Genomic DNA, 287,009 nt, shown 5'->3' with positions numbered 1-287,009 from the left:
CATGTAGTGAGGCAAAGCCTGCCGCTTACCAACCGACCATGCTCATCTTGGCGCTTGGCAGTTCGATATGTCCGCTTCGCGGCAAACTGCGTTCGATATATAAAGTAAGAAATGCATGTGCTTGTTGAAAATATTTAGGAGCAATTTGATATAGGCAATGATTAGTAAGATCCGTGTCCATTATAACAAGGTCTAACTGCAAATTGCCTAAAAATGCTCTACAATACTTTGATTTTACAAGCAACTATTTTGGAACATTTTTGGGACGATTTAGAACTAGTCTGAATACATCCACGGCTTTCGCGAACAGCTTTGGGCTCTTACGAAGTGTCGCTGCCCCGATTTCTACGGGGCCTGAAGCCGATTCTTTTTTAGGCAGACTGAAGTAAATCTTGCTGATATGATGACAAGACAGTACAGAAACCAGACGTCATTCATGGTGTGAGTGCGATGTGCAAACCGTGAGCAAAAAAACAAAAGAAAACAGACAAGGAGCGGAAAACGAAGCCTACGGGCAGACAGCTGCCTATGTTTAGTGCTGAGGTTGCGCAGTTTCTTCATCCGAATCACATTCCGATGATGCAGCATCATCGCCAGAGTCGCTGCTGCTTGAAGCACTGAAAAAAAACCTGCTGCGGATGCAGAAGAATCGCGCAAAGCGGGCTTTTTCCGAGCACGCTGTCTCTGCGGCTGACGCCGTCCCTCGAGTGCACTACGCCGGAACTTCAATTTCAAGGCTGTTTCAAAAATTGTGGCCTTGCGGGAAAAATACAAACCATGCAAGAAACGAAAGCAGAGTGCCTAAACAAAGAGTTTGGTAGCACAACAAATCCTTGGTGGCCCGGTAGCACCGATATTGCGCTTCAAATCCGTCAATCAGTGGTGCCCGAATGTGCTCGAAGGGGCTGCAGATGCACAAAAGCATTATTACTACATCACAACTGCACACGTAACCGGGAAAAAGCTTTGCATTACACACAGAGTGAAAAACAACCTGAAGTTAAAAATAAGCATGCAGCAGTGAGAGCATTTATTACAGCATGATTAAAGTCTAGATGTGCACTTTGAACACATGCAATGAAGCTATGATGGTCATCTGTACAAGTCCGTCTTCACCATGTGATCCATGGGTGACGACGGGAGAGCAATCTGAATCTGCGGTCGCATTCTATCGTCAGATTTCAATCAAGGATCTGATATCATCATCATACCGCAGATGCAGCAGTTGTTGATGGAACCCAGAAGGCACGCTGTTCACCTAGAAGACAACAGCAAGGAAATGATGCACACTTTACCAATGGCACAGGCTACCCTTGAGAATGATCACCGTCATCATCATCAGCCTGACTACGCCCACTGCAGGGCAAAGGCCTTTCCCATGTCTCTCCAATTAACCCTGTCCTTGTCTAGTTGCGGCCACCTTATCCCCGCAAACTTCTTAATCTCATCCGCCCACCTAACTTTCTGGCGCCCTCTGCTACGCTTGCCTTCTCTTGGAATCAACTTATTTATTTATTTATTTATTTCAGGTTCCTTCATGGCCCTTGGAGGGCATTAGAGAAGGCAGTGAGCAGTTTACAAATACGTACAGAATATATACACAACGGGTTATTTAAAACAATAGCTCCGTTACCCTTAAGGACCAGTGGTTATCTCGCCTGCTCAAGCCCACTTCTTCCTCTTGATTTCAACGAGGATATCATTAACGCGCGTTTGTTCTCTTACCCACTCTGTCCGCTTCTGGTCTCTCATACACTCAGTGAAATGACAGGTATTAGGGTTACGCAAATATTTTAACATTTCAAACATCGAAGTGAATAATGTGGTATTCGATCTGAGTTTCGAAACGAACAGCAATATTTGAAAACCTCGAATATTCCCAAAGTCGAATATTTTCAATATTGTACCCTGAACGCTGTGGGATATATGACTCGGTGCCACACAAGTACGAATTGCACCTGAAATTTCAGCGCCCGAAAAATGTATCAGCAACTTTATATTTAAAACCAGCAGCATGTAAAGGATACGACTGATGCATACTGCACTTTGGCTTGCTGCTGCTTGAACACTGCCTAGTGCAATTTCGAAAGCATTATTTTTTATTTTTATTCCAGTTACCTTGGCGAATTCTGCAAACCATGCATTTCAGCACTGCTATTCAGCTCTAACAAATTGCCTCTCTTTTTTTACTGCTACATTTCCAGTCACAAACTATCGGCTTCGTTTCGAAAACATTCGTGTCGCTTTTAAACTATTAGAACAAAATAACTATTCGCTTCTAACTGAAAATTCACTATTTGCACATGTGTAGCACGTATGGTTTGAGTCCACTGCTACGCTACATTGGTGCAGTCTTCATAGCATACGAGAATGACAATCTGGCAACAATAGTGTAGCACCATGGCAGCGACTATGCTATGCTATGCTAACACAAGTCAATAACTCATCATAGGGCAGGCTCTCAATGACTAGCCCCTATGCAACAGTTGTTAGACCAGTATGCTATGCTAACACAAGTCAATAACTCATCACAGGGCAGGCTCTCAATGACTAGCCCCTATGCAAATGTTGTTAGACCAGTATATGATATGCTAACACAAGTCAATAACTCATCACAGGGCAGGCTCTTAACGACTCGCCCCTATGCAACAGTTGTTAGACCAGTATGCTATGCTAACACAAGTCAATAACCCATCACAAGGCAGGCTCTCAATGACTAGCCCCTATGCAAATGTTGTTAGACTAGTATATGCTATGCTAACACAAGTCAATAACTCATCACAGGGTAGGCTCTCAACGACTCGCCCCTATGCAACAGTTGTCAGACCAGTAATGCCCCACTATATATATGCTGAGAGGGGAGGTTCATACCCAGCAGGTGAAGCATGCTCATCACAGCAGAGCATCAATGCCTGCTCCAATGTGCCTGTCGCGGTACGCCTTCTTCCGCCGCGCACCACGACCCACTCTACCCATGCGGCGGCTCAGCTCGGCCGTGCGACACTCGGTCTCCACTGGAGCAGGAGGCTGGGGTGTTGCGAACATCAGCGGAGTCGCACCTGGGTGTCAGAGCCACACAGAGCCGCACTCAGAGTGACAGCAACAACACTGCATCTTGCACTACCAGAACGTGCAAACATAGTTCGTTTAGTATTTTACTCTGTATGATGACGTGTAGGACAGACACAGCAAAAAGGTAAGGGAAGAGATATTCGGTTTATTGGGGTTTAACATCCCGAAGCAACTCAGGCTATGAGGGACGCCGTAGTGGAGGGCTCCGGATAATTTCGACCACCTGGGGTTCTTCAACGTGCACTGACATCGCACAGTACACGGGCCTCTAGAATTTCTCCCCCAAAGAAATTCGGCTGCCGCAGCCGGGATCGAACCTGCGTCTTTCGGGTCAGCAGCCGAGTGCCATAACCACTGAGCCTCCGCGGCGATGAAGGAGATTTAAAAAGTGAGACAACACAGAAAAACAAGCAGTATAGCAAAGCATGGTCTAAAATCCAAATTAATGACAGCTGCACATCACAAACATGCTAGTGCTATTCAGTAGTAGCTGCTGCAGCAACCATTCATGCAAAAGTGTTGTTGCTTGCATAGTGGTAGCGTTTCATGCAAGGTGGTTAACAGGCAACCAAGCACCTTTTTACAAAAGAAGTTAGTGGTCTGTTCTGTCACATCCTTCTAGGAAACTGCTATGGCTCGTGCTTGCACGCTACCTCTGGTCACGCCCATCTACAGTCACATAAAGCTCAAGAATGAAGCAGCAAATGACCTCAAAGAAAGCCCTCTAACTAATGGCATCAGCCTATGTGACATTGCCATCAGCCACCTTGCACCTGCTACAGCTGTTAGCAGGTGCACGCTGGCAGCTGTAAGGCAGCTGACCACGATTACGACAACAGGTCGATAACACTGGTTGGTGGGCCTGCTTTGAGGGGAATTTGCTGTTTTGTTCTTGAGTTGGATCTGAATAGCTCAGCCATAACTTACTAACTTTCAGCACCGACGCAGCTGTAGCTTCCCTTCTTGTGTTTTCAATGCGCATTGCAATACAGTGGATTCAAACCTAATGAACTAATAGCGCCGTGTGTTGTCTGTCTTTCTGTGTCCTTGTTTCTTTGCGCTACGTTTTTACCTTTCAAATATGAACCAACAAGCCCAAGCATACACCCTTCTGTAACAATCGCTCTCTGTATACAGAGTCACAGCCTTTAAGTGAACAATGCGAGTCATCTGAGCAAAGTTGTTTACAGTTTTTCAACATCAGTACCAGTAGTGAAGCTAGCTAACGTCACCACGCGTGTGGTTTTTATCTGTGCTCGGCCCTGATTTTCATTCCTACAGCCTAAATCAGTGCTCCTACTTCACACTAAACCACAAAAGACAATGATCTAAACAGCAGTGAGTAAACAGCATCCTTACGGCCTTGCTTCTTGTTGTCTTTTTTAGATTCTTTATTTTTCTAGAACAAAAAAGTACACCCTGGAGAGGTTCATGGGCTAAAAGCTGTTAGCAACAACTTGACAGGGGCCCATGAACCTCTAATTGGCAGCCAGCAACAAAATGCACATAAGCCTAATTAAATTATATACAAAGAGTTCAAAAATAAATAACCAGCATAATAAAATAATCCATAGATACCAGGAGTATCTTTGCAAATCCAAAGCAGGCATAAATACAATTACAAGAACAGCAAGCAGGAAGAAGAAAACAAAGAAACATCTGAGAATTCATATGAGGTATAGAAGTTTACAGAAGCACACACCTGCACGCTATCTACAGTCATCTTGTTATCATTTACCGGAATTTACCAGGCCAAAGCAATGCTTTGGGTAGGCTACATGGCACACTGCAGTGGAAGGCTTTAATTAAATTCCGACTCCCCTGGAGTCCTTTAATCCACACTGATACTTCACAATATGGGTCTGTTTCCACATTTCCTCTACCGAAATGAGGCCATCATTACAACCTCATTCCTAATGGTACAATGCCGCAGCGACTCGGTCACTGTGAACAGCCCCAAGTCGCCCCCAAGACCACCCACCTTCGAAGCTTATGGTAATGGAGGGCCGCCGCGGAGGCCGCAACCACGGGACCACTTCGAAGACTGGCTCCAGGTGGGTACTTGCTGCGGCAGGCCGCTTCTTGCGCGGCTGTTTGCTCTCGCTCGGAGGCCTCCTCAGGGCGATGGTGAGCCGGATGCCCCGGGCCGGGTCGGAAATGGTGCTCTTCACCTGTGATAAAATGACCACACACGCGCCCTGAATGCGAGGAATGCACCTTTGATCAGTTCCAGTGCACCCACATTGAGCTACTGCAGCAGTTAACTTGTCAATGAAGACCTCACAAGTGAGCGGTAACCACGCTGCCACTTCCGGTTCGCTGACTTCCAACCGGGATGTTCACATGACCAAGCGCTTCTTTTTATGGTGAACCGAAGAGAAATGGCACTCTCCCTCAAACAATCCACAAATGCACTGTTTCGCATACCATATAGTGCCCACAACTGGCCTCACGATGCAACTAATTGGAGTTCAGCTTCTACAATTCCTTTTTTGTACTAAACTATATGTAACGGAGCATGCAAATGGACATGACAGGGGAAGTAGAGATGGGAGAGGCATGCAATGTGAAGGCAAGATAAAGTGATGGTCATTAAGGGTAATGAAATAGATTCTAGGTGAAGGCAAGCATTGCAGGGGATAGCAGGAAGTCACACGGGCGGATGAGATTAGGATGTTTGCGGGGGGGGGGGGGGGGCAAGTTGGCTACAGCTAGCATAGGACAGGGTTAATTGGACAGGCCTTTGTCCTGAACTGGCTGTAGTTAGGCTTATGATGATGAGTATAACACAACAGCAGTCCCTACTCTTCCATTCTGATAGATGTATGACCCCCCCCAACCTTATACCTAATCTTCCAAGCAAGAGCACAGAGCTCACCTGTGGGTGGATGTTGGGCGGTGGCATACTCAGGTTGCTCTCCTCCGAGTTGTTGTCTTCGTCAGCGGCCGAGGGGCTGCGCTCTTCCTCATAGAAGGCCTCCAAGAGCTGCTCTCCCGTGGGGCTGTTGCTGCCCGCTTGCTCTGCCTGTAAAGAGGGCTGCTGTGACCCACAACAGGTGCCACGCACGGCATTGCCCACTCTCGACCGATTTGACAGTGACCACAATGTCATGCAAGAACTAGGTCGAAACATTCCCTCAATCAGACCCCAAAAATCGTACTTTAAACCCCTACTTTTCCCTACTTCCCTACCAAATCCCTACTTTTGCCTTCTAAAGTCCGGCAAAAGCTTGAAAACTTAGGCATTGTGGAAAAAGCTAGACAATATCTGCTCTAAAATTCCCAAAAATTCAGTCCAAATTCCCTTTTTTGCAAATTTTGCTTCTGAAATTCTCTGAAGAAAGAGAAAGTTCCCCAGATGAAACATCACTGAGACCTAGCTAGCTCAGTTTAATAACATTTCATGTGCTTCTAAGTGAGGACAATGGAAGCTCCGAAATCCTCTGAAAAATTTGACTTTGTTAATAAAACAATTATGTCGCTGCAGTTTTTTTTTGTGCTTTTAATTTTTTTTTTTAAATGAATAATGTGTCAGTAAGAACATAAAGCTGGCCCAGTTGGTTTTCCATTGATGTGAACTTAGCGCAAAAACGGGACATGAGAAGGAACAGCAGACAACATGAGTGCTGTGGATACTATGTGAACATGCAGAGTATAAGTTCTTTCAATTTTCACAAAAAAAAAAAAAATGTTAAGGGCACAAGGATAAACTAACAGCCTTACTATATACAGGGTGTCCATGCTAACTTTAGCCAAGGGATAAAAAATAAAATATTTGAGGTGGGCCAGGGAAACCACTTACATACATCTACCAACCGGCTTGCGCATCATAGGCAATTTTTTTTTTGCAATTAATTAATTAGCAATTAAGATATTTTTTCTAAACACGTAAATATTGACTTTAGGCAGCAAATGTGAATAGCAGAGTTAGAGAGCACCTTCAGAAACCCCCACTCCATTGATTTGCAATTAAAAAAGCCTCACATGTATCTTTTTTTCGAGCTCCGAAGAAAGGCCACGAAATACGGAAAAAAAAATCACTTGACTAGCGCATTTGCGCGCCACGGTTGTGCTGCTCTCAACCGTGGGTTGAGTGAACGAAATCAGCTGCTGGCAAGGCGCGACGACCTCAATGCGCCGGCAGGCCGATGTGTCAACGGTGGTTGCGGCCCCCGCGCGAGCCAGTCTGCAAGCGTGACGGTGCAAGTTGCAGCGAACGCGCCGGGCATTGCGAGCTATGACATGGCCAAAGGTGACAAACACAAATGCGACGAGTTTTATTCTCCACTGAGAGGCAAAAGAAGATAAGTAAAATACTTGCCTGTCCTCTTTTGGCTCTCAGTGGTGAATAAAACTCGTCGAATTTGTGTTTGTCACCTTTGGCCATGTCATAGCTCACAATGCCCGGCGCGTTCGCTGCAACTTGCACCGTCACGCTTGCAGACTGGCTCGCGCGGGGGCCGCAACCACCGTTGACACATCGGCCTGCCGGCGCATTGAGGTCGTCGCGCCTTGCTAGCAGCTGATTTCGTTCACTCAACCCACGGTTGAGAGCAGCACAATCGTGGCGCGCAAATGCGCTAGTCACGTGATTTTTTGTATTTCGCGGGCTTTCTTTGAAGCTCGGAAAAAAGATACACGTGAGGCTTTTTTTATCGCAAATCAATGGAATGGGGGTTTCTGAAGGTGCTCTCTAACTCTGCTATTCACATTTGCTGCCTAAAGTCAATATTTACGCGTTTAGAAAAATTATCTTAAGTTCTAATTAATTAAGTGCAAAATAAAAAAATTGCCTATGATGCGCAAGCGTCTTGATAGATTATGTAAGCGGTTTCCCTGGCCTACCTCAAATAATTTATTTTTTAACCCTTGGCTAAAGTTAGCATGGACACCCTGTAGAACATGCCTTGGTGAATGCAACTATGAAAATCTATTGAAATGGTTCCTTAATTAATTAAACTTGAAATGACTTTGCAAAGGTGCCTAACTAAAAACTTTTTAACTCATAAAGTGTGAAAGACATCTTAACTCTTTCAGGCGCCATTTTTTGTTTTGACTGAACTCCATTATTTTTTCAGTAGTATATTCAGGCCTAAGGAAAGGGAATTTGTTAGTATTCGAGCGTGAGAGACCTGCAGGTAAGTTTTTACAGTGATGTGGAGAATTCCATACAAAGTGTCAGATTTGTTAGAAATAGTACCATTGAAATGTTCTTGTGCGTCAGGTAAGCACCCTAGGGATCATGGAATCACTTTGTGTTTCAAAGATGCACATTATGCTTGAAATTTAGGAAAAACAATTGATGTTTTCACTCGCGGCAAAATCTGTCTGCACAAAAACAGCGAATGAAGAGTTACCTAGCTCACTATTATGTGATATACTACTTAGTGCATTCGCTAAACAGTACAAAAAGACCCAACTAATTTGCAACAAGAAGGGTGCTCAATTTGACTGAAATAATGAAATCACTGTTAAGTGCGCCAGTTTCTCAGAAAAAGCTGAAAGTTTGCCTCGTACGCAATTGTGTACAAAGCACCTGAAAAGGTTAAACTGACCTCTATTGTGACATCAGCAAAATTTATTGCTTGCTTATATTCAGTAAATGTCAAGTAGATAACAACAGCCAGAACAGTTTTAGTAGCCACGTCTCCCTTAAAGTTAGAGGCAGTGAAGCTCACCTGCCGTGGTGTGTACAATAGAGGGGCCACGTCAGGCAGCAAGGGCAGCTTAGAGGCCAGGGCATTCCCAAAGCATTCGTACAGCAGCTCGTAGGGTGCCAGCGTTGACTCACTCCGCGCCATCGCTCGACGCTGCTCCTTCACCAGCAGCTCTGCCGCCAGCTGCCAACATACGCAGGAAAGCAGGTATCAGGGGACAATGTGCAGCCGCTTCGCATTTGAACAAAGCATCCACCACACTAACTGTGCTGAGCATTAGAATGGGCTACGCACTATTCTCAGTTCTGTGCATGGGAATCAAACTGCTATCGACAGTCAAATCTCAGAATTCCATTTGCTCTTGTGAGAAAGAATTGTACACACATCTATTTACTCCGATTATTCACGTAACACCAGCATCACAGCCTTAAAGAAACGCGCAGGTCTCCAGGATTTATGTCTCCGCCATAAAATTGCACGACTATCACTTTTTCATAAACTTTATCATCATCCATCACTTCATAACGACTTTTTTCTTTGCCTCCTTCGATTTTTGACCGCCGCGATCATCCCTTTAAAGTTAGACGTTTCACGTGCAGAACATTTATCTATGCGCATTCATTCTTACCACGCACAATATCTGACTGGAACACTCTGCCTTCACATATCGCAACCACCACTGATCCTGATAAATATTTTAAACTTATATCTTCAATAACTACGGCTTAACTCTTCACATACATTGTTATTTTATTTGTTCATGGCTTCCTTTTTTGCAGGGTTTGTTACTAAAAAGATTCATTGTATTAGTGTTCTGTTTGTATAATTTTAATACTGCAGTAATCTTCGTTCTTTGCCGCGCTGCCATTCTTTTGATTCTTTAGCTTACTTATGTCATGCAAAGTGTCTTATTTGTGTTTTTGATTGATTCTTTTGCTTACTTATGTCATCCAAAGTGTCTTATTTGTGCTTTTGTTGTTTGTTTTATATTTGTTGTTTTGTTTTATTCTGTTCAATTGCCTACGCCCCCCCCCCCCCCCCCTATGTAATACCCTCTCGAGGGCCTTTAGGGGTATTCTGTATAAATAAATAAATATTTGAAACAGGACACAACTATGAGATCGTTTAGCATGTCTGTTTGGTATACCCCAGTTTGTAACTTCAATGCAACTTGTTATGAATTGTACACACATCTATTTGAAACAAGACACAACTATGAGACCTTTCAGCATGTCTGTTTGGTATAGAGCAGTTTGTAACCTCACTGCAACTTGTTATGATCTGGTTTCTCTGTGGCCTTGTTGAGCCAACACCTATCTAAGCAAGTGCTCACCTCTTATCTTATTCGCATAACATTGCTTAACCCTGTCGTGAGTTCTGTAGTCTTCAAGCATGTGTAGTGTGCCTGAGAAAGCGAATTAGGTACTCTTTCGAAAATTTCGTATTATACACTGACTGACTGTAGGGTGTGAGAAGTACGGTTTCAATGCCACAATAACTGGCTTTTCTTGAACTTGAATCTTATATGAACACTTGAACTCGTGTGGTATGATGCACAGGTGTGTATGCCAGGACACACTGCTAAAATCTGCAGCACAGACAATTTAGCATGGTGCCCAGGAAGCCATCTCTGTGCACGAACAGTGAAGCAAAATTAAACGTGGTTAAAGTGAAAGTCTCTAAGAATTAGTGCATGTGACAAATTGTTCAAAGCCTTCTTTTCACGGAGTGAAATTTCTCTATGAATAAATGTGATGAATCATTATCGTTCTTCCTAATAAAACAACTAATTGCTCACTTCATACTGCATAACACATTATGTAATGGTGTGCAACAATGTTTGGCACTCCTTCATACAGGAGATTTAAGTAAAGGCAATGATGACTGAAATGGCACTGTGCTAGGGACACCCTCAGTTTACCAACTTAGGTAAAGGTTCTTTCAAATATGATGCTTTTGGTCAAGTTTTTCTGAGTAGACAAAAAAGCGATGGCAATAATGAAAAATTCAGGGGGCACTTGGAGGCACTGGAGACAAATTCAGGGGGCACTGGTCATGGGTGGCTAATGACTAACTAGTCATTACTAATTAGTTGATGACTGTTATTCATGACTAATTAGTTGATGTCTCTTTAATGACTAGTTAGTCATGACTTGTGACTAGTAATGACTAGTTATGACTTTCACTTTAAATGTAATGGACGGACGGACTGGTTACTCATGACTAATTAGTTGATGACTCTTTAATGACTAGTTAGTCATGACTTGTGACTAGTAATGACTAGTTATGACTCACTTTAAATGTAACGGACGGATGGACGGACAGAGTCATGTCCATGAGTATAAGCCATTGAACGCTTTCACCTTACAAAATTTTCTGGCTTTTTATTTTGTTCCGACTGGTTAGCATGCATCTGTTGTGACCATACATCACAGTCCCTTGAAGATAACACATGGAGTGCCTGATCTACTGCTCCAAACAAGGGCTCGCCATGGCACTGAGCAGTGGTTGGCTCTGAACTGCGTCATGCTGATAATTCCATATCACATGTAGCCCCTAAGGGCAGGGAACATCTCACTGCAGCAGGAAAGAGGGGAAAGACCACACACAGACCAGCAGTGCCCCGTGGACCCGTGTGGCATCCGCCTGGGCCTGGGTGTTGGCCGGGCGGCAGTCTGCCAGCACCGCCTCCAGGTGGCGCCAGTAGCCGGCTAGGGGAGGGCCCAACACCTGCCGCAGGGCGTCCACGCCCAGCGCGGTCAGCCCCGACACGGCTCCGTACTGAGCGCACAGGGGCCGCAGGGAGGGGTCCCGCACACACTCGCCCAACGCATCCAGCACCTGCGTCTCCAGCCCCACAATGCGGTCCCCCCAGAACCTGCACACACCAACACAGCTGCTGTGGTGGCTCGCCTTGACAGAAATTGCGAAGACACCTTGGAAACTAAAGTGTTGAGAGGCGAAAGCCGAGGACACTACGCCGTGACGACTTCCGGTGGATGTGACGTCACACAATTTCCGTGGCTACATCGATACCCAAATCATACATATTTAGGGGATCTTAAGTGTTAATTACGCTTAATTACACATTTTTAAATCTAATGTGACACAAATTCGACGTTTTTCCAATCATTCTGTGACAATTTTTACTATGCCGTGACGACTTCCGGTGGATGTGACATCAAAGCGTTCCCGTGGCTATATCGATACCCAAATTATACATCTTTCAGGGATCTTAACGCTTGATTACACATTTTCCCATCTAATTTGGCACAAATCCGACGTTTTTCCAACCATTCTGTGACAATTTTCACTATGCCGTGACGACTTCCGGTGGATGCGACGTCACACCGTTCCCGTAGCTATATTGACGTCTACACAATTTCGACATTTTTGCCTATAATTAATTAACTAATTAATCTACAGTCATCAAACATGGCTTCTAGGTTCATTTTTTTCTCCTTTATCTTAAGCAACCATTGGTTTTCTGCTATCTTTTTTTTTTAGTTCCCGAGTTAAATGCGTGTGACACGCTTTGTTAACGCACAACAGTATGAGCCATTAAAAGCTTTCGCCTTAAAAAGGCAACAAAAAGACAAGACTACAAGGAACAAAAGTGCTTCTAATAGGACTCCAGAAACACCACGTCTTTGGAACCCATTGGGAAGGGCATGTAAAGCAAAGGCAAGATAACCGTTGGTCCTCAAGGGTAACGGAGTGGATTCCAAGAGAAGGCAAGCATAGCAGGGGGCGGCAGAAAGTTAGGTGGGCGGATGAGATAAAGAAGTTTGCGGGGATACGGTGGCCGCAACTGGCAAAGGACAGGGTTAACGGAGACATGGGAGCGGCCTTTGCCCTGCAGTGGACGTAGTCAGGATGATGATGATGATGCCAAAAAATCAATCGGGTTGCAGTGCTTGTGCCACAGAAAAGATAATCATGGCAATGGTTCAAGAAGAGTGACCTCCACTTCTGCAGAGGCAAGCTGGCACAGCACTGTGAAATAGGATGCTTGGCAAACTCGGCCAATGAGTCGTTTGGGAGAGTTCACATAGCGTTGTGAAATAAGAGCTCACAGACAGTGAAACCGGCAAATGAAAAATAAATAGAACAAATGGCATGCTTGTGAGTGTGCAAGGAGTTCTTGCTTGTGCATGACTGATTATGTTTCCCGTTCCTCAGTCGATGGTCTGGTCGTTTCCGTGAGATTTAGCAATGGCCTGAACCTGCTTGCCGGAGATTCCTACTCGAACATCTTTGGCCTTCACAACCTTGGGATGAGAGCAGTGGTCACACCCATGTTTCTAAAAACACGTATACATTCCACTCAGTAAACCAGCATTAGAGGTTTGGTCTTTGGGGGTTTAATGCCCCAAAGCGACTCATTCTACCGCCGTGGCCCAGATCAAACCCACGTTTTTAGGGTCAGCAGTGAGATAAACTAAGAAATTGTAGACAGACCATGGGAAACAATGCAACAGATGAATTCTGCCATGCTACCACTGCTGCAGAGGGTACGATTAGTTGCCTGCAAGCATTAAATGGCAACTACAGTCGAACCCGGATATATCGAACCCGCATATTTCGAATTATTGGCTATATCGAACACACAGATTACCCCCTTGAAAATACTATGTAAAAGTATAGGACAGTTGCTTTGTATATCGAATTCCATTTTCGCCGGACATTGGATATATCGAACGCCGCGCCGCGCCCCTGGACGGTGCGCTTTCCCCAAAGACATTCCTGTCCGGTCCTCAGCCGCCTCAGCGGAGAACATTTCCGCAGTCAGTCAGCAGGCGCAGGACCCTTTTATTTTGTTCCCCATTTTTGCGCCCCACCGGCGCGAGCTTTCCCGCTCCTCCTGTATCGCCGGCGTGTGCTCCGTCAAGGTCATTTAGCGAAGAGAGAGTGCGGCATGGAGACGCGCGGCGCCGGTTCTAAGCCACGCTTCTTGGGGAAAGGGAGAGAGAGAAAACGGTCGCTCGTGGGCACATCGTGGGTCTGCGGAAAAGAGAGAGCTCAGAAAAAAAAAAAAAAAAACGAAGCCCAGAGCGCTGATCTTTCTCCCTGCTCTTTCTTTTCCCTCTGTCGTTCCTTCGCAGCCGCGTTGACTGCCGCTCGCATAGGCTTTGCTCTTATCGCTCCATCTGCGCCTCGCGTGTTTTTTTTTGTTTTTTTTTGTGTGTGCCTGTGTTTCAACGCGCGACGTGAAGCAAGCCCCAGTAGCCAACTGTTTTGGCAAGGCAGGCCTCGAAGTGGCCGGAGATGCGGAAGATTTAGATGACGATGTGTTTTTGGACGACGCGTTTCGCGACTTGTCCAATTTTCTCGGCGCCGTTCCGTCCGAAGTGACTGTTGAGGACTAACACTGACAGCGAAGTTCAAGCGGTAACTGGCGTTCAAGACGCCGACTCCAGCGACGACGAGGGCAACTGTGTTGTCGAAGAAACGCGTCCGTGCGCAGCCACTGAACTGGCGTCAGCGTTAGCCTGATTCGGCGCTGTTGCGGCGAAATGGAAGGCACTGTGCTCTCGCACCTGGACAGTCTCGAGAAGATCGAGGCCAGTGTTTTGAACTTCGTTTCCCAGGGGAAAAAGCAGCCCAAAATTAGTGATTTTTTTTCCGCGAAATAAAGCGCTTTCACATTACGTGCCCATACTATGTGATTCGCGGCTGTTCCAAACGGTAAGCCACAATTTGTTATGATCGGGAGTGCAGTTTTAGCCTATATCTGTATATCGAATTTTCGCTATATCGAACTATTTTCCGATCCCCTTCGAATTCGATATATCCGGGTTCGACTGTATTCTCGTGTGTTGAGTACAGGAAACAGAACAATGAACAGAACACAAAAATATACAGAAAAAAAAAAGAGCAGACTGCATTATGGTAAGGGGTTTGACTTTTCGGCGTTCATGTTTTAAAAAATCACTGGACTTTTTTCGGTGTTTATTTCAGGAGAATCTTTTTTATTGGCAATATTTTTTCGCACAGAACAATTCTGTTCCCCCCCGCACTCCCGCTGATATACGTGGTGTCCCTGTATGGCCAGGAAAGTCATGTAAAATTTATCTTGGCTTGTTCATTAGCACCAGCAGATGATTTGCCAGTAATTAAAGGGACAACGAATATAGTATTGAGGTTAGAAGTGCACGAGCGATTGGCATCCCATCACTCCTCACTGCACTGCAGAAGTTTTTAACCTAACTTCGTCAACACTGAAGATATTGGCAATTAAAAATGATGTTTCTCCAGACCTAGCAAGCTCTGGCGTACACCTCTGAGATCCTAATGACCTAATCTATTAAAGCCATTTATTAAAATGAATTTGGCATACTGTTATTTTTTGTTGATGTCTAAACCAAACAGTACAATCCTGGTGTACGTCAGTCATAATTCCAAATATTCAGAAAGCAAAGTTACCTTCTATCAGTGTTGGCAGGTACAAGCAGTAGGCTTTCCACCTTGCCACTTAGTCACTGACAAGTGGAACAGTAAACTAGTCCAATTTTGGTTTTATTGCCATTGATTGAAGTTAACCTGTTGTGGGGACGCCTTCGTCCCCTGCGTTCGCTTTTCCGCAACGCACTAGTTCCCTGTGGTTAGCTTCCCCGCAACGCACTCCCCTTAGTTGTGTTTAACTAACAGGGGAGGGCGCTCGCGTCGCAGCGACACCAGCGCCACGGACGGCGTTTTGCTGCGCGTGCGCGGAAGCGACGGGGTCTCTTCTCCGCTCTTTGCCGCGGGCTACCTCGTGTGGAAACATGTTGCCCTCAGCCCGTCCCGTCTGGCCTCGGAGCTTCCCTTTGCCCTAGCGTGGGCGAACATTCGCTTGTAGCCGTGCTGGTGAGTCGGACATCCTCGATTCCTCAGTGTATTTTGTTGCTAGCTGGCGTTATTGTTGTTGTAGCAATAAATGCCTTGTTTGTGTCAGCCAGTGTGTCGTTCCTTTGTTCCCGCAGAGCAAGGCCCGCCGTGGTCGGCGAGCGCTCGGTAGCGCTCGCGACCACGGGGTGGGGTCCACGCGGCTTTGAACTCTGTCAGCCGCGGTTAAGCGGGAAGAACATATTTATCTTCCCCAACTTTAAATCCCATACTGTTTACAAAGCAGCAAAAAAATGTCGATATAAAATCAGTATCAGTGGCTGCAGAAGCCACCAGAAATCGAGGCAGCACAGGAGACAAGCACAACAAAAAGAAAAAAGGGGGCCAATAGCACTGACCGCAGACCAATGAATGTCAGCCAGCAGTTCCCATGTTCTGTGCCTTACCGCTAGGTATGGATGCACAAGACGCGATTCAATTCTTCAGCACTTCGACACCCACTCCTCACCTGAGCAAGGCAGCGAGGAGGTGTGCTGCATTGTCCCTCAGGGCCCAGTGGTCATTGGCCGGATTGATGGCGGCAGCCAGGGGCTCCAGCAGGCAGAACAACAGGGCCTGGACCACCAGGGTTGGCTGCCAAGAGTGCAAAAAAAGATCGGAACGATGAAACGCCTGCCTAAACAATACTGGGGCGAGGCCCTAGTAAACCACTGAGCTTTCACAGTCATGTACTTCCGTCACGGACTCACATAGGGCAGGGTGTCCAGGTAGAGCGAGGGATTCCGTGCCAGGGCGCCAATAGCGTGGAGGAGACGGTCCAGGCTGGCAAGGTCATGGCTCAGTTTTCGTACCTGCAACAACAGTCACTTGGTCCTCCTGGTGCGATGGAAAGTTATTCAGCACAATTCCTCGCACCGTAGCCGGCTGGAATGATTCTTTATTGCCTCTCGCCACGCTTGGACACTTCAATCATCTACTGACTGTGTATCTTTTTATCGTTTTACCCACCCTGCGTGGACCTGCACAAGGTTAGCAGTGTTGAATAAAGAAAGAAAGAAAACAGCACCATGCCCCTACTGTTCTGAGCCACTTAGAACAAAGAGGAGTGGCCATCAATGTGCAGAAACGACAGTGGCACAGAATAGATATGATATGCAAGTTGATATTCTAACTGAAGTTAACGTGATGAAATTGACATAAGTAGGCCATGCTGCAGGCATTGCAGACAACCAGTAGAGTTCCACAATGGATGCCAGAGAAAGATCACGGCCAGCAGTGGCAGAAAGTCGCACAAGAGGACAACAAAAGTAGTTGAGGGGCTAGTCGGCTTGATACTTGTAATGCCATCAGAGGTTATGCGCAAAAAAGATGACACAAAGAAAGAAGACACGCCTCAAGCCAAAGAGCCCATCAACAACTCTTGTTGTCCTCTCATCTGACTCCTATCATCCGAATACCTAGATTTTAGTCAGAACAAAACTAGGATGCAGCTGTTCTTAGTGTCCCTTTCACTCTTTCCTCACTGTGCCCATTCAAATTGTTATCTGAATGATGGCACACCCCATTATGGGCATCCCGGGCCACTTCTGTACGAGTAACGCCGTAGAGTAAGTTGCAAAAAGACTGTACTTCAATTTCGCACTCAATTTTTTCGTCAGCCGCATGAGGAAGTATTTTTAAACTAAGCATAAAACCCGTCAACACGGAGCTATAGCACAAGCATGGCGCCTAAGGTTGTGTCCTGTTCTTGTGCTGACCCGGCTCAACAGTGATGGTGTTCTCGATTTCTGACCATCGAAACACGACACTGTAGGTGCAAGCGACAGCTTTGTGCAGACATGTGACGTCAATTCGTCTTACTGTAGTTTGGACAGAGATAATTGTTCCTCCCTGCCTAAACTATCGACAGGTGCCTATCTGTACCTTTCATTTTCACTGTTGCAGAATGATTCACTCCTTTCAGGGCCTCTCTAAAGGCATGTTCTGAATGATTCCATGCCAACAGCAGAGTAGCGAACACAGTTATCTTGTAAGACGGCCCGGGGTCCATCTTGGTACTCCATTGCGGAGGAGTCCAAAGCTCTGAGTCTTTTTCGCTTATTCAAAATTTTCACATGCAGAGCTCTGTAACTTCGAATACTTATTTTTGGCATAGTAGCACACGAAACATATATTTTAGATTTATTATTCTGCTGTTTTCCAACTGGGTATGATTAATAATACTACTATTTTTATGATTTTTTGTGCAAGTCTCAAATTTTGCCAAATATTTTTTTCCTTTCAAAAGCCACGTATATTATTTTACTTTGTATGATTGAAAAGAGAATCCTATAATCAACACTATGATGCACGGCAGTAAAGAAAAATTTTTAAAATAACGGATGGAAAAAAACTGAAAGCACACCGTCCTGAAATTGCCTGTTTTTCCATGGTAAAGAAAGAGTTAAACTGCTGGCAACTGAGGGTAAAAAATCATACCCCAAGTGACACGAAGTGGACCAGGTAAGGTAGCAGCGGACTGAGACAAGGGTTGCTGGCCAGGTCCTCCAAGGCAACCTGCAGGGAAGGCACAGTTCACGGCTTGAGCAAAGACTAGACAGTCTTCTAACGAAGTGTAGCATACCACTGCACTTATATGAAAATATAAAAGCCAGAAATGCCACACAATCCCAAGCACAGAACTACTTAGATGATGGTACTACTCAGTTCACTATGCTAAAGTGTCTGTTCCATTTCCTTACACAATGAAGAAGCATATGGTTCAGCATTAGACACTTACAAAAGTTGACACATCTTTAGGATAAAGCTATTGATCCCCTTAAGGGGGGACACTGGTCTTGAAAAAAAAATTTTATTAATGAAGTCACAGTTACGAAATTTTCAGAGGATATGTATTTTTGTGTGCTGATTCTAAATATGTCATTTAATTTCATGTAAAACAATTCCTTGAGCACTTATGCACTTTTTATGCAGGTATTTTGCGGAGAGTTTTGAAGAAAATTTGCTGCGGTAAACTCGCTGAAATGTATGCCATTGGGTTCTCTTGACACCAAGGAATACAATAAGGGTGAAATTGTCTTCCTGCCTACCATAGAAGTTAAGTTATAGAGTTTTGAAGTTGTCGCTTCAGAAATGAGAAGGAAAGTGTGTATTCCGGTTTCTGAAGTGGCAGCTTCAGTACCCTATTACTCAAGTTCTGTGAGAGCCAGGATGATAATTTTACCCTTATTGTATTCCTTGGTGTCAAGAGAACCCAATGGCATACATTTCAGCGAGTTTCCTGTAGCAAATTTTCTTCAAAACTCTCCGCAAAATACTTGCATAAAAAGTGCATAAGTGCTCAAGGAATTGCTTTACGTGAAATTAAATGACATATCTAGAATAAGCGCACAAAAATACATGTGTCCTGAAAATTTCATAACTATGACTAAATTAATAAAATTTTCTTTTCAAGACCAGTGTCCCCCCTTAACAATAAGATAAAGTAGATCGTTGTTTTTGTCGGGAATCTTTATATTCGGCAAAGAGCTCATCTCATGAGCCTCCATTGGAAAACTTGTGGAAATTCCAACCTGCTCCCTTGTTAGGGGCAATTGCTACATGAATTTGGGTGAAACTTCTTGCATGCAGGAGGAGAGTGACTGCTAGTGACCGATAAAAGTGACTGATAAAAGCAGGATATCAATCATCCCCTAAGTTCTGCATAAGATATTGCATGAGATGAGATAAGTACAGCGAGTTCTGAAAGTCTGAAATCAAATTTTTACAACCGCAAAATTCTCAAAAACACAATTTTTTTTTTCGAAAGCGGTAAAACAACACGGACAAAGAAGAAACGGACAGGGACGAGCGCTGAACTAGAAACGAAGTTCAGAAGGATTTGGCTACTTGGTACACATTTGACATAAATACAAATACCTCACTCAATGACAAATACCTCAATGACAAATACAATGACAAATACAAATACCTCACGTCAATGAGTAATTACTCCCTTATTACAAATCTACTCCACCTTGGGGGATTCCCCTAAAAAAAATATTTGGTCAAATACCAAACAAATATCAACCATGCCACAGTGCTTTTAGCCTGATGCCAACAGAGCTAAGATTGCGAGCGTCAGCGTAAATCCTTCTCTAGCTGTAGAGTCTAGACCTTAATCTCAAAAGTTGACAGTGCCAAAGTTCTTTGCTGGCTAATGACTCGCATTCAAAATCGCGGCATTACCTCAGGTCCAGCTTTTGGAGGGTGGCTGATAATAGTCAGTTACAATTCTGGCTTTATGGTCTGCTTCCTTTACACACGCACGCATTTGAGAAGGTTGCCCACAACCCAGTGAGCATGTGGGCAGCCTGTCACAAAGAACTTCAGACAAACAAACAAACAAACAAACGAACAAACAATGGCTAAATGGGAGAGCTACCTCAACTAGCTGCTTGTCGCTACCCAGCAGTGCCTTGGTGATCTCCTCGTAGTACTGCATGTGGGTGGCATTGACATCGGTGTGCACCGCTTTGCTGCTGCTCTCATCCTGACCCGGGTCTGGCGGTTTGTCTGGGTCTGGTTCGAGCGCCACGCCTTCCACCACCAACCATCGTCCTGTCAGAGACAGAGATGCAGATCATGCCTTCAGCACATATCTACTTCGGAATGCCACATACAGTCGTGAGAAATGTGAAAGGGAACAAAGTTTGAGCACTCAATTATTGATCACTCTGCAATGATGCGTGGCAAAACCACTCAGTTTTTATGCGAAGCATACTACTTTAGCTACCACTTCAGCCCTTCACCGTGGTTATGCGCCTCCAAATCACGTGATACATGACGTCACACCACGTGACACGGTGACGTCACGACAGTGGAGAAACGGGGGCCCACCTCGCGCCGTCGCTGTGGTTGTGCGCCTCCAAATTACACGACACGATGATGCTTTGCATTCTCCAGGCTTAACCAAGTTAAGCCTCAGCCATTTTTTTCTCCTTTTGGACAAGTTTTTCTCTTGGTAGTTAACATCCACAAGTCGTTCTCAAACTGAGTGGTGAAATAACCAGATAATTCACAAATCTTGCACTAAAAGTTTGTTCCCTCTCATACTGCACACGACTGTGCATGCACAATCATGGTGCAAAGAAAAGTGACTGGGTTCATTTTTAACAAAGGTGGAAAGTGAGGTTCGCCTACAGTACTAAAAAAAGACAACCCTATCCAACCACTCTCGGTGAGCAGAAAAATTTCCCGCTTAATATTTATCCGTAACTTTTTATTACGGTGCATGAATACTTAAATAAATATCTAATAGCAGGCTCTCGAATCGTTTCATTCGCAAATCAAACATGCAGCATTCAGGTGATCGAATATTCTATATATCATTTTGCGACATGTTCCACATGCATATTTGTTCTGGTGTATGAAACATGCTGGAACAAATATACCTAGACAGGCCTACTATATATATATATACCAGGTGTCCCAGCTAAATGTAACCAAGCTTTTAAAAAACACAGGGTGTCCCAGCCGTCTCAAACCAAATGAGGGTTGTTTAGAGTCGCGTGACCTAGTCTGGAGTATTTTTTCGTTCTTCAAGGTTGACTAATTAGTTAAGCTTAATTAACTAACTTTTTAATTATTGAATTGAGGAACAAAGTACCAATGGAAAAGTTGTAGATCGCTTTGAGAAACAGCTTACTGAGACATTTGCAGCTAAGTAATATTTACGTAAAGTAGTTTTTTTACCGGCCTTTAACCACAACCCGCACAATAAGAAAAAGCTTCCACATGACAACTATGCCACTTCAACGTCACAAGACGCGCCTTAAAGAATAAAATTTATTTTTTTCTGAAGTCCTCTCCCCGATGAGACTTTGGGTGCACATTGGGGCAGAGAAGTGAGCGAGCAGCTGGTCACGTGACAACTTTCTTCTAAGGCCAATAAATGAAGCTACGTAAATCATAACTTGACGGAAAGAGCACTACTAGCGGTTTTTTGAGGTGATCTAAAACTTTTGCATTGACACTTTCTTCCTGCAGTCAATAATTAAAAAGTTAGCTAATTAAACTTAACTAAGTAATTAACTTTTAAAGGGACAGTGAGGAGAGCTGTATTAATATTTTTTTTATAGCATAATCCGATAGTTCGGCATTTCATGGCTTTGTTGCCACTTGGCCGGCAGCGAAAGATGCATTTATTTCTAAGAAATTTGGATTCGAAGTTGAAAAGTTTTTCCCGCCGCTCTGATTCAAACTTGGGATTCTAAGTGACGTGAAACATGACGTGCACATGACGTAACGCAGACTCCGTGATTTCTGGCAGCCAGCAGAGCGGCCTAGCAGCAGCCGAAAAGAAAGCTACCGCCGGCCGCACGTTGAAGGCACCAATCGGCTATTGCGGCCGTCGCTACCGTCGCTTCGTTTACGTTTTTGCCAGCGTTACGATGGATCCCGTTCTCGAAGTCGTCAAAGAAGTTCTCGCATGCCGCATACCCTTTAGCATACCGTGTACCTTGTTACTGTTAGCGGAATATCGGGAGCCCGCCGGTGAGCAGGCGCCGATTGGTCCCGATGCTGCAGGCGGGAGCGTAGCTGCCGGGTACGTGGCGCCATCTGGCGACGTCAAGGAGATTTGCGCATGCATTGGCTGCGCCTCAGTGATTCGTGGCTTCTCGTGTCCCAGTGTTACTAGAAGCATTGGTTCTAGCAACACTGCTTTGTCCTATGACGTCATCACGCTTGAACTTGCGAGTTTGGCCTGTGGCGGCGATACCTGTAGTTTGGTTCTTGCTCTTTTCTACGTTACAAGAGCTTTGCTGTCAGTATGAGTGGCGTTTTTGTAATCAGGAGCTCGTATTCTGTCGATACAAGCCAACTTCAATTTCTCCTCAGTGTCCCTTTAAGCCCGAAAAAAATACTCAAGACTAGGCCACGCGACGATGAACAACCCTGAGTTGGTTTCACTGGACTAGGACACTTCGCCTTTTTTTAAAGTTTGGTTACATTTAGCTGGGACAGCCGGTATACCTAGACAGGCCCCAGGTGGTCAATATTCTCTGGAGCCCTCCACTATGGTGTCCCTCATGGCCTGAGTCACCTTGGAACGTCAAACCCCGTAAACCAAACCAAACCAAACATAGTATAACAAAAGTTGCAACTTGTCCTCCAGCTCCGAGCTTGCACTATAACCAAGCAACACGCATAAAATGGCAGACACCGGATAACCAGATTACTGTCGCAAAAGCGGAACGACATTGGTCGATGCCTTAACATATGCAAACCTTGAACGCTTGGCTCTGGTGGCACCTCAAGTTGGAGGGGTGCATCAAGCTCGTCCATTAAGTCAACGAGGCTGTCATCTGTGCAGAAGACATCAGCTTCTCGGACGTGTCGAAAGGGAAGCGGCTCCTCTCCACTGCACCCGTAACAGGGCTGGGCAGAACATGATGATCTCATGTCAAGACGACAGCACAAAAACAAACTGAACAAACGCCGTAACTTATATACATACAACGAAGCGAATAGAATAGGCTTGGGAAGGTTGGTAATGTCGTAATTCATATATGTGTCATAAATTTGTCGTAATTCATAATGTCGTAAATGTTGTGATTTATATATATAGAATGGAATGGAATAGGCTTGGGCAGGTTAGCGCTTGTGTCGTCCCGTCTTTGTCCTGCGTTCTTCCCACTCTATGATTACTGTGTTAGTATATACATAAGATCACACAAAGCTGCCTTCACCTGCATGAAGCTCTGCTACCAGAAACCAACTGGTAAGTGAAAGTGATATCAGCACTAGAGTGCTTAGCACAGTGGGAAATGAATAGGATCGCTAAATGAAAGCTTTTATTCACAAAATTCATCACAAATTTTTACTCCCAGATAAATGGGTATCTGGGCTAAAGATTGCGTTTTCTAAACTTAAATTCACTATTTGGAAATTTATCTTGAATCAAGTAAACAATACAAAACAGATGAAACAAATTAATTTAAAAGCAGGAGCATTTATTTGTTCATAAGTAGGGTCCTTTGTTTTTGGGAGAAACCTGTACTGTGCGATGTCGTGCACGTTAAAGAACCCCAGATGGTCAAAATTTCAGGAGCCCTTCACTATGGCGTCCCTCATAGCCTAAGTCGCCTTGGGACGGCAAACCTTCATAAGCGATAAGCCAATTTTTCCCAATTTTGTTGTTGTTGCGACTGAGAGAAGGATGAAAAGGAAATTCTTTTCTTCCCTTTTTCTCTTTTTTCTGATATTTCCCAATTTTCACACTCCAAGCAGGCTTTATACAAGGTTGAGCCTGATTTCTGCCCGCAAAGCTTTCTTCCTGAAAGTGTAACTCTACAGCGCAAATTGCTGACAGTGCCTTGAGGAAACTAGCAGGTATCTAAGACTTATTTCAGAGTGGTGTTGCTGGTAATTATAAACTACTTTTCCAGACCGTTGTGCACAATTTCCAACTGAGAAAATAACACCCAATTTCCGCTCCCCCGGCCCAAATTTTGAAAACCAGCAAAGCCTGAAAAGTAACCACAGAATCTTGTACAAAATTGAATAAAGCCTTAAATGAATAAGACTTGGCCATTCACACTGAGACCTCATGGAGGCTGACCAAAATAAGATTATGCATAGGCGGAAGGTAATGTAAAAAGATGACCACAAAATCGAGCATTTAAGGAGCACGTTGTATCCTTAGTGCCCGCATACATGGTTTACTTATGGTATACATGGGTTACATATGGGTATAGTATCCATAACCACATGGATTACCGGTGAGTCGCTCCAGTAGAGTGCTCGCTCCACATCACTGCACGTCAGCTTGCGTCTTTTACAGCGCCGCATGAACTGGCCGCAATTCTGAGGATAAAAAGAAAAACGTCAAGCACATCACATTGCGCACCATACTCAATACTACTTTAAACTAGCTCCAGCTGGAAATTTTGAACTTCCACCTAAAGTGGAAATAGTGCCTCCATTTTCATGTAGGATTCACATCCGCTCCACTCTTCTCAGTCAAAATTCACAAAACTTGACAAGTGGAGACAGCTGAAGACATCTTCAGGTCATTCAGCCAAAGATTGATACCTAAAAGCTGCTGCCTCTATCAAAAAAATTATTGGAAGCCCATTAACTATTACCACAGCCCAAAAGGTTAAGCACGGCCTCTTCAACTACCATTCTGATCTGTACCCAGTACAGCACACTCGTTTATTTCTACCCAAAAATTTCTACTCAAAACAAGTCCAAGCTGTATATGTTGAGGTCAATACATTACCAATTAAACGTGTGCGCATTAAAACTACAACTACTTTCTCGCTTTCCTTTCAAAGAGCTCCTTAATTGTGGAGCATTCCAGGGAAACCCTTCTACAACATTTTAGAGAGAAATTAGTGTGGCGACAAAAATGTTTCCTGGAAGCCAAAGAAACTCCGCGGCATACAAGAATATACCTTGGACGGCCATGAAAAGTTGACACAAGTCGAGCGCTCAGTTTATGTTTTCTCCAGACAGAGGCGCTTACCTGCGCAAGCTCACGAAGTCTGTAATTGACATCTTCAGTCAGAAGGCTCAGAGCCTGCTCGGAAACACCGGTGATGCCGTACGACTCCGCGAACAGGCTGACCGAGTCCCTCGAAAACTGGGTGTAGCGCTTTTCCTCCGGCTTCTTCCCAGGTGCCGTTCCTTTCAGAGTCCGTTTCGATGCCATCCTCAACGTTTATTTCTGCAGAAACGAAGTCAATCGTTACCATCTTGTGAGCAACCACGCTACAACGGTTTCACTTTTACGATGGCCACACAGCTAAATCCTCCCGCTCTGCTTTCTTTTTTATTTGCGGCATCGACAAGTGGTTTCAATGGGCTCTCGGTGAACATTCGCAAATTGGTCATCAACAAAAAAAGAAAGGATAAAAATGCTGCGCAAACGCAGCACGTGTATCGGACTTTGGCGCGGAAAGGATCACGCACGGCATCATTCATGCATTTATTTCGCTCGTAATATATCCGACGATAAGGCAACCGGTTCGCAGCGCTTCGTCGGAGGTTCTCCACTGACCAGGAAGTCGCAGGCCAAGTTTTTATACAGCGTATATCTATACCTGTTGCTTTCAACATGCTAGCTTCTTCCCTACCGCGTGCGAGCAGTACCGGCACCGTTCGAAAACTGTGGGCGGACGCCAAAAAGCCCCGGGGCGCGCACGCAGTTCCGACTAACCAGGCCAAGGTCTTTTTCGCCGTCTATGCGTGTCGCCTGAGCTAGGAGACACTATGGACGCTGTCGTGTCATGCAACCCATCTTATCGACGATCTCATCGCCACACCTCCACAGAGAAAACTAAACCACTAAACTCTACCAGGGACGGCGACACCTTTTATCCGCGAATTTCAATGCACCAAAGCACACCTACTAGACACTTGTGCGCGCGCAAAGAAAGTTACCATTTTCTGTAGCTGCACTTGACTGCTAACCTATAAGGTTAAGAAATACTGGTGTCCCACGAACTGAACACAAGGTAATATATTCTATCTGGGTGTATAGTAGTTAGCAAATGCCGTAATCGGCGTTACGTTGAAGCGGAAGCGCGACAAACGTCACGTAAATCCGGGTCAGACATAGGTCGAGGATGCGCGGAGCGTTACAAAGAGCTGTCTGCTAGAAAATGACGCGGTGGATGGTGCTGGCGAGTAACTGAGGGGCTGGCTTCCCCGTGTAGCGTCAACAAAGGCCTGAGAAAACAACTCCAAACCGCGAAGTAGAGGGGAAGCGATGCCGTCGAGACCTTCGTGCGTCTACTGAGTCGCCATCGGAACGATGTGCATCTCTAGATCTCTGCCGAAGGTGCGACCGTCGACGAGGTGCCGTCGCGGTTCATCGGAGCATATCATGCTTGTGAAACCGCGCATAGCGGCAATTTAGAATGAAAAGCTCGTCTCGACTCTTGATTGTGTGCTGAGTGAGTGGCGATCATGCTTCTGAAGCTTCCACCATCCTGGCAGGGGAGGTTGACGACTCCTTGATCTCAGTGCATGTTGTGTGTGTGTTGACACCGAGCTGCACGAAGCCTTCCTAATTCTTTTTCGTGCCCGCAGTGGCGATGACTCTTGCTGGTGCTTTGACCGCGGCGTGCGTGTTGTGAGTGTTGCGCGATGCCAAAACGAAAATTGAAATGGATTCTGCTGCTCGCGATCGCTTGGGTAGGCGGTGTGGGCTATTACCTCTTCTGGAGTGCCAACCACGACGTGGTACGTATTTGTGCGTGCGGACACTCCTTTTCTGTTTTGGTTCTTTTTTACACGTGCTGAGTCATACCTTCCTGAGTAAGCTGAAAAAACACTCTTAACTCTCTCCCCCCTCCCACTTGTTTCGACGGAGCTGGTTTGTGCTGAAACGAGAGAACTGCATAGCGAGAAGCGTGAGCCGCGCGTCAACACAAACTGCGTGCAATATCACTGCTTTCCGTAGCAGTTGCATAGTGTGCTTACAGCCCCACGCCTTGGGGAACAGTGATGTCGAGTGCTGCTGATGACAGCACCTTCGAATTCGATAAGATGAGAGTAAATTCATAAATAGTGGTATGATCATACTTTGCCTAGTGTGCGAGATGTTAAATGACTGTAAGCACACTGCATGCAGCCTGCCAAGTCATATGAAACGACTGAAGGGCTGTCTTTAGTGATCAGACACACAATGAATGGCTAGATCAGTGTATGCTTGAATGTGACTGTATGAGGTTTCAGGTCCAGTGCACCATATATAGGGTGGCTTGGGGGGTCAGTGTACGCAAGATTCGACACCCTTGAAAGGTAGTCAGTTGATACTAACGTCTGTAGCTGCTCTAAAATAGTTAACCATAATGCAACATTTTGGGCATGACAGAGGATGTAATTTAGTAGTATTAACAAAAACAAGGTGGAAATGCAGCCTTTTCTATGCCCAGTAGTGGCTAAAATGAAATTGTCATTTCCAGGATGTACTCAAGCTTGTCCATTTTGGAATAGTAAACATAGTATTATGGTAGCAGCAGGTCAAGGATGGCAGCTATCAATTACTGCAATATTATTGAACAATAATGTATGCAGTATTCTGTTGAAAGCCCATTGAACAAATGTTGATGTAGCATCATCATCGTCATCAGACCAGATGAACTCATTACAGTACAAAGGCCACCCCCATAGGTCTCCATTAATCTTGTCCTGTGCTAGCTTGCCTCTTCATGATTTCAGCCGAAACACCATTAACCTGTTCTTGTTCTTCAACCCTCTATGCTCCCTCCCTGATTGATTCGATTGATTCTATGGCTGTTTCCGGTCATTCTGATGTTTGTCCGGCATCAAAAGATGCATTTATTGTTGAGAAAATTAGATCGAAATATTTTACAGCAACTCGATTCAAGACTTTGGTGTTTGCACCGAAACGGACTCTGTGGTCATCACTTAGAAGTAAATGGCAGTGTAACCTAGGCTCAGGGATAACTGCCAAAGAAAAGTGCCTTGACGTCATCGTAGTTTGCTTCTGAAAATGGCCGGTGGTGCCGACGCCTGTATTTAATTTTCTGACCTAATCTAGCTTATAAACACTCCATTTTCAGTGTGGTAATCTATCATTACAGGTAAACGTCTATCCGTCCTCAGTGTTTCTTTAAAGTTACTCCAATCATTTACGTTTTCATAACTTGCTGCCGATTGAAGTTCCTGTGTCTTGTGAACTGAGAGGTGCTCATTCTTTGTCCGTCTTCGTGACTTGTCTAGGTCAACACTTACTAACATTTGGTAACTGAACCTCAGCTTGTTTCTGGCTTTAGTATTGGCCAATCCATTTTCGCACATCTTCTTCAAGCATAGCATGTCTTATCTGCCCTTGTCTGCTACATCAGACTTGTGTCGTGTGGCGTTGGCATAAGTGTGCAGCTGACAGTGGCTTTGTGGCGTGCAGCCCCCAGATAGCAATGAGGCCCTGCGTCTGAAGCCGTCTGCCGCAGCAGCGCTCCGACAGTCGTCCTCCCAGCTGCCAAACACAAGCAGGCAGCTGTCATGGCGCTACTTTGACGAGAAGGGCTATGTGGCAGCATCGCACGTCAAAGCAGGGGTGGACCCATACGAGCGGCACAAGTTCAACCAGGAGGCGAGCGACGCATTGCCCAGCAACCGCGCCATCCCTGACACGCGCCACCCGCAGTGCATCCCCGAGGGCAGCTTGCAGCCGGGCGAGCAGCTGCCAGCCACAAGCGTCATCATCACGTTTCACAACGAAGCCCGCTCAGCGCTCCTCCGCACTATTGTCAGGCAAGCCACACTCTGCACTGCTTGCACAGAGAAAGAGCTTATAGGAGCGGAAACCTACTGGCATGAGCGAGCTCAGGTATCACAGAATAGAATGGCGTGCATAGTGGCACATGCAGTAGCGCCTCCTGGTGACATAGATTATAAGTTAAGAAGTGCTTGGGACTGGGCTAGTTGGAATATCTTCTCATAAATGCTGCGCTGCTTAGTTGTACACGGACAAAAAAACTGGTCCAGTTTCTTTGTCCGTGTACAACTAAGCAGCGCAGCATTTATGAGTAGATTATAAGTTTCCGGATTGCCATGCCTGCCACCATCGTACAAGTGGCTGTGAGTCGTCTGCAGCACCTTTATACTGTATCAGAATGTAGAGTTTTTATGATGAGCGCAGCTGTGGAGACAAGTAAAAAGGCAGGACAGTTTTATAATTTCTCCTTTCTCCTGTTTTTTCTTTTTCGTGGTATGATATCACAAAATAAAATGGTGTGCATAGTGGCACATGCAGTGGTGCCACCTGGTGGCATAGAATACAAGTTTCCAGATTGCCATGCCTGTCCATGAGTTATAGTTAATCTTTTCACCGTCAGGTGCCACCACTATACAAGTGGCTCTGAGTCGTTTGCAACACCTTTATGCTGAATCAGAATGTAGAGTTTTTGCGACGAGTGCAGCTGTGGAAACAAGTAAAAAGGCAGGGCAGGTTATCATTTCCGCTTTCTCCTCTTGTGTCTTCTTTTTCTTACCAAGAGCGCCCTTGTTATGTTGTACTTAATTTGACAGTGTTAATGGCCTTATTGTTCTGTCCATCTAGTTCTGTGCAGGTTAAAAGTATATGCATATTCTTTGTAACATGTGCATGCTTTGTGTGGTACTGTTGTGGTGAGTCGTCCTTCTGAATGTAACCCAGAAATAAGCGTCATAGTTCCATCACCACATTTGACTATGCTGTGTTGCTAAAACCCTTTCATAATTTGTCAAGCCAACCTCTAAGCCAACTTTGTGAGTTAACACAGGCCCTGACAAAGTGCTAATTACATTTATGGCTGCTATTTAGCCCAGTTATAGTTCACAAACTCTTTTCATCAAATACTTTACTGGACGTACAGGCTTTGTCAAAAGTACAGAGTCCAAGTGATTTGCTTCCAACCAGTGAAGTTGGTTGCTGTTATAGCATCCGTGGAAGCCCTAACTTTCGGAGGGGTGACAACAAGAGAGTGCCTCTCACCTTCAATAGAGATTTGGCATGCCGGTTATGCATTAAAAGCCACACAGTGTGACCCAGGTGCAAATTCCTTTGGACTCTACACTTTTGATAGATGCAGTACCATCTCTGTAAAAGTTACATGGTGCATTACATATTGGGCTTAGTCTGCTCACTGCAAACAACAGCTTTTTGGTAGACATTACAGGAATCATGGAAACACCATAAGTGCCACTTTTCAAGAACCAATGTGTTTGAAGCTATAGCTACATTTTCTTAAGTTTAACTGTATTCAAACGTCAGTGCATAACAGGTATCTTACGACCCTTCCAGTGTCCTCAACCGGAGTCCGCCAGAGCTGATCGAAGAGATCATTCTAGTGGACGACTTCAGTGATGATCGTAAGTGGTCTTGTGCTGTGAAAAGCAATTCCCCATCACTTTCAGCATGCATTCCAATCACTTTGTTTTCCCTTTGTGTTCACACAGCGTCGGACGGCACAGAGTTGGCAGCTATACAGAAAGTGCGTCTGGTGCGAAATAACAAGCGAGAGGGTAGGTAGACACACACTGCTTTTGTTTTCACTCTAAATTTTGTTGCCTGAGCACAGCTGTATGGATGCATGAATTTGTGATGCTCTGAATGCAAGAAATGGTGACCAGGCATCTGTGTCGTACGTGCAATATGAGCTTCATCGTCGCCTGTACATGTAATGGGCATGTGGAAGAATACGACATCAGAATGTATTTGGAGGTTCACTTCTCTCCAGGTTTACTGTTAACTGTCATTGTTTAACACATGGTCATGTGACCTTGCTATATGACATCATTTCACATGGACAAGACCACAAGACAAACAGGGTCCGGCTACACACAAACAGCTTACACCGTAAGGTAGGAAAACCAATAAATAAGTCTAAAAAACCCAAGGGTTCTGCTGAATCTAGTTTTGAAGACCCCGAGTGAGGTCACCTGTGAGTTCTCCCGGGCTCATGTTTTGAAAGTGTCCACTGAAGTGGATGTGTCTAAATAGGCTTAGCTTGAACAGGATGTATTCTCTTTCTCCAAAAAGCAGTGAACTCCACCACAGCCATCTCGGATTAAGTTAGTTTGCAGAAGCTCTCACTGCCTCTATACAAGCAGAGCTGCGTGTGTCTGCTTTTGAACACTTGAATATGAACCTGAATTATTTTGGAGTCCACGTTTTGTTATCACTTTCGTGGTATAGTTATTGATGCAATGGTAAGCACATCAGCTGTCGTCTGCACTCCAGACTGCAGCCAATCGGTGCAGACCAGTTTAGAGATGTCCGCTAAGTTGACATTCCCTCAATACAGGTTATGGCATAGAGTTTCTTACTATTACCTAGAGGGAAAGCTGGCGGCGCTGCACTTCAGCCACCAACTAAGACGTTTCATTCCGAAAACGTTGTTCGTGTGTGCGCAGACGACTTTCGCGCGAACGCAGTGTGCAAAATCCATAGTAGTGAAAACGCTTAGACACACGACGCCAATAAAAGGTTTCACTTTTCTTAAATGCCATTAAAAACCTCTTATAGGGTTCAAGCAACAACATTTTTTTGAAAACATATTTACTTTTAAAAGTGCGCCTGTTAATTACGAAAGATTAGTTTTTATAGTGTTCATTACTAGGCCAATAGGAGAGCGAGTCGTCTCTTATTTTGGGCAAACTTTGCACTTAAACGCTTTTCTGCTCGTTTGTTGCAATCGTTAGTGTTGTGTCCCCTTATTGCTTTTGTGTGTGTGCGCCCCCTCCTAACGACCACTCGCGTCCTCCTCTTAACGACAGTTCGCATCCTCCTCCTAACGACCACTCAATCCTCCTCCTAACGACCGCTTGCCCCTCGTCGCACGCTGTCGCCGGATGCCCCCCCACGGTGCGCCCCCGCACCCTCCTCCTGTTCTGGGAAGCCACTCCCTGCCGTGGACGCTTCTCCACTCCCTCCTTTCTTCGGGCGGCCAGTTCGGCTGCTGCCTCGGTCGACGCTGGTCGCACCCTCTTCAGCTTTAAATAAACGAAGTCTAAAAGTACCGTGTGCGTCTTTCGCTGCATTCAACACAGCGACCGGACACGACAGTGGCGACGAGAAAGTGGATTCGACCCGCGCTACGCAACGCTATTGACAAGCCATGGCTACGCGAGGGTTTCCCAATCAGATACCAGAATTCAACGGTTCATCGTGGTCATCGTGGGTTGGACGTCTTCAGTTCTACTTTGAAGCTAACAACATCACAGACCCAGCCTTGAAGAGGGCCAACCTGCTGACGCTGTGCGGGGAGCAGACCTACGATACTGTCTGCGCCCTTATTCAGCCAAGCACATCAGCGGCAGTGTCTTACGACGACATCGTAAAAGCGCTGCAAAAGCACTACGACCCAAGGCCATCCGAGGTCTACAGCCGGGCTCGCTTCCAACGACGAGATCAACTGGGAGGAGAAACTGTGAGCGCCTACGTAGCCGCGCTCAAGAAGCTCGCTGCCGACTGCAATTTTGGAACGCTGTCGACAACAGCTACCGGGCAGGAGGGAGACGCAGCTTCTTCTGCTAACACCACCATGCTTCCCTTGGACGTGATGTTACGCGACAGATTTGTGTGCGGACTGAGTGACGAGTCACTGCAGCAGCGCCTGTTCGCTGAGAAGGACCTCACATTCAGCAAAGCTTACGACATCGCCGTTCGAGCGGAGAGCGCCGGTCACCAGCAGAGAGGGATTCGCCGGAACACCGAGCCGGTACACCAGACAAGCAACCAGGTGCGCAAGCCTTCTGTTGTTGTAAAATCGGTCAAAAAGGCACAACGCTGCTGGCGGTGTGACGACCAACACAACCCCCAGGGATGTCGATTCCAGTCAGCCACGTGTAATTTTTGCCACAAGCGAGGGCATATCGAAAGAGCATGCATTACGAAACGGAGACTTGCCAAGATAAAGTCACCTTCCCAGCCTAATCACAGCGTCAACGCCTCAGAGAATACGCCGCTATCCGATCTCCATGGAACAACATCAGCAACACCATCTGTGTTGTACGACCTGAACACCATGAATCTCGGCACGCGACCGAAGATTTTTACAGAAGTAAGCGTACATCACCAGCTGATTAAGTTCGAGGTGGACTCCGGCGCAGCCTGTACTCTGATCAGTGAGGACACGTTCCGAACTTCATGGCCATCTGACGCACCCGCCCTGCAACAAGACGACACGCACCTGCGAACGTGGTCAGGACAGAATCTGCCACTATTGGGCTCTGCCAACGTGCAGGTTAACTACAACGGCCAGACCCATATGCTACCTCTGCTTGTTGTGAAGGGCACAGGATCAAGCCTTCTAGGGAGAAACTGGTTTTCTCCACTAGGCGTGATGATATGCGGCAAACATCAAAACGCCGATGCGCTAAGCCGTCTGCCACTAGACGCAACTGTTGACGAACCATTTCCACCAGGAGACGTTCTGATGTTCGAAGCACTGCCAGAACCTCCGCTTACAGCAGGCACAGTTGCAGCATCTACGCAGAAGTGCGCAGCTCTCCGGCTAGTTTACACAGCTGTTCAACAAGGCAACGTGCATAAACTCAAAGGGGACAACTTCGACGCTTACCGCAGGCGAGCTACAGAGTTGAGCACCCATCGCGGCTGCATCATATTTGGGTCCCGAGTTGTGATGCCGAGAGAACTACGCGCACAAGCTATGTCTCTCATCCACGCCGGACATCGGGGCATCGTTGCAATGAAAAAGTGTGCCAGAAGCTACATGTGGTGGCCTGGCATTGACAACGACATCGAAACAGTGGTGCGAGAATGCAAGCCTTGCCAGAGCAGCCGGAGCGCCCCGCCGAAAGCTCCTGTCCCAGAATGGGAAAAGCCAGACACACCATGGCACACACTGCACATTGATTTTGCAGGACCAATTGAGGGCTGCACTTTCCTTGTGGTCGTAGATGCCTACACAAAGTGGCTTGAGATAAGGCAAATGGGACAGACGACTTCGGCAGCAGTCATTGACAACCTCCGATCACTATTTGCAACGTTCGGCCTGCCGCGCAAGGTAGTGTCGGACAACGGAACACCGTTTGTGTCTGCGGAGATCCTCAAGTTTTATCGCGACAACGGGATCTCATCAGTTACATCGGCCCCCTACCACCCAGCGACAAACGGACAAGCCGAGCGCTACGTAGCCGAGCTAAAACGCGCCCTTGAAAGAGATCAGACAGGCTCGCTGCAGCGCCGCCTTGCGCGCTTTCTCTTCAAGCAGCACACGACGGTTCAGAGCACAACAGGCGAGACCCCCTCGAAAATGATGTTCGAGCGTGAAATGCGAACCCAGCTCACAGCCATCCTCCCCGAGCCAAAGGCAGAGACGTTCCGGGAAGAAAAAGCAATTCCGCGCTGCGGCACGCTTAATGAGGGGCAGCGCGTCCTCGCCCGACAGTTTCTGAAAAAGCCACGCTGGGAGGAAGCTACAATTGTCAGACGCATAGGCCTGCGCTCTTGGCTCGTCAACATACATGGCACAGTAGCACGCCGACATCTCAACCAGCTGCGTAGATTTACGACGCCGTCTGAGAGCTGTCCGCCAGCGGAGAGAACACGTGCACCATTTTCCCACATAGCCTGGCACCTCTTCCCGGAAGAAGAGACTTCGCCCAGGACAGACCCAGGAGACACAGCGAACAACAGCCAGCCTACAAGTGTTTCTCCCCCGAGCGCACAAAGCCAGCGCGCCTCCACGCGTGAGCGCCGACCCCCTGCACGATACCAGGCAACTTTCTAAGGGGGAAGGAAGTGTTGTGTCCCCTTATTGCTTTTGTGTGTGTGCGCCCCCTCCTAACGACCACTCGCGTCCTCCTCTTAACGACAGTTCGCATCCTCCTCCTAACGACCACTCAATCCTCCTCCTAACGACCGCTTGCCCCTCGTCGCACGCTGTCGCCGGATGCCCCCCCACGGTGCGCCCCCGCACCCTCCTCCTGTTCTGGGAAGCCACTCCCTCCCGTGGACGCTTCTCCACTCCCTCCTTTCTTCGGGCGGCCAGTTCGGCTGCTGCCTCGGTCGACGCTGGTCGCACCCTCTTCAGCTTTAAATAAACGAAGTCTAAAAGTACCGTGTGCGTCTTTCGCTGCATTCAACACAGCGACCGGACACGACAGTTAGACAAGATATTGAATATTGGGACGTTTCTAGTTATCAAACAGCTTTATTTTTCTATTATTTTTTGGCCAAAAGTTGCAGTTCCGCAACAAGTAGCTCACCGCCCCATGATGCTTTGAGCGCCCATGGTGGCTGAAGTGGTCTCGAGGGGTCGCCATGCAAACTCCCATAGACGGGCTGCCAGCTTTCCCTCTAGGTAATAGTAAGAAACTCTATGGGTTATGGATTTGTCAAGTGTGTTACAAAGAGGTGCAAGGACTAAATGGCAGCCAAAATGTGCAGGCCTGGTGCGCAGTCGTGTGCGCGGAGCCCACGAAGCTCGCGCCCCGGTGCTGACCTTTCTGGACAGCCACTGCGAATGCAACCAGGGGTGGCTGCCTCCGTTGCTGCGTCGCGTCAAGGAGGATCCCCATCGCATTGTCTGCCCCGTCATCGATGTCATCAACCTCAACTCGTTCAAGTACTTCGGGGCCTCTTCTGACTTGCGCGGGGGTATGCGACTGCAGCACATTCCGTGACTGGAGTACCACTTTGTAATCCTTTAGCCATCATTGTTATCAGCTATATCTAGTGCACGACAAAGGCACCTCCCAATGATGTCTAATTACTTCAGTCTCAAGTCAGCCATGGCACTCTTATCACCACAACCTTCCTTATCTTGTCACTCCACCCGAATTTCAGCCACCCTCGACTGCATTTTTTTTATCCATGGTATCCACTCTAGGAGATAACCAGTTATCTTTTATGTGTATCACCTGTGTTACCGAATCCAATCTTTTGTCTAGGGGTCTAGCTACATCCACACTGCCATCTCCTAGTGTCACCCCCATCATTTTTCATTCCATCACTTGCTGTACTATCCACCGTGTCATCTCGACTTCTAGTTTTATATTTAGACAGTACCCTAAAGAGTGAACTTATATCACTGCTGGGATCATCTCTCAAATTTCATTATTCAGCTGGAGTTTTCTTGAACACTGGAGCGCTGAAAATGAAGTGGAGTGATTTTAAATCTTATGAGTCCATTTTTCTCATTTCCTGTTTTTTTTTAGTAAACTGTCAGCCTAGAAAAATTGTTCTTATATTACTTGATAATATTAGTATATTGGCAGGCTTTCTGGAGTGAAATTTTGCAAGGAACTTTATTATGTGCTATGTTTGTCTTTTTCCTTTCTTTGATAATAAAAAATGTTTAAAAAAATGGTGGAAATGAAAAGCCAATGTCATTCTTTATATGGTGGCATTCTTTCAAAATATAGCAAACCAAATATAGCAAAACTAAGCAAACCAATTCTGTGCTCTGGACATTCCTAAGGCCACATAACACAAAAAATTGGCAAAATTACCCTGATTTTCCAAATGACAGTTTCTTCAGCAAGCACAGTCATCCTTGTCATACAGGTTGCACAATGTGCTTCATACTTTTTCTAGAATAATGAAAGCTGACAGAGATGGTCCCAGCACTGATATAAACTGGTCCCGCAAGTTTGAATGAAATCGAGCAAGTGGTTCGAAGGTTCACTCTTTAGGGTAGTGTCCCCATTTAAAAAAACATTGTCTGGTGCTCACAAATGTTGTCTTGTTATCGTTCAAACAGTATCAATTTTTTTCCTCAAGCCATGCTCGTATCTTCTGAGGCCTTGCTGCAAAAGCGTAGTATTTTAGCCCAACCTGCCCTTCTGGCTATCCTTGTGTCATTTCTTGAACTTGGTTCTATTGTGCAGGCTTTGACTGGAACCTAGTGTTCAAGTGGGAGTTCCTGTCAAATAAGGAACGCGAAGAGAGGGCTTCACACCCAACACTGCCCATCAGGTGTGGTAGCACTTTGTATCCTTAAAAGAAGTACTACCAGTTTGCCCAAATTTCTGCCTTAGCACTTTCACGTTAGGGTGCAGCCAACCCTATGCCATGAACACTCCTTCGATAAGCTGGTCAAACATGGGGTTGTGAAAGCGCATAGAAAGAAGTCATATCTTGCCTGGTCGTTTGTCCGCTAACTGTGTGTTGGCAGTTTGTTGACTACCGGAGTTAAAGGGGCCCAGAAACACAATCTTAGTTGACAGTTTTGCCTGTTGATCGCATACAGTGAGTTACAATGGTGCTATTAGCGTCGGTAATACCGTGTATATTCCGTCTCTTAATATTCTAATGTCCTCCCAAAAACAAATTCATGGCTCTGATGGTGTCCCGACACAGTGGCGGGTTTTAGCAGCGGATATGACATCAACTGGCGCGAGCTTGATGATTGAACAAACTGTAAATATACTGCAAATTGCGTGAATCAATAGAGACACATTTTGCCACCTGTGGGTGTTTTATATTAGATCAACAAAAACAACTTGTTCGTCTTAGACAAAAGCCCTGCAAAGCAAGTAAAATAAAAATACACCACCAGGGGCTCTGGCATGGAAACGACGCTGCCAGCCTCAGCAAGAACGAGTTGCAAAGAGCAGGCAACCATGGAGTGCAAACTTCTGCGATGTGCTCTGGCAGGTTGTTTTGATTGGTTGCGCCAGGTGCTGTCATTGGGAGAGAGAAATAGGAGTGGGAAGCCCCGCCAAAATCGAGTTGAGGGCAGCGTTTTGTTTGCTTGTATTTTGAAATTTCTACACTGAATAACTCCCGTTCCTGTGCATCGATTGCTGTAATTCTTTTTAATTCAGCATCTGTGTGACATAAAGAATCCACCTGAAGTATAGCCGGTATCCCCCCAAGCAGTGTTTCGCAGCCCCTTTAAGTAGGAACGCTCTTGCGAAACTGCTGGTTGATTTTGTACTTAGACTTGGGGGTGCCTCCTTGTAATGGTGCTTGCCTGGTTTGGTCAGAAATAAATCAACATGATTTCTTGTCACTGGGAAGGCTGAACCGCAGATGTACTATTTCGCATAGGAAATGACGGTGGTGTCCTCTGTGACTACAAATGTGATTTACCCATCACAAGAAGGAATGTACAAATCTACCACTGAAACTGGTTTTTCTTGAGCTGCAAGAGTCCACACATTTGGTCTTGCATCGTCACAGTATCATTTTGCTAATAAAAAAAAACACAGCAGCTAATGTAGCGAAACAGCACTGCATGCAATTTACCGCAAAATGCTGCTTTTGTTTGACGAAGTACAAACTGTATTGAGCACACAGTGTAGGAGAAGGCTTAAGGGGAGACACTGGTCTTGAAAAAAAAAAATTTTATTAATCAAGTCACAGTTGCGAAATCTTCAGGGAATATGTATTTTTGTGTGCTGATTCTAAATATGTCATTTAATTTCACGTAAAACAATTCCTTGAGCACTTATGCACATTTTATGCTAGTATTTTGCGGAGAGTTTTGAAGAAAATGTGCTGCGGGAAACTCGCTGAAATGTATGCCATTGGGTTCTCTTGACACCAAGGAATACAATAAGGGTGAAATTGTCATCCTGCCTATCATAGAACTTAAGTTATGGGGTTTTGAAGTTGTCGCTTCAGAAATGAGAAGGAAAGTGTGTATTCCCGTTTCTGAAGTGGCAGCTTCAGTACCCTATAGCTCGAGTTCTATGAGAGCCAGGATGATAATTTTACCCTTATTGTATTCCTTGGTGTCAAGAGAACCCAATGGCATACATTTCAGCGAGTTTCCTGTAGCAAATTTTCTTCAAAACTCTCCGCAAAATACTTGCATAAAAAGTGCATAAGTGCTCAAGGAATTGCTTTACGTGAAATTAAATGACATATCTAGAATAAGCGCACAAAAATACATGTGTCCTGAAAATTTCATAACTATGACTAAATTAATAAAATTTTCTTTTCAAGACCAGTGTCCCCCCTTAAGTAACCATTCGCATTAGTGGCACGCAGTCTAGAAGAATAGTGATGCAGCAGTCAGTCTGGGCTGCAGTCTAAGCCACATTTGTTTGCAGAACGCCAATGATTGCGGGAGGCCTGTTCGTGGTGGACAAAGCCTACTTTGAACACCTGGGAACCTACGACACAGCCATGGACATCTGGGGTGGTGAGAACCTTGGTGAGCTACGTTCAGACATTCCAAGACTAGTATGAGCTTTCGTGCTCACTTAAGGTGCACTGAGCTGTGTAACACACTATTGGACTCTTTTCACTTCTGCTACCTAGTTTTCGTTGTGTATTGTAAAGTGCAAAAATCTCTGGCAACTCTGTCTGTACTTGAGGGGGCTGCTATGCATAATGTGATATGAAGCACGAAGCACAATTTTTTTGGCCCTGTTGTTGGCTTGAATGCCCTACCTCCACCTGTAGTTCACGCTGCTAGTGAAGCCATTATGGCCGTGCCAAGTGAAGGAAGTGGCTTGTTCAGTACTGTCTGAAATTTGCCTCAGGTGGCATCAAAAGTTGCATTAGAACATGCCAAATTCACTTTCACATCAAAGATGCTTTTCTAGTGAAGGAAACATTCGAAACATGAATTTTTGAGAATCAATGGCCATGGTATGGAGACTTTAGAACTTTTGTTTCTGTTAGCTGAAAGAGTATGTGTGTGAAACTCTTAGTGCCCCTTTATTTACATCATCTGTGCCGCATTTTATGTTTGTAATCAATCAATCTATTTCATAATTAAGCAGTCAGCAAGCAGACTGCTCTTAGCAGATGCGAAGTGCATCCGCCGTGCCTGAACTCCCAGGCTAAGAAGCTGTGCTGCTGATGAGGCTTATGGTACACCATTAACAAGGGGCGCCCAAATCATGCAGAGCTGTCCTTCCGTGTGTGGCAGTGCGGGGGCAGCCTCGAGATCCTGCCCTGCAGTCGTGTGGGCCACGTATTCCGGAAACAGCACCCCTACTCGTTCCCGGGTGGCAGCGGCAATGTCTTTGCTCGGTGAGTTTTCTTTCCCGCAGTTAGTGCATACTGTGAATTAGACTCAAGTGAATTATACTATCTCTTCTTTAAACCCTTAAACAAATTTTGTTGGGTCCCTGAAATTGTCTGTTTGTATTTCATGTTTTATGCTAAATAAATACTTTCTTTCTTTCTTTCTTTCAAAGCTTTCTCTGTTTCAAGTGAAAACTGGGCTTTACACAGCCAGCGGGATGAACTGGTTCATGTTTAGGAGGAGACACGAAATTCTGATGACCGGTGGAAGCGGAGTTTTGGTTTTTGAGTCTCGGAATGTGTTTAGGAAATTTCTAACAATTTCAAGTGTTTGAGTAGGCAACCTTGCTGAAAGTGTGCTTTTTAATAACCCGTTTAGTGTATTCTGGGCTTCTGTTCATCCCAGCCTGGTAGAACCACCTCTGCAGTGTTGTGGAAACTGGTAAGAGAACCAGGGTGTCAACCATCTTGAGGTTAAAGATGTTAGTCAAATGAGGTCCACTTCTTGACTTTCTGGACAAGCGATAGTGTGTCTGTCCATAAATTGAAATCATTGGCAGTCCAATGTGTGCTACAATGTCACATCCACATGCGGATGTCCAAAGCATCACTTATAGCCATACGATACTGTTCACATTTCATGAGATAATTGCATCATGGGCGCGTGATCTGCATAGAGAAGGAGACGACGAAGACACAGCTAGAAGGGATTGTCCTGCCCTTTCTAGCTGCAACTCACTCAGCTATTGGTTTTGCAAGAAAAAAAAAAAAAAGATCTGCATTAATCTGCCATGATGGCATTACTGCAGGCGGAAAGTACCAAAGTCAGATGGTGTAACGTTTGGGCAACACATAACCTCAGTACACAAAGAAAACACACACACTCGTGTACATAAAGTAAGACAGCGTTAACATAAAATCTGTTTAAGAAATGCAAAAAACGCTTCCGCAGACGTGCAGTCGGCCGCGTTTTTTTGCAGTTTGTTGCAGGCAGATATGAAATGCAGAAAGAAAGAGTTCTGCTAAACATTAGGCCAGCACCTTATTTTTCTCGCCTTAAAAATGAGATCACAGTGTGCGAATACAAAGTGTGGCAGCTGAACACACAGAGCTTTAGCGATTCCGGTTTTGTTGAAATAGATGCGGAAGAACATTTCTGTTTTACTGTGCAAGCACCTTCGATTGGATAGTCCCTAACCAAAAATTCCTTTATTGTTGAAATGCTGTGTGGAAAATTGTAGTCATTTGAATAAGTACTACCTTACTTAAATAAACAGGCAACACATAATATAGAAAGGTTATTTGAACCAACCATTGTAATGCTTGTTCCATGACATTTTCCTTCACCCTGTATACAGCTTTAAAACGCCTTATCTAAGACTTGTTTTCAGCTTCTGTTTAGGTTCACTTAGCTTTTTCCACAACCCTTGGTTGCTGGTGCTAAGAGGCCCAATGAAAAGTTTCACTGGGTATTTGTACGTTTTTTGTCACCATGTCTAGAAACACTCGTCGTGCTGCTGAAGTCTGGATGGATGACTTCAAGAAATACTACTATGCCATGGTGCCTGTTGCTCGCAATGTTCCTATGGGAAGGTGAGTGACCATGGACCATCCGATATTTTTTTTTGTTATCTAGAAATGATGTACTCTTGGAAAACAGTAGAGGCTTCTGCTGCCACCTGTGACCAGTGTGGTAGGTTACAGGATGGGCTAACCTTGTTCGTTATTCAGAAGAACACCCACGGGAGAGATAATGAGATTCTTCACACTTTTCTGCTGGAGAATCGCTCATAGGCTCATTTTGCTTACTTGGTCAAGTGCACATCTCGGGAGTTTCCAAACTTCTCGACCTCGTGACTGCACTCATAGAAATTGCTCAGGAAGGATTTGCAGTTGAGCCGCAGAATACTGCAGTAGCTGAAATCCTACAGTCACATTATAATTAACCAATTAAGTCAGGTATATAATTAACACGGCTAAGTTTCACTGTGTGGCCTCAAAGAGAGACATTTTTCAAGCGCTAAGACAACAAGGACGATGAGGGAACAGACAAGGACGAGCGCTCGTCCTTGTCTGTTCCCTCATCGTCCTTGTTGTCTTAGCGCTTCAAAAATGTCAAATCTGCACCAACTAGCCCGATCCGCTACCCTTCTCAAAGAGAGGCATCAAAGAGTTGCTTGCCATGAACATTTTCATGCTTACAAAGTTGACCCTGGCATTGAGCTAAAGCAGTTCCAATTTTCCTCCCCCCTCCTCAACCGACAGCATTGAAGAGCGACTTCATCTACGCAAGCGCCTGGGCTGCCAGTCGTTCCAGTGGTACCTAGACAACGTATTCCCTGAACTGAAGCAAGTATCGCCTTACCGGCGGAGAAAGCGATGATGCCTCCTCCTCTGCACTGCACCAAACTACCCGATAATAAACTAAATGAGGCCAGCCCATCTGCTTGCTCACTAGTGCTTGGGCCTCACTGGTAGCAGCACTGCGTGGTGCCAGCATGGTACCAGCATGGTGCCAGCATGGTACCAGCATGGTACTGGCATGATAACATGGTTGCTCACCAGGCATGCTGGTTGATAGGACCCTTCAAGGTAGTTGCACTTTGGCCACAGGGGTTGAAGGGCAAAAGAGGGATGCATGGTTGTGTAAGCATGAGCGAGCATGATACTGCATGTGCTTTCATTGCCATGGAAACTTGCAAATGCATGAGCTTGGCACTTGCATGCCTTTTCTGTGCCCGTCTCTGTACACTTATGTTCAAAATGGCCGTCTCGGACATTTAGGGCACACGCTGCTATACAAGTCACAGGTTATGTAAAGTACTAAGCCATGCTAGGCCTACCAAAACCATTACGCAAAGTTTTCAGCCCCGCCATGAATTATTTTTGCCACTACATTTTAGGCAGCTTTCCAACGAACTGTGCAATTTCACCTTTGGGTCTCTGAGAACCTGTGGGTTAGGAAGTTCACCTTCTGGCACTGAGTTCTTTCAGAAAAGGCTAAACTTGGAGCTAAAAGGAGGTGCCATTTAAAGAACTATAACCTGATGTTCTACTAGCTATGCTCATATAGCCTCTACATTTTAGCGAATTCTGCCTTCAGCTAAGTCACAGCGTCAACCCTCATAGGAGCTTCTATATGCCCCCAAACATGGGAAAAGTGCAGAGAACAGGCAAAGGCAGAGGTCCCAATCACTGAGAAAACTACATCATTCGGACGTCCCGTCCAGTCCTATCAAACATACGTGCTATTCTGTGGTGTTAAACTCTCACTAATTTGAAGGAATTCGGCTGTGCTTCGCTTAATTCGGACAGGTGGTGAAGCTTGCATGTGCACAGTGTGCCGAAGATTTGGCGATGACAATGGTGAGTGAGCAACTCTGGAGTCTGACCACTGCAGCACGAGATGCATGGACCGAAATGTAAAAGTGTCGTGCTCATTGCTATGACCATCTGTCGGGAAGGTATGATAGGAGTCTTTTCTGTCCTGTGCTGCGCTTCGCCATTTTCTTCGTTTTCACTGCCTGCGTGTCATGGACTGTGCTGTCAGCGTTGTCCGTGTCAGCGTGAAGCCTGTAGTTGTTTTACATTATATTGTGTGTGCAGAAGCAGGTTGTGCTTCTTTAGCATCATGTGGGGGGTTGTGAGAGACTGTTGATGTCATGAGTGTCGTAGAGGACATACGAGTTGGTTCATCCAACCATGTTTGCACCTTGTAACACTGGGTGGAACTGCAAAAAGTAAGTATTACCATGAAAACTGCTCTGCTCCACATGAAGCAATCAATAATTAGGTTCTTTCAGGAAATAGAGGTAGTACGTTGATAGGGAACACTTTGTTATGGTCTTTTATTTGGAGCCCCTTATAATTTGACATTTGGTTAATTTGGACATTTTCTTCAGCCCCGTGAAATCCGAATGCAACTGGTTTTACTGTAGCGTGGTTCTTTACGACTGGTCTGCACGGGCATGCATGCTTTTGCAAAGCATGAAAAAGGAGGTGCTGAAGGTTGGCTATGAAACGAGAGCTACTACAAGAAACATGAATCAACATGATGATGTACGCTACAAGCAACTCATTCCATGTTTGTCCATGTCTCTTGCTCTTCGTTGTTTTGTAACCAGCCTTGCAGTGCTGCCTAATTTAAGCCATGTGGCACAAACTAGCCCATCCCAACAGTCAGTTAAGCCTTGCTTTCCATGTGATTTAGCCTATAAATGGAAACGTTCTCCAATGGACAAGGGCAACAGACATGGATGGCACAAACTCTGGACTTCCAAGTGAAAATTTATTTGAAAATTTAATTTAATCCTGCTCCGCTGCTTGCATTAAAACCGCACTTGGCGTGCAGCATTCGTGTCATCCTTGTTTGTATGTCCTTGTCCGTTTTGGCACTTGGAAGTGTTTCTCTTTGTAGACCAGAACCGACTAGCCCGACTTTCTGCTGTCAGCGTGTGTGATAGGCCTTTTTTTCAGTTCTGCTTAGCACTCGCAACATGGTAAAATAGCTTTGTCCACAGCGCGTTCCTTGAATCCTTTGGGAAACCCTTCCTGCCTTTTAATAGGGTACGGACAACTTCCTCACGGATCCCTCGTTGTTGCAGGGTGCCGGCAGCTGGAGGCGAGCGGCTTGCCTCCCTACGGCAGGGTTCGCTCTGCCTGGACACCCTGGGTGGAAACGAGGGCTCACCAGTGGGCCTCTTCGTGTGCCACGGTGCGGGTGGCAACCAGCACTGGAGCCTGGCGTCACGTCTCATCGCACACGGCGGCCTCTGCGTCACGCTCGACGAAGAGCAGGGTGGGTCGCTGCTGCTCAGGCCCTGTGGTGGGCACCCCTCACAGGTGAGGTGGACGCATGTGGCGGTGCAATCTGTCGAGGTTTCCAGACCTGCTGGCAGTCTGGCAACTTGAGCATTAGCTTGACCGAGCAGGTCATCTGTTTAGTATGATCCATGTGTTCCCATCAGCTAGCCATTTTATAGAGCTTGCCAGCAGAATCATCAAGCATGCCGTGTTTAGGGACACAACAGTCAATGACATGCCAAGCTACCAGAATGAAGCAGTGTCTAGCAGCTTGTTTTGTGTGGCGATAACTTTATTGTGTCATGGTTTTTTTAGACATAAAATGAGGGCAGGAGCAGCTACATATTAGCAGCTGTTAGTCAGTGCTTTGCCTTGGAAGGCTTTGCACCTTGTGCAGTGAATGTGGCAATGTGGCGTGGAAGATGCCGTTAAAAAACAAGGCTCAAGGTTTTTTTTTTTTTCCCCAGGCACATGCAATAGCAGGTGTGGCCTTTGGCTGAGACCACAGCCTCTGGAAAGAGCAAACTGTACAAGTTTGTTCCTTCCCGTGTTGTGTCTTTTGTCTCCGTCCTTTACACCACTGTTTCCACTCTAGAAATATGTAACACTCAACATTCTTCCTTTGTCTTTGTCAAGAGTAAGGTCAAGCTGGCTCTCCAAGAGCGTGTTGTCTGTCCTCATGTCCTGTGCTCATGCCCGCCCTCGCTTGTTTGCGTGCATCACGTGTGCAGAGGTGGCTGTGGCAGGACCACAAGCTGCAGCAGCCCGGCGGAAAACTGTGCCTGGATGGCAGCAATGGACGACTGAGCGCCCAGCCGTGTCGCCGGGCAGCCAGCTCACAGAGGTGGACCCTGTCCACCTGAACCCCCTCTTTCTCCTCCAGAGCAAACTGAGGGGGCTGCCTACTCACCTCAAAAGGCCGGTACTACTTAAAGCAGCGTCTCTGCTGCGGTTGTGACGGGCGCACAAAGTGTGGTTGTCGCAGATGGTATCTGTCTCCGCTGTGACACAAGAATATGCAGGAGCAGGAACTCTGTGTTAGTATAATATAACAGTTCCGTTTTGATTGTTCCTTTTTGTTTCCTCTTTCCCATCTTCATGATTGGCTCGTGTTATGCCACGTCCCCCCGCGTTCCCTTTTCATGATTGGCTCAAGCCGAGTGATGGCAGGGGTGTGGCATTGCTTTGGTGGATCACAGTGAATGAAAAACTAAAAATGAAATGCAGTCAAAAACGAAACTATTCTATTTTACTAAACATGATGTCTGGCACGCTGCCGTCTTTATCACACCTCAACGGCCCCATGCATGGAATTACATTAGGGGTAGCATTAGCATCAGTAACAGATAACAATCAGCCTGACTCGCACAAAATGGTGTGCAAGGCAGCCGAACAGCGCATCCTGCATATTTGAAATTATAGTGGCAATGGAACAGCACATCATTAAAGTATGCTGGAGGTGTGGCGATCGTTATAATTTGCTTAAATTATATGTGAAGAGCTACTCGAGTCCTAATGATGGACACAAAATGTTGGCCCTGGCAGCTTGTACCATGATTGCATGCAGATGAACGAAAAGGGCTTGTAGTGTCACATATGCCTTATAGAGCTTGCGGCCAGTTACCAGTGGCGCCATCTAGCAGCCAGAAAAACAAACGTCTCCATGCAGTCAGCTAAAAGCAGTGCAGGAAGCTTACGCTCTGCCACCAGGTGCCGCAGTTGTAAGTGCCCTCATTGGCAGCTCTTTCCTGCGCGACATTAATGTGTCCATCCGCCCACACGTCAGCTGCTGAGAAGTTCCCCTGCTGCTTATTCTTGGTTCACCTGTTTTGATGGAACTCGTCAGAACAGTGAATGGCATTTTCGGCCAGTTTGAATGTTGCCTTTCCGGGCAGAGTCTTCCCTACCACGCACGCAGTAAACAGGGCTGTGAACACAATGGTGAATGCAGGAATGTCGAGAAACTCGAGGCCGCGTTTTCCATTCATCTCTAGGTTTTCATTTTTCCACAAACCAGATGCTTTGTACAGAGGAGGAGGCATGCTCACAGAGAGTGAAGCTCCTCTGTACTCGTCAGCTTCAACGTGTCAATGCTTTTCACAAGGCCTTGTGCTTGCTAGACACATTAATTGGTTTCTGTAAAGTAACAGTTCAAAACAGGGGCTGCGTCTAGTTTACTACGGCAGCTTTAAAGAAACGCATTGTGCACTTAAATAGGGCAAAGAAATCTTGAAGCTACTGCAATGATGGCTAGTGTTAGATGAACAAACTTGCCACAGAGCCGCTGTGCACTAAAGGTTGTCTGTACCATATTGAGATGAAAGTCAAATATCGTCCCTTGCCTATCTGGGGGATGACATCACGAGTGTGTCATGCCTTTGCACATCGCACGGCTTTCAATTACAAAAGAAATTGTGCGTGTGTTTCAGCTCTAATTTATTGCAGCGGAATTTGTGTTGAGAGAAGCGACCTTTGGCTTTGTTACTCGAGCAGGGTAATTGCAGTTGTGTGTGATCATGGTTTGTCAGATTCAGCCGTGGTTAAGGCTGCCGGTGTAAAAAGAGTATTATCTGAGGTCGAACAGGCTGCTGCAACCATGGTTGGCAAGTTAACCAAAGTTCAGTTTGCCGTGCAACTACTCACAACGACAATTAGCAATAGCTGCGTTTGCCTCAAATGCGTTAAGGCTTCCTGTGTAACTGTGGTATTTGAGAAGCGGTAGTGAAACTATCACCCCACGGATGGGTCGGTCACCTGTTCGTCTCCTCTTAAGCCAGCTAGATAGTCAATTGGAGCAAGAGCTGGATCTGTTGTGAAGACAGTTTTGTGAGCGGCGCCGCTGTGAAATTTTGGCCGCCAGTGGTCCCAATGACTGCAGAGTTCTTGCCCCTCCATCAAGCTGTAGCTTGAGCAACAGAGTTGAGAAAACTGAGGCGTGTGCAGTTATGTCATTGCTCCCCGTCACAACTGCAAGGCACACAACGAAGAAAAAAACAAAACACGAAATCCTTTTGCATGCAGAATAGCTGAGCAAGGTGTAAATGTTTATTGTACTGCCCTCTTTTTGAGTTTCGTCGAAAAACAAAACTCTGGATGGTTTCTTTTTTTTCTTCTTGCCAATGTTAACTAGAGAGAGAAGAGGATTATTTTTTTTGTTCTCCCTAATAGTATCAGAACAGGGTTAGAAGGTCGAGTGGATACTGCTAGAGTTGTAATGGTTGGTTTCACCAGTTGAAATGTGCACGGCTTCCATAGTGTCACTGGGGCAGTCGCAGCTTGTAATGCAGTGCCCTAGCTCTTACTAGAAGAAACTCGGGAGTGCATGAATGCCCTACCAGCACTACCGGTCTTGCCTCGGCATTTCCTACGGTAGCTTCTATGTGCCTCAGTTTTAGCTACTTGAGTTGCATGAGATGGGTTTCTTGGAATCTCGTAGGCATCTACATGGGTCTCATGCAAGTACAGTAAACTCCCTTCAGGATCAACGTCAGGGCACCAGAAAATTTGTTCGTCTTAACTGATATGTACGCACAATATGCATGTCCAAATGTACGTTACATGAAAACAGTGAATAAGATGACGTTGCAGTGAGAGGATAATTGCAAATGGAACATATACGGCACAAAGCATGAGGTGAGCTGAATAGTGAGGGCATAAAACAGTCGCACTGTTCTGCACGAAAACAGCATTGGTCTAGTTTTCTTTTCACCATCTCTTTTTAGTTCTCTCTCATCAGCAATGACTGCTTTTTTTTTTCTTCTTTTTCTTTTGTTCCTGACTTGATTTTTGAGGCTTGGAGTGCTGTGAAGGTTCCCAGCTGGGTAGCTCTTATCTTGTTTCTTTTATAGCGTAGCTGTTATCAACTCATCGAGCAGATGCACTACACTACGTGCCTTTCCATCCAACACAGACAGTGCCCATGTGCCGCTGATATGTGGCCATCTCTACGCCACAATAATGCGCATTATGATGCCGTGTCAGTTAAAAATTCGGGAAGAAAGCTTTCCTGTAAGGACGCGTGGCCCCGCAGGACAGCCTCTCCGAGCAGTGGTGCAAAGGTACGCGGAAGCTATCTTGTCAGGGTGCACTTATGTGCAATCATGTTTTTTTCTTTGCTCGAGAGTGCAGCGTAAATGCTCGGTGAGTGCCTTGCAGGGCTGCCGGGGTTCGTGGTCACTGCGAAAATTAGTCTTAACTGAATCACGTGCGGAACAGTTCATCTGAAGCAGATTTTTTTTACTGATCCTATAGGGAACCAACCGAATGGTCTCACATTATTGATCTTATAAATTTTGTCCTAAAGGGAGCCTACTCTACTTACTCGTCATCCCATTGCCGAGCTAGCATCAGCTAGCAAGAGCCACATGCAAAAATAGAAAAGCGAGACAAACTTTCTCAAATGAACAAATGGGTGTGCAATGTTTGGGCTTGCAAAAATGTCGCAAGGCCCCACCTTCCCATTTCAGAAATGGTTTGCAGTTATCATTAGTTAATCTTTGTCTTACTCAGCAGACCTGCTTGTTTGAACACCTGTTGAAGTTGTCTTCATTGCCCTTTAAATGGCTTGCAGCTTAGGCTTACGGGGTACCTTATCGTGACGCACGTCTAAAAGACACCATAAAGAACAACTTGTCTAGAACAAAGCTGAGCAACTGGTGACAGATGTAGCAGTTTGGTCAGTAGTTTAGAACAAATTAATCACCCTGTCAAGTCTCTAAAATGATGTTCAACTTTCTCCTGTTCCGAGTCATATTTTGAGCAAAACATTCTGGAGGTGTATCTTGCATGTGAAGAGGCTGTGTTTGCAGAGTATACAAAACAAATATGCCTGCAGCATTGATATTTTTGTTGTGGAATCTTTTATGTTGTGGTTGGTCTGGCACATGATTTGTAGCTGCACACTCATTTTGAAATGCTTCCATTTGCATGCGAATGTATTCTCGTACTGGCGTCCCTACGTGTCCTTCCGAGACCAGTTCACTTGCTGAGACTCTCCAGTTCTGCTTATCGTCCCGTGTGACCGTGTGATGCATACAGATGATGTTGGTAGCAGTAGTTCTTCTGAAAACGTCATTGGATGTACAACATCAGCTGTCTATTTTTGCATGGTCCGAGTTGAAACCAGATTTCACGACAGATTGAGCAAGAGAAAACAACACTGTTGTGAAGATGCTACAAGTTATTGTAACCCTGCAAAGATCAACGTTTGGCAAGTTTTAGGTGGGTGCTTAACTTTGCAAGTGGAAATGCAGGGTATGAAATGGAAGGCTTGAAGCTGAGTTGGTTTACATTATGCTTCAAAACATCAACAGTAGTCAAGCTGACAGCTGGCAGCTGTTACAGAGGCAGGCTGGAACAGTATACTCACTAGTGTTTGTATTCTTGAATTGTGCAATGTCTCTGGACGTCTTCAAATATGATCCGGTGATGCAGCCAGTGATGAACAATTTGTTGTGAACCGCAGTGATAATCTGTTCGGTCAAGCCTATGCAGCTACTTAGTGGCTCAGTCCGGTTGCTTTTAGTATCTAAAGTGGACAAGGAAACATGCTTCATGGAATCTTATCTCAGTTGAGCTAGTGTGCATATCAGTTGTTATTTTTTTTGTGTGCGCGTACTGCAGGACTTATTTTCCTGTAACAAATTCACTGAGTGCGTTCTGTTATTGTGAAGCGAAGCTATCTCAGTGTTGAGACTAATATGATAAGACAGCTTATCATATGATAAATATGATAAGACATGATAAGGGGGCTGGGCAAGCCCATATTTCTAATATTTACATATCAGAGCCTCCATGTATTACTATATGCAGCCTTTTTTGTTAATGTCGTGAGCATGCATTTTCTTATTCTGCACCGTAGTCTCAGGAAAAAGTGTAGTCGTCCGGGTGGAATGTGTTGCTTACGACTGTACCGATCATCTCTCATAGAGGCACGCCGCGCAAACATGTACGCCAGACTGTCGCTATCGTGCCGAGCTTTTCGCTAAATGTGCATGTGTATGGGGTACGTGCCAAACAGTCTCGTCATTAAATGCCACAGAGTTTTCTTCCATCTGGCTTTGTCATTTACTACCTCGCGGTGGCCTGCTCCAACAGGCGGCTTGCTCTGGAATTTCAGCCACCAGTGGTCTGCTGCCACTATCCATGAAACAAACAGCTCTGAGAATTCAGGGGGAACTTTGACGATCTAAAGTGCGCGAGGCAAAAGCCTTTCCACGCAACTTTGGCTGCAAGGATGTAGGCACACAGGAAGCAGCTATGGGGAGGCTTGGATCAGGCTAATCATGACTAATTAGTCATGACCCATGACTAACTAGTCATATTGGTTAATGAATAGTTAGTCATTACTAATTAGTTGACCCGCCACGGTGGCTCAGTGGTTATGGTGCTCGGCTGCTGACCCGAAAGACGCGGGTTCGATCCCGGCCGCGGCGGTGGAATTTCTTTGGAGGAGAAATTCTAGAGGCCCGTGTACTGTGCGATGTCAGTGCACGTTAGAGAACCCCAGGTGGTAGAAATTTCCGGAGCCCTCCACTACGGCGTCTCTCATAGCCTTAGTCGCTTTGGGAAACCCCATAAACCAAACCAAACCAAATCAGACTAACTAGTCATCATTGGCTAATGACTATTTAGTCATGACTGGTCATGAACTAGTAATGACTAATTAGTCAACTGGTTAATGGCTAGTTAGTCATGACTAATACATCATTGGCTAATGACTACTTAGTCATGAATAATTAGTTTATGACTGGTTAATGACTAGTTAGTCATGACTTGGGACTAGTAATCGCGGGTTATGACTCACTTCAGATGAAATGGCCAGACGGACAGAGTCATGGCCGCGAGTATGAGCCGTTACAGGCTTTCACCTTAGAAACTTGGAAAAGACTAGAAGGATGTGAATGCACCCATGTTGGTGCACGCCAACACATCTCCGTCACTCTTGTCTCAGCCACACTTTTCAGTGTAGTGCATTTCACAGTTTATGCAGTGAAAGCCCAACAGCAACATTTAATGACCCTGCTAGTAGTCATACTGCACCTGTTACAATTGATTTCTTCCTGCAGCTGCCTTTTTTCAGATAATCGTAAAGCTGTTGACGTCCAAATCAAGTACTGATACCATTCGTGCACAGCCGTGATACACACTGGCCAAAGTGCCTTATTACAGCGCAGGGACATTGCTTACGGTGTAGTAATCACTGCCAAGTTGAGTTGGCCCTAATTTTTAAATGTGCATTGCTTACAGCTTGTGCAGTTATATACAGTTATATGCGATACAACTGTTCAGAATGTTGCTTTGCAATGAAGTGCTCGTAAAATGCAAGGCATGGCAGTCCAGAGAGCAGGCTGCATATATTTCTAACAGACAGGCCTGAAAGTTGAGTTTGTCATCGAACGAGAGGTTATTTTCACATCCTTAAACAATATGCTTAAAGCCGGCGGTTATCACCGGGACCAAGGTAGCAGACTGGATGGCGACCTTCATAGATGACGTGTTGAGCGGAGAACTTCTCCACCGTACTTTGTGCCCGATGCAGGTAGAAGGTTGCTAAGCTGGTGAGGAAAATAAGCCATTAATTGAGGAAGGCAAGGGTTCCAAGCTTTCAGAAAACAAGATGAAAGTTATGTTGGATTGTACTTTTGTGCTGCCAGGTGTGGTGCCCACAGAGATGCTAGGAGAATGACTGGTGGCAATCAGCAGACAGGTAACTCATGCCACACTGCTACTTGGGCAATGTGAAAATGCGCGCTAAATGAAGCTGAAGGAGCAGGTAAAGCCTGCACAGAAAGAAAGTTGTCAAATTATACTGTGCCAAGTGATGAAGGCGCTGAAGTTTTAGTCTAGAAAGATGGTATAATTTTTTTTTTATTAATACCAACTAGTAGCAGGATAAACAGCGATTCAATTAAAACCCGAGGAACAAAGAGCATGCGATTTTTGTGCCACTGAGACGCACGTAAAAAGCCTTCTGGCTCTTTTTGGTACAATCACTTGACAACCCCCCCCCCCCCCCCCCCCCCCCCCCTTTTGGCACATTCTTTACAAATCAACATTGTCACTTTCCAAAACGTAAATGTGGAGGGGATCAGTCGTGAAGTGCATAGCTTATGCTTTCACAAAAATAAGTCTACCATGTAATGCTCCCCAACGTTTTTCAGGTTTTCCACTTCACACAAATTCTGGAGGCTGAATTGCCACAACTTATATGAAGAAATCCAACTGTGTGACCCTCCTCCAAAGCTGAACTTTTGCAAGAACCAGAACGTTTTGTTCAAAATGTAATCTACAAAGTTATGATTGTCAGGTCGTTTCTAGTATTTCGCAGTAAGTGCCAAAATCCGAGAACCTGAAGCCTATTGAAAGCATACTTCTCATTACGTTCATTACACAGAACATGCCTCAGCAGAGGCTGCACCAAAGTTAAACTAGCCTGACTAGTTCAGTTCAGTTGCTCCAAATTATTGCCGAGGAGATCATAGCAGTGTTCTTACTGACACTTAAGTACACTTTGAAGCCAGTACACACTGGGAAATCATACAGCCAGGGCTACTAAGAAATTCTTGAAGAGTACTGTGTTTGCTTCAAAGCTATTATGACTCCCCTGCTTGTGAAGTCTCCCCGGTTATGTGAAGGCTCGACATCTAGCAGGCTGGCTGTGAATACATTCCCAGAAAACTGGCAGCTTCCACCAGCGATGTCATGGTTATCACCGTATGGTTACAGCCAGTCTTGGCTTCTAGCAAATGCTGTAATGCCCAAATCAAGAGCTCCTGTACACCTCACCATCATTAATGACTTGAAACTGTTCCTTAAACATACCACTTATGAAACTGCACCACTTAAGTGTTCAGCTGTCCTCAACTTTTTTATTCTTTACCGATAGTTGGCTAGTGGCTAGTGTAAGAGACTCCTTTAAAACACTAACAGGCCTGTATGTGCAGTTCGTTAATCCCAACCAACTGCGCAGGAAAAAAAAAAGCCCATAAAAAAGGGGTACACTAGACTAGCACTAGCTAACAACTACAGTCGCTAAGTAGCGAGTCAGCTCTCTCATTTAACAGTCAGTCTGCTCTAGTCCTGGCCTGTTTCATCATGCTGTCTGTTCACCATGGCATAACTAGAGCTCAGTCTTCAAGTGATTGCACCATTTCTGGACCAATAAGCCTGCTAATGCTTTTGAGACGCCAGTTGAACTGACAGCTTCATAAATGGTACTGTTAAGGAGTGCAGACTCATCAAATAAAATAGAAAGCTTTAGCGATGCAACACATGACAGGGGCAACATGGATTGAACTGACATCAAATGATGCCGCTTATCACAGCAGTTCCAGGAGCTCCAAGCGCCACACTCATGTGACACACTGTACGTACGAAGCATACAGAGTCGCACTGTCATTCTGCTTATCGTGGCATATCCTTTGACTTTGATGTACCACATGCCACTGCCCGTTATATGACAATGTTGCCTGTGCAGAATTCCCAGCAGCACAGCTCATCAGCCCAATATTGGAAATGTACTCGCAATGCCGGTATTGCAAAGACCAGAGTGATGCCAACCATTTGCAATACTGGGCCAATTATTCGTGCTGCTTGACTGTCCCAAGGTCTCAAATGCACACTGCCGTGCTCAGGCTCAGCTGCATTTGGTGCTGCAAGGAAGTGCTTTTCCTGTTTAATTACGCATTAAGAACAAGTTCCCCATAATAAGAACAAGCTGCACGGAGTACTCCTGTAAAGGTAGGTGGGGATCAAAATGCTGCCAAAGTTTTGTGGCTGTTTTAGACAAGGTTGGGCCAAGACAGCAGCATGGCTACGTGGGTGTGCTATTGTGCATGGTCAAGCATGCTCTCTACAAGCTTAGCACACCTTTTCACAGCGCCCTAACAATGGCGGTGCGCAAAAAAAAAAAAAAGGACGAAGAGAAAGGATGCACTCGAGTGGGGCAACAACGGTGTCAACAGCAGTATCTTTTCTCTTTTAATCTGTGGAGAATGCGCGCCGCGAGTACAAAAATAATGGGACCCGCCGGACGGCCTTGGCAACGGGATCGCACTCCCCAATTAAAAAGAACAATGAGAACCTAGTATTTACAAGCCATGTACAGAGAAGACGACGAACATCACGGGGGCGGGGCAGGGCGTTGAGCAATTGCAGCGGTGCCAGCAGCAGCGGCATCAGCAGCAGCAGGCGCTCAGAACTCAAAGCGGCTGCTCGCCACTGAGCGGGGCGCCCCGTGGCTCTTCATGTGGGCGTTGCGGCTTTTCACCTTGGCAAACACCCTGCGACAGACACAAAACGCAGCCCATGCTCTATCCAGCAACTGCTGAAGACTACGTTGAGTGCCATTTAAGGCAGCAAGAAACTATTTTAAGCTTGAATTTATTTGATCATGCTGCACAACGCTAACCTAAAGAAGCAAACAGCAGACCCTTCTAACCCCTAAATGCTGCATCTCTATTTCTGATGTAACAGTGTCACAAACAGACCTATGCCATCTACAGCGATGTAACAGTGTCACAAGCAAAGCTATGTCACCTACAATGATGTGACAGAGTCACAAACAAAGCTATGCCATCTACAGCGATGTAACAGGGTCACAAACAGACCTATGCCATCTACAGCGATGTAACAGTGTCACAAGCAAAGCTATGTCACCTACAATGATGTGACAGAGTCACAAACAAAGCTATGCCATCTACAGCGATGTAACAGGGTCACAAACAGACCTATGCCATCTACAGCGATGTAACAGTGTCACAAGCAAAGCTATGCCATCTACAGTGATGTAACAGGGTCACAAACAAAGCTATGCCATCTACAGCGATGCAACAGTGTCACAAACAAAACTATGCCATCTACAGTGATGTAACAGGGTCACAAACAAAGCTATGCCATATACAATGTGCAAAACTGCAGGCCTCTAGAGTCTGAACACAGTGAAAAAAAAAAAATTTAGAACGTAAGCTTTGTTTACATAAAAAGAAAGAATATACTAAGGAGAGTGCAAACACTAATATGATACAGTAATAATATGCAATGCATTTAAGAACAGCTAAAGGCTTGGGGATGCACTACAGCAGAATCTCGATGATACGAATCTCACGGGGCAATGTAAAATATTCGTATCATCCGCAATTCGTATGATCCGAAATGGATAAAAGCTATTGCAAAAGCATGGGAAAAGCATTTGTGCAGATCTGCTAGCGACTGACGAGATTTATTGCACGCGGCGTGGCCACCGCTCACTACTCGCGGTGCGTACCACGCGACTCGTGATCACGCCAGTGATATGGGAGGCGCGTGCCGCCATGGACTGCTGACAGTGTGTAACCTAGCGACCACAGCGATTTATTATATTTATTAGCGAAGTTATTATATATAGCCATATCTATTAACAAAGTAACACTGCAAAATGCCACTTGACCAAAACTCACACAATTCTCAGTGTCGAATTGCAGTCAGAATGGCTCATTTAAGCAGCGTTCTTGTACTACTCAGTAATATCAAAATTAATGCAAGATCTCTTCATTTATACCAAAACCCCACAGCATTTTGGTCAGCTGTCAATCCCCTTGAGATAATTAACCAAGCTAAAGCGAAATGAATAAGTAAATATAATTGAGCTCACTTATAATAGCCCCACTAGCAACAATCACTATGAACAAAGCCAGGATGTACATTACGGATATGGCACTAAATCTCGGATGAAACGAACGTCCGCCGACACAAAAAATTCCGTTACAACGAACACACGGGCAGCAAAAAAAACTCAGTCTGCACGGTGGTCTGACATGAGCACCGGTATTGAATCCGCTTTTCGCGTGAATGCCGTCAAATGGGGCTACGCGAAGAAACAAACTAAAGTCCGCCGCTGGTGTGCAACATCACCTTGGCATTTGTGCACAGAAAAGGCTGTCATTGGTTAGCGCTCAGCAAAGACAAGACCTGCGCGCTGTAGGCGTAAAAATGACGACACCTGCAGGTACAAATTTCACACCTGGCTAATAAACGCCCCGTAATTAAAAGCCGCCTTTCGTCGCATGAAGCACTAGGCCTTAACGTAATAAACGCCCTATTAGGGGATATTCAAAATTCCGCAAGTGCGCTTTCCCGCATAACAATGTTGTCCCTAACAAGATGGCTGACCATGCGTTTCCAGCTGAAACAAAGCAAGAAAGGCTGGTTTTTTGTTTGATTCTTCCAAAATATGTTTCTTACATTCTATCCACACCTTTAGCACCTGTCCTGTAGCCCACGTAGTTCCTTTATAGCGAAGTCGGCCATCTTGTTTGGGGCAACATAGTTATGCGGGAAAGCGCACTTGCGGAATTTTGAATATCCACTATTAAAGGGACTATGAAACAAATTAATTGAGATTACGTAAAGATAGGCAATCCATCACTCGTCACCCCAGCGAAAGAATTTCCGAGCTAGCGTGAATAACAACGAAGTTATAGACGATTAAAAATCACGCTCCTCCTCTCCCCCCTCAACTCATACGCGCGGAGCACCAAGAAAAAATAAAGAAAACAGCTCCGGGACTGGGCTCCACCCATGAATACGTCATTCGCTGACGTTCGGTTTACGGCTTCCGGTTGTCGCACTCCCGAGGAGCAGCGTGCGTCGGCAAAACGTTGGCGTCGGCAGCGTCTCTGCGGTCTCGGCGCTTTCTTTGCTCCCGAACTCCCGGCAGAAAGAGGCGGCAGAGGTAAATTGGAAACATACGCGTGAAGGCAATGCCCTGGCCCGCGCTTGCCCGAGGGGGTCGCGCGGCGCCTCGAGCAGACGATTTTCACTGCTACCGGAAGTGTGCCCGTGACGTCGTAGCTGCCGCGGCTCGAGCGAATGACAGCGTGTGGTGGCCTACCGACGTCATGGGACTAGTGACGTCTGTTTTCCCGGTTTTGGTTTCAAAATCGCTCCCTACGAAGACACCAATCGGCCCGCGAATTTTAAAAAACTCGATTTTTAAAAAGCCATAATAAATTGCCGGCTCAGTTCCGAAGACTCATACTCGGTGTCAGTGCTTCTGAGCATAACTTCTAACATTTACAAGCGTCTTTTAATTCTTTTCATGGTCCCTTTAAAAGCCGCTTTATGTCGCATGAAGCACTAGGCCTAAACGCACGGTGCCGGTTGTGCCGCTGATCGCGATATGTGAAAATGTGCCAAGCAATGTCAAAACTTGGCTGGACCAATGGGGACTCGCAGACACTGCATACACAGTGCATCACGAAACTCAGTTCTGCGGCTGTCATCGATATTATGAATGACCAGCCTGCTCAGTGCAAACGTCCGGATGTAGTGAACGAACGACATGTGACGGTCACGCATGCAGACTAGACTGCAACAAAGAAATGTGGATGTGAATTGCGTTTCTTAATTCGGGAAGCCTGACTTGCCTGCCACAGAGCCTGCAGGGGAACTCCTGTGGTGGCTCACAGGGTTGCACAGGTTCTGAGGGCACTGTTGGCTTGGCTGCGGCCACGGGGCTGCCGGCTGCTTCCTCCATGTCGTCTTCCTCCGGCGCCACCTGGTCCAGCTCGCGGCGCCGACGCAGGCACCGCAGCCGCCGGTACTCCTCGGGCGCCACCTTCTTCCACACATAGTAGAACTCCACACACTGCTGCACACTCTTCGTTCCAACCTGCACCCGGGAAATGGTTCCAAAGATAAAAAAAAAAGACAAATTCACAAAGACCCCTAGTTACATTATTTGCAGGCAATTCGATAGCATTAGAAACTGCTAATACCTTTACACCGAGCTCCGCGTCATTCTTTCATATCGTGCTTGTGGACCCCTACAACGTCTTCTAGACATCTCTTCGGGCCCTCTAGCAGGTGGCTAGATGTTTCCCCAAAGGTGTATAGAGGCGGCAACACGGACGCAATGAAGACGCATTGAAAAGTATAGTTTTCACTTCCGGTCTGGTGATGGTGATTGGGAATTATAGGGCCATTTTTTTTACCTACACTGGCTACACTAGTGTAGCCAGTGTTTATTGATTTCATTATACACTTGCTACACCAGTGTAGCCAGTGTAGGTAAAAAAAAATGACCCTTATGTAACTGACGATGCATCTTTTCACCGATGAAACTTCTATTGCAATCATATTAATAAGAATTTAGGGGGATGGGCTGTCAGTACATCACAAGCTAACAGTCTACGCAAGACCTGTGACAGCCTTTCTCAGCTCTCAGAGTTCTTAGACGTCTCAGTGATATGTGTTCTCGATTACAGATTACAATTAGTGCGGAAAAACTGAAACTGAGACAACTGCGGGAACCCACCCTGGAGAAATGCGAAAGCAAGACGCCCACATACTATATTGATACATGCATTCGAAGAAGAGACAGAAGTAGCGCATGCGCTAGAAGAGGAAGAAGTTAGTTGGCTCTCTCGCGCGCGCTCGAACCACTAGGGGACCGCCGCAGGTTTTTCGTCTCTGCGCGGGTGTTCTTTTTGGCGTTGCACGCTACAGTTTGGTGGAGCAGTGCTGGGTACGCTTCCCGACCTGCAAACTCCGTACAGCGTCACTACGGACCTCACACCGGTTCACCAGCGACCCAGCCGCCGTCTCCGCGGAGAGTCGCCTGAATTTGGGCCCCTTCCCCCGCCAACAAGGACGACGCAGCCTCGACCGCCGAGTCCAACTGACATGGCCACTGACACCAGGACCCAGCCGCCGATCCAGCCTCTACCGTCGAGTCCAACTGCCATGGCCGCTGACACCAGGCCCCTGGCGCCGATCCTTTGCCACCCACCGCGAACACCGCCATCTTTTCACGGTGACGTGTTCGAAGACGCTGAGGACTGGCTGGAGACGTTCGAGAGGGTCGCACGCTACAACGGCTGGTGCGACGAGCGCAAGCTGAATAACGTCTACTTTGCCCTGGAAGAGTCTGCTCGGACGTGGTTTGAAAACCACGAGGCTACACTTCCCACCTGGGAGACGTTTTGCCGGAGTCTCCTGGCTACGTTCCCCAACGCTGACCGCCGGGAGAAGGCCGAAGCTGCGCTGCACTCCCGAAATCAGCGCACGAACGAAAGCGTGCGCATGTACACCAAAGACATGACCCGTCTTTTCAAGCGCGCCGACCCCAACATGACAGAGGAGAAGAAGCTGCGCCATCTCATGCGTGGGGTTAAGCAGGAGCTGTTCGCGGGCCTCGTGCGCAGCCCACCCCGCACGGTGGCGGAATTTCTAACCGAGGCGACCACGATGGAGACGACGCTGCAACAACGGGCCCGCCAGTACAACCGGGACATCAACTGCATGGTGCCCGAAGGCTTTTCGTCGTGTCTCGGCGGCAGTGCAGACACCTTGCGTGAACTAATTCGCTCCGTTGTCCGGGAGGAACTGCAACGGATCCATCTGCCTCAGGTTGCACCTGCGCCGCTGGCAGCGCTGTCCGAAGTTGTCAGGGACGAGGTGCGACAGGCTGCGCAGGCACCTCCTGTCCCCGAAGCGCCATCCCGGTTCGATGACCGACCCACGTACGCATCTGTTGTACGTCGCACGACAGGCTACGGTCCCATTACCCCAACGCCTGGCGTGAGCAACATCGGCACATGTCACGCAAGCGTGCCTGGCTATGGTGTGACCCCGTCGACCTCCGTGAGTAACATCCCCACGTATTCTGCAACCGCATCTGCTACATCTGGGCCACGCCCTCGCAAGTCGGATTTGTGGCGTACACCGGACCGCAGGCCTCTCTGCTACCACTGTGGGGAGCCTGGTCACCTCTACCGCGCCTGTCCGTACCGCCAAGTGGGCCTTCGCGGTTTCCATCCCGACGCACCCTGCCCTCAGAACGGCGAACGACCGCATGAGATTGCGCAGCATCTCTGGGCACGCCAGAACCCTGCCTACTCTGGAAGGCGCGAGTCCCGTTCCCCTTCGCCTCTCCGTTATCGCTCTTCCAGCCCTGGCCGCCAGAGTAGCTCTGCTGGCCGTCGCTCGCCGAGTCCGCGTCGGGAAAACTAACACCAGCGACCTCTGGAGGCAAGGCCGCTGACGTCGGGACGTGTCAAGATCCTCCATCGCGGAACCCTCGAGCCGACGATACCCGGACAGAGAGAGGCAGCGACAGTATCAGATACGCTGCATCCGATTTGCGTGTGACAATTGATGGCACTGACATTACCGCGCTGCTCGATACCGGTGCTGATTACTCTGTTATGAGCCGTGCCTTCGCTGGAGAACTTAAGAAGGTTCTGACATCGTGGACGGGGACCCCCATTCGCACCGCTGGTGGCCACCTAATTTCCCCTGTGGGCAAGTGCACGGCTAGAGTTGGGATTAGTGGTTTTACGTACGTTGGTGAATTTGTCGTACTCCCCAGTGTTCCAGAGACTTGATTCTGGGGATCGACTTCCTGCAGTCGAACGGCGCTGTGATTGACTTTCAGGAGGCACGTGTCACGTTCTCGACCAAACAGGCCGTGGCGCGCTTTGACTCCCGCGATCCCTGCAGCAACACTCTGCGCATTGTCGAGAACGACGTCACGGTGCCGCCGCGGTGCAGTGTTCTGGTGCTCGTGCGGAACGACCTCTTTCATGACTACGAGGGCCTAGCGGACAGCCATAGTCCACTGCTGCTTAAGCGGGGACTTGCCGTTGCAAGAGGTCTCGTCCAACTACGTGACGGCCGCACCCACGTCCTCCTGACTAACTTTGCCAACGAATATCAGCACCTGGCCAAAGGCATGGCTATTGCCTTCCTCCACGACGTTGCTGAGGTTCCAGGTTTGTGCACCGTGGGAGGACCCTCTCCGGAGTATGCTGGCCCACATCACGTTCTTCAGTCAGTCAGAATAAATCCTGCCTTGCCGTCGGTTCAGAGGGATCTTCTGTCGGCCCTCTTGGCAGAATTTGCGGACTGTTTCGCTACGTGCTCGAAGGTCGGCCGAACTCCACTCGCCAAGCATCGTATCATCACTGACGAGACTACGCGACCCGTCTGCCAGCGCCCATATCGTGTTTCCCCGGTGGAGAGAGAAGCCATTCAGAATCAGGTTGCCGAGATGCTTGCAGACGATGTCATTCAGCCGTCCACCAGTCCGTGGGCATCGCCTGTGGTTCTTGTCAAAAAGAAGGACAATACTCTGCGTTTCTGCGTGGACTACAGGAAACTTAACAGCGTGACCAAAAAGGACGTTTACCCGCTGCCCAGGATAGATGACGCGCTCGACCGATTGCGGAACGCCAGATACTTCTCGTCATTGGATCTTAAAAGCGGGTACTGGCAAATCGAAGTGGACGAGAGAGACCGGGAGAAGACGGCTTTCGTGACGCCTGACGGCCTCTATGAGTTTAAAGTGCTCCCATTTGGTCTGTGCTCAGCACCGGCTACTTTCCAACGCATGATGGACACTGTCCTCTCCAGCTTGAAATGGCAGTCCTGCCTGGTGTACCTGGACGATGTTGTTATATTTTCGCCCACCTTTGACCAACACTTGGAGCGGTTGCGCATTGTGCTACAAGCGCTCAAATCTGCGCAACTCACCATCAAAGCCGAGAAATGCCATTTTGGCTTTGAGGAACTTCGCTTTCTTGGTCACGTTGTCAGCGCACAAGGTGTTCGCCCGGACCCTGACAAGACTGCTGCCGTCTCAGGTTTTCCACGCCCAACTGACAAGAAGGCCGTTCGCCGGTTTTTAGGCCTGTGCTCCTATTATAGGCGCTTTATTCAAGATTTCTCGAAAATCGCGGAACCGCTGAACGCACTGACCCGTGACGACACGACCTTCCTCTGGGGGACCGACGAAGAGGCTGCATTTGTCGAGCTTCGCAGCCGTCTGCAAAGCACTCCGATACTCGGCCATTTCGACGAGCATGCTGCCACGGACATCCACACTGACGCCAGCAATGTTGGCCTTGGTGCAGTACTGATCCAGTGGCAAGACGGTGCAGAACGGGTCATCAGTTATGCTAGTCGGACACTTACGCGCTCCGAGACCAATTATTCTACGACGGAGAAAGAATGTCTTGCAGTGATATGGGCCATCTGCAAGTTCCGACCGTACCTCTACGGACGACCCTTCCGTGTGGTAAGCGACCACCACTCCTTATGCTGGCTGGCGAGCCTCAAAGACCCCTCAGGACGCTTGGCTAGATGGAGCTTACGCTTGCAAGAATACGACTTAACAGTAGTTTACAAGTCTGGCTGCAAGCATCAGGATGCGGATTGTCTGTCGCGCGCGCCTATCCCAATCAATACCGAAGAAACCACCGATGATTTTCCTTTCCTGGGCTCTGTTAGTACCACCCAAATGGCGCAGCTTCAGAGGGCGGACACGGAGTTGGCGCCGCTCATCGATTACCTCGAAGGCAGTGAAGCTCCCATTCCGCGTGTTTTTCTTCGAGGGCTTCACACCTTCACTTTACGGTCTGGTGTTCTCTACAAGCGCAACTTTGCCAACAGCGAAGAAGTGTTCCTACTCGTCGTACCATCACAGCTGCGGTCTGAGATCTTGAGTGCCTGTCATGATGCACCATCCGCCGGCCACCTTGGAGTCAGCCGTACACTCGCGCGGATTAGACAAAAGTATTATTGGCCCAGGTTACTCCCATCGGTGCGGGCCTACGTCAAAACATGCCGTGAATGCCAACGTCGGAAGACTCCTCCATTGAAACCGGCCGGATTTCTTCACCCCGTCGATCCACCGAAGACCCCTTTCCATCAAGTGGGCATGGACCTCCTTGGCCCATTTCCGAAGTCTTCGTCTGGAAAGCGTTGGATAATCGTTGCGACTGACTACCTCACACGGTACGCTGAGACCACGTCTCTTGCCAAGGGCACTGCTGCTGAAGTGGCGCAGTTCTTCGTCCACAACATTGTCTTGCGTCATGGAGCACCCGCCGTTGTTATTACTGACCGGGGAACTGCTTTCACGGCCCGCTTAACCCAGTCCGTGATGACTCTGACGCACACGAGCCACCGACGTGCTACGGCGTATCACCCGCAGACAAACGGGTTGGTAGAGCGACTCAACCGCACACTAGCCGACATGCTATCAATGTACGTTGACGTCGAGCATCGAACTTGGGACGCCATTCTGCCGTACGTAACGTTTGCGTACAACACCGCCCTGCAGGAAACAACCCGACTGACCCCCTTTCAGCTTGTCTTCGGTCGCCAGGTGACCACTCCGTTGGATGCTATGTTGCCCGTCGACCCTTACTGCGACTCTGACGCTGACATCGACGTAGACACCTTCGTTCAGCGTGCTGAGGAAGCGCGTCAACTGGCCCGCCTGTGCATCCACCGTCAACAGGAGGCTGACGCCACTAAGTACAACTGTGGACGCCGTTTCGTCAGTTATGCTCCCGGCGACCTTGTGTGGATTTGGATACCTGTTCGTCGCCGCGGGCTCTCTGAAAAGCTGCTGCGCCGATACTTCGGCCCTTACGAAGTAGTGCGCCGCATCAGTGATGTGACTTATGCAGTTGCTCCCGCCCCGACAGCTTGTTCATCGCGCCGGTCGCACCGAACTGAAGTCGTACACGTTGTTCGCATGAAGCCTTACCACGACCGGCTACCTGACTGAACTGCGGTCCACTGCAGCTGTGTTCTACCCTTTCGCTGACTTTTCACTCCCAGCCGCATCGTGTCGATGCTGCAGAAGAGGGGGGCAGTGATACATGCATTCGAAGAAGAGACAGAAGTAGCGCATGCGCTAGAAGAGGAAGAAGTTAGTTGGCTCTCTCGCGCGCGCTCGAACCACTAGGGGACCGCCGCAGGTTTTTCGTCTCTGCGCGGGTGTTCTTTTTGGCGTTGCACGCTACAATATTGACATCCATGGCTGTTCTGACGTCCATGTACTATATCAATCTCCATGGCTATTTGGACGTCCAAGTATATTTTTTCGCTTTTAATTTATCACCTAACTACACCTCATCAGCAAAATATTTCCCACAGCAACATTTTACCACACACTATCAACCACAATCACAGTTTCACACATTATCTTTAGAAAACGACACAATCGTGCGGACAAAATTTGCGGACACTTCTTGCTGACGTGACAGAGCCATATATTGCTCTCGCATTAATAACGCTTTCATCATGAAGCCATCTATTTTTTTCCATTTTTGTATGTGCCTTTGTTTCTCTACAGAACATGAGAAAAGTCCAACCGTGCTCAACTTATGACCTGCACCTTTTAATTACAAACTAACATTTATTTTTTATTAGAAACAGCATAAAATCAACATTAAGTGCCACAGATGTCAACACCTTATCCTTGAGGAAAGGGCCAGCCACGTTGATTGAATGCTGCTTGGTTCAAAAAAGAAAAAGAGTGGCCACGAAAGCCGCACTGCAATGCACAGCAATACAAGAACAAGCATACAAAGCGAATCAGGTCACCACACAGTCACAAGCACATAACTTGTCTTCAAGGTGACAACTACCACACACCATCCAACTCAACGCAGCAGTCACTTTCAGAAAAAAGAAAAAAGTTGAGCCAGGTTCCTGCGGCAGTTATCGTCACCCGCTTTGCACTTGCGATCAGTGCGCCAATGCCAAGATTTGTGCTGGAAAACTTTTCTGCATGCTCCACTGATGTCCACCACGATGGAAATAAGAATGTGATGCGAATTAAATTCCTGCCACAACTTTTGCTATGCAGCACTAATTTCTTTCGAGAGTTCTTCTCCACAGCAAAGAGACCAATGAGCTGTGCTAGTCAGTTTTCCTTCTACTGAACTCTGACTCTGAGGTTAGCAGCCATCCATTCCAACCAACGTGGTAACTGGACACAGCAGTGGCGCCCACCTTGCTGGCGACGTGCAGGAAGTCCTTGTCGAAGGTGGCCAGGCCTTCCTGGAAGCGCTCCACCTCCTCTCGGCTCCAGCGGTGGCACTCCGGGTAGCGGTACGTGAGCAGGGGGTGGCCGCCGGGCAGCCGCGGCTCCCGCTCCATCAGCCGCAGAGTCGCCTCCTGTACAACACACCACCAGTTGGCAACAGACCGCCGCGGGAATGGTCGGACAGAAAGAAGAGACAAGCACCGAGGTTCCACGCAGTTATCTAGATTGGAAAACTGGCACTGCCCACAAACTTGAAATCAGCTTCAAAGACACAAAGTCATCTCAAAAAGCATCCCTATGAAATTCACGAATAGTATCGCAGAGGCTTCACAACTGTGGCAACGCTATCAGTTACATTTTAATTACTACTGCCTTCAAGATAAAAGTGATACTGCGAGTACAAGTGCACCCACATAGCTGAGTCAGCAAGCAGCGCACCGAGGTTGCTCCGAGAGTGCACTGAGGTTGCTCCAAGAGCGCACTTGCCTGCAGGTTTCCCTGGCAGAGAGCCAGAACGTGGAAGGCGTACTCCCGGTTCCGGCCGCCGCCAGGCACAGCAGCACAGCACGCCAGCTCCAGGTAGTTCTCCACTGCAACCAAAAGGGCTCAATTAAGCTCCTCCACATAGCAATGCAAAACACAACTCTACCACCTCAACATTTTGATGGACAGAGCGCAGAAATGATGACAGACAGAAGAGAAGGCGACGCAACCCAAGAGTGGGCTCACTACTGGTCTCTTACCAAGAATGTGCAGCTCAGGCAGGTGCTTCTACACATGGTGCAAGGACATTCTTTCTCTTCAGTCATCGTTTCTGCAGTGTTCCCACTAAAATTTTCCTTGCGAAACACCTGCACAACTTGCTATTTAACTGCAGCAACTATTTCAGGAATGACCACTCCGGTTCACTACGCAATCGCTCAAGCTTTGTGAAAAAGATGCTGCCAAAAAATGAGAAGACAAACCTTCCTAAGTACTCAAGTACACCAAGAGACACACAAGAACCGCAATGCCCCGAGCCGCGACCCATATAGAACTCACCTTCATCATCAGCCAAATGGTCTCCGATGTGTGGATCCCAGACAAGGTCTGCCAGATGCTCAGACTTCAGGGCTTCCTCAGCTGGACGACAAGACAAGGACAACGATCATTGTGCCATGCTTCGGCAGGAGGAAGGCTACGCTGGGGACAAGTCAATGTTGGGCTGTGTCGATCGATTACCACACTCTTAACAAGGATGCTACTTTCACTGAACATGAAGCTTTCATAAACTAGAAAAACGAAATATGCATGTCACCATCACCAGCCATTTGGGCAGGCAAACAGCAGTGCGTCAAGACAGCTTTTCTTACGAGGATCCCAGAGGCAAAGGTACACCACCATTCAACCTAAGACAATGATCACAGAGTCCCTTCTGGTTTAGTAGTAGCTGTCATGAACTTGAAGAAATTTGAAGCCAGATTTTGTCGGCAATAAATGTGCATTCCAAGTACACGCAAACGAAAAGAACTACTGCCCCTTCCTGGTAATTGCATTACTGCACTGCTAAAACCTGCTCCAGTGTCCTTAGTGTAATACGCAGCCACACCACGGCAATTCAGCGAGCAAGTTTGAGGGCAATGGCGAAACAGAGAGTGCAATCTCACCATCTAGCGAAGGCAGGCGAGCTTGATACTGCGGGCCAACATTGACATGCCTGGGTGAAAGAAAAAGGTGCGCGCGCTTAAGCTATGCATCTAGCTACACTCAGTGGCACTGCAAGAAGGCACGACGACGGCACAAGTACAATTCAACACAAGCCTTCCTGCTACTATTACAAGAAAAAAAAAATTGCACTGCAAATCCACAAAAAAAAAAAAAAGTGTGTGAATATTCCAGCGTGACATTTTACTTAGGAGGGGGTGCGAATATTTGAAACTTTGAATGGTTTGCGAATAGCGTGCACTACTTAATTCAGTTTGCACTGCACTTTCATCGTAAGTGCCTCATGAACATTCAGAAATTAGGAATTTCCTGTTCATTCAAAGTTGTGGAGAAACATCACATCATTTCCAAATGGCAGTATCTTGCATTTGTCAGCTCCATTGTCATGTGAGCATAAAGTCAAGCTTACATATTAGGCTCTTCCTTTCCTTTTTCACTGAATGAAATTGCCATCCCAAAAAATGCAAGAAAAGTGTTAACAAAATAAAGTTTATTACCATTATTATTACATGACTCCCTCCTTCCTCCCCTTCCTAATTAATACCTTATTGGTACAGTAGAAAATGTTGTTGATGGAGGAAAACAAAATTTTCAAATCTCTTTTCATGGCTGTATTTTGCGGATAAGAGAGAGCGAAATCCTTAAAGGGACAGTGAGGAGAGCACTATCAATTTTTTTTTTATAGCAAAATCCGATAGTTTGGCATGTCATGCCTTTGTTGCCACTTGGCCGGCAGCGAAAGATGCATTTATTTCTAAGAAATTTGGATTCGAAGTTGAAAAAGTTTTTCCCGCCGCTCTGATTCAAACTTGGGATTCTCTTATGACGACACAGGACTAAGTGACGTGAAACATGACGTAACGCAGACTCCGTGATTTCTGGCAGCCAGCAGTGCGGCCTGGCAGCAGCCGAAAAGAAAGCTACCGCCGGCAGCACGTTGAAGGCATCTATAGGCTATTGCGGCCGTCGCTACAGTCGCTTCACTTACGTTTGCACTGCCGTTTTGCCAGCGTTACGATGGATCTCGTTCTCGAAGCCGTCAACGAAGTTCTCGCAAATAGACACCTTTAGCATACCGTGTACCTTGTTACCGCTAGTGGAATACCGGGAGCCCGCCTAACGCCGGTGACCAGGCGCTGATTGGTCCCGATGCTTCAGGCGTGCGCGTAGCTGCCGGGCACGTGGCGCCATCTGGCGACGTCAAGGAGATTTGTGACTTCTTGGGTCCTAGAGTTGCTAGAACCATTGGTTCTAGCAATACTGTTTTGTCCTATGATCTCATCACGCTTGTACTTGCGAGTTTGGCCTGTGGCGGCGATACCTGTATTTTGGTTCTTGCTCTTTTCTACGTTACAAGAGCTTTGTTGTCAGTATGAGTGGCATTTTTGTAATCAGGAGCTGGTATTCTGTCGATACAAGCCAACTTCAATTTCTCCTCAGTGTCCCTTTAAGGGGGGACCCTGGTCTTGAAAAGAAAATTTTATTGATCTAGATATAGTAGTGAAATTTTCAGGCCACATGTATTTTTGTGTGCTGATTTTAGATATGTCATTTAATTTCGTGTAAAACAATTCCTTGAGCACTTGTGTAATTTTTATGCAAGTATTTTGGGAAAAGTTTTGGAGAAAATTTGCTGCAGGAAACTCGCTGAAATGCATGCCATTGGGTTCTCTTGACACCAAGGAATGCAATAAGGGTAAAGTTATCATCCTGGCTATCATAGAACTTGAGTTATAGGGTACTGAAGCTGCCACTTCAGAAACAGGAATACACACTTTTCTTCTCATTTCAAAAACGACAACTTCAAAACTCTATAACTCAAGTTCTATGATAGCCAGGATGATAACTTTACCCTTATTGCATTCCTTGGTGTCAAGAGAACCCAATGGCATGCATTTCAGCGAGTTTCCTGCAGCAAATTTTCTCCAAAACGTTTCCCAAAATACTTGCATAAAGATTGCACAAATGCTCAAGGAATTGTTTTACACAAAATTAAATGACATATCTAGAATCAGTGCACAAAAATACATGTGGCCTGAAAATTTTATAACTGTGGCTTCATTAATAAAAATTTTTTTTTCAAGACCAGGGTCCCCCCTTAATCAAAAGGAGAGAATTTAGCGGGCATTTAAAAATCACTGGCTTGCTACTCTGGGCGGAGAAGGGAATTTGGGAGACAAAGACAGAAGGAGAGCAGTGTGGAAAAAGTAAAATAAAACAAAAAGAGGAGAAAATACAATGCGGCCATGAAATGCGTACTAAGGTGCATTGGCGAGAAATGATGTAACACATGGAATGATGAAGTGCACAGTCTGACAAATGGGCTAACAATGTTCGCAGCGTGAAGAATGCAAGAGGGTAACATGGAAGGTGAAATCAGATCTTGTCAAGATGTCCAGTGTCCTTTAAATATGCAAACAAAAACTTCACTGCATGTCTGTGTTGTCTAGGGCAGGCTATGGAACCTCAAAACACTGTCCATTGTTAGGGGCACTGGGGTGAGCTTCTCCATGCAATTTTCATAGTACGCACCATAGAGTTTCTTACTATTACCTAGAGGGAAAGCTGGCAACCTGTCTATGGAAGCTTGCATGGAGGCCCCTCGAGACCACTTCAGCCACCATGGGCACTCAAATCATCATGGGGCGGTGAGCTACCGACTACAGAACTACAACTTTTGTCCAAAAAATAATGAAAAAATTAAGCTGTTTGATAACTATGAATGTCTTAACATTCGATATCTTGTCTAATGATTGCAACAAACGAGCAGAAAAGCATTTGAGTGCAAAGTATGCCCAAAATAAGAGACGACTCGCTCTCCTATTGGCCGAGTATTGAACACTATAAAAACTAATATTTCGTAATTACCAGGCGCACTTTTAAAAGTAAATATGTTTTTAAAAAAAAATGTTGTTGCTTAAACACTATAAAAGTGTTTTTAATGGCATTTAGAAAAAGTGAAACCTTTTATTGGCGTCGTGTGCTATTGCAGTTTCTTTACTATGGTTTTTGCACACTGCGTTCGCGCCAAAGTCGTCTGCCTTGGAGGAGTTTTTTTTTTCCTCCATGTCGTCTGCACACACACGAACAGCGTTTTTGGAATGAAACATCTTAGTAATGACACTCCATATTCCTGAAAAATTACGACTGTGCCGCAACAAGTAGCTCACCGCCCCATGATGCTTTGAGCGTCCAGGGTGGCTGAAGTGCTTCGCCACCAGCTTTCCCTCTAGGTAATAGTAAGAAACTCTATGGTACGCACGCTTGTCAGCATACGCACGGCACTCAAGCAGGACATGTTCCACAGTTTTGATTGAGCCGCAGTTGTCACAAGGCGGCCTATTTGACTGAAATGTATTTGCATTTTGCCCATTTTCACATCTTAGCACGCTTTGCAACAACAGAGACCAAGAAGTGCCTCATAAGCACTGAAACGGCAGTAGCTGTGGACATGACAAAGGCAGCCATTGATCTGCGGCAGCTTTTCAGGTGAAAAGTGAATCCTTGTCAAACAAAGTGCGCATCGTTGCCCATCATTGGCCTGCCATCGCTGCATTAAAAATAACACTTCAACGTTCGCCTCGTTTCATTACTGCTTCACTTCATGTTTTTACTCAATGTTGCTACCCTTAGCGCCATCTGCTGGATCACATACTTCTCAAAGGCCATGTGGCAGCGGTGTATCTGAATGGTTGTCGAAGATTTTGATGGCCATGGACTCAATGGACATAGACATCGTGCTTGTGACAGGGGTATAAGACATCTCCCAACTCGCAACAGCAGATTTGGTGTCGAAACGTAAAATGCTACCTCCTTCTTAAACAATGCCATTTCATTCGACAGAATGACAACACTGACACCTGTGGCCCATATACCCACAAAGAAGTTTCCCCACAATCAACCCCCGTGCTCCAGGTAATGGCGGTACACAGAGAAAGTAATTTATCCCAAAAATAAAAAATCAAGAAGCCCAAAAAAAGAAGATAGGGGTGTGGAGTGTAGACAGCACCCCTTCACAAAGGTGCTATCTATTATACTCCATTTGCTCTGGGTGTAACTTATGGTACCCCTTTGCAAAGGTGCTATCTATACTCCACTTGCTGTGGGTGTAACTTACAGCAACCCTTCGCAAAGGTGCTATCTACACTCCACTTGCTGTGGGTGTAACTTACGGCAGAATGTCTGTCTCTGGGGCCAACTCGCCTTCTTCTTCGGACAGGGGAGCCTCGCAGGGTCCCTCCAGGGGCGACTGGGGCACCACTCCGCCCCCTCCTCCGCCACTTGAGGGAGTGTACACGGCACTCACTCGGTCTGCACGCATGCGCACACTTCCAAATGAGCACAGGCTGCAGATGACGCAGCAGTTGATTCGTCAGAAAATTTTACAATAGGGCGATGCTACTGTTACGGAGGACAGGGGAATGCCCCAACTGTATTTGGGTTAGTAGGCGTCGCTGACCCAGAACCAGCGAAACAGCTTGGCCCCCCAACGTTGGATAGGATAAGTCAAAGTGACGGTGTCAGCCAAAACGGGGGGCCGCCCGCCTCACCGCCACCGTCATTGCCACTTCACAGTGGCTCATGTTCACAGCAAAGGAATGGTGCACAAAGCTGTTAGTGCTAGCATGAAGCGGCAGTGTGTGAACAGGTTTCGCACAGACTTTAATCTCACACCTGGCACCCGCTTACCTCTTGGCGTGACTGCATGAGGTGTGACTGGTCCAGCTGACCGGGGTCCCGAGAAGACGTGCCAAAAGAGCCCGGACCCGGACCGGAGTGGGCTCAACATGGGGGGCGGAGTGTACGGGGGTGGCGAGCTGACCCCCGCGACACCCTTGCAGCCAGTGCCATCCGCACAGGGGTCCCAGAGGCGTGGGGAGCGCAGGCGGCTCGGGAAGCCGATGGCATTCACATGCGGTGGGATGTACAGGGGCTGTCGACGAGCACAGGAAAAGAGAACAGAAGTTGCTGCTGCCTCAGAACAGAAACTTTTGATGGCTGTGTTCGAATGCATGGGTCGCTCATGCCACTGCTCTCCTAAATGGTCGCTGACACACACACCCCGAAATCAGAAGACCTGGATGATAAGTACGCACATTCAGTTGCGCACGTCAGTAAATGCAAGAATGTGTGGCCAGATTTGAAGGGACAAAGATTCTTGATAAGAGTACAGACAAGACTGCAGAGATTAGTCTAGAATCCTATCCATAGAGAAATTTGGCAGTGAATACCTTAGCACCAAGTCTTTATCTCAGCTGCAAGCTGAGATTCTCTTTCAGAGATTGAGATTCTCTTTTTAGAAGCGGCTAACTGCTGACCAAATGAAATGAAAAACACGAAAATCTTATTTAGTGCACTATGCCCCTGCTTGCCTTTACATGCATTCTGCTTCTTGGCTCTGTCATCGAATTCAAATTCGTTTATTTCTGCCTCATAAAAAAACATACAGACAGAGGAGCTGCAGAAAAAGCTGTGCCTCCTGTTATTCATTTTTTTCCATCTTTCTCAAGCAAAACTTCGGCCTATATTACCGCCAATAAAACCAGTTGTCACTTAGTGCTTATGTGTGTGTGTGTGTCTTTTTCGTGGTCTGTGTCTGTTTCCGCTAAAACTTTTTACAGAATTGGCACACTGACTAGTAAATTATGGCAAAGCCAAACATGCAATGCTCTTCGGCTATGGCAGATTTAGAACAGAACCTTAAAATACCACCCCTTGGCTGGAACTGCTGGACAGCTCGTCTTTGCTTATGACACTGCTTACAACTCGAGGCATTATGCCTTGCCTACCGCAGATAACGGGCCCTCAACTATACCCAGACAGACTGAACCACTGCACACAACAACACACATTAGCACACGAACCTTCGTACAGACCTATGTCAGCCCCTGGCATCTTGTTGAGCACATCAAGCAAGCTGCTGTTTTTAGAGTGCAGCTGTTAACCCTTTGAAGGTTTTTGCCGTATACGTACGGCGGCGGTTTTCTGTCCCGCAAGGTCTTGGCCGTACGGGTACGGTTTCGATCTTCCGCTTGAAATTTTGCGCCAAAAGAACAATGCGTGCTCACTGGGGGGTGCTGCCACCTCTTAGGACTTACAAGAAGTGTTTGAATTTTGTGCTGCCTTCTTACGGTGATAAGCAGAAGTTATGTCTAGCTTTAGCGCGGCGGCACAGACTGCGGCAACACCCCTTTTGTAGTTTTGGTTTCGCCGCGTGATCGCAACGGAGTCGCGCGAAATTCGAGTTTTCTTTTTGTCAGCACTATCTTGCAGGGGCTGCCGAAGTTGATTTCTATCTTTATTGGCGCTGCTCTTAGCTTGCTTATCACCGTTGCTCGCGAGGTATTCTCGCCCTCTGTGGCAACGCGCCTACGCGGTTTCGATTCCGCCGCGGGATCGCAACGGAGTCGCGCGAAACATGTTTTCTCTTTGTGGGCACTGTTTTGCAGAGGCGGTGAAAGTTGATTTCTATCTTTATTGGTGCTGCTCTTAGCTTGCTTATCACCGTTGCTATTCTATTCTATTGAACATTTTCCAGTTGTGAGTGATGCTATCACCAAAGTACTGTTCCTAATTTTTTTTTACTATTTATTCTCGATTATATACATTTTGTAGATTCAAGATCCGCAATAAAGTGATTTGACCACCTGGGAAAGTTTTCTTCAAAATAATTCGACCCTCAAACGGTTAAGTGGCCGTTTGTGGGTTCAGCTGCGTTGTCTCTGTTGGTGTAACTGAGTCCAGCAATAAATAAATAAAAACAAACAATGCCGCGACTGGGATTCGAACCCACGGTGCTGAGACAGATCAGATTCGCTGGCCACTGCACGAGAGCACTAGGCTACCACCGCAGCCGACCAAGCCTCATGCTAAACTGCGCCACACTCTCTCGCTGTGAATTGCACATTGTTGTCCTCTTCAACTAATATACTACAATCAAACTAACACCCAGTCGCCAGACATGCCGACGACTCAGAAATGCAAAGCAATGAGCCTACAAAGCATGAGGCGACTACAGAGCTGCACTCTAATTTTGCATTAGGACTATCAAAATCGTCCTTAGAACCTTTTTTTTTTTTTTTTTTTTTACACAGTAGAACGTTCTTGCAGGCTAGGTACAGCCTAAGACCAATGCCATCACAATCATGGCTTTCAGTATCACCAAGCATGCCCAGCCATGGCACTACAGAGGCCAAGGAATGCTTGATAGAGAACAATATACCATGCAAATGTGGAATCAGGTGCTTACGTTCGAGTTCACTTAACTGGTCAACTTGGTAGTGGCCTCCTAACGCAGATATCAGTGGCTACAAATTTGTCTTTATTGTATTTTACGCTGACACCGGTAGAAAAACCTTCACCTCTCACACCGCTCATTTGTCCACGCTCAGGTCTTGCACAGAGGTAACATTTCAAAGAATTCAGGAAACACTTCCAGACTATTTGCACTTCCCCAGAATGAAGAGGCGATTTACAAAACCGCCAACTCTCCAGCAGCAAGTGAACACGGTAGCTTTTTGAAGCAGCATGAAAAGCAGGGCATGTTGGTATAGGTTCATCACAGGTACAGTAACGCAAAAGGCCTGCCCCGTGTGTCGTCCCCACATGTCACATTCCTTTACGCTACTGTACCAGCAACGTTTTTCGGTCCTGACACAAGATGGCATTTACCCCGCCTCTGCAACTACTGTTGCAAAACTCATCCAACTATGCTCTGCCACCTTATCTTTGAAAGAATTTCCGACAAGAATCAAGCCTGCATTCTCAGAAAAGAGGAGCGAACCTCACCTCCGGTCGATGTTTCCGCCGGCTCCGCAAGGGGCATGTTGGAATGGGGCTTAAGAACACATCGTCGTCATCACATTCAGCAGCGCGGCACGAAGACACCTGCGCTTCTTCCGCGCTGCCTTCCAAGGGCTTCTTGGGCTCCGAAGAAGGCTCTGGTGCTTCAGCGGTGTGACTGCTGCTAACATCGGCTAACGCCGGCTGTTGGCTTGGTGGAGGTGTCAATGACTGCACTGTGGTAGGGACCACTGTCAAAGTGGCTGTTGGCATGACTGTCGCCGGCGCTGCCGTCAGCACGGCTGTTGGCATGGCCTGTGGCACAGCTGTTAGCACAGACGTCTGCGCAGCTGCATGCATGGCTGCCTGTACGACAGGCTTCACATCCGCTTGTTCATAAACTGGCTCAGTTTTGATCTTGTTCACAACCAGTGGTGGTGAGTCTGGCACACACACCACTTCGTGGCCAAAGCTTGCCGGGGACTGCACCAACACTGCCGCCGGAGAATGGACGAGTCCACCGTGGGGAGAGTGGCTGTCGACAAAGGCGCACAGGTCTTTGTCCGGCTTCTCTTCTTCTTCCTCGTCAAATGCATCGCTGATGGCAGCAAACACGTCCTCGTGTTGGTGAGAGTCGCCGTATGACATGCCAGCCTGCATGCTGTCAGGCGAAGCCACGAGCGAGTTCCGAGACGACGCTACCAGACCCTGCAGCTGCTCAAAAGAGGGCAGCGGTTCGAGTCCTGGGTCAGAGCCAACCCTGGACGTGCGCCGTGGCCCCAGCAAGAGGTCGGCGAGCAGACCGCTATTTTCGAAGGCCAGGTGGTCCGAGTCGGAGTGGCGCCGGCGCTCATTGTTGTTCGTACTCGTTAACGATGGGCGGGCTGGTCGCACGGCCCACATGTTGAGAGGCGGCAGAGGAGGTGCCGCGGGGCGTTGCTGCTGCTGCTGTTGGCTGGACGCGGCAGACACGATGACTTCGTCTGGCTGCAAGATGTGCATGCTTTGCCTGGTCACCACTGGGGCCGGTTCCACGACTGGCTGACAAGTCTCTTGCAGCGCCTGCAAATGATGAGCAAGAGTGATCGTGTTTTCTCAACTACCGAGTTCCTCAGCAATGAAAGCAGCTTCCACTGCTGAAGAAACATTAACAGAGTCATGAAAACGTCCATTATCAAATTATATTAGGAACAAAAATGACAGTCGATTTGCGTAGTTAGACCAAAAAATGCGAATTAGGTGCGCTAGCAGTTTGGTTTTCACTTTGGTTCCGGTGTTCAGATCCAGTTGTCACGGATGGCAGTTGGAATTCGGATAGCAATAATGGGTTAATGTCCAGATATACGGAGTTGGTCATCCTGTACATTCGTAGATCCCTGGGAGTCTTTCTAATGCTCCTGGCACAGCGGTCAAGCGATACGCCACTGCTCTTCTACGGCAGGTGCTGCCATCGGCGGGACTTGGGTTGGGTTGCGATCCAGGTTGCTCTTCCCAATTTCCCAAGCAGCACATTTAATCGGCCCAAAATTGCAAATGAGTGGTTTCACTTTCAACCTCTGTTCGACCGGCCTGTGCCAATGTTTCCAATATTGAGCCAATTACTTGTGCTTGGGAAGCAGCCTCTCATGATTAAGGGGGGAGCCTGGTCTCTAAAAAAAATAATTTATTAACGGAGTCACAGTTAAGAAATCTTCAGGGAATGTGTATTTTTGTGTGCCGATTCTAAATATGTCATTTAATTTCATGTAAAACAATTCCTTGAGCACTTATGTAATTTTTATGCATGTATTTTGGGAAGAGTTTTGAAGAAAATTTACTGCGGGAAACTCGATGAAAGGTACGCCATTGGGTTCTCTTGATACCAAGGAATGCAATAAGGGTAAAATTATCTTCCTGGCTCTCATAGAACTTAAGTTATAGGGTTTTGAAGTCGTTACTTCAGAAATGAGAAGAAAAATGTGTTTTCCTGTTTCTGAAGTCGCAGCTTCAGTACCCCATAACTCAAGCTCTATGACAGCCAGGATGATAATTTTACCCTTATTGCATTCCTTGGTGCCAAGAGAACCCAATGGCATACATTTCAGCGAGTTTCGTGCAATAAATTTTTTTCAAAGCTCTTCCCAAAATACATGCATAAAAATTACATAAGTGCTCAAGGAATAGTTTTACATGAAATTAATTGACATATTTAGAATCGGCACACAAAAATACATATTCCCTGAAGATTTCTTAACTGTGACTCCATTAATAAAATTTCCTTTTCAAGACCAGGCTCCCCCCTTAACTGAGCAGCCACCTGACACAGTGGGCAGGCAGCCTGCCACAAAACCGGCTACAGACAGACAGACGGCTGGAATGGCCACTACAACTGCTAGCACACTAAAAAGCTGGTACCCAGTGTCCCTTACATTTGCACGGGTGATGAACACCAGTACTGACAGTTTCTGCAGAAGGCAACGCCAGCTTTCCCTCCATTAGTGTCGGTATGAGGACGACCTACCTGGCTGGTGAACAAGGCAGCACTCTGGGTGGCACTGGTCGTGGTTGGCGGAGGCTGCTGGTGCAGCCGCATGTGTCGCTCCAGCTCCGACAAGCTGGCAAGCTTCCGATGGCACAGGGTGCAGATGCATTCGGGCTCTGCCGCCAGCGGCATGCTCTCCAATGCGGACGACGGTAGACTGCCACCTCTGCTGGGGGCCGGGGGCTCATTCAATGCGTCAGCCGGGAAGGACACCTACAACACCAGTCGCACCCAATCGTCGGTTTTCCGTCTTCGCAGCCAATGTGCTGAATGGAAACGGACTGGGCCGTAATCAAATCTGTGGTAGACTTGATTACGGCCCAGTCCGTTTCCATCCCAACACACCTGAACTGCAGAGGGTAGCCGGAAAATTTTCAATACACAAGTTCCTTCTGGCAGGATGAATTGATAATAAGCATGGTGACTTCACAACTGTCCACCTAGGTGAGATTTCATCTAAGAGCATTCGTGTGACACACAAAAAAAATGTGACGCGACGCAGTAAAAATGTGGTGCAGTTTGCGGCTAAGATCGCTGCCATGTACTAACCATGAAATAAGCTTTGCCATGCAATACACCCAAGCAACAACAGAAAATTACTAAGTAGGACATGACGCTGGGCTAACAGTGCAGACTGGCTGAAGGAACTTTTTTCATACAGAGAAAAAATCAACAACAAAAATGGACTGCGATTAGACGGAAACCTCAAAACTGAATATCACTGCTCCTACTGGAAACCCCTTTCAAGTAGCACGTGAGAACAAATGTCCAAGCCACTAGTAACTTTCTTTCAGCTGCTGAAAGACATAGGTCAGAACATTGCTAGAATTCCTTCTGAATTGCAGTTAAAAATACTATACAGCTTTTCACACACAGCACTATGAAATCCATACAAGAAGCATCCTGGGAATTTTCTGACGAACAGCAGCAAGTCAAAGTATCTGTCCTGTCCTTTCCAATCCAAGTCATGCTGCCAACTGCCAGATGCACCTCGGAAAGCCCACTGACCGTCGGCACGGACGTCCACGTCTTGCCCGGCTCCAACAGCTGCTGTAGCAGGGGAGGTCCCTCGGCTGGTGGCCGCGGAGGTGGCGGCCGCGGAGAGGGCTGCCGTTGAGGAGACAGCTGCTGTTGTTGCACCGCTACCTCCTGCTGCGATGACGCCGGTGACGGCTGCACCGTGGTGCTCTGTGCTTGCGGAGGAGCCACCAGCAGGGGTCGCTGCTGGGCTGCCCAGACGGAAGCGCCATCTTCCGCAGGGAACGCCACCAGCTGCAACTGCGGTGGCAGTGGGATGGCCTGCACCAGAACAGGCATCACATGGACTACCTGGTTGCATCATGCCCATCATCATCATCATCATCAGCCTGACTACGCCCCCTGCAGGGCAAAGGCCTCTCCCATGTCTCTCCAACTAACCCTGTCCTTCGCCAGTTGCGGCCACCGTATTCCCGCTAACTTCTTAACCTCATACGCCCACCTAACTTTCTGCCACCCCCTGCTACACTTGCCTTCTCTCGGAACCCACTCCGTTACCCTTAAGGGCCAGCGGTTGCCTTGCCTTCGCATTACATGCCCTGCCCATGGCCATTTCTTCCTCCTGATTTCAACTAGGATGTCAATACTGGTACTGACTGTGGTTCCCGGCATTCACAGCAAATGGAAGAGCACACTAGTGCAAAAGGGCATCAACTACACAAGAGCACCGGAACTAAGCAGACACAGATACACAACATACACTGTGAAGTTCTGCCACACGGAATCCGCTCTACCCTGGTGCTTTTGAAAAGTAGGGTGGTTCCAGATGAGATCAACCAAAGGGTTGCTGGTCAACCTCCTAAATTTCGTTATCATTTCATCACCACTCAATAATGCATTCTGCTTTTTCTTTTTCCTTGGCGAATTTGATTGTGGTACAGGGCTCTATTTCATATTTAAACCATGTCCTATTACAAACACAAGGCTTCCATGTTTGCTATTACTGTTTCCGCTGATACTGTTTCAAGTGAAAACCTGACACGAGCACACAAAAGGCACACAAACACAATGCTCTGTGTCCTTCTTATAACAATGTCCAGTATGTGCTGTAGACCATCGAGCAGGTATGCCTAGGGGAAAATGCCTGGGACATGAATGACTTTGCACCTAGGGTCTCAAAGCTAAGGTGGAAGCTTATTATTTCAACTGCACACACACTTTTACGGTTGTGCATTCACACAACGTAAACTTCAAATGAGTACAAGACGACGTGATATACACTGCGGATACACCGAATGCAGAGTGCACACACAAACATGCAACCTCATCGTGACTCTGCTCTAGCCCACCCGACCTCTGTCCTAGTTCACGTAGCCACAACTGACATCACGCACTGCTACCCTGTTCTACGAATCGAAACTGAATAACTACACAGCAGATATTGTGCTATAATTCCAAAGCCTTAATTCAAAACCACTGAACTGTTTACTGCTCAGTTTTTCGTAGGTCAGCCGGGCCGCACATGAGATGCTGTTTTATATCGCCTTTTCTTTCCATTTACCTTTGACTGCTGGCTTTGCGACTGTACAGTCGCACATGTATTGCTCTGAGCTGCGCGTATGCCATCATGCCATCCTGTGAGAACTACATAACGTGGGGCGGGGTAGGAGTGGGTGGTATGAGTCGACTTATATTTACAGTCAACTTTTTGTTTTTGGCCAGCAAAGGGTGCGAGTTAGAAGGGTCAACGTACAGGCAGCAATACAGTCGACGACCGAATTTTTGGACTCTCTAGGGACCGCGAAAACGACCGAAAAATCGGGCAGTCCGGAAAATCGAATATCACTGAAAAAATCACGAACTTATTAACAGTATGTCGGAGAAAGCGGCCAGTTGTATTGCACACATTCTAAAGCTCCTCATCACTATTTCGCCGCGCGACATACCGTATGAACGCGTATAAGGGCCGCACTTTTTTTTTCCAGATTCGAGGGACAATTTTTGGGGTGCGGCCCATACATGCGATGTGCGAACACACCAGTCAGGGAATGAGCGACATTTATTCTACGTTCAGTCGTCACTCGCGGAGTACTTCGACTCTTGAGCTGGTGCTGTGCTCAGGTGCACGCTCATCCCAAAAGAAGCCGCGCAGCATGTCCGCTGTCAACGCGTAGCCGTTGTTCCGAAATTCCATCACATAGAGGAGCAGCTCTTCTTCCAGTTCGGGAAACTCGCACGGCTTGCCTCGGAAAGCGCGCTTTTTGCAGCTTGTGTTTCTCATTTAGTTGCACCATCATCTGACGCACTTCTCGGCCACGTCGAATTTCCTGCCCGCCGCACGCTTACTGCGTTCGAGAACTAATTCCTTAAGGTGCTTGCCCATCGCGCTAAAGCTGCGAAGCTCGGCGGCAGCACGCGAAAGCCACAATCACAACTATTACCATAGAGAAAGATATTGCTATTAAGGCGAACGCGCTAACACGCCACAAAAGTGGAGCTGGTGATGCCGATGTGAAGAGAGAAAATCGCGGCGGAGAAAAAAGTTGTTGATGATGATCATGGCCTCGGGCGCCATCCATAGACGGCACTTGGAAGCTCCTGTGCGCGCGCGCGGCCTCCGCGAACAGCACGGAGCCGGAGCAGATCGCGGCGGCCGCGCGCCGGAGCAGATCGCGGAGGCCGCGCGCCATGGCCGCCGCGATCTGCTCCGGTAGTGCGCCCAATGCGTGCTTCGATCGCGGAGGTCACGGCGTGCGCGTAGCCTCCGCCATCGTATTCGCGTTCCGTATTCGGGACGAAAGACTCGGCACAGATGAGTTCTGTGAACTCAGACTACGGTTCAAGTTCGTGCGGCGGAAGACATTCAAGAACAATACGAATTCGAAAACACGCGAGCGCAATGTGCCAACTCGCGCAGAATTTCAGCGTTGCAAGTTGAGAGGCTCCCTTTAAGCTTGAATTTCGTTTTGTTTGATCAAGTTTTTGATCTCTCCTGCAGTTGAATGAATGAGGTTCCACTGTACACATTATATGGCGGCTTGGGTACTGGCGGCGAGTACGAATGAAAAATCGAGTGGTCAGTTGCGGTGCGTCCGAAATTTCAAGCGCTCTTACACATTGGCTCTATGGGCCATGTCGCAGTGCCGCGAAAAAGTCCGAATAATCAAGCATGTCCAAAAAGTCAGGCGTCCGAATTTTCGGTCGTTGACTGTATACAGTACGTACTGCGCATTATGACCTTTGTAGTTCTTTTAGGACATGCTTGTGAAATCTCCGCGCAATTTGCGCACCCCCTAACTGAAGTCTTAAGTTGAGAAAAAAAAATGTATAAATTGCACAAGTAAATATGGTGTGTGCCTGGTGCTGCAGCCCATGACATGCTCTCAAGGTGAACGTAACTTAGTAATTCGGTGCTCGAAATTAAGTCGAGTCAACAATAGAACAGTGCCTCTTAAACGCAGCTGCTTTCAGACCCCCCGCATACCTGCTGACGCTCGAGACTCGGTGACCCCACCTGGAAAGGCACCAGGGTGAGTGCCACCGAGGCATGGTGGTTCTCCTTGTGACGACGCAGGGAGCGAGCGTCGCAGTAGCTCTTGTCGCAGCCGTCGGCGTCACACTCGTACGGCTTCTTGTTGCGGTGGGTGAGCAGGTGGCCGTTGAGGTGGTCCTGTCGCTTGAACGCCTTCTGGCACTGGGTGCAGACGTACTTGCGCTCATCCGAGTGGGTCAGCTTGTGCTTGGTCAGCGCACTCGAGTTGCCAAACACCTGCGGCCACGAAGAAGAATGCACTTATCTATTCGCTCGCTTTCATTCCGAAATGCCCGAAGGCATTCAAGAGCATAGAAACAAAGAGAAATAGAGTATGCGACATGCTTGCTGGGTTGACTATTTGAACTTTGCAGTGTCCAGAATGGCTGCAACGTCAGCAAAAAAAAAAAAATGGCTGCAATCACTGCTCATTCTCGGGATTAAGTGATCGCTACAGTGCTTGGTTCGGCAAGATGGGACCCCTGCTGTGGTCGAGCCAAAGCAAGATATATGATGGGGTGGCAAAGAAAAAAATTGTTTTAAGGCTAGATGACATGCAGTCAAACCTAGTTAGAGCAAACAGACAAATCATAACATAGTTCAATATAAGCGAAATTCAAAATGTAAAGCACTAAAGCAGAAGCGCAGTTTCTTCAGAGATAGGGTGGCAACTAGGAGAGTGCCTTCCTTAGGTTTTAGCACTGTTTCAAAATCACTCACAGCGATTGCGGAGGCCACAAAAAATTAGGCACCAAACACTAGCTAGGGTGGTGAGCAAGCACCATACATGTTCCATTTGTTATTATCCTCTCACTGCAAGGTCATTTTAACCATCTTTTTCATGTAGCACATATTCAGACACACATAGTGTGCTTGTATATCTTTTTTTTTAGACGCACTTCTGTTAAAATGAACTTCTGATAAGACAATAAATTTTTTGGTCCCTTCACATTCATCTTTTAGGGAGTCTATTGCATCGGTTTTATGGCAAACCACATTCGATACATGAAGTAAGAGCTGCATGTGTTTGTTAAAATTAGTTAAGAACAGTTTGATATAGCCAACAATTCGTAATATCCATGTTTGTTATATTGAGGTTTGGTTTGGCTTATTGGGGTTTAACGTCCCGAAGCAACTCAGGCTATGAGGGACACCGTAATGAAGGGCTCCGGAAAATTCGACCACCTGGGGTTCTTTATTGTGCAGTGACATCGCACAGCACACGGGCCTCTAGAATTTCGCCTTCATTTAAATTCAGCCGCCGCGGCCGGGATCAAACCCGCGTCTTTCGGGTCAGCAGCCGAGCGCCGGAACCACTGAGCCACCATGGCGGGTATATTGAGGTTTGAATGTAATGACAAATTTTGTCACGATTCATTGGATTTGTCACATCTCCAAAACAATCACACCCACAACAGCACAGGGAAGTCAGAGTACAGCCCTGTAGAAGCTGACAAAGCCCGTACCTTGCCACAGACGGGGCAGGGCTGGGCAGAAGGAGCTCGACCTCCGGTGGTGCCCACTTTGGGCACGGGCCGCATGCCAGCAGCAGCCGACAGGGCGGGCGACAGACGACCCAAGTCCTTGTCCGATGGCAGACCCACACACGACAGCGACATGGAAGATCCAGGGGGCTCAGTGCTACTGGCCACACCTGCGTGCAACCATGCGATCCATGCAGTCACTGCGTCCAACTACCAACAGCAGGACGAGAGAAAAATGTGACGCGTTCATCCACTTCAATTACAGTATCCACGTATGGACATCACCTGTTAGCAGGCTGTTTCATTTAGTGCTTGAACGCAATGCGCCTTGAATGGCTGCACCTTATATTTCAAACCCTTTGCGAAAAGCTGCAAGCTGGAACATGACTGTAATACTTCTGTGTTCTCGACTTGGGGCTGAAGGTCTGAGCATGACTGAGAGATGGATATTGAATAAAAAACTAATTGCTGAGAGCTAAAAAAAAAAAAGTCAAATAATTGACTCTGGCTTAGCTAAGGTTAAGCCTGGATATCTCGAAGCGAAAATGTCTCGCTGCTTTTCAGCCAACTGCCAAGCTGCCACTTCTGGATCGGTGTTTCTGCGCCATCCGACTGTTGTTTCTTCTCCTCCTTCCATGGCAAGTGTCTGCGCCTGTTCTATGGACAAGCGTGCCTTATAGTATACCCCTCCTTTCAAATGTGCACTGCGCACGGCTGCGGCGAAAGGTCAAATGGTGGCGAGGATGGCCACCTCTTCTATGGCCGCAGCCGCTCACGCATTCTTGCAACGCCTTGCGAAAGAACCTTCTCCTCTTGGGACGGCGGCGGCGACCGCGTGGTAGCGGCAAAGGGTAAAACGGTGGCGAGGAGGAGCGGTCAGACGACGGAGTCAGCGTGCGGCGGCAACAACGGCTGCTGCAGCAGCGGCCACCTGCGCTCCGCGTGACATCACTGTAGTGTGGCTCACACGAAGCGCGGTGTTGACGAGCCTAGTGAACCTTTTCGCTTCAAAAGACAAATACTTACAAAGGTGAATGAAATGGCAAAAAAAGAAGCACACATGGTCCATTCACAAGCAACATCGACTCTGATGCTTGTGACTACCTATTGTGGGGGGGGGGGCCTTGGCACATGCTGAAGGCTGTTGAGGGTTTAGTGGGGCAAAAAAAGTTTAAGAATCCCAACCTTAGGATAACACGCATCAAACACAGCGGACCAACGGCCCACATGTTCAGCATGCAACTGACCGGTGTCTGAGGCATGCGCAGCTGTGCCAAAGGCCTGTGGCGGCGACAGCTGCAGTTCGCTGTCGCCCAGCAGGTCAAAGGGCGAGGGGTCGGCGGGGGCCGTGGCTGGGCGAGGAGGCAGCCGCAGAAGCCCATCGAGAGAGCCGAAAGGCACCTCGAAACCCTCCTGTAGCACCTCATCCTCACTGCAAAACGTGCAAAGCACACTGGCACTCAGAATCACATAGACCGGTGGAAACACTGCTCATCATCATCTCATCTTACTTCACGAAAGGCCATTCTAGCCGATGTCACAGCTAAGTTCACAAAAATGACCACCCGCCATTCTGCCCTCGCTTGGAGTGATGAGGTGGAAAATTTCACACTTTTGTGCGACACTGCTCTAAAATTTTAAAATTTTCACTTTGGCTAGAACAAGCAAACAATGTCATTTAACATAACATGACACAGGACAAAGCCCACCTAACTCAACCATCATGCGAAACTTCCATCACAAATGCTCCAGTGGCCTAGGCAGGAGACTATGCATTCTACTCGTCTCCACCAGCGATGCTGCAGTAGGCACATGATTCCATAACCAACTCAACAGCGGCTACTTTCCCAATACCTGCTTTCCCGAGGCAAGCAGTTGAGGCTCACCCATAGTTGATGGCACTGAGCATAGCATCGCCCGCATGGTCGTACGCTCGGTTGGCCGGAGGGGAGGGACCCTTGGCCTGGTCCTTGGGGGAGAAGGACGCGGCCTCAGGGAACAGGTACAGGGCCTAGAAGAGGGGGCAGAGGACCACGATGAGAAATACTTTCTTGAACGGTCAAGAGAGAATATAATATATTACGACACGGTAAGGCAAGAACGACAAACAGTCCTGTCAAGGGGCGTAGAGCTTGGAGTGCAAATGGCTCAATGGGCAAAGTTGTACGCTGAGCTGACAACCGAAGTCACTCGCCATATACTGAATGGCTGCGTCTTACAGCCGGCCAGAGTTTATTGCGTGACTGTGCATTCCTACCCCTACCCCTCCCCCCCCACCCTGTAAGACTTTTCGGTCAGGTAGTTGGAGCATTATGCTCAACTGAAAAAGCAAACTGAACACATCAAGGACACACAAAGACACGTGTAATGCTTGTGTGTGCAGCAGTCATGACATTCCAGGAACAGCCTAACATCACAAGCTATGAGTAGAATCTGATACCGTTAGCCCATCTTGCACCAAACAGATACGATGAAACTGTACACTTGCACAAAGACTACACAAACACAAATGAAAGCTAAATGACAATACATACAAAACAGAAAACTTAATGTACTTCCATGTAACACGCACGATGTAAACACGACTAAAGAATGAAGCACGAAAAACAAAAACTGTTGCTCTTTTGCTCATGACAGTGCTCATGACTCTCGTGCAGAGCATGCAGCGCTCACCTGCGAGTGGTCCCCACCCACGAAGGAGGGCAGCCCGAAGGCCGAGAAGTCCACGGTCATGGCCGACTGGGGGGCCGGGGGAGAGGAGGAGGATGGGGGCGAAGAGGGCGCCTCCAGGCTGCTGGACATGCCACCTCACCCACAACCACAGCAGCAGACACCGCCCATCGCTGCCACCACACCCCCTGCACACAGTCCAACACACCCACGATCAACGATTAGCGAAAAATCGGCAGGAGGAAGAGGAAGGAACTAGAGAGCTCGAGAGAAGGACTGTCTGTATCCCCACAGCAATGCTCGTTCTACGCTGTAGCTGAATTTTACCTCTGAATTTCTGGGGCTAGCTGCATGTTCTCCCCGAACCAGCCTCGCAATCTTTTCTGCCAGTATCTAAAGGTTCTAAAGATGTGCAAGGAAAACAGAGGTTAGAAGATTGAACCTACACATTTTGTCCTGACTGAACAAATGTTTTATGATCTCAGTAACTGCTTTCTCAAGGACAGCTGCTCTCATGAGAGATCTTATAGCACTCTGTTACGCTGCTGTAATACTGGCTGTCCAACACTATGGAATGTGTCCTTTCACAAAATGTATACACTGCCAAATAATGAGGGGGAAAAAAAGATACAAAGAAAACCAGGAGAGTGCTGACCATCAACTACACGTTGATAGCATAACAAAAGTAATGCTTCCATTCCATGTTAATCACCGCAACGGCTCTAACCCAACCAAAAACTGGCCTAAATGGTTTACACAACAGCTTTCATCTAAGGCAGCCAAGAATAACGTTTACAGCTCCAAGATGAAAAGCTCTGTTAACAAAATGCACTAAGCTCAGATGTCGGGAGGAATTCTGCAAGATTTAAACATTTTTCAAGGTCGCTACGCTGGTCGTGATGTTCAAAGGAAGGCCATGCCTCATGATGCCATTTTTCCGCTTGGAGGTTTTTTTTCAGACAAACTCGCAAGTTTTGCAAACAACGTAAGCTAATGCCAAGTAGCTGGCCTGGAGTGGTCATGACATCATGTTCTACCGAGTTCCATCTCATGGCTAAGCTGCAAACAGTAATGTGGTAGCTCTGTTCACTGCCACAGTGCACCAACACAAAAATTTCACCATAACATTTCTGTCACAAAACACTGTCAATAGTACAGTGCCTAAGAAATCCAATGTTAGCAAGTGTCAGAACACTAGTAATCCTGCTATCATTAACCTTGAGAAGTGCCCTGGGGAACGCACAAGAGAGACAGTAACGCAAGTGCATCCCAAAAACAAACAAAACAAAAAGGGCCTAGCATCTGCTTATACTTATATTACAGATGCCCTTGACCTCTAACAAATGGACAGTGATACTTCCTTCACATAACCCAAACAGAATGAAAACAGCATTGCATGAACGAGCATTTGATTTGCACACATCTGTGGCTGCATATTTTATAGATCTGCAAGCAAATTCCAGAATGGCACTTGCAGGACCCATGAGTAGAGGAAGCCGCAACTTGAGCGAAACCGGCACACAGCTGCAAATTATCAATAAGCCCCTCACTGCAACATTTCTGAAGTTGTAGCTGCAGCAAGAAATATCTGGATATTTTAATTATTTAATGACGAGACAAAGAGGTAGGTGTAATCAAAGCTTCAAGCCAATACAGTCTCACAGTTCTGTAAAAGAGCCAGACACGATCTAGTGTCCAAATATTTTATTCTGTCCATTTTTATTTCACTACAGAAATACACCTTGTTTTGTTTGGTCCTTTTGTGTCAAACGATATTCATTTCATGTAAAACTTTGTATATTTAACAGAATCGTCTAGCATTGTCATTTTGCACCAAGCCTGGAAAAGGATGTGAAAATGTAACAATGTAGAGAGTTCTCCAACCACGTCTTTTTTGCTCCGCATCCAATAAAAATTCTACTAACAGCATGCAGATGAATGCTAGCCTTGAATTCTAGGCTCGAAGATTACTGAACTAACGGCAATCACTCCCACTCCTGCTGGTTGAATTCACTTAAAGCACTGCTAACTATGAATTGATCTCTTTCAAGGTAAAGCCTACTGCAAGAGTTTGTAGTCATGTAAGCATAATCAGAATAGTCAGGATAAAACTCTTATTCACTGCCATACAGGTGCACCTACAATTTCAGCTCTTGCAGCTGGTATAACAGGTTTTTTTTTTATAACCTTCCTTTATTACGGATGCTGACAGGACTACAAAAATATCTGGACGAATTTTGCAACATTGTGTACGAAGAGCACATAACTTTAATAATAAATGTGGCATGCTTCCATCAGAGGGGTGCTGAAAAATGAACAGAATACGAGGCATGTCAGGGAAAGGGTAGGTTAGCATGCCTGTCTAGTTTTAAGCGTTATAGCATGTACTAAGCCCTAGCATATGGAATGTGCTGAGTTACAGCAACAACCACGCTTCGCCTTCAACACATGGAGTACAGCAAGCAATTTATGTTAACTGGTTTTGCAACTTACATTTCCTGCATGGCAAGTAGCCACAATTTCACACACTTCATTGCTAAGCTGGTACGGAACAATTCTCATCAATGCAGCGCAAACATTAAAATGCCAAGAGATACTTGCTAAAGAAGATACCTACAACACATACTGCAAGTTGAAGACCTTTTCAGTCTTACGTGCACTGTGGGCTTCGTTGAATGTGAGCAGACTTACCAACAGACCAGACACAGCAACAACCTCGCAACGATTTTCTCAGCTGAGTAACCGCATGCAGCTTCCATAGCTGACAAGTTTCATTTAAATGTCTCCTCCTTTTCAGCCTCCACGCAATAAGCATGCACCGTTTTCGCGATTTAGAGAGATCCACAACCTACAGTGTGAATTAAGCACCTGCATGCGAGTTTCAGAAAGTAAACAAAAAAAAACATGACAGAAATACGCTCTTCGCAGATCACACGAACAGCGCGGTCTTTGGGCGAGCAGATGACGCGATATTTTTATGCACTCCGATATACCGGGAACGAGGTCCAAGCCCGCAAAGGGGTTTCCTGTCGACGGTCGCGTGATGACAGGAAGGAACGGCGGTACTGTTTCGCACACCTGTCGGCTGAGATCCGAGATGCCCATGCAGCAGCACCCCCCGCATAGAGAAGCGTGACGAAGGCGCGCGTTTTTTCAGCGCGTTGCGCGGCTTCTCTTTATTGCACCTACGGCTCGTTCGCGCATTCTGCCAGCTCGCTGGTGAGCGTAGCGGCACGCGTTGCGGTGCGTATACGGCGCGCTTGACGCAACCATGATCGCGCCCAGCGACCGCTGGCCACGCCGCGAGCACCGCCGCGCTTGGGCACGATACAGCCCTCCCGTACCTGCACTCGCTCGGCGAGATTTTCCACGCGAAACGGTAGCGGCGCCACGGAAGATAGGAAATCGCGCAGCTGCGAGATCTCTCGACGAAGCCGCGCCGCTGCAAGATAGACGCGCCCGTTTCGCGATTGCATCAAGCTCGCACGGCAGAGCTTTGCAAAGAGCAGCCTGTTGCAATTGCAAGCTCGATGTGCTATGGCGCTTTTGCGTTTGCATTGGGAAGCTAACCTTGACGCCGAAGCACCAGCTTAGCGGCAAGGAGTACGGACCAGCCGCCCTCCACCGAGCTTGCGGGCCGCCGTGCAACTCGCGAGTGCGTCACGACAGTGCTACCGAGTTTGTCGGGTGCATATCGCCGCTGCACTCACTGGGGATGAATTGGCGTCCTCCGCGTGGGCAAGCGCGGTCTGCTGAGGAGTTGCTTCGACGATTTCGTAGGCGCGGTGGCTTGTCAACTTTCCGCCATCGAGGTTACTGTAACTTTTCTTTTTCTTGCGTTGGTTTTCTTTTCTCTCCTCTGCGTTGCATTTTGTGCGCACACCCACTGAAAGATACGCTAAAGCGCAGAAAGAAAGAGTTCTCGGGCAGTTCAACTACAGAAGCAATCTGACGCAATGCCGATCGTGTAGAAAAGTAACAGAGCAAAATTTATAATCCTTTAATTGATGCTTTGGCATTGTGCTCGATATATTAGTGAATGTGATCATTAACTCTGAATGCGCATTGCGGACGAGCACAGGATGCGTTTGGTGAAAAAGTAGTCCGGCCACAGGTCCTACTCTTCCGTTCTGTGACAGGCGCGCGTTGCATGCGTTAATCTTAAAGCCATGTGCACAAATTGTGGGCAGTTTGCCAACACGTTTGCAAGAAGTCAGGAACTAAACAGCGCTAGCGAAATCTCTCTCCGGTCTGTTGTCAAGCGATTGTTCAACAGCCGTTTGACTGTACTGTCCATGCAGTGAAGCCAACGTTTTTCAAACCAGCCACTGCTGAGTAAAGTGCATTTACCCGCACGGCGTTTATAAAATTCCTAAAACAACTTTTGAAGTTGCTTATCGCAAATGGATGAAAGCAGCAGTACAAGGTGCGGGAGGACACAGCCTATGCAATCTAGCAATAAGAGCGCACGTTTCGTATACGTCATCGGTTATGTTGCGCAAAAACATTTGACGTACAACAATTGCGGTGACGTAAATGAAAAAGTGCTGGATAGCTGAAACTGCCGTAGCTCGGCCTATAGCCCTACTGTGGCGCTGCCTACTTGTTTGAAACAATCCTCTAAAAGTACACATTGGTCCGTACGAAGTACCGATGTAAACATTTGCCATGTGTGATTCGGAATCGAGCTGTGACGAGAACGGGCCAAACGATTTCTTTGGTTTAAAGGACTCCGACTGGAACTCCGAACTACAGGAAGCTACAGAACAAGCATACGAATTTTTAAAAGCTGACCTTACTTTGCGCGAGTCAGCGACAAGGCTAGGAAGCAGCGTATGCGGCCCGGAGATCAAGTCCGAGTCTCCACCTACCACTGATCGACGTCCCGTTAAAGCGAGCCTTTCGAGCTTGAAACGACCGTCACAAAGTTCCTCCTTCGTGCTGCCTAAGCATGCGAAGCTAGATACTCGAGAAAACGAGTCGTTACCTGCAGCTTCTCCCGTTTCATCAATTGGAACGTTGGATACGTCGCTCGTAATCTCCGACGAGAGATGGGATAGCGTCGAGTACTGTGCTCGCGCTGTGACGAGGTCTTTTCGCCGCATCAGAGCGCACGATAAAGCAATCGTAGCCACTTCTTGGGCTCCGGAGCCTTACGGCAAGCTTGTGCTGACCGCGTCTCACGATGGCCACATCAAGCTGTGGCAGTCTACTACGGGTAACTGCCTTTACGATCTTCGCGCGGAAGCTGGCATCAGGAGCGCCCGGTTCACGTTATGCGGCCGTAAGATAGTGCGTTGTGGGTGGGACCGACGAGCCGTCGTCGTCGACCCGACGTCGAACGCCGTGCTGTTCTCGTGCAGTCCGTCACAGAGCCCGCCGTCATGCATTCGCATGCACGCGTCCGACGAGTCCACCTTCTTCGTGGGCTGCAAGGACGTCGCGCAGCTTTGGGACATGCGCCAGAATCCCGCAGCAAAGCCCGCTCGGACGTTTCCCGTTTGTTGCGGAGAGGTGTTGGACTTGCTGTGCCTCCATCAGGGACAGGAACTTGCTTGCAGCGGGGATCTGGTCGCGAGAGACTCGTGCGAGGCGGCACTCTCCGTTTGGGACGTGGGTTCGGGCGCGCGCCTGTCGGGTCAGCTGTACCAGGAGCGTTACACCATCCCCTGCCTCGAGAGCCTGTCGCCGCACACCATGCTGGCGCAGACCAACGGAGACTACATTGCCATGTTCGACGCGCAGCGGCCGTACCGCCTGAACAAGAAGAGGCGTTTCGAGGGGCACAAGGTGTCTGGACATCCCGTCAGGTGCAGCGCGTCACCTGATGGCGCACTCGTCTGCAGTGGTGACGCAGAGGGTGTGCCCCATATCTACTCGGTTCAGCGAAGCACCACAGTGGGCGTCGTCTCTCTCATGGGCGACAGCACGCCCGCCACGCACCCTGACTGGCATCCTAGTCGTCCTGGCTTACTCCTGATTGGCTGTGCCGACGGCTACTTGCACCTGTGCCGTTAACGACTGGTGCACAGTTTTCACTGTTAAGAGATAATGTGTCAGAGACGGGCAAAAAGTTATTTGGCATTCAGACTGTTCATTTGCTGTTGTCCATCAAACCACGTCGTGAATAATTTTTTCTGCATCAGCAATGGAAGTGTCTTGCCTTCCTTCATGTCACATGCATTGGCCAGTCCAAGCTCATGCCCTTGTAAAAGTGGCTGCTAAATGCAAGGGCCGCAAAGATCGACACCTGCGTGGTTGCCATAGCTGTGCACACTCACGCTGAAGACAGCTTGCTCTCGCACCATTTTTCTTTCACGAGAAAAGCCCTTTACTATAAAGCTGCGATGCGCACTAGTGTTACAATTCCTTTGTTTACCTAACGAAACACAAATGCATGACTGACACACATCCTCAATTCATCTTTTTTGTAATTTAATCATGAGCACATTACTGCCTCTAAATTGTATGCTTTAGCAAAGACACTGAGGTATATTGGTATGTGGACGTTTACTGTCGTGAAGCTGCATGTCAGCTACAAGAGGGAGTATATTGGAGTGTTCTGGATTAATTCTGGCCACTTGCAGTTCTTCAACATATGCTCGCATTACACAGTACACAGGCGTTTCTGCATTTTGCGACCATTGAAGCGAGGCTGCCGTGGCCCAATTTGATTCTTGTACCTCGGGCTTGACAGCAGAACATCCTGGCCATGGCACCTTTGCAGTGGGCCAGACGTTGGTGTTACTGCTACCTATAGTTTCAAGCATAGCTAGGAGAATAAGAATGGGGTGGAACGCATTTGGCAAGTACTCCTAGATCATGGACTGCAGTTTACCAGTATCCCTCGAGAGGAAACTATATAAAGGCTGTGTTTAACTAGTACTCACTTATGGGGCAGAAACATGGGGATAAAAAAAAGGGTTAAATGTAAACTGAGGACAACGCAGTGAGCTATGGAAAGAAAAATGACAGGTGTAATGTTAAGAGACAGGAAGAGAGCAAAGTGTGTAGGGGAACAGACACAAGATAATGTCATCCTGGTCAAAATCACGCCGAAATGGGCAGTGCATGCAATGCAGAGAGAACCGATCGTTGTTAACGGTAATGGAGTGGATTCAAAGAAAATGCAAGGGTGGGAGGACGTGAGAGGAAGTTGGTGGGCGGATAAGATTAAGAAGTTTGCGGGGATAAAATGGCCGTAGCTGGCACAGGGAAGGGTTAATTGGAGGGATATGGGAGAAAGCTCTGTCCTGCAGTGGGTGTAGTTAGGCTGCTGTTGGTGACGATGAATTTCAAGCACTCGCACCAGTTTCGTTCCAAGAAACAAAATTCCGCCACAAACCAAATCTCGCTGTATCTATCACAGACACATGCAGCCAAAACTGGAAGGTGGACAACTGCTCAAAACGGGGCAGCTTAGAGTCTTTCCCAAAGACCACTCCAGCCCAGAAGAAAGGCTCTGTGCACTTTTATTTCTGGCAAATAAATAGCGTAATACTAGCTCAACACAGGTTCCTCTGTAGGGGTGTGGAAAGCTTGTTTTCTTTTCTTTCTCTTTTTTTTCTTTTTCAAATGAGTGTCTCTGTGGTGCGCTGTTGGTGTACTGCACCATCACCGGCACAGTACTGAGTGGAAGACCGAGTGCTGCAACACAGTGAGGCCTGGGTTCCCTTGGAAGGGTGGGATCGTCTTCGCTCGCGAGCACGTTCTTCCAGCACCTGCACGCGGGAAGCAACAGACTCCGGTGGACACTCCTTTTCCCGGCACAAACCGGCCAAAAGTCACGTTTGGTGGACGCTTGTCCACCTTATTTGTAGCAATTGCAAGCCTTGCACATGCCCAGGTTGGGAAACCACAAGAAGAGAACATAACCAGCTCACTGGTGTACTCTCTGAACAACCTAGAAAGAGAGCATGTGTGTGCGTACTGCCGTCCTCTACCGCGGACATCTAGAGTAACAACGATACTAACATTACCAGCAAAATTAGAGTGTCTCAGCTGTGATGCGAGGTGACGGCCATTGCAGGGAGAAGCTTGCAATACCCATTCATTCACTTCGCGGTCACTGACAAAGTAATACATGTCCCATTACATTTGAAGATCCAGTGATTTTCAGTTTGCATCAGCTGTGACAAACAACAATCCTCTGAAGCTCACTCCCACTCCTGCATGGGCCCGAGATGGGCCTGCAGTTTATGTAAATAAATAAACAAATAAAGTGGTGACTCCATGGTTGTTGCCACCCCACATCAAGCATCGGAACAGGGCCTCGTACTAGCTTCCTCTTGTGCTCACTCCGCTGGGCTTGATTAGCGAACTTTAAGTAGAGCAGACTGGCTGCGACAGCTGTAGTCAGCTCAGACTCGTGCCACGGAATAGAGCTGTGCACGGGCTCGGGCCGGCCCGAAAGCCCGCACCCGGCCCGGCCCGCGGGCCGGGCCCGGGCCTTGCGGAAGTCTATTCACCCGGGCCCGGGCTCGGGCCACGGTATATTTGTCTCGGACGGGCCAGCCGGGCTTCGCGATCGCAATTGCTCCTGCGTCGCTCCAGCCGCCCTAGGTTCGAAACTAATCTCCGCATGAGTGGTCTCAGGAGCCCAAATGACACTGCACAAAGGAAGGTGAGGTGTGTCGAACCGAAGGCACTCGCAAAAGTACCCTCCGCCACGCGTTGACGGGAGCCGGGTGAGAGGGGGGGGGGGGGGGGGAGTGGAGTGGCTCATTATCACATGTACGGGACAACAGGATTCTCGCTCGTGTGGCAACAACAACTTTTTGTGGCCATTATCTTCTTGCTTGCCATGGTTACCTGCGTAGGCGCATAGTTTAGTTGCCGTCACGTGAATGCACGGAGGTCGCGCGACTTGATTCGTCACAAAGGACAGCGAAATCGGGCATCAAACATGTCGCTGGCGACTCATTGGGGTCGCCCCCTCCGTGACGATTTGAGTGCCTCCGCGAGTCACCAGAGTGAATTAGCCTTCAGTCAAAAGTTTAGAGCTCTGCGGGTTTCCGGGTAGCAAGGTTCCTGTAGTATTCTAGACCATGAGAGCCGAGAATTTTAAAAACATTGAAATACACTAATTTTCCTTAAATTATCTCTTTCTGTTTCATCGTCACTTCAATTTCAGTTTTGCAGGTCGGGCCGGCTCCGGGCCTGGCCTTAACTCGGGCCGGGCCCGGGCGGGCTTAGGTTTCTTCAGTGTCGGGCCGGGCCAGGCCTCCGTCAGTAGTGTAGTGCTCGGGCCGGGCGCGGGCTAGAATTTGCGGCCCGTGCACAGCTCTACCACGGAAGTCAAGGAAGCCACGCGTTTTCTAACTAGTGCACACTGCTATGCCGGTTCTGGTGCATGCGTGCCATAGGTAGCATGGATGCTGACACATGGCAGCTACAGATCTGCGCAACGCGCTCGCGGCTGCTTGCGTCTGATGCCGCGCGCATGCACAGACCAGCTGTGCACGTATGGCTAGAAAGTGTGCATAGAGTCGGGGCATTGGCTGCATGCACCATGGTGCCATTGCAGAGGAGGTATGTTGAACCAGAACCACACGAAGCAAGAGTTCCAGAAATGTTATCTGCTTGAGACAAATACTTCAAGATTTCAAACATCAAGCATTAGAATAGGACCATATGTAAAATATGTTACAATTTGAATGGATATTAGCTCACTGAATATTCACACAGGCCTACAACAAAGGGTATTGACATTTTAAGTATATGCAGGTGCTGTATAATGTGCTCGATGATGCAAATTATGGGAAGCTTCCATGCCACAACATCAGATGTTGCCAGTCCATGCAGCTGCATCAGTACCATTTTCCTACGAGACACTACACTTGTCAACAGCTTTTCCTGGCAGTGAAAAGAAGGCTACAGAGACAGAGTGTCTGTAAACTGTGCCATTCCACCAAACAGTTCAGCAGCATGGCAGTGCACCTGGCTGCCTGGTGCACTGCTCTCCTAGCGGCAACTTCATTCTGTCGCTGGAACAGCTTGTGCCATCTACTGAAGCTTCTTGGAACTACAATTGCCTAGGAAATTTATCTTAGTCAAGAACACTTTTTTCCCTTGACTTTCAACGTTTAAAGTTGTTTAAACAATGAATATTAACAAGATGCCATGTTTTAAGAGAAAACTAATAACCGCAAGCCAGGATTACATTCCACTTTGTAGAAAGAGAGGACGTATTTCGGCTCCGTACCTTCCGCTTCACTGCCAAAAACGTTGTGGAGTATAATCAAACACTCGTCCTCAGGGGCACAGTTTTAGCTGGAATATACCACACAATATTCCTTCCACCGATTTTGGCAACAATTGTGAAAGGTACCTCCAAAGGTTTTGTGCTGACCCAAAAAAAAACAAAGAAAGTACAGGGCAAGCAGAAGCAGGCTGCAACAAACCTTGGCCATGACGGCAGCGCTGATGTAGTCAGGCAGGGGGCCATTGCCGTCCTGCTGCTGTTGTGTGGGCGTCGTTTCCTCGGGTGACACTGAGTACACCATGGCTGTGGGTGGGAAGGTGGGCATGGGCACCCGAATCACCCGTGCTTCGGGTGGAGTGCGCTGCGCTCTACTCCCCAGGTGGTTGCGCACTTTCTCCTGGAGTTCATTGGGAAGCTGCGGTACACGGTGGATTCAGCACATAAGCACTCGTTGTGGGAGAACAAAAGAATGAAGAGAAAGGTCGTTGTAAACAACACTAGCATGTGAATAGCAACCTCTGCCTCCTGATTCTTGGCACATCCCCCAGTGTGGGTATGTGCCATCTTTTCAAAGGCTAACAACAACAACGCACAGCCTTGAAAACAAAAATGTGCTTGAAAAGAACTAACGCTTCTTTCACACAACTGCTGTCGCAAAGGTGCAGTGCTACAAAAGGGCAAAGACATAAATGGCGATGCTCAAAACACTGCTGTACTTAATGGAAGCGACAAACAGTAAAAGGCAGATGTAAAGTGTAGTCTTGCACATTTAAGTAAAGCATACAACTGACAAGCATTGTCTGCCGCGTACCGTATTTTCCGGTGTATAAGACGCACCTGCCGTATATGCAAGCTGTCACTGAAGAAGTTTGTATATAAGACGCACCCGTGGATAAGACGCACCCCAGTTTACCCAGTTAGGCTAGTGAGGCTTAATTAAACACGCTTGCGCGACTATCGCGAAATGCATCGTACCTGTGAGCAATTCTTAAGCAACGCTAAGTGATCGAAAAAAGCAACACTCACGCCATACCCGTCCACGTTTTAGCAAAAAAGAAAGAAAAAATGATACAGCTCCCCATATGTCCATAACAACATTTTATTTCTACTTGAAACCTTCGAAGTCCTCATCTTCAGATGCGCTATCAAAAGGTTCACCCATTTCTGGAAGCAACTCGGCTGAAACATGCACTACGTACACGGAGCAAAAAAAAGTGCAAAGGGTGACTAAAAAAGAACGCCGGCTTGTCTTGACAATGGCGAGAAGCGCGATTGTCACCATCTTTTGGCGCTTCTCATTACTTTTGCTTGGGGCCTCCGAAACAGCCGCGCGTTTGTGATCCCGGAAGTCGTCATCCCCGCCGTTTCATGATAAAGATCACCTAGAATGTCGCGCACGGCGGTCCCGGTATTGAAGTATTAACCGTGTTACAACCGCGTTATTGGTAGTGATATTTTTTAGGTGAAAAAAGCTTGAGCATGAACCGGAGTAATCGATGAACTCGCAAAAAAAGATGAAAAATTCGCATATAAGACGCACCCTTGTATAGGACGCACCAGCAAGATTTTCGAAAAAAAGCCGCGTCTTATGCACCGGAAAATACGATAGATGAGTTGAAAGAAAGTTGTAGAAAAGACAACCTGAACACTAATGGGAACTGAACCCAAGACCTCGGCACATTAAGCCGCAATTCACATGCCCTTGTACTTGTACGGAATGGACGAGCAGGAACAGGTTATCCTGCACTTCTGAGTAGTGCATTGAGAGGGCAACGACCTACGCTCGCCACAAGTACTGGAAGGAATGTGGTCATAATGGTAGTTACAAACTGAACCCATGCACAAACTCTCTCACACTACCAGCAGCCTACGGACAGCCATATCTGGCACCCAACTAATGCAAACAAAGCTTCAGTGGAAGTCGCACTAAATACACGATGCGGGCAAAAGTCTTAACATGATTCAGTGCCTGCATACAACAGAGCTGTCAAAACAGAAGCTAGTGCAGAACACCTAACTGACACATCAGGGCAATCTTACCGTACTGTACTTGGAGGCTACAAAGTTGGAAGGCTTGCACTGCAATAGCTGCACGGCCACGCTGCAGTCATTCCGGTACTGCTCCTGCAAAGTGTCGGTTATTTTGAGTTAGCTGTTTATTTATTTATTTACAATACCCTCAAAGACCCACAAGGGGTATTACATAAGGGGGGGAAACATCATTATACACTCAAAGAGAACATGGAGCAACATGTTCTGAACAAAGCAGCCAAGAATGTAAGAACCAAGTTGAATGCGCCAGGAATGATGTCTCTACTTCCACTCTGTCCTGTCCCTAGAGCTTTAAGTGACCAATCCATCAAGCACACAAGAGCTCTCAACTCGACACTTATCCTCGCATTGCTGATAAAGAAGACATCAAAATGCCCTAGGATCAACTGCCTGCTGTGTAGAGTGCAACAAAAATTTTCGTTTGAACACAAACCAATTTTCAACAGGCACAAAAACAAAATGGTTACATGCGCAGTATTGTGATGGCACCTCTTATAAGTTTGAAGTGACGATCTCCCTTCATGCCAAGACAACACCCTTAGAATGCCATATCAGAATTGCCACACTGCAGCAAAATAGGTTTTCTCTGGGAGCCTGAAAATACTATGGAACACATTACATGCAAAAAGAGCATGGCTATGAAGCACGTTCTGGTGGAAGACCATGGATTATTACAATAATGGTGGCTTTTTATATTAAAAAAGTGCCTCTGAATTAATTTCAACTTCCTCACATTGTTCAATGTGCACCAAAATCTAAAAAAAGAGCAAAAGAAACAGGCATTTCTGCGTTTCATGACCACCAAAATGTGGCTGCTGTATGCTGGGATTGAAAATTTACTGTAGCAAAGCAGACATTTGGGCTAGTTGGTGTGAATTCATGGTGGAAAAAACAGCGCAAACTTAGACAGAAAACACAGAAAAGAGGGGAGACACTACAAGCGCTGACTCGCAACTAAGGTTTATTGGAAAGAACAGAACACAATATATACAAAAACCACCCACGACTGCGTACGTCATAACAGATTACGTGCAAGCGTGCAAGATAATCTAAACAGAGGCATCGCGCGTGTGCACCCAGTTATTTAAGTACCTAAATTCCAATTCTGACAAGGGCACTGAAGGATCACTCACGCACCGTTTGCCGGTTTTTCGGATAAAGAACGCTTCCATCAGCTCCCGGGTCACCTTATCTTAGTGGAAAAAAAGCACGTCAGTTTTTGGGAAAAGGGGTGTGCATTTGCAAACCCGGCAGTGTGCGGGAAGGTTGTCTCGCGAGTCACGGCCGAGTAGGTTGCGGTGCTCAAACAGCCTTACATTTACACAGCGCCCCGTTTGCCCGATGTACACCTTACCGCAAGACAGTGGCAACCGATATACAACACCCTTTTTGCAAGGAATGAAAGGCGCCACAGGGCAGATGGGGCGTTGCATCAATACACGTTTGAAAGAGCATGCAAATAATCTGGAAGCTAACAAATCTAATAATCTAGTTGACCGTGTTCGAGACTGCCAATCTTGTTTTCCTTCATTGCCTTACTGTGATATCCTCTACAAACACCCGTCCCAATTAACACGTGAGATTATGGAAGCATATCACATGAGGAAAAAAACAAGGTTATGCGTCAGTAAGCCATCTATTTCATTATATGACAGTGAGGTGGCATACCTTGATGCCACGTAGAAACATGGGTTGTGTTTACTAGCTGATAAGTTGACCACTTTTTCTATAAAATGTACTACTTTCTTTGAATAAAATTTCAGTTGTGAGTCAGCGCTTGTCCTGTGTCTTCTTCTACTTTGTCTGCGTCGTTTGCGCTGTTGGCATTCAACTATGATGCCTTGGCAATCAAAACCTTTTGGGGCATTAAAAGATGCCAAATACAAAACTCTATCCCGACTCCTGAAGTCACATGCGTGACAGCAGCCCACAGAATCAAGTGTGGGGCGTGGTCACAGAAGCCGTTAAAACAGCACTCAGAATATTGCCAGGGTGTGCATACACACAAAAAAAGGGGAAAGGCCAATAACAGCGCAGGCTAAAGCACTCGCACACAGCTAAAACACTAACTACAAAACCAGTGCTCACTCTATATCCTTCACACTGCTTTTCTCACTACAGCCATCATTTCAAACAGAAGACAGCTGTTTTCAAATGTCGCTTTTGTCGCAAGTGCTGACAAAGGGCAAGGGGGCAGTGCACAGCAACAGGTGTTCACACAGCTGCTTGCTTTTCATTAACAATAGGGATGCAAGGGAGCAAAGAAACACTCCCACTGACTCAATGCAGCTTCGATTCTATTTTTCTCAGACTCAAAAAGATGTCTTTTACAGTTAATTTAAGTCACTTAATCATAGTGAAATTTGATGTTGCCAGTGCTGCACTTAACAAAAGAATGAGTGCCTCACATTTAGGCAGAAACTACACGATGTCTAGTTTAAAAAGAGAGCTGAACCAATTTTGTTCACTAAAAAGATGATGCAACACAGTACACAGGTAGAAATGATCTGACTCTCTCTACATAGAACTGCACCAAATGGAACACTTTGTAGAATTTCACATAGTGGATGAAACTGCACTCCCTGCCAACACTCTAATTTATATTTCTCTTCTCACATGAGTGGCAGATATTCAAATGTTAACGAGAGTACTGTTCCCCATGACAAGCATGCAAAACATGACACTTACGGGAATTACTAGGGTTTCTCAGGCAGAATAAAAAAAATTCGAGGGGGCACTTTGGTAATCTAAAGTGTGATGAGGCAAAAGCCTTTCCCGTAACGCTCTCCAGCGTCCTTACACTAGACAAGAACTGCATATGTGTTGGCAGGAAGTCGACGTAGCATAACGGTTAGCATGCTCGGCTATGGAATGGAAGGATGGTGGTTTGATTCTCGCCGTGCACAAGATTTTAGGATTTTTTTTCCCGGTTAATTAGTTAGTCATGACTTGTGGCTAGTAATGACTAATTATGACTTTCACTTCAGATGTTACGAATCGACAGACAGAGTCATGGCCGCGAGCATGAGCCATTGAAGGCTTTTGCCTCAATACATGACTTGAGCTATGCCAGGAGCCAATATTGCAGCTGCATATCCAATTCACATATTGCTTCCATGTGCTTTTCTACTCAGCTGCCGACGCCGCGGTGGCTCAGCGCTTATGGTGCTCGGCTGCTGACCCGAAAGACGCGGGTTCGATCCCGGCCGCGGCGGCTGGAATTTCTTTGGAGGAGAAATTCTAGAGGCCCGTGTACTGTGCGATGTCAGTGCTCGTTAAAGAACCCCAGGTGGTCGAAATTTCCGGAGCCCTCCACTAAGGCGTCTCTCATAGCCTTAGTCGCTTTGGGACGTTAAACCCCATAAACCAAACCAAACCTACTCAGCTGCCAGTTTCAGGTGCATCCAGTACATACTGTCCATGCACACTCAATCAGCCAGTCAATGAACAGCTCCAGGCACAAACACAGGGCTGCACACTCACATTCTCCTCGCGCAGCTGTGCCAAGGCCAGCTGTGCATCCACAAGCCGGGCTGTCAGTTCCTGCAGGTCGCGGCTGAGCGCGTTCTTCTCCGTCTCACAGCGGTCCACCACCCGAAGCAGCTTGTCCTCCAGGCCCTGGTTCACCTACACACAAGGCCCACACGGTGAGCAAGGACGCCCGGGCCCCAAAAGTGGAAGCTCGGGCTGTTTGGAATGGCGTTCCTGAAGCCGAAAATATACTTTACTTAGATGCCCGATGAATGCACTTTTTTGACGCAGAAATTACTTATTTGGGGAGTGTGCTTAGTCCTGAAGGTAAAATTTGCACAGTGCAAACTCAAAATTACCTCAAATTATAAAGAATAATGTAAATGGCCCTTTATTATGTGAATGCATTCATTACACAAGCAGTTTAAGTAACAGAGTCACAAATCGGGGTCCATTAATTGCTTCTTTCTTGTCGTCTCTTATAGATCCTTTTTCCTGTGAACGTATTTTTAGCGCACAGCCTTTCAAACACAAACACAGGGCCTGCATGACATTGGGTAAAAGCATTGTTCGCTACATCTGAGAATCCTGCCATTACTATTAGGAACACATGACAAGGTAGATTTGACATGCATGCAGCTGTCATGTCTGTGTATGCGACTCTTGTTACTAAGACTGAAATGCAGCAGTGCTTCTCCAAGCAAAATAAACATACACCAATAAATTACCTGCTCTCAGCTCTGTTCAAAGCCTACACTGTGATCTGATGAGTCCTTCAGTCAAGAAATTTTTAGTGAGTACGAGATATTTTTCTAATTGTAAATAAAAAAAAAATGCACAGGTGATCATGTGATGTGATGCAACATATCTGCATTAAAGTATCATTTTGTTTTACATTGATCGCCTTCTGGATGCGCCTTTGAATTTGATTTCACCACGAGCTTCTGGTGGCTGGAGGCTCGTAGGTGTGAGAATCATCAGTGAGTGCCCGAAAGTTCACACACCAGAGGATGCTCCGGAGGAGTCACCACACAGGCAGGCACATGCGTGCATGCACACACACACACAGGCGCACGCACGCACGCAAGTACACACAGGTAGACAAACATACAGAGACCACACACACACACAAGCGCACACAACTGACAAACATAACAGACAAAAGAGACCACAGCGTTTTTCACCACAAGAATGCCGCTCGTGCAGTAAAGCAAAGGCGAGGAGGTAAAAATGGTGAAGGAGTGCCTGTGCCCACCTTCTGCAGCTTACGGTATCCGTCCTGCAGCCTCTGCCACCTGTCCTGGCAGGCTTCTTGCCGGCAGGGGGCGCCAGGAGGCGGGGGCTCGGGGGGTCGGCCCTGTGGCGGGCCCTCCAGAACCTGCACCACAAGCACACCGATGTAGTGCAATCAATGGAAGAAGGCAGCCCGCCTGACAGATCCAATACCGCTGTACTCGGGAGTTTCTCTAAAAAATCCCAGCTGCATAAGGCTAGCATTTCTCTGAACATTCATTTTGCACCCTATATTCGCTTCAGTGTAACAGCAGGCACATTTGTGTTACTCCCTATATACAGAGCAGTAAATACCACCTGCAATGCTGACATCAAGTGATTAAACATGTGTGTTGCAGTTCTTTCCAGCGCAAGAAACTCAGCGTTTTAAGAATCTTATATTTATGTTTGTGAGCAACATCAGCGAAGTGGCTAAACAAAAACCGAAAAGAACTTCATTCAAATTCTACAGTGGCATTAAATCTTGCTGGAAGCAAACAGTAATCTTGCTGGAAGCAAACATTAATACTTATTTGCAGCCAACACTGTCACAAGTGGGATCTCATGAACAGAAACGGAATTTGGAGCTAAAAATAAGGTGCCATTTAGTTCTGCAACGATTTCTGCCCCATAAAACAATGAGACATTCATGAGGCAAGCTTTCTGGAACCTCACTTTGCGAAATCAGATATGCTCTGCGAAGTGGCAGAGAACAGCTCAAATTCAACAAGAAAAAAATGGGCACCACTACAACTATGAGCACGGGTGCTGACAAAACCGAATCTCATGTACTTCAGTTAAGAAAAGCCTTTATACAGTAAGTGCGGTGTAGCTCAGGCATGAAACAAACTCTGCAAAAGTCAAGGACAAACATTATGCATACCTCACGACAGTCTGCTTTTTCAGCACAACACACGCTATAGCCCAAAGAAGTAGGCGGGATGAGTGCTTGTCCTATATGCTTCTCTGCGCTACCACATGCGTTGTGCTAAAAAATAATATATCCTGAACCAAACACTGCTGCTTATACGTAGTCTCGCACCAACATCTGAACCGACCACAAGAGAAAAGTTTTGTTCAGCGTTTGTGACACAAAACTGAAGATTGAAGACGAAACAGCGTTGCATGGGGCAGAGCATGTTCACCTGTGTCTCCATGCGCACGATGTGACAGTCCCGCTCCAGCAGCTGCCTCTTCAGAGCCTCGATCTCCTGGTGGAGGTGCAGGCTGTTGCTGCCGCTCACACAGCTCTCGCACACACAGCCGCACTCCTGGGGTGATGGGCAGCACCAGACCATCTTTAACTACTCACAGCAAACCGCATCAAGCAGTCAAGCACCAAGATTAAAAATATTCCTACAGTACTACTTCAGCAAGGTTCCCATGCACAGAGTTGAGCCTATTATCATGACTCCTTAACACTGAAGCTCCTTCTCTTCACAAAACCAAAAACGTTCCATACCCCAGATGCAATCGTTTACACCAGCATTGCTTTATTATTTCATCGCAAAGAACAGGCAGTTCACATAGTACAACGTTCACGCATCCTTACTACTCCTGCACTAAGTATAGGTGGTATAGGTGCAGAGAGAAGCAAACGCGGCATGCTATTGTCGACTAACGCTTCTCACCTACTGGCTAAGTGGGAAGAATACGCCAAGTGTACGCGCTAGTAGCAACAGCGAATGCAGTGTCTTCGAACGCACGGAGGGTCATTTTTTTTTCTTTGACTACTGTGAAGCCCAGTTTTTCACTGCGACGATGAGCCATTTCACATAAAGGCAATTCAGTTCGAAGGGAAAAGTAATGACAATGGGCCACTGCCAGCTGGTTTCCATATCACCCTTGAAGCCCTGCACGCGATGCGGCCCTGAATTAACTGCGGGAGGGTAGCCTTGACACGAGCGCACTCGCGATTATCGTGCAGGCCACAGATTCTAGCGTGATCATAAAAAAAGAAGCTCTTACCTGGCACACACACTTCATGGTACTCATCTCTGGCTACGTCATGGTTCCGAAACACAGCTCGCCACCAGACCAGTGCCGCTCCTCTTTCTGCGCAAGCAATGAATGCGAAGTTTTTAAAGAGTAGAGACGAAACTTCGTGTTTTCCTCGCTGGTGATTTAGTCATACAATCTCCTAAAGAAGTCCAAGCGCGACGTACCAGAAACCAAACGCCGCTTTTGACAGCAAACGCACTCCTCTAAACTAACTGCAAGGGTCGAAATTCGATTGTCAGATCTGTCAATATCTCGCGCGCAGAGAACAGGCAGGCTCGATGTCGAATTACGATTGCTGGTACGTCAAAAATGATGCGGAATGCGACGAGATGTCACGCACAAATGGTCGAGGGCGACGTCGATTAAAGTAATCGCGCAAGTACTGCCGAAACTCTGCGTTCAGAAACTAGGAAATCCCCACCTTGCGAAACTCGATCGGTGGGAAACACTTCTACCAGGATCCAGTGAGGACAACACTTACGGCTTCAAAGCGGGCTGCGGCGTTCCGCTGGAGACGGTGAACGCTCCTTCAGTACAGCGTGGCAGTGCAGCTAAGACGCATCGTTCTCGAGTAGGGACAAAACGAGTGCGTAGAGGACTCCGTCACTTTGAGCTCATCGGCGACTGCCACCACCCATAAAGAGACGTGTTCCTGGGCCATCCCAGCCAGCTATCGCGCGTCGTAAAATAGTACTCAAAAACGCCGCAAGTCACTCTATGTCTCTGCTCGCCATTAGTGAAGTGCAGTTATAAACTTACTGCGCTCTTGCTTGTCTAGTTGTACGAACGTTTTTTTTCTCCAAACAATATTTTCGAGCAGTACCTCTTGCTGCTTGTTAGCTAACTTCAGAGCTAGGTTGTTTTATTTTACGATTTAGCATTAATTACTCTTCCTACTTTTCAAGCAAGCAAACAGCAACCGAAACCAACAACTGAAACCAAAAAAGAAGTATAGGAGAATGTGTTTTTAGCACTGACTGTTATCACCATTGGCACCGTGAGTAAGAGATTATTGTGAAAATTTAACACATCAATTTTAAAGGCAATTTCTTTTCAGGCGTTCCTTTTATTTCAATTTCAGCCCCCATAAGCCCGGTGAAGCTTGGTGGCCTTTTGTAGCAAGTTATGACACTTCAGGCGAGTCATGAGGGGAGTAACGTCGTAACGTTGTACGGCTTGGTTTTCAAGGTTTTATAATTTAGTACGTGACCTTCCAATGCTTATGCATGCATACGTCGATTTATCCAGATTTATCAACTTTATGCGTAGGGCTATAAGTCAAACTAATCTTACACATATTCCTCCATGATTAGGTTTTTAGCATCACTCTATGCATAATAATTACAACACAGAAATCAAACCCTATATAATTAAACTAGGTTCATCTCATCGTATAATAATTTTAAGTTTAAAAATATAATGAGGCTTGTTGTATATTTAATTTGTCCACGTAACTTTAGTGCCACAAGCTATCCTGTCAAGAAATCTAAGAACATTTACTTTCAGGCGCTTTTTTTTATAACATAAATTGGGGGCCACAAAATTTTAGTAAAGTTAACATTAGCTGACTTTTGTGCGTCTAAACATCGAGATTTTTTTTTAATTTAGTACTAACACACCCCGCTTTGCATACTGGCGCTAGCTATTTTGCTATGAATGTATACTACACATAGACATGTACTACATTGAAATTGCCTAGACTGCTACATTGTAGTAGATGAGCGTGGTTCGTGGATGTCGGTGTTGTGGTGCAGTTTACGGTGCTCGAATTGTTATTGAAGGCGTTTAACAGGCATTCTAAGGCCCCTATTTCGTGTTGTCCGAGGCGACGGACTTCTCTGTTGTTCGTTCTCATTTAGTAGGTGAGCATGTGGTTGCATTACAGCTCTTGAATGCGCGCATGGCGACTGCTTCCCGATGCCAACCAGTCAGCGTCTGTAAGGCGTCTCGATGCTTGCAAGTTTCTTGACTGGCATGCTCATTTCAAACAAATTCCTCGCAGTTCAAAAGTTTCGTCATCAGTTATTCTCTCTGTGAGAGAGACATTTCGATCATTACTGGAGAGGTATGCCTGGGAGTTAACAGTTTCGGCCCGGCGAAGCCCGGTGGTACAAAATTTTGCAACATCCTAGGTCGCTTTCGACTACAGAAAACAGAGGTGATGCGGTGATAGATTTGGGAGTGCTTGTGACGCTCGAGTGTGCCACTGTGAAGTAGAAATAGCGCAAGAGGGATCTTTTTTTATTGTGTCCGGAGCCATTAATTATTGCAGCTGATCGAGAGCTTTCTAGAGATTTCTCTCACTTGCAACAATTAAATAGAAAGCTCCGAAAAAAGTTGTAGGCTGCGCCAAACACCAGAAGGGTGCTAGCCAGTCAGAGGGGTAGAAAAAATAAACGAATAATTTTTAACAGTCGCGATTGTGTTTTACAGCGACAACCGTATGAGGAAATCTTTCAGAGTCGTAATATGTCATATCCGTTAACTTCACCGTTCACAAAGCTTCAGAAAAATAATGTTGCCCGGGCAGCATGCTTTCTGTACGGCATGTGAAGAGTGTACATATTTATGGGCCGTTGTTCTAAGGATATGTGAGCACGGGGAATGATCATTCTCAAGAATTTTCACCATTTTCACCATCCGAACAGGCCTGAAACTGGATTACGCCTATCTTTGTCACTTATTTCCTACTCAGAACTGAAATAAAAACGAAAAGAGAAATGGTATGGGAGTTTCTTGGGAGTAATGCTACATGTGGGCATGTCCGAACAGGCCTGAAAGTGGATTACACCTATCTTTGTCACTTATTCCCTACTCAGAATGGAAATAAAAACTAAAAGAGAAATGGTTGGGTGTGAGATTACAGGTTACCACACTAGTTGGCTGTCAAACCCTAATAGTGCTGATAAAAAACAAAACAAAAATGACAACAATAAACTACGGAAGGGACTTGTAGAAAAGTGCAATGTGTTTCTCAACCTGTTTCGTTCATCTTGTTTCTCGAGCACTGCTACCTTGTGTTTCTGGGTGTTCCGATTGGTTTCTTTTTTTACTCACTGTGTGTTACTGATCTGGCTATGTTCTGGGGGATGTTTATTTGCAACAAAAATGATTCTATGTACATTTTTCTTATGTGCACAAATCTGTTACTAGGTGCGGATTAACAAACTGAGCCGCAGCCATGGCCATGTACAAGGGGGCCGCCAGCGAGGCTGGCAGGGCCATGCACCTGAAGAAGAAGCGAGAGAAGGCGCTGGAAGAACTGGAGCTGCGGAAGAAGAGAATCGAGGAAGAGCTGAAGCTGTCGACCATGGAGAACAAGTTTGCCGCCCACTACGATGCAGTCGAGCAGCAGCTCAAGTCGAGCACCATCGGTCTTGTCACCCTCGATGAAATGAAGGTGCGTTAGGGAGCATTGGTTTCCCAAAGACATTCGTGCATCTGGGAGACATTTTGCAGACAGAGGGTGCATGTATGCACCATAAATATCCACTGCACTTTCTGGGTGCATGAATAACGTAACTTATATGATAACATTCGAAGGGTGGGAGGGTCAGTATTTTTTATGTGTAATGGACAGGGATGGTAAGATCTGGCAAGAACTGAGTCATATACATTATGTTGAGAATATTTCAGGATATCGGTAGTCTGTCAAGTCCCACTTGTTTTGTTCTAAATGGAACATCAGTACAATGTTGTACAATGTATAGCAGGCCAGGTACGCACCTCTCTGTAGTTATTTTAGGCTTAAAAAATTCAATCTGTTGCAAAATGGTAAATGAACTGACAACTCAATTTTAAGGACCCAAATTTTTTTGGCTCAATGGAAACCTCAATGGAAGGGCTGGCTTCTGACACAAAATTTCGTTGCAAAAAATGCAAATGCGCCCCTGTCTACAAAAAGACAGCAGTGCTTTTTCGTCACAAGGACAAGGTGACACGCGAAGTCATGGAAGCGTATTTTATGCACAATCAGGGAACAAAGTGCATCAGACACCCTTCCGTGACATTGATTAACAAAGAAATAGAATATCTTGCCTCCCACATGACATAGTTTCATTTGACTAGGTTTTTGTTGTCGTTTTTTTCCTGCATATATTCCACATTCCGTATTTCAATAAAACCAGTTGCTAGTCAGTGCTTGTCTTCTGTGTGTCCCGCCTTTGTTGCGCTGTTCCCCCAAAGATGAAACTATGGTGTGCAAGGTGCCCAATTCTGCAACAGTTCCATCAGAGATGATGTAGAAAATTTTTACTAAGAATTTTTCGATCCGTAGATGCTCTCATTTTTATGTATATTGATGCTGGAAACAATGATCAGTAAGCATGGTGGCAAATGCACACCAGCAATAATAAGGAACACAAACTAAGTGGCCTCAGCAGCAAGACAGTAATTATACAATTTACATGTAGTGTAGCGTTAGCTTGCATTTCAGCGCGCAGACCCATTGCATTACGCTGACACATCTCGGTTAAAGTTATAGTGCAGCACGTTGCCACTGTGACCAACAAATGCAAAACACTATGACACCATCTAGTAACAACTACTCCAAGTACAATTCAGCTCTGTGGGGCAAAGGGCACGTTTTTTTCTTCTATACGTTTTTGTTCCGCTGAAAGAGGCGTTGGAGAAAGCATGGCCGGTAGTAAATATAATGTATGTTTAAAAGAAAAAAACATCCATTCAACACACCAAGAGTCTGTATATATATAACGAGCCCCTCATGTATATAGTTAAGCAGACAAGGGAGTGGACATGAGGGGCTCGTTATATATATATTGCTGCGATTTCGTGACATCGTGGGCTACACTGATAATGGTGAAGTTTCACTGCAAAACGTAGCTCCGGCTTGATTAATGTGATTTTCAATGCAAGATTAAAGTTATAAATCTATTGTAATGCTCAGTTCAGCTACTATGAAAGGTCTCTTCATCTCTGACTTAATCTCGTGATTCTTTTTGTCACTTGTCAGTTGCTTTAAAAAATTCTCTTTCGTGCTGTTTCGAAATTAAGGCTGATCTTTCTAGGCATGGATTTTGATTACAATGTTCATGCACAGTAACTTTCTGGATAAACGCCTAATAATATGCACATTAATCAACGTCCACTGCTGGAACTGACATCTGTGGTGCTTTTTGTTGTCTTTCCAGGCTAAGCAAGAGGATGTAGTGAAGGAACGTGAGCGACAGTTGGCACAGAAGCAGCAAGAGCGCGAGCTTCAGCGGCAACGCGAGATTCAGAAGAAGCGTGAACAACAGGAGAGACAAAGAAGGCAGGCAAGTGCTCGGAGACACTTTGTCTTCCTCCATAAAAGGCCCCTTACCGGACTGGTAAAGCATGCCTTAGGCAGTGCAGGTTTTGGCAATTTTGTCAAAATCATTTGTTCAAAAGGATATGTCTTTTAGCTCACTCCATTGGCAATTCAAAGTAGCACTTACCAATGTTTCTAACAGTGAACTATATTGGAAGATTTGAAGCAACCATTTTTTGCTCTGCAAGTGAGAACACATTTTCCTGGTCAGTTCCATACCATAGCACGTTTCACTGGAATACTCTAAGCAGGTTGGTCCGAACCGACCAACAGAGCACGCAGTCTTGCACTGAATTGGCCAGCCAAACGTGTTATCTCAGCCGTAATAGAAAAAAGAAATGGTCACACCAGTAGATCAGCTATTTAGAACAGCCCATGTGCTTCTGAAGAAAAACCTTCCGCTTTGAAAAGTGTATCGTTGTTTGTGTCACAGTGGATATAATGGAATCAATAGTTCTGTAATAGCTATCCCTGTCATTTGGAGGACAAGCGGTGTGGTTCAAAAGAGAGAGTTTGTGCACCAAACAAGGGCACTACAGCTCCCACATGCAAGTAGAAGCATCATTGCGCTCAAGTTTTTGTTCAGTGCACTGTGTTTAACAGTGAGCAGAACAGTTCAGAAAGTGTGTGCCCTAGGTTATGTGTCGCATACATGAGCCTCTCTGGCTTTCTCCTCCAGATTGCAGCCCTGTCGTTCAAGTTGGACGACGATGAAGAAGAGGAAGAAGAAGAAGACGAAGAAAAAGAAGAGAAAGAAGAAGTGAAAGAAAAAGAGAAAGAAAAAGAGATAGAACAAGAGGAAGAAGGGTCGGAGGAAAACGAGGAGGCGAACGGACAGGACAGAGGAGAAGACGGGGTCGACTACGAGCCGCCCGTCAAGCGCAAACTGGGCAAGAACCCGGACGTGGACACCAGTTTCTTGCCGGACAGGGAGCGGGAAGAGGACGAGAAGCGCATCCGAGAGGAGCTGCGCATGGTATGTGTGGCCACATCGGAGCACAGCACTCACACGAGTTTTTTAGTTGCCTCCACCATCTCTGCTGTATTTGGATGTAATTCGGGAGTGAAGTGGCTAATGCCCCCAAAGGAGGCCCTCCAGCTAACAATACGAGTCTTATCGTGACATCGACAACTACCTTGCACCTGCTAACGGCCTTTTGAGAGGCATTTGCCACTTCTGTCTTGAGTTGCGTCTGTAGCAATGCCTTCGTCAGAATCTATCCACAGCTGCTGTTTAATCAGCAAATTTTGTCAGAGTACATATGCTTGTTTTTGAGCAAAATCAGCATGACATTTACTAACAGTTATAGCACTTTCTTAAATGCAGCGAAATTGCACTATTTATTTTCAGTATTCCTGGATTTGGTTCTTTGTTTCTAAATTCATACCTCGAAACTCGATATAAAAACACAAATATTACGAATTATTGGCTGTATCGAACTCTTCCTAAATATTTTTAACAAGCACAAAAAGGATATACCAAACTCCTCATCACCTAGCTGCACTTGTGCGGATGGCAGGCAGCAGGCTTCGTCACACACACAAGTGACCCGTGGCATTGCGACAAGCTTCGCACCAAGGTTCGCGCTTTTATCTCTTATTCGCCAATAGCGCCATGGAAAATGCAGCGGCGTGGACGGTTGTAGCCAAACGGTAACCATCCTGCGCTAATGTTGGCTGTCACGAAGGTGGTGAAAATGGCAATAGCTTTCTCTCTGACGTACCATTTTCCAATGCGACACGGCCGTAATGCGGGCGGCCACCCTAGCTGGTGCTTAGCTTAGCCTGCCGCCTTTGTGTGCTGCCCGTGCTATGCAGAGAAGCCAACCTATCTAGTGTTCATCTTTTTTTTTTTTTTCTTCCGGCCTCTGGAATTGCCGAGAGTGCTTTCGAAATGGCTCTAAAGCTTTGGAAAAGGTATCCCCGTTTCTCTATTAAGGATCGCCAGGTTTGCCGTCCATTTACTTGTGTTGCTTTTTTGTGTTACAAATTTCAGCAGTTTTAAACTACTTTACGATTTTTACCTGTTCGCTATAACGAGTTTCGACTCTATACCTGTGCGGTAGACTCATAGACGGGTCACTTATTGAGATGAAGCCCCTCCCCTGCCCATTCACTTCTTCAAGTCATGGCTTCAAATGTTATGAAGCACTGCACCACTCCGAAGTGACACCCGAACGTCGTGCTGTTTGCAGGAGTGGGTGCAGAAGCAGCAGCAGCTCAAGAACGAAGACATCGAGATTACCTTCAGCTACTGGGACGGCTCGGGCCACCGGAAAGTGGTGCGCATGAAGAAGGGAAACAGCATCTACCAGTTCCTGCAGGTCAGTGCATGCTGCCGAGACAGCAATCTCTAACGAAGAGCATTTTCATGTCAGCCAAAGGAACTTGACATCAACCTCTGTTTTAACTTCTCAGGAGCTCTCCAGCAAGTGTAGCGGAAAAAAAAATCAGAAAACCTTGAGTTCCTGACTGCAGTTATTGAGACTAGCTGCTGTAATGACCAAAGTACAGCTCACGTTGTTTATAACAACAGTAAACGAACAGTCATGATGCCTCTTTGGCTTATGCAAAGTGATGTCAGGACAGTGCTTGTGCTTGCGAGTAGTCCAGTTCAGCCAGATGCATGATGGCCTTTTACTAGAGGCATAGCCGCAGGCTTATCAAGTTAGCTCATTATAATTAATTACCATTAGTTCATTATAATTACCATTATAATTATTCATTGCTTGTTATAATTATCATTAGTTATAATTACCATTTAAGCTCATTAGTTACCAAGTTAGTTCATTATAATTAAGAGTGATGCATGGTGCTCCCTAGACCTTTGGCTTTTGGGGCAGATTTGATGCTTTCTTCATTTTCAGAAGCACTAAAGAAAATCAAACTGTAATGAGCAATCTCCTTGTGTGCCGCATGACTTTCAGAAATGCCTGGAGCTCCTGCGCAAGGAATTCTACGAACTGAGGGCAGTCACGGCAGACCAGCTGATGTACGTGAAGGAGGACCTGATCATCCCCCACCACTACACATTCTACGACTTCATTGTCACAAAGGTTGGTGGTGTGCCCTGATTTGAAAAAATACAGTCAATCCCGGATATATAGAACCCGAATATATCGAATTATTGCCTATATCGAACAGATGTAGAATCCCCTTGGGAATCTCATGCAAAAGTATAGGAAATTTGTTTACGTTTATCGAACTCCTGTGCACCCTATATTTGATATATCGAACTCCGTGCCATGCCGAGCCCCCGCAAGTGCGCTTCTCCCAGTATGCGCCACCCTGGAAGTGGGCTTCTTCCACTAGCGCGCACTCCTGCAAATGGGCTTCTCCTAATAAGAGTTCACGCGGCGCTGGCCTTGGACAGCTCCGCTCTTAGTCACTGATGGGAACTTTGTGGGGGGTGTGAAAGGAAATGGGAATGGCCATAAGGAGCTGGGAAGAGGGAAACCCTGCTGGCCGCAGGCCCGCAGACTCCTAATTTCTGATGCTCACATCGTGGCTGACATCATCGATACCGAGGAAGCGGACCCGAGCAGTGACGAAGATTGTGCGAAGAGGCCCAGCCGCCATGCACTGCGGCTGAACTTGCATCCGCATTCAGCGTCATTCGTCGCTGTTGTGGCGCAATGGAGGGCACTGGACTTTCTCATTTGGATACTATCAACAAGCTTGAGGACAGCTTAATGAACTGCATGGTGCAGAGGAAGAGGCAAGCAAAGCTCACTGACTTTTTTCTTGCGAAATAAAGCGCGCTGATCGTGAGAGGAGAGGAGTGATCGTGAGAGGAGAAAATCGGTAAGTTCCCACTTGCTACGATCCCGGGAAATTGTCCGAGATTTGCGCAGTTTTAAAATAAGCGTCTAATAGGCATACTTTATATTTCGAATTATTGATATATCGAACTTTTTCGCGATCCCCTTCGAGTTCGATATATCCGGGATCGACTGTAATAGCACAAGTAGCCGCAGAAATTAAGCATTCAACAATGTTTGAGTGTTCGTGCAGAATCAAGAATTATGTTATGTGTACAGGAGGTGGCAGTTGAGCAGCAAAAAGTTCAGTATCTAAATCAGCCGTAATAGGTCCTCACCTTCTGACTGGTAGCATGTGTAAATTGCAATGTCAGCAGGTTAAAAGAGATTTCCATTCTATTCCACACATTAGTTTTCTTGCTTCTTTCTGGGTTTTAATTTCATTCAGAGATTTGCATTCTAAAATCCCACATCAGCTACAGTGCTTTGGGAAGTTTATAACGGTTTTATTTTTGTTTAAAGAGCTAGGCTTGAAGCTAATCTTTTGGCAAAAGTTAGTTGTGCGTCATGTACAGCGGTGTAACTAACACTCCCACTTCTTCATCCTTGACGAGAACATTCTTTAAGAATTTTTATGTGAGCGTCTGTTACGTACTAGGTTTATGTCGCCATTTACGGAGTGTATGCTCTCTCTCTCGTGCAGGCCCGTGGCAAGAGTGGTCCCCTATTTGCCTACGATGTGAGGGAAGACGTCCGGTTAACCAACGATGCCTCCGTTGAAAAAGAAGAATCGCATGCGGGCAAAGTCCTACTACGCTCGTGGTACGAGCGCAATAAGCACATCTTTCCAGCCTCACGGTGGGAACCGTACGATCCTGCCCGTTCGTACGAACGTTACACAGTGTCCGACAAAAAGAAGTAGACCGGTCGTACCGGCTTGCTATTGTACCTTAGGAGCAAAAATTGTGCTACGAGGAAAAGCCCAATCGTTTGAGGGACGCCTGACAAGGCATTGTCATGCTGTCAGCTGTCTAAGACAGCGCACGTGAAAAGCATGTAAGCACATCGTGGACGTTGCCAAGCCATTGCTGGCATTCAAAGTTTTGTTGCTGAGCCTTGCACTGAAGCTAACGTCATTGTAGTAATGTGGGCATTCGCCCTTGTGAAGCGACAGTGATGCACAGTCCTTCACAGCATGAGGAAGCGTGGTATGCAGGAGCACATTTCTCACGTTTACATCAGATGTCGAGAAGTAGTTGGGCGTGTGTGTCAGGAAATGGGTATGTTCATCAGGCGCTGTGTTAGGACATGGAACCTCTACAAAACAGTGCCGTCAGGCTGGTTTCGTATTACTTTTGAAGCTTAAATTGCCTGTGCACTTAACTACATTGCGCAGCAAATTGTGCAGATACAGGCAAGTTACAATGCTAGAAAAATGTGAATTGTACAAACTTGGGCTTGCCTGCGCAGTTCAGAAGTAATATTAGTACTTGGCATCAAAATATCTACTTTGCTCGCAAAAACAGAGCATTTACTGTAGCCTCTTGGCGATTTTCTTACCATATTATGAACCTGGAAGCCTGACTGGTCTCCGAATGTTTGCTTGCAGAGCAGTTGTTCCTCCCGCAATACTTCACGATCATTGTAAATAAAGAAGCATCATCATTACTGTATCGTTTGTGTTTCTTTACTGAGGGTCGAGTGAGGTAGTGAGCCCATGTAAGAAATAAAGCATCATTATAGTTACAAAACACTGAGGTGCATCATGGAAAATATCTGGGAAGCTGTTGGGCTCCTTACAAGCGATGTTGCCCAAAAGTAATTTTCCTAAATGCGCCACCTTCAAGGAGTGGCTGAGGTTTCCTTCAACAACTTCTGGTGGTGTTGGTCAACTAAGATGGCACCACAGTTCCAAGATATATTGATATTGCATAATACATTGCCAACCTTGGCAACATAAAATATGCTAGTTTGGTCAAAAAGGGATTCAATTTCTTGTTCGCTTTAGGTTGGTGCCACCTTTATGAAAACTAATTCAAAATTAAGAGCACCAGTTGCAAAGTGCAGTGCTCCATTTCATAATTAGCTTGCAACTGTGACAAATTTGGTCCATCTACTCACACTGGCTACAGTCGTGTAGAAAAAAAAAGCTCGGCATCAGTTGAAAGTAGGGTGCTTTAAACTATGCTGAATTAGAGCAAGCACTAATGACACATTAACAGGCATGCAATCTGCTCAGCATTTGCAGCACTACATGTTAGGCCTAAAATTAATGGGAGTTAAGACCATTTGCATCATGGCCTGTAACTCTGTGAGTGACAAACACCTGCTGCTTAGTGAAAGAGTGATGGCAAATCAAAGCCCTCAAAGAGCTCTATGATTTATAGCAACCTGTTCTTGACAAACAAAAATGCTGGCAAACCGTATTTTTTTGTATGCCAAGAGTTTGAAACAAGGTTTTTCAAGCATACATAAATATGATATGTATCGGAAAATGCAGACAACAGCAAGCAGTCCGAAAATAACGCTGTCTTTGGTTTAGTGGCGCATAAGCATCTAAGGCTATCATGCGCCAGAAAGTCATGTTGGTAGCAACATTTCATCTTTTTAATTTATTGCTGTTATGAATTCTAAAATGCGAAAATGCACATAAAAATCTACACTTACAATAATAACAGGCATTATGTTATGCTGCAAAGAGCTCTCGCAAGTTTTCACAAGCATGCAAAATGCAGCGCACTATCACAAGGGCCTCAAGCCTGCAGTCAAGGCCACCACCACCATTTCTGATTTTGCTACATATGCTTTGATCGTCAGCCACGCATCGCATCACTCAGTCCAGAAATACGTTTCATCTAACCACAAAAGGTTCCGTACAAACATATAGGTGGAAAGACTTCCTTGTTTCAATTTTCCATGTGCCACACTTGCATAATGAATGCACTTATTTTTTTTTTACCCCCAAAATTTATGAATAACACAATCTGGCGGGCTAGTTGGTGGGAATCCATACGATTTCAGCAGCGCGAACACGGTTAGGAAAAGACAGTAGGGACAGGACAGACGGCGCTCTGTCCTGTCCCTACTGTCTTTTCCTAACCGTGTTCGCGCTGCTGAAATCGTATGGATCAAAATTTATGAAAGATTGGATACATTACTGCACAGAGTAATGTATTAACAAAATATTTATGTACTTCAACAATAAAAATAGAGGATGCATTCATTATGCGAGCATGTATGATGTCGAATCATTCATAAAACGGCGAACCTGCTCTGACTAGTGCAGCGTTCCATTTCTCTGCTCCTTAGTGCAAGAAAAGCGTGGGTTCAGTAGGAAGGAAAGCTGGGGTCCACAGTCTTGGTCCAGGCCTCCAGGCCGCCCCGCACGTCGCACACCTTCACCGCCTGCTTCCAAGCCTGCCTCAACTTTTCGACCGCAAGCTGGGAGTCATTGCCGCGACGACAGATGACCACCACTGCAAAAGCAGATTGGCCGCCAGGCAGCTTGTATTCATCCATCACCATCCATCAAGACATTCATCAATATTGTGTACCAATAAGACATGAGGCAGACAGAGGAAACTCTGACAGAGCACACACACGGTGCATACACACTTGTTCTAACTAGCATGAATACTGTCACACGTGTGGAATTTAATGAAACAGATGGCAAACTCTGTAGCAATTTATAAAATGCATATATTTTAGCAGTGAACTATTGTGTATTGAACACTGATAGAGCACTCAAACTATATTAGTTAACTCTTGCTAGTGGTGAGTTGTATGAGTTTTACTGTATGTAAATAGCCTACTTCTCTATACCTGCTCTACCCAGCAATTCCTTCAGCTGGCACCCTACATTTTTTCCTCCCTTGTCAAATAATCCAATGCTAGGACTACACTACGCTTGCACAACTATATAATGCAGTAAACAACACCGAGCTATCCAGCAGTGGATTTAATATTGGCGAGCTGGATGTTGCCAGCAGATGCTGCACAGTTGACATGGATGCCCTGCGGTGAAGTAATGCGCCCTGCCCCTACGAAACTGCAAACCTGACCACAATGGAACGCATGGAAAATGCTTCCCTGGATGTTAACAGACATTGGAACATCATTACAACTGGTCCACACAAATTTCCAAATGACACCTCACCTGGCCGGCGACTCTATAGTATTTTGTCACATAATTTAGCATCCCGGCCACTTCACAATAGGACATGATAAGGGTGCCCTTACCTTCTTCAGCGTCTGCTATCCTTTGCTCCAGTGAACTCAGCTCCTTATCCAGCTCCTCAAACGGAACGTCTGGACAGCAGCACAGTCAACGAAAGCCTAGCGTTTGCAAGTGCAGAGATTTTCCCTGCAGCACATAGGCCACGAACCAAACACACTTGTACAACACAACATAGTGTAGCCTTTCAGTCTAGAGTGATATTTTATTCATTTATTTACAGATACTGCAATCCACAAGAGCTTTTAGCAGGGTGGGAATATAACGCAAACATAATCAGAGGCAACACAACAAAGGGAAGGCAAAGTACACTGCCAGGTACAACAACAAACGCCATAACAATCGCCATTTTTAACACAATGCACTAACCAGCAAAATATGAAAAATTAAGTTTTTTTGGGTCATCAGCAGAGACTGGCGGCAAACAAAGAAAGGGAGGGTTGAGTTACTGCAGTATTATTTAAGTTATTCCAGTCAGTTACAGTCCTGGGGACAAAAAAAAAAAGAATATTTAAAACAATTATTTCTTACACGGAATGGTGTCATAGTTAGTTTATCATAGTGTCATAGTTAGTTTATTTTATCATCTAGCATCAAAGCAGCACTGAGAAGGCTATTGCTCCACAGTTTAGAGTGATACAGACATTAAGGAGTGAGGAACTTCTCGAAATGAGCAATGACAAAGTGACCATTGCAAGCTTTCTTGTTCCAGGTTCCAAGCTTACACAATGTACATAAGTTTGAGCTCCCTTTCAAACATCCTGTGCTAACCGTTAGCTTTCGAGATGAGCTTGAGTACTAGAAATAGCGATATCACATACCTGTGCTTAAAGACCTAAGCGTTCAAACAAGATGTGATGCGAAAAGAACGGACAAAGGATACTGATGCTGCCAGGCAAGTGGCACATCTCATACTGGCACTGAGGTCGGACGTCCAGCAGAAGACAGCCGGACTGCTTGCGCAGAAGCCGATCCCTCAGGTCCTGAAAGAAATCAACATTTCGGAGAGTTGCTGTTACAAGCAATTTTTAGAAGGCAGAAGTGACACCTCCTCGAAGGAGTTTGGAGGAGGACGCAAAAATTAACTCACCTGACACGAAATGCGCAGCTCCTTGGGTAGCACCGAGATGCCACAACACTTGAAAGAAAAAAAAAAAACAAGCAAAACTGTGAAACTGTTGGTAAAGACAGAGCATGAGCCGTCCAACACAATGAAAAGTACCCTTGAAAAGTACACGATGAAAAGTACACGACAACAAAAACATCTCGCACTTGCGATTGTTTCATCTGGTTAGCCGTGACACTGCAGATGACAAACAAAGCAGGTGCAGTTTTGATACCAGTTTCGGACATGCCTCCCTTTTAAAGCTCCAACAATAACAAAGTTTGTGATGTGATACAAAAGTCCCTTCGGCATAAGAATTCTAACACTGCCTGTGGCACATAATGACCAGCATATCTGCAAGGCGTATCACATGCACTAGTTTTTGCTAACTAGAGCTCATTATAAACAGAAAAACAGCACAAAACACATGATATGAAAAGGAAGTGATGAACACAAGTGCTCATGTTTGTCAATTTTTTTTTTCTATGTCCTGCGCTTTTCACTGTTTCTCAGTTTATAATGTGCATCCTGTCCAATTCAAAAAGGAATCATTTCTGCCCCAGTGCCAATTTTCTTCAAAGTGCATAAACTTCTTGTTTTTACCCACCACCTTGCCACGCAGCTCATGAGTGTTACTCCACAAACAACTCTGTCCAATGTGCCAGCCTGCACGTCGGCAAATTTTTTGCCGTCATGCTTCTTTTCAGTGTGCTTTCTATCACCACGTTTTCTTGGAGCCTGTCTTCCATGGCCTCACTGCTATGAATGACATCATCATCATCATCATCAGCCTGACTGCACCCACTGCAGGGCAATGGCCTCTCCTATGTCTCTCCAATTAACCCTGTCCTTCGCCAGTTGCGGCCACTGTATCCCCGCAAACTTGGGTGGGCGGATGAGGTGAATGCCAGCTTTCATACAAATGTCAGTAAGGTGAGCTGCTTACTTCCTGAATCATGTCCGCTGATACTAACTCGAAAATGTGCCACGAGCACCATATCACAAGATCTCTGCATGTATTGCTGAATTAAGAGCAATCTGTGATCCTGCATTGAAAACGGATATCTTCAGCAGATACGAATCACTCATTACCTTATTTGTTGGCCCCATTCCACACCAGGCAGCGTAGTCCTGTACCGTAGCATCTGCAGACGGGTTGGCACAGACGGGACAGTCAGGCAGCTTTCCCCTCAGCGCCACCTGTCGCCACCTGGCATCGGTGCCGTCAAACAGGAGCAACTTTCCAGAACAGACCTCTGCAACATACATACGTCATTTCCTCTTTTACTGCAAGGGCTTGCATTATAAATTTGTTAATGGACTGTTTTAAAGGAACACCAAACAGACCAAATGCTTTCCACAAGATAAACACTCTAAATTCTGCTCGTAAAGCATGTTTCTGAACTCAAGCACAATATCAAAATCGAAATTCTACACACTTAACAAATTAAAATGAAATAGTTTGATTTCACTCGGACAGTAAATTTTTAGCGAACTTTTACATGCCAAAGCAAGGCTGCAGGCTCTCATAGTGCAGGGTTTCAGCAGACTAATGTCACCTAATGTGCGTCAAAACTTAAGCATATGAGTGTTTCTGATTTCTGGCTGCTATGCTCGGGAGTCAAACCCGCAACCTTCTATTGCGCAGCGAGATACAAAATCGGGGCGGTTATGCATCATTTCACAGCAGAACTTACCTCCACAGCCAGTCAGGATTTTCACCACTTCCAGCGCTTGCATGCAGCCAATGATGCCGGGAACTGGACAGACAAATATAGAAAGTCTCAAGCGCATGGCCAAAGAAAAATGTTGGAACCCAGGGCTACTGTATAACTTTCAGCAATTATTCCAGACCACTTTACATTATCAGCATTTTCGACAATGTTTTTTTTTACTGATCATGCACCTAAGAAAACTTCCTGGTCAATTTTGTCTAGCAGCTAGCTCAGAGCAGCAAAGACTGGTAAGGTAGGACTTTGTATTCCATGAATGAAAGCAGGCTTGTATCATGTGAACATTGCATGCACCTTATGTATCACATTCTTCATCCAACGTTTTCCATCTGAATTTGAGGGAGAATGGTACAACTATAAGGCATAGAAATTGTAGTAAAGATCTTTCACAGATATTGCCACACAGCTCAGCATCCGCTACACGTCAATTCTGAATGTACCGTACGTAAGTGCAGCCTAAATTTATTCCATTCTGTAGCTACAATTGAATTTGGTAACTACTTAACAAATACAAGGCAATGATGCACTGTAGAATAACGAAAAGAAGCTCAGACAGACACTCACGACATTCATTCATTCTGCCCAAAATCCACATTCCTATCAATAAAGCTTTAATTGACGGATGGATTACAGGGCCAACTCCTACAGTATGAAACATGGTTTACACAACATAAATATCGTAGTTTCCTTTCCGCCTAGCTATTCAACTTAAAATTTCGGCTACAGCACTTGCCATCAGAAGTCTCGTTAGGCTGCAAAGTGGGAGCCTTTTTTTGTTTCAGTGCATAAAAAAAAATAAAGCGTTTGGTGCTCCTAGGTTCCCTACACAATTGTGCCCAACAGTGATGGGATGGATACGTGCCCATTCCGGCGACACCGCCTTCCGAGCAGTTGGTGACCGTGGTGGTGGGCGGTGGCTGGGGGAAGAGGCACCGATAGCAGGGCCCACCACGGTGTCCGTACACCGTCAGCTGACCCTCCCAGCGCAGCGCGCTGCCCGACACTAGCGGTCGGCCCAAGCGTATGCAGGCGTCATTAACCAGGTATCTGGTGGCTGCGTTGTCGCTGGCGTCCACCACCACCTGGTACCTTAACGACCACACGTTTGTGAAATCAGGTTGTGCATTCAGTTTCCAGCCCTGCTTCAGTGAAGGAAAGTTTTTCAAAACGGCTGATAGCATGACAGTGAATGTAGTTAGACAAAGGTAGATTTAAATTTCTAAAGCTCACAACTTAAGTGTAGATATTTATGCCTCAGCATCAACTTGATGCTATGTGCAGTGCCCAGCCTAGAGCATTCTTTTTTGCAACAGAACCACACGCAAGCAACTGATATTTTTTTACTACCGTGTCACACACCCTGTAATAGCAATACGAAGCTTCTCAATAGTCACAAGTAATGAAGAGGCTTCAGTAAGTTGTTGGCTTCTTAAAAGGTACTGCACAAAGGCAACAAATAGATACAGACTCTCTTATGCTAACATAAAGGTGTGCTAACTATGAGACAAGATTAGACAGCGCGGAAAAACACAGAAATGACACGTAACCAGAAGTGTACTGGTTTCGTGTCGCTTCTGCGTTTTTTCATAGTCATGTCTAGTCTCTAAGTTGGCATATTAATATGTTAATATGAATAACCAATTAGCCCCCTTTAAAGATTAAAGACTCTGCATTGTTTTTCATCTTTCACAGTTGTGCTCCAGTGGTCTGTAATGTAACCTTCCTGAAATCTAAGGTTCGACAACAGCCCGTCTCATCGGATAGTAAACTCGAACCTCACAAAAAAAAAACAAGGGTGAAAAATCTCAAGACAGTTCAGCTTCCATTCCAGATTATGGTTCCATAACCTTCCTATGCTTCAGAATAACAACAATGCAATAGTCAGAAATGCTAGAGGCGAACAAAATATAAACAAGCAGCTCTTACCTGCCGATGACATCCAAGGCATTAGAACTGCCGAGAACCGCATAGTGCTGCACATATTCTGGCTGCGAGTTTAGCCTATGGGAATAAATACAAGAATCATGAAATGCATCAATTAGCCAGTTCATATATTACAGGCAATGACAATGAGCGAGTTGCATACCTATGCTAAATGCACAGTACAAAATGGCAGAAATGACAAATGTACACAGGGCAGCCACTTTAGCAGCTCTATGCTACTGACAACATTACAGGATATTGGTAAAATGCAAGACACTCGCACATACTTAGCTGTGAAGCATAAAAGCAGAGTATAAAAATACAAGGCAGAAATTTCAGCATGACAAAACAGAATTAAGTTCCCACATGCAGAAATCTTCCTAGCTGAAGGCCACTCAGCTTTCTAGAGATGGTTGAGCAAAAGAAAAATCAAGCACCACTGAAGAATGGTACAGTGGAATCAGTGTATCCAGCATATGCGGTATTTTTATCACAAGGTGTCAAGCACCATTGAAATCGCCGCAAGGTTTACCCAATGGAATATACGCACTGGCCCCAAAGTACAGGTGAACATTTAAGAAAAACGCCAATCGTTAGATGAGTAACGACTATCCACAAAATGCAGGCAGCTGTGAAAATTTTGTGACAATGATGACACCAAAATGCGAACGAGTCAACTGCAGATGACGCTGCACCGTGTATGCCCTTGTGACGCCCCTCGAAATCTGCAACACGGCGATGGCTTTCAGTGGGAGGAATTTTGTTCGCGTTTTTTGGAATATACAGCGTGTCTAAGGCACTCCAACTTAAAAAAAAATAGAATCATATGCTCTTCTATTATTTACAGAAGTACAAAACTGCAGTATATGGAACAACCATGTGAGTGCATGTTATGAGCGGCTCTGGAGATCCATTTTTAGACGTGGAAGGTAATGCTTGATGCTCCACTGCCAACATCGGTGGCTGGGAGCAGAGGAAGACCTACAGCCTTACATGCCTCGATCTTTTTATCAGGAAAAACTGTAGGCGTGAACCAGTCCTCTCCATTCCGCATTCTAGAGTCTCTGGCTTGCTTGAGTTAAGTGGAAGCATACTCATGGCAGCAGGGATGCCAAATAATTTTGCCTGAGTGGCGACAACCACACACCCTGTTGAATGTGCGGTTTAGTTCGAAGCATCATGATGGCAGGGGCAAGTTCCACAGGACTTACTGCCGGAGGGCAATCACCAGTGAATCTACTTTGGACAAGCCCACTTTGGCTTCCGAGTGGAGGATCTGTCGGTGGAGGTTGCTCGTTTCCACAGCATCAAAATCAATTATTCCTATTCGACCTGAAACGAAACGAAATGAAAGCGGCTCGTAAATGAACATACCAGTACACAGTACGTAATGAAACCAATATGCAGGGTACAAATTTGCAAAGAAAAAAATTCCTAACAAAGACACAGCAAAATCATTCATGCAATGCAGCTCATGATTTATAAAGTATTACTTCCACTTGGTGCCTCAGGTTCGAATTAATAATGCAAACTGAACGTGTATGAAATTATTGGAAACAGGTTACACCTGCTTTACACGTCATTCATGAAGTATGGCTTAGAATCGATTGGCGCATTTATTTTATCAGCTACATGCACTCCTTGACTATACAACAAATTCAAACTTTCTGCTTCAAGCTTTTTAATTACGCACAACGGCGTAACGTTGTGCATTCTACTGCGATGTCACAACAGCATGTTTGCGTCGAGGAATGGTTTCTCTTCAAGTATTAAAACATTGACCGAACAGCGTCTACCTCAACCCCAACATGTCAGCTGTACTTGTGCATATTCTACATAAAGTGGCATACCAACTCCAGCAGCTGCTAGGTACGCAGCACACGGGCATCCCAACCCGCCAGCTCCAACGATTAGCACGGATGCCGACTTGAGAGCCTTCTGACCTGCACGGAACGAATTGCGTTATTAAGGAAAGTCATGATCCCGATGAAAAGGAATTCAAAGCTCATTTGCGTGCGTTATATACCATTTAAGCAGAAGCAACAATGAAAACATGCACGAATTACCCTCACTCCAAAGAAATCGATTCGGTCAGTTGAGAAGTTTCGGATGAACTTACCTTGTACGCCGAAGCCTGGCAGCAACATCTGTCTGCTGTAACGTGACACATCGTCCCTGCTCAAAGCCGCGTCGATCACACCTCCCAGAGCCTTCAACAAGCGAATAACCGAGTCAGCATGAGCTAAGGCCGCGTGAAAATGGAATGCCGGCATCGGAAACGCATGTCTTTACCTGTTGGTGCGACAGAGCTTGACGAAGCCGCTGTATCTCCTCATCCTTCGCTTCCACTTGGGCGCGTAGAGCAGCTACCTCCGAGTCATGCGTGTCCATTTTAAACTTTTCTAATAAGCCAACAACGGAAGGCACAGCTGCGGACCACTTTTCGCAGTGCGTCAAAACGACCGGGCGCAGCACAACAAGCAACCGTCAACCGGAACCACATGTTGGACACCCTAGCAACGCCCAAACAACGCTCCTATGAAACCTTGGCGTCACTTCCGCCTCTGTTTGGCGCCACTTTAAAGGTCCGTTCGATTCACCTGTACTACGTGAACTGGTTCTCGCGGTGCTGCACTTCGCCCGTTTAGGCGGTGCAAAATGGCGCCGTCTGCACGACGCCATTCGTTTCAAAAAAGTGCAGACGTTGTGCAGGTCTAGTTCAGCAAAACTGTGCACCCCCTCAGTGGTCGGTGCCGAAACGGTGCAGCTGCAGCCGCCATGGAAGCAGACGACGGCTTGCGCGACGATGGCTTGCGCTTTGCGATAAACGGCGGAGATACTCAAATTATTCCACTCATCGATGAGAACGGTGCCCCGCACGGGTCCGACTCTTATGGAACGTGACTGGCCACCCGAGAAGGCGGCGACGGAGGTGGGAACGGTGGCCCTCGCTGGCACGTAGGCGCCCAAATCTTTAACTGGCGTGCGCGAGCGGCGACTTTTCTGTGCGTCAGCGCCGTATGACGGGGCGAAGTTGGAAACAGGATGAGGCTAAGCGCATGCTCACAAAGCGCGCTCGGCTGGGCCCGTCGTCTGCCAGGCTGTTCCTTCTTAAGGACGTCACCCCTTATTATCGCGTTTCGACGAGCAGGCAGCGTGAGTAGACGAATGGTTTTGCTCGCATTTTACGTTCCGAAGAACAGCGTTGTAGCAACCAAGCGAGGAAATAAAACCGAAAGATAGGCCGGACACTCCCAATCATGCGATAAGGCGGAGAACGTATATCGTTCATGTGTTACTTGCTGACGCGAAAGCTTTTTTTCATCTGCACGAAGGGCGCTTATCAACACTCTGCGTGCTTTATGCTTCAGCGTGGCGACGAAACTAAAAGGCCGCTGTGAAACTGAAGTGAAGCTGCTCTGCAGCCGTGCTCGCTGCAGTTCGGAACAGTTATCATGATGCCACTCCGTGTATGTCAAGCGACAAGGTTCCGAATTATAGGGATGTCATTGGGAGGCTCATTGCAGAAGGAGATGCTAAAGTAACTGGAGTGTCGGGGGCTTCAGTGGGCAGAATCATACGTGCCTACTGGGACGAAGGTCGGATCAAAGATGCTCCTCGCTACCTCACCAGGAAAATAAAAGAAGACTTGCAGATTGTTGCCTGAGCTAGTGATAACCCTTTCATAACGATAATGACCCATGTTCTCCATTCATAATGATAACGACCCATGTTCTCCGGCTTATTGCATGATTTGGCGTGTTCGGCATATCTTTCAGTTTTATTTCCTCGCTTGGTTGCTACAACGCTGTTCTTCGGAACGTAAAATTCGAGCAAAACCATTGGCCTACTCACGCTGGCTGCTCGTCGAAACGCGATAAGAAGGGGTGACGTCCTTAAGAAGGAACAGCCTAGCAGACGACGGCCCCAGCTGAGCGTGCTTTGTGAGCATGCGCTTAGCCTCATCCTATTTCCAACTTTGCTCCGTCATATGGCGCTGACGAACAGAAAAGTCGCCGCTCGCGCACGCCAGCTAAAGATTTGGGCGCCTGTACCTTGCATCTCTCGACCACCCTGCTCTTGACGGACCTGTACCGCGGCGTCTTTCCTTTGGACTAATAGTGTTATAACAGTATTCGAAGCCGGTTATGTTAACTAAAAGGTAAAGACGTGCACGCAGCATGATGCACGTTGTGGCAGCAATCGCTTAACATGTAAGTCGGCGCGTGCACAGCTCAGTCGATAGTGTTCAGTAAAAGAACAGACGTGCGGTTCGCTTAGCTGCCGCGAGGCTGCATCGAGGCTGATGCATGGCAATGCTTCGCTGCGATGTACTGTTTGAAGATTCTTCATGCGGCTCGGGACGTTGGCGGCCGTTGATATATGGGCGCCACGCTACTGGCTGCAATTTGGTGGCGACGCCTAGGCTAGCAGACGACCAGACCTGCACTCTACCATTCGTTTTGAAAGCAGCCAGTGCCAAGCTGCACCTGAACTGCATGAACTGGCGCTGCACGCTTGCGGCACCGCCGCGGAACTTCACAGACCTGGTGCAGGGAGTGCAGGATAATCGAACGGACCTTAAGCCAGTCTAAACTCCTACACTGACGCTCGTTTTCTTATTCCCGAAGTTCATGCTTTAGGAGCCAAACTATCTGTGCAAATTTATGTCAAGTGCCGGAAATTTATCAGTAGATTCTGTGCGAAAGTTTTTGTGCATGTAATGAGTCGTCGCTGGGAGCCAACAGGAAGTGGTGGTAGTTGTGGTGGCGGAAGATTCAAATCAAGAGAAAAGTTTCCGATTATGGGCCCGTCTTGGGCTTAAGTGCTGAGGGCCGCTGCTTTGGTTTGGAGGGTAAGGATGGGAGTGTGGCCCGGTTCTAGCTAGAGTTGTGCATATGCCATATGCAGGAACATTAGTTCTGGCATGACCACGTTACGTGGTAGAGTGAGGCATACTTTCAGCAGTGTGAGAATGTTCCAGACTAGTGAGGCCATCGAGATTCTCAGCAGATGGCCAACAGGCTATGACACAGTGAGAACTATAAGGCTGTCTCAACGCTACCTCGCAACTCTCGTCTCCGCATTCTCGAATATTGCAATGCTTTTGTCTGGTGTGGTCCCTACGGGATGGAAACAGGCAAAAATTGTGCCCGCCTTGAAACCTGGCAAGCAGCCAACAAGCTACGCATCTTTCCGGCCCATTGTCCTGCTGAGTTGCGTAGCTAAGCTTATGGAGAGAATCATCGTTTCACGAAGTAGAGAAAGGAGTACCTCAAGGGACCGTACTCAGCCCTCTCCTGTTCAACATCCCTGCTACGCATAACAAGAAACCTACCCGAGGAGCACACATTACGATTTATGCCGATGACATATGCATCTGCAGTGCGTCAAATTCGCTCCACGTCACCTAGCAGCGTCTCCAGAGAGCGGTATTGAACATCGCCATGTATTTGATCCTGCGAAGTCTGCAACGCTCGCCAGAAAAAAAAATGCTGTCATAGCTTTCACAAGAAACAAGGAAAATACCGGATACCCGCTTCTCTTAGGTGGACGGGTGCTACCTTACGCGCAAGATTACCTTAAGTACGGTTACCTTACGTACGATTCTTTGGAATTGTTATAGACAGGAGTCTCTCTAGGACTCGCCAGATTAAAATGCTCCGTGAGAGCGTTGCCACAGCGTATCAAATTTCGAGATTCATGGCGGTAACACGATGGGGTTGCAACTACTGCTCCATGGTTCTTCAAAAACCTTATGTAGAAGGAATATTCCGTTACTTCTTGCAGGTTCTTCACAGACTATCGCGAACAAGTAAAAGGTCACTAGAGGCCGCGAGGAACAACTGCCTGCGAGTCTGTCTTGGCCTCCCCAAAGGGTTCATCGGCTTCGGGAACAGCAGCGGAAGCAGTATATCTTCAGCTCGACGTCATTGCCTTCAGGGTACTATACGAACTATGCCGCAGCCCACTCTATTAAATTTCAGCGGATTCCAGCTCTGTGGAATCACAGCCAACGAAAAAGTGGATGAAGCAGCCCGCAGAGGTCATCAACGTCGGAATTACAAGCTGATTTACTTCACGAGATCTGAGGTATCTGGGCTAGTTTGGCCGGGAGTGTCAGTAGGGAGAGATCAAAAAGAATAAGTGGGAGCACCGAGCCGTGGGGTCCCTATTGGTCCCTTTTCCTATTAGGAAAGGGGTCGTCATGAGGTGTTCTTTGCCGAGTTCCGCCGTACGGTTACCCAGGAACTCGCGGATGTAGTCGTACGTTCAGGATCTCGGGTTCAAGAACTGTAGAATTGTAGAGGGTGGTGGTGGTGGTGAAAACATTTATTTCGAATGAACTGGAGGTATGTTTGGATCAGCCCGTAAGGGACCGATCCTTACAAACACTAGGTGGAGGTCCCTAGTATGGGACCCCAGTGGCGGTTGCCGCTGCCCGGGCGCGCCCGACTAAGGCTTGTTGGGCCTGTAAGTCGTGGCAGCCGAGCAGGGTCGCCTCCCAGTTCTCCCGGGTTGGGTTGGGGATGGGGGGAATAGCGGGGTTGGAGGGGCAGGCCCACACCATGTGATAAGTGTCAGAAGACACTGCACTACAGTGTGGGCAGCTGCCGCTAAAGGAGGGGTCAAAATGTTTTAGCGCTGCCGGGCACAGCAAAGTATTGGTGAGAAGGCGGAGAAGGAGCCGCTCATCCGCCTTCTTCAGGCCTTTACATGGGCTAGGGTAAAGGCGATGACAATTTTGATAATATGTTGTAATATCTTTGAATGTATAGACCGGATTAAAATCGGGTTCCTGATCGGATGGGGAGGAGAAAACAGCCCGGTGAGAGAGCGCGCGGGCGGCTGCGTCTGCTGCCTCGTTTCCTGCCAACCCCTGATGAGCAGGGGCCCATATGAGGTAACGGTGTGCGGGGTCCGTATCCCGTATGCAATTTTGATATATTCGATAGGCTAGGAAGGGAGTGCAGCCTTGTTCGACGTTCCGACAGGCCCCTCGCGAGTCGGTGATTATGTATTTTAAATTGGAATGTGAGGCCGCGAGAGCAATCGCGACCTCTTCTGCTTGTGTTGCACTGCGAGCTCTAAAAGTTAGGCCGTTAACTGTGTTGCTGTTGTGAACTACCGCGGCCGTGTACCATCCCCCGTGGTGAGGGCCGGAAGCGTCCACGTAGTATACACCTGTTTTGTTGCCATAATATCGGGCTAGCGCTTCCGCTCGTGCCAGGCGCCGACCATTATGGTCTTCATGTGACATGTTTGCTGGAAGAGGCCGCACGTGGAGGGCACGTCTCCACAGTTCCGGGATGCGAAACCTGTCTTCCATTGGAGGGGTGTGTTGGATATGGAGTCGAGCAAGAAGGCGGCGACCCGACTCCGTTAGCGACAAGCGCGTGTACTGGTTTGGATCACCTCGTGTGATACGTTATCGAAGGCTTTGGTGAGGTCAAGCCCTAAGATAGCTGTCGTGCCTCCTTTGATTGGAGGCGGGGGGTAGAGAGGGGAGGAGGGGGCATATTATTTGTCTCGACAGTTGAAGCATTGCGCCTTGCGCCGAGGCTCGTAGCCGAAAGCTCAACATGGTGAGGGGTAGGACTTGAGCCTAATTAGTACGACGTGTCCATCAATTTGTCTGTACTATCAGCATCAATTGAAACGCGAACAAGCCAATTGAAACGCGAACAGCACAACTCGCAGATATTATACTAGGGAGGCAAAATACATGAGCAGCTGATTTTCCCATCGAAGCCGAAAAGACCGCTCTTCTGAAATGTTAATAGCCCACGCCTGTATTTCATCTCCAGCTTCTAATATGCTTGATTTTTTGTGCTCGCGTTTCACGTCTTTTGTTCGCATTTCATTTGACGCTGATAGTACATGGAGTAGGGGAGATGGGCCGAAGGTTTCTTACCGAAAAGCTTTCGCCTGGTTTAGGGATTAACGTGATCTTAGCGTGTTCCAGGCCTCGGGCAGTCCTCCTTCGTCCCAGCACTCATGAGCTCGGTATAGAGCCGATATGGAGGTGCCGTCCGAGTTTCGTAGGGCTTTGTTGGTGATCCCGTAGGGCCCCAGGGACGAGCTGGTACGGTGTTGTGCTAGGGCTGCCAGGGCCTCTGCTTCAGAAATTGGCGAGTCTAGTGCGGGGTTTCCATCACCCAAATAGTCGGGAATCGGGCATTGAGCTGTTGTATGAATGCTACCAGCTTCTGAGCTGCAGAAGGAGCTCCACATCTGCGCCTTCGAATTTGTTTGGTTTGGTTTATGGGGTTTAACGTCCCAAAGCGACTGAGGCTATGAGAGACGCCGTAGTGGAGGGCTCCGGAAATTTCGACCACCTGGGGTTCTTTAACGTCCACTGACATCGCACAGTACACGGGCCTCTAGCATTTCTCCTCCAAAGAAATTCCAGCCGCCGCGGCCGGGATCGAACCCGCGTCTTTTGGGTTAGCAGCCGAGCACCATAACCGCTGAGCCACCGCAGCAGCCCTTCGAATTTGTGTACTATATTCTCGAGACCTTTCTTAGGGGTGGATTTGAGCCCAGTTTGATCGAGGATCTATTTGAGCGGGTTGTCCTCAAACTTGCGCAGATCATTCTTCGATGGTTTTATCAAGTTGAGCGACTTCAAGACCCCGCTTTAATTTCTGTGTCCTCCATTCTCTCTGGTGGTTGTTTCTTTCCTTCCAGACAGTGGCGGCTATCGATCTGGTCTTGTGTAGCCTCCCCTGGGAGCTCCTCCGTGGTTTTCACATCATCGCGGAAGGTGACAGACCAGTCGGTTAGGTTAACTTGGTGGGCGCGGTCTCGTTTTGCAGGCTGCGGAACGAGTTCCACCTGCCGCGGTGGCTCAGTGGTTATGGCGCTTTTCTACCGAGCCGGTTGAATCTCTTCGCGGGAGAAACGAAGACTGGGCGTGTGACAGACAAAAGAGGCAGAGTACCACTAATACCGCCGAGCATTACCCAAGACCATGCATTCATGCCACTGTATGGAACGGTCGACGGTGCACTGCCTTTTGAATGAGACCTAGTAATTTTTTTTACACTTCATTGAGCGCTTCAGCACACGTTGCTGGAATTGCCCTCAATCTCCCTTCCTGCGTCAGTCCTTAAGATATATCGCGATGCCTACATTTCGGATGTACTCACAACGCTTGAGAAAGCCCGCCTTGGGAAGGATTCAGCCATCTTTGGATGTCGAATGCGCCTTCGAACGCCTCCCTCCCGTTCTCCCCATTCTCCTACACCTTATACGCCGCTGTTGAAAGACTGAGTCCGCGACCGAGTAAGAGGGAGGCTACGATGATGGAGGCGGTGCTGATCCACCCTTGTCGCAGCTCTAAACGTGGAGCCCAGCGGGGCGCTGCTGTGGCGAGGCTGGAACAGCATCGCATCCGTCTTCGTGGCCGAGTGCTGCAGGACCAGAGTCCAAAGATACGCATCGAAGGTGGCATGTGCGTGTTTGAGGGCGAGACCAACATACCTTGGGTCGTGGGGTCTCCGTATAGAAGGTGATGCCGTCGGCGTGACGGACTCGAGGACGGGATATAGAGGGCATCGTGGAGAATAGAGACGGCTAACTTGGAGAGAGCGCCCTGCTGGACCCCGAGGCTTGAGCTAACCTGCCGCGGTTGGCTCAGTGGTTAAGGAAGGCGCTTGGTTAATGAACTGAAGTACCCGGGTTCAAACCCAGCCGAAGCGACCGCGTTTCGATGGAGGTGAAGAGCAAAAGGCGCCCGTGTGCTGTGCGCCCGTGGAAAACAGGCGCGTAGATGTCACAGAAAAGCCAACGCAGGGGGTATGGGAGGCAGCTCTGTCCAGCTCCGGCGGTACCCATCAAACACCCCAAGGAATTCGAGTATTGGTGTTGAACAAACGTTGGTCATTTGCATTACAGTCGTCACAAGAGCCAGTGCAGCAGCCTTCGCCTACGGAGTTCCAGAATAAGGACCCCTCACGACCTCCTAAAAGTTTTTTTTTGGGGGGAGGGGGAGTAAATGGAGCAGAATCTGTCTCGCATACTTCGGTGTTGATACCTGGACCGCGCCGTAAGAGAAGGGATAAAGGATGGACTGAGAAAATAAAGGAAGAGGTGCCGTAGTGGAGGCCCGAATAATTTAGACACCTGGGGATCTTCAATGTGCTCTGTCGAGCATCAGGGTCCAGCGGAGTGCTCTCTCCTAAAAGTGTTCATTAAGCATTTTTACCACCACCACCACCACCATACCCTTCCTCCACCAACCTCCCCCTTCTTCACCCACCAAACACCCCAAGGAATTCGAGTATCAGTGTTGAACAAACGTTGGTCATTTGCATTACAGTCCCAAAGTAGTAATGTTTTAGCTTACTCATTCAGACTATTTGCCGTCCATATGTCACATACCTGTTAAGGATTCATTCGTTCGTTTGCTTCCATCAATGCAGTGAACAGTGTTCGTACCATGTGCATGCATTCGACCTTGACGCTTTTCTGAGTGAATCTAAAAATCTTAAGCAGTTGGTAAAAAAAAAATTCAGGGGGCACTTTGGCTGTCTAAAGTGCGTAGAGGCGAAAGCGTTTTCCGCACCACTTTGCCTATGTGACACTAGTGACGTCACTACTGGATGACGGCACACATAACTAAGGATTAATTACTAAGCAATAACAAATCACTAATTAATTACTAATTTAATGGTTAATGGCTAAATGCCAATTAACTACTAATTAATGACGCTTAAGCTTCGCCTCTAGGAATGGAACGCGACAGCGTGTTGCAGTTCTGCCAGGAAGTCCACGGAACGTCACCACCCGTTCGGCGCGATGCGTTGCCCTTTGAACGCAACGCTTTTCGAGGAAAGGAAATGGCGCAGTAATTCTTTGTCATCTGGCCGCCGCGGTGGCTCAGTGGCTATGGTGCTCGGCTGCTGGCCCGAAAGACGCGGGTTCGATCCCGGCCGCGGCGGCTGAATTTCTTTGGAGGAGAAATTCGAGGCCCATGTACTGTGCGATGTCAGTGCACGTTAAAGAACCCCAGGTGGCCGAAATTTCCAGAGCCCTCCACTACGGCGTCTCTCATAGCCTCAGTCGCTTTGGGACGCTAAACCCCATAAACCAAACCAAACCATCTTTGTCATCTCGGTGGACACCCGAACCGCACCGTACAGGAAGGGAGGAAGTGGGAGTGAAGGATGGTTTGGTTTGGTTTATGGGGTTTAACGTCCCAAAGCGACTAAGGCTATGAGAGACGCCGTAGTGGAGGGCTCCGGAAATTTCGGCCACCTGGGGTTCTTTAACGTGCACTGACATCGCACAGTACACGGGCCTCTAGAATTTCTCCTCCAAAGAAATTCTAGCCGCCGCGGCCGGGATCGAACCCGCGTCTTTCGGGTCAGCAGCCGAGCACCATAACCGCTGAGCCACCGCGGCGGCCGGGGGGGTGAAGGAACAGGGGCCGTAATGAAGAAAATGGACACTGTATTTGAGGAAAGGAAATACGCGGGAACAGTCTCACATATCTCGGTGGACACCCGTCAAAACGCGGACACATCTGTCGACACGGCTGCCGACACGGCTGTCGACACGGCTGCCGACACGGATTGCTAACGACAGCGAGGCAATAGAGGCTTTCGCCTTAATATTAGCTTTGCCTAAGAATCTATGCGGGCTGTCAAGCAAAAAATGCGCCCATCGACAACCTCTACATTCTCTTTTCGCTCTCCTCTCTCTCTCTCAATTCCTTTCTTAATTGCGTTTTTGGCACTTTTCGCGCATTTCATTTCACAACCTCTTCCTACAGCTGACCCGTATACAGCGCGGTAGTATCGCTAGCGGTGCTTTTGTTGCGAAAGCAGCACTACGCTAGTCACCAAGCTATTTCGCGGAGCTGACGAAAGGCCACACTGCGCATGCGCGAGGAGCAGTGACGTCACGCGGCGCACAGGTGGCGCGGCGGGGCCGCCGCAGCCGCCGCGCGCTCTCCATCGCCTCGCCGACAGTCTCCCTCTTTCTCTGTCGCTCTCTAATGCGCAGTAGCGATTGCGCATCGCCATCTGCGTGGTTTGTGGGGTATATAAAAATTCAGGGGGGCACTTTGTTGACCTAAAGTGCGGTCAGGCGAAAGCCTTAAGCGCGGTGTACACCTAAACCTCGCCGTAACGGGAAGGGATGGGAGTGAGCGAAGACACCGTATTCACTAGACGCGCCTTTGTTCATCCCAAACCATCGAGTTGGCATGGCGGAGAGGTTAGCGTGCTCGTCTCGCACTCCGGAGACCGGGGTTCGATTGCCGATCTCGACCAATTTCCTACTCGGTTTTATTTATTTATCTGGCCTGACTATAAAGGTTAATTAGGATGATTAGGCTAATTAGGTAATTAAGAAATTAACTAAACTAAGTCCCACTTACTTGGAGGGTCACTCTACGATCCCTTTAATTGCAAGGTGAAAAACGTAGCGCAAAGAGACGAGGACACAGAAAGACGAACAACACACGGCGCCGTGTGTTGTCCGTCTTTCTGTGTCCTCGTCTCTTTGCGCTACGTTTTTCACCTTGCAGTTATGAACCAACAAGCCCAAGCATATACCCTTTAATTGGTTGCATGGTTACTAGCCAAAGTACAATTGGCCCCGTTTGAAATTCGCGCACTGTGACGTCACGACCGCTTCGACCAATTGAAAAGCGTGACATTTCTGTCGACAACTTCTGCTTACAACGACGAGGCATTAAAGGCTTCCGCCTTAAAATTGGCAGTGGCTTAGTTCTGCTATGCCAGGATATACGTAGCGTGAGGTGAGGGCGAGGTGTCCACATCTCGGTGGACACCTGAACCAGAGGGAAGGCGCATAACTGACCTCTTGGAACAGTGGACACCTCAACCGTGCTTTAAGCTAAGTGGCGGTAGTGACAGGTGTGCGCTGCATGCGTTGGCATTGACAACGTTGTGCCAGAAACGCGGCGCTGAAGCCATAGGCTGTCGGCGTTCGTTATGTTGATTGGCGTGGAGTTGACCACGTTTTACACTCGGATCATTTTAAGGAAAGGCAGTGCGCATAATGGCTCCCTGGGTCAGTGGACGCCTCAATCATGCTTGTAGGTACGTGGGGTGATGAGAGAGAGAGATGTGAGCTGCAGGCATTGACAAGGTTATGCCAGAAACACGGCGCTGAAGTCATATAGGCGTTCATTGGCGTTGTCAACGTTTTACACGCCGATCATTTTAAGGAAAGGAAGGCGAGCGCGACGAGGCACGCCAGCTGTGCGTAGTGACGTCACTTGCTCCTCGCGCATGCGCAGTATGGTCGTGCAAGAGCACGCGAAACGGCGATACTGTGGGCAATGTAGCTCACGCAACAATATATGGCTACGCGCAGATGTTGCTTTCGCAATCCTCCAGGTTTAACCAGAGCTAAACCGCAGACAATTTTTACAGCCATCACCGATGCATACTGCACGAGAAAAATGTTTCTCAAGACACCTAACCAAGTCTAAAACAAGAAACGGGAACATTTGTGTGTGTAGGCGTGCGTGCGTGCTTCCAAGGCCGGATTGGTCCGGTTTGAGCCATGGTTTGGTGTACGGGGGTTTAACACCCCAAAGCGACTAAGGCTACGAGGGATGCCGTGCTGAAGGGCTCCGAAAATTTCGGCCACCTGGGGTTCTATAACGTGCATTGACATCGCACAGTACACGGGCCTCTAGAATTTTTCCTCCACAGCAATTCGACCTCCGCGGCCGGGATCGAACCCGCGTCCGTCGAGGCAGTAGCCGGGCACCATAACCACTGAGCCACCGCGGCGGCTCGATTTCAACCATGCATTTCTTCTTCCACCGAAAAAAAAAAATGGCGGAAAGCTTGCTTTTTCTATTCAAATTTTCTCGTTTCTTTTCCCGTACTGCAGGATAGCAAACTCATTCTCTCTTCCCGTGAACCTAGGCCGCCTTTCCTTCCCCTCTTTTTCTATCTCCCTTCCTATTATTACTATTATTACGTTTTTTTTTAAATCCCTCTGATATAAATCTCAGAGTCCATCTCCTGCGTGCACTTCCCGTTTCTTTTTGGTCTTTCACTTTCTGTTGACCTCTCTCTTCCCCAGCATTCTTCTCTTTCTATTTATTACTTAGTTTATTTATTTTCCCAAGAGAAAAAAAATTGATCACAAAAACTCTCTATGCACCCCTCTTCTTGGCCGATCCCCCTTTGTGGGTACGCGCCATTCTACGAGGTGAATAACAACAATAACAGGGCTTCGTCTTCTTCACCGCGCCGTTGTGTTTCGAACAATGCGCTGTTTCAGGCTCCAATGGCTACCTCACACAGCCGTCGATGCAAAGTAGTGCACCCACTCCAGTACGTTTTATATCAAACCAATTCGGTTCCGAAAACAGAACGTGTATTATATGCGCATCTCTCAGAAGAGTCCCAGCGGCTGCCCCGTGGCGAGGTCCAGATCGACGTCCACCAGGGCCGGCCTGGTGGGCAGACCGGGCATGGTGGTGACGTCACCGGCCAGCGCGTACACGAATCCCGCGCCAGCGCTGAGCCTCAGCTCGCGCACGGGCAGCACGAAGTCCCTGGGCGAGCCCAGCAGCTTTGGGTCGTGCGACAGAGACAGGGGCGTCTTGGCGATGCACACCGCCATCCGGCCGTAGCCCTGGCGCTCGAAGCGCTCCGCCTGCTTCTGGGCCAGGGCGCTCAGCTCCACGCAGCGGGCCCCGTAGATGGTGCGAGCCACGGCCTCCAGCTTGGCCGCGATGCCCAGCGACAGGTCGTAGGAGAAACGAAGCTGCGGGCGCAAAGGACGTAGTACAAGTCAGAGAGGCAACACCGCTGAGACTCTGGACCGCGGCTCGGGCGAATCGGTATTCGCTGATGTTCTCAAGTTCGTGTTTGGAGCTGAGCGTTTGAACCTGATGTTCAAACACTGAATCAGAAGATTCAGCGTTTCTGATTGCGTAAATGGTATTATAACTAAAACTGCAGTGACGTCACAAGGACAAAACAGGCAGCAAAAAGCAACACACAAGGTGGTGCGCTGTCTCTTCCTGGTAAATAAGTTAAAAATTTATACTTGTGAACACGGATGACTACCGTGTTGCCTGCCAAAGTTCACGCCAAAGTCTTTGACCGGTCATCAATGGCTGTAATCAAGGGCGCCCGCAGAACTTTTTTCAGGGGGGAGGCACCCGATGGCCGGGGATGGGGGAGGCGGTAGGTTAGCACCAAAAAGGAACTATTTGTGATCAAAACTGCGCACATGAAACAAAAATTAGGAACAGCAAATTAGTGCTAGGCTTGGAGAACAAACATTGAAATTTATTAATGAACAAAGAACTGAACTCAATGAGCAAAATCCGATAAGTTAATATCACTGCTAATCAAGCTGTGTAGTTGTTTTCTACTAGTGCATAAATAATATCCGTAATTCCAGGGGGGAGGGGGGGGGGGCAACCGCCCGCCCTTGCCCCCCCTTCCGGACGCCCATGGCTGTAATGTGACTCAATGTAGGACATTTCCTGGCACTGCGAAAAAGGCCGCTCAAGATTTGAGTAAATCCCGTCTCAGCTGACGATCGACAAGCCCTTCTGCCATTGCCAGCGTCCAGCACGGCCCCCTTGCTCTTCGAAAGAAAGGGTTTGGTTTATTGGGGTTTAACGTCCCAAAGCAACTGAGGCTATGAGAGACGCCGTAGTGAAGGGCTCCGGAAATTTCGACCACCTGGGGTTCTTTAACGTGCACTATCTAGCGTTTACCACGCACCTGCGGCCTGGGCTTCGAGCAGGCGTCCTCGACGGCCCTGGCGAGGTCGACGGCGCCCTCTCCGCCCAGCTCCCAGTGCCGGCAGACGACAGCGCCCTGAGCTCCGGCGGCCATGCTCAGCTCCCGCACCAGCTCCAGCTCGGCGTCGCTGTCCGTGGAGAAGGCGTTGATGGCCACCACGGCGGGCAGGCCCAGCTTGGCGGCGTTCTCGATGTGGCGCGCAAGGTTGCAGAAGCCGCTGCGCACCAGGGACACGTCCTCGCGGCTGTACTCCTCCGGCAGAGGGGCGCCCAGGGCGATCTGCCGAGGGAGGAGGGGGAGAGGGCCGAGACGTTTCCCTTGTGGCAATGAAAATTCCAAAATGTCGATGCCAGTGGCAGTGGCAGTGTTCACTAACTGTGGGTTAGGCCTGCCTATTGTCAAGAGTGAGTACCCGGGCGGAGTAACCATGAGAGGGATCTACCCATCCATGTCCACCCACATAAGGCGAGAGTATATGGTGCGACAGGCGCAGCGAGGGAGGGTGGCTAAGACGACACTCGTGGCGTGAAGAGTGTCTTCCGTGATGGCCTTTGGCCTATCACCATGGTGAGTTGTCAAGATGTCATGAACGTCACTCCATTTTGACCAATCATGGCCACCAATCAATGCCATGACCTGATACTTTACAACGACGCCGCATAAATGGGAAACGCGGCCCTAACAGCTGTCGATGCAGTAGACAGAAGCGGGCTCTTTAAAAACTCTTGTAAGGGACACTGAGTCATGTAACGACCCCCCCCCCCCCGCACTTTTCTTCACGCTTATAAATGAAAACGCATGGGCAGTGAGCGCTCTCGAAAATGTATTCTGCGCGTTCACAGGATCGAGTACGGCAGAAACCCCTCAAAGGAGAGGTGTTTGCCGATTCGTTCTTTATTTGTATTAAACTATAGGTAGTCCCGGTCCGTGCTGGCGTTAGAGTGGGCTCAGTCATTAGATGAAGGTAGGGGGGGGGGGGGGGGGGGGGGGCAGTGGTGCACGCATTCGTTGTGGAGTATCACGAAAAGGGGGCGCCGCCAGACAGAACAACGACGTTCGGGCAGCTGACTATAAACAGCCAATTCCAACCCATTTCTTAATGACGCAGGAATGCGTCTGCTGAAGCGTTAGAGCTGGCCGTATTACGACGTCCAGAGCGTAGAGATAGGCTAACGTTCTCGTACGTGTAACAAAAAGCTACCAATGGCCACAAAAATTGGAGGGGACACTTAAGCTCCGCCTTACGGGTATGGCGCGATAGCATAGTGGGTTAATTACCATATATGCGGAATGTCATTCTCTACTTTACATTCATAGATCCCTGGGAAGTCCCCATACCCCTCCTGGCGCAGTAGTGTATCGGTTAAGCGATGTTCCGCTGCCCTGCGATGGCAGGTGCTCCCAGCGGAGAACCTTGTACGACCCAGGTCGATCTTCCCCAGCGACCAATCATGACCTGCCACCTGCCAAGGTGGGCAGTTTGCTCAATATATCCGGTGGGCAGGTAAGTGACCCTGAGTAATTATGCGACCGTATCGAGGAGTCACGTCTCGCGCTCTCACCAGGGGTCCTCCGCCGTGGACCTTGAGCGCTCGCACGGTGGCCACGATGACGACGGCGCTGGGCGACAGTCCGGACGCCCGGCATTTGATGTCTACGAACTTCTCCATGCCGTTGTCGGCGCCGAAGCCACCCTCGGTCACTGCATGGAACGCATGATGCGGGAACTTCGGCTCATACAACCTTCATGGCGCAAGCAAGAAGGTAAAGGTAAAGTCATCGGAAAGGTCGCAGGCATGCTACTTCAGAAATGGGCTTCGGAAATACTAGAAACCAGTTTCCTCTTTTATCTCTTCAGTTCTTGCATCCCTGCTCAAAATGATGACGTGGAGATCTGAAATGTCCACGAGATATCGCCACCGGGTTTGTATAGCGTACCTATAAAGTTGCGGACCTGTTCCGATCTCCATGCACGGGTTGAAGGAGGCCAACAGCTGTACTGGAAGAAACTGAGCTCTTTCCCTCAAGCTAAATCTAGACACTGTTCTGCTTCGTATGAAGTGACCGGCGTACCGACGTAGCCGTTGGGGCCGACCAGCTTCAGGGCCATGCGGTCGGCGATGACGGACGAATTGCCGTGCGCGATGTTGGCAAAGGGTCCGCAGTGGATGAGCACCGGGGTGCCTTCCAGGGTCTGCAGGAGCGTCGGGCACGCCGCGTCCTTCAGCAGAACAAGCATGGCACCCGCAGCACCCTGCGCAAGAAGCATGCGCAGACAGAACTGTGCTTCAGGCGCATAGTGATATATGGTGAGCAAGAACCCATTCCTGTCATCCATAGAACTGAATGGCGCGCTTTCTGCCGGATAACCATTAGTCATGCGATGGAGCGCAACTACTATCTGAAGTCAAACTGTCCGAATCGCCCTTACTGGACAGGCATACACTGCAGTTTCTACATTGCAGATTCAAATTAGGTGCTATACCTGATAACAAGCACATCTCTAATCCGAGAATTCAAATGTTATATATGCACCGCAAACCGAAAGCAGCAAGTGATCCGCAGCGCAGCGACTTCAGTACAGGCAGTTTGTGCCGTCCGTAAGATCCCGCCGCCATACTGACGCCTCAATTGCAATAGCACTGAGCCACCCGACTATCATGAACCTATATGTAAGAATTACGCGCAGACAATGAAGACTCCGGCAGCTGCGTAAACCGGATTGAGAAAGATACTCCTCGCACGAACCAGGTCGTCCGCTGTAACGGGGTTTCCTTGGCGGTCGCTGGCCACGACAATGGCTCGAAGCCTGTCTCTCAGGTCTTCCAGGTCCTTAGCAAGGGCAAGCACGGCCATCACCTCACTGGCCGGAGTGATGTCAAACTGGGTCTGAAAAGAACACGCACCTCCGTTAACGCACGCATCCGTCGTTCGCACAGCCCATCCCTTTATCACTGCCATCGACCGCTGAAGTGAGCTGCATGAGAGACCTAACCTGCCGCGCCATCTTGCTCTCTGCTGGACCCTGGCCTATTGTGATGCGGCGAAGGAAGCGGTCGTTGGTGTCCATCACTGTAATAAAGTCAAACAAATGAAAGACTTCTTCAGGGGCGAGCTGCCGATAGACGTGTCATTGATACACGTGCTATGATACAACTTTTTCCACCGGACCCAACGGGTTTCTCTACGACCTGAAGCAATTTGTAGAACAGACATTTCGTATAGAAAATAATAGGAACGTCTCGAGAGGACACCGCTACCTTCAAGCGGTCAGTTGGTTGTCTTCATGGAACGTAAGAAGTGCTCCACGGGACTTCTTAACCACTGGCTCAACCTCACGGGTGGTGGTGGTGTTGGTGGTGAAAAACTTTTACTGCCTCAAACGAGAGTGTAGGAGCCCGAAGGCTCAACAGACAAAGTGACATCCCTATTCCGGGAAGTCATTGGACGAAACCAGCCCCACGCCCTCGCGAACAAGGCTTTATGGGCCTGAAGTTAGGAGCATCCGAGCAGGGCAGCCTCCCAATCCTCTTTTGTGGGGTAAGGGTTTGGAGTAAGGACCTCACGGCTGAGCAAGAGATTTAAGTCTCGGCTGACAAAAAGCCAAGGATACGGCACACGCATGCGCAGCAGAGCACCGCGCACCCACCTCTGTTCCAGGTGATGCTATCCACGTCCACGTCGAGGCGGGCGAAGCGCCTGGCCTGCTCGGGGCTCAGGTCTTCAGGCTTGAGGTCGGTCGGAAGGCCGAGGCGCGCCAGGCGACGTCGCTGCGAGTCCGAGAAGCACTTGGGTCCCTTGCGGGGCGTGACGAGTCGCGTGAAGAGCGGCTGGTCCTGCTGCGTGGCCTCGTGCAGCATGCGGGCGTCCAGCTGGGCCGCCAGGAGGTTGTTGGCCGCCGTCACGGCGTGCATGTCACCCGTCAGGTGCAGGTTGAGGTCGTCCATCGGAATCACCTGCGTCACACCCACCATGACACGCCCTGTTCAGGCTCTCGGGTTCAGAAAATTATGCCATGTCTGCGTTCTCCTCGACGTCCTCGAGTGTATAATGCAGCGTCGCAGGTACCCAAAGTCGCGGAGGAGAAGTCCATCATGGCAGCAATGACGTCAGAGTAATTCCTTTAACGTTGATCCCCGAGGCTAGGCTGCATTTCCATTCATTTACACCGGTGATCACGGAATCCCTGATAACTGACGTCACGGGTTTGATTAGTGGCGGGAAAGAACGCTCTACACACTAAACTCGAATACGCCTATATGGGAGTAAAAAGGGAGTAAACCGTTCCCTAGCGCACTACCCTTTATGAAGGGGAGTGCGCTAGAGGACGGCTTACTCCCTTGTTTTACTCCTTTCTGATCACAGTGTATTTTTACATGTAATTTCGGCTACAATAAAGGCGTCTTTTGCTACCGAAAAAAAACATTGATATAACCAGAAGTAGGCATAGAATCGATTTTTACTGAAAACAACAACTGAATGGAGCTGTCCTCGGCGTTCCTTTAACACCCGGCAACAGTCATAGCGAATTAAAAAAAGCCGTTCCCCGAAGTTTTCCGGCCTGCGAGGTGCGCGCGTACCTGGGCGTACCCTCCGCCCGCGGCTCCGCCCTTGATGCCGAAGGTGGGCCCCTGCGACGGCTGGCGCAGGCAGGCGATGACGTTCCGTCCCAGGTGGGCGCCCAGGGCCTGGCAGAGGCCCACCGACGTGGTGCTCTTGCCTTCGCCCAGCGGCGTCGGGTTCACGCCGGTCACCAGCACGTAGTGGCCGTCCGCGCCCTGCCTGCGAGGCACCACAGACTTCAATTCATGGAGCGCGCGCCCTTTTCGTGGAGAGTAAAGCTGATGCCAGGGTGTACAAACAGGTGGCGCCATCATTGCTTAACAAGCCAGTGGCGCAGTGGCACAACGTACCCAGCGGACCTCCTGGCGCTGGATCAAAGTGTATGCCGCTAAGTGTCGGGCGTGGCTCTGCAGCTGACACGTATGAATTCAGAAGCCCTGAATCCTATACCAACTCTGAATAAACAAACTGGTAACTGGTAAAACGACGCATTCCGACTGGCCATGGGGCAAACAAAAATTGAAAATTGGTTTTGATGAAATGAAAGGTGCAGCAGATGTCTCACTTTTCGGTGGACACCTCAACCGCGCCATGAGGGAGGAGGAGGAATAAACTTTATTAGGCCTGTTTTGTCGTTATTAAGACACTGCCGCCCCAGGCGGCCACCATGAAGGGGCGACCTCGAGGATCCAAAGGAAGGTGGGAGTGAAAGAAGAAAGAGGTGCCGTAGTGGAATGCTGCGGAATAATTCCGACCACCTGGGGATCTTTAATGTGCAATGCCATCGCACTACACACGGGCAACTTTGGGCTTCGCCTCCATCGAAAGGCGGCCGCCGCGGCGAGGTTCGAACCCGGGTACTCCGGATCAATAGCCGTGCGCCTTAACAACTGGGCCACCGCGGCGGGTGACTGGTCAAGGAGAGAGAGTTAGATGGGATGACCATTTTAATGAAGCACAAAGTCCGGTACTGCTGTGATGTGCTTGGTCAAAGCTTTCTTTTACACCTGACAGGTGCCCCAAACAGTGCGCAAAAACGGCCAATGCGAGACGGGGAAAAACAAGAACAAGAAACAGGCCGTTTCTCTCGGCTGGCTCTCATATCGTTTATTTTAGAGCTAAAGCTCAACCACGCGAGGTACAGCTGATTCGGCGTCGGTACGTCGCTGTGACCTTCAAAGCCTAGAAAGTTCAAAAAGGACTTAGACTGGGGGTATATCTAATGAGCATCTAGCATGACCACTGACCAGCGGTCATGTGATCTTCGACCTTGACCTTTGACTTGACCTTTAGAGCTGAGATTCGCATCACCTGATTTGACCTCATGCGATGACGTAGCAACGACGTCACGCCATTCTTCGCTATAAACACCGCCGGCTTTCCTTTCGCTCGTCTACTAAATTCAGCCTGGTTGAACCTCAGCATTTTTTTTTGCGTTGATCGTCACACTGTTCAAATAAGGCGGTGCTAAATGTGCCCAGCAGAGAAGATGGTGGAGCCAGCCAGATCACGCATGAGGCAGAGCGTTTTCTATGCAGGAGAACAAGACACGGTGGTTAAGGTTTGGTTTGGTTTATGGGGTTTAACGTCCCAAAGCGACTCAGGCTATGAGAGACGCCGTAGTGAAGGGCTCCGGAAATTTCGACCACCTGTGGTTCTTTAACGTGCACTGACATCGCACAGTACACGGGCCTCTAGAATTTCTCCTCCAAAGAAATTCCAGCCGCCGCGGCCGGGATCGAACCCGCGTCATGGTGGTTAAGACATGTTGGCAGTGCTAGAAACTATATACAGGGAGTCCCAGCTAAAAGTATATCCTAAGTTCTCAAAAATGCGGAGCATCCGACGAGAGTGAAGCCAACTAAGTGCGGTTGTGAGTCGCTTGCCTATAGTGTCAGTGCATTTTTTAGATATCCTAGTTGATTAATGCTAATTAGTGTATACTAATTAATATTAATTAAACAAACTTTTGCAGACAAGGCCAAGCGACTCGCCATTGCACTCAGTTGGTTTTACTCCCGTGGGGCGCTCCGCATTTTCGAAAACCTCGGGTTATACCGTTAGCTGGGGCACCCCGTATATCAAGGCACGTCATTGTTATAGTGCATACTTGTTGAGCAGCGGCAGCAGCAGGCGAGCCTTGTGCCGTCCGTGGGGCTCCCACTCGTGCGGCTGGAGGCCCATCTCCCTGGCGAGTTCCTCGGCCGGCTTGGCCTTCTGGGAGAACGCGATCTCCAGGTCCGAGGGGACGGGGCTCTGGCGCGACAGGGGCAGGTACCGCATGGACCACGCCCCTCCTCCTCCTCCTCCACCCGCCGTGGAAACCTGCGGCGCAGTTCACACCAGTCACTAGTTGTGGCAGTGGTTTTTGTAGCGTGAGCTACATGGGACCCAGTCTCGCCGTTTCGCGTGCTCCCTCCGTCGACCGTACTGCGCATGCGCGAGGAGCGAGTGACGTCACTGCGCACAGCTGGCGCGCGCTCGCCGCTGCTGCCGCCGGCGCAGAGCCATGTGACGTCACTGCCACTGCAAACTTTTTTTATTGAAGAATAATAAGGAAGTTAAAAGATGTTTGCCGGCTCCTGAAAAACTCGCTTGTTCCGACACCATACTAATCAGCAGCCGGCGAAATTAAAGGGATATCGGGAGTGATAGGCGGAACGAAACAAAGGCAAGAGAGGAAGAAAACATGTCGGAGCAACATAGTACTTATACGACTACGTACAAGTACCTCATTTGCAGGAGCACGCGCATGCAAAAAAAAAGTAATAAAAGGCGAATACGCCCCTTGTATAGCGCATGATCAACGTTAGATGTATGATAAACCTTGTGCCTTTGCAATTGTTGCATGTGCCCTTTGAATGCAACTGCTAAGCAAAAGTGTGTGACGATTGTGTTTCTGCTTTGGGATGGTTACACATGTTCCACGGTGTGATAAACGTGTTGGCACGAACTTGAGTATATATGTTTTCGTGCAGCGTCCCGAGAGTTAATTCTGTTCGACCCGTCGAATATTCATGCATGGCTTTGGTCTCGTGCATACGTGCAGCGTTCAGAACACGACGCTCCGCCTCGGCTGGATCCATGGCACTGGTGTTCCATGTCGCCGCTGGAGGCTTTATCATAACTGCGACTGCTGCTGCAGTTGCGGCCTGTACGTGACAGTTATGTACGGAGTTCGCATCGGGCACGCAGACAGGAGCGATACAGCAAAATATTATAGACAGTCTACAGACAAAAGTCTACTGGTCCAGTAGACATATGTCTATAGACCGAGAGAGATATAGCACAGCGCTACCGTGATCCGTTTCCGCGGGCCACCACTGCATACGCTCTGATTGGTCCGGACGCGGCAGGCGCTCACGCAGCTGACGGACACGTTGCGCCATCTGGCGCCTTCCCCGGCGTTCTATGCAGGCGCAGTAACGCCTCGCGCAAGCAAATCTCGCTCACGCCTTGCCTCAGACGTAAAATTAAAGAAACTTGCTGCTCCCAACAATAGGGACTAAAATGGCCTACGTTTCGCCGCTTTAGTGCTATAGAATATGATACCGGCCATCAGTATGTATGCTGCTGCCATCTTGCTCATATGCAAACCTGCTGACTCAGTCCGTCAGAGTTCCTTTTAGGTAAAAACACGGTTTCGTAGCAGAATGTTTCACGGCCGCTGGCAAAAGAACGGATGGTCACTAGTTAGAAACGTCTCAGAAACTCACTTTGGCTGTTTGGCGTGTGCTCCTGCCGTTTTTCATTGAAATGACCGCTGCTCGGAGAATAGCACGTCGGCCAATAGGCATACTGTGCACTCCCGACGAGGAATTACTCCCCCCACAACTGTCACGCCCAGAAATGCGCGCTGAACCCTTTAAATGCAAAGGTGACACGGTGCGTAGAAAAGCGCGCGCAAAATAACGGCGCGACACCATAAAAAAAAGGCGGGAATCCCAACACGGGGCGTCAGAGTGCGAAAAGATTTGCTCTGGGCGAAATCAAAATAAAACGACAAAACTTCCTACGCCAACACTGGCGAGTGGGGCTGATACAGACGAGATATCACCCCGTGTGTAAGCCGAAGGGCATCGACTCCTGTGCCTCTTCGATAAGGAAGATAACCACGACGCTCTCGATAGCGCGCCAAGAACTTGCCCCAGCCAGACGTGATTGACACAGCTGCGCTTGAGACAGAACACGGTCTGAACACAGAACACAAGTGGGTGCCTCGTGACTCTGTACTAACCATTGCAAAATGAGAGTCGGGAATTTCCTCGCAGATGTTTCTAGCACGTATTTTTTTTGCGACTGTGGTATAAATAAAGCAAACTTAAACATGCCTTTTGCATTGTTTTTTTTTTCTTCAGTGCCCCCATCTGATATGCTTTGCAGCTACAGCATTGGCAGCACCTTTCTAAAGTTGCACTGCTTAAGCTTGAGCTAGACCTGATGCACGAGGAACCTGCGTTTGACAGCGACTGTAGCGCCGTTCACCGGCCGCTTGAGACACTAAAATATGAGACTACGTCGGTGCCGTCGGCGCACAGCAAATGTGGGACGCGCAGCTCAGAAGCTCGGCACAGCCTATCGCCAGCAGCTTGATGCTTCATATATACGCAGAAATAAATTCTAGACAAACTCATTTTTCAACGAGAAATAGTTTATGAAAGCAATTTTTTCATATAACGTAAGACTTCACTATAACAACCAATATAACAACAGATTTCTCCTTGGCAGACTTGCATTTTTTTGGTATAAACGTTTTTTCTATTGCCAAAAACGTTTGCTATTGGTTTTTTGCGGCAGTCTTGAGTACTCGATATGAGCTCCGGTCAAACCTGTATGATTTCTCCACGCATCAGAGGAATGGGCCGTTAGCTTCAATATTTCCATAACAGTACCTCACAGTATTCCACAGCCGCCGCAGGATTAAATTGATGTGCAAGAATTCTGGACTTGAATGTGTACTTTGTTCCAGCTTTGTCGAGCCATATATTTGATTTTACAGCGATAGCTGTTAGAGGGACGTGTGGCGGTTCGGCGTCGTCTGAAGCTGTGCACATTTATGACGTCACAATGACGTGGCGTGTACCACGTGACGCGTGGCGTGGATCGTGCGCCCGCCGTCGCACAGATGAGTCGCCTCAAGTAGTTCTCGGAAGAACTTGGCGAAAGTCGAAGGTTGTTTCACACCAAAAATTTCCCACTTGTTGGAATCTCGTCGCTTTGACAGCTCAAGCCGCCGCGACCACTCGAAACAGGTTTTTAGCTGCGGCGGCAGAAGTCGCGAATTTTCGTTTGCACATGAAACGGGCTTAACGCAAGTGCAAGCGACGATTGCCTAAACATCCGTAGTATAGTGAACAAGAGAGAGATATAGAGGAAGAGGGAAGGCAGGGATGTTAACCAGGGAAGAGAGATGATGGGATTGAGAAGAGAAAGAAAGAAAGAAATAAAGAAAGAAAGAAAGAAAGAAAGAAAGAAAGAAAGAAAGAAAGAAAGAAAGAAAGAAAGAAAGAAAGAAAGAAAGAAAGAAAGAAAGAAAGAAAGAAAGAAAGAAAGAAAGAAAGAAAGAAAGAAAGAAAGAAAGAAAGAAGGGGTGAGGAGCGCAGTCACAACTGGTCCATCAAGCCAGTCGCTCTAAGGAAACAAAATAGTTCTTATAACAGGAGGGTGAAACAAGGGAAGGAAAGCGCTAGCAACTCCCTCCCGGCTAATTGGAGAAACCTACGGTGAAGCAGCAGCTCGTGCACCATCCGTCGTGAACGTAACTGAAGGAGGAATTTGCGTTAGCGTATTTAGTAAAGATCAAGATCTAACCGTAAGAAGGTTCTGAAAGAAGAAAAGTCTCTCTCTGTTGAGTTTCTTAGCAGCGCGGCCGTTGCAACCATCACGCATCCTTTGCGTGTTTCGGGAACTCCTTCAGTCGCGTTATCTCGAGCGCTGTCGCCTGTTTTGCGGCGCCGGTCACAGACACTTTGGCGTCGTGTTCGTTCATGTGTTAGTGACGGCGGTGTTGTGTCAACTACGCTGGTGTTTGGCTTTGTGCTCGTGACCTTCGAAATTACGAAGGACACAGCGAGACCCGCACGGATACGAAGGGGAACCCGCTACCTGCGCTCGCTTTCTCGGGAACCACCGCTCACTTCGTCGCCGTGGATAATGAACTATGATTTAATCACTGCTGTTGACGAAGCAGTCATCGTTCTTGGTCCGCAGAAGAGTTGGCACATCGTGGGAACCTGTTGTGCAACTGTACGTGAACTGAAGTCTATTGGTGTTGCATATGCGTATTAACGTGGACAGTGAAGGCCATTGCGTGATAGTGGTTTGCTTCCCGCGTTTACGTAAATACTAAACAATTTTTTTCTGCAATTATCTACGATTGTAAGGTACATTGTGCACGCATTAAATTGCATGCACTCACTGTGCACAGAATGATTCCTATGTATTAGGTGCACAGTCTGCAGGAATGATCGCACATGTACTGAAAATGTCGGCTGCACCGTTTGAGATAAACGTTACACCTCTGGTGCGCCGACACATATTATCTGTATTGTACACAATGCTATAACATAAACGTATAGTTTATTTTGATGAACACCTCTTTTAGACTGAGAGTAAGGAGAAGGAAATGTGCCAATAAAAAATTGGCAGGGGCTTAGCTTTGGTTAAGCCTGGTAATTGCGAAAGCAACAGCGCAGCGCCTCCAACTGAAGGAACGCAGTGCGTCGCGTCTACAGGTCACGCGTGGCTACCGGCCGCCACGGCGCGACGACTCGAACCGTCTTGGGTAATTTTTTTTATATTTTATTTTTGATGCTGTTGCGACTGAGTGAAAGAAAACATAATCTACAGCTGGTATGACGTCACAGCGGCAGTAGCGCCACAGGTGCGCGGTGCGGCGTAACAGCAGCCGGGCTATCTGAAGGAGCGAGTTGGTCGCCCATATTCACTCCGCTAAAGGTCAAACGTAACTGCGGCCGGGTCACGCGAAGGCTTGAAAGTGCGAGCAGTATTGCTTCCGCAATAAAATTCTGAAAAATAATGCGATTCATGAACATATGTCGGCGCTATCACAGCGTGGCGCATATCTGCTAGCGAAGCCAGCAGTCTGAATATGGCGGCTGATTGACCGAAATGCGCAAAAAGAGGGACTGCGACGTCAGTAATCCGAGCTCCGCGGCTCCAGGAGAGTTCACCTATAGTATTGGGCACAAATCAAGAACGCAGCATCGAATGCCCCTCGTCATTGAGTTGTATCCTCCTATGGGCCCCACGTCATTCCTGTCTCTCCCTTTTATACCCTCCCAGTGGGTTTCTCCGAGCGGGTGTATACGCGTCCGCAGCGGGGCCAACCGGGGCTCGATCCACACTCCCTCCGGCGCTGGGTGGTCGCGGCGAATTAGTTACGCAACGACCAGCTGCTCTTCCTCCTCTCACCTCCTGCAGCCTCCCACCGCCTACCAGACAGAGGAGCTTGTCTTCGCTCGCCAATTTGTCTGGTGATTCCAAGAGGTGTTGAAGGAGCATTCATACTTCCAAGGTTCACGCGTAATCGGCGCCGGGCATGTCGCGTGACCTCCGTACACTGGCCCCGCGTTGCGGTTACCATTGTTGACCAGCAGCGGATCCAATCTTAACCCGCGCCACTGCAGCTAAGAAAGGATGTACGAAAACCCAAGTAAAGCGCGGCTCGCGGCCGCGCGCACAGCATGCGGATAACGTTATACGCACGCTCACCTACCCTAGCGGGCCCGATTCTGGACCTGCAGTCCGCGCGTGAAGCTGATGCCATGCGACCACCCCCGCGCCCGCGTGTTTCGGTCGTCCGTTGTCATGGAGATAACTCGTACAACGCTCGCTACGAACGTAACTGAAGGAGGAATTGGCGCTACAGTCTGTAATTCGTGGCCTCTGCCAGGTATAGTTTAACCCACTTTTCTACATCACTTCCCGGAGTTTCGCGACCGTGAGACGGAGTGAACGCGTGAACGGCGAGGGGATACTGATGTGCGAGATCTGGATGCCTAGATGGTGAGACACATGGTGAGACATCAGTGCCCAAAGCCGCGGACGTTGCTTTGGAAGAGCAATCTGGGTCTCGCAAGCTCTCAGCGATCTATGAGCGTGAAGTAGAGGATGACCAATTCAGCGCATATGGGCATTAACCCATTAACGTTAACCGCACCACACCCTTAAGGCGGAGCTCGTGTTTCCTCTCCAAATTTATTAAGTAAATTGTGAATTACAGGCTTTAATCTAGAGTCCCCGTCAGAGGGGCCAGGGACCCGTTCAGGGCGGGGTCCCTGGTAAACATTATTTTAGACACGCGTTTCCACGTGATACACACGGGGAAGGGGGGGGGGGGCAAATGTTGGAACAGCGTACTGACACGATTAAACCAAGTATGCATCGTCTACACAGACCACATGCACGTGTGCTAAATGTAAGTCGCAACAATCCCATTCTGGCACACTGACATCCAACCGTGTCATGCCCCTATATCTCCCTGATCTCGAAGCTGCATTAATTTCCAGCACAATCGAACCACATATGTGCGACAGACACCACGGTTGGTCTACTTCCGCTTCTACGGAAGCCCGTCTATAAAACGGTTCCTCAAATGGACACGGCGCAATTACAGCTTGGAAATAGAACGTTGACTTCGGCGATTTTTTGTCCATGCATGGAACCTAATCGTATGTACAGTCGGGGACAAAAGTCTGTGTACCACGTGTTCCTTAAACGAAGCCGATAGCTCTATTACTATCCAGCGGCTAGAGACCACACTTGTAGAGATGAAAGAACAATAATTTGACTTACACCTCCACAAGTATGGTCTCTAGTCACCAGCAAATAGCAGAGCTATCGGCTCAATTTGAGGAGCATGTGGTCCACAGACTTTTGTCCCCAACTGTACAGCGCAGTGAGCAGATCAACCCGCCCCAGATGCGAGGGGTACGTAGTACGCCCGAAGAGCAGGCACGTGTGTGCACGCTTATGCAGCTGGGATTTTCAGTCGAGGTCGACGCAGTGCACACGCAAAGCGGCCGTGTCGGCCTCGGTCTTTACCCTGTTATTTGCTGCAGCAGCAGGCAGCACCAAAGCAGCTGGTTCGTCTGCACGTTATTTCATTGTTTTCCACTGGTCGGACGCGGTTCCCATTTCCGTCGCGCACACTACTCGGCCTTTTTTTTATGCGAAAGCATTACTTGGCTATGTCAGCGGTTTCATGTCAGATGAAAGTAGACGAAGAACATTAGTCCGCAGGCCTTGCGTCGTTCCATAAATAGTTATGTATAAAAGAACGATTGTATGATATAGAGGATGACAAAACGTCGCTGCGTGCCGAATTTGGTCAATGTGGAGTGATTGGTTAATTAATTGGAGGCAAAAAGTCAAGCCACGGACGTCGATATAGTTGGTGGACGTCAACAGTCTTGGGCGTCGAAATTGCGGAAAAATACGCAACCAAACCGGATGAATGTTTGAAATAGATTAAAAGGCGATTAATTAACGTTAATTGATAAAACAAAGTTATACTTGATGTGGAGTAATTAAAGGCGAAAAGTCAACTAGCCGTCAAAATAGCCACGGACGTTGATATAGTCGGTGGATGTCAAACAACCTTGGACGTCGAAATTGTATAAAACGAAAAAAATTACAATGCAAACCAGGTTAAAAAGTGTTAATTGATGTAAAAGTGAAAAAGGAAATGATAAAGAGAAGCAACAAGTGTGGAAGCGGCGTCAGTGCTTTCGCATTCCCCCAATGCAGGTCGCCGCAGTGATTTGTACCGTTTTAAGCATGAAATGCTTTTAGCTCCCGTTGTCGGCAGTGTGGTGACGTCACGCCGAGACCGAGAGCCAACATCCGGGCACTGAATTCCACACATCCGGGAGCTGAAACGAGAGCATCCGGGCACCGTACGAGATTTAACAAGACTCTCTAAGAGAGAGGGCCGCATAGAGCAAGAGGGGAGCTCCAGGGCGAGAAGGGCTTTGGGCGAAAAACTGCTTCCACGCCGTCCCCAAGGATGGCGCCGCGGTCCCACACTCACATGTAAAAGACCGGCCCGCTGGGCCTTCAGCTCATGACGTTTCCCCCTTTGGCAGGCAGATGTATACACGCTCGCGGAGTATTCGAACGCGCAGAATATACGTTTTTGTCAGGCCTGCGTCCCGTCGTGTCCGCGTTCGCTTCTGCATCGTCCTGCATTTCAATGCCACCACCGTCACCAACGTTACTAGATTACCTGACCGTCACAGCTGCTTAAGCCGAGCAATGGAGCCTGACAGAAACCGGATACAGCTGACGAGGCAGGGCGGAAGAGATTCCCCACACACTCACAGGAAACGATTGCGTCCACATGGACCAGTGCACAGTATGTGTGTGGTGTGTTGAACACTAGACCCATTTCAAGATTTTGACTAGTACCATCTACAACCAATGTGTTATGCCCGTAAACATTTCATGCTTACTCTACTCTCGGTTACGGGAGAAGCAGAGATTTTTTTCCTTGTTCTGAGCGCACCGCAGTCATATGTTATGCCCGTAAACATTTCATGCTTACTCTACTCTCGGTTACGGGGGAGACAGATTTTTTTTCCTTGTTCTGAGCGCACCGCAGTCACGTGCTTTCGCGATGTCGCGCGACGCGAATATTTGAGAAAAAACGCGAAGATATTGAATATTCATGAATATTCACGCTCTGTGTCGACAGCTTGTATCGGCGTCATAAAATTCCGTTTTCAGTTCCAGGCACGGTTCCAGGTGATTCTAGCTAAGTCCAAACCGGCGATAAAAGGAAATATATGCCGTTTATTTGCTGCGGATGCAAAATTATCAATGATACTGCCCCCCCCCCCCCCCCCCCCTAATGCGATTATTTCGGGTACCTGCGCACAACATTTTCCTTTTGATGTCTGAGAAATACACGCTGCAACGAAACTGCAGAGGAATATCTGGCTTTCATACAAGAGTTGTGCAGAATATATATGTTCCTTGCCTTTCGGTTCAGTAGCTAGGCTGCGCGCCGATTAAATAAACTGATTTGAAACGACAAGTAGAATATCCCGTAGACCAGATATCCTGTGTGTCACCGAAGCGAAGATGCATAAATTTGTCACGTCTGCTGACGGTGCCCTTGAGATGAGGACGCAATGTTTACAGGACCGTACAACCGTAAGAGTAGCTTATGACAGTCCCACATGTTGCACCAAACTGAATGCTAGAGCAGAGGCAAATTTATTTACTCGCCATATGCAAATTTGGTCAAATTTATTCTTTGAGTGAACACGCCCGCCACACTGCAAATGGGCCGGTCGCTACACCGTGCAGAAGTTGTAGTCCAAGCACGGATGTACATATTTAACCAGGATCAAAAGCTAAAGAAACTGAAGCAAAAAAAAAAATTATTACTGCCGGTCGAACAGGTTTATTGACTAATTCCCGCCAGTCCGTGCTGGTTCGGCGCACGGCTGGTTGCAAAAGTTGTAGGCTAGATAAAATTCAAATCCAGCCAGAGGCCAGGTTTCAGTGCATTTCAACGAATGAATACAACATTATTTGTACCGACGTTCGGCTGTAAATTAAGGGCGATGAGCCAGCGTACGCAACAGGTCCCGCCAAAACGTCGCTGAAGTCATCCGCACAGCTCGAAAAAACAAGGCGAACATGAACCGCGGCGGAAACATGAGCGTATCACGGTATATCACAGCATATATCCAGATATTCGGAAGAAGTCAAAACGCGCCCGACGAAAACAAACCCGGCAAAACCGGCTTCTTTTCTTGGCCCTGCGCCACGTTCGTTCCTTTCCCGATCGCATTCCTTTGCAGCGCCTTATGAAACGAGAAACTGCGCGTCTTTCCCTTACAGCACGAACCGAGCCCGCAGGCTCGCCAGTCGAAGCTAAAGTCCCTTTATGAGCTTTTCTTTAGTCGAAGCATGCAACGGCGTCAGCAAATTACCATGGTTGCGGTCTCGCCGGCAGATTCCTCGGACGGTCGAAGCGGTCAGCCGAGCGGTTTCTCGACGATGGACGCGGCAAGAAGCCTCGGAGATATGAGCGGGAGGCGATAGGAGGGGCTGCCCGACGCTATCGCCGGCGCCCGGATTTCGTCTGCTACAGCGGCGGCGCGGAGAAAGTAGAAAAATAAAACAAATAAGGCGCGCGCGCGCGGCGCCAACTTTCCCAAGCGGGGGACGGCGAAACGGGAGGAAGTCACGCCAGCAATAACTGCTCAATCACCCCTCAACAAGTCGCCCTTAGTACGCTGCATTTGATATTTTAGCTTTCGCTCGATCTATGGCCTCCGAGATTACATACCGCGCGTGCAAGTTGTCTTGGAGGTCACGTTGGATCAATACGAGGAATGAGTCGAGTGCATTGGGGGCGCCACGTAGTACTCAAGCTGCCAAGTAGTTGGCGCACATTTATCCAGCTATTTACGCCTGTCTCGTCCTCCATGCATGAGCAGACGACGTCGCGGTCCGTGACCGAAGATTCCGGTCGCCTGACGCAGTATGGCAGCAAGGGCCGGTCGACGGTTGTCGACGGACACGAGCAGCTGTTAACCTAATTCCCAACGCCCGTCTAAAATACTCTGTGGGAATCGTTTATGAAATAAATTAGAACTATGGCACATGCGCTTTCAGTCAGGAAGAATCCTGCCGTCGGAGCTGCTAACCTTTTGTTTATCTAACAACTATGCAAGCACAAAAGACACTAAAGAAAGAACCTGCACCTTCGCACTCAACGCTACATTTTTTCTTTACTGCTTATTTTGCCGTTGATTTTTAATTGTAATTTTGCCGATGTGCCTTAGGAAGTACCATTAACTTTTGAGGCTTCTCCAACTTAAAGTCGGATGAGACGATCGCACTACGTGCTTGGAAGGCGCTCACGACGAGTTCGTGCGGAAACCGGAGGGAACAATTAACGCCAAGGTCGGGTACTGGATCACCGCGGACGGACCTGCACGGAATTCTAAGCGAGGAGACGCAGCTCACCAAGTAGAATCGTGCGCTATAAAACGCCCTCAGCGTAACATTTGAAACTGGTGAACGGTTGCAGGCTAGTGATTGCATTCGCGCTGGTGGGGCCAAGCAACGGATTCCCTCATCAAGGTCATGGAATTTCGCCAAAGGAACGCTTCTCAAAGGGCGATGGCGACAGTATGAAAGAAAAAAAACCTTTTTTGCATCTTTTTTGAGCGTAGCTGGCAGGTTATGCGGAAAACGAAATAGTTTTCTTCCAAGAGATTTCCGTGACACGTAGCAAAACATTCAGTTGCAGGATCTGTTTTTCTTCACCTAAGTTCACCTAAAGACCCTTCACTAGCACAAATGCTGTACAAACTTTTCCAGCTTGTCACTTTTCTTCATTCATTTATGCAAACGCAACTGCTGCAATATGTGCAGCCAAAAATTTACGCAACGGAATGTACAAAAACGGCAAAAAAAGTCATTTAAACAGTGCACATTAGTCTTAAAAAAATGCGATCCATCAGACACAAAAGAACCCAAATTTTTTGCCAAAGTCGTGCTTCCTAAACTATGCGTGCAACTTGGGTGTTGATCTGCATGGTGCAAGTCATGAAGAGTGGTGTAAAGCCAACCCCTCTGCAGCATTACTTTTAGTGGTTGCTTGAAAGAAAATGCAGTATATCTTGTGTCTCACCCCATAATGAATTGTTCATAGCTGTAGTTAATTCTACAGAGAAAAAGATGTTTTTGGCAGGAATCAGTACGTGTAACCAAAAAACAGTGATCAGTAGTTTGTTGAAGCAGATAGACTTGCGCGTGCAAGAAATAAAGCATTCCACCTTATGTCAAAGAGTAACACAACAAGCATTGATGTTGTTCAAAATATATTTGAGTGCAGTCTGAAGCATATACCCTTAGATAGCGATGCAGGTTAATGCTGTGCAAAGCAGTATCAAAGAAAAGGAGAGATTTAAAGAACGCACAAAACACCTTCAACTTATGAAAGAAAGCCATACTCACTACACATGACAAGAATGGTAACAAGTGCTATGTAATATACGTTTATTGGAATAAATCAAGGCATCAAAAGAAGCTGTTGATATGTGCACCAGGCCATTTCAGCTGTATGTGACTGGTTGGAATATACCTACCGTGTGTTTATTGCTGAAAGGGAAGATGAGAAAGCAATGTTTAGAAAGTGCACATACAAGAATTCTATGCAGATGCAAACAACGTATAACAAATGATACACTTCTTAAAAGAGTTTCGAAGAAACTAATTATGACATCTAATGATGTTTTTCTTGAGCATTTTTTTACGACGAAATTGCAGACAGAAATTAACAAATAACAATCAGTATGCTCAGTGGTTTTGGACAAGGGTAGCAAAAAACAACTGACTTTCATAATCTGCTCATCGTAGAAGTCTCACACAGCAGTGAACACTTACAGCTAACCAAACCTAGGTATACAGAGATTAAAATCAGAATATTGCAACACAAAGGCATTTGAAACTTTCACTGCCAGATGTGTAATCTAGAACACAGCTCCACATGCGCCAATTAGGACACCAATATTTCAGGCGACAGTACAACTGCCCATTCAATGATAGTTCAAGCACATTACGTCTAGCAAGCCACACCTGCAACCTGTAACTGCAGTAATCTTTGAAAATGCCAAATACGTCTCTTTGCTGCTGCTGCATCTGTGCCAAAACTTTAGTGCAATTTTGAGTTGTCCTATTCATGACTCAAAGCAACAAGAAGTTTTCTCTCAAAATTTTTCCACGTTACGTTTGTGACTGTGTGCAGGCCTTAATTTACATTGCTCAAAACAAGAACAACCAAACAGAGAAGAAAAAATGGTATACATCCCGATCATGTTTGTGCTGAAAAACTTATTGGTTACAAAAGCAAAAGATCTATTGTAATCCTCATCTCATTTGTAGTGGAACTATTAATGCCCGGAAAAGCTGTGTTCTATCCTAGGGATGATGATGATGTTCATTCAGGCACAAGTACAAAAGGCATACTTGGGCAACATGCCAACAGTGGCACAAACAATTTGTTACGTCATGTAATGCAAACGTGCAAAAATGCCTCTGATAGTTGATACCAAAGAGAAAAACAAGCTCCTGCCCACTTAGCAGGAAGATCCTCAGCCATCTATGAGAGTAGAAATGAACAAAAGGTAAATAAATAATGCTTTAAATTAAATGGGCCACAGAAGGCGAGCAGATACAACAAGGGAACATCTAGCCCTTATTCAAGCGACCTATCTGAGCACATCTGCTAGGCAATCTGCTCGCTGGGACTCTGAATGAAAAAATAAAAAGAGCATAAAAAATAGCACCCAACAATGTGCTAATTTAAACTAAAATGACCAAACGGTCAACAAACAGCCGCACAGCTGCAAAACCCGAGGCATACTCCCAAAGTCTTTTGTACATCTTTGTTTGCAAGATTGCCTTGCAAATGGCAACCACATCAGCTAACACCTCATTAGCTATTGCAGTCAGGCCTCAGCAGGAATCAATCTTTTCATACAATGTTTAACTATTGTCTCATCTGTTGTCCGACTGGCCAGTTCACAGATGTGAAGCAGTCACAGGCCAGTTTTATGGACAAGGATGTACAAACAACACTGCAATATATTTGGCCCCCGCATGTGATGTTGAGTGGAGACTACTTCTCAGTTTTGTAACAAGCTTTCAAAGATGTACAGCATGTGTCATACTTAGAGGGAGTGCAAGAAATGATTAAACTGGCTCTTAATAAAGAGAAAAGTAGGTTTCCCCATGAAGCAGAAGCGCAGCTTCAGGCTTCTCCTTTTGAGTTCTCAGCACTTTTTCTATGCTTCGCAGTGAAGCCACTTTTCTTGGGTTAAGAGATGGTTTAACCATCTCTCGCGTTCCCTCTAGGTATGACACATACTGTACATCAGTTTGCAGTTTAAAACTGTGAACCACTAAAATGCCATAGTTGCAAGCTTCATGCTGAAATTCAACTCAGAGAAAGCCATGCAGCCTTCCTCGACAGGCCTACTGCCAGCAAAATGAAATTATATATGCCAGGTGTCCCAGCTAAATGTAACCAAGCTTTTAAACAACACGAGGTGTTCTAGCCGTCTGAAACCAAATGAGGGGTGTTTAGAGTCGCGTGACCTAGTCTGCAGTATTTTTTCGTTCTTCAAGGTTGACTAATTAGTCAAGCTTAATTAACTAACTTTTTAATTATTGACTTGAGGAACAAAATGTTAATAGAAAAGTTGTAGATCGCTTTGAGAAACAGCTTACTGAGACACTTGCAGCAAAGTAATATTTACGTAAAGTAGTTTTTTACCGGTCTTTAACCATAGCCCGCACAATAAGAAAAAGCTTCCACATGACAACTGTGCCACTTCAACGTCCCAAGTACGCGCCCTAAATAATAAAATTCGTTTTTTTCTGAAGTCCTCTCCTCGATGAGACTTTGGGTGCACATTGGGGCAGAGAAGTGAGCGAGCAGCTGGTCACGTGACAACTTTCTTTTAAGGCCAATAAATGAAGCTACGTAAATCGTAACTTGACGGAAACAGCACTACTAGCGGTTTTTCGAGGTGATCTAAAACTTTTGCATTGACAGTTTCTTCCTGAAGTCAGTAATTAAAAAGTTAGCCAATTAAACTTAACCAATTAATTAACTTTGAAGAGTGAAAAAAATACTCAAGACTCGGCCACGTGACTATGTACAACCCTGAGTTGGTTTCACTGGACTAGGACACTTCGCCTTTTCTAAAAGTTAGGTTACATTTAGCTGGGACACCCGGTATATACACACACATGGCATTCTCCTGAACACAATGGAACAGAGCTTTGTGAGAGCGCCACCTGCCTTAAGCGAAGTCTTGAGACAGCGCTTGGCCGACTCCACGGTGTTGCTGATGAGCATGGCGACAGTCATGGGACCAACGCCCTCGGGCACTGGAGTGATGTACGAGGCCACCTTCTTGACCTCATCAAAGTCCACGTCCCCCACCAGCCGAGTGCCCGAGGTTCTGGTGGCGTCTGCGCAAAGGAAGAACGATCAGCAAGAAATCATGGAGAGCAACCACAAAACACGGCCTACAAGAAATCAATACAATACACCAATGTTAACTGAAACTGCTGGTTCGTTTGAGGCGACACTTTGGTGACATCGAGTGCATTAAAAAGGTGCCGCTTAAGACAAACAAATCTTTGACTCCGTTTGAGGTTGAATTATTGAGAATTGCACTGCTAGAACAGGTAGCTCATCAAATGTATGATTGCGCACCCCTTTGAATGAACTTCATGGAAAACATGCACACCAGGCTAACGACATACTCAATATAATGAAATACTATGCTTCACAAAACAAACCAATGAGCAAGTAGTTTGTACAAGTTAAAACATTAGCAGCGCCAGTGTACTACAGCGGGGTGAATGACATATTCAAATGGCAGTGCAATGGCATCAAATGATGGCACAATCCATTCACCAAGATAGGAATAAGACATCTTATCAGTGTCACTACAGGCTGCATTAAGAAAACACTGTTATTCAACTTGTATCAATCTGAACCATTCTCCATGGCATTCTCCTGTCCTTCATGTACTCATGACACAACATGGTGCCATGCATGACCTGTGTAACTGCAGTCATCACTCATTTCACTTTCCGACCAACTTCAAACTTCCCTGAATGCAGTTTTTTCCTGAATGCAACGTTCACATACTATAGTAATCACAACGTACAGAGAGGTTCGAAAAAACACTTTTCAAAGCCAGAATGTTAACACAGAGAGAAGAATAATGGGTTAAAGTTTGGGAGACCGGCAGGCCATGTACAGCGTACTCCGAGGCACACAAACACATACCTGGAATGGCATTGATGCCGCAGTCGATCACCACAGCGCCTGGCTTCACCCAGTCAGCCTTGACCATCCGCGGACGGCCAATGGCCACCACCAAGATGTCCGCCTCACGGCACTGCAGAAAGCACAATCACCCCAATTACGTATGATGAAAGTAAAACAGCAACGTGGCAATGCTTAAAGAACTAAACAACCTGCTTTACTGCACAAATGTCAGTCTTATCAACCAGTATGGTAGCAATCTGACTGTTGATGAACTACAATATTTTCGATTTCTCCCAGCCAACACCACACCACACTAGCTGGTTTTCCTGCCCTCAGTAGCATTTCACCCACTTCCAATCTATAATACCATTCAAATCGAACTGATACAGCAGAAAAAAAGGTAGACAGAATATTTGGATTTGTGTCTGCAGGCTCCGAGGCTGACTACAGAGGAATCTCGATGATGGAAATCTCAGAGGCCGCCAAATATATTTGCATCAACCAAACTGAGCAAAGTCCGTATGTGGCAGCATCGGAAATGCTTTCACGCAGATCTTGTTCATAGCCATGTGCCATCGTTAACTGCTCGAGTTGAGACTGACGACTGCATGGCTGGCAGAGGCACTGACGATGTGCGAGCAGCACTTAGCGCTCGAGGATGATGTCACGGTTCCAGTGTCCGTAACATCCGCATTACCTGCAGGGGAGAAGCAGTGTGCTTGGAACGCCTAACATTCTGCGCACTGTACACAATGTTGGAGCAGAAATGGTACTGCGACTTGAAACAGGACTAAAGGCAGAGAAGTTGACAGTACAAGCGGTAACTAGCAACTGATGTTTAATAAATAAAGAACGTGGAGCAGCAACAGTGTGTACCTGTGTAAAGCATACAGTTTACAGAGAATAGATAAGATAATCATAAACTCCAGTTGCTAGTTACTGCTCGTTGTCCACTTTTCTGCTGTAAGTTCTGTCCCAAGTTGTGATACAGTTTCTTTTCCAACATGTCGGACCAACTCGCCCAAAATTTCACCCTGTAGGATTGTGCACAATGCACTTTGACCCAGGAATTTTGCTAATTTATACTAACTGCGATCGTATTAAGACTACTGCATATACAATCAACCTGAGAACACTCCACGGTGAAATGTATCCAACCGGCTGGACTAATCTTGATTGTATGGAGCGAAACGTAGTACAACAAAGAATGAGTAACACCAAGGCCTAGCACCACTGCTAGCAAGTTGGTGCTAGCCCATTTCACAGGTGTTCTCTGTCCCTCGATATTTCGCACCATACAGTCAAGATGAACACCGACCAACTATAGCTTGAAAAAGACTTAATTTAGCAGTTGGTCTTTCACGTGGGCATGCTCTGAAAACAAAAAAGCTGATTCCTGCAAACCAACTGTTTAGAACAGAACAGTGCATTGCAGGCTGGCTGAGAGTGCCTCAGTCCGAGCTTCCTCACCATAGCGGGCAGGTCCTTGGTCTTGGAGTGGCACGTGGTCACCGTGGCATGGTTCCACAGCAGGAGGGACGACATGGGCGAGCCCACGATCTTGCTCCGGCCCAACACCACGGCCCGGGAGCCCACAATGTTGACACCTGCACATCCGCACAACAAGTGGGAAGTGAACACGCAAGGCATGTATTCAGTGCGAGATGGAACCTGTGGTAATAAAGTTTTGCTCCTTCCATGTATTTTGGCAGAGGTTCAAGTGAAAAGCAAGACTAACGTAGCCCTCATAACCTGACCTAGCAGCATGGCCACAACAAGGAATATGGATAATGAAAGCACGGAGAGAAGTGGACCCTACACCACCTCATATGTCAGCGGCATATACTGCATGTTAAACTACAATGAGCAAAAACCGGCGGCATGTGGTTGTTTTTTCTTCTGCTTTTCTAATCAATTAGCTTTAAGCGATAACATATTCAGTAATATTCTAAATTGATCAACACCACAAAATAAATAAATTAATTTAAAATCCCCTGTGCCCCTTGGTTTCTGTGGCTGTTGGCTTCTTTCATATTTATAACGAGCCCCTCATTCCCCTTCCCTTGTTTGCTTAATTGCTTAGCGAGGGCCTCGGTTCTGGCAGCCTTGACGTCATAGGAAGCATAAGAGGGTTCTCACACAGCTTCCACCCTCTCCGTTCGATGACGTTCTATGTCACACCTGCGGTAACTCAGGACGTTCTACGTCCGCCGCTTGTGAACGTGGGTGGCGCTGATGAACACTCTCAAGGTTAGGTTACTTGTAAACATAAATACCCCCGAAAAACAGAAGATTTAACAGCCGCCGCCGTAGCTCAGAGGTAGAGCACCGGACGCGTAATTCGGAGGTCGTGGGTTCGGATCCCACCGGCGGCATGTGGTTGTTTTTTCTTCTGCTTTTCTAATCAATTAGCTTTAAGCGATAACATATTCAGCAATATTCCAAATTCATCAACACCACAAAATAAATAAATTAAAAAAAAAAATCCCCTGTGCCCCTTGGTTTCTGTGGCTGTTGGCTTCTTTCATATCAAACATGACATTAGCCCACAGGGTTAGCCCACCGTTCCCACTATACAATCACGCAACTGTTCCCGCCACAGCAACTAAAGCTAAGATAGCGTGGCAGCATTCCAAGACCTTAGCCATTAATGGTTCACTATGCAGCAATAACTCAAGCTGACGTGGTACCACAAGTATTAACTTTCAAGAGTCTCCCAACAAGACTTTTTTTTTTTTTTTGTAAATGAAATACACGCTTAGATACTCAACACTATTTTGAAGGATTCCAATTCACAGCAGCTCACTGAAATTCACCAAATCCGCAGATTCAGAATTCAGCGAAGGTGATGAAGCTAGCAGTGGTGACAACCACTAGGAAACGTGAAGACTGCCACTGGGAAAATCTAAGGTTAGAAGCGAGGGAGACTTCACAGAGCACTTTGTGAGAGTGATTATAAGTCACTGCAGCCACACATTGCACTGATAGATCTTTTACCATGATACCGTATTTTCCGGTGTATAAGACGCACCCTTGTATAAGACGCACCTGCCGTATATGCAAGCTGTCACTGAAAAAGTTCGTATATAAGACGCACCCGTGGATAAGACGCACCCCAGTTTACCCAGTTAGGCTAGTGAGGCTTAATTAAACACGCTTGCGCGACTATCGCGAAATGCACCGTACCTGTGAGCAATTCTTAAGCAACGCTAAGTGATCGAAAAAAGCAACACTCACACCATTCCCGTCCACGTTCTAGCAAAAAAGAACGGAAAAACGATACAGCTCCCCATATGTCCATAACATTTTATTCTACTTGAAACCTTCGAAGTCTTCATCTTCAGATGCGCTATCAAAAGGTTCACCCATTTCTGGAAGCAACTCGGCTGAAACATGCACTACGTACACGGAGCAAAAAAAAGTTGCAAAGGGTGACTAAAAAAGAACGCCGGCTTGTCTTGACAATGGCGAGAAGCGCGATTGTCACCATCTTTTGGCGCTTCTCATTACTTTTGTTTGGGGCTCCGAAACAGCCGCGCGTTTGTGATCCCGGAAGTCGTCATCCCCGCCGTTTCATAATATAGATCACCTAGAATGTCGCGCACGGCGGTCCCGGTATTGAAGTATTAACCGTGTTACAACCGCGTTATTGGTAGTGATATTTTTTAGGTAAAAAAAGCTTGAGCATGAACTGGAGTAATCGATGAACGTGCAAAAAAAGATGAAAAATTCGCATATAAGACGCACCCTTGTATAGGACGCACCAGCAAAATTTTCGAAAAAAAGCCGCGTCTTATACACCGGAAAATACGGTATTCAGCTTATCCTGCAGCACCAAGTAACTCTCAGCTCACCTTCCAACTACAGTGGTCAGGACAAACTGGTGGGCTAGTTGGTTACACACATCAAATGATTCCCGGCACACAAAAAAAGAGAAGAAGACTGAGAGAAAACACACCACAAAGCGCCATAATTCAACTAGTTTATCTTCAGGCAATATGCCTACACTTATACAATACAGCGCATCAACGTGTGCAGGAAAAAACTACAGACATATGGGCGATACGCTCCTCCTTGATAGCGACGATTAACCACGTGTATGTGGAATATCACAACATTGTAAATCTTGCTCGATTTGGACTTCACTTCGTGCCATCAGATTAAGAAGCCTCCCCATAATTCAAATTTTCAGTCCCCCCAGAGTTCAGTTATCAAGAGTTGACTCTACAGATGGCAGCTGCAAGGTCAAAAACATTCTGTACTGAGGAAGAGTTCAGATGACCTTGACTAGCTTACAAGCATTGTTTTAAATGTCGGAGTCATTTCAAACCACATATTTCTGATGTACACAAGAAAGTAAGAGTTTAAAGCACATAACTATTAGTGTCTCACTAAATAACCTTAAGACAAGAAACAGAGAAAAACGAATAGATATACATTAAAGGTCTAGGTGCCTCCCAAAGGAAGAAACAAGGTCTTGGAACAGTAATGCCTCCTGGTTTCCCTTGAAGTGACCTAATTGATCAATAGCACCTAGAGAAACGCATTCCCTGCATGAAAAGCCAAGAATAGCTCCCACCTGAACGCTTGATGAGCTCAAGACAGCCTCTTGGTGTGCACGGAATGAAGAAACCCTCCAGTTCTCCGTGGGCGAGACGACCCGCATTCTGGTCATGGATCCTGTGGAACAAACACAAATTTTACATCCCTTTGCTTCCCGTATTAACAAAAAGAGCTTTTACGAAGTCACAGCAGTGCTTGGGACTCGCAAAGCAAAAGCAGCAATACAGCATTAGTGGAAATGCAAGGGTGGAAGAGCGGTCTAGTTGGTAGTTCATCTTGGGGAAAAACACAGCGCACTCATAAGACACGGACGAAGAAAGTATTAAGTAGAAAGCGCTGTATTGTCTTGTCTTTCTTCGTCCGTGTCTTAGGAGTGCGCTGTGTTTTCCCAAAGTGGAAATGCGCCAGACCAATGGAGGCAACGCTGTCTTAAGCACAATCATATTAGTGGAGAAATGAGTCAACAGAATAAAAAAGCATAAAAAATTTGAAGTCCGTGCCATGGTCATGTGTTCTGACAAGTGAAAAAGATGACAAAGCCCATAGAGAGTGAAGAGGAGCGCTGTAAAGCAGCAGGAGACTGAAATCATTAGATCATTTTTGTGTCTTGAATTTACCCGGATTATACCCTATCAATATACAACATCCACAATTCCCAACCTTCGTTACATAAACACAGCAAATGGACAGATCAGAAATACAGGTCATAGGACAGTTACACAGACAGCATGAATCAAACAGAAGTGCACACACACCCGTCCACATCTTTGTCGGGCGAGACGGCGTTTGTGATCCGGTTGGAATCGATGGCTGTCTCGCAGTCCAGCGGAAGCTGGACAATGATGCCATGGATGGTGGGATCCTTGTTTAGTGCCTCCACTTCCTTGACCAACTGCGCACCATGGAAGACATGGGGAGTGGCAGGGTTATTCCGGGACACTGAGAAAAAATTTGTTTGCTTTTATCGATTGATTACTGCCTTCGACTGATAGGCTTTTTCACTCAAAATGGAGGTCTCAAACTTAAAAAGGCCAAAAAATAAAACATGGGCATCACAGCCACAGGCAGTTTTCATATGCAAGGTGCAACGACATCACATACTGTAATTTCTGGTATACAGTCTGCATCTGGTCCCGAGTCTGCAGGGCTCAATTTCAGCTGAAAGAACTTCTTACTAGAGTGTTCACACCCAGTATATAGTCCTCACCTACACAGTGCATAGAATTGCACTGGGTATTTCATGCTATATTGGCCTGTATCAAACATGTATAGCCCGCAGGCTGTATACCGAATTCATAATACTTTCTTGTTTGAAGCCATCTGAGACCCAACCACAATGCCATCCACTTCTACTCAAAGACCAAAGAGTCAAAAATGCTTGCGACATTATCATCAACATCTTGCATTTGAATCGAACAATGTGACAAAATATCGTACTTTTGACTCCAAATTTTCCAGCAATAGATATGTATGTTGCTGTCAAACAAATGTAAAGACGTCCATAAAAAAATCCAAACTACTGAAGTTAAGAGCAGGAACCGGATGGAATTGACAGTACAGCCCTTTTAACATGAATGGGTAGCTATCCAAAATCTATTGGTTTGGTTTGGTTTATGGAGTTTAACGTCCCAAAGCGACTAAGGCTATGAGAGACGCCGTAGTGAAGGGCTCCGGAAATTTCGACCACCTGGGGTTCTTTAACGTGCACTGATATCGCACAGTACATGGGCCTCTAGAATTTCTCCTCCAAAGAAATTCTAGCCGCCGCGGCCGGGATCGAACCCGCGTCTTTCGGGTCAGCAGCCGAGCACCATAACCGCTGAGCCACCACGGCGGCCCAAAATCTATTGATATGCTAGCCAGGAGAGACTGCGATGCACAGTAAAGTAAAGAACAGTGGTCATTTCCACACCATTCGAGCAATGGTAAGCTCAATGCAAATCCGACACAGGCAGTGCAAAGTGTACCAATGCGGACAAAAGTTAACAGAACAGACTGTTCTGCTGAACCCCAGTGAAAATTTGCAGGTTTAGCATACACACGCAACATTACTGGTGACACAGTGACTCGTGAATGTGCCTTGTCCATGGATTTCAGCCCGAATGGGTGTGAACACAGCTTGAATATGTTTCGTATATTTCAGTATGCATGCGTAAGGCATGTTACCCTTTTTTAGCTGACCTTATGAGCCAGCTCAATGAAGGCCTACCTATGCACTGAGAGGGTACAAAAACAAAAAAAAAACGCCAGCTCACCTCGTCTTCTGTGATGGTTCGGGGAAATTTGATGTGCTGGGATTCGGCGCCAACTTCTTCAGCAGCGCGCCGCTTCATACGAATGTACACGTTGGAATCCTCTCGCCCACCGACCTATGCAGGATGCAGTTTTGAAAACTCTGCAGCATTCACACAGCAGCACATTTCAGAACATGCAACGTGAAAAGCAGATGTGAAGTCCTCCTCCAAGTGCTTGGCAAAGGACTACAAACACCCTTCCTTGCTACATCTCCATTTGTAGATTGTCACTTATTTTCACAGTGCAGTGACCCGAGCTTTGCTGACAATAAGCGGAGAAAAACTAATGGAGAGCGAGCAGCGCACTGCCCTGATGGGTCCAAGCACACACTATCTTATCAACATGGCCGATATTCACTGCAGCTCTGGAGAGGCAAAGCATGCTGCACAAACACTCGAAGGATGATGTAAACGCAGGCCTATATGCTCCCATTTCATCAATGCTACTGGCTAGCCCCACGTGTGTGCAATGTGACACTGCTACACACTTCAGTCACTTAGTAGAATGAATTTCAAGTTTACTCGACAGCTCATGCTTTTCTGCAAAGCATTTAATATATTTGAACAACACCATGCAGTCTAACATGTCCCGCCAATACATCTTTTAAGTGTGCGTCATCAGCAGCACAAAAATTTGTTAAGACAGCCAGTCGAACCTACATTGTAATGCAATACTCACCTGCACAATGGCAAGCATGGGACGAAACTCTGGGTGCTTGGCTTTGATGGCCTTGACCTCGACCGCCAGCTTTTCTCGAATCTCCCTGCATGCACACGAACCATAGAGTGTGGTAGGCAGAAAATAAAAAAAAAAGGCAAGCAAGCCATTTTCTCGTTTAAAATAATCACAACTGCAAAAGTGAAACTTTATGCACCTAATGCTAAATTAAGCACAGAAAGTATAAGGCTTCAGCTCTTTCTAACTCAATCCTGTGCTTTTTGATAGTGGTTGGGCTGTCATAATATGCAAATCATAGGCAGAAAATGTAGTTCCATATATCCTGTCTGTGCTACACAAGATGTAATTATACACGAATAGTCTGTTACATGTTTCCCAATGTTGTCCTGTGTCAAGTTTCCCGTGAGGTGGATTAGGTGTCTGAAGCTACTTCCCAAAATTTGCCCATATAACGGCAGCTGCCAAGCTGAACTTATCACTACAGGGTTTCATAGTTTAATCGTTCTTGATTATGTCAACTGTTCTGTCTTTCATGCTTCTCTCGCTTTTCAGTTCAAGCACTTCCAGTTATGCGATCTGCCCAGCCATTGGAAATACACATACTGTTACCCTGCATGTAGAGACAAGTATTGAGGCTTATAGGCTGCACTGACCACCTATCCCGAGGCCATGTGCAGGAGTTTTGGTACATTGCTAGCAGTTATCCCTCTGAGGCCACGCCATGCTGCAATTCAGATAGGAACGCGTTCAAGTTTTCTTATACGCTGTTATCTCATCCACAAAGTGTTATCAGCAGTCTAGAAGAGACAGGCGTCCAGACGGCCAGCACAAGGTCACAACGGATGTCCTACAGATAGCAAGAACTGGATTCACGATGAGTGTGCAGAAATGTAGCAGCTCTGAACTGAAGCATCTGAGCCAATGGAATATTTTACAACAGGTGCTTAACTCTGGGGTAATGGTAACAAACAAGATACATTATGCCAACAAGCGACAACACATCTCATCTTGGGCCAACTGACGAAACTGGCTCGCATTTTTTGGAGCGCAGTTGTGGTCGTCATATTTTTCTTGTATTTTTTGTACAGGTGTACTGTTTGTGGCCAGACTGCTTTATTTTGTTGCAGATCTGCAAAAAATAAAGCAGTCTGGCCACAAACAGTACAACTGTACAAAAAGTACAAGAAAAATATGACGACCACAACTGCGCTCCAAAAAATGCGAAGCCAGTTTCGTCAGTTGATCCAAGATGAACTTTTTTGCGGTGCGACTAAATGGCTAAGCTGTGGCAGATGTTCCCCTAGTTACAGTATTTCGTAGCGTTGCAGGGCTGGTAGGTGTGGCACACTATTCCGCAAGCACGTTGCAAGGGAAACTGAAATGAGCTGCAGGAGTTCAGCGAACTGTCGCGCAAAGCGCGGGGTTACCAGGACGCCGCGCGTATTTACTGATTTTTTTTCTTCTTCACGCGCAAAGCTCGTGCTTCTAGTACTCACTTGGCAATCTGCCTGCCGGAAAGCACAGTCGCTTCACCTGGAGCTGACGACATGTTCGCTGCGGTAGTCACACCCGGTAGAAGAACGGAGATCGAACTGAGCGAGCGGTGAGCGCGTCGGGTGATTCGCTGAGTGCGCCGGCCAGAAAAACTGGAGACCTCGGAGCCACGGGCGTCACAGGAGCTATCAACTTTTCCTCGTGCCTCTCTCGCGTAGACGGCTGGCCGGCTTCCGCGATAAGACACGTGATATCTCGGGAGAGGGGATCCAAAGAAGACCGTCGAAAGCACGGCGAGTCGAGAGAGCCGGTCGGGCAGCTCGTGTTGAAAAAAACATGGTCAAAGGAAACTACGCGGGCGCCGGCCGACGCGCGGACCGGTCTTTCGCTTGTAATTGACGCCGCCGGTGTTGTCATTCTAGTGCGTTCCACAATGAGCAAACGCCCTTCGACCGAGTTTAGAATAACAAACCAAATCGCGGCAGGTTGTAGAAGCGAAAGTAGTTTGTCGAGCTGCGCGCGGACTGTCATGGCGGCCACCTCATAGGACCACCTGTTGCGCCCGTTGCGCCTCAGATGAGTTTGAGAGGAGTTTCGGTTTTCTTTTATCGCCCACGCTCAAGAAAGCGTCAGCAAATAACCAGTGAACGCTTCCCAACTCAGCGCATATCGTGAAAGCGAGCTATTCAAAACGAACCAACGCTGCAAATCCAAAGAATTACGAGCAAAATTGAAACCGTGAAAAAGGAAAGAAAGAAAGCCCGTTTTGGTTTTTATCAAAATCATCTGGATCTTCATTGCTTCTGGTATTAGCGGCACAGGGTTGGGGGTGCCGGGCGAGAAGCTATCTGCTTTCTAGTCAATAAATATATATCGGCATATTGTGTTTTCCGCTACGCGACATGTTTCAAACATTTTTTCTCTCTCTCTCTCCCGTGGCTCGGTAGCTCATTTTATCACGAATATCGCGTTGCGTGCCCTGCTTCGCGCAGCAACGCATTTGGCATTGGTATTTCTCGACAGTAAAGACGGTAGAGGTGGAAAACCGCGTCAATCAGCTGTGAAACTGGCCCTCGCAAATGTATTAAATGGTATATTCTAAGAACTATAGTATATATGTTCACCTAAGCAGGTGTAGGCAGTAGCAAAGTGGACTAGTGTCGCCATCTGCTGAGAAAGTGTAGAACGTATAGCATCAACAGTTTCGCTAATTACCCCGACAGATAGCGATAATAACGACACTGATCGGCATCGCTGGAAGGCGACTATAGTTTACATTTCTAGCCCGAGAACTACATCAATACTAATACCAAACGTCTAAGTGTACCTCCAAATTCGGTCTTCCTTTTGAGCGTGATCAAGAAGAAAATCTGAGAATTTTAAAACACTGCATAAACACCTAAATTTGGTGGCACGTTTTCTTCTCTATAATGATGTGGAAGACACTGCTATGCATGAATCACCATGTGGTATTCGCCTACGACCGCTGAATTATTTATAATCGAATTTTTCTGTCATGCTGTTTCGGTTTCGGTTTCAACTGCCGAACGATGGTTGTGACGTCAAAGAGTGGTTTTATGTCACGTGAGGCTCATAAAAGCATCGATATTATCGCTGCTTCATAGTTTTAATTCCCTACCATGCTGAATGCAGCCTTCCTCAAGAGCCGGGATGACAACGTATGCAGAAGCATCGATTAAGTTGCAGTTTTTCATTCCTCACATGACCAATAACCTCTCCTTGATGTTACAGCTATCGTAACATCAAGGAGAGCACGGGAAAGAAATTCGATTATAATTTATTTAGCGGTCGTAGGAGGATACCACGTGGTAATCCGTGTATAATGTCTTACGCCTAATTACAAAGAAGAATACACGCACCAAAAGGTTAGGTGTCTATATTATTTTAAAATGCATCCATCTTCGTTCAGGTCACAAGGTGGCTGGTGGTCGCTTCGAAGATGGCAAAAGGGAATTCTGAAATCTCTCTCCAGCCCGCTCGATGGAACAGGCACGTCTCCGCTGCTGGTGCGTTCATGACCCCGACTGCTTTCCCGACAGCCGTCCGATCGAAAACTTGCTCTTACCTGACGACAAAACAGTCTGGGTTTCCACCAACGTGTATAAAAATGGAAGCCACAAAAGTGGCACGTGCCAGGATGGAATCGCGCTATACTGATTCACTCCTGACGTTGCTTGCGTTTATTTCTGACTGGTCTATTGCACCCACCGACGGCTCTCTCAGCTTTTCCTGTCTCTCACTGCGAGCCGCCGTAGAAAAACCAGGAAGCGAATGTCATGCTTCAGTCTTTTAACGCCGCCGTTAAATCAGTCGGATGTTAAACGATGACATTAAAATAAATGTATGAAAGTAACAGGTATTCGAACATTAGCTCCTTCTACAGACGGCACTGAGAGTCACGTCGTATTTATTTATTTATTTATTTATTTATTTATTTATTTATTTATTTATTTATTTATTTATTTATTTATGAATACTGTCAACCCTCATTTGAGGGTCATTATAGGGAGGGAAAGTGAAGAGACAAAAAAAATGCATATATAACCATGAACGAACAAGTTTCTTTGAGCATACAATATAAGAGAGCATTGAAACGCAACACAGTTCACACCACTGTAGAACCACCTGCTATACAAGAAGCAATATTGGACAATCAGTTACGCGCCCATCTATAAGAATGCCATGACGTAGGTGAAATATGGCTTTTTTTTCTCTCTCTATTACGACCTCTTGTCTTAGGGCATACTTGGCGAGGAGAATATCATCCTCATAGACTTCGTAGACAGACTGCCAATAAGGGCAGCCGAAGTAGTGCTCCAAAAAGCCAGAACCGGCAACTTACTCCCAGAATCGTAAAAAAGTGGGATAAAAACAACACAACGAACCAACCAGATGCCCCAAACGCAGTATTAACATACACACGACCAACATCAAACATCCTGTCTGACGCGGTACCGGATTATGTGGCATCGGTGTCGTTAGTGTAACACACCAAGCGCAACGCGTCCCTCCGCCGACTTGCTAGATTGGAGGGACGTCACGACTGAAGTCATGACAGCGCGCCACGCTGATTGGCTAGAATAGAGTGACGTCATTCATGACGTAATGGCAACGCACCGCGTTAATTAGCCAGAATGTCAACCACTGATTGGTCCGAAAACAATGACGGCATTCGTGACGCTTGGATGTCCCTCTTTCCCTCCTTCCACCATCGGAATTTCACAGCCCCCGATCTGTCGCTGAATTTTTCAATACCACAAGGACAAATGTGCTGTATTTTTTTTTCTAGTGCACGATGACCACGCGACGCCCTGCTTCCTGCGGCCGCGTACGACGATGCAGCGTTCCCAGATACACCTTCTACTCCTACCTCCTCCGTTCCTACCAAACGGAAACAAAGGCAATATAGAGAGAGCGTTCTTCGCCTTCTGTGCGAAATTAACGCCTAGGTGGAAGCTAGAGCTGCTCGCCAAGGACTCGGAGCCTATTAGCAGTAAAAACATTTATTGTTTCAAAAGGAAGAGTTAGGGAGTAGGGGGTGGGGGATAGATAGATGTGGAGCTCCAGTGGTCGGTCTTCCCTATTCCAGGATCCCGTTGGCCTCCGCCGCTGCCTTGGCCCTCGTCACCAGCATAAGCTGTGTGCTCGGGTCGGAGTCAATCAGGAGGGCCTCTCACTGCTCTAGACTAAGGCTATCTTTGGTAATAAAGGGCTTTTTTCACAGCCCCAGGTGGCGTGGTACGTTGTGGCGTAGACCCCCCCCCCCCCCCCCCCCCCCCACGCACTCTTTCGCGTATCTGTTCGGCCACATTTTATGATACATGGCTCTGCTTGGGTAGGTGTCTGTTTGGAGCCTAGAGCAGCTATATAGCGTTTGCGACAAGAATGCGTTAACATAAATGACTTCTTGGAATAACAGTAGTAGTCTTTATTGAAAGAAAATACAAAAAGGAAAGAAAATACATTGCTGACATCGACAATTGTTTTTCACATTGAAATTTTCGCCTACGCGTCCGAACTCCGAGCTTCGCCACGAGTTCGCTGCTGCTGATGACAGCGCCGCTTTTAAATTTTGATCTGAAATAAGACTTCGATGCCTGGTAGCAATGTTGGACAGTTTCATGTTAAGGGTAATTACTTCCTACAGCATTCACCCAAGCGCAGCCATACGGTTACGAGAGAGCCATGCAGCTGTAGCAGAAACTTCGCAGTTTAAAAAAAAGTCTGGCAAGTGCTGGTTTTATTCCTGGTATGCGGTATATTTACCACTCTAAAGAAAAAAAAAAGCACAAAGAAGACCACGGGAAATGAAACAAATAAAATGCACAGCAGCTTGTACATAAAACAGATTGCAAGAACACTGTAGCCGGGTGTATGGGCATGTAGAGAGGGGGACCGTGCCCGATTTGAAATACCCTACACGTAGGAGAGGGGAATGAAGGGAGCGAAAGAAAGTGGAATGGTAGGTCACTGCACAGTAGAGGACGTGTCCATGGGAACCATATTGCTCAATGACAATACACAATGCACACACGAGTGTATAGTCTGCCACTCAAGCCAGTGTCCAAGTATTTGAAGAGCGCCTTGATGGCTTTCTTCCCAGGAGGAGGATGGGGCCGAGGTCCCAGGAATCCAATCACCGGAACGGCTGCACTCACGGACTTGTTCACGGCCAAGAAGATGCCGTATTGTCTCTTCGTATCCGCAGTGCTCGCATACTGGAGAGAGTGCCATGTCGATGAGGTGGGAGTAAGTATTCGCAAGCGCCACTTACAACCACAGGCGACGGAAAGACCTGATGGCAGCTTTAGTTGCAAGAACTCGTCGTGGCTGTGCAAGCGACACCCCGAGCCTCCGGAGATCATAGTCCATTCCGCCAAAGTCATGTTCCGGGAAAGCACTCGTAGATGTCGTGCACTGTCGGCCCTTGATAATGGAATTGGGACCATGTGCCGCTCGTGCAGCGAAGTCGTTGCCAACAATACCACTGTGTCCTGGTAGCCACTGGCAAATTACGTCATGACACCTCCCCACTTCTCAGCGTTGTTTTCGTGGGATCTCTGCCACTAGTTGGTTTTGACCGCCGTGGCGTAAGGCTGATTTCGGACATAACAGGGCAACTTTCGAACAGCAGAACACCTACGGGCATGCCGAAAGTGCAACTAGGCGTTGCAACGAGGAGTTAAGACAAGGTTAACCTTAACCAGTAAAGAAAATTCACTCTGTGCCCGTAGAAGATCACACAGCGAAACGAGATGTAGACACGTATATGTCATAGCTCCTGAGTACATAATAAAGTCGCTCAGCTGCAGCCGTGTACATGCGACCACTGCTTGACACGAGGTTTCTACGATGCACACATCACGGTACATGCTCTGCCGATCAATGAGTTCCGAGGATATGCCTCTGCTTCTCGAACTTGGTAGTTCGCTCATGGTGGCGCACCCGGCGCAAAAGATGCTCCCTGTACACCATCAAACCTCACTGTGGACACCTCATTATCAGTTTGAGCTACGTGACGGTGGTGTCCGCGTGAAAAAACCATGCTTGCACACAGTACTTCGTGCTTAGCAATGCTAAACCGCCAGCCATTTTTTGCAGTTTCGGGATGTTAAATTCCAGGTACCATTCCGTACCATACTATCGAATTTCGATGGAGGCGGAATTATACAGGCCCGATGTCAGTGCAGGTTAAAGAACCCTAGGTGGTCGAAATTTCCGAAGCCGTTCACTACGGCGTCCCTTATAGCCTGAGTCGCTTTGGGACGTTAAACCACATTAAATCATAAATCATATAAAATACATCATATGTCATGCGCCATACCATATATCATACAGGTAATGAAATGCATATACCTATATAATACGTTACAAAATATGCACGTAATAACGTACTAATACAAAAAATGTTGACACGTCGCATGTATTGGCGACGATGTCGATATGAATTAACAAGATTAACAGTTGTGTCATCCCGCCCCCTCCTCCCCCAATTCCTCTCAATTGTTCAGGGGGTCACAAACGCTTCAGTATCGACTTGTTCCTCGGCGCCATTCTTTTGAATCGCCGCCTCAAGGCGCAGCTAGCTGCAAGGACGCACCGTCTTCCACACACCACGGCCAGGACTCTGTACCTTGGCGGTCGGCGTTTCCACGGACAATAATTGGGCCGCCAGGAGCAGGACACTTGGACACGAGGGACGCCGTACAATGGCTGGGCAAGACGTCTTCGCCTTGCAGGTGGAAGCCCCGCCGGAAAACGGCCGACGTCCTTGCCGCGTCGGGGGTGAGGGACGGAGGAGTTGATGTTCCCCCACGGGGCTCCGGTGGGGCTTCAGTCCCGCCAAGAAGGCCGCCTGCAAAACGATGACCCACAGGCGCTCCGCGGCGGGACACAAGACGCAGCCAGCGCCTTCCGGGCGGGTATGCGGGCCGGGGCAGCGTTGCAGGGCAGCGAGGCGCCGTGAAGACGCCTGAGGACGACGCAGTCCTGCAGAAGCCCGCCTACGACGACGGCTGGGCGGCGACGTGTGGCTTTCCGCTCGACTCGGGGGGTCGTCCGCGATGTCCAAAGCCGCCGGGTAGCGCGAGGACCCTGCCGCCTGATGATGGTGGAGGCAGCCCGGGGAAGCCCGGTGCCACGGCCGGTGGTGGCGCTGCAGGCCTTGCGAGGAGCGCGGCTGGCTTGCCCGCAACCTTGCAAGGGCTGAGCTTGAGACCGGGCCCGGCGCGTCGGCGGCGGCGCGTCTTCCGCCAGTGATGGCCGACCGAGGAACGCCACGTCAGCGAGGCTTCGGCGCGGTTCATCTTCGTTCGCTTCTTCTGCTTGGCCCCATCACTCTCGGCGCCTTTTATACCCTCCGCACGGCTTCGTCGTCTTCTGCAGCTTTGTGCCACTTTCGTCTTCTACTGCCAGGGCAACCCGTAATGTGAAGGAATTTTTTAATTGCTTTACTGAAAAAAAGTCCACCCGCGTCAGAGCGGTGCAGACGTGCGTCGCATGCGCTCCCGCCAAGCAGCTGTTTTTCGGCGTTCAACTTGGGCCTGCGGGCCGGAAACTACCGCGAACAGATCCGGATTCTCCCTCCGTGCAAGGGGACACTGGATTTCGGGCAGACGGTGGACTATTTCACATTTCATGGGACTTTTCACCTCTCGGACGCGTGAGAGCTAGCTAGGCCTAACGCCCAGACCTAGCGTAGCTACCCGTGCATCGACGGGAGCCGGCCCCTGGGGCGGCCCCGTGACCACCACGATGATCAACGCCGTCGACGGAGATGAACTGGCACCCTCGGAATTTGAGAACGGTGAGTGGGAGACCGTTCTCAGCATGCACGACCGCATGAAGAAAAAAGGCGGGAAGCCTGGAAACGCCAGCGGAAACGCTGGCACGAACGCCGCCGCGAATTTCGGCGGGAACGCTGGCGATCACGGCGCCGGGGTGAAGAAATCGACTGCCACTCAGAAAAAGAGGCAAGACCCGAACATCCGAAAAAGGGCACCAATGCCGAAGCTCCCGGAGAGCGACTATAAAATAATCTTCAGGCCCAGAGGCTGGAACTTGAACGATTACGTGCCACGTCACCTACTGCAGGCCACCTGCGCGGCCGTGCAACTACCATACGGAGATGTCCTGGACGAAGACACTTCAAGAATCAACTCCGTGAACAACACGTACACGATCAGCACACCGAATCGTCAACGCGCGAGCACCTACGCGAGGATAAAGACGATAGTTATCGGGGAAAAGACCCTCGCCATGGCACCCTACGTCGCGGCTCCCGACGACGCAATTAAGGGCGTGGTATACAACGCCTATGATATCGGAACACCGGAAGAAGTCCGTCAAGGATTCATCAAACGCAACCCGGACATCGAAGTACTCAACGCCGGAAGAATTGGCAAGTCCAGATCTATTCTCATCACCTTTGGAGAGAAAAAGCTTCCCAGACAAGTCTTCTACTGGGGATCAGTGTTCATCGTCTACCCGTACCGAGAGCGGGTAGAGACCTGCTACAACTGCAGGAAGACGGGACACAGGACGGATGTGTGCTATAAGCCATGGGTAAAGCGTTGCCGCAGATGCGGCGAAGACCATCCAGACCCACCGGAGGGAGAACTGCCGACATGCAAGCCCGAATGCATCGTATGCGGGGGCCACACAACACCGGCAGCCGGAATTGCAAGTATCGGCTGGCAAAGAAAGCACCTTTTAAAGCCAAGAACGACCTGGGGCAACTTGACTCCGGACACCAACCAAGACCGAAGACCAGGGACCACAGCGGCACCCGCCAAGGCCACCGGGGGAGAAGCAGATCGAGCTCCTTCCCACCATTACCGGGGACCGGAGGCGCCAGCTCGGGTCCTGACAGAGAGAGCAGCTCGAGCAGAGGAAGAGGCTCAAGCAAGGACAGAGACGCGGGCAAAAAGGTGAGCTGGCCAGATAAGGCCTCTTCTTGGGAAACCGCTCGGGAGAAGGAACTGGTAGAGCAGCTCGCTAAGAGAGACAGAGAGCTAGACACCATAAAGAAGGAAATGGCGGAGCTGAGGAAACTCATTAACGCTAACACAAAACAGCCGAAGGTGGTCAAAAAACCTCCTTTGCAACAATCACAAAACGCGAGTCAGGCGCCCCCGCGTGACACATATGAAGGGGGAGACATTCAAAACGCAATGGATACAGACACCAGAGTCCCCTTGAAAAGACCTCTACCCAGAGAGAGAAACACAGACGACAGTACTCCCAAAAAGGCGGCAGAAAGTCCTAACGAGGACGCATCGGCTAAAACCCACATGAACGTTAGGCCGGACATGAACACACTATTGAAGCGGGTTGACGCTCAAGACGCTAGAATTGATGCCCTTACCGCTAGGGTAGACAAAATAGCCGAACGTGCTGACAATCTGACGGCGGAATTCGTCACGTTCAGGGAACGAACCATGGGTTGCTTCCAGCAAATTCTGGAACAACTAGCAAACATAGAAGCCAGGCTTCCCCCTGTTGCCGGCAACACCCTCCCCTCGCTGCAACCGCAGCAGCAGCCTCTATAGGACATCATGGCCCCTAGCCAACAAATTAGAATCTGGCAGTGGAACTGCAGAGGCTTCCAGTCCAAAAGATGGAACCTGCAGGCACACATTCAAAAAAACATAACCACACCGGACGTAATCACGCTGCAGGAGGCAAGCGGCATGGTCAAATTAAATGGCTACGCCGCGTACACCCCGCTAGAAGTGCAAAAAGAGCACAAACCCAAGTCGTTCACGGCCACGCTAGTGCATAGAAATCTAACGGCAACACAACACGCACTCGAAAACACAAGCGAGGACTACGTGATGTTAGAAATAATCCCAAACAGAAAGGGGGACAACAGTCTCTTTATTCTGAATATATACAACTCACCGAAAAACCGGGGCACAGGGCTGGCGGACCTATTACGTAAAGCCATTAGACTATCTTATAAGAAGGGATTATGTTGTGTCCCCTTATTGCTTTTGTGTGTGTGCGCCCCCTCCTAACGACCACTCGCATTCCCCTCCTAACGACAGTTCGCATCCTCCTCCTAACGACCACTCAATCCTCCTCCTAACGACCGCTTGCCCCTCGTCGCACGCTGTCGCCGGATGCCCCCCCACGGTGCGCCCCCGCACCCTCCTCCTGTTCTGGGAAGCCACTCCCCGCCGTGGACGCTTCTCCACTCCCTCCTTTCTTCGGGCGGCCAGTTCGGCTCCTGCCTCGGTCGACGCTGGTCGCACCCTCTTCAGCTTTAAATAAACGAAGTCTAAAAGTACCGTGTGCGTCTTTCGCTGCATTCAACACAGCGACCGGACACGACAGTGGCGACGAGAAAGTGGATTCGACCCGCGCTACGCAACGCTATTGACAAGCCATGGCTACGCGAGGGTTTCCCAATCAGATACCAGAGTTCAACGGCTCATCGTGGTCATCGTGGGTTGGACGCCTTCAGTTCTACTTTGAAGCTAACAACATCACAGACCCAGCCTTGAAGAGGGCCAACCTGCTGACGCTGTGCGGGGAGCAGACCTACGATACTGTCTGCGCCCTTATTCAGCCAAGCACACCAGCGGCAGTGTCTTACGACGACATCGTAAAAGCGCTGCAAAAGCACTACGACCCAAGGCCATCCGAGGTCTACAGCCGGGCTCGCTTCCAACGACGAGATCAACTGGGAGGAGAAACTGTGAGCGCCTACGTAGCCGCGCTCAAGAAGCTCGCTGCCGACTGCAATTTTGGAACGCTGTCGACAACAGCTACCGGGCAGGAGGGAGACGCAGCTTCTTCTGCTAACACCACCATGCTCCCCTTGGACGTGATGTTACGCGACAGATTTGTGTGCGGACTGAGTGACGAGTCACTGCAGCAGCGCCTGTTCGCTGAGAAGGACCTCACATTCAGCAAAGCTTACGACATCGCCGTTCGAGCGGAGAGCGCCGGTCACCAGCAGAGAGGGATTCGCCGGAACACCGAGCCGGTACACCAGACAAGCAACCAGGTGCGCAAGCCTTCTGTTGTTGTAAAATCGGTCAAAAAGGCACAACGCTGCTGGCGGTGTGACGACCAACACAACCCCCAGGGATGTCGATTCCAGTCAGCCACGTGTAATTTTTGCCACAAGCGAGGGCATATCGAAAGAGCATGCATTACGAAACGGAGACTTGCCAAGATAAAGTCACCTTCCCAGCCTAATCACAGCGTCAACGCCTCAGAGAATACGCCGCTATCTGATCTCCATGGAACAACATCAGCAACACCATCTGTGTGGTACGACCTGAACACCATGAATCTCGGCACGCGACCGAAGATTTTTACAGAAGTAAGCGTACATCACCAGCTGATTAAGTTCGAGGTGGACTCCGGCGCAGCCTGTACTCTGATCAGTGAGGACACGTTCCGAACTTCATGGCCATCTGACGCACCCGCCCTGCAACAAGACGACACGCACCTAGCTGCGAACGTGGTCAGGACAGAATCTGCCACTATTGGGCTCTGCCAACGTGCAGGTTAACTACAACGGCCAGACCCATACGCTACCTCTGCTTGTTGTGAAGGGCACAGGATCAAGCCTTCTAGGGAGAAACTGGTTTTCTCCACTAGGCGTGATGATATGCGGCATACACCAGACGCCGAGCCAGAACATGGTTGGTAAACATCAAAACGCCGATGCGCTAAGCCGTCTGCCACTAGACGCAACTGTTGACGAACCATTTCCACCAGGAGACGTTCTGATGTTCGAAGCACTGCCAGAACCTCCGCTTACAGCAGGCACAGTTGCAGCATCTACGCAGAAGTGCGCAGCTCTCCGGCTAGTTTACACAGCTGTTCAACAAGGCAACGTGCATAAACTCAAAGGGGACAACTTCGACGCTTACCGCAGGCGAGCTACAGAGTTGAGCACCCATCGCGGCTGCATCATATTTGGGTCCCGAGTTGTGATGCCGAGAGAACTACGCGCACAAGCTATGTCTCTCATCCACGCCGGACATCGGGGCATCGTTGCAATGAAAAAGTGTGCCAGAAGCTACATGTGGTGGCCTGGCATTGACAACGACATCGAAACAGTGGTGCGAGAATGCAAGCCTTGCCAGAGCAGCCGGAGCGCCCCGCCGAAAGCTCCTGTCCCAGAATGGGAAAAGCCAGACACACCATGGCACACACTGCACATTGATTTTGCAGGACCAATTGATGGCTGCACTTTCCTTGTGGTCGTAGATGCCTACACAAAGTGGCTTGAGATAAGGCAAATGGGACAGACGACTTCGGCAGCAGTCATTGACAACCTCCGATCACTATTTGCAACGTTCGGCCTGCCGCGCAAGGTAGTGTCGGACAACGGAACACCGTTTGTGTCTGCGGAGATCCTCAAGTTTTATCGCGACAACGGGATCTCATCAGTTACATCGGCCCCCTACCACCCAGCGACAAACGGACAAGCCGAGCGCTACGTAGCCGAGCTAAAACGCGCCCTTGAAAGAGATCAGACAGGCTCGCTGCAGCGCCGCCTTGCGCGCTTTCTCTTCAAGCAGCACACGACGGTTCAGAGCACAACAGGCGAGACCCCCTCGAAAATGATGTTCGAGCGTGAAATGCGAACCCAGCTCACAGCCATCCTCCCCGAGCCAAAGGCAGAGACGTTCCGGGAAGAAAAAGCAATTCCGCGCTGCGGCACGCTTAATGAGGGGCAGCGCGTCCTCGCCCGACAGTTTCTGAAAAAGCCACGCTGGGAGGAAGCTACAATTGTCAGACGCATAGGCCTGCGCTCTTGGCTCGTCAACATACATGGCACAGTAGCACGCCGACATCTCAACCAGCTGCGTAGATTTACGACGCCGTCTGAGAGCTGTCCGCCAGCGGAGAGAACACGTGCACCATCTTCCCACATAGCCTGGCACCTTTTCCCGGAAGAAGAGACTTCGCCCAGGACAGACCTAGGAGACACAGCGAACAACAGCCAGCCTACAAGTGTTTCTCCCCCGAGCGCACAAAGCCAGCGCGCCTCCACGCGTGAGCGCCGACCCCCTGCACGATACCAGGCAACTTTCTAAGGGGGAAGGAAGTGTTGTGTCCCCTTATTGCTTTTGTGTGTGTGCGCCCCCTCCTAACGACCACTCGCATTCCCCTCCTAACGACAGTTCGCATCCTCCTCCTAACGACCACTCAATCCTCCTCCTAACGACCGCTTGCCCCTCGTCGCACGCTGTCGCCGGATGCCCCCCCACGGTGCGCCCCCGCACCCTCCTCCTGTTCTGGGAAGCCACTCCCCGCCGTGGACGCTTCTCCACTCCCTCCTTTCTTCGGGCGGCCAGTTCGGCTCCTGCCTCGGTCGACGCTGGTCGCACCCTCTTCAGCTTTAAATAAACGAAGTCTAAAAGTACCGTGTGCGTCTTTCGCTGCATTCAACACAGCGACCGGACACGACAGATTAGTAATCACGGGGGACTTCAACGCCCCGCATCCGGCATGGGGATATCGAACGGCCTCCCCTAAGGGAAACAAACTATGGACAGAAATCCAAAACTTAAGGCTCACGCTACTAAACAACCCGCAAGACCCCACGAGGATAGGCAATAGCGTCAGCGTAGACACGTCCCCAGACTTGACGCTAGGCAAAGACCTCGAGGGTGAACGATGGTCAAACACAGGACACACCTTGGGTAGCGATCACTACATCATAGAGATTGAAACACAAACCAGGCCGATGAAGGGGAAGCTGCGCGAAACGAAGCTGACAGACTGGGACACCCTCCGAAAAGTCCGGGACAGAACCGCTCCGAGGGAGATATCGGATCTAAATCAATGGGTTGAGACACTCAAAAAAGACGTAAACAGTCACACTAGACAGACCCCAACCACCGAACATGACATCACAGACTCGAGGCTAGCCCACATGTGGGAAGCCCACGAGAGCCTCTTGAAGAGGTGGAAAAAACAGAAACACAATAGAAGGCTAAAGAAGAGAATATCGACACTCGAAAAACAGATAGAAGACTACACAAACGAGCTTCAGCGTCAACACTGGGGACAAATTTGCGATGAAATGAATGGAAAGCTAGGGTGCAAGAACACGTGGCATCTTCTTCGCCACTTACTAGACCCAGGACAAACAAAGTCGGCGGCACAAGGGCAGCTTAAACGATTGATTCACAAATACCAGGGAACAGCCGCGGACCTAATAGGGGAACTGAAGAGCAGGTACCTTAACACAGACAAAGGGGGTTCATCTCCAGCTTACCAAGGAGCAGAGAACACACAGCTAGATGAGGACATCTCGATAGCGGAGGTATGGAGAGCAATGAGTCAACTAAGAACCACGTCGGCAGCGGGGGCAGATGGGGTAACCAACAAAATGCTAAGGAACCTAGATCTAGTCTCGGTCACGGCAGTCACAGATTACCTAAATGAGATATGGAAACGAGGTAGTCTACCTTCACAATGGAAACATGCCAAAGTAATCTTTATTCCAAAACCCGGGAAGAAACTTGAAGTGGGCAACCTCAGGCCGATATCGCTAACGTCCTGCCTGGGGAAGCTGATGGAACATGTCATATTAAACAGACTCCAGGAATACGCAGAGGAAAGGGAGGTATTTCCTGAAACGATGCTAGGCTTCAGGAGCAAGTTGTCCACGCAGGACGTCATGCTCCAGCTCAAAGCAGACATCATAGACCCGCCCAACAAAGGGGGCGCCAAAACTATACTGGGCCTAGACCTACATAAAGCCTTCGATAACGTCAAACACGAGGTCATACTAACTAATCTGGCGGAGATTACCCCTGGAAAGCGGACCTACGATTACGTAAGGGACTTTCTAACCGGCAGAACCGCAGAAATAAATCTAGGAGATATCCAGTCAGAAACTATTAAGCTGGGAGATAGGGGAACTCCGCAGGGCTCAGTGCTCTCTCCTTTCTTATTCAACCTGGCGTTGAAGAACCTACCGCCGCTATTGAAGACTGTCGAAGGTATAAACCATACGCTATATGCGGATGACATAACAATATGGACGCATACAGGAAACGATGGTGAAATAGAACAAAATCTCCAACACGCGATCGATATTGTCCAGGAATACGCAGAATGGGCAGGACTAAAATGCTCGCCAAGCAAATCCGAACTTCTGGTGATCCGGGGGGCTAGCAAACGCGATACCAACGCAGGAGACATTCACGTACTGGTAAATGAGACTCCGGTAGCCAGAGTTGACAAAATCAGGATCCTAGGACTTATAATACAGGACAATAGAAAGAACACAGAGACAATAAACAGGCTTAAGTCCACAATTAACATGACAACCAGGCTCATAAGGCGAATAGCTAACAAAAGACGGGGAGTCAAAGAGAAAGATCTCTGCCGAATGGTTCAGGCTTTCGTGATAAGCAGAATAGTTTACGCCGTTCCCTACCTCAAGCTAGGGCTGGCGGAACAGAACAAAATAGATGGGATCATAAGGCAGGCATATAAAGCAGCATTGGGGCTGCCCCACTGCACTCCTACGGAAAGACTTCTTAAACTGGGGATCTACAACACCACCACGGAACTATGCGAGGCACATATATTTGCGCAATTAAGGAGGCTTGCGACCTCACCCCCGGGGAGAAAGATCCTGAGCAACCTAGGATTACATGATAAAATTCCGGAAAGAAACGCGCAGGCAAAATTACAGACCAAAGTTAGAAAATTACTCACTATTAAACCACTTCCAAAAAACATGCACCCTGCTTTTCACGAAGGCAGGAGGAGAGCCAGAGCAAAGGCCCTTGAAGCCAAGCTCGAAGGCTCGGAACACACAACCTATGTAGACGCGGCGGAATACGAAGGAGGCGACTCCTTCGTGGTCGTGGCCGTGAACGACTCGGGTGAAACATTAACGGCCGGTTCGGTCAAAACAAAAAACTCAGGGACAGCGGAGGAGGCGGCTATCGCCATGGCAATGGCCAGCACCAAAGCAGTCACCATAATTAGCGACTCCAAGGTGGCTATCAACAATTTTGCGCGGGGTATGATCTCCCAGGAGGCAGAACGAATATTAAGACATAAAGACTGGGACCAAAGAGAGGTGGAACTAATATGGGTGCCGGCACACTCGGGGAACAGGGGAAACGAGTTGGCTCACAGTATAGCTCGAGGTTATGTCAGCCGAGCAGTGAGTCGGGTCGAGTCCCCAAATTTCACGAGAGATGCATTCATATCATTTCACGAATACACCAATCAGTTTAAACTGGAAAGGAGGATCTATCCGCCACCAGACAAAAAGCTCGACAAAAGCCAGGAGGTAACGTGGCGTCGGCTCCAGACGCGAGCCTTCTTTAGCCCGTCGAGACTAGCACACATGTATCCAACACAATACAACGCTACTTGCAAACAATGCGGCGAGATAGCCGGATATGACCACATTTTATGGAGCTGCAAAAAGGCGCCGCCACCGGCGGACCTACTACCAGTCCCTTCTCTAGAGCGGTGGGAGGCTATACTGGCCAGCTCAGACCCGTTGACGCAAGTCCGGGCCACTGAGTGGGCTCACAAGGTCGCCAAGAGCCATGGGCTCGAAGCCACCTAGTATAATACCCACTAGGGCTCAGTGCTGACAATAAACGTTTTCCAATCCAATTAATTGCTTTACTAAGCTTCTTTACCAGCGAGGGAGTCCTAAAATGTAAAGTTGTTGGGCGCATATGCTGATATCGAATAATGGCAGTGTGTCCTCGTACGAGGACGCCAGGTCCTGACGGCAATGGTCATGAACTCAGCCCATGCACGCTTTGCATACCTCCGTCGGCGCACCGTTTTTTTCTTATGACATAAATGACGATCTTGCTGAGGCTGAGAGTTAGTGCAGCTGAAGGGAGTAATTAGCACGCATCGAAAGCATTGAAGCGATTTTTTTTCCATTTCGTTTCCATTCTTGGTTTCACCCCAATAGTCCAGGGCTTCCCGATTTTAACTTGAAGCTTGCGCCGTGTCTTTTTCTTGCCCAGCCGCCGCAGTGGATCAGTGGTTATGGCACTCGGCTGCTGACCCGAAAGACGCGGGTTCGATCCCGGCCGCGGCGGTCGAATATCGATGGAGGCGAAATTACAGAGGCCCGATTCGATGTCAGTGCACGTTAAAGAAGCCCAGGTAGTCAAAATTTCCGGAGCCCTTCACTACGGCGTCCCTCATAACCTGATTCGCTTTGGGACGTTAAACCTCCATAAACCATAAACCTCCTTGTCGACAAAATGGCCACGGTCGATTCGGTTGTATATCAAGTGCCCTGAACTGGTTACCCCACAGAAAAGCTTAGCCTTCTTTGTAGGTGGAACGGGGGGCCCTTGTAAACTCCCTGTTGAGGGAGATAGTGCTATTCATTGATACTGTGCACTCAGATTGAATGCCAGCAAGCCCAGTTTTCGAGTCTTCTTTATTCTACTACTTCTTCTTCTTCTTCTTCACCTCTTTATAATGGCACATACCCACGTGGGGGGATTGGCCAAGGTGCAGCATAAGAAAATTTTCTGTCTAGAAACCTTCATCGTCTTTTACTCCAGCTGCTTCTTCTTTTTCTACCTATATATCTGTTACTTCTTGGCCGCAGTTCATCATCCGGATCTTTCCGCAGAAGAAAATAATCCGCGGGGCAGTTTTGGGGCTTTAAATAAAAAGCCACAACACTGATATTAAGAATCTCATCCTAGCTCCGCCTACGAATCAGGGTGCCCACTGAGGCGTATCGTCCTAAACTGTGGACATGTAACTATATTTGTTACCAGGGCACAGACACATCTATGTGGTTACATTTCTCCTGAAAAGTACAAATAGTGTGCGAAATTATCCGCGCGCTCAAGAAAGTAGTTGGGGAGGAATAAACGTCAAAATTTGGGGTTTAACGTCCCAAAGCGACTCAGGCTATGAGGGACGCCGCAGTGAAGGGCTCCGGATAATAATGACATCGCACAGCACACGGGCCTCTAGAAATTTGCCTCCGTCGAAATTCAGCCGCCGCGGCCGGGATCGAACCCGCGTCTTTCGGGTCAGCAGCCGAGCGCCACAACCACTGAGCCACCGCGGCGGCATACGCGCATGTATGCACTGGGGTCTTTCACGGTAATTGTTTGGGCAAGAGGAACCGCTGCATGACGGTACTCACTATAACGTGTCGCGTCATATCCTTCAAGGCGGAGCTTAAGTTTCCCGCAAATTTTGTCGTTGTGCTGTTTTCTCCTTGCGCTGTTTGTGTGCTGTTTTGACGCGTGCTGTTTAGTCGTGCGCTGTTTTTTCGCGTCCTCATCTACGGCAGCGCCGCATTTTAGGGGAGGCGCCATTCCAAAATCATTCCGGCACGCGCTAACGAAGCCCGGGAAGCCGATATTAAGCCGGCCTCATGCCCTGCTGTACACTAGCGCGCACATCTTATATTCCAGGCGGTAACGGTGGCTCATAAACGTCAGGGGATCTCGTCGTGCAAACTTCCCGCATCACTACCCATTATACTGAATGTGTATCTCGGTGCGTGTCGCGCTGATGAGTAACAATGTTTTCCTGGTTTGCGATGTCCCTCAAAGAGGAGCTGTGATACGGCATCAGAAAGTTGGTTAGTGTTTGCTTTCGAAGGTCGTGACAGCTGGTGCAGCAAAAGCGAGGTGCATAAATGACGCAGCCGCTCATTCCCTGGGATTCATTTCCAGCTCTGTGTCTAAATGCAGCCAGGCCCTTGACCAGTGGCAATGCGCTTATCTAGAATACTACAGGACAAGGCGACAGGAAGGGGGGAGCTGTAGCGTGAAAACTGAACACAGCCAAGGGCGTCCGCAGACTTTTTCCAGGGGGGGGGGGGGGGTGGCACCCATTGTCCGGGGATGGGGGGGGGGGGGGTCACCGAAAAGGAACTAGTACATAAATAATATCCGTAATTCCAGAGCGGGGGGGGGGGACGATCGTGCGTGCTTGAAATGGTTATGTGATTTAGTTTCCTGATACGACATACTCCTGCACGGTTACGTGAGTTTCCTGATGCGACATACTTCTGCGTGGTTGTGATTGAATTTCTTATTCATGCTTCTTCAGCAAGTAAGGTGGTCGGTGCCTTACGAAGTGAATAGGCTTGGATGTGTTGTTAATACATCGTAACTAAAGGAACATCGCTTGTCCTGTCTCGTCACCGTCGTCGTGTTTTTGTTCCCGAGCCTATGTTTCTTTAGTTACGGTACCTTAAACCCATAACAAAACCAAGCTGCTCTCATTGTTAACGCCACAAGGAAAGAAAAAACCGAAGCCTGAACTAGGCGAGCCCCGCCTGCGCTTCAGAGCTCTGAAATGGCAAAGGAATCGTCACGTCTGTTTTTTGTTATTTTTTCGGGAAATTTCCCACCATACGTATTCGTCAACGAGCCTATCTGTTTAGTTGACTTGTTTTCAAGAAAGCAGTTATGCCGAACGACATCTCCATTCCTCACATTTTCGCATATAGTGCTTGACGAGATCGCACTCTTTTAAATAAGAAGGAAATAAGTTTGAGTGGTAAAAGTAAATAAAAAACACAAAAAGCGCGACGGAGGACACTAGCCCCGACATTTCACGTGCCATTTTCTACTTCCTACCAGTTTTACAAATATGCAAAAAAGAGACCATTTCAGCCTCAACTAAGTGAAAAAAAAAAGTACGTAGAGAGAAGCGCAACGATCGCTCTGTGCCTTCGTTTACCGCAGCAACTGTTGGCCTCTTTAATTTGAACTCTCTAAAAGCCTCTTACATCCTATTTCAATTCTCGACAGAATGAAAAATGGGGAGAATTCGCAGAAGTGAGAGATAGCTGCTGGCGCAGGGTGGCGAACCGACCACAGCTGTTATATTTAGAACAGAGCTAAAATAACACACACACACACACACACACACACACACACACACACACACACACACACACACACACACACACACACACACACACACACACACACACACACACACACAAATCCAGTATTCGGCAGTTTGGAGCTGCCCTAAAAAGGCGGAATATTATACCCCGGCCTGGCCTGTGCCGCTGGAACAGCGCAGGATTAGGCCAATTCAAATCAGAAATGAACCCGTCAGAGGGAGGACAACTGATGCAATGAGAGAGAGGCGCGAATAACCGTGGCGCCCCCTCGCAACGGCAGCGGCGGAAGCGCGCCAACAGATGTGCGCGCGAACGCGGAGCGCTTGTCTCTCTCTCCATCGACCACGTGGGGTGGTCGGCAGAGCGCGCGCCATTTAGGCGACAGGAACCTCGCTGCTCGCGGCCAGTGGACCGCCGCTATCGCCAGCGCACGGACGGTGGGGCAGCCGCGGCCGGGTTTTATCCTTCTCTCCACCAACGCCGTCGTATCGTCGGAGGAGGTTCAACATCAGCAGAGCTAGCAAGGAACCACTGGCTTGTCGTCGCCGCTTGCCCAACGCATCCAGTGGAGCCGATAGACGAAACCTAGCTTTTTTCAAGGTAAGCGTATGATCTATTCCACCAGCTATATCAGTCTTTTACTTGCAAAGACCTAAGTGCGCGAGCTTTAATAGCGCCGAAGTTTACTACCTTCCTTCTCTTTGGTGAAGCGGACTTCTTATTTGGAAGGGTCGCTGTCATTTTACGCCGCCGTTTACCGCGAATCGTTCGCCGTGTTGTCAGTATACGCGTGGTAGATACGAAGTGGCGTTTTCCCTCCAAATCCGTCCTCCTTGTACTAACAGTCCTGTTATTGTCAATACAAACTTCGCGGCGTTCTACGTCGCGACTCACAAGTCGGCGGCGAGGGATGAGGCGTACATGTCGAGGTCACCGGGTTCGTTGCTTGCAACTGCAGTTCCACCCATCTGGTTCAATGTGGCTCCACCGGTCTGGTTCAGCCAATGGTCTCTGACGTTCTCCGCCACATAGGCACGCGTTCCCGTTAGAGTTTCGTTTTCGTCGAGTCTTCGACGCGGTCAGTTCGAAGTATCCACATCTTCAGGACGCCTGGAAGCGCTGGTGCCTTAACGGGATAGAACGCTTTGTGGATATCTTCTTTAGAAGAAGGACACGTGCAGGAGGCCATCAGCTATGCGAGCCTGCAAAAGAGGCGTGGCCATGGAATGAACGGTTTTGTTGAAGCCGTCGACTGAGCTGACATTTGGGCTCCGATTTCATCGTAACGAATAGGGCACTAAAAGACGCAAAAAAAAAGACAGATAAGGACTCCGTAAAAGGGTCATTCTGTAATTTCGATGCACTCGCTTTTTAATGCGCTGTTTGTTATCTTAAAACCAGATCTGGACATTGTTTGACAGTGAAGTGACTCATCACCGTAACAAGATCTTCGAGGACGAGAGAATTATTCTTCTGAGCTGTCAATGATTACAGCAGTCGGAAGAATATGCGCGTATGAAGGAAGATAAAAGTACAGTTCGCAGTATTCTGGAAGAAGCAGTCCCTATGGCGCCGTCCAGAACATCTCCATGGAAGCCACAGTGATCTACTCGAAAACGCTTTCGGTTCGATCCAGCCGAAGGTGCTCCTCACATCACTCGAGGTGCATTGTATAGCAGCTGACAACGTAACCGGCCAAGCTTGGGTGCAAGGTCGCCACTGTCAGAGTCGGCGGCCTTGGCTGGCGGGTTCGTTGCCGTTTGGCCCAATGCGGCTTGCTTTCAGGCCAGTACGGCGTGTCTAGACGAGCTGATTTCACCGAGACGGACAGTTTCGTCAGCCTGTCTCCCGAGCGGCGGGATATTCGAGATCTACCAACGTCCCCTCATACTTACTGCCGTAATCTCTGCATACGACCTAGCAGGATGTAGTCATAGCTGCGACGGCAAAATGAAACAGTAGCAATGCACTCATGACCTTCCCGGATTAAAGAGAAAATTACAGAGCTTTGTGTGGACCACGCCAAACGCGACGGAAGTTTTACACAGTTAGAATTTACTAACAGCAACAAATTAGCCGTTGTTTTTTTTTTATTTATGCATGATCCTACAGCCCCGTTATGCATTACAGTAAAGAGGGGTGGGGGGGGGGGGGAGGTGTGTAGTACAAAGCAAGATACAATCATAAATGCAGCAAATATCAGAATGCCTCTTGGAAAAATATGAATTTTTCAACTCAAAACTAGGCAAACACAGGACAGCCATTGACCTTACACACTGCTTTAAAAGAAAGGGGACTCCAAGGGAAACAAAGCCCTAAGGGCTCAATGCTAAAAAGAAAGCGTCATTGGATAAAATAGAAGGCACGGAAACTAGCAAATTTTCCCATTGTTCTACCGTTTTCGGAAAGAAAGAATATTTAAAACAATTAGTTTTACATTCAAATGGGTCAAATTTATTTGAATGGTCTCTCCTTTGCGATACGTAGCTTAGGGGTTGAAAGTCGTTTACTTTTGTGATGTCAGTGCAATCATGAAATATATTGTGCAGTAACTTAAGACGGAGAAATTTTCTTCTGTGGCTCAGTTCTCGTCATCCCAAGCTTTGCTTAACACGAGTAACGCTTAGATTTCTATTATAATTACGGAAAGCAAAACGGGAAGCTCGGGTCTGGAAAAGTTCAAGTTTCATTCTTAAAGTTGTGGTGTCGTGATCCCATACAGGATCCTGTTCTGCGCTGTTCTTCCATGGTGTCATACAGTTCGTTAGTGAATATACTTTCTCATTATTTACGCTGCAATATAATGAATTCACACAGCAGTGTCTGCAGTTTGGTTACGCTCAGTGACAAGATACACTGCGTTTTCCGCTAGGAGCTTTTTGTTTTCTTCTACGTTTCAGTGATTTTTCAGCGAAATAGCCCCAAGTAGATTGCGATCGAAAATCCGTATAGTGCTCAGACGATGATGTTCTTAAATCGCATCCAACTAAAGTGTTCCCATTAAACCACGCGACTGCAGGGGAGCGCAGCTAAAAGAGATAGTATGCTGACAGGAAGCACTTGGAAGAGTATGCAGACGACGGAAAGTGACACTGACATTGGCTAACGCCGAGACTTCCCCGATAAGTTCTCGCTCTGAAGAAGGAGAAAAAAAAAATTATGCGCGCTTTCTTCGTCACGGCCACACGTCTGTCGCTTTCCCTTGCTCTTCGGGGAAGTTGCGACAAGCCGCTCGAATTAAAGATTGCTCGCCGGCGTACACGCGCAGACTTTGCGGGCGGGCTTCGCCGCCGGCAGCGATGTTGCAAGAGTGCGGCCTCCTTTGCATGTCAACGCAGGCCCTTCGCGAAAGGTCGAAAACCGGGTGATGGCTTGGCCTCACTCTCGCATAAGGAGTGACCACTAATGAAGGCCGAACTACGCGTTGAGTCAGAGCCCCCTAGCGTTTCGCGAGCCAGGTGTTATTGGCGAGGGGAATCAAAGGTGAGAGCAGCGAGCACGAAACGAACACTTCACTTCCTCGTCACACCCTTTACCCCTTCCCTGCCTTGCCTGGGAGCCTCGACGCCCCTCAAAGCCGTTTGACGTTGTATAGTGATCGGCGTCGGTATCCGCGGCCAACTTAATGACTCCCGCGGGTCGGTCTCGCCATCACATGACACACCTCCGCAACGTGTCTTAATGCCTATAACTGCCCTAATCGGTTTCCCCCCTCTCTCCTATACACATTCCAGCACCCCGCTATGTATTTCTTCCATTTATTTATCCGCTGTTTTTTGTTCTGCCGTTTTGTTTGGTTGGTCGTCAATTTGCGGCTAGCCTTCGCGTCTTCAACTACGTCGACACAAGGTCACGTGACATATTCACCGTCTTTTAAGAGTCCAGTACAGACGGTCGGTTAATTTCCTTGTTGTCGAGAAAGTTGCCGCTTGAGAAAAGTGCGGCGAATTCACGCAAGGTGGAGTGGCGAGACTTGGAGTTAGAGGGAGAGCGAACCACTGCATGTCCTTATAGCAGCCCGACGGAAGAGTGAATGACATTCTAGACACGCAGCTATTCTAATGCGTTGTAACGCAGCAATGAGCGCCGACTGAGACGCTGTGCGCATTGCGAGACCTGCTTTCGCGTTGTTCACCGACAAAGATCCGTCGACCTCACCTACCTGTTCCACCTGTCCGTACGAAATTTCGCTGTTTGCACCCCATCTGTTCATAGCCGCAATTTCCGGTGAGTTATCTTTCGGTGCTAACTCCGCGTTAAACTTCTGACTAGGATTGGCGGCTGCAGCAAACGTCACCGAGCGTTGAAGTTCAACGCGCCGACCAGCGACTTTACTTTAACCTTCAAACAAGCTCAAATGTACACGGAGGAGAACGCTATCAACTTTTTGTACTTTGCAAAACCTGACATCTGGGCCTTCCTAACTCTTCTGACATTTGTCCAGGAGTATAGGACGCTTTCGTTGTTGAGAAAGCTGTAGTAAACGTCCTTACACCATTTCCAGCCACTCCGATCTAAATTCGTCGCGTTTTTATCACGTCGGGTGTCAGGGGTTTGCCTTGTTTCATTTTTGACGTTGCCGTTTTTTTTTTCTTTCGTCTTTCCTGTGCGGTAAAAGAGCAGAGGAAGTATCGACAAAAAAGGTTACATTAATATACGGATGCGTAATCTTCTTTTTCTGTTCTCAGGAACAAAAACAAAAAAAGTCACGACGTCATTACAGTGTAGTTGTGGAATGGGCCGGCGGTGGAGACGCGTTTTCATGCTATTTCTCCTGTTCTTGTAACTTGTAAGAACCCAACTTTCAGTCAAAATAGTCGGTTTGCAAACACAGAGTCGTGTGACCTTGATCTGGGCCAATTTCAATTTCTTCTATGCACGACGAAATGCGTGGTCTTCGCAGACCTCCACCCTTTCGCAGTGCTGCCGAAGTGTAAAGGAACCCAAATCCTAATAATCCACTCATTCATTACGCGCGCACTGATCACTTCCATAAAGCCGGAATCGTTTGTTGCCGCAGTAATTGCTCCAACGAAAGTTTCGTTCTGCACACATCAAGAAACTAGAATCACCTTCCCGGTCTGATCGCTGACATTAAAGACTACAAATATATTCAACGTCGATTAGCTAATGTTGCATAACTAGGAACTTAATTACTTAGGGGGCCGCTGTCCTGTTTCGTCTCGTTTTATTTGGTTATTCGTTATAACTCTCCCATGTGTCATTTCGCCTTGTGGAGATTAATTAGTTCAGTTAGTTTATGGGGCTTAACGTCCCAAAGCGACTCGGGCTATGAGGGAGGCCCTAGTGTCGGGCTCCGGATAATTTCCACCACCTGGGGTTCTTTAACGTGCACTGACATCGCACAGTACACGGGTCTTTAGCATTTCACCTCCAAAGAAATGCGATCGCCGCGGCCGAGATCGAACCCGCGCTTTCGGGCCACCGCGGCGGCCCCTTGTGCGGCATTGATATTCGAGGTGAAATAAAGCGAGACAAACTCCCCCGGGGTCCTAATCGAAGAAAATGCTATCGCCTTAAAGGAGATGAATGCCATGAAAGGTTATGCGCAAAAAAGGAGCGCTCGTCCTGTCGTGTCTTCTGTATTCGTGTCGTCCTTTTTTGCGCATAACCTTTCATGGCGTTACAAGTATCTAGCCAACTAGCCCGACAACATCTCTTGCTGGAGCTAAACAACATATTACGTCACATCCTTGTCATGTTATCTTCGTTGCTTTCCTCAAACTCAGTTACGCTATAGTGTCTTGTCCTTGTCAACCACTTACTTTTGTAAACGTTTGTAAACGTTTACAACGTTTTGTAAACGTTTTGTAAACGTTTGTAAACGTTTGTAAACGTTTTGTAAACGTTTAGCGCTACGACATTTAAAATCCAGTGGCCTTCAAGCTATCTCACCAGAGAGTTCCGAAGAGGGGTACTGACGGCTCAATGAGGAGAAGCTTTTTCTTCCATCGCGCAACAGTTTCTCCTGCTCCTCTCGCAGCGGGCGCCTTCGATCCCGGAGTCCCCCCCACCGCGGGTCGGTGCTGGTGTCGCGCGAGTGGCCCGCCTAGCGGCGAGACCCCCCTTTCCCCTAGCGGCCGCGTCATGGGACGCACGTCGATCGTGGACCCCCCTTCGCCGGAGGGGGCCCGCCAGCCCGAGCACACTTCCACCGCCAACGGGGTCGCGCTCAACGGGGCCGCCGCAGTTGCCATGGAGCCCGAGACGGACGCGGAACGCCAGCTGGTCGCCTCCATGGCCCGCGACTACCGGTCGCTCCTCGAGAAGGTCGGCGAGAACCCGGACCGCCAGGGGCTGCGCAGGACGCCCGAGCGGGCCGCCAAGGCCATGCTCGCCTTCACCTCCGGGTACAGCCAGGACGTCAGAGGTGAGAAGGCCTTCCCTTAGCGTCTATTCACTGCAGCGATCGTTGCATTAGGGTCGCTGAGCCGGTTTCATGTTTTTAGACGTCCCATCCACTACGACGAGACCGAGCCACGTGTCACGATCAGCACAGGTGCAGAGAAGGGTTAGATGTTGACTTTTGAGTCTCCCCCTATTACGCACGACAGACCCTGTCATAATACTTCCAGTTCTGCTTGGCTGTGTTGCTGCTTATCCACCTCATTCATTGGCAACATCACAGTAAGGCGGGGCCATGCGTTCAGCTGGCGCTAGAACTTGCAGCATGTATATGATAGTTTGCAGCGTGTATATGATAGGTAATAAGGGAGTAATTACTCATTGGCATCCACCCAAGCGCAGCCATACGGCTACAAAGAAAAGCTGTACAGCTTTCTCAGAAACTTCGTAGTTAAAAGAAAAATTCGTCCTGGTCCGGGGTCTACTCCACCTTGGGGGATTCCCCTAGAATATTTGACCAACATATGATAGGTAGTTTCTCTCATCGCTATCAGCCAGGCTACGTCTGCTCCAGGAAAAAGGCCTCTAAAGGTTGGTTGGTTTATGGGGTTTAACGTCCCAAAGCGACTAAGGCTATGAGAGACGCCGTAGTGGAGGGCTCCGGAAATTTCGACCGCCTGGGGTTCTTGAACGTGCACTGACATCACACAGTACACGGGCCTCTAGAATTTCTCCTCCGAAGAAATGCAACCGCCGCGGCCGGGATCGAACCCGCGTCTTTCGGGTCAGCAGCCGAGCACCATAACCACTGAGCCACCGCGGCGGCACTAAAGCTTATCACTGATTTCCAGTTGCCTTTATCCTGGGCCAGCAGCGGTCACCCTGTACCAGAAAAATGTCTAACCTCCAAGGAAAAAGGTGCCCAAGAAACAAAGGCTCACAGCCCATAAACAGGGCTGACAGTTTGTAACAGTTCGCGTTTCTTGCGCTGTGTTTTTTTTTCCCCGGGGAGCAGATGTACGAACTTGCTAAAGTAAAAACATTGGTACGCTCTTTAATCTGGCTTCCTCGCCACCTGACTGTCCGCTGTTAACGTACTTTCCCCTTCCCTTGGTATTCACTCTGTACCCACTCTGTTAGGTTTACGGCTGGCTATCAAGAGTTGTTATCATAATGGCTGACACCACGGTTCGCTAAAATGTCAAAAGAGGGCGTGCATCTCTTCCACACAGCATGGTGGCAACCGCTACCACGCGGTTTCAAAGGGGACGCTCCTATCTTCCATCCATCCATTCATCCTGGAACCAGTATGAGAACTCTACGTTGCGGACACATGCGTGCTCCAAGATGGAGGTCCGTTGCGGGCCTTTCCCCGTGCAGGGCTTCGCCCAATTTTCCGTTCCCATTGCCTATCGCATATCATATCAGCTGGCGCTTATCTGCGCGGAAGAGGACGTGGTCCTTGTGTCGCCCTCTTCGCGACTTTATTACTCGCTGTGGCTAATCCATCATCAACCGCGGGCGACCGGAGCCAAGCGAGGCTTCTTTCGCTGTGTCCTCAGGAAGATATGAGGGGGGGGGGGGGGGGGGGGGGGTGTAAGCACACAGACGAAACAAAAACCGCTGCCCTGGCTGACACAGGATGGCGCGCGATAAGAGGGAGAGTTAAGGAGGCGCCAGCCGTGCAGGCTATAGGATTGGCTTGTCCCTCAGTTTCGTATCTCGTGTGTTTTGGTGGCGAGATCGTTAAGCGGCCCCAGGTGGTCGGCACCGGCGCTCGCTATTGTGCATAGTTTCTGCACTGCGCCTCTTACTGTTGGGCGAAGGCGCGCGAATCCGCGAGGCAGGGTTTCTGAGCGCGGTGTATTTCTCAGAATATTGTATTGCCATCTCAACGCCACCCAGCCTGCTCAAATCTACTGCGAGGCGACGGAATGCCGAACCTTGATCTGCGCTCTCACTGTCCTATGTGACTTCTGAAGAAATCTCACCTCGTCTCTCTAAACCCAAATTTCTGCTCGCACCAGTTTCATCTTCCTCCCCTTCCTGTCGACAATGTTATAGCTCTGTAATCTTCTCTGTCAAAGTGCCCAGTCCCTCTTCTGCTTGCGGCTCTTGGATACCATCCCCTCGCGTATTTTCTGCTTCACGCTACTCTTAAGCCTTTAACGCTACCCGGTACCCCCCCCCCCCCCCCCCGATCTTTCTCCCTAGAACATCGCTGCACTGTCATTCCCCTCTCTTTAGTTCTTTTTCACTCTATATACAAATCTTGGCAAAGAAGAACATTGCTTAAGTCACCATATTTGTCGACGCCACTATTCGATCCTAAAGAGGAAAGTCGGGGTAAAGTCGTAACATTCAGCAAAAAAGAAAAATTAACGGCGTTCAAAGAAAACCGTTACTCCTGAAAGTCAACGTATCTCTTATTTATTACGACCGTATACTCACAAATTCAACACGAGTTTCTGTAAGAAAACAAAGGTAGTTTTAGTAGAAAAAAAAATCTTTCCGTGAATCGCTTTTATTACTGGTTATACTGAGCCTTTTGGAAAATGGAAAAGGGCATAAAATTTTCTCCGCCTAAAACTTCGCATGTGACGAGGGCTATGCGACGAAGGCCTAGCCAGCATGTGAAGATATCTTCTTTTGGTTCTTACGGCTCGAGCGGCATTTGCGTTCATACATTACGGAGTCCTTCTTGAGTATACTCTCTTCCTTCGCTCGTATTCCGCTAGCAGGAGGTCATTCGGGAACGTTCCTCGTTTTGTGAAGAGCATCTTCGAACGGAGGACGTGCAGGCATCAAAGCATATGTTCCCATCTCCTGGCCCGGCCTCTCTGTTTACGACGTTTCGTTTATACGGTACTGCCGCCCGTGCAGACATCCGCCTCCTGAACGCGTGAATCGATGCTGAACACTCTGAACACGAATACACCTATATGGGGGTAAAAAGGGAGTAAAGCTGTCCTCAGCGCACACCCTTTTATATAGGGAGTAAGAGGGCAGCTTACCGTATTTTCCGGTGTGTAAGACGCACCCTTGTATAGGACGCACCAGCAAGAATTTTGAGAAAAAACCGCGTCTTATACACCGGAAAATACGGTACTCCCTTTTTACTCCCTTCTGTTCAGAGTGTACAAAATAGCAGGCGGAAGCTGGCCGGACTTGATTCGCTTAACAGCAGGAAGCGACACACAACAGCTAGAAAAAGCGCAAAGAACCTGCTAACACGTGTTCGCTATGTGCTCTGCTTCGTTCCATCTGAGAACCGCAGGCCGCATGACAGCCGGCAGGAGTAAGCCGGCTGCTTTGCTCTCTCCAGCAGCTGTTGACTCCTTAATTGCAGCTATTTACTCCGTCCAAATTTCCAGAGGAGTAAAACATTGTGTTGACTCCTTTCTTGACAGGGAGTAGAACGGCGTGCGTACTTCCCTTGCGAGAAAACGGAGTTAGGAGTCTGTATAAGCCCTAAAAAAACAAGGTAACACCCGAACGCGGCCGATAGGTGTTATAGAGACAGTGCCCTGCGCGAAAGTATAGGACCATGTATGCGTGGACCTACAAGACAGATGGACATCAGCATACTGCCTGAAAACCATCAGCTTCATACTAATTTCCTGTTTCACTGTCTGCTTCGCAGTCCCCGAGAGCTCTAAAGGCAAGTTAGACGCCGACTTTACTGTTGAGTAGTTTGAGTCCTGAATGCTGCTATAGTCGGATACAACTTAAGTCTGCAGTGAAGCTCCGCCAACATTAAAAGCCTCCGCGCACAGAATTCGTCCGTGACGTAAAAGTAGTCCACTGCTTAAACGTTTCTCGTTACCTAAACAAGAAACTTATCACAAGAAAAAATTATGAGCTCTAGAATTTTGATACGTGGATTGTTTGGTGTAGTCAAACATTAAAAAGCCGATTTCGATTACTGTTGCGACTGGCCGGCGGAGTAATACAGGACGCCGCGGACCGCGGCCCAGTGTTAGGAGCTGCTGTTTTTTTTTTTTTTAAGTTGTATCCTACTAGCTGTGTTCACAGCTTCTGGAAGACGCTCCACTGATTCACTCGTCTAAAATTGTAGTCCAATCGCGCTACAACTAATAACACTCAGTGGTTATTATTACCTGGAAAAGGCTGCGAGCTTAAGTTTATTTACAGTGATTAATGTATACAGCATAGTGTGGATGTATCTGTTGATGCGAGTCAGGAGAAGCTAGCCGCATTTTTATTTTTATTTTTTTTCGAGGACAGCTCGCGCATGTTACTTGGTCGACTGTCTCCAAGGAAGGTCATATCCCCACGTATAAAAGTCCAGCTGAATTGGCGGTTGCGAGTTGAAATAGAGAATTATGGAAAAGAGGGAACCTATACACGTATGATGAAATTCCTTCGAAGGCCGGCGAGATCGCGGGATGCGCCGAATTTAAGAACCGCTCTGCCGAAGAGTGAACAGTTACTTAATACATTTCTTTAGTTTACGTAAATGCAAGCAAAAGTTGACTAAATGAAGTCGGTAGGGATGCCCTAATTAGCGCCGAAACTCAGCCGATGGTGAAAAACATTTGGCGCAAAGCGAGGTTCTTGATCAGGGAGGTGCGAGGTTAAACAATCGCATGGAAGGCACACTTAAGGACCGTTTACATGGTATTACGTAAGGCGTGCTCTTCGTAAAATATACATAGAACACGAAGTGAAAGACGTTGCAATACAGCATAAATGTGATTAAAAACGTTTAAAAAATTACAAACAGATCAAGACAAGCACAAATTAGTCGCTTAAGTACGTCAACACTTGGAATGTGAAAGGAAATTTACATAATTGTAATGTTCAACGTGACATAATAACTGCCCTTTGAGTTTGGCAGGATCACGTTCAATGGCAATTGAATATGGTAGTTCATTCCTAAATTGCTGTGGGTAAAAATCGTTTTATGAAAGCCGAAGTTGATACACGCAAGCGCTATGTGCTCACGGTATTGAACAAACGTCGTGACGAGCGTGCTGCGTGACTTTACAGTTAATATGCTCGTTCACGCGACAATTTTCATGTCGAAAAAATATGCTAACACGATGCAAATAGCACTGAAAAGTGCCGGAGTGGTACTGCACGTTGGCAAAAAAATATAAAAGATAAACGTTACGAGAGGAAAACTTCCACTTCTTTGATCGAGAAGAAGGAACATCGACGACCTGCCTTGTCTCCGAGCTTAAATGCATCGTGAAATGCCCCTGCACATACGCGGTGTTTCGCCTAAGACTTCACAGTTTTTACAAAATAGGCTTTTTGAGTTAGAAGAGCACTATTTTTGGCATAGCACTGTCAGCGGTGTAGTACATCAGAATGCAGCTAAGACGTGCTAATTAGCAGGCTGGTTCACTAATACTGAATAGTCAACTTGTTAACTATTACTGTTGCCGGGCAAGTCCAAGCAAGTCCACAGCTTCCGTGAGACGACGCTTCCTAAGAAAGGTTGGCCTGCGATGGGACTTTGCAGACGACTATCGCAAGTGGACTCAAGATAATCGCTTTATCGCGAACTTTTGCCGCTTTTTAAGCGAGGCTTGTTTGCACTCCTTTTTATAACTTTATTTCCCTTTTTCATTATGCCTAATGGCAAACAGCTCGAATAAAAAAAAAAACTATTACTGTTAGGCTCCCTTATTATTGAGAGGCGTGTAGCCCATCGTAAGTAAAATGAATATCACTAATATTGAATACTTAAGCTTTAACTATTACTGTTAGGCTCCTTAATTATTGAGAGGCGTGTAGCCCATCGTAAGTAAAATGAATATCACTAATATTTAATACTTAAGCTTTAACTATTACTGTTAAGCTCCTTAAGTATTGAGAGGCGTGTAGCCCACCGTAAGTAATATCAGTTTTTACAATTCGAAAACGCCGCTACCCTCGACGCTGTGGACCAACAAATTTTGGTTATTTCGACGAACTATGAACTCTGGAGAGGTTGCTTTGCCTGTAAGCTCCTCGAAAGCGCGTGTATTTTGGAGATATGTAGCCAGCAACTATTTCTGAAGACCATACAGAAAATCAATCGGCTACCATTCTGTAAGCTGCTGCCTTTGCAGAAAAGCTTTATCATTTTGCAGCGCTTCGCACGCGTTAACTCTCCACATAGGCAAGGAAAATATGCCATAAACTCGGCGCCCCATTCAACAGGTGGTGGCCCGCTGCCACCTGTAGCATGAACCCTCGTTGGCCCCGGCTGATGTCAATTCTCTCCACCGGAAACGAATGATGGCATGAAAAAAAGAAATGAATTTATTGTTACATAGAACGTTCACAACACATGTCAGATCGTGCAGTTTAGTGGCAGTGTTCCAGTTAGAAAATTCAACAGATAGCCGGCCGCTTGACACGTGTGCTGGGAGGCCACGCCGCTTCGTTTTATTAGGGGCCATGGCCTGCCCTTAAAAATTATTTGCACAGTCCATACCGTCTATAGAGAGAGAGAGTCGTTGGGATTTGTATTCGAAAATATTTGCAGTGGCTCGCCCTTATAAAAATGGTCTATAGATAGTCTATAGACTTCCTATAGACTCTATTGCCTTCCTATAGATATTTTTGTCTATTCATAGTTTATAGACTGTCAAAAGTCTACTAAAAGTGTTCAGCCATAAATCTATAGATTGTCTGTAGACTGTCTATAGCATTTGCATTGCCTACAGACTGTTCTCTAGGATTCGTCTATAAAGAGTCTATAGACTTTATAGGCAGAAGTTTATGGACAGTCTATAGACTAACAAATTTAAGGGCTTCGCCTTTGGTGCAAAGAAAACTAACAACTAACAAAAAATTAAGATGCCTCGATGAGGACCCAGTGCAGCTTCGATGTGAAGACGAATTAGGTGCCGTTTTTAAATTTTATATTCCTTTTTCGGGCGTTTAGATTTCCTTGAAAGCGGGAACTTTATGCAGACTATGCTCCGCCGAAGGCGCGCGACCAAGCCCTCCTTAATTGAGAACCAGCAGCAAGTCAGACTTACAAACATACCAGCGCTCATCCAAGTTGGAGAAAATAAGCAGCTCCCCTCACTGTAGAAAAAAAAAAAAGATTCCGGCTGGAACCGTCGAAACAGTTTCACCCCGAAGTGTCTGACCAAGAGAATAAAGTTTCCTCCAAAGCCAGCTCTGTACGCATCATTTAACGAATGCGTCAGTGTGCGAGGAGTTTCTGTCTCTTGCATCACACTAATGGGCTGCGCGACCACGGATAAATAAAACAGCAGTGCGACTCTCCGATGCTCAAATTAAAAAAAAAGAAAGAAAGCAGAGTGCGAATAAGGGCGCTCACGGTCAAATATCGATTTCTACTGCGAGAAACAAAGCAAAAAAAAAAACACGCGGGAGTTACCCAAGATGGGAGTCACTTTCGCGACCTCGTAGTTGACACTCGATGGGGTTGCTTCGACCCTGCGTGAGCAGCGCGAAGACTGGTCCAGAAAAACGATTTTGAAAAGAAAACTAAGAAAGAATGGCTTGGAGGGGGGGGGGGGGGGGGGGGGAGCGTCGTGGACTACACATCGAAAGACAGTTGGCCGTCAAGAAAAGTTGCACTAGTTCCTGCCTAATCCGCGCGGGGGCGGCGCGGTGGTCATCACTAACAGCCGCAGACTTTCGCAAGAGACCCATCCGGTTGGCCTCCCGGCGACGACCCGGATAGGGTTCACCGAGCGCCCGGCAACGTCCCGAGCAGCAGGTGTCCTCCCCCGCAGCGCGTAGGGAAGAAACGGGAGAGGGGAAAGAAATTGGGATCTGGGGAGCGATGCGCCCCGCGACAGTTGCCAGGCAACGCAACAGGCAGGACAGAAAAGAGAGGGAACGGGGCTTCGAAGGAAGCGTGGGTCCTTCTCGGCCCCAGCCGCCCACATACCTCCAGTGGCGAGACCCCGATAGGGGAACAAAAAAAAAAGGGAAAGTGTTTCAGTCGCGTCCCCTTCGTCGGGCCCCTGCCTGGCTCAACGATCGATGGCGGCCACGTACTCAGGAAGTCACGATGTGGGCCGCCAGCTAACGCGCAGAGAATTGAAAGATATAAATAAACAAAAAAGATGCGCATCCGTCCGAGCGATGAAGGACGGACACTGAGGGACAGTTGGGGAGGGTGGCTACTTAGCGGGCATTTTTGCCGATTTCTGCCTGCTATCCCTTTTTTCCCTACACGCTTATCCGTAATCCGGCCTTCTACTCCCACCCTTGGTAAGACGCGACCGGAGACAGCGTGCATTATTCCGTGACGTCATCCTTTATTCCGGCACGACTCTGTGAGCGAAGATGATACGACACCCCCGCACGGCGCATTATATGCTTGTTAGTCAGGAGTCTTGGAAGGGACGGCCCGACGGGAGCTCGGGACAGAGATTCGGGGAGTTAATTACCGTGGCCCCTAACCGCCTTGCCTCGCTGTGCGGAACCTCACTGTGCACGCAGAACCGTAATGACATGCAGAAGCATAACCGCAAAGGCTGGCCTACGGAACTGCAAGGCGGCAATAGAGCTTTCTGCTGCAGCTCGTTTGGATAAGAACGGCGCTCGGCTTTGTAGTTGGCAGCAGCCGATTTCTACATATATGTACGCGAACAGTTCGTAAACTACTCATGTAAAGCAGCACGAATAACTACTTCAGTTCGTACAACTGCGGAAGCTGCTCATTTGCAACAGGGAAGAGAACTCTACTTATCCTCTCCGACACAATAAAAGACGCATGCCAAAAACTAGAACCAATTATGGTAAACGAACAGTTCCTTACCAAATGACTTCGATTCTAAATAAACTTGAAGGTACCTTGGATTTCAAATCCAGTAATAGCACATTCAAAAAGCGCATTAAAGATGTCCTAATAATATCAAGTGTTTTGTACGGGGAATGACGAGTACTTTTGACATGCATACACAGGGTATATCCTTCACTTGTACCATGGTTTTTCACTTTATTTTTGTTATAAGTGTTCTCCAATATATTGTATACTGAACAAAATCTTTGTATAATATCCTTGCATAGTATTGTACATATTTATATCATTCCGTATACTGTGTTAATGTTGTGATTATATTGGCATAATTTATCGACATTTTTTTTTAAATTATGTGACTTACCTTCTTGTTATGCGCTAATTGCATTGCATTTCCGTCGACTGCAGAGGGACAGAGGGCCTCGTCAGGCGCCATAGCCTTTAGCCTCTGCCCCTGCAGCAGATGCTGTAACTGCTCTGCTCAAATAAATCTTTTCAATTCAATTCAATTAACCAAGCTGATGAGTTTATATGGAGCAAGGATAGCTTTGGCCAAGAGCGGCATGGCACAAGGTGGGGACACAGACCCATTTTCCAATAATTTCATCCAAGGGAAGCTGAGCACCAGGACAGGTGAAAGCTTGTACCCATTGTATCGGTACACGGCAGCGCTGGGGATCCCGCACCTACCGCATACGAGATGATGATCAAACCACTAGGCCATCGCTGAAGCTAAGTGAACCGTCGTTAAAACAGCAATCAAAGCGTTGCTAAAATCATTCGCTTTTCAGGCGTACATCCACTACGTGCAGCCCAAGCAACTTACAGGAAACTAAAAACAAAACAAAAAAAACTTTCAGCGCCGAATGTAGATATGATGGTTTACAGCAGCAAAACGCGATTCTTTTACCAGCTCGCGCATATGTAGTTACTATGGATGACATTTCCCCTCTTCAAGCGAGGAAATAGGCCGGCGTGCGAATTCTCGCAAAACGCAAATGTGCCCTCCCATTAAAGCTGCATGTCCCCCGTCGGCGAAACTCTTCCGAACGTGCGCTCACTTTCCTGTTCCCGTCTCTTTGCCACATGTGGTGGTTCCTTTCGCTGCACCACACCTAACCTGCATGCTGCACGAGGTCGACGAACGGCGAATCGGCCCGCTTTTTGAGCACTCGAAAATGGGCCTCGAGTTCCGCTGTCCCCCATCACTGTATATGCGCCAGTCTGCAACGGATACGACCTGAATTTAGGCAGATAACCTATACCACACAGTGTTCGCAGGCACCGAGCATTGTCCTCTTCGGGCTCGGACAGTTCGAATCGGAGACGCGGAATATAGTATTGCCAGGCGTTTTAGTTCACCGGCATTTATAGCGGCCATTCCACGCATTTAGCCGTTGTGTTTCTCTCTCTCTCAAGAATAACTATAGTTTGGGCTAGTTGGTTCATGATTCAACAGGAAAATGGCGCAAAAGACGTGGACAAAAGAGACAAACACGACAGGTCCTGTGACTCCTGTCGTGTTTGTCTCTTTTGTCCACGTCTTTTGCGCCATTTTCTTGTTGATTCCTCTCTCTCTCTCTCTCTCTCTCTCTCTCTATATATATATATATATATATATATATATATATATATATATATATATATATATATCACACAGTGGTGCATCGCTTGACCACTGCACCACCGCGCCATGAGTGGCAGGAAGGCTCCCAGGGTTCTATGAACGTAGAGAATGACCAGTTCCGCATATACGGACATTAATTAGCCCATTATCGCTATGCGAACAACTGCCATTCGTGAACACTGGATCTGAACCCCGGAACCGAAGGGGAAACCGAACTGCTAGCGCACCCAATTCGCCTTCGGCATAACCGTACGCAAATCTATCATCATTTTTCATGAAGGTTGCCGTGAATGGACAGCCGTTGCCGATGGCCCATCGGGACCTGGTTAGCCTTCTCAATGTAAATGGCTAAGTTTGAGGGCCGGGGCGGTGCGTATTTTTTTTTTTTTTTATGCGTCGCGTGAACGCCTGCAACAGAACGGGAAGCTGGACGAGTTGGTGAAAGCTGTTCATCGTTTAGCGCTTTCAGCTGGTGGACGGTCCACCCATTTGGTACGACATCACGAGTTCGCGAGCCAGAACGCAACGTTAGGCCTAGTTAGAGGCCCGCTTGCCTGCTGAAAGCACACGCGGCGAAGTTGGGCCAGTTATATTTGGAGCGTCGGCATTGCATATGCGCCTACTGTCGCGTCACGCTGGCCTCTTATTCCCGCCGAACGCAGCGTGCCGAATATCTGGTTGCCTACTTGGCTCTTTTAAATATCCTATTTGGGACTGTGCGCCGTATTTTCGTGGCAGCATTTTTTTTTTGGTCCGCACAGCACATCTTACATCCGGTACAAACTATACCTTGCGCCCAAGTTTTTTATGAAGGATGGCGACAAATAGGTGGGAGGGTGGGCCATCCACGTTTTCCAGGAGAGCTAGGAAGATAGTCTGAGCAGAACACATGGGCTTCTATGAGGAAAGGAAATGGCGCAGTAACTGTCTCACTACTCGGTGGACACCTCAACCGCGCCGTAAATGAGGAAGGTGGGAGTGAAAGAAGAGAGCAAGGTGTGCTGTAGTGAAGCGCTCCAGAATGGAAGAGGAACAGACTTGTGCACAGACTTGTGCCATACGAGAAATAGGGCAGGCGTAGGGGGTTAGGGAAAGGTTTAGACAGCGCGTGGGCCCTCTCGACGGCGTTAGGTGGCTTAAGTCCATGCTTCATTCGACCTGCAGGAGTTTTGCTTTAGAATGAATGCAGAGTGCAGCGAGAATTGTACTTCGCGGGATACCTAATTTCGACCACTTGGTCGTTCACTCAGATCGCACAGCACACAGGTGGCTTTTTGCGCTTCGCCTCCATCGAACGCGGCCGCCGCAGTCGGTTGAAAGAGGAAACGCACGGTGGTTATTCAAGCGCAGTCCGTGGGAAGACATTTCTACACGGGTATCACCGCGGTAAACTTGGAATCTTTTCTTGAACACACGCACCGTATCTGTGGGGTGTAGTCTTCGTGGGTTGTAAGTGTTGGTCTGTCCCCGGAGTCATTTGACTCACAATGCAAATTCTGCGGGGAGAAGGCGGACCTGTACCATATGGTACGGGCCTGCCAACGAAATCAGGCGATCACTGTTAATAACCACCCAACGCAGGAGGGGTGGGAGTCAGCTCTGAACAGCTCGGACGAAACGAGTCAAAAGCAACTCATCCAAAGAGCCCGGACAGCAGCCTACGCCAATGGGGTTCCGGACTGAGAGCTCCAACCCCCGCTACAACCTCCTAAACTATTTCATTAAAATATTTTCACCCCCACCACCGTATCTGTGGGCACCGCCCACAGCGGAACAGTGCGAAAGGAACGAGGACACAAGGAACGCGATATAGCGCTGCGTACACCCGTTCCTTTTGCGCTGTTCCACTATGGGCAGAAAGCAAGACTCGCCCAGTCCTCAGCTTCGCAGCATATTTATAGACTTCAATCCAGAACGATGATCAAGATAGCTGCACACGTGCGGCATACAAGGGGAACGTGCCCGTGCACTTGCAAGTGCTCCAGCTAGACCCGCGCACGGGCACACATATGGCACGCTCTCTTCCCGCAGATTCATGCAGTTGTTTTCGCCTCGGAACTTGCGGAAACCTTGCCGTCTTGGAGTGCACGTCTGTGGGCGTTTTTCTGTTCCATATTGATAAGCATGGGTAGAGACTTCTTCCTTGTTTTCAGCCTGTGACGTTAGCACATATCACGCTTGTGCAGACGTCACACAGCCTGAAAACACGTTTCTTCCGCTCTTAGCTTTAACTGCATCGTCCTCGGCACTGGCCAAGTAAAATGCACCTTGATTTCCGGCCTGCATTCTGCGCCGGTTTTGAAGTGCACAGACAGTTTGGCTTTAAAGAAAAAATTCGCTGGACATTTGTTAGATGGTTAATGCAGACTGTAGCGATAACTGGGTTGTGGAGTGATGACACTATAGCAATACCGGTACGGCACACCACTTTCGATGCGTTGTAATGTTACCGGTACCGCTACCGTTGTACCCTCAGGACGCTGGCTGGCGCAACTCCCCCCCCCCTCCCTCCCACTGCTCCGTGCGTTGGGCGCGCGTGTGGACACACAGGATATACAGCTGATCCCGAAGATGCGGCACTAACAGCTTTGGCTCTAAAAGTGAAAAAAAAAAAAACTTTGCACCTTGTGGATGTTCCGCAGATAAGGAAAATTGGTTACGAGGCAAACAGAAAACGCCGACAGACCTGTAAACATCAACTAAACAAAAAAACTTGGGATCTTCGTCAGTGCCGTTATTCTACCCGATTGAACCGACTCCCATATATTGTTACCGCTATATATCACCACTGCTAATTTTTGTCAGCCTCTCCGAGTTCACTTTTGGCTCGCAACATCCTCCTTTTAGCAGAGATCCATGGCTCAGCTTTTGTAAAGCCATGTTAACACGTTGAGAACGGGTCGCTGTCCAAGGTTCCACCGACCGTTCGCACACTTTCAGACCTCTATGACCAACCACATTATTTGCTTTCTTTGCAAGGATAAAATGTTGTCAATACTGTCTGGCCATCTGCCGCTTGGTTCTATATAACTGTATCGCGCGAAAAAAAAAAAAAAGAATGAACTCGTCTGTGTTGCAGACGTTGTGAACGACGCCGTGTTCCTGGAGGACCACGATGAGATGGTCATCGTCAAAGACATCGAGATGTTCTCGCTATGCGAGCACCACCTAGTGCCGTTCATCGGCAAGGTGTCCATCGGCTACCTCCCCAACAAGAAAGTGCTGGGCCTCAGCAAGCTGGCCAGGTGAGGGACATTCGCAGCGTTGTCCACATGCAGTCGCACAAGCCTTTCCAGGAGACCGTAGGTGCCCAAGTTTTTTTTCCCCCGTTCGCATCCCTCCGGTGTTATCAGGCACCACATGAGGTGGCCAAATACGTTTGATGCCTCAGTACATTGCCAAAGGACACGGGGTGTCAATTTTCTGCTCTACTATGTTTGCAGGGACCCCCGAGGACAAACAGCTAAAGAAAAAAGTTCAGAAAACGACAGGTGTCGCCACCGATTTTTAAAGCGCCGGTCTCCGATTATTCTCCACCATTCCCTTCAAAACTCGTCCTTTCCAACAAAGACGTCACGAATTTGAATCGACGGGTGGAGATTTCCAGATCGAATTTTCTCGGTAACGAATTTGTTCTTTGCTGCCGTGGTCAAACATGAATATAGCCGTAGCCCGCGCATCTGTAACATTATTCTTATTAAAGGGGCACCGCGATGATTTCCTCGGTACCAGTTAATATCATTAAATAGATTCATCATGCTTTCCAGAGACCAGAGCAAAAAGAATTATTGAAATCGGAGCATGCAAACGAAAGTTATTCCACTCTGAAAATTCGAAATGAAAAGCTCAGACGAAAACGCACTTCACTCGCCCATTTCACTCACCCAGTACCGAGATTGGGCGCTACCAATCAGAACCGCGCCTGGCGCACACGCAGCGGAAGCGTGCATGCAGTTGTTGCTTTGTCGGGGCTGTAGACATCCGCTCATTTTGACGGCGTCTTCCCCCCGTGTACGCGACGCCGTACTCAGGGCAGGGGTGACTAACAACAAAGGAAGCTCCCCGAAGTTTCTTTTTTAGTCGGACTGGAAGGCGGTGGGCAGTAGCCGTCCTCCCCCCTCCCCCCCCCCCCCAAACTCGACTCCGCTCTCCTGTCCGGCCTTTCTTGTCGATTGGCTTTTTTTTTCGCTGCCGTCTTGGTATGGTCACGGCCGATCTCGACGAGCGCGCTTTCTGGTTTGAGCCAAGGTTTTTTGAACAGCGCTGGCTGCCACGAAGGTTTGAAGCGGAATGGAAAGTGTCGCCCCTAGCTGTATTCTTGTTAGTTTTCATTCGCTTTCCCTGCTTCTTTCCAGTTTTTGTGGCATGCGAAAAGCTTTCAGTACTCAGAGACATAATATTTTGGATTCATTTCGCAAGTATAAAGGAACAATATGCAAACTGGACGCCCAACCAATGAGAAAGGCAGCGCCCTATCTGGATGCCGCTTCATTTCCGCTGCCGCAAATGGCCGCCGCGTTGCGACACCATCGGCTCGAAACAAGCATTTATAGCGAAGATTAAAATATCAAATATTATGATTTCGGTGATCTCATTGCGCGTTCGGGACTCACAATGTCCCTTACTCTGCATACAAAGAATAAAGACCCCATGCTTTATCTACGTCGCAGGGCACCTTTAAGAGTTCGACAGACCGAACAGCGAGGGCAACCGAAAGTGGCTCCTACATACTCCAGTCTGTCCTGGCATGTTCGAGGCACGGGGAAGGGAACGTCTTCAAGAGGCGTTGGATTGTGGAGGCTTTGTTCCTCTATGGGCTAAGCTAGCTAGTCTGTGCTAAAGCCCATTGAGGGTGTTCAGGCTGTGCGGATTGGTGCTGCCTTCTGGCGGCATCAAAGTGGACCGGTTGTCAGGGGTGTTTCAAATGAACCTGCGCGCGCGAACTTACGTGTCTACTTGTAGCCCTTTTCTTACACCGACCATATATCGCATTGATATGCGCTTTTTAGGATTGCGAATCGGCCATCTCTCTTTCTTCGCATTGCTTTTCGCAGGATTGTGGAGGTATTCAGCAGGCGGCTTCAAGGTACGTTTAGAGCTACGAGATAGACCGCTCGTCGCGGTGCCAGGCTCCGGATCAATCTTGGTGCTCTTTCTCTTCCCCATCCCTTTTCCAGTGCAGGAACGGTTAACCAAGCAAATTGCGATGGCGGTAACGGAAGCAGTAGGCCCCACCGGCGTAGGAGTGGTGGTCCAGGCAACGTAAGTACATGCTACATCCACCGTAGACAAACGCATCCGTGCAACGAGACAAGAGTGCACACACAAATCTAACGTCGCAGACAACCTCGATTACTACGGCGGTCTCTGCATGGATACTTGAGCGGCGGAGCGCCATTTTGTCTTTACGTGCACTTCTGTGCAGTGGGACAGTCAAGGACGTAGCTCAAGAGAGTCCCTCCATCTCACAGCATCATATATCTTATCGGATTAACCACGGTATGAACATCAATCGAAGTCGCGGACCATTAATAGAGCACATCGGAAATTTCAGGAAGAGGTATGGCTATCGCTAATGGCCAGCTGCAGATCTAATTTGCAACCACGCTCTTAAAAATTGGCGACTGGTTTCCCCGAACCACTTCATACATTTACAGGTGCCGTCAATGCATATGCAGCCTAATTGTTTTTGCAAATTGCACTAATTACCACGCTTCAGATTTAAAGGAAATTTTTTTTTTTTTCGCCAGTCTCCTTCCATTTACTTTTGACGGCGAGTGTACATTTCCCAGATGCTATTTCATTTTTCACTGCAGCTTCTGGCGATAGATGATCCGGTGCTGCCCAGAAATGAGCAAGGCATACCGCATTTCACAAAGCCGAGTAGTTAACACCGCGTTTTTTTTTTGTTTTTTGCAGAATTGCTCGCCGCTTGTTGGCACTCTCTAGTCTATTGAGAACTGAAGTTCGGTGCACATACTCTGGCAAAAGCTCTGAAAGGAGGGTGCGAAAGCGGAATAAAATTGCTGGCCTTGCGATACTGCAGTATTTCAATCTCAAAAGGCTGCCCCAATATGTTCAATACCGCCACTGTGAAGGCTTGACCTCGAAGAGCCATTACAGGAGTTTGGAAGAGCCCCACACGGCACGGGAAAGATTCACCGTCAGTGGATGCGAAGCTAGTCTAGGTAATGCAGTAGATACTGTGAACAATGGGCACCATGAAGCAGTTATGCAGACTAGGACAGTCACTACCAGAAGTACCCAGGCTGCACGGTTGCTTCTCGCTCGGAAGAGCCCCTGTGATAAGCGAGTCGAGGAAAAGGTTTCGCCTTTCCTCGGATACTTAGAGCTTAAGCACAACATATGACAAAGAAGCCACACAACCTGGTTGCATTTGCAAGACTTACTGTCACTAACTTCGCACGTGGCTCGCGAGTCCCAACTATTTAGAAAGCAGTCATCTCAAGCCACTACCCTCAACTGCACAAGAACAAAAAAAAAATGCTCTGCTTTAGCAGATGAGTTAAGTAAATTCATCCTTTGGAACAGGTTTCAGCGAATTCCCATCGACAGCGAGCCAAGCACAAATCCAAAAGCACCTATAAACCACGTTTCCATGTTCACAGTCTGCTGCTAGGTCGAAACCTGGACACCACGCAGCGATAAAACAAATTTCTCAATATATCTGGGCTGCATAAGCTCGATGAAAGCCCTGGCCTGAGGCTAACACTCAACGTTCCTACGAGTTGCCGGCTTCGCTTGTGGCCTTGTCTGTAACATCACGTGAAGCAGCTGGCCAGCCAAGGAACTACCGAGGCAGTGCAGAAAATCTCGGCAACGATAGTTGGCGAACCCCAGCGCCCCCAATAGTGCAGACTGACGTCATCATGGCTCGGCGCACTGTCTTTGCAGAAGGGCACAGCAGCCGCGGGTGCAAGATATCTGATCGGGAGCAGTTAATGCGCGTGGGGCGCTGTGCCTTCGGTCGATAAACCAGTCCAGCCGGGCCACAGATGACTTGACATTTATTCGCACTGCCAGCGCGTTCAGAGCCGCCCCCGTGTCTTACCTTCGCAGGCACATGTGTATGGTGATGCGTGGCGTCCAGAAGGTGTCGAGCAAGACCATCACGAGCACCATGCTGGGCGTGTTCCGGGAGGACCCCAAGACGCGCGAGGAGTTCCTCAAGCTCGTGCTGGGAGGCCAGTGATTGCAGCCATGGTGGCTCGAACAGCCCCCCCGAGAGAATGTTTTTGGCTTTATTTTGCTGTGATGCGGTGTGGCCCGCCTCCCTTGAGACGGGCCCAAAAAAGAAATAAAACTGACGAGAGCACTCTCATACAAGCACCCTCTCGCTTTCTCTAGGCCGGCCAATTCTGCGGCGGCCTGGGAGGGACGGCCGTGCGAAGAAGTAGTAGTAGTAGCGAGTAGTCGACCCGGGCCGGCCGAGTGTCGACTGCGGCAGCGCCTCAATTGTAGCCGCTGCAGAGTGGAGAGAGAAGGCACCGTTGTGACGCAAAGATCGTGGCGTTGCCGGCGACGCCGGGTTAGGAGCAAACGTCTCATCTCATGCACAGGTAGTCACTCTTCCCCTGCTTCCCCCTGCCTGCTGCGATCAGAGTTCGTGCCTAGAGACTTGCCGCGGCCGCTTCGAGGCAGACCGCACAACACAGCCGCCCGCACAAGCCAGTCCATGCGCCCCGCAGCTTTCGAGGAACAATCAGCTAGAAAATCCACTACAAACGTTGCAAAATGAACTGCCTGCTAGCCTGCCAGGTATAAGCTCGGACGGCATCAGTAGAGGCGGCTCGTGTGCAGCAAAAGGTTTGGTCCCAGGACGGCAGCCCATGGGCTTGACCCATGTCCCAGAACCACACGGGCGATGGGGTTGACCTATGCTTTAGACCCGCGGGCTTCTGGGCCAAGGTGGCTGCCACTACGGGCGGGCCGCCTGAGTCCTCGAATACAGTGTCTGTGCGGCACGCGCACTTCATCTGCCCTGTGATGCATCTCAGTAGCCATTAACAGCGCAAACGTGTCTCAAAGAAGGTCAGTCAAGGTGTGTCGGGGGGGCAGTTCATCCACCCGAAGCTACAAGGTTGCGCGCACACCTTCGCGATAACGCGCGCTGCCAGATCCCTCCTCGAACAGAATACCTCTGTGCTCCCAAGGGAGATCGGCTACGGTACCGCGGGCTGGAGCCGGTGCCATAGTCCTGGCCGCTGTCGTTGCCGGCACTGTAGCGGTCGTCGTGGCCCCACGAGTCGTAGCCTCCGCCGCGCCTCGGGCCGTAGCCGCCTCCGCCGCGGGGTGGCCCGGACCGGTAGCCGCCGCCACCTCCACCGCCACCAGGGGGCGGCCTCGGAGGTCCACCCCGGTAGCCACCACCACCGCCGCCACCTCGTGGTCCGCCACGGAAGCCCCCGCGGGAGCCCCGCTCACGGGAGTACTCGACCCGCAGCCGGGAGCCGTTGAGCACGACGCCGTTCATGTTGCGGATGGCCTCGTCCGCGTCACGATCGTCATCAAACTCGAGGAAAGCGAACCCGGGTGGGTTTTGTGCCACCCACACCTGGTTCAGACGGCCGTATTTGCCGAACTCACGCTCCAACTCCTCTTTGGCCATGTTGTCACCCAGACCGCCCACAAAGATGCGGGTCTGCGGCTTCCGCTCGTACGACTGTGGACAGGGTGAAAAGGTTTTGGCAGATGAATGAGTCAATGAGCTGCTTTTCTACAATCGTTAGCTCACATCAGCCTCAAAAATGGCTAGCCCCGATAACATACCTGGATTTGGCCATTAAATAAGCCTCTCTGCAATAACTAGCACCTTGTAACGAGCTGTGTACAGCACATAATGTGGTGCCACTGGTACTAATTACGAACCAGGGCCTTCTGTTGCTAAGTGAACCAAGAGTCAACTCTTACAGACATTCAGGATTGTGTTGCATTCCTGAGCACTGTGCATGAGCATGGCGCAGCAAATTATAAACCTTTCCTCCATGCACAACCCCCTACACACAATAAGCAAAAAGTTACCCCATGCATAACCTAATAGAAGAAATGCTCCAAGTTGGCAGGGGCTGGACACCTATAGTCCTGTGCAGTGTTCGCTACAGTGCTGCATTCCCAGCTTTAACTATGCACATCCGACTTCTTAACGACAGGTGATCAATGCAACAACACTTTTGGTGCCTGTCTCAATAGCAGTTGAGTAACATGGATTAAATATATACCTAGGCACTCATCATGGAAGACAAAAAAAATTTGCGGACGCTTAAGCTTCGCCTTTGAGAGAGGAACACAACAGCGTGTTGCAGCGCTGCCAGGGAGTCCACGGAATGCCATCGCCTCTTCAGCCTAACACCTTTAACGCAACACATTTTTTAGGAAAGGAAATGTCGCAGTAACTTTAAAGGGCCAGTCTACTCACCAAGATGAGTGTATAAATAATGGCATATTCTGGTAGTTGGCACCCTATAACATCAATAACGAGGGGTCTGTGCCCGGTTTAGGCAGGAATTTATATTTTATTTCGGCGTTAAAAGTCACGTAAAAATGCATGGTGGCGACCCCAAACGTTCATTTTGTTCAAGAAAGTGGTAGTCTTTTTTTGTAGAAGCATAAGTGAATATACTACGTACCATTTGTATGCCACAATGTCAGAGAAACGCACGTTTTGTTCTAGTAAACTGTAGAAAGCGTACCGCTCACTTTTTCTGTCAATCACATGAATATTTATAGATACACGTACGCAAAACGCAAGCACATTCCCATTTTTAGTTCAGCGTATGCTAGCAGAGACGCAAGAAAACTCAGCCTATAGTGGCGCCATCTGGTCGTCGAGACGGGAACCATTGCTGTAAACAAACCGACTCTCCACTTAAGCCTAGGAGCGGCAGAATCGTCGCTCTGATTATTAAAATAAAGCAAATTTATCTCTTATATGTTTTCTTATAGGCGAGATGAGACGAAGCGAAAGACAGGCGCCCCATTTATGGCCAGTGAACGCACTGAAAAAGGCAGCAACAACGAGAATTCAGTCCGAAGCGAGAGGTCCGGCTTCGACGGGCGCCGCCATGTTTGTCGCCGCGCGGCGGAAATCCAGATGGTTGCCAGATGAGACTACCATCTCATACAGATGTGTTCCCACATTAATAAATTCTATTTTAAAATGTTCTACCGCACTCCTTGGCACCACAGCTGGCTAAACGGTAATTTGAGTAGAGCTATCGGTTGCCGCAAAGAAAATACGGTCGATAAAATTCAGTAGACTGACCCTTTAAGTCGTCAGTTCTAATTTCTGCTGCAAGCTAGGCTCTAACTTAACTAGTGAGTTTATGCTGCACAAAACACTGAATCGTATCACGCCATCCGGAACATTCTGTGGCGAAGGCGTGATTTCTTCTGACGCGTGGTGCATACAACTAACTGCAACTACGACGACTCTGACCAAACGAGCTGTACAAAGGGATACCGAACCAAACTTTTGGAGCTGCTCTTTTACATGTAAACAAGAGCTTGTCTGCTAAAATTGATAAATCCGACAAGCATTTTAGCGAAAAAGGCGGATAGCACGTTTTTTTTCGCGCTCGTAAAACATTGAAAATAAAACTATCCGCTGAAAAATATGCGCAGTGACGACTAGATTTCGGTGTGATCACATTCCGAGAATCTATTTTCAGTGTTTTCGCTCAAATTTAAGATTTTGCTTCAGTATCCCTTTAAAGCTCCGTTACAATTTGCCACCAGCCAAATTAAACACAGCGCAGGATGAAAGCTTTCCACCCATATCCAGCAACATCTGTTCAACGCGCCTTTACCTTGTAGTGGGCCCTTTGGCATAAGCCTACAAGAAAAAAAAAAAAAAGCTATAAAGGTCAATCGAACTCAATTTCTGAAATTTAGTGTCGACTGAAAAATGTCTATCGTCCAACATGCAAGTCACACACCTTGGTGGCTGCTGAGTGGAATTTACTCTAGGGCAAAGGAGAAAATTCAGATATATGGAAACCAGGGGCACAGGGAGACATTGGTACTGTAGGATTAAGTAGCGCAGTTGTGCGTTTTGGGGCATTGCTCCTCTAGTTTACATACCTCTGCAAACAGGGAGGTTCCTTGAGTAAGGCCTGCTAGCTTAGACCTGTACACTCATGACCCTTTTAGGACAGTTACTTTATTTTATGAACCACTAATATTTACACCTAAAAGCACAGCCCTAATGTGTTAATTACTGGCAAATCAACTGCTCAGGCTGACAAAAGGGCCAAGATCAATTGTAAGCGACTTCTCAAGGCTCATAAGACATTACCTCAGGGGAAAAGAAAGGCAATTCCAGTTCATGTGTGACCAGAGCAAATTCTGGTGATATGCTTTGCTACCCCAAGAATGCCGGTGTGCTGCTGTCAATAAGCTGGTAAGGTCAGTGGTTTGCACTCCCAGGCAGTCCCGTTCTCTTGATCTTTCCCATGTGGTTCAAACATTTCTCTGCTCACTACTTAAAATAACTCGCAACCTATTTCAAAACTGCTGCTCCTTCATCGGACTTAATCACTGGCTCAGAAAAACTGACTTGAACTTCCTTTTACAAGGAATATGCTTACTGAGCAATGTCTTCATTACACAGCAGCTCCATGACGCTAGATACTTTTGCAGTCTTTGAACCTGGCTGCTTTTTAACGTTCAACAAAGCCGAATCCACTGGCTACTTGAACACATATGCTACAGGCCATGCCAGTTCTCTGTGCTGACAGAAAACCACCATTTCCATGATTATAAACTATCTTAATAAACACCTTGCACACAACAGACGGTTAACTAATGGGCTAGCAATTATTCATGCCTTTCATTTAACCTTTCTCGTGGATAAGAATAAAATGATTAACATCATGGTGTGCAAAGAGCAACACAGTGCGCTCAGACTATGAATAACTTTAAATAAAACAGTATCCTGGACAAAGACACCAGACTGATGAAGGGCTTCTGAACCGAAATATGTGCAAGGTAATGAGGCATGACAAATACAAGATGTTGCATGATAAAAGTTTCTGCAGTTGGAATAATGTCCTATCCTTAGGTTTTCTGGTGTTTAACGTCCCTAAGCAACTCAGGCTATGAGAGATGAAGGGCGCCATAGTGGAGGGCTCCGCATAATTTCTGACTACCCGGGTTCCGTAAACATGCACTGACATCGCACAGCACACGCCTCTAGCATTTCACCTCCATTCATTGTGACCACCGTGGCCATGATCGCACATGCACGTGACTATCGGGTCAGCAGCAGAGCACCATAACCACTCAGCGATCATGGCAGCTACCTTAGGAAGACTGCTGCTCTTATTTCGGCCACTTGCTTTTTTCAGAGCTGCCACTGCAAGCATCCCTCAGCCTAGTACCCCTAATACCCCTGTCACACTAGCAAATTTAATGTCATTCGAATCGAATGACATTAGCACCTAATGTCATTAAACGACTGCTACACAGGAACATGTAATGTCATTAGGTTGGAATGACATTCGCCATCGAATGAGTTAGGGGAACTCATTCGCATTCGATCTCGAACCGAATGCGTACTCTGGACACCAGATACGCAGCAGGTACAAGCGACGCGAAAAATATAGTGTGCACACTGCCAAACTTAGAAAGTGCATTTATTTAGTTCTGCTAAAAAAAGTTAATGTTTGTGTGAATCTGTTCACACTAGAGGCTGTCGTGGATAGCTGTTACTCTTGGTCTCAGCAGCCTACCGCAGTGGCCAAGCGTGAAGCAGAGTCTTTCCCGCGACCGTCGGTAATTTTGGGATGCGTGATTCTTGTTGGTTGGCGTGCCATGTTCGTTAATCTCGAAGGTACTTAAAGACGTAACTGAGCAGTTCACCTTTAGGAAGTCATTTCCAAGCTCCGCACGTGTCCGCGCGCCGCCATGTCAGCCATTTTGTTTTACACTTATCGGATTTGTGGTTGACTTTGTACTTGGCTTGGCTTTTGATGGCTAAAGCGGTGCAGAATGGCCGCAAATAATATTTTAAGCTTATAATACCGCGCACAAATGTTCTCACCCGCTTTTGAAACACTGCACAACAATTTCAAACATATTTTATGTGCGCTGATGTCGTTCAGCTGGATTTTTTTTCTTTTCACTGATCGTCCATGCCATCATTTTCGAATGACATTTTTTTCCGTGTAGCACCGAAAGAGACCGAATGACATTCGATGCATCGAATGCCATTAGGTTCGAATGACATTAAATTTGCTAGTGCCACTGGGGTATAACTATGGTTAGGGGCTTATTTTTGGCAAGTGCCATTTACTGCTCCCATCATACTGGGCTAAAGTAAAAAATTGCGCTTGAGCAAGCACAAATTTATGCATGCTTTCTCAATAAGTAACAACCTTTCCCTGCTCCTCAGATCCGGACTAATTTTAGACCTCACAATACTGGGGTGATCCAACACTATGGGTGTGCTTGGTGCCAGTTACCAGACAACCTTCTTCAGATGATAGATTATATCTCTGCTAAAGCATGCAGAAACTTGGCATTTCTTCGCCGAAATGCAAGCACTTTTCCACTGTCATGTCGTGACATTTTATTCAAGACTTATGTCAGGTCGGTTCTGGACTATGCGTGCACTGTCTGGGACCCGCCTACTGCTAGAGATAAGGATAAGTTGGAGAGGGTGCAGAACATTGCCTCTTGTTTCGTGTCTGGCACACGCGGGGCTCGTTACAGTGCATCGCGTACGAAGGATGCACTCAACTGGGAATTGCTTGACACGCGCCGAAAGAAGTTGCGTCTGAAGCTGTTTCATGCTGTTTATTATTCAACTGTTCGGGTTGAACGCGAAAGGTATGTGCAGGAGCCTTTTTATAGATCCAACTGTGTTGACCATGTTTTTAAAGTCAGCGAATTCGCGGCAAAAACTGAATTGTTTAAAATGTCTTTCTTTCCGAAAACCATTAGAGAATGGAACAGACTACCGAGCGATGTTGTGAGTGTGACATCAAATGATGCGTTCTTTCGTTCTTTAATGATGTGATGCGATTGTGATGTGTTCTTTTGAAGTGAGATGTACATGGTGAAAGTTTTATGCTTGTAACTCTGCCTGCGAGCGGAGGTGTCATGTGTGCTTCTTTGTTGTACATTGCACCCCCCCCCCCACTGTAATGCCACGGCGCTGTGGGTTCCTTACTAAATAAATAAATAAACATCTCTGCTGCCGAATCATCAATAAATTTTTCATCATTTGACATTTCCTACGCTACAACACGAGTTTGCATCTGTTGAACAATAAAGCCAACTTCCTGGTAAGTGCAGACAAAGATTCGTCATTTGCAACCAATCAGTTGCTCTCAAAAGGGCAAGGACCCCAGCAGAAGGAGAGAAGATCAATAGCTGACCTCATCAGGTGCACAGCAGCGCTGGGCAGCTGGAAAAATTGTTCACACATCACGGCACACAGGCAGCCACTATCGCTGCCGGCAGAGAGGCCAGGCAGCTGTCTACTACGTATCCTTTCTGAATAGCTTTTGCAGTGCAGACTATTGAACAAAGTGATCCCCGCTACAGCTTTTACAACCATCTCTGTGGCACCATGATAACCACAAAAAATGTCTTACAACCAAGCTACAAGCAACATACAACCAAGCTCGGCTAACACGATAGAGATTAGCAAAACTTACTGCAACAAAGCAAAAAAAAAAAAACTGCTATGCTGAAGAATTTCGCTTGCGCAATTAAACATGCACCGGCACTACTACGCGATTTTCCTCAAAGTTGCTTGAAGCTGTACGGATTCTGCATTTTTAAGCTACACACGGCAGGCTTCAATTCGCGCCAGCGTAAAATCAGCAAAAGAATAAAAAAATAACTGACCCAGAAACAGTACACCCACCCCACAACGCTAGTCAATCCACCTATCACCGCGGGTATGCAGCGTAGAGATATTCCTACGCATTTTTTTTTTTTTTTTGCAACGCCATGGTCACAGTATCTGATATCGCAAAGAGCTGTGACCTCAACGCGACTACGGCGAACAAGCGACAACTTAAACAGACAAAAAGATTCTAAAAAAAGAAAAAAAAAGACGCTATCTCGGGGTGAAAAACAGATAACTGCCCCGCACAAGAAAAACATCTGCGCATCCGTAATGAACAGCGGCCTTGTTTCAACGTGTCGGTATGCAGTGATCGCCTTTTACGAAGCCGAGCTGCGCAAACAAAAGCGACACAAAATGGAACTTCTCTCGTCACTGCCGACAGGCGCTGCACATGATTCCGCAGGCCTCTCGCACAAAGCGGACGCCGCGTATGACGAATCGTAGCGCTCCCACTACCCAGCGCGTAAACAAACCTGGGCCGAACCCAGACTAAACCGCTGCCGGCGTGGCAAAGTGCGCGCAACGCCACGGCTTGCAGAGCGAACGCCGGCGCTCGCGAAGACGCCGCCGCCGCAAAATAGACAAAGGAAATGCGACCGCGCGTAAACATGCGTCGAATTGTATTACGGGAAGCGGTGTGTTTGCGTCGCAAACTCGAAGGCCACGAGCTACGAGGCAGCCTGCGTCCCTCAAAAAGTGCATTTTTATTGCTGCTTTCCGCGACTCGCGTGCGAGCGAGCGGTGAGCTCACGAGAGACGGAATTTCGAGAGTGGGACGAGTCTCGCCCACAGCGGCGGGAACGAACTGGCGCGAAGCCCGGCAAAATATAAACAACAAAGGAAGCGACGAGGGCGGAGTAACCGCATCTAACCGCCGCCGGACTTTTCAGGCCTGGCCGGGAGGCACCACGCGCTCGAACTAAGGGGAGATCAAATTTGAGGCGGCGGGCACAAAATTTAGTAAGCCGGCCCGCGACTGCTGCGCCATGCGAAGCGTGCCCGAGCGTTGGCCGACATGAGCCTCCAGGACCAAAAACACCGGCCTCGCTCCCGCTTCAAAAGCCAACCCGGTAAACACCGGCGCGCCGAGTCGGCGTTTGACACACACAGCCGGCCAAAATAGCCCGAGGAGCGTCGGCCGGAGGACAATGCACGCGGCGGCGAGTTCGTAGTCCTAGGGCGGCGGTGCAAGCGATAAACCTTTTTCGCGCCGGCCACAAACGACGCAGCCGCGCCGCGGGAGAAAAAAAACAAAAATGTCGGGGCGGGTGAGCAAGGCATCGCGCGTGGCGGGAAATCGCGACGACGCGGGGTACTACACGGCACGGTTTTTCAGAAAAGCACGGGCTTTGCGATCTAGCGAGTATTGCGGAGCACTCACCATGGCTGTGTCGGAGACGGCAGCGTCCTTTGCGATCAATATGCGTCCGTCACCCTGCCACCGGCGTGCTAGCGTCCTCGGTCGATAGCAGCAGGCAAGAGACAGCGGCGAGGGAAGAAAAGCCGGCCTTCTCTGGGTGCTCCGGGGTCCGCAAATCTTTCCGCACGGCGCGCCACGGCGTAGCTAGCGGCGGCGTCACGGCGTCGTGGAGAGGAGGAGCCGGCGTTTGACTACGGCTCCGGATTGCGACGGATTCTTGTGACGCGGCCGCGCCAGGATCGTGTACGCGCGTGCGACATGCCCTGGCCCCCTAGTTTCGATTTCGCCGGGGCTACTCTGGAATTCGTACAAAGCTGCTGCGGTGCTGAGCTGCGGCTTGGGTGCATTGCCTCACGACACGGTTGCGGAGTATCACTTCAGACCGAGCCTTAGTTATTCTTTACAGACACAAAGTCAAGTGCGCGAGATATTCCGTCTTGTGCCTGTGCTCGTGACACTTTTCTTTTGTCAGGCAAAACGTAACTGCACCTACAGCTGTCACGAACGAAGAATAAGGAAATTCTCATCCTGCATGTTTTTTTTTCCGCCGCATCAACGCTCGAGAACCCGCATGGTATTTGCCTCTCTAACAAGAGGCATCTTATCGATCCTCGTGTGATAGTATCTATCTGAGCAAGTGCACTTGTACTCTTGTGATTCTCGGCGCATGCGTGATGCACTCAGTGTCTCTATATATGCTTGTCATGTTGCAATAAAGGGGGCTTTTGGCTCTTTGGCGTAGGCCGGGGCGGCCAACGTACGAGCCTTCATCGAGGTGTCCTCCCGCGAACACCACATCCTGTGTCTTACACGCGTCTTCATTCGCTGTATAAGCTGAACGATTATCGGTCCCTTTAGCCCAACACTTGAAATTGGGGTTGTCTACAGAAAGGCTACCTATCGAGAAGGTGCCCCAAATGCAAAGTTGTCCACAGTCTAGCGCGGTCTGGGAATTTTTCTGTGTTTTTGCCAATACTATACCAGGTCACTGCACGTGGCAGCTAGGTTTCTCACCTTTGGCTCTCCGAAGGTGGAAATGATAAGGCAGATGTGAAACTACAGAACCACCCAGCAAACCAAAAACGTCTCAGAGACGTCTAGCTAGACGTCTATGTCGACATGCTCCCCCACAAGATCGAGACATGACACAAGCTGAGCAAGACGTCAAGGCGCGCTTTAATTCTGTGCCCGTGGGGCGCACCAGAAGTGCCAGCTGTGAAAACAGGACGGAGAACAGAGGTGATGTCGTGGTTGGCGACGAGTCCGGGAGACGTAAGGGATGATGGGTAGACTTGCAGGGCCGCAGTCAGCGCATTTGAAACCACTGGAAGCCTACTGCCAAAGCTGCTACGACGCAGCTCACCAGGGTGCCATTCATCAGGCGCGTGAGGACCTGCATAGTAAGACAAAGCACATCAGCCGCAGGAAACGAAAAGCGTGGCAGTTACGGACAAGGATGAAATAATATGAAAAAGTCACAGAATAGTCACCGCTCTGTAATGCGAGAATGCGGGCTGGACAACTTTATATTTAGTGCTTCTTTTCTGCTCGTTCTACTATTTGTGTAACGTATGTTGTCAACACGTATCGCGTGGATTACTACATGGTCACAAGACCCAACTACATGCCCAGATGCAGGGTGCCATTAGAAGAGCATCGCAAAAACAAACCTCCGATGTTTTTTCGGGAGTGTTGAACCCCGTTGCGCCTAATTAAGGTGCTGCTTTTGCGCCTCCAAAGTTGCAGCCTGGAAGGGCACGCTGAACCCCGTGCGCGAAAAACACGTCACCGTGCTGCCTTTCTTTTGTCTTGCTTTAATTTCCTTCCTATATTCTTTTCTTGTTTAAATATCACAACGAAGCGCTTAGTAGATCATTCCCTGTGTATTCATCGGTGCAGTAGCACGGTTGATCACGTGACCAGCCTCAGGCACGTGACCGTACGCAGTGACGCCAGCACAAAAATAGCCATCCGACGCACAGCCCTTTCAGCCGCCCACGTGACCCCTCACTGTGACGTCACTGCCAGCATGCCTCATGGATAGAACGAGGAGCAATCACAAATGGGAAAAGCTTACAACAGCTGTGCTGGATAAACGCGTCTGTGAGAAACCTAATCGTGGAGGCATTTTTATCGAAGATGATTTCGCGAAGGTTCGCAGTCCCTGCGTATCATTTCGCTAAAAAACAAAATGATAAAGAACTGGCCAATGGTGACGAAAAAAACAAAAGAAAAAGAGAACAGCGTGCATTCTAAGATACGGAGTTTGGCGTACGCCATCCCGAGGAAGATGCCATGCGAAAGTTCACTTAGTAAAACACTTTGCGGGGCTAGTTGCTTATGCATTGTCTTTCGTTCAAATTTAAGCAGCTCTAACCTTTAGGACGAATACACAGAGGACATGACAGCGTCATCCTGTCATGTCCTCTGCGTATTCGTCCTAAAAGTTAGCGCTGCTTAAATTTGAACGAAAGAAAATGCTATGCGAAATGTCCCGACATCTGCTGAAGTCAGTTGTTGCAGTGTGCTCGCTTGCGTCTGCCCTTGACATTCGAAACAAACGAGGAACCGACCGCCGCTGAAAAGTGACGGAATATACGCCTGCTGGGAATTTCAAAATTTCGCCAGACTTCCCCGCCCTCGGATTGTGCGCGCCATTTGTCACAGGCACATGTCTTAGTTTCAAACGAAAACATTTCATGAAAGTCTGGTTGGGATATTAATTTAAGAGAAAGACTACTGACGCCAGCCAAGTTAATTTCGGGGAAAAAAAAACACGACGTTTCGGGACCGGCTCGGTCTCTTCTTCATGGTGTGACTACGGACGAGGCGCAGCTGGGCATTTTAAGCCCTCGTGTGGGAGACCTCCCCAAACTATGGTTGTAAGAAGAAGGAAGTGCCCCCAGGGAGCGATTAACATTCCTCCTTGTCTGTTGGATGTGACGAGACTCGAGTAGAAGCCTCCTGCTTGGGTCAGCCTCGGTTTCCAGTACAATAGTGCAAAGTCAGTTCGGTGGTCGCATGTCTCGCAGTGTTCGGCCACAGCGCTGCGTTGACAGTTCATGACGTCCGCTTTGTGTCGTGTCATCCTTTCCGCGAAATTCTTCGTCTCCGCTACGTATACGAGGACGGGCAGGCCGAGCAGGGGATTCTGTCTACAACGCCTTGGGCCCTTTCTTTATACTCCGTCTCACAAGATGTTTGCAGCACTACGAAATGTAGAGCTCTCTCGTCCAATCAGGATGGCGCGCACTACATTAGTGTGCTCCTACGCGCCTGTGGCTCGATCCACCTGATGTCCAGGTGGCTTCGTTCTACCTCTAGCAGGTGGCGCTTGATGTCTTTTTATTCTTTTTTTGGTTTGCTTTTGGACAGGCGGACGCCCGTTCCAAAGGGACTAACCCCACTTTTTTTTTTTTTGTCGCAACCTGTTCTGATCAGTTCCTCTGTTGTCGCGAAGCCACCTGCTTCGCCTGCTTGGGGAAACAGCGCACTGTCGGTGTAGAGCACACAAGAGACACAACAGACTCAACCGACGCCATGTTGGAAAGTGGCGACGCATCACTACCTCGCAGCAGGCCTCCGCAGAGCTGTGTCCGGTAATATCACCAGTGATTGAAACACTCCCTACCATTTAAATATACCGGTCCAAACCATGTTTTTAGTTGCAATGCTTATTGTTTTGATTAATAGTCATACACTTCTCAAATATTCGAGGGACTATTTTCTGTGTTTCGGCAGTCCTGATTGGACGAGAGAGCTCTACCTTCCGTAGTGCTTTCGGGCGGGGGAGAAGGCGTCCGGTGGTGGTAGCCGGTTTGTGCGTTGTTAACACCCCTTCTTTACCGAGAATGCGAGCCAGCGTCTCGCTCACGCATTTCACGTACGGAATGCAAACGCGTTTTCACTTCTGGCGCGTGCTCGGGGAAAGACTGGACGAGATCCGGGTTTCGACGTCTTCCATGGTTGAATTAGCCATTGTCACTGAGATCAACGCCCCCTTGGCAGTTGCGATTTGTTTGAAAAATTCTCCTTCGAAGAAATAGGTAGTGCGAAGACAGAAGTCAAGAAGAATTTCGCGGAAAGAATGAGACAGCACAAAGCGGACGTCATGAACTGTCAACGCAGCGCTGTGGCCGAACACCGCGAGACGTGCGACCAAACGGCACTATTGTATTGGAAACTGAGCCTAACCCGCGCAGGAGGCATCTACTCGAGTCTTGGCACATCCAACAGACACGGAAGAATGTTAATCGCTCCCTGAGGACACTTCTTCTTACATCCATGGTTTGCGGCCGCCGACCCGGAAGTCTCCCACACGAGGGAATGCGGTTTTGCATGTGTGCTGTGCAGCGTGTCGCGATTCGTGAACTAAGCCTTACCCGAAGCAGCCGTTTATGTTGCATGCATTGTGCTAAAGGGAACGTGACATTTTTCCATGATTATGCGATGTCGTTGCACGTTAAAGATCCCCAGGTGGTCGAAATTACTCCGTAGACCTTCACTACCATACCTACCTCTTCCTTTATTCTTTCACTCCCACGTTTATCCCTGCCCTTACCGCGCGGTTCGGTTGGCCGCGGTGGCTCAGTGGTTATGGTGCTCGGCTGCTGACCCGGAAGACGCGGGTTCGATCCCGGCCGCGGCGGCTGGAATTTCTTTGGAGGAGAAATTCTAGAGGCCCGTGTACTGTGCGATGTCAGTGCACGTTAAAGAACCCCAGGTGGTCGAAATTTCCGGAGCCCTTCACTACGGCGTCTCTCATAGCCTGAGTCGCTTTGGGACGTTAAACCCCATAAACCAAACCGATAGATGTGAACTGATCAAAAGTCGGTATACCTTGTCTTGCCATGCTCTGTTCTTGACGCACTCGTGGTACCTGATTCTGCTGAACGTGACCTGTAAAAAGAAGAAACGAGGCGGCCATATCAGGTATCCGTTCCCAAGTAAATGGAAAAGCGGTTAAAGCGCGACAGTGTCTGCCACGGCTCAAGGCTAAAAGCCTAACGAGACCTGGGTCCTTTGTAGACGTTTTTACGTCAACTCAGACGGACAACAGTGGGGTCAGCAGTACAGATATAAAAGAAAACAACTTTCCAGTACATCGAAGGCAAATTTGCACTTCTCTTTGCATCAGAAAAAAGATTCAGAATGCTAATCACACGAAACAAAACACGACCTCTGGTAACATATCCACGTCGGGTGTACAAACGGTAAAAGCAATATTTCTCGAGAGCTAAACCAGCACTACAAATGTCAAAATAAAAAAGCAATACATTAGAGATGTGAGTCTACAAGACCATAAAAAAAAAAAAAAACTTTTTACAATCTAATGCAAGCATTAAATACATTTTCCATGTGCAAACCACGCAGACAACTCAGATCTGGTAATTCAGTAGATTTGCTTACCACCCAAACTATGCCCACGCACCCGCAAACGTTTCATCATCATCATCAGCAGCAGCAGCAGACATCTTCGACGGAAGTCCGTCTGGTTGGGTTCTTGACTGGCGCGAGCCAAGTTAGATTTCTGCATTCGGGGGTAAAGTGTACCAGCAGCAGCGGGGTGCTGCCTTCGCTCTCCCTTTTATAGCACGTGGCGCAGTCCACTAACGTACGCAGAGGGGAGCGTTCATGGAGTAATCGCCTTTTTGTGAGCTGGATGTTTGAAGTTCACCTTTCATCAGATATAGAAATATTATGGGTTTTATGCCATGCTTCACCTAAATCAGTTGTGATTGGCGTTTGCTACAGGCCTCCTAGCTACCCAGACTTCCCTCGAAAACTTAATAACGCATTAAATGAAATTAAAGCTAAACACCCTAACACCTGCACTCTCTGTTCGGAGATTTCAATTTTCCGAGCATTGACTGGCATAATCTAACCGCTACAGGTAATAAGGATGCTAATGAATTTCTAGACGTCTGCCTTAATTTTAACCTCGTTCAAACTATATCCGAACCAACCCGTGTAACTGAAGACTGCGCTAATATCCTGGACCTAATATTAACGGATAATCCTGAATGCGTTCATTCCGTCACGTATCTACCAGGCGTCAGCGATCACCACGTCATACATGCCGGCTTCACCATTAAACCGTCCTTACGCGTAACATCTAAACGAACTATCCGACTTTACGATAAAGGAAACTACACAGCAATAAATAATGAACTTCGCGCATTTTTACCAGTATTTCAATCCAGCTTTCATCAAAGATCCATCCATGATAACTGGTCCTTGTTTAAGAGGAAAATCGAAGATTTGGTCGACAGGTATATTCCAAACATAAATATACGAAATAACCCTCAAAACCCATGGTTCACAAACACACTCAAACGTCTTGAAAATAAAAAGAAGCGTCTTTTCCGATCAGCCAAGTTGCTTCCTAGTCAGAACGCTTGGAACAAATATTATGCAGCCGAAAAAACTTATTTATCAAGTATTCGAGAAGCCAAACGCACTTTTTTTAACACCGATCTGCCTAAAATGTTGTCAACTAACCCCCGTAGGTTAGTTAAGACGAAGAAAATATAAGACGTAGAAACTTTCCTGTCATTGTGAATTTGTGTTTTTACTCTTGCCACCCCTTATGTAACACCCCTTTTAAGGGGCCTTTAAGGTAATAAAATGAAATGAAATGAGATAGGTTTGGCTCCACGGCCAAGACGCTCACCTCCTCATACATTAGCGCGCGAGCGGCGCGAACTTGATTACTTTTGTATTTTGTAAATAGTGTACAAAGCTCTCCCCTCAGGGTGCTCGATAACAGCCGTTACGTCTGCCACAGCGCCAGCAGGGGATGAGCGCCTGTTTAGTCACTTCCATGCCGAAGGGTTGGGTCGCCGTAGCATACAGTGGCGAAAGACTGTCGGTCCTATGTCTTCCATCAAGAGTGGCCGAGTGGGCACTCCACATGGCGGATAAGTAGAATGTGTTTGCCGGAAAGTTACCATGATTTAGCTCTGTTTACCTGCCTGTAGGCACCGGAAGCAGAAGCATTGCCAGGCAGCGCTTAATTATGGTCTCATTAGTTTATTTTAATTGCAGTAACCCGAGGTCACTGCGCGCCTTCGATCTACGCGGAAAGTTGTCAGTAAACACTCGAGCTCCCCCTGCACCCCCCCCCCCCCCCTCTCCTGCGCATACCCCGCATACATTCAAAAAAGCGTGGAAGCGCTTAGCAGCGTTCCTACGATGGCCTAGCATTGTTGACCGAGGGCGTCCACCTGGGCACCAAGAACATGTGAACCTGCTAAGAGTTCCGCGAAGGGCCCTTTCGTTTGCTGCCATTCTTTCCAGCACAGAAGCGCCGCGGAGCTCGTTTCCTGCCTCCGCCATCCGACACTTCCACTGTGAGCCAGCAAATAACTCGCCCTGTCGCTTAGCTAGAAGAACTCGTCACCCTCCGAGAAGCGACACGCAGGTGTGGCGCCGAAAGGGGAAATGGAAAGAGCATCACGCGACAAGGCAAGAAATCCCGCGGGGAGAGGGTGTCCAGAATGTTTTCTTTATGTGTTTATTTTTTTTAGCCAAGCCCTGGGCCCGAGGTTGTGCCCAATCTTCAGGGGCTGTAGCTACTTTGTATTAAAATTTTATTGGTTACTGAAATTTAGGACGGGCCTCTAAACATGACCGCCCTAACTTCTTCGTTTGCTAAAGCGAATAAAAATTGAAGAATAAGCATAAGACACCAGTCTTGTCTTAGTCTTGTGGTAGTCTTGGCTAGTCTAGCTGGAGGCTCCGTGCTTGGCACGCACTACTTCAAGAATACGTATGCTTTAACCGAGATCGATCGAGTGCTGTTTCTCTGTGTCAGGTCAGTTCTTTTAAGTTACAGCTATTGAATTTGTCTGTGCCACTTCCTTTATGTAACTTGCAGTTTTCACCCTTGTAAAATTTGTAAATATATTTCCTTGTCTTTATCATCTTCTGCATTCATTGATCGTCTCCTCCTTCAACATCGCCGAATAACTACGTTTAGAGAGGCCTGTTCTCCGAAGAAAGAAGGCAACGAACAATCTTGAATTCACTAACATGCACCAAAGCAGTATAGCATTTGTCAGGCAGCTTCTGACATTATTCTCCTGGAAAAAAAATCCAAAATTAAAACCCTTCTGCAGCCTTTACGTTTAGCGCAGCACCGGCGGAAACAAGTATCCAGTTCAGAGCGCAGTGCATACCAGTGCTGCACGTAACGTGAGATAAGCGGGATACCAGCTGGCCGGAGGAAACATTGTACCCATTAGAGAAACTGTGCGTACCTGGCGGCCTTGGGGATCGAACCCCTCTCTCCCGCAAGTGGGGCGGATGCTCAAATCACAGGGGGTTACCGGAAGTGTGGTGGCACCCGTCAGGGGACATTTTTTCCTACTTTGAAAATGGAGACTTTTTATCGAAGGACGTTTTTTTTTTTTTCCCGGGTACGTTTTTTCCGGCCCCGCTACACAATGGGTGTCGCCAAAATTCGGTCTCCTTAATTTTGAATTCTTCAGGCTGAGCACGTCAGTTTCAGTGCGACTTCTTCCTAGAGCACTGCACGGGCCTCAATCTGAGGCCCGAGCCCGGCCCGGGCCCGTGACCTCAAGCCCGAGCCCGGCCCAGGCCCGCGGCTTTAAGCCCGGGCCCGCTAAATTATCGCTCTTGCAAGCCCGGCCCGGCCCGTGAATCCAGGAATGAAGCCCAGCCCTGGCCCGGCCCGGCCCGTTTCACAGTAACGCTTGAGGTATACTGCTCACTCTGAGCAAGTAGACTACTACAACACCGATAAGGAACTGGCTGACAAAGGTTCTGAAACCACAGTTTGGCTTCCAGAAAGTTGGTTCTTTTTAACCCAGAAGGAAGTGGTTAAGAGTAGTGCTCGCCAGACCCGTCATTTGGAGAGTGATCTCGTGCAGGTGGGCAACGATAAAATCGGAAGTTCCGAGTGCTAAATAAAAAGGGCCGCATACACTCGTAGTAGTCCACTTTGCGTTCCCTCATGATTTTAATCAGTTATATTCTACCGCCCGCGAAGTATAAATATTAAAGCTGCCTAGCAAGCAGTAGGATGACATTTTTTTAGTGAACGCGATCTCACAGGTTGAGCTCATAGCCGAACTGGTCGCCGTTCAGCAGAAACGACAAGCTGAAAGGCTTGAGTATTTCACGGAATGCATTTGAAGAATATAAGCGACCTAAGCTAATACGTTCTTCCCGAATGCATTTGTCATAGTGTATAGGTATGTTTTGGGATGACGAACGATCAATGGCCAATTAAGGCCCGATGAATTTCACTCTTACTGCAACGCGGTGTGGAAATAAGAAAATAAATCAGTCAATGAATAAAGCAGTCTTTTTCTTAGCGCGTACTATAACTCATAGCTCATCCGTGTCGCTGCTTCAATGCCGCAGTTGTGTACTTCACTCTGCAATAGTGAATGAACGGTCGGACACCAGCCGTTTCTGTACGGACCCAAGCCCGGCTCGGGCCCGCAGCTTTAAGCCCGAGCCCGGCCCGGGCCCGCGACTTCAGGCCCGGGCCCGGCCCAGGCCCGGCAAAACAAATCATGTCCCGGCCCGACCCGGCCCGCGGGCCGGGCCCGGGCTTTCGGGCTGGCCCGAGCCCGTGCAGTGCACTACTTCTTCCTTCTCGCCGTATGTATATAGGCGCAGAAATCACCGATCGGGATCCTGTCTGGCAAATTATATGCATGGTGACATCAGCCAACAATTCGGTTCTTTTTGAAAGGTAAATCGCTGACATGTTTGCTAGTCCCAGTACCAAACAAATTAATTCATTGCCATGGGCTTATAGAACAGTTTGCATGATGACTCACATGAGCAAGCTAGCATTCGAAACTGTTCCAAAGATTATAAAGCACCGCCCTGTCGATATGTGAGTCCCTGTTTGTCAGGCTTATCCCGGCTCTTACGTCGAGTGAGCGTCGTTGTCGCGAAGGCACTCAACTCGGACATGGGCGCTCTCACAGAACTTTTGTTTCCTTTCAGTCACGTAGTCACTTGGGTTCCTTGGTGGTCACGTGTTTAGAGTCCCACACAATTGTACAGGCTTTCTTGTGATGGCTGCCTTTTGGCGAGCCGTCCCAGAACTGAAGACGAATCTGAACTCGTCTTTTTATGGCGGGAACTCCATCTACACGTTCCGAGCATTCTCAGAAACTTCGAATTATTGTCCTGTGCGGCCGATTTCCCTGATTTAAGTCAGATTAAACGTCCCGGCTCCCGACTTTTTTTTTTAACTCCCCGCTGAAGATATGAGGAGTCAACTAACGCGTGGAATAACTTTCAGGCAGTCGCGTGGGGGCTTCGCTTTCGCTTTATTTTAAAGGTTTCCGGGAATAAATAGATCCAGCAAGAGGCTACATAGCTGCAAATTAGGTTGACTCCTCCTACCGTCATCAGTGAGTTAAAAAAAAAAGGCGGGAACCGGGACGTTTAATCCGATTTAAATTAGGGAAATCGGCCGCACAGGACAGTAATTCGAAGTTTCTAAGAATACTCGGAATCTGTACGTCGAGTTCCCCCGGCAAAAAGACGAGTTCAGATTCCTGCTTAGTGCACCTTTAAAAACAAAAAGTATGAAATGCTCAAAACAAAGTCGCCGCTTTCAGATTGCGCCTCATGGACCGCAAACGGGTATAGCGGTGATCGTGCTTTCAAGAGCTCTCGGAAACCTCCGGTTTTCCGAAATATCGCACGAACAGAAGCGAGTACGCTGCGCTCACCGTGGTGTACAGGGGAATCCAGAAGTTCGGTGCAATCGTGTTGAGGAAAAGGTCGAACTTTTTTCGTATCAGAAAAGAGGTGGAGTTGACCAGGTGACGCATCTGAAACGACACACAAAGAGTCGTATAAGACCTTATCTTCTGCGATGGAGATACAAGACACCGTGCCTTCATGTAAACATTAAAAAGAAAAGGGATTTTGGGTATACCTTGCACTGTGATATACCACGACAGCCGAGAATACGAACAAAAAAAACGGCAACACCAGGGTTCGGCTTAATTTCCCTGCTTTACTAGAAGGAGCGAGCCATCGGGCTGCATGCTTCCTCGATGAGTCTGGTCTGTCCGCATGGGATCGCCACCACGCGAATATGATTCTACGATTTTCTTTCAGACCGCGACCGACAATGGGCGGTCGTTAACTCGAAACGTCAGCGTCACGTTCAATATAAAGTTTCTGGTTTTAAGGTGATATAGTTAAGGGTCCCGTTCAACAGAGAAACCACCGTAGTTGGTGCGTCGAGAAAATCGGGATTGGCCGAGCCTTCCAGCAAAAAAAAAAAAAGAGGAAAAATAAGGTATAGAAGGCTTTTATCCGGGTTGGCTAAGCCTAAGATGATCAGTAGTGAATGGTATGGGTGTATATACCTCGACGTAGTTGTAGAGGGCCAGGTCGCACATGGCCTCTACATCCGGGTTCCTCGTCTCGGTGAACTCGGCGAAGATGGCCCCTGCGAGGTTGCGCAGAGAGTGAGCAGTTAAAATCTGTGTGAGCGTTTGAAGTACGCGCATAAAGTTTCACTGAAACCAGGCAATTATATAAAAAAAGGAAAATACCCCATACAACTGTGCGAAAAAGATACCGGTCAAGTTTGTTCGGGGAAGCCAAGTATGCGAAAAATTTCACGAACCGTTCGTTATATATCTACTAGCATCTTTCGATGCGCTGTTCGGCAAGCCACATTTCAAAACGCTTGCTTTTATCAATGTGGGAAGCGTGGAGATGCTGATAAACATCACAAATTAAATGAAAAATCACAGATTCCCCTAACCTTTCCATGGTTTCGGTGACTGCTGACCGTAGAGTCCTGGTTTACTAGCGCAGTCAAAGCTGAGCTTAAAAAGGACATGACAAAGAATACTGTTCCTCACACATGGCGTAGAAAACACACAATGCACAAAACCCGGCCCCGCCGCGGTGGCTCAGTGGTTAGGGCGCGCTCGGCTACTGAGCCGGAGCTCCCGGTTCGAACCCGATCGCGGTGGTGGTGGTGAAAACTTTTAATTGCTGAAATAGAGTTTGGGAGCCACAGAGTGGCCCCGCTACATGGTCGGCGTCCCTAGTCCGGGACACCACATGACAATGCCCCGTCTCGCGCCCGTTTCACCAGAGCCCTTTGAGACTCCAGTGTGGAGCAGTTGAGGAGGGCAGTCTCCCATGCCTCTCTGGAAGGGGTAGGGGAAGGGGGGAGGTGGGGATTTTGAGTACATGCCCACACCATGCGGAAGATATCCCCACAGTGCGGGCATCGCCCATCCGTGTTAGGATCGTAATGCTTTAAGATTGCAGGACAGAGTAGAGTACCTGTCTGCAGGCGCCTTAAAGTTCGCTCCTCCGTCTTACTCAGCCCCTTTGCAGGGGCCGGGAAAAGGCGGTGGTTGTCGGTATAATGCGTTATTATTTCCCTGAATCGCAGCAGCGGCTGGTTAGCCTCCGAGCCAGAAGAGCTGGGATGAGGAGCCCGGTGAATAAGCGCTCGGGCAGCCGCGTCAGCGGCCTCATTACCTCGTAAGCCCTGATGGCCAGGAGCCCAAATGATTCTTTTCGGTGTTGGATCAGTGGCAGTCCGTCTTAGAATGCAAGCAGCTAAGGGGGAGATCTCCCCTGCCAAGTAATGGTCACATGCTTTTCGGGAGTCCGTAATGATGATTCTCGAATTGGGGTGGGCGGCAGCAAGCGCTATCGCTACTTCCTCGGCTCGCATTGAATTCGGGGCTCGAAAAGAGAGTCTATCAACGTGCATTTCCTGGTGAACGACAGCGGCCGTGTAAAATCCCGTGGGCGATGGCCCTGCTACGTCTACATATAATATACACCGGGTCGGGAGCCGTGTTGTCTCTCAAGAGCCCGAGCCCGCGCTTGTCGTCTGTTTTCGTGCATGTCGGTGTCCATGTTACGGGGGAGCGGGGAGACCAAGAGCATATGACGCCACAGTACTGGGATACGCTCCGCCACCTCTGGAGTGGCGGCCGCGGAGACGTCCATGTATTGTTGGATGTCAGTGCATGTTAAGATCCCAAAGTGGTCGAGATTATTATGCGAAGCATATTAACGTAGGTTTCGGGCCTTCGCGCGACGCCCGGCGGTGGCCACCATTGACCTTCAAGTGACCTTCAAGTAGGTCACGTGACATGACGTCACGTGATGACGTCACACCGGCTACAGATGGGGCCTCATATCGCGCCGTCGGTCGCCTCCCGGCGGTGGCCACCATTGACCTTGAAGTGAGATCACATGATGTGACGTCACGTGGTGACGTCACACCGGCTGCAGATGGGACCTCATATCGCGCCGTCGGACGTCGCCCGGCGGAGGCCTCCACGCTTCGGTTCGCGCCGTCGCGGGCGACGCGGCGGCGGCGCCACCATCGCTACATCACGTGATATGTGACGTCACGCCAGGGATGAGGCGGCGCGCGCCCGCCGTCGCGTCAGTCTCTGTGCCCGCAACCGCGCCAGCGTCTTTGCGCCGGGCGTGTATGCGGTCAAGATGCCTCCAAACGCTAAGGACATGCTTCGCATCCACTGGGCTTAACCTTGATAAGCCTCCAATTTTTCCGCAGCCTTCCCCTACGGCATCTCTTTCTTCTTTCACTCCTCCCTTCCCTTATGGCGCGGTTCGGGTGTACGCCGAGATATCAGACGGTTACTGCGCCATTTCCTTTGCTCAAAAACCAATTCTTCAACACAACCCGAAAAGCGATTTAGTTCACAACGAAAACAGGCTGTGGACAAGAATTATAAGAAAAGACGGAATGAGTGGAAATAACGACACAAAGAATGCAGGAATGACAGATCACTCCACAATATCACCCGATTCAGTGTGATTGGTGCTTTTGACATGGAGTGATAATCATAATAACTCCACTTCTTACCGAGGTCATGGCCATGCGCGTCCATGAGCTCGTTCAGCAGGCAGCAGTCTTCGAATCCCTGCACAAGCATATATGTACCCAATTATTTTGGCTGGACTACTCAGCGGTGCAGCATTAACATGGGTCATTACTTCGGCGCGCATAACTCCATTTAAGGAGTGATACGCTATAATACCCCTGCCACACGACAAATTTAATGTCATTCCCATCGAATGACATTCGTTCAAAACGACATTAGTTTGCTGCCACACGAGAAAATCTAATGTCATTCGATGAAAACGACATTAGGTATCGAATGAGTTCCCTGAACACATTCGCCTGCGACGTCCGAGCTAATGTGTTCCCTCGACACCAGAGACTTGGTGAGAATATACACCGAAAAACACGATTACAAAAACGTCACAAGCACTGTAATATTTCCGCGTCCCTACGATTGTGCTGTCGTTCATTTATGTATATAAAAATGCCAAATAGAATTGGAAAAAAATAAAACTCACTCTCGCTACCAGCCTTGCGTGGTTAACATTCACAACATGGCGACGCCCAGCTCGCCCACTTCGGACCGAATACTGCGTCGCCGCTGCATTTTTCGACGCGATAGCTTGCTCTAAACGGTTGTATTCGCTTTTATTTTGTGCATTCTCATCCCTCCGTAACAATATAGGTTTGAAATATCAGTCGCTTTTGAGATAAATTTCAGAATTTCTTGATGCTAGGCTTAACTATGTACGGCGTACACTGTCGTCATAGCAACGACCCCGAGCGAAGTATTTCTCCAACTTTGCACTAGAATCTACATTTTCATTTCATCCAATTGATTTACATTAAAAAAAAACAAAGCCTTTGAATGCATTCATTACTGCCGTTAATAAAAGAGAAAAACGTTTTTTCGGCACTCAGTTCAGGAGGTTTGACTTGCTATCGTCTAGATGGCGCCACAGTATGTTATGCTTCTCGCGCACTACGCTAGTCACACCCAACCACCGTGCTCCCTACCAAAACTGTTGTGAGGACGGGCGGCAGTGCGCGCAAGGTGCGCCCGTAGCATGCGCAAAGCTTTTGCGGACGCACAGTTAATACTAATTTCACCATAGAGAGCATTTCACAATATGACGACCGCCATTTGCCTGCCGCCGCTGGCTGAGGTTTGGCTTGGCTTGGACTTGTGGTGGATAGCAGTGATCAACACGTTATTGAAATCAACGTTTTTATATCCCTCGAACAGCGCGCCTATCTAAATACATTGATTAAAATGAGGATGAAGATTTTAGAATCGGTTTCCATAGCAAAGCAATGCTTTTTGCAACGTATTGAAGCATACATCCAGATTTTTGTATGCTGTACTCACTGTACTCTCTTTCCATCGCAATCGCCATCATTTGCAAATGACATTAGTTTTTGCCGTGTAGCAGCGCGCAGAAAAAATGACATTAAGTCGAACAAATGTCATTCGATGAGAATGACATTAAATTTGCCGTGTGGCAGGGGTATAACTCACCGTTCCGCCACCATCGTCTGAGGAGGAGAAGCTATAACTCACCGCGTTCATGCCCTGGCCGTAGAAAGGGACCATGGCGTGCGCCGCATCACCCAGGATCAGACATCTGTCGGACACGTTGTACGGCTTGCACTGCGAGGGGAGAGACGTTTGCACTGCTCACCTGTTATTCAGATGGTGATTTATACATTCACTAGGAACACAGAAGGGTAACCAAATGAAGCATCGCTACTTCTGGGGAAGGCCGGACAGTTAGTATCATTGTATACTAAATATAAAACGCAGAAAACGGTAGCATGCAAATTGTATTATTTGCATTTCGCTGAACGAAAAAAAGATAGCGACGCTGTACGTCTCAGGTTGCAGCGAATAATGAAAATTAAATACAAAATTAAGATCAAAGACCAAGTGAACTCGCTCGGCAACTTTAAAAACACCTTGCAACGAAGAAAACAAGTATACATGGTAAATTAAAGGCTGGCCGCGAAAAGCTAAACATCTACACTACAGAACAAGGCCAATCTACTCGTACAATATAGTTGGTTGGTTTATGGGGTTTAACGTCCCAAAGCGACTAAGGCTATGAGAGACGCAGTAGTGGAGGGCTCCGGAAATTTCGACCACCTGGGGTTCTTTAACGTGCACTGACATCGCACAGTACACGGGCCTCTAGAATTTCTCCTCCAAAGAAATTCCAGCCGCCGCGGCCGGGATCGAACCCGCGTCTTTTGGGTCAGCAGCCGAGCACCATAGCCACTGAGCCACCGCGGCGGCGTACAATATAGTTACGTGAAATACTTTGATGCCTGAATAAATCTCACAAACGTGCTGATTCTGCTCGGGAGCGGGAAAAGTCTACCGACTACCTCCTAAAAAAAAATTCACAGGGGCACCTATTTCCACTATGTGTTAGCAACATGGTAGCATTAACAGCTGTTGATGCCTTTACCGGAAGAGGCGTTACTTCCGGTATGATGACGTCACTACTCTCCAGCCAATGGGCGAATTTTATGACCGACGATGCATTTTGGCCCCACAGGGCTTACAATGCTATAGCATTACAAATTACTTTCGATGAGCCTGTACGCTCTCAGACACGATACCGTCTATATGGGAGTAAAAAGGAAGCAGGCTGTTCTCCCCTTTATGCAAGGGAGTGCTCTAGAGAACAGCTTACGTACTCCCTTTTTAGTCCTTTATGCTTACACTGTACAGAAGCCGCGAAATCCGCCACGATTACGTGTCTATGTTCACGTGGCTCGTCGCCTCTCCTGCACTTTCTCTGTAGCGACAGCAAAACAGCTATAACAGAATTCTACAAATCGTAATGGCCGCCATTTTGCAACGATTCTTCGGTCCAGTACCAAGCGCTCCACTCAAATCATGCTGCGCGGCCGGTGTCCCCTCCCGGCGACAGTGACGCTCGCCGGCGAAGAGAAATCGTGACGGAATGAAGCGGCAATCAAATTACAGTTAAAAAGCTGCTCTGATCCGAACAAATAACGGGCCTGTCGGTTTCAACCCCCCGAAATTTAGTACAGTTACACATTCCTTGCCACAGTCGAGAGAGGACAGGGAAGACCGGACTCTTGACAATTAGAAATGACTAAGGGACGGCAGGGAAGCATGGCCAACGTTTCAACTAGCCATACAAGACAAAAAAATTCGCTGTGACTTAGCTTGGTTAAGCCCGGTAATTGCGAAAGCAATATCCGTACCTACGCCATGGTACAGCTGGTAGTATAGCTGGTGGTGGTGCTTGTGGTTAGACTTGTGGTGATGCATCGGTTATATAATCTTACTACTATATACCTTACTACTATATAATCTAATCCAATCCAAACCAGTCCAATCCATGCAATCCAATCCATTCCAATCCACTCTAATGTAATCTAATCTAATATAATGTAATATAATCTAATGTAATCTTATCTAATCGAATCCAATCCACTCCAATGTAATCTAATCTAATGCAATATAATCCAATCCAGTCCAATCCAATCTAATCTAATCCAATCTAATGCAATCAAGGTCAAATGAAGGTCAATGGTGGGCACCGCCGCGGCACGATGGTGGTCACCGGCCGCGGCACGACAAAGGCGTGAAAGTGCAAGTAGTATTGCTTTCGCAATAAAAACAAAAAGACAAATAATTTTGTCGAGAAGTTTAAGGCTTGCCGCCCCGCACGTGTTGCTGTTTTGTCACTCCTTGATATACAATTACACAGAGATAGAAGTAATTCCTTGTCAAAATTAATGCTAATCAATGATAATAAAAGCGTTGTTCCTCCGCCTCCTCATGTGCCTCAGTCTCTTCATCCCACCGGTTTAGCCGGGGAAACGCACCTTGACCATCACCATCGGCGACGCCGGGACAGCGAAGAAACTCTTGACCAGGTGGTCCCTAGTTGGGGCAGCGTCGTTGCAAGGCACACACGGTCGGGGAAGAGGAGAAGGGGGTAGGGGGGGAGGTGGAAAAGAAAAGCAGTGAACAGAAACGCTGCCAAGCAGCTCTCACGGGCTGACGATGCAGTGGATGAGACGATCGACATTCATCAGCTAGCATTCAACACAAGAGTACATCTCCACAGTCTACAAGCACAAGGCACCTTCGAAACGTTCGACCTATGCTTGCCAAGCGTTGGTTGAAAGGGTATGAAGCAAGCATCCCGTAAGTACTGGAACATGTGTGGATAAAGGCATACTATACACCCACGTGAGTAACGCGCGGTGGCAGTTTTGAACACTATGTGCAGTATGTAAAAAGCGTCGGGAATTCCTTTTCTACGCAAAACCGAAAACTGCAAAAAAAAAAAAAAAAGCAGGAGGGAACACTTAAACACCGCCTAAAAGGATAGCGTGATGGGTTAATTCCCATATATTCAGAAGGTCATCCTCTACTTTACATTCATAGATCCCTGGGTGTTACTTAGGCTGGCTAGAAATCGCAGAGGGCAGCAGATGAAAGTGGAATAAGCGAGGTTTTATCGGGTTAACCGCGGCGTCATGAAAATCGGTCGATGCCGTTGGCTGGAGGGCATCTTTTGAGGAGCATCTGCCGCTTCGTCCATGAGTTGTATCCGACTATGGTTGCAAGTCCACGCTGCTTCCTTGCGTTTCCTTGAGTCCTCGTCCTTTCATGCTAATCGCCACAATGACACTATATGAGACGCAAACCAGCGCTAGCTTCCGGAGTAATTCTACCAGTAGCCTCAAGATGGCGCCGAGAGCAAACCATAGCAGAAGAAATCATCTACGAAAGTTGATCGCCACTGTATACGCGACGCAAATCAGCGCGTGCTTTCAGACTAATACTACCAGAAGCCTCAAGATGTCGGCGAGATGCAAACCACAGCAGACGAAATCATCTAAGACAGGCGACACGGACGAGCAGAAGTGCACTGACTTTCCGATGAGTGGCACGGCGTCCGGGAAGTATCGATCGAAGAAGTCGAGCAGCTTGTCTCGGTCGCTGAGCCCCTCGAATACGGCGAACGGCATGAACAGGGTGGCGGTGTACGTCTTGTCCTGGTTGGGGAGCGCGATCAGCATGAACTCCCCACGGGGCCAGATGTGCAGGTAGTTCACCTCCATGGCGAACTGCGGAGCACCGAAAATGCACAGGTGCGCACAGATGAAGCATCAAGTGCCTCCGAGGTGGCACGCTGCTGCAGCTGACAGCTTCTTAATTCTTTAATGTGTTCAGTGTTTATACCGGAAGTAGTGTATCAGGAAATAGTATACCGCGACAGAACGCTTGAAACCGGCGGAAAGCATCGGTTCCAAATCTGCGTTTGGAACACTTGACCACTTTGCTCCTCGGCGGCGCGCTATGTCAGTACCTAGCGTTCCTTACTCTAAAGAAAATATGTCACGCAAACTTCCGGTCCAATCCGACGATTTCAGCGGAGCAGTCCGCACTCCTCCGCAGAGGCACCTGGCTCGGCGACTGCTCCCAAACTGCCATTGGAACAAGCAATTCCTTAATTTCGATTTACCATTGGAATAGCCTTGTTCCGGAAGTGCTCCGAATCTGCGATTAGAATTCATCGTAAGACACATACCATGGTGGATTTTAGCTGTCTTCATACAAGTGGTTACTGTGCAGATACGCAGGCGAGAAATACATTTGAAACTAACACTATTAGAAGGAAATGTCTCGGTATGTAATGGGAGGAGAGCTCACTGGACATCATTAGGCCGCACGTTGGGCCCGTTGGGGCCCAACAACAGCGGGGTCGTCATCCGAATACCTCAGGTGAACACGTATTATGCAACAAGACCTTGTGTATGACCGATGAAACTGTGCATGCTGAATGCTGGTCAGTGTGCTGCTATATCTGCTGTACTGAACATAGCTAGATAGATTTTTTTTCGATTTACATTCATCCTGCCGACCCTTCCGTCTAGATATATGACGACAGCTACATACAAAAAGGATCTTTCCTTTTCAATACGTCAGGCAGAGTGACATTGCACAGGGCAGCACGCCATGCAAGGGAATACTAGGGGCCGCAAGGCTTCTCCCGCGTGCACAACACATTCCAACCTACGGCGGTCGGGTCGTGGCCCTGGTGTTACTCGACCCTCACCAACATACGTCGCTTAAGTGTTGACAAAACTGCAATCCGAAAGCCAAGACATCGTAGTCTGTGCACCAACAGGTTTGCTTCTAACCATCCGCGGGCGTTTCGGAGCCCTTTCTCGCAAGGGTTTCACGACTATCACTTCTCCAGGAGCACGGCCGAGGGACATGACCAGCGGTTACCATTCGCACTGCTTGTGCCTTGGAGTGGGGGGAAGGGGTACTGGAGAGCCGTACCTGTCCGTCGGCGGTGGGCGGGATGCACAGCTCGAGGTATCCGTGCGGGATGTAGGTCTGCGAGTAGTTGAACATGGGCCGCCGCAGCAGCTGACGCCGCACCGCCGAGTAGGCGCCGTCGCAGCCGAACACGGCGCGGTGCTGGATGCGGACATCCTTGCCGTCAGGCCTGCAAAGGGGGACACATGCGAATCCAGCCCTGGTACTCTAGGGAGCGTGTATGTCCGCGACGCTACTGCGCATGCGTGGACTACTATAGATCGGCTTTACGAGCTTGTGTAGACCCGTCGCACACGTAGCAGGCGCCACGCGGCAAGAGCGTGTGCAGCGTAACTCCTTGACAAAGTTATTTATTGATTGCAGTAACCAAGATTCACAATGAAGCCACGGAGGCAGAGGCCCTACAGATTTCCTTTACTTGACGCCTTGAGTTGCGATTAATGGTTAATTTGAGTGCCGTAAGTGGCGCTACAGTCTGCTGAATTGAATATTTTGTAAAAATCAGCGCTTGAAACTTGAAAGCATAGCGAGTGGGGAGCTTCTCATCAGACATCATTGCAGGGCGTATTTTCCCCGTGTCCTCTCTGAATTACTGCCCCATGCACGTATATTCATAACAAATGGCTTCGCTCAATTAATGGATGCACTTCAACTCGCCCAATTCACCACACCGCGTTCAATGCGAGTATAGGTGCGAACACAGCGCGAAGGGGGAATGCGGGCGGTTTTAACCCTGAAGCAAAAATCGTGTACTTGGCGGCATCGAGATGTTATAGCAACTGTGATATCGGTCACCGATCGGTTGAGCATGTTTCACGTGGACCGTGCCTGTATTTCAGCCAGACATGAAATAATTTATTCTTTTTTGTGCGATCAGATTGAAATCAACAACTGTGGCGCCTTCATTTGGGACAGAGATATTTACTCTGACCCAAAATTGTCACTCGCCATTAGGTGCTGCAAAAGTGAGAGGTGATCAAACGTTTTTGAGCTGCGTGGAAAAATGAATAAAACCAAAAAAAGTGCGTGCGTAGGCAACTCCTAAATAAAACAAAGGCTGAAAGAAAAGAGCACCAAGGCCATTTAGAAATTGCTACACCGATTTGTTTCTCCGATACCAATTCATGAGAGAAAAATTAGGAGTTTTCATTAGCTGAGAGCAATGGGAATGCGAGGTCGTGCCTTTTGGTGCACACCCATTGCCATTGACCTACTTTGCGAAGTTTTTTCCGCATTTTAGATTCGAAACGCCCGCTCAAGATATGTGACTAAATGAATGGGGCCACCTTCGAAGTTTACTTACTTTTGCCTCTACGTCGGTAATACTTCTCAGTGACTGCTCTCCCGCTTGTTGAGCGAATATCAAACAGGCAAAATATGTCCCATTTTCTCCGGCACACACTTGTAACGCATATTAGGAGAAATGAAGTAACACTTAGCGTAGCTCACACGATGCCATAGCAAGCACTGAAACGCATTATGACACTCGACCGTGTAATGCGACTTTTTTTTTTCTTTTTACTGCATCAGCAGCATAACCCTCCTCCAGCGACAATGCAACTGTCTGTGTCCGAAGCCTTAACCCTCCAAAGGGCCTCCATTCACCGCAACCAACCCACCTCTACACTCTAAGCACGAATACACATATATGGGAGTAAAAGGGTGTAATCTGTACTCTAGTGCACTCCTTTTTTAAAAAGAGGAACTCCCTTTTTACTACTTTCTGTTTACAGTGTATCCTCCAGAAGCCCTCGGAGCAGCAGAACGAAAAAGCGACGGCGAAATCAAATTCAAAGACTCAGTGGAAAAGGAATCAATGTTAAGTAGATTCGAAAAGTAGAGCTAATGCAGTTAACGCAGACTGGTCACATCTCATCGTACGATTGCCCGTCATTTTTTGTGTAAACAATGTATTTTCAAATGGGGGATAATTAAAGGCTCACGTAATAAGTTACGAGTTCCGGAGCTGTTTATCTTACGTGCACAGGCGACGAAATGAAAGGAACGTGAGGACGATGAACAAGGAAAGAAGGTACACGCATCCACTACACTTCACTCAAGCACTAAAACTTGGAGGGTAAAGTCTTGCTTAATTTTGCATAAATGGCTCCGTTATCTATACTGCATGTTACAGAATACGCACTCTCCCCCAAACAATATATACACATCACTCCAATGCATAAACAGACTCTCGACACACTCCTCCTTAGCATTAGACTTTAAAAGGGGAAAGGAGGAAGCGGAAAGAACTCGCGGTGACGCGCGGGCGCGGTTAGTCGCGGTAGGCGGTCACGTGACGTCCACGTCATCACGATCGCTACTCACCCCCGGAAGTTGAGATCGGCGCGGTCCAAGTCGGCCGACTGCAGCTTGTGCCGGAAGTGGAGCCGCACGTTGGGGTTGGCCTCGCACGCTGCATTAGCGATGACGCAGTGATGACGTAATGTCCAAAGTGCAACAGCTTGCCACTATTCCAGGTTACGGGTTTCGTTATTTGGCCTTTGATAGCCCTTCCACATTTTAAGACTTAAGTTTCCACAATAAATTCATATCTCTAAATTCTTCGGACAAAACAGAGCACTAAACATTTAAGAGAGAAAGAGAGAGAAGCTCTTTAATGAAAAAAAAAACGGAGAATTTACCTGGCATTTTAAATTCGCTGGCATACTACTCTGCGTGGGGAAGGGAATTCGGGAGATTAATGAGGAAGTAGAGCGGTGAGGAAGAGGTAAAATCAAACAAAAAGAGGAGATGATAAATTGCGCCCATTGAATGCTTACTAAGGTGAATCGGCGAGAAATGACACTACATATGAAGTGATAAAGTGCATAGTCCGACATATGAGTTAACAAAGTTCACTGCGTAAAAAGAATGTATGAGGATAACATGGAAGATGAAATTAGAGTTTATCAAGATGTAAGGGTGTACTAGAAAGCGGGTCTTGGTTAAAGTTCCAGGATGTAACACAACGTGCTGTGTGTGAAATAAGCAATGAAATAAGCGATGGACTGAAGCATAAGCTATATAGGCTCTTTGCACTGTTGCATCAAGCGCCCATTGTTGTGAAGTTGAGCCTGTCGCTATAAAGCGAATAAACTGCTGTCAGAAGCTGCAGGAAAAGTAAGACAAGTCCTGACGTTTTCCGCCCGCGTAAGAAGATGGCCTAGTGGCAAGAAAGCCTGCGCATTAGCGAGCCCTATTGAAACGCAGGCCTTCGCGAGTGCAGCTGTGGGTTATTGTAGGCGCCAGTTCGTATAATAAATTCGAACTGACTGCAACTGCTGCATACGCAACTGGCTGCCTCTTGCTGAAGAGTGATTCTCGGCCGATCACCAAAGCCGTTTCAAATTTTGCGCTCATTTATATTCAAGGCTGGGCTGCGCGGCGAATGTTAATCCCTGCTCCTTATGCCTTGTGCTTCCTTATGCTTCTTTGCATGCGGATAATAGCTTCGAGACTCCTTTCACAATGACTATATACGGGGTGTTGCACCCAAGATTTTACACAATTTTTAAAAATAAAAGAGTGCTTTTTTCGGTATAGCACTGCCAGCGGTGTAGTACATCACAATGCAGCCAAGACGTGCCAACTAGCAAGCTGGTTAACTAATAATGAATAGTGAGCTTTTTAACTATTACTGTTAGACTCCTTAATTATGGAGAGGCGTGTAGCCCACCGTAATTAATATCCATATCCGAGCTTAGCGCTGGTGTTGTGTCTTTTCTCCCACTTTGATCCTCGTTTTTGACGCTAACTTGATCGTGAATAAGATTCAACTCGCCCAACTTTCCACCTTACCACCGTTTTTAGGATTTCGAAAACGCAGTTGCCCTAAACGCTGTGGCCCAACAAATTTTGTCTAAATTGCGGCAAAATGCATGCGCTTTCGAGAAGCTCGCAGGCAAAGCAACCTCTCCAGGCGGCTGCCTTTACCTTTCTCAGTAGTAAAGAAAGATATAGTACGCCATCATCGCCAGCATGTAGCCACAATTTCACGGCGGGAACATAAAAACTACACCTGAAATGCGTTTGTTCAATGTGTGAAAAAAATAAAAATAAACGCGGGATGAAAACAACCAGTGATAGACGAAATCAGTGTTTATTCAGCCGCAAGCATAATCTCTAAACGAAGAAAACAAAACAGAGAGCACAGCATCCACATAATACAGTAATAACTCCGATTGCTAACCATGATTGCGTGTTGACAGGTCGCCACTGCGTTCGTTCTTTTTTTATTTTTTTTTTTGTTCTTAAGCGCAATCATACAGCACTGATTGCAACTGAACAAAGGTTTCACGCGAACAGCTTTTACACAAAATCTCGATGTCTCCCTCATAGGCAATTTTTTTCTTTTTCTTCACCATCTTCGTTCGACTCTCACATTCCGTGCGATTTCGCTGGAATGCGAATAAAAACTAAACATGCAGAAATACCTAAAGGGGATGTACTGCTCTAGCTGAAGAATGCCCTTATTAGTGACCAATAATTTTAAGATATTACAGTGGTATTTGTGATTCGAGTCCTGTTTCAAAAGTGGTCAGCTCTTATTCGACTTGGGGCTCAATCCTTGCTCGTAATGTACTGTTCAATCACATAGCATTGATAAAATAAAATAGTTTTAATTCACTGACCCCACGCAGGAACTCACCTGATAGCAGAACTTCGTTCAGGTAGCGCCGGCCGACGGAGTATATACTCTGCAGAAGCGACACCACTTTCAATTAGCCAATCGTCTTCTACTAGTTCAGTTTTTTTTTTTTTGCTTAGCACAAACTATAGCCTGCATCTGTGTGCCACACTTTCTGGTGAGAACAATCCCATGTTTGGATCCTAGTGCGATAAACGGAGCAGGACCCTTTCAGCGTATTTACTAAGAAGCATCGACACTCTACAGATACCGGAACTTAATTTGGGTGAGCGTTTCGCAGCTTTTCTACACATGCACACGCCCCGTACATTTAAATACGACCTTCAGCGCAGCAAGGAATTATTGTGGCTTAATCGCAAATGTAGAAGGACTATTCGTTTAATCTCAGCCGAATTCTCTTTTCTTACCTTTTTTTTTTTTTTTTTAACGGAGCCGTGGACAAGTGGCAGCCCAAGGGCGTCGTTCACATTCCAGCTTGTCTGGGATGTTATCTCCTTCGCGAGAATGTGTCGGGCCGTGCCTTGAATTCATTGCGTGCACGGGACACCGTCCAGATGCCGTAATGGGCTTCGCGATCCCGGGAGTTCGCGAGCGATAAGGAAACGACCCTCCACTTCTTTCGCGAAGGAGAATGGGCGAGTTTCCCGGTGTTTGGTTTTTCAGCGCCCCTTAATTCTTAGCGTGCGTATAGCAAGCCTTGAAAGCATGCTTGGTATGCGAACAGATTTATTTGAGCAGCGCTCACATCGTAGCGGGAGTGAAGCGAATATATATAGGGTGCGAAATTTCGTAAACTGGCGATTCAGAGCGTTTGACTCGGATTCAAGTTATTTCTGGCCATGTATATCGATTTCTGCGTTAGATGTGTGCTACACCATCTTCCTTGTTTTTATTTTTCACCTATGATCAGGAAGTCATGCTCGTTGTGTGAGGTAGAGAGTTAGTGGTGTCATAGAAAAAAAAAGCACGTAAACGAATTTAACTTTACGCAAGTTGCTAAATGTTTTACACGTCCAACAACATATTAAAAAAAAATAAAAGTCTTCAGTAAAAACAAAGAGCCAAAAGAAGAAAAAACAACGAACGAAACATACAGTCTACGGGAACTGTGAAGCAAGATAATGGTTGTGAACTTTTCTGTGAGGCCTAATTGGTACGTAGCTCTAACGAGTTTTTCAACAGCAAGAAGATGGAGGCAAGAGAAATAAAACACGCTCTGCTGTGATCCTAAGCCTGCGGCCTTTGCTCCCTGGTACAACCTAATTCCACCCAATGTTTTCTATCACGGAGGGATTTGACATCAATCCTTACCTTACAATGTGTTTAGGAGCCGGTACAGCAACTCCATTCCGTAATTTCGCCTGCTTAGTAGTGTGTACCAAAGGAACAGGAACAAGCCCATAACAAGGGCGTTTCTGCTGCATACATGGTCTGTTCTGAAAGTAGTAGGACTCATTTTTTAGAACAAAATATATTCAAGAGAATAGTACAAATGATTACAATTTTTCAAGGTAGCACCCTTCCGCACCTACACGCTGCTGCCAATGAGTTTTACAATTTTCGTACGCCTCCAGGAACGCCTGGACCGGAATGCTGCTTAGCTCCCTCGTCACGGCCTGTTGAACCACCTCTACCGGTCCGTGATGGTTCCCCTCGAGCGTCAATTTTATTCTCGGGAATAGGAAAAAGTCTGGCGGGGCCAAGTCGAGGCTGTAGGGGGGCTGAGGCAGCGTTGCCGCCTTGTGCTGGGCAAAAAATCGGGGTCCTTATTCACATGATGAAGAAGATCCTACCGGTTGGCCTTTTCCTCCTCTGACAACACTCCCGGCACCAACTTCGCGCACGCTTTCCTCATGGATAAGTTTTCTGCCACGATCTCAAAAACTTGGGTTTGAGGAATGCTCAAGTCATCAGCAATCATTCTGATACTCATTCTACGATCACTGCTAAGTAAATGTTTCACTCGCTACACATTTTCGTTGGTCTTGCTGGTCGAAGGGCGTCTGGAGCGGTCGTCTTCCTCCACTCTTTCCTTACCTTCTCGGAAAAGCTTGTGCCACTCAAAAAACACCTGATCTACCCATGGAAGCGTCACCGTAGGCCTCCTTAATCATGTTGTGAGTCTCTTTGCCCGTTTTACCAAGATCTACTCAAAATTTCATTGCGTATCGCTGATCCAGTAAACGCTCGACGATTGTGCGTGACGAGACGTTTCGACAGGGGTTCACAGTACAAGCGACCTCCTCTCTTCAACGGCCGAGAGCCGACTGCCAATTTTTCCCAGCATTCCCAATATCCCCCTTCAACGATCCTGCACGCGCAGACCACCTCTCGTCAGGCCGTGAGCCCAGGAAAAAACCAGTCCTACTACTTTCAGAACAGACCCTGTATTTCACCCCGAGCCAAAATTATTTTCGCCGCAAGAGTAATATAGCGGTCTTTGGCCCTTGCGAGCAGCATTTCTTCTCAAAAGAAATAATGCGTTCCCTATCATCATCAGCAGCCTAACTGCGTCAGCTGCAGGGCAAATACATCTCCCATTCATCTGCAATGAACTTTTTCCCGCGCCAGATGAGGTTATCCCATTCCTGCAAACTACCGAGTCTCGTCTGACTTGCTGCCACTCGCTTCTGCACTTACTTCCTCTTGGATTTAACAACTCAGTTGCCCTAAGGAACCGGTAAAGTAAGGGACCATTGATCACCTTAAAACTCCTTTTGAAAAGGAGTAACCTCTTGGATTTAAAAACTCCATTGCCCTGAGGAACCGGTAAGTTAAGGGACTATTGATCACCTTAAAACTCCTTTTAAAAAGGAGTAACCTCTTGGATTTAGCTCCGTTGTCCTAAGGAACCGGTAAGGGACTATGGATCATCCCAAAACTCCTTTTGAAAAAGAGTAACGCTGGTACTCCTTCTCAAAAGGAGTTACAGGGAGTACAGAAGGAGTTAACGCTCGCAAATGAGGGACATCCCTCCTCAAAAGGAGTAATTAAGTGCCGTGTTCACACTGCACGGGAATACATTATTAGTCCCTTACTAGAAGCGCGATAACCCAGGGATGAAAGGTGTATAAAAGGTGTATGTGTGAGTCCCTTACTAGAAACGCGATAACTGAGATATGAACGGTGTATAAAAGGTGTATGTGCGAGTCCCTAAGTAGAAACGCAATTACCGAGGGATGGACGGTGTATAAAAGGTGTATGTTTAGTCCCTTACTAGAAACGCGATAACCGAGAGATGAACGGTGTATAAAAGGTGTATGTGTGAGTCCCTTACTAGGAACGCGATAACCGAGAGATGAACGGTGTATAAAAGGTGTATGTGTGAGTCCCTTACTAGAAACGCGATAACCGAGAGATGAGCGGTGTATAAAAGGAGCATGTGTGAGTCCCTTACTAGAAACGCGATAACCGAGAGATGAACGGTGTATAAAAGGTGTATGTGTGAGTCCCTTACTAGAAACGCGATAACCGAGAGATGAACGGTGTATAAAAGGTGCATGTGTGAGTCCCTTACTAGAAACGCGATAACCGAGAGATGAACGGTGTATAAAAGGTGCATGTGTGAGTCCCTTACTAGAAACGCAATAACCGAGAGATGAACGGTGTATAAAAGGTGTATGTGTGAGTCCCTTACTAGAAACGCAATAACCGAGAGATGAACGGTGTATAAAAGGTGTATGTGTGAGTCCCTTACTAGAAACGCAATAACCGAGGGATGAACGGTGTAAAAAGGTGTATGTGTGAGTCCCCTACTAAAAACGCAGTAACCGAGGGACGAATGGTGTATAGAAGGTGCATGTGGGCGTGCATGTGTACTCGCCTGGCCCTTCCTCCCGTACGGGATGGGCTTTCGCGTGCCGTCCGTGTTGTGTATGAGGCGTCCGTGCATGGGGATGGCGTGCCGCTGGATGACCTCCTCCTCGAGGCCCACCAGCGCCAGGGCTGCCCGGCCGCGCACCGACAGCGCCAGGTTGATGCTGCGCCCCGTGACGTGCTCCTGCAGCCGAATGTCTGCACGCGCAGCGACAGAAAATCAGTAACGCCGACCCTTCCGCAACAGGAGTTCTCTAATCCTGTCAGTTGCGAAACACCGATTCAGAATCCGGTTACGCCCCACACATCCTGTTTTTGAACGTTAGTACACAGTGGAGCCCGTGTTTTTTGTTTTATTTTCCAAACCCTGCATATTCGTTTTTTGAGCATCGGAAAGCCGCAGGTCATTTATATGTAAACACTAGATTTACAGACGCTGACCAAGTCAAAAAATGAAAGATGTTTCTGAATCGTCCGTACGGGTTCCTTGATCACAATGAGGTGGACAAGACGACAAGGTGAAAATTTAAGGGCGGAGTTGGTGACGTAATGCCTATGTGCAGATCTAACAAACTCCGCCCTTAAATTTCGAAGGATCCTTGACTATATCATCTAAACGCCGCGCAAGTGGTTTGACAGCAGTCAGCCCAAACTTTAAGAGAGCTAACCTCCGAACTTTGCCCCAATCACAACGCTGTATTTTCATACATAGGCGGTCATGCTCAGTTGCCACATATGCCACGGTGGGTTGTGACGACGTCATAAGGTCACGTGACCTAGCTGGCAGGTGCACCACTTGCGTTTCCGCTTACAACGCCGCCGACGACGACGGATTTTGAGCAGAACGAGAGCCTTATTACGGCATCGCGTCAATACTGCATGCTACGGGCTTTGAGAGGGAAAAGTGGAACTGAGCAGAAGAATGAATGTACTGATTGAGGGCTGCAGGCGGAACCTTGATTCATTGCACTTGCCGCGTTCTATGTTCAGGCAACGACCTGAGATTTCCGGTTCGGCCACAGCCAGCAAGAGATGTCGCATAGTTCTATACGCAACCTGTCACTCACCCTCGCGGGACTCGTACAGGTCGACCTGGAAGCCTCGGTTTCCCAGCAGACAGGCGCATAGGGACCCAACCTGCATCAGTTTGTTACACAGCACTTTTAGGTCGTCACAGAGAGGATACGAGCGGAGCTGACACACTTCTGACCCCGCCACTCGTGTCTGTCTCTCCACTCGTCCTGCACGGGTGACGAACAAACACTAATGCTGGCACCCTGTATATTAAGGCGAAAGCCTTTATTGCTCATGACTCGCCAGCGTCTCCGTTCATCCGTGCGTCCGCGCCACCTGTCAGTCATCAGTGTTATAGTAAGAATGGTTAAGTGTTACTTGAAAAGTCAGTAATGATAGTTAATGGTGTAGTAGTAGATGTAGGATCAGTAGTTAATGATAAGTAGTTAATTAGTGAATGATAATTAGGTAAATAGTTAATGATGGCTTTACCCTCTGCGCACTTTAGACCGTCGAAGTGCTCCTCTGAATTTTTGTTTCCTCCATTTAGAAGCAGATTTGATGATCTGTCGGCTAATGCACGCAACCTAAAACCCAAGGCTGCATTTTCACTTTCTTATCGAGATGTCCAATGTCTTTTAAATATGTAAATAGAAAGTTCATTGCAAGTCTCTGTTGCCTGAAGCAGGCTAAGGGACCTAAAACTTTGTCCATTGTTACGGGCACTGGGCAGAGCTTCTGCATGCAATGTTCATAGTGCGTGCAGTGAACTTCGTCAGCCCATTTGTCGGACTATGCACTCCATCATTCCATAGGTCACACCAATACTCGCCATTGCATCCTTAGTACCCATTTCATGGCCGCATTTTATCTTCGTTTTTTTTTTAGCCTCTTCCACGCTGCTCTCCTTCTGCCTTTATCTCCCAAATTCCCCTCCCTACGCACAGTAGCATGCCAACGATATTGAAACGCCGGCTAAATTCTCTGTATTTCATTAAAGAGTCTCTCTCTCTCTTTTCACTTTCTTGTTATTTTACGCTTTCAGAGCTTCTCACGCAGTAGCTTTTGTGACACCCATGACATCGCTCACAAACAACACTTAACGTATGCGCGCTCGCGTGCCCGTAGAGGTCAGAAAGGCAGTGATTGCAAAGGGCCTTGGCTGATCACTGTTTCTTTTTTTATGAATGCGAGAGCATTACATGGTTAGTTTGGTTGCTCTGTCGCGTCAGCGAAAAGTGTCCGCCAATTTATCCTCACGATTACGTCGTTATCTTAATATGTGAAAGTGTGATTGTGACAGATAGTGTGTGATAAAAAGTTGCGGTGGGAAAAATTTGGTTGATGAGGTGCAATTAGTTAAATAATTAAAAGCCAAAAAAGGCGAAAAATACACATAGACGTCAAAATAGCCACAGTACACAGACGTCAGAATAGCCACGGACGTCGATATAGTATGTGCTTTCGTGTACTGCTCTAATGCAGGTCGCCGTAGTGATCTTAAACTTTTTCGATACGGAAGTATACGCAAGAACGGAGTCTTTCTAGTGAGAACTTCTTTTTGTCGCACATTAACAGTTCGGTGTCACCTTATCGTCCTCTTTGTTGAACCCGCTATTCCCAATATCAGTGGTGTATCGGAAACACTTTTCATTCACTCGCTCGCGCTTCTTCCAAGAAGGATATCGAACACTGAACCGATAGTTGAAATACACAAACGCTGTAATGCGTTCCTCTTTCTCGTCACGGGACAGTCTGCTCGAGAGTTCGATTTAATTCCAGATATACCGCATGACCCTTACATACGCAGAGGCTGATGCCGGTGTCGTTCAGCGGGTGTCATTTGTTTACTGCGCCCTCTGAACAGCGTGATTGTGCGCGTCAGGACGTGCGAGATTTGCTGCTAGTCTGCATTTATCTCCCTGCCTGTACTTCGGACAACACAAAAGTACCAAAGTACTTCGGTCTTGCGCCCCGCGAACTACCCTCCCAATAATTTTACGCTGTCTATACGGAGTATATAGCGAGATACAACTCAAGAAAGCAGCGGCTAATACCCTCGAAGAAGGCCCTCCAACCACTGGTGTCGAGCGATTGTCATGACGTCGTGGTTAATGCCATACCACGGAGGCATCTGCCAATCATCTGCGATTTCACGAGGGGATTAACCGCGACGTCATGAGAACCAGTCGTCGCCATTGGCTGGGGGGAGTCCTTTGAGGGGGCATTCGCCGCTGCTTTCTTGAGTTGTACACGACTATAGTGGCCATTTTCTAGCCCATTAAGCCCGTGCAGAGTAGACAACTCTGCCAGACTGTACAGTCTTTGTCAAAAATATACAGTCCAAGGGGTTTGCTTCCAAGACGTGTAGCGAGGCTCTTAAGCATATTTGACAGCCCTGAGCTTGGGAGGTTTGATGACTCAAGTTCCTCCTACCTTCTTGAGTTTAGGGTCCCTCAGAATGCAAGAGGAGCCGCGGTGCAGGACTCAGAAGCAGTAGACCCCTTGGACTGTATACTTTTGACAAAGACTGTACGTCGACGTGTATGAACTCATCGACTATCACTTTTGGCCCCTGCGCTTCCTCAGCTCCTACAGGCAGCATTAAATTAACTTTGATAGAGAAGATGTAACAGCACTAAGACGGGACAAAAGGAACGATACGAACAGATTAATGTTGTTGGCGTCCCTGGTCATATACAGTGCAAATGTGCCTCTTAGAAATCTTTATAAAAGCTACGAACTAATGAACCTTCTGTCAGTAGGCTGGTGTTGGCATGACCGAAAACATGGTCTCAGGTCAGGCGCCGTATTTTATAACGATTATTTTTTTATTCATCCTCCTGCCCTTCTAGCATTCGTAGTTGGGGCTTGTGACGTCGTGACTGACAGCCGAACAGAAAATGTAATTCGCCGACTCGGGTATCGAAGGCGAGGCTGGCCAATGACAAGAAAGAAGAACAATAATTTCAAAATTCGGCTCTATGAGGAGATTTCAACAACGAGATTTCCACTACGAAGTGTGTTTTCAAGGAGCCGAACTGGCCTGCTCTGTAGGTATATCCATATCTCTACCCGATTAGGTAAGAGGCAAATTTTGCGTTCAGTGGCCCTAAAAGGTGTCATTTTACGATGAGGGCGTCATAAACAGCAGGCAGTCTGCAGTTACGCGGGGTCATTGCGTCCTGGGCTATAGTATAGCTATGCCCGCCCTTGCAGCGATCAGTCGGATAGTTATACTTAACAAGACAAGGAGACGGTTTCTCCTCAGTGCTTGTTGCGGCGTGTGGCGCGCAACAGAGTCCGTCTGCTTATCCTTCTAACGTCCTCAGCTCAGATAAGGTGGGGAGACCCAACAACCTCGTCTGGTCGTCTGAGACGGCGACGTCCGTCCCGTAGTAATGGTGTAACACCGCTGACAAGCGGTCATTCTGGCGGCGATTGCCCCGGCCTTATCTTGGCTCCGGGGTCACGTGTCCTTTTTCTTGAGCAAATTTCTTCACCTACCCCCCCCCCCCCCCCCCCCCCCGGCCTCCCCTTTCCTTTCAAGATATGAGAGCACCTCCGTGTTTTGCTCAGATACGAGAATGAAAGGAAAAATCAAGAATTAGTAACATCAAGCAGAAGTCAACGGAAGGGAACATGCTAGGCCTAACTTTAAGAGAGAGAGAGCGAAAGTAATTTAATGAAAGGAAAGAGACAGGATAGAAAGCAGAGTGGGTAGAAGAAAAGCGAGTCAGTGACATCGCAGTCGAAATCAAGAAGAAATGAGCATGGCAGGGCATGTAGTGTAAAGGCAAGATAATCGCTGTTAAGGGTAACGCAGTGGTTTCAAATAGAAGGCAAGCGCAGAAGTGTGCGGCAAAAACTTCAGGTGGGCGGATGAGATCGGGAAGTTTGCGGGGTAACGCGACCACAGCTGGCACAGGACAGGGTTAACTGGAGAGATATGGGAGAAGTCTCCTGCAGTGGGCATAGTCAGACTGATGATGATGATGACGACGACGAAGAAGCAAAAATAAAAAGGAAACGACTGGTGCGCACCACCTAACGTACAATAACTAATACTTTCTTAGTGGAATCAGAGCGGACGCCACGGAAAAAGGAACAGCCGAGAAGGCAAAGTCAGGTTAGGGAAATTTAATACCTGAAAGTATTTTAAAGATTTTTTTTCCGGGAAACCTGCTGGAGAAAAGTTTGTTTCAAATAATGAAGAAAAAAAGAGAGAATGTGAGTAGACGCAGTTACAATTAGCCCTCTAAATTAACCAAGTTGCTGCCAGCAGGAGGATAACTAATTACATCATTCTAAACATTGCACCAATAACAGTAAAATATCGATATGTTCCTTGAAACAGAAATAAGAATTGGACGGAAGGACTCCACAAAACTCCGAGATCTTAGTCGCTGGTTGATGACCATTACGCCCAAGGAATAAATCCGTTGTAGCATATCAGCGTTGCTGGGATTGACATAGACTCCGTGGCGACTCAGTCTCCCAGTAAGATGCGCAGTAATCTCTGCGGCAAAGGGTGTTTGACAGCAGCCAATAGTTGGTTGCGTAGTGGCGCTGCTATCAATACCGGCGCCGCCGACAAATAGGCCACATCCGTGAGCACGTGTGTGAAAGCTCTGGAGAAACTGAGCACTTTCAGTAACTGGCCAAACCAGCCCGACGACGGCCCGCTTCGTCGGCTCACTATGGCCCCTACAATACATGGCCGTTTCCCACTACAGATGAGAGTTATGGCGATGAGCCATATAGAGACGGGAAACGCTGCGCACGGCTTTCATGCAGCTTACATGCAACGAGTGACGTAGTCGAGCTAGAAGAGATGTCAAGGCAGGAATGGAAACGGAAAAAAGAACAAAAGCGAAGTTACGCCGAACAGCATGGGGCGCAGGGCAGTGACGCTGCCTTGTGAGGGCCTATATATATATATATATATATATATATATATATATATATATATATATATATATATATATATATATATATATATATATATACACACACGAAATTGAAATTGCGAAAGAGACGCTTCATTTAGGTAAAATTTATTGGGAGTCGACGTTTCGGACAGTCTTGAAAAAGGACAGGCTCTGTCCGAAATGTCGACTAGCTATAAATGTTTATCTAAATGAAGCGTTTCTCAATTTCGCATTTTGCCTCTAGCAACCAAGTACGTTTATCTTTTCGTGCTATATATATATATATATATATATATATATATATATAATGTGTGTGTGTGTTTCACAGTGATTTGCAGCTGCGACAGGAAAATATTGTGCAAGTGTATGTTGACACACTCCTCTCAATGAGGTCACTTTTCGCCACAGTTGCTCAGGAGTTGTTCACACAACTGGCACCTGTGTCAAACATTCAATAGACGCAGTTCATTGTGTTGAAACAAGGCGTGCAACAAAAACGTTTTTAAAGAAACGAAGGTGCAGTTAGGCGATCTGAGTTGCTGCGTATGCAAATTTCGTACATGTACGTAAGCGCAGATTTTATTTTAGAATACACCCATCCGTAATGGATTTGCTAGCCCATTTGGGTGTGAATTAAGAAATGCGGTGAGGAATTTTTTTTAATTAATGAGAGTTTGTCTCTGTTTGTTACGACAACGCATTGTAATTGATAGAATCGATTTTATTGGGATTTTATTTTTGCTTTGAGGGTGAGTGACTTTGAGACCTACAACCCAAAAACATGCTTTTAAAATCTCTACAGAGAGCTTAAGTCATGGAAATGATCTGCATCGGTTCACCCACATATGGCAAGCATTCAGGCGTGCTGTGCATATTAGTGCACGCATAGAATTTCCCCGTCACTACGCCAGCCTCGTTGCACTGACACAGACATAAACAATACAAAGCGAAAATCGGAAACTTACACCTGTTAATGAGAATAATTTCACCTGCCAATGAAAGGGTACGCAGAAGAAGTTTTAGTATTAAAGTACTACTTAACGGGCTCAAACCCAATCAAGAATCCTGTGTGAATCTTCGGAGTAACTCGGGCAAGCTCGGGTTAGTTCGGAGGAGCGTCGCGCCAGCTGCAGCCAATGGAAAGAAGCTCGGGAAAGTTCGGAGGAGCGTCGAGTCAGCGGTAGCCAATGGAAGGAGGGCGTCGCGCCAGCTGCCGCCGAGTGGAGAGAGGGCGTGAAGATGAAGAGCGAGAAAGGCGGTTGCGCACACATGCAGATGCCAGAAAGAGGAAGCGAAGGATAAACAACCCTACCACTTCTTTCACGCCTGCTCACGCGCAGACCCGTAGAACTTGAAGGCATCCATCTCTATCGACTGTTTGTGTCCAAGCTTCTCGGTCCTAAAGCACGATGACCCTAGTGGTCTACTTGCGATACGTCTAAGATTTTCCACTAGCGCCTAAATGCGCCAAAATACATTTTAACGGCGCCGAGAGAGTTGCTAGAAGTTTGCGTTCCCAAACGTGGACACCACCGCTCAAGTGGTTAATAACGAAATCGTTTCTTAATTAAAAGGCAACTAATCAGAAAGCAAAACAAAAGGCGACCATTAGCCTCCCATGGGATCCGAACCCATGACCTCCGCGCGTCGCCTAAGGCGCCTGAACAAAAAGTAAACAATCAACAATATGCCGGGCCCTCTCATCGTTGGATTTCTCATCGCCAGACAGCACAGTTTCTCTGAGATGCGTGGTAACCTGTATTTATATACAGCCACTTGAAAGAGCGTGCGACAACACGTCTCCAGAGCCAACAACTGGTTACGCAAGCAAGCATCAAGAGAAATCTTACGCTTATGTTAATAACCCAGTCGTCGACTCAAGTCAGCCTCCAGAGTACCAGAACCTTTTTTCCTTGTTGGAAGCTACAAAGCCGGTGTACTCCGTCGAGATATCTAAAAGATGCACACGCGTTTATACCTGTCGCTGGATCTGGCGTGTAGAAATATAGAAACTCGCGCAATTCACAAATTCGGGTAGCAAAATGGCGCAAGCACAGCGAATTAAGGGCGATAACTACACTTTGACAACATTGCGAAGTTTTATCGGAACGTTGAACATTTTCGCCTGCAAAGGAGAATGCATGAACAATTGTTCCCACCGACATTTTTAAGGAAACAGTTATTTATTTACGCACTGCACGCCCATCTCTGGTCCGTACAGGGGTAGAGACAGCGTAGAAAAATTACAAAACGAATATTAATTACTTGTAAATACATGACACAACGATTCACTTGCAGCTAGAACAAGTTATCGCGCTGCATGTGAAAAACCAAAACGCCAGATATGTAGAAACCAACTACGAAAAGTCAAAGCTCTTAATTTTTGAGCAAACATGTCTATTGAATACTCTATAACTATTTAATCCGACAATTTTTTCTAATGAGAAATCACAACTGAAAATAAGGAGTGCTTATGTAAGTTAATGTGGCTGACATGGCTTCTGTATCACCACGGCCGCTTGATGCAAAGCGCAAAGCGAGGTGCGGCCAGCCACGTCGCGCCGCCGACAATGGGTGAGCATGTCCTGGCGGAGTTTACAGTCGCGGCCGCTGTTTTCGGTGGGGGCGCCACTATTCGGGGACAGGTCCCGGGAGTGGACTCCCGAAGCGCTCCTTGCTTCGTCGTGTTCGAGCGCGTTTGCCTCGTGTAAAACCGCGTTTGCGTCGTGTAAAACCGCGTTTGCCTTCCATATTCAATGCAAAATAAAAACCACTACTACTACTACTCACGTTCCTCATGTCTGCAGTGCTTTCTTTGGATTTTCTGCTGTGCGCGTGAGTGAGCACGTTTGCCTCGCGTCTGCAGTGCTGGATTTGGACTTTTCGCGTGCGCGTGAATGAATGTTTGTCTCGTGTCTGCCGTGCACTCTTTGGGCTTTTCGTGCATGCGTGTGTGGAGGTCAGGGACGTGTATGGGGCACGATGCCGCGCATCTGCTGTGTGCCACTGTCCGTCACAAACTCCAGAAAACAGCCAACTGTGAGATATCATGAGTTTCCCTCTGAACTAGAGCGTCGAGAAGGGTGGCTGAAAATATCGCTCGCGAAGGACTGTCAGGGAAAGGAACAAGTGGGCGCAAAGCGACAGGTCTCTGGCATGTTCCTTGCATTTTACAGAGAATGACTACAAAAAGTAAGGTCAAGGAAGGTTCATCGTCTGTCAATGGTTACTTCCTTTCTTGTATGACCATGCAATAAAAGTGTCAAATACTTTGTGGTTTTCTCGGCTGCAGGTGGACTTATGAACTTCCACAACTTCAGCTATAATGATCGTTTTTTTTTAATAAATTGCAATAACTTGTGTATATAAGAGCCAAAATTCGACGTGACACGAAGCCGAAATTTACTGCGTGCGACCAGCTGTGCGTGTCCGTCTCATTCATCGTCTACATGGGGTAGCGAGCAGTGAATAAAAATCAGGGAGCACTTTGACGATATAAAGTGCGAAGAGGCGAAGCCTTTAACCGCCTCTGTCGGTGCCCTCTGCTTGGCGACTGTTGAAGACCGTTTGGTGACTCTTGAACGCTTCCGTACGGCATCGCGAGCGCGTTTCGTAGCGGGCGACATTGGAGCGCGCGCGGGCTGCATCCTTCCTCGATCAACGTTCAGAGAGCACCTGAGAGAGCTCTGGGTGATACGACCATTGTGCAAACTTTTGACGTCAGTGTACATGCGCCGTTGCTAAACCACCTGAGAATTGCGCATGCGCAGTGTGCGCGTTTAGTGGGTATCATTAACTAATCATCATTACTGTTCGTACATCTACTGCTACACCATTAACTATCATTACTGATTTTTCAAGTAACCATTAAGGATAGCTGCCGCTGACGACGGACACGCTGGCGAGTCATGAGCCATAAAACAATAATAATAATAATAATAATACTTTATTGCGCCAAATATTAAAAAAATGTACAGAAATCAGGCCTGCCAAAGCCTCATAGGGCTTGAGTGGCAGAGCCCGACAGGCAGCGGAACCGCGCAGACATTCACACAGGCAAAAAAAGCACCCTAAAAATAACGGACATCAAATTAGTATGGTGGTGAGAACAAATTAGACACAAGACTCATGTTACATGTAGAAAAAAAAATCCTCATCAGATTAAATTGCAAGGAAGAAAAACCAAACTGGCAAGACAATACCTCAGATCAATGCAATAAATAAAGCAGTAACCAATGAAATCACGGGATTTACTTGACAGGTGGTAGCGCACATGAGTATGATGTCGTAAACCCTCTAAATAATGTATCGCAGCGTCTTTTTTATTTTATATTTCGTTTTTGCCCGGTGAACACTTGGAGGTAACCTGTTAAAGTGAAAGGGAACGCAATAATCTCTTACACGCCTTCCATATCTTGTAGACCGTCGGGGAATACAAAAAGGTTCCTTCGGTCGAAGAGACCGTGTGGGAACATACGGAATCATCATGATCATCATGTATTTGACCCTTAAAGGCCCCTGGGAGGGGGTATTACATAAGGGGGGGGGGGGGGGGGGGGGAGTAGTACATTCATCATGACTCACATAGTCACTAAGCCAAAAATGTTTCAGGACGATCGTTTCCATCAGAAGGCGATCAAAATCAGGTAGAGAAAATACCTTAAAGAGATCAGAATTGGAGGGAAGGCCTAAATCATAGCCGATATTTTTTAACAAAGATGATAGAATTAATCCTGCACTTCCAGCGAACTGCACAGTGACCATAAATCGTTATGCCATAGCGCAGTACGCTATAACCAAGGGCGTTTACGATAACTTTGCGTATTGAAAGCGGCATGTAGTACCTGATGTTGTAAAGCACACAGGAGTCGGTTCGGAGCTTTTTACAAACGTGGGACAAGTGATCATTCCATGAAAGAGCACTGTCAAAGTATAATCCTAGGTATTTCACTACGATCTACTTTTAAGGCTTACGCCTTAAAAGTAGATCGAAAGCTTCAGGCGCATTAATGCAACATCCTGAGGTACAGCCGCTCGCCCGGTCGTGCATCGTATAGGCGGCCGTTATGGACAGCGTTCAGGCATACACTTCCTACCTGCTGCGGTGATTGTGACATAATCGGCGTTTTCAATGACAACTTAAAAATGCAGTCTTTAATGAGCAACTAGGAAGCGCACTGTTTACGCCTCAAGGAGTGAACCACGGGCATTCCGACGCAGCTGTCGCGGCGTTTCCCTGCGAGCAGTTGTCCCCGAGCAGTGGCGCCGCGGCGGGCGCACGGAGAACTAGGCCCAAGACGCCGTTTCTGTGCGACGTGGCGGGCCGCACCTCGCTTTGCGCTTTGTATCTAGCGGCCGTGGTATCACTTTGCAGTGTTTTATTCTTGACGAGTACCTTCATGATTCATCAAGTTTAATTAATTCCTGTCAGGTTCGTAGAGCTAGAATCAATGCCTCCGCCTCATTAGTCGCCTGGGCGTTGCTTCTAGCTTTGTGGCAAGGCTGCCAATAAAAAGCGCTGGTATTTTCGTCTGTATCCTTCTTACACCGCTGCGTGATGAATAAAACGTCTTGACGGGCGTCGCACTGTAGGTCTCCTGATCAACTTAAACCATCTGTGAGGTTTCTTAACGTCCACCCAAATCCCAGCACGCAGCTGTCGCATCCGGGGATCGAACCCACGACCTCGTGCGGTGGCTTTCGTCAACAGCGTGCGAGCCAACCCTGGCGGTTGTGGCACGTGTCACCGTCGCGGCGTCGATACGAGGAAGTCTTTTCCAGCATAAACGGACGGGTTTTCTCCGTACGAAAGATCGGAATAAATAATCGAATAAAGAAAAAAAGCACGGGAGCGAGTGTCGGGATGTTGTGAAAAAGCCTCGAGCACGCGAGAAGACGGACTGTGGCAAAAGAAAGCTGTATCTTCTCGCACTGAGCGTGGGATAAAACAGGGCACAGCAAAAGACCGGTTTTATTTATTTATCGAAAATACCCCTAAAGGCCTTCGAAGAAGGGTCATTGTCTACCCGCGCGGAAAAAAGTCGTGTAGAAAGGAGGCTTCACGCTTCTTTTAAAATTCCTCCAAGGAGTAGGATTCGGACTCCAGATGGTGTCAGAAGGGGTTGTTATCGACTGTTATAAGTGATTGTGTTCAGAGCCACGTAGATAAGTCAGGTGACAGGTATGAGCCTGATCTGTGGACCATATTCAGCATTTAAGTCTCGTGGAGCAATTGCCGGCAGAGGCGACAGAAGGAGTAGTCTGTTGACTGTTATAAGTAATTGTGATCAGAGCCATGTATAGATCAGCCAGGGGTCTGATATGTGCCTGATTTGTGGACCATATTCAACATTTAAGTGTCGCTACGTTAGAGCAATTGCCGGCAGAATCCGCAAGGCTAACCCCACCAGTAGCTGCAACAACCTCGACCTCTTAATTGGGGGGAGAGGGGGGGGGGGGGGGGGGCGCATAAGATACAAAATACATAAATATACTGATGACGCAAAAAGAATGCGAAAAAGTGTGAATTTCTGAAACAGGCGGTATAAGTACACTGAATCCTGTATCTTCAGAGTGTGGTACTGTTGGAACAACAACTGTTTCACGGCGAGTTGTTCACGCAGACACACTCGTAAAGTGCCTCACCTGCAAGGTGACTGAACTGAGCTGGCAGCGATGTGCGAGGTTCACAGGATGTTTACAGTTAGGCTACCCAGTTGTTTTATTTATTTTTAACCCTTTGTAGGAGAGCGGGACTCATGTCCAACGTATTTTAAGCGCCAGCAAACTGGCCACGGCGCGCCCATATGTACCGCACATTTTGATATGGTGAACAATGATCGAAACAAACCATTCAGAGAGTTTTACTTTTTCGCTAATAGGCCTCCTCGGTGTTCTGTGCTATTTTACAAGCGCCGGGTGTGGAGTTTGGCGCGGCTCATAGTGGCCGGAAAAATAATAAAATTTGAAAAATTTTTGAGCTTTTAATCTTTTTCACCAGTCAACTTGAAGCCATTATCACTTCTATTGCAAGTTTTCTTACACGTCGATAAGACAGAAATACGGATACATGTCAAATATGAGGTCTATTTAAGGAGTGATTAATATAGATGATTAGCCCTTTTTTTTTTCTGCAAAATCAGCGCTTAAAACGTATTAGATAGATAGATCTTTATTTAGACAACAAGGACTCGGATACAGGGGCAAAAGGCAGATGCACCCTGCCTGACGGGGCCCAAGCACCCGACACAATGCTCAGAACAAGCGGCAAAAGAAGCAAGAGCTTCATACACTCTCATTACAAAAAACAACACATAATTATACAAAGTAAAAGTAGGAGGAAGGTGCATACTTTTGCAATGACATAATTAAAGTAAATATTTACAAGGCAAATCACAACAAGAAAAACACGAGAATTCAAAGAGCTGACGGAAAAACAGGGACATCAAGAATTTTAATCATTCGGGCGAGAAAGGAGGTAAGCTTTAGCATTTCTATTGAATGACTTTTGGGAAACAGATTTCTGAATAATTTCTATGACCTGTGTATGTTTATTTAGAAGACTGGGAATTAAATATGAAAGCATTTCGGTTCCATAGTTAGTCCTTACGAATGGTACTCTGTAACTGACGTGCCTTAATTTATAAGGCGCGTCACTACTAGAGTTTAATTGAACATATTTAGTGGGATGATGTTTGAAATCGTTAAACACATAAGAAAGCAGTTTCAACTCAAATAATTCATTGACTTTTAGAATAGAATGCTTAGAGAAGTACAAACCTGTATGATCATTGTATGCAAGGTTTTCGACATATCGTATTGCTTTTTTCTGTAATGTTATCAGCCTCGTGAGGTTAGTTTTCGTTGTAGATCCCCAAACAAGTAAACAATAATGAAGATGTGATTGAATTAGGGTATAATATAACTGCCACTTCAGCCATTTCGGAACAAGGTCTCGAAGTTTATATAATACACATAATGACCTTGATATGCTGGCATGAATCTTATTAATACGCAGGGTCCAACTCAAGTGTTCTTCAAAGATTATGCCTAAAAATTTGTAGGAAGAAACCCGCTCAATTACGCTATTTTTGAATGTAAGATTAATTTCACTGTTATCAGGCTTGTTACGTGCCTTAAATACAATAAGCTTTGTTTTATTAACATTTAACTCTAGTTTATTTATATTCAACCATAAAGACAATTCTTGTAACCATGCATTTGCCTCAGCCTGAATATTACTAAGATGCATGCCAGAAAAAAATACACTGGTATCATCTGCATATAAAATTATTGTGGGAGTTCGAGGGATGGCTATTATATCGTTGATATAAAGAATGAAAAATACTGGACCCAAAATAGACCCTTGTGGGACACCGTATATTAATTGACCAGGTTGTGATTGATGACCATTCAAACATGTATACTGAACGCGACCGGAAAGATAAGTACGGATCAGATTTAAGGCAACTCCTCGAATGCCATAAAACGGTAGCTTATAAAATAAAATATCATGTTTAACTGAATCAAATGCCTTCCTGAAATCTAAAAAAAGTCCAACTGTAAATTGTTTGTCATCCATATTAGAAAATATTTTTTCCTTTATACTAAGCAATGCCATTTCTGTTGACTTCTTCTCACGAAATCCGAACTGTTCGTTAACAAAAATTTGTCTGTCATCAAAGAACTTACACAGTCTGATTTTGATCAAATATTCCAGCAGTTTAGAAAACAAAGGGAGTACAGATATAGGTCTGTAGTTGTTTATATTGTCATAAGGGCCACCTTTGTGTAAAACAACCACTCTGGCAATTTTCATACCATCTGGAAAAATACCTTGAACTAACGCGTTGTTACATATATGCTGCAAGGGCAAGCTAATTAGATCGGCAACAGCAATAATAGGCTCGGCCTTAATTTCATCTGCGCCTGCCGCAGTGGATTTGTCTAGGCTTCTAAGAAATGTGAATACTTCATGTTCGCTGCAAGGATTCAAGAATATGGAACTACCAATTGGAGAGGCAATATACTGAGCAATTTCATGATTTCTATCCTGCTTCTGAGATGATTCGCCAGAGGATAGGAAATGAGCATTAAACTTGTCTGCCAAAGCAGCGCCACTGTATTCAACACCATTGAATGTTAATGTGCTGGGAATATGGGTTGTTGCCCTTCCCATGAGGTCGCTCAAACAATCCCATATTTTCTTAGGGCAATTGGAGACTGCTGAAAATTTATTCTGATAATACTGTTTCTTAGCTTTTTTAATATCAGAGCCTAACTTATTTCTAAGTTTTTTGTATTCCTTAAGTATGACTGGATCTTTTGATTGGATGAATTTGTCAAAAAGCCTGTCACGGGTTTGAATTCGTCGATATAACTCTCTCGTAACCCACGGCTTTCGAGACTTTTTGTGAGTTTTTCCCACTGTCAAAGGAAATGCGGTATCATATTTGCTTTTTACTAACTGAAGAAAGATATTGTACGCTATACTAAGATTTAACTCATTGTAAACTTCGCTCCAGGCAGCGCTTTCCATCATGGATCTAAACCTAGCTAAGTTTTCTTGATTGAAACTGCGATATACTATCTGGGGAGTTGGTACTTGCTTCCTTTTTTTTATCGCACGAGGAAAAAAACAGAATATAGGCAGATGGTCGCTCAAATCAAATGTGAGCACACCTGATAGCACTCTTGATAACTCATGATTTGTAACACATAAATCTAATAATGAGTCCCTCTCTAAGGTTATTCTTGTTGGTGACTGAATAACATTTGTGCAGAGAAATGCATCAATGGCTTCACAAAAAAGACGTCGCGGGGAGCTGTTTGTCAAAAGATCAATGTTAAAGTCTCCAACCAAAACAACAGGGATATTTACGATACAAGCATATTCAAGAAGATCACGCACAAACTTGATAAATTCGGCACTTTCACTAGATGGGGGCCGATAAATGCAAGCGATCAGTGTTCCATGACATTTTATAGCAACCGATTCGTAGTGGGTATCGACAAGAGAAAAATCTGATAAAACTTCATAGTCAAGGTTTTCTTTAACATACAATGCGGCGCCACCGCCTCTACGGTTTTCTCTGAACACGCCTTCAAACTTGTAGCCACGAAAGAAGATAACATCATTTTGATTTGTGAACCATGTTTCGGTGTACGCTAGTATATCAAATCTGTGATTCAGGGAATCCAAAGCTGATTGCATTTCAAAGTGCTTATTTTGAACGTGATGTCTCTCAAGCTACGAAAATGCCGAATAAAACTTCTGAACTTCTAAAATTTCATCGTTATACGTGTCCCGACATGGGTTTGCTGATATGCACCAAACCGGAACAATTGTCAAGAAAGCTAGGGTTACTGTGTTAATATAATGAGTGAACTTTACTCATTTCTGCCTGACTAAGACAATAAGAGTGCACGCAAATGTTTACACTTATACAACAAACCAACAGAAAAATTCAAAACTGTTCAATCGCCTGCCAATGCGGCATTACCAAAGATTTTATTAAAAAACTGCAGATGAAGAGCGAGAAAGAAGAGGCGAATGATGAAGTCTGCCGGAAGAACTAATTCTTGGCCGATCGCCCTGAGTTGGCATGTGCCATTGTACGAAACTAACAACAACAACAACAACATGCAGTAGAGAAGCGCATACAAGTGGTTTTAGAGACCGGCCAGCAGAGGAAACGGTGACTCGAATCGCGACGAGCAGATAGATCACTGAGCTTATCGCAGGACGAAAGCCAAGGAACGACTAAAGAACATTTGGGTTACTTTTTAAGGTTATAAAAGGTTAAACAAGGGCAAACGTGCTAGATCACCTAAGTTGCATTTAGTTTCACCAGGTAAATCGGGGGCAATTTTTTGGTCTGGCGCGTCGACCTGTGTTAGTTGAGGGGGAGAGGAGAAACATCGTTATTAATCGCTGGGATCGGTTAATGACCTTCTAGTTGAAATCAAGAGGAAGAAATGGGCTTGGGCAGGGCATGTAATGCGAAGGCAAGATAACCGTTGTTCCTTAAGGGTAACGGAGTGGATTCTGAGAGAAGGCAAACGTAGCAGGATGCGGCAGAAAGTTAGGTGGGCGGATGAGATTAATAAGTTTGCGGGGATACGGTGGCGGCAACTGGCAAAGGACAGGGTTAGTTGGAGAGACATAGGAGAGACCTTTGCCCTGCAGTGGGCGCAGTCAGGCTGATGATGATGATGATGATCTTCGGCTCTAATGGAGATAGCTGAAAACTTTTTTTCCGTGCGGTGACGAGTGATGGAACACCGAATATTCGTGCGCATTTCCTAACATAAGCAAATGTAATTTCACGGTACCTTTAACAAAGCTGATTTGTTTTACACCAGATGGCGTCGCGGAGAGGAGGGACACTTGCTTGGGCGGTGTCGCGCACATACATTGAGGCGGGTCCAAGGCCGGCCAGCCTTGGCGACGTTCGGAGAAATCACACAAAATGGCTCCACTCTAAGGGACAATCATTACCTCCACCCCAGCATTATCGAAATTCGCCTCGAGGTGATAACCAAATGCTTAAATTTAAGCCGCCGGCGTGTCCTTGCTTTCGTCCACTCGTCATATAAGGCCGGCAATTGCTGGCAGTCGAAGGCTGCTCCCAAGAGCAATTTGTAATGACGACTATGTCGCTGCGTTCGTTATCTCCGCTCTATTGATTTCGCACGAACGGCACCCGGAAGAAACCGAAACAGAGTATTTCTGCTGCTACCATGATTTCGGACAGATGGCGCTTACACCTGAGCTAGAAGGATTGAAAATTGGTCAAACGTAAAGTGAACATAATTTATATGCGAAGAAAAATGGCGAATTTGTAGATACTACCGTTAATATTGACAGATTGGTTGAAATGCCGATCATGGTGGCATCTGCCAACAGCTCGTTTCAAAGAACACACACACGCGCGCGCGCTGCGCGCGCACACACACACACACACACACACACACACACACACACACACACACACACACACACACACACACACACACACACACACACAAACACACACACTCACACACACACACACACACACACGCGCGCGCGCGCGCGCGCGTACGTGTGTGTGTGTAGTAACATGTACGTACGTACGTACGTACACACACACACACATACATACATACATACATACATACATACATACATACATACATACATACGTACGTACGTACGTACGTACGTACGTACATACATACATACATACATACATACATACATACATACATACATACATACATACATACATACATACATGCATACATACATGCATACATAACCGCAAAAAATCAAAAGAATGTAGCTCAGAACACCGAAAATAGCTTAGAACGGAAAAGAACCACGATGGGATTAAAAGTACAAAATAAAAAGTTAAAAATAAACGAAACAGTCCCTTCAGTTCACTCGGCAAGACGGCGCTCGTCATCACCCCGATACAAAGTGAATGGCACAAGATCTATTTTTCAAAGGCATCACAGAACGATTAAAGTGCACTAATATATACACCGGAGCACGACACTGGACGATGGTAACGACTATGTAAACAACGGCCCTTTCAACTTCACCCCTGTCTCTGCGATGAATCTAGGTTTTTAATCTTAACAGCGAATGAATTTCGCATGAAAACACGGACGCGTTCAGCGTCACGTTCCCAGAAGTTAGTAGAAGTTAGCAGGCTGTGGCGCCACAAATACTTGCTTTTATTTACATGTTCTAGGTAGTGCTGGGCTCTGACAGCCGCAAGTGGCGTGACAGTCGGCTCACGTGTGCATTTCGGACCAATCCCAGAGCAGGATTTCTATATACGGGCCCTATGGGAAATTTTGTAACTGACATGAATGAACAGGAATGCGTACAATGCGCTCTCTAAGGCATTTTGTGTTAAACCCAAGAAAATTACACAATAGAAAAGTGCACAATCAGATATATGTAGGAACTCAAGTTACGAGGCTACTTCACTCACCCTTCCCTCTTCTGAATTTGTAGACATAGCCAAACCGAATGTCTCGGCGTTCCTTGAAAAGTTTCTGTAGTTGTATCACTGGCTTAGCAACGCTATTCACAATTTGCGTTCGTTTACCTTCATATACGCCCTATAGAACAGTCCTTTAATTGCGCACTTTTTTTGCCTTTACGTTTGTCCCTTTTCCCTAGGGAATTAATGCCCTCGTTTTTCGTGAAGTAAATGTTTTTCAGGACATTTTTAAGGCGAAAGCCTTTAATGGTTCATACTGTCGTCCGTTAGCAGAGGGTGTCACACGTTTGGCAGCGTTTAACTCGTGTGAACTCAGGAACTAAAAAAGATAGGAGAAAAAGAATGGTTGCTTCAGATAGAGGAGGAAGAAAATGAACCTAGAAGCCAAGTTTGATGACTGTAGAGTAATTAGTTCATTAATTATAGGCAAAATGTCGAAATTGAGTCGAAATAGCGCGGACGTCCATATAGCAACGGGAACGGTGTGACGTCACATCCACCGGAAGTCGTCACGGCGTAGTGAAAATTGTCCCAGAACGGTCGGAAAAGCGTCGGATTTGTAATTAGATGAAAAAAATGTGTAATTAAGCGTAATTAACACTTAAGATCTCCGAAAGATGTGTAATTTGGGTATCGATATAGCCACGGCGACGGTGTGACGTCACCTCCACCGGAAGTCGTCACGGCATATAGTGTCCTCGGCTTTCGCCTCTCAACACTTTAGTCCCCAAAGTGTCCTCGCATTTCTTTTTTTTATTTTTACGGGGAGGTATGTACAAAGGACTGTACCCCGCTGTTAGGAACCCAACGACGTGATGCTTGAAGGCAGCTCCCGCGGCCACTCACCCAGTGTCATCGTCATCAAGAGCACTAATAGTCATTTCACCGTCCAGTAATTGAGTAGCCGCATACGTAACACTAGTTAACAATATACCTGTATATCACCTCCCAAACCACCACCTATACAATAATCTCGCTCGACATCTTTTTGGGTCTTCGACAGTAAACAAATGACGTAGTGCAGTAAGTGAACAAATCGATTCCTTCAATACTGCGGACAGAAGGCACGTATCAGTGTTGTCGAGTTCGGAGCTCTCACTTGAAGGTATCTTCACGTACGCGTAGAGAACGACACACCTTCCTGCCGGACGGGTTCCTGAAACCCATTACAGTCTGAGGGGCTATCGTTTTTCAGTGGTAAATGAAGAGGACTGCAACGGCTGTGACCCTGAAGCACACACGTGTCCATTAAATGTGGCAAGGCGCATCGCTTGAAGCATCGTCTAATCTCCAGCGGATGCTGCGGCTATATATAGTTACGACCTGATCGACCCTCTCCGGACCTTTTTGTTTATATATTTTTTTATTTCAAGCATCCACATTGCCCGGAGGGCATTATTGTGGCGTGTGGTATGACAGAAAAACTGTCAAGTGATCAATGACTTGAGCGCCGACATAAAAAAATAAGAAACGCATTACTATAAAACGAGACAAAAGTAACGACTTTGCAACAAAGATGTACGTAAGTATATAAAGAAAAAAGTGATTATAAGCAGCCTCATCTCTGTGTATCCGCGGATAAATGAGAAAAAAAGAGGAACAGAGCTTTTAACAAGGACAACGGTCGCGAAAAAAACAGCGAAAACTGAAATGTCATGAATACAAGTATAGTTTGTTTGGTTTATGGGGGTTTAATATCCCAAAGCGACTCAGGCTATGAGGGACGGCGTATCCTGAAATTTCGACCACCCGGGGCTCTTTAGCGTGCAGTGAGAGACGCCGTAGTGGAGGGCTCCGGAAATTTCGACCACCTGGGGTGCACGTTAAAGAACCCCAGGTGGTCGAAATTTCAGGAGCCCTCCACTACGGCGTCTCATAGCCTTAGTCGCTTTGGGACGTTAAACCCCAATAAACCAAAACCGAACCAAACCAAGCAGTGTACTTCGGTACCCTTTCCGCGAGCAAAGTCGTAATTTAGGTGTTCGTTTTTTTTTTTACTAATTATGGAAAACGGCGTCATCATTGCGCCTGTATTTATATATGAAAAAAATTACCACCGAGTTGAAAATTACCCAATGTCCATGTTTATGTTTAAATGAACTCTGAAAAGCTTTTTTTTTTTTTTACAGCAATAGAAGACGCAACGTCTTTTTTTCCACTTATCTTTTCTGAAATGCCTATCCTTGAATATCTCCAGGAAACTAACCATTTCAGCACCAACTCCGAACATTTTCGGCAATATCATGAAAGACGATCAAGAGAGTCGCCGTCGACAAAATGTGCTTTCTCAAAAATAACGTTCACACATGATTATTCGAAAAAATCTGCAAAGTTTCACTCTCGCGTTTCTTTACGCATGAGCTAATCAGTGTATAGGCCGCAAAGGGTTCTATAAAAAGCGTTGCACTGAATGTCACGCATATTTGCTAAAACCTCTGGAGGGTTCCGCATAGCCTCTCCGCACTAACATGCAATTTTCTCATCTGTGCTCAAAAAGCTCACCAAACCATTGCAAAAAGAGAAATCCCGCTTTGGAGTCGTACTAATCATCGTATTATTGCGATAGCATTATAAAGCCCATTGCACCAAAATGTGTCGTCGGTAATGAAATTCGCTCATTGGCGGTTGGGAAGTGACGCCAACAGATCGTAGTGACGTCACTTCCGGTAAAGGCACCAACAGGTTCTAATGCTATCGCAGTGTGAACAGATTTCATAATCAGGTGCCCCTATGGCATTTTTTAGACATTCTCGCTCTTTCAACCACTGGGGTCATCCTGGGTATTAAAGGTGCACTAAAGAGGAATCTGAAATTGTCTTTTTACCGCGGGAAGTCGATCTACATGTTCCAAGAATTGAAACTTCGGGTTATTGTCCTGTGCGGCAGATTTTGCCTAATTTAAATCGGATTAAAAGTCCCGGCTCCCGCCTTATTTTGAACCTCCCGCAGACGGTAGGAGGAGTAAACTAAAGCGTGTAGTGCCTTTCAGGCAGTCGCGTGGCGGCTTCGCTTTCGCTTTTTTTTTTTGTTTTTCTTTAGGTTTCCGTGAATAAATAGATCCAGTAAGAGGCTACATAGTCGCAAATTAGGCCCACGGAAATCAAAATACGCGTGGACTCTTTGCTTTCGCCGATCGCTACGTATCACTCCGCCATATCAGGCACCACTCCGGGATGCCTGAAAGGTTCGTTGACTCCTTCTACCGTCTGGGGCGAGTTCAAAAAAAAAAAAAAAGAAAGGCTGGAGCCGGGACGTTTAATCCGATTTAACTTATGGAAACAGGGCGCACAGGACAATAATTCGAAGTTTCTAAGAATGCTCGAAACATGTAGATCGAGTTCCCGCGGTAAAAAGACGGGTACAGATTCCTCTTTAGTGCACCTTTAAGAGCAGAACAGGCCTCTCGACGTCTTTACAAAGGGTGTACTGGATCTTATCTCGGTCTATAATTTTGTAACAAGGTACCCATGTGGGCTAGTTGGTGTACATCAGACCTAACTTCACCAGCGAAAGAACGAGACACCAGGAGAAGAAGAACACAGGACAACGCTGGTATTTTGGTATTTTGTTTTCCTTTCTACCGCAGACTTGTTTACACCTACGACTCCACGTTTGATGTCTCGGTCGCTCAGCACCAGAAGACCGGACGTAGAATAGGGAATGGCGCTATCTCAGAGGTACCGGATACCGCACGAATGTATTCAAAGCGAGTTTACCGGTTTCAAGCCTTGTTGTATAGGTAAGTCCGTCGGCAACAAAAACTAAAAACGAAATAACTTTTGCTATGCGATGTAAAACCTGTACACGTAGCACTCTCTGAGCATCGCGTGTGCTGGTTTTTCACGGCGTTGGCTAATGGACTCGGATGTTCTCTATCGACGCACTTAAGCACTTGCATTTTCTCTTTTCCATCTACTAGAAGCACGGTTCAGCGCCAGCGCGCCGCGGACACAAATGGCGAACTATATACAAAATCCAGCTTTACTGTAGTGTCGCTCTGCTGGTAATTTTTTCCTGCACGACAACCGCCATCGCGCAGCTGCGGATTTTACACATATAAGCGCTAGAATCATTTTCCTGGATGTTCAAGCTTGAACGCTGGTACAGAGTTATGTGCTCTCGTCGCCGTTAGAATTATAACTAGCTTAGCGAATATATATTTTTTTTCTGTCAAGCCATCAGCATTTCACTCCGCAAAAAACAGTCAGTGCTCACAGATGTTGTTCAACCTTGCAAAGCTATATATTCTCTCTATCCCGCTCGCTGTTTCTTTGATCTTTACTTTTAAAACAAGGTTAAACGAATGAAGAAGTGGCCGTTACCACGAAACGATTACAAAGACTCTTTCTGTTTTCTGTGCTTCATCTGAATTAAAGAATTTTTAAGTTCTCACTACAGCCGCCGCGGTGGCTCAGCGGTTATGGTGCTCGGCTGCTGACCCAAAAGACGCGGGTTCGATCCCGGCCGCGGCGGCTAGAATTTCTTTGGAGGAGAAATTTTAGAGGCCCGTGTACTGTGCGATGTCAGTGCACGTTAAAGAACCCCAGGTGGTCAAAATTGCCGGAGCCCTCCACTACGGCGTCTCTCATAGCCTGAGTCGCTTTGGGACGTTAAACCCCATAAACTAAACCAAACCAAGTTCTCACTACAGTTCGACTGCGAGAGGTGACTACGGTCTATGAAGACTAAAATCTTAGATGAATGAAGATTTTGCTCTGAGGAAAGGACGAACCCGTGAAAAGAGGTGATAAGAGATGAAGTTATATCTCATGTTTGAAAAAAGAAGCAGACGATGCGATGTCCCGTGCTTTTCTTCGTCCCACGACCTTTTGTTGTGCTTCTTTAAAACTGCGACGACACTGCGCAGATAGCAAGGACAATGGAGACAAGACCACAGGCAAGCAGCCGTCTCTGTTCTGCGCTGTGTTGTCACAATGAAGTGCCAACTGTCCCATCAGCTCACTCCAGTTACTTTCAAGAATAAACCAGCACGAATTCTCTTCATGTTCTCCGCGTCGCTTCAGTTTCTTGCCTTTGTTTGTCACCACATTTCAAACAATTAATTCCGAAGAAGGGTATGTACTACATGGGCGTCCGGAAGGGAGGCAAGGGGGGGGGGGGGGCGGTCACCCCCCCGCCCTGGTATTACGGATATTATTTATGCACTAGTTCCTTTCTGGTGCTAACCTACCGCCGCCCCCCTACCCGGACATCGGGTGCCGTCCCCCCCCCCCTCCCCCCCCCCCCCCCCCCCCCCCCCCTGGAAAAAGTTCTGCGGACGCCCTTGGGTATGTACAATGTAAAAGGGAACAAAGTGTGAGCATTCTTTTATCGATTACTTCTCAATTGTGCGTGACGAGCAGTTTTTTTTTCTGTTTTTAACTAGTTTTCCTCTTCGTGTACGATATCCAAATATCATTCTCAAGTTTAGTGAAGAACCAACTAGAAAATTCGCAGTTCTGTCATATTGCTAGCGACTGTAGAAAGGATGCGACAGGAAACGCGAAAAATTCAACACGTCTGCCGAGTCGCGAAGTGGACATTCTACGGTGGAGACCCAAATGGAACCACATCTGACAAACGGATACTCGATCCTGGACGAGACCTGATCGCTCGAGCCATCCGGATATCTACAGCAAAAATGGGGCCTGGATTGATGATAGGATTCAACCCCCTGGGGTCCTCCCTCCAACCTTAGTTTGCAGATTTTAATAATTTTTGAAAAGGTTTGCAGATTTTGCAAACGTTTTTGTATTCAATTTGAAAGAGAAATAAATAAAACAGATAAAAAAATTTCTCTCTCGATTATGAGCACACCAGTGCCAAAAAGTTTCTGCACAGATGAACACGGTTGTTCGGTCCCAGCGAATCCTCTGAGCACTCCGCGATATGCGATGCGGAAAATCAGCTAGCGGAAGGATCCTTACGGCGTCCGAACCGGCGAGTTTCCGGCATGACCAAAGTTAAACTTGATAACTCGGATTGTTGACGAATCGTAAACATGACGGAAACCAACCTCCCTTCTCCGCTTCACCGGAGTATGCAATAGTGAGCTTACATCCCAAGGACCGGTTCCTTGCAAGAAAAGACAAGTTTTCACGTGAGATGTCCTAAACTGACCAGGGAGGGTTTGCGCAGTTCTCCGCATAAAACACGCGGGCATTGGAACAACAACAGTCATGCTATTGAGCTCAAACTACAGTAACTGCAATCGCGAAACTTACGAGGATGAAAACCAGCGAAGGTTTCGTCTTTGAAGCGATAACGACACACCAACTAGCCAGGAGCCGCAGTTAAACAGACAAGTGAAACGCCGCGCATAGAACGACTAACTTTCTGGACAAGATCTGGGCGCCAGGAGCAGAAGAAGCACTACGCACCAGTCCTCCACCGACCACGGCCAACGTATCCTCAGTGGCTGCCATGACGTAGACGTTGAAGCAGCGGTCCCTTCTTCTGGCGGCGTACGCTGCAGCTCGTCGGGTGAGGTAGCAGCGGCGAGCGTGGTCAGGACGGCCTTATCCGCCAGTCGCTGTGCCGGGTCTGGCTTCGCGCGCCGCCGGGGAATGCTGCCGCCGCTGCTGCCGGGAGAGTGAAGCGTGTCGAGCGAGTGGGACGCACGCACTGGTTGTAAAATGGCTTGCGCGCGCGCTCTGGTCTCATCGGACGGCAGCACATAGACAGCTGTTGCAGACGGACTGATTAGGCCCGGAGGGCGGGGGAGAGAGAAGGGTGCTGAAAGCCGCTTTTATTGCCTCACCACCTCCTGCTCACTTATGGGTGAGGGATGACGGCAGGCGAGGTTGTTTCCAGTCGTTCCGCCAGATTGCGGAGGCGCGATAAGGGGGAAGCGAGAGGACAGGTAATGCGAGCTAAATGGTGGTGTGAAAGGAGTCTGGTGCAAGCTTGGGGAGTTAAACTGAAGAAGTGCTGGTGGTGGCCCCTATGAAGAAAGCATGGCGTTCCTTTCAGCTCGCACCATTAAACAGACCCAGGTGGCCTAAATCAATCCGGAGCCCTCCACTGAAGACGCTGTTGACGCATGCGCAGCTGCGGCGACAGTGCAGCAGATAGACACCAGGAGGCAGACGGAAGGGTTCGCCTAAGTTAGTTTAGGTACAGTCTTTGTCAAAAGTATACAACCCAAGGGGTCTGCTTCTGAGCCGTGCAGCGCGGCTCCTCTAGCATACGCAGGCACCCTAATCTCAAGAAGGCGGGAAGAACTTAAGTCCTCAACCATACCAAGCTTAGGACCGTCAAATGTGCTTTACAGCCTTGCTACACAGCTTGGAAGCAAACTCCTTGACCTCTATATTTTTGACAAAGACTGTATGTCTCCGTGTTTTCCCTTCGGTTTGTCACATGCTTGGCGCCGTGGTCTTTCTTTGTTCCGGCGTCAGGTCACACGCGGTGCGCTGACAACAGAAGTTAAAAAGCATTTCATGCTTAAAAACGGTCACGGTCCAAGCCACGGCTTTTTGACACGGAATTGCTAACAAAATGATTCGGGCCGTCTTGCAAGATTGCTGGCACACCTGTTGAAAATACGGGCGGTGTCACGAAATCAGGGGCCGAATGCCAAACGCGGTCTGTTACATTGGCCATCGTCGTAGCCACTGAACTTGGTATGAACTTCAAAAAAAAAAAATCGCCAGTTAATATAACCCATGCTCTGCCCTCAACGGTGAAAACAAGAAAATAAATGAATGAAAACACAAATTAGTACTTGAAAAAAAAAACAGTCAGAATCCCCCTCCCAAAGAAACGGACTCAACCGAATCTTTTTCTGTGACTTTCGTTCTGATGCCCTTCTTATCGGCTACACCCTTTATCCAGAAGTCTGCAAGTTTTCTGGAGGATTACCTTACCTGCGAATAGTTACTCACAGAAAGAAAAACATCAGCGCCAATGAAATTTTACATTTAACGTTTTAACGTGTTTTTTTCTGCAGTCTAGCGTGTGCTGCACGTGTTTAAAATTAGGAACATATAGTATAGAAGATCTTGGAACTCGAAGCGTTGGCCGTCTCCTTCAACTCTATCGTGACAGCCCGGTGTATACGCGATAGCCAACATGTCGGACAATCGCGCCCCGTATACCATTACGAGCGAACAGCTTCGTGAAGCCAGCCCCTGTTTCGCAGACACTATAGTATAGCTGAATACTTGGGTGTCAGCACAGTATAAGAAATCCCTAGCTCGTTAATTCAGTTGCTGCACTTTCATCACATATGTAGAGCAAATCGACAATTACATGCGGAGAGGAGATCAGAAGAAAAAGTGGTAGCAAGGGTTTTACCGCAGTTAAACCGAGTAGACTTGCGAAACCGCGTTCAGTCTTCGCCTCTTCTTTTTGGTATCTTCATCTGCATGCAACCGCGTTTCTCACTCATCATCTTCACGCCCTCTCTTCACTCGGCGGCAGCTGGCGCGATGTCCTCCTCCCACTGCATGGCTGCAGCTGGCGCGACGCTCGAGCATCCTCCCATCGGCAGCAGCTTGCGCGACGATCCTCCGAACTTTCCCGAGTTTCCTCCCGTTGGCTGCAGCTTGCGCAACGCGCCTCCGAACTTTCCCGAGCTTCCTCCCATTGGCTGCCGCTTGCGCGACGCTCCTCCGAACTTTTCCGAGCTTCCTCCCATTGGCTGCAGCTTGCGCGATGCTCCTCCGAACTTTCCCGAGCTTCCTCCCATTGGCTGCAGCTTGCGCAACGCTCCTCCGAACTTTTCCGAGCTTCCTCCCATTGGCTGCAGCTTGCGCGATGCTCCTCCGAACTTTCCCGAGCTTCCTCCCATTGGCTGCAGCTTGCGCAACGCTCCTCCGAACTTTTCCGAGCTTCCTCCCATTGGCTGCAGCTTGCGCAACGCTCCTCCGAACTTTCCCGACCTTCCTCCCATTGGCTGCAGCTTGCGCAACGCTCCTCCGAACTTTCCCGAGCTTCCTCCCATTGGCTGCAGCTTGCGCGATGCTCCTCCGAACTGTCCCGAGCTTCCTCCCATTGGCTGCAGCTTGCGCAACGCTCCTCCGAACTTTTCCGAGCTTCCTCCCATTGGCTGCAGCTTGCGCGACGTTCCTCCGAACTAACCGGAGCTTACCCGTGTTACTCAGACAAGATACTTGCTCGTGGTTGGTACGTCTGGAGATGTGCCCTCGTACTAAAAAAGCTGAGCGTTTTGTAGCTTGACTAGCCTCGCAACAGGTAAGCAGAATAGCAAATCAGCCAGCCCATAAATAATAACCATCCGTATCACCTCAACCTCACTGCGGTGGTTTAGTGTCTTTGGCGTTCGGCTGCATAGCATTAAGGTCGTGGGACTGAACCTTACCGCGGCGCCCATATTTCGATTAAGGAGAAATGCCAAAAGGCCCGTACGTGTGCTGTGCGATGCAGCTCTCGTTAAAGAATCGCAGGCGGTCGAAACAACTTGTGCCGCTTCGGGCCGTTAAACCTGGCATACCACATACCACTACCAATGCCTTGAAGGCATGTCATCATGCAGAAGAGTAAAAAGAAATGGGGGGACACAGGATGAAAAACAGTAAAGAAAAGAAGGATTTAACAAAACAAGGCATTCAACACACGACACATTCTTTTATAACAAGCGCAGGTCGTCTAATGTACTAAGTCGGGACTTCAGTGCACGATGAAGACTAGACTGCAACATCTGTAGGCCATAATTGGTGTATGGAAGGTGTACTGATGTACCAGAGTTTATCAGCAGAGCACACATGGAAAAAATGGAGTAAGTACGCATGCGCGAACTTCTGCCGCCATAAGTGTATGGAACGTGATTGGCGCAACAAAATTTATTCTTTTTTTTTTTGCATTAGAGGCCTCATTTCTCGAGGTTTAATGGTACAGGTGCCTCCAACACGAAAGGGGAACACACAATTCGCATTCAAAAAATGATTCCGTAAGTACGAATGAAAAGCACATTATTTTTCCATACCAAGCAATTCCGGACAGAAGCATTTTCGAGCGGGAAACCGCTTATGAACGCAATTTTTTCATATTGTAAGATTTCACTATAACAATGAATATATACGCAGATCACCCAACGGCAGTTTTGTATTTTTTTTTCTATTCACCTTTTTGCTGTCGTCAAAAGCGTTCCCCATTGATTTCCTATGGCAGTCTTAACTGTTCGACACTATACCGATGGAAACACTGTATAAAAGAAATATTTCGCTACATATGAGAATAATGAACCATTATCTTCAATATTTTCGGTTTGGTTTGATTTATGGGGGTTTGATGTCCCAAAGCGACACAGTCTGCGAGGGACGACGCCGTAGTGGAGGGCTCCGGAATTTCGGCCACCTGGGATTCTTCAACGTGTGCTGACATCGCACAGTACACGGGCCTACAGTGCCTTACAATTTTTCAATTATTGAAATTTTTGCCCGAGCTCTCTGGGCGGATGATGCGCACGAGACATTTTCAGAGTTATTGTATGAAAAAGAAACACAAAATTTCGATCGTTCTTGAGCGAAAACTCACGTATATTACACCTACTTGTGCACTCTGTCATTTGCGCATTCAGAACTGTGCTGCATATATCTTTTCCAGATTACATGCAATGAGAGCGACGAAATTTATGAGAACGACGAAATTTGGTTTGCTTTCGTTAATTTCGCGCTTCACAAACTTTTTACCGCACGTGCATACCTTCAGCAATGGCCGCCTTTATGAGAACAGTTTTTATGCGAAGCATACTACTTTAGCTACCACTTCAGCCCTTCACCGTGGTTATGCGCCTCCAAATCACGTGATACATGACGTCACACCACGTGACACGATGACGTCACGACGGTAGAGAAACGGGGGCCCACCTCGCGCTGTCGCTGTGGTTGTGCGCCTCCAAATCACGTGATACATGACGTCACACCACGTGACACGATGACGTCCCGACAGTGGAGAAACGGGGGCCCACCTCGCGCCGTCGCTGTGGTTGTGCGCCTCCAAATCACCTGATACATGAAGTCACACCACGTGACACGATGACGTCACGACAGTGGAGAAACGGGGGCCCACCTCGCGCCGTCGCTGTGGTTGTGCGCCTCCAAATTACGCGACACGATGATGCTTCGCATTCTCCAGGCTTAACCAAGTTAAGCCTCAGCCTTTTTTTTGTAACGAAGATGCACATTCAGCCTCCTTTTGATGTCAGAGAAAAACAGAAACGGCGTCACATGCTGAATGAATCCCGCGGCATGTGGACATAAAGAAAGTAACGCGGAGTGTTTCGCCACGCGCTCTTAGCTGCTGCAGGCGACGTGGTTAGCAAATACGGTGAATTCCATCGAGGCGAAAGACGGAAACACTGAAATTCCGCGAGAAATGTGCGCATGACTTTGAGGCTGGACAATAAAAAATGGCTGGCGGTTTAGCATTGCTAAGCACGAAATATTGTGCGAAAGCGCAGTTTTTTGCACGATGGACATCACCGCCAAGTACCTGAAAACGTGATTAAGGTGTCCACTGACCCTGGAGATAGTTATGCGCGTCTTCAATTTAGTTTCATCGTCAATACCAATTCACCCAATGTACGCCGGCGGCCTGTGCTCCAGTGCTGTGTTTCTGCAGCAATATTGTTGACGCCAACGCGTACTGACTACCCTATAGTGCCTTGTTCCTGTCACAATTAACGTTCTCAACACCAGCGCATGCAGCGCACATCTCTCTGTCACTACTGCCACATAGCTTGAAGCTGCAAATATGAATTTGATAGTAGTATATCAGTGGATTAAGAAGACGATGTGCAATACACAACACGAGAGTGTGTGGTAGTTTAACACGGGGCTGATAGGCATGCGTGTACGTAAAGCATTTGATAGTAGAGAGCGATTGATTTCCATGCAATAAAGAAAGAAAAAACTGCGCCAATAGCCTATATATTACTCTCGCGCAGAGGCCAGCGAAGCTGATCTGTTTGCGCTACCACGGGTTCGAATCCAGCGGATATTTATTTGATTTATTTCACTTGGCACAAACCCTCAGACAAGCCCAAGATGGTGCTCTGGGTTTCTACTCTTCGGAATATTGCTTTCACAATAAAAATTCGCCCACTATCCCGTCGTCCAGAGTAGATGTAAGCATGGAATGTAGTGCAGAAAAGGCACACCGTATTCTAGGGCTACTGATCGCCGCGCACGAGTCTTGGGGAGCGTTCCTCACCAGCCGCTTTTATTTCTTTTGCTTTTCTTCGCGTGAAGCAGTGACCAGCGCTCACCACATGCTATACCACATGCCAAAGGGGATGGTGTCAGAACATGCTACACAGAACACTGGGACATTCGCCGTGGCCAGACCATTACTTCGAAGAGCAACAAATTAGTTCCGGTTACTTGCCGTGCTGATGAATGGTGCCACGGAACCTGTGTTCTAAGTTTCAAGCAGATTCACGCAATGACAGGTTCACGTAATGACAGCAACTCACGCGTCGCTGTCGTTGGATGGAACACTTCGCCCACCACGGATCCACGAAGACGCTGTTGACGCATGCGCTGCTTCAGCGGCAGCGCAGCACGTAGCACCATGGGGTGAACTGAAAGTTTCGCCAAAGTTCGTTTAGGTTCGCCTCCGTATAGTTCCCTCTCCGTCCTGGCAGCAAGGTCAAGGTCATCCGCGGCGAGCCGACAGCGGGAGATAAACTACATGTGACATAAATATCTTTGAAGATTGTGGGAGATAAACTACAAGTGAAATAAATATCTCTGAAGATTTAAACTTTTCTGTTGCACTAACTTCACTAGTAGTAGAGTAGTAGATCTTTATTCGGCCAAAATTTACAGGCCGAGCATGTTGACCGCCTGGGCGACCAGAAGTTGCTGTTCTTCCTCCCCTTCAGCGCCAAGCCTGTCGAGCCAGGTGGTGATGGATAGAGAGGGTGGGGGGAAGGAACCCGACTGCTGAGCAGCCGGGCAACAGAAGAGGCAATGGGCAAGGTCCGCATATATACAGGGGCAGCTGGGGCAGGAAGGGTCCGATCGATAGCGATAGAAAAAGAGGCGAGACGGGGTGATGACTGCTTTCATTTGAACGTGCCGAAGAAGGCGAGCCTCCGGCACCGTGAGTGATGGATGAGGGGCAGGGTAGAGGCGTTTGTCGAGGCGGAGCTCGAGGTAGACCTCTTTTATGGTGAGGCGAAGGGCGAGTCTCCCACCGTCTTCCGAGGGCTTGGGCCAGGGGATCAACGGTGCCCGGAAAAGTGTGTCGCAGGCGAGCTGATGGGCCAGCTCATTGCCGTCAATTCCTGAATGCCCAGGGACCCAGCGGAGGAAAACGATGGAAGGCTGCAGTGCGGAGACCGCTCGTTCGACCTCCTGTTGGAGAGAAGGGGTCAGGGTGCGTTTCTGTATGTTGTGTATAGCGGCTTGTGAGTCTGAACAGACTGTGTACTCTTGGAGAGAGGGAAGGAGGGCAAATGACTGGAGGGCATGCGCAATGGCGAGAACCTCGAGGGACAATGCGTCTGGAGGGTGTAGATACGGCCCGCTGGTGTGTGTTTCAGGAGCAGGGAGGTGTGGATGGTACAGGGCGTAGCCGCAGGAACCTCGAGGAGCCACGAAGGAGGCATCCGTGTAAGCTACACCCTGGGTATCAAAGAGAGGGGAATGGTGCTGTGCGGCCGCATGACGACGGCCGGCGTGCAGAACGGGGGACATGTTGGACGGAAGGGGGAGGATTCACTTCGCTAAATCTATTGTACAACCGGCTAACTTGAAACAAAACTGGATATGCTGCATCAGTCTGAAGCACAAACTTAAATACTGGTTCGAAGCAATGTTGCATGTTTCCTTCTAGACTACAATCGCAACAACATGATTTCCATGAAAGCATGATTGTATTGTACCTACCAGAATTCTCATCCCTGCGATACCCTAATCCCTCTTCCTGCATGATTTATTGCACAATGAGAGACTACGGACTCATTTTCTCACGCCATAAAAAAAAATTGCACAAGCTTTTTCGTTATACTAGCTGTTTTACAGCAAGGTAATTGTTAAACGGCTGTCAAACTGATGCACCGTTCTGCATTTCTTCATTACTACTGAAGGTGGCACCTGAAAACATACATGCAACGCAAGAATTAAGCGAGCCGAGCCGACTAAACCAGAGCCTAGCCTCCACTTCAACTGTGATGGCGGTGATGGAGGCAAGGAGGGGCCAATGCTGAAGCTCAAATGAAATCACATGGCAGAGAATGCCAATCGGAGGCCGCGAGGCGAGGCCTTGAAACTTGTGTTTTCTTTAGCTTTAAGTCGCAGTGGTAGTTAGAAGAAACCAGGACAGAGGCAGCAATGAGGCGTTGTGAAAAAATAGAAGCTAATTTTTTTAAGTGCCTTCGGATTCATTTCGCTACCGCAGTAACTCGTATATCTTCAGAAGAGACCAGTGGATATGTACCATAACGGCTTTCCGTCCAGCCCCCGCACTGAAACGATATGGGAGCTGTAGCTCATTAGTCGGAGCTGCACAAATTTTGATGCCACCCATGGCGGAAAAAATTAAGCACTTATATTAACGGTAGGCCATAGCACAAACACTTTTAAGGCTAGTGCAATTCCTCAAGTACATCCTATTCTGTCGGCGAATGATAATGATAAATTGGCCATGAGAAAAGGCCCAGCTAGTTGTTACCTTCGAGGACAACTCAACTGCACCATGAAGCCAAGGGATGGAGGAAAACAGGAAGAGGTGGCGAAGTGGAATGCTCCAGATTGAAAGCTGGTAAAATTACTTCAGCAAATCCTAATCTGTCAGTAAATGACAATAATGAATTGCTCAAGACAAAATGAAAGGCCCAACTAGCTGTCACCCTCGGTGGACACGTCAACCGTGCCACGAGGAAAGAGATGCGAGCGAAAAAAAGGGGAGAGAGAGGTGGCGTAGCGGAGGGCGCTGGATTTTATTTTGACCCCTGGGAAACACTTTTTTACCTGCAACTCAACTGCAGCAACTGAAGCAGTAGTTTAACCTTCAATAAATAAATAAAGATTGCCACGGCTGGGAATGCAGCCCACGGCCCAACGGTGGCGGCGAACAGATCAGCTTCGCTGGTCACTGCTTGAGAGCACTACAATATTGTTGTAGCCGATCACGCCTTGTGTTGTCGGCCTTATAAAACATGGCACATACCCACACTGGGGGATCGGCCAAGAATCGGGAGGCAAAGATTGTTACACATCTGTACATACTAAAGGCAAAAGAAAAACACACGGGAGAGCAACACCAGTAAGTTCTAACTCAAGTAGGGCATGGAGTAAAATTGGAAAAAGAGTTTAGATGAAAAGGAAAAAAAAAAGTGAATTAATTAAACAAGTCAAAATGTAATAAGACAAAGAAAAGAAAATATTGGAAGGTCTTGCAGGGTAGTCAATGACATTCCATCAAGAAATTTGGAACATCAGAACAAACAGATCTGTGGTTGAACCCAAGAGCGGTGGTGTCAAATGATAGCAAGAGTGAGCTGCTCGAACTAAGGCCAAGAAGCTGCAAGGGCTCCTCCAGCGGCCTCCTTCTGCAACACACCCTCGCGCTGTGCATTGCATATCGTCGTCAACTTACATTTGCGATGTGAACAGATCAGATTAACATCGATCAGAGCTTAACCTGAGTCTAATACCACCGCCAGACATGCTGATGACCCAGCAAAGCAAAACCATGAGCCAATCAGGCTGAACACATGCTTTTGCACATTATAAGTACGGTACAACCCTACCGTTTTTCTTCAGCCCTGTGCTGTGGTGGCACTAAGGGGGAGCAGAAATTTTTCAGGCTACACCAATAATTTGACGAGTGCTTTCTCCGGACCTCAAGGTGCGATGGCTAAGAGACACCACGCCCACCCTAAATTTTCCTCTACACCCTAGTCCTGTTAACATTTTCCCCATTGCAACAGTTTTAACTGAAGCTTTCTGTGCGCATGCAGTCTCGTAGAGACTGCTTGTTTGCCATCATCTTCACAAAAATTACCTCGAGCTCTTTCCCGGTGCTGACCAGCTAGGCATGTTTCAACTTATAAATACCTCAAACTGCTTTGAAGGATTCAATTGCTCCCCCATTCTTTCTGTAACATAGAGCAAAAGACATTCAGTATCTGGCCAGTTTTTAAGGCTTTAGTTGCCCCACTGAACGAAAAGCCATCTGTAAGTGCGTGTTAACACTAAATAGTACCCGTAAAAGACGGCACCCTCGTTAACAACTGTTAATGGCGCTAATTAACAACTGGTCGCGGGGGGTTTGCGGACAACCTGGATTGTACAAATTTCACCCATGGCAGCACCCGCCATCCCATCCCAGGGCAGTGGTGCACTGCTTAACCACTGCACCAGTGCGCTGCGAGTGGTATGAGAACTCCCAGGGAACTATGAACGTTAAGTAGAGAAAGACCAATTCTGCACAT

At 47.6% G+C, this 287,009-nt stretch overlaps 11 protein-coding genes across 16 annotated transcripts; 4 read left to right on the top strand and 7 right to left on the bottom strand.

The window, feature by feature from the left end:
- Positions 1 to 1,007: 1,007 nt before the first annotated feature.
- On the bottom strand, positions 1,008 to 25,945 carry LOC149330833 (TAF6-like RNA polymerase II p300/CBP-associated factor-associated factor 65 kDa subunit 6L). Of its 3 annotated transcripts, none has more exons than XM_089561522.1 (14): positions 25,646 to 25,945; positions 25,069 to 25,269; positions 24,318 to 24,404; positions 22,826 to 22,976; positions 19,981 to 20,156; positions 18,036 to 18,113; positions 16,307 to 16,408; positions 16,066 to 16,190; positions 11,343 to 11,607; positions 8,751 to 8,912; positions 5,951 to 6,109; positions 5,054 to 5,243; positions 2,872 to 3,059; positions 1,008 to 1,258 (listed from the first exon to the last, which is right to left on the bottom strand). In XM_089561522.1, the coding sequence occupies exons 2-13, from the start codon at positions 25,252 to 25,254 to the stop codon at positions 2,893 to 2,895; spliced, it is 1,848 nt and encodes a 615-aa protein (XP_089417648.1). In that variant the 5' UTR covers positions 25,255 to 25,269; positions 25,646 to 25,945; the 3' UTR covers positions 1,008 to 1,258; positions 2,872 to 2,892. The 3 variants fall into 3 exon arrangements, with proteins under 3 accessions (XP_089417648.1, XP_089417647.1, XP_089417649.1); XM_089561521.1 differs by having other exon boundaries at positions 25,762 to 25,939; XM_089561523.1 differs by having other exon boundaries at positions 5,951 to 6,097; positions 25,762 to 25,932.
- A 241-nt stretch (positions 25,946 to 26,186) lies between these two features.
- Positions 26,187 to 45,900, top strand: LOC149330832 (polypeptide N-acetylgalactosaminyltransferase 2-like). The gene is made up of 12 exons (XM_089561520.1): positions 26,187 to 26,789; positions 28,480 to 28,829; positions 30,361 to 30,428; positions 30,516 to 30,581; positions 35,473 to 35,682; positions 36,915 to 37,002; positions 39,087 to 39,190; positions 39,891 to 40,017; positions 41,512 to 41,604; positions 42,277 to 42,360; positions 44,616 to 44,853; positions 45,546 to 45,900. Exons 1-12 carry the CDS (start codon positions 26,694 to 26,696, stop codon positions 45,675 to 45,677), a joined length of 1,656 nt encoding a protein of 551 aa, XP_089417646.1. The 5' UTR covers positions 26,187 to 26,693; the 3' UTR covers positions 45,678 to 45,900.
- An 8,872-nt stretch (positions 45,901 to 54,772) lies between these two features.
- On the bottom strand, positions 54,773 to 90,179 carry LOC149330831 (uncharacterized). The gene is made up of 17 exons (XM_089561519.1): positions 90,020 to 90,179; positions 86,313 to 86,497; positions 85,526 to 85,650; positions 84,887 to 85,071; positions 83,622 to 83,809; positions 82,108 to 82,392; positions 78,654 to 78,944; positions 77,625 to 77,858; positions 75,131 to 76,186; positions 72,032 to 72,275; positions 71,515 to 71,653; positions 67,285 to 67,334; positions 66,680 to 66,760; positions 66,125 to 66,228; positions 65,605 to 65,769; positions 58,221 to 58,465; positions 54,773 to 55,097 (listed from the first exon to the last, which is right to left on the bottom strand). Exons 2-17 carry the CDS (start codon positions 86,439 to 86,441, stop codon positions 55,010 to 55,012), a joined length of 3,609 nt encoding a protein of 1,202 aa, XP_089417645.1. The 5' UTR covers positions 86,442 to 86,497; positions 90,020 to 90,179; the 3' UTR covers positions 54,773 to 55,009.
- Positions 90,180 to 90,608: 429 nt separating this feature from the next.
- LOC149330830 (WD repeat-containing protein 25-like) lies at positions 90,609 to 94,731 on the top strand. The gene has a single exon (XM_089561513.1). It carries the CDS (start codon positions 90,978 to 90,980, stop codon positions 92,325 to 92,327), a length of 1,350 nt encoding a protein of 449 aa, XP_089417639.1. The 5' UTR covers positions 90,609 to 90,977; the 3' UTR covers positions 92,328 to 94,731.
- Positions 93,765 to 260,203, bottom strand: LOC149330824 (uncharacterized). Its single transcript, XM_089561518.1, has 9 exons — positions 260,114 to 260,203; positions 105,791 to 106,078; positions 105,277 to 105,363; positions 104,454 to 104,579; positions 103,292 to 103,414; positions 102,049 to 102,192; positions 98,554 to 98,637; positions 96,713 to 96,928; positions 93,765 to 94,030 (listed from the first exon to the last, which is right to left on the bottom strand). Exons 3-9 carry the CDS (start codon positions 105,301 to 105,303, stop codon positions 93,881 to 93,883), a joined length of 870 nt encoding a protein of 289 aa, XP_089417644.1. The 5' UTR covers positions 105,304 to 105,363; positions 105,791 to 106,078; positions 260,114 to 260,203; the 3' UTR covers positions 93,765 to 93,880.
- Positions 106,072 to 116,049, top strand: LOC149330829 (protein FAM50 homolog). 3 transcript variants are annotated; one of them, XM_089561516.1, is made up of 8 exons: positions 106,072 to 106,306; positions 106,391 to 106,446; positions 108,463 to 108,709; positions 110,460 to 110,585; positions 111,300 to 111,596; positions 112,816 to 112,944; positions 113,548 to 113,676; positions 115,085 to 116,049. In XM_089561516.1, exons 3-8 carry the CDS (start codon positions 108,491 to 108,493, stop codon positions 115,301 to 115,303), a joined length of 1,119 nt encoding a protein of 372 aa, XP_089417642.1. In that variant the 5' UTR covers positions 106,072 to 106,306; positions 106,391 to 106,446; positions 108,463 to 108,490; the 3' UTR covers positions 115,304 to 116,049. The 3 variants fall into 3 exon arrangements, with proteins under 3 accessions (XP_089417642.1, XP_089417643.1, XP_089417641.1); XM_089561517.1 differs by lacking the exons at positions 106,072 to 106,306; positions 106,391 to 106,446 and adding an exon at positions 106,935 to 107,167; XM_089561515.1 differs by lacking the exons at positions 106,072 to 106,306; positions 106,391 to 106,446 and adding an exon at positions 106,943 to 107,171.
- Uba4 (Ubiquitin-like activating enzyme 4) lies at positions 117,494 to 125,883 on the bottom strand. Its single transcript, XM_089561510.1, has 12 exons — positions 125,669 to 125,883; positions 125,496 to 125,586; positions 125,227 to 125,319; positions 124,588 to 124,708; positions 123,380 to 123,454; positions 122,331 to 122,542; positions 121,418 to 121,480; positions 120,813 to 120,976; positions 119,706 to 119,753; positions 119,499 to 119,598; positions 118,621 to 118,689; positions 117,494 to 117,857 (listed from the first exon to the last, which is right to left on the bottom strand). Exons 1-12 carry the CDS (start codon positions 125,765 to 125,767, stop codon positions 117,709 to 117,711), a joined length of 1,284 nt encoding a protein of 427 aa, XP_089417636.1. The 5' UTR covers positions 125,768 to 125,883; the 3' UTR covers positions 117,494 to 117,708.
- pug (pug C-1-tetrahydrofolate synthase, cytoplasmic) lies at positions 137,728 to 170,767 on the bottom strand. Its single transcript, XM_089561508.1, has 17 exons — positions 170,572 to 170,767; positions 169,076 to 169,160; positions 168,358 to 168,471; positions 166,858 to 166,994; positions 166,119 to 166,219; positions 163,010 to 163,146; positions 161,558 to 161,669; positions 160,552 to 160,728; positions 145,811 to 145,994; positions 143,718 to 143,919; positions 142,787 to 143,093; positions 142,133 to 142,209; positions 141,886 to 142,026; positions 141,211 to 141,391; positions 140,700 to 140,839; positions 139,117 to 139,416; positions 137,728 to 138,142 (listed from the first exon to the last, which is right to left on the bottom strand). The coding sequence occupies exons 1-17, from the start codon at positions 170,622 to 170,624 to the stop codon at positions 137,768 to 137,770; spliced, it is 2,823 nt and encodes a 940-aa protein (XP_089417634.1). The 5' UTR covers positions 170,625 to 170,767; the 3' UTR covers positions 137,728 to 137,767.
- Pu (GTP cyclohydrolase punch) lies at positions 190,289 to 214,187 on the top strand. 2 transcript variants are annotated; one of them, XM_089561505.1, is made up of 6 exons: positions 190,289 to 190,559; positions 195,964 to 196,350; positions 209,778 to 209,943; positions 211,753 to 211,784; positions 211,876 to 211,960; positions 213,779 to 214,186. In XM_089561505.1, exons 2-6 carry the CDS (start codon positions 196,068 to 196,070, stop codon positions 213,909 to 213,911), a joined length of 699 nt encoding a protein of 232 aa, XP_089417631.1. In that variant the 5' UTR covers positions 190,289 to 190,559; positions 195,964 to 196,067; the 3' UTR covers positions 213,912 to 214,186. The 2 variants fall into 2 exon arrangements, with proteins under 2 accessions (XP_089417631.1, XP_089417632.1); XM_089561506.1 differs by lacking the exon at positions 190,289 to 190,559 and adding an exon at positions 193,862 to 194,186 and having other exon boundaries at positions 213,779 to 214,187.
- LOC149330825 (uncharacterized) lies at positions 213,710 to 223,128 on the bottom strand. Its single transcript, XM_089561507.1, has 3 exons — positions 222,958 to 223,128; positions 214,858 to 215,381; positions 213,710 to 214,183 (listed from the first exon to the last, which is right to left on the bottom strand). The coding sequence occupies exons 1-3, from the start codon at positions 222,958 to 222,960 to the stop codon at positions 214,171 to 214,173; spliced, it is 540 nt and encodes a 179-aa protein (XP_089417633.1). The 5' UTR covers positions 222,961 to 223,128; the 3' UTR covers positions 213,710 to 214,170.
- On the bottom strand, positions 224,150 to 277,292 carry cn (Kynurenine 3-monooxygenase cn). The gene is made up of 14 exons (XM_089561514.1): positions 276,982 to 277,292; positions 252,726 to 252,795; positions 251,666 to 251,856; positions 247,843 to 247,891; positions 245,520 to 245,607; positions 243,195 to 243,363; positions 241,779 to 241,972; positions 240,719 to 240,776; positions 238,416 to 238,505; positions 236,876 to 236,933; positions 234,369 to 234,451; positions 233,721 to 233,822; positions 227,836 to 227,895; positions 224,150 to 224,389 (listed from the first exon to the last, which is right to left on the bottom strand). Exons 1-14 carry the CDS (start codon positions 277,024 to 277,026, stop codon positions 224,303 to 224,305), a joined length of 1,344 nt encoding a protein of 447 aa, XP_089417640.1. The 5' UTR covers positions 277,027 to 277,292; the 3' UTR covers positions 224,150 to 224,302.
- Positions 277,293 to 287,009: the final 9,717 nt, after the last annotated feature.

The sequence above is a fragment of the Amblyomma mixtum genome, chromosome 9 (genome assembly GCF_055824585.1).
Source record: "Amblyomma mixtum isolate Tamu chromosome 9, ASM5582458v1, whole genome shotgun sequence".
Classification (NCBI taxonomy): domain Eukaryota; kingdom Metazoa; phylum Arthropoda; class Arachnida; order Ixodida; family Ixodidae; genus Amblyomma; species Amblyomma mixtum.
The sequence above is the reverse complement of the archived record's forward strand: the minus strand, read 5'-3'. Positions and strand labels throughout refer to the sequence as shown.

Excerpts from the sequence above, each read along its gene's own strand:
- LOC149330832 (XM_089561520.1), top strand. The coding sequence starts at position 26,694 with ATGCCAAAACGAAAATTGAAATGGATTCTGCTGCTCGCGATCGCTTGG. Across the intron at positions 35,683-36,914 it reads CTCTTCTGACTTGCGCGGGG|GCTTTGACTGGAACCTAGTG; the intron begins GTATGCGACTGC and ends TCTATTGTGCAG. Across the intron at positions 41,605-42,276 it reads CGCAATGTTCCTATGGGAAG|CATTGAAGAGCGACTTCATC; the intron begins GTGAGTGACCAT and ends CTCAACCGACAG.
- pug (XM_089561508.1), bottom strand. The coding sequence starts at position 170,624 with ATGTCGTCAGCTCCAGGTGAAGCGACTGTGCTTTCCGGCAGGCAGATT. Across the intron at positions 163,147-166,118 it reads TGAGCTCATCAAGCGTTCAG|GTGTCAACATTGTGGGCTCC; the intron begins GTGGGAGCTATT and ends GCGGATGTGCAG. Across the intron at positions 145,995-160,551 it reads CAAGACTTCGCTTAAGGCAG|GGGCGTGGTCCATGCGGTAC; the intron begins GTGGCGCTCTCA and ends GAGGAGGAGGAG.
- LOC149330833 (XM_089561522.1), bottom strand. The coding sequence starts at position 25,254 with ATGGCATCGAAACGGACTCTGAAAGGAACGGCACCTGGGAAGAAGCCG. Across the intron at positions 16,191-16,306 it reads ACCTGGACACCCTGCCCTAT|CCAACCCTGGTGGTCCAGGC; the intron begins GTGAGTCCGTGA and ends CACTCTTGGCAG. Across the intron at positions 5,244-5,950 it reads CGCCCAACATCCACCCACAG|GTGAAGAGCACCATTTCCGA; the intron begins GTGAGCTCTGTG and ends ATTTTATCACAG.
- LOC149330830 (XM_089561513.1), top strand. The coding sequence starts at position 90,978 with ATGTGTGATTCGGAATCGAGCTGTGACGAGAACGGGCCAAACGATTTC.
- Pu (XM_089561506.1), top strand. The coding sequence starts at position 196,068 with ATGGGACGCACGTCGATCGTGGACCCCCCTTCGCCGGAGGGGGCCCGC. Across the intron at positions 196,351-209,777 it reads GTACAGCCAGGACGTCAGAG|ACGTTGTGAACGACGCCGTG; the intron begins GTGAGAAGGCCT and ends TCTGTGTTGCAG. Across the intron at positions 211,785-211,875 it reads ATTCAGCAGGCGGCTTCAAG|TGCAGGAACGGTTAACCAAG; the intron begins GTACGTTTAGAG and ends TCCCTTTTCCAG.
- LOC149330829 (XM_089561516.1), top strand. The coding sequence starts at position 108,491 with ATGGCCATGTACAAGGGGGCCGCCAGCGAGGCTGGCAGGGCCATGCAC. Across the intron at positions 111,597-112,815 it reads TCCGAGAGGAGCTGCGCATG|GAGTGGGTGCAGAAGCAGCA; the intron begins GTATGTGTGGCC and ends TGCTGTTTGCAG. Across the intron at positions 113,677-115,084 it reads ACGACTTCATTGTCACAAAG|GCCCGTGGCAAGAGTGGTCC; the intron begins GTTGGTGGTGTG and ends TCTCTCGTGCAG.
- cn (XM_089561514.1), bottom strand. The coding sequence starts at position 277,026 with ATGGCAGCCACTGAGGATACGTTGGCCGTGGTCGGTGGAGGACTG. Across the intron at positions 234,452-236,875 it reads CGCGCATGGCCATGACCTCG|GGGCCATCTTCGCCGAGTTC; the intron begins GTAAGAAGTGGA and ends GCAACCTCGCAG. Across the intron at positions 227,896-233,720 it reads GGATTCCCCTGTACACCACG|GTCACGTTCAGCAGAATCAG; the intron begins GTGAGCGCAGCG and ends TTCTTTTTACAG.
- LOC149330824 (XM_089561518.1), bottom strand. The coding sequence starts at position 105,303 with ATGAGTACCATGAAGTGTGTGTGCCAG. Across the intron at positions 103,415-104,453 it reads TCGTGCGCATGGAGACACAG|GTTCTGGAGGGCCCGCCACA; the intron begins GTGAACATGCTC and ends CTTGTGGTGCAG. Across the intron at positions 102,193-103,291 it reads GATACCGTAAGCTGCAGAAG|GTGAACCAGGGCCTGGAGGA; the intron begins GTGGGCACAGGC and ends CCTTGTGTGTAG.
- Uba4 (XM_089561510.1), bottom strand. The coding sequence starts at position 125,767 with ATGGACACGCATGACTCGGAGGTAGCTGCTCTACGCGCCCAAGTGGAA. Across the intron at positions 123,455-124,587 it reads CTGGTGATTGCCCTCCGGCA|GCTAAACTCGCAGCCAGAAT; the intron begins GTAAGTCCTGTG and ends TTATTCCCATAG. Across the intron at positions 120,977-121,417 it reads AATCCTGACTGGCTGTGGAG|AGGTCTGTTCTGGAAAGTTG; the intron begins GTAAGTTCTGCT and ends TGTATGTTGCAG.
- LOC149330831 (XM_089561519.1), bottom strand. The coding sequence starts at position 86,441 with ATGTCCAGCAGCCTGGAGGCGCCCTCTTCGCCCCCATCCTCCTCCTCT. Across the intron at positions 71,654-72,031 it reads TCATGCAGTCACGCCAAGAG|ACCGAGTGAGTGCCGTGTAC; the intron begins GTAAGCGGGTGC and ends GCATGCGTGCAG. Across the intron at positions 58,466-65,604 it reads TCCTGCACGTCGCCAGCAAG|GTTGGAACGAAGAGTGTGCA; the intron begins GTGGGCGCCACT and ends TCCCGGGTGCAG.